The sequence below is a fragment of the Agelaius tricolor genome, unplaced genomic scaffold, assembly GCF_023055355.1.
Source record: "Agelaius tricolor isolate 1412-34295 unplaced genomic scaffold, bAgeTri1.0.p SCAF_2, whole genome shotgun sequence".
NCBI lineage: Eukaryota > Metazoa > Chordata > Aves > Passeriformes > Icteridae > Agelaius > Agelaius tricolor.
In genome coordinates this window covers 29,801,038-30,089,395 of record NW_027269262.1, presented here as the reverse complement: position 1 = coordinate 30,089,395, position 288,358 = coordinate 29,801,038, and the positions used below count along the sequence as shown (strand labels likewise).

The following is a 288,358-nucleotide window of genomic DNA, read 5'->3' as shown; positions in this document are numbered from 1 at the left end:
CCACACTGGAATGCCAGGCACCACTTTCAGAGCTGATGAGGAATCTGGCTGATTCCCACAGCTTCTCACAATACAGGGAGGCTGAGACTTAAAATATTCATCCAGATGGCACCTATGTGTGAGCTGAGCCATTTTGCCCAGCTGGACGTGCCTCCCAGCCCTGGAACAAACAGATGCAAAACTTATTAATTCAGTAGAGTTTAACTGTGAACCTGAGCCCTGTGTCTCTTCTCAAAGTAGCCCATGTTGTTTAGGACTTTCTCACAATTTCACTTTCTCTACCGGTAAATAAAGAAAAACACAGAAGCCTAAAAGTTGCCCAACCTTCCACATATCTTTGTCACCTTCTAATAATCTGGAAAACCTTAAAATCATAAGAAGCTTGCTGTAATGACCATTTTAAATAAACAGCCATCATTGTTACTCACTCAAAGTAATTTACGTCTCAAGAAATAAAAAGTAAACTTTCACTTTATGGAACAGTTTTTTAAACTAAGCACTTCACATCATTCCAGGAATCCAAGATCCATTTTCTTTTCTTCATTCAAGGTCTAATCAACACTTGTAGAGACAGCATTAAATTATTTGTGTTTGTATAGATGTGAGGGCATCTTCCTTGACTAATGGGCTGGAAGGTTTTATATTGTATTTAAATTTGCTATTAGTGCCTATAATGAAGTTAGCAAGGCAAAGAACTTTGGACTTTCCTAAAGTATAAGGAGAAGGCTTGATTGCCTTTGAAGAATGAGGCCTGTGTTGCAACTTGTGGGAACACCAGGATTCAGGATAAAAGTGCAGCACAGAAGGGTTTATTTGTAACATTTGTCTTACTCAAACTGGAAGATACCTCTAATTTCATTTCAAACTTCCTGAAATGAGTGTCTAGTCTAACCAAATTCTCTCTCCTACAGTTGGTGGTAGTTTCAGTTATCAATTCTTCCTTCTGGCCTCAAGCATCTGACAGTGCCTGTCTTTGTGAAGCCAAGATAGGATACATGGACTATCGGGGTCAGGGTAAGTAACTAGGGTTAGCTGCTGATATTTCAAACATCTGTAAGTCCAAGTGGGAAGCCCAAAATGACAGACAGGCTTCTGGAGCAAAATTACTGGAAACAAACATACTTTGGGTAACACAGAAAGCCTACTTCTTATGTTGGAAGTAAGTTCTCAAAAGAAAGAAACAAAGAGCTGAGTATAGTGCAGACTGCAAGGCTTGGCCCCATTCTCCACACAGGTCCTGCATCATTTCAGGTATTACAAACCACCTGGTCCTCAGCTGTTTCCCCAGATTTGTGGGGTTTCCTGTGAGGTTTGAGTCACGTCCTGCTAGTACTGACAGATGGATAGTCCCATCTCTATCCAAGATGCTCTGTACCATCTAAAAAGGCAATAGGACCCCACGTTTAAGCAATTGAAATGCCTCTGCTGTTTATTCTGTCAGCAAACTACTCCTTTTCCTATAGCTGCAGTTCTGGGATTCTGCAGTGTAGAATAGGAGATACACAAACTGCGTCTGAAACACAGACCCAGATGAAGCTTACAAATGACAGGCCATGGAGTATTTTGAAAGCTTCTATTATTCCAGCTCTTCAGGGAAGATGCAAACCTTTTCTTTTTTTTTTAAACACAGGGAGCTTCTCTTTAGTTTTTGTGTCAACAGGAGATTTCTCCACAATAGTAATTGAAATCCCAGATATAGCTGCACTTTGTATTCACGTTTAGTAAGGAATTTAGGCTGTGAAGTGGAACTCTACTTAACAGTGTCTGTGCATCAGCCAGAAAAAGCCATATTGCAGCAGGATGCTAAAAATGTGATACAGTGAACAAAAAAATATGGGTAACCACACACCTCTACCACCCTTTGGAACACCCTGTCCTTCTTGCTCAGTGATAGTCAAGCCCCAGATATTCTGAAGCCTACAAAAGCATAAAAGAAGCAACAAGTGGTATAATCCTTTGAAGAAATTGAAAATAGGCTCTGTTTTCCTCTCTCAAATGCAAGAAAAAGAAGTGGTGGTTTCCTTTTCCAGGTTACACCTTTTATAGCTTGTCTTTTCTGAGACCAAACTTGTTTAGATTATTTTACAGGCAAGCTCTGCCTGAATGGCAGACCTCAGGGGGTCATGATCAGCACAGTAGAATCCAGCTGGAGGTGTACAGTCAGTGGTGTTTTCCAGGGATCAATACTGGCTCCAGTCTTATCCAAGTGGTTTATCAATGACCTGGACAAGGGGCAGGAATGTACCCTGAGCACGTTTGCTGATGGTACAAAACTGGAGGGAATGGCAGATAAACATGAAGCCATTCAGGACCTTGAGAGGCTGGGGAATTAGATGAAGAGAAACCCAATGAGGTTCAGCAAGGGCCAGTGCAAGGTCCTGCACCTGGGGAGGAAAAACCCCAAGTCCCAGCACAGGCTGGGCTGTGACCCACTGGAGAGCAGCTCTGCAGAGAAGGACCTGGGGCTCTTGCTGGATGACAAGCTGGTCATGAGCCAGCAGAGCCCTTGTGGCCAGGGGGGCCAGTGGGATCCTGGGGTGCTTTGGGAATAGTGTGGCCAGCAGGCCAAGGGAAGTGATCCTGTCCCTCTGCTTGGCTCTAGTGAGGCACATCTGGAGTGCTGTGTCCAGTTCTGGGCTCCTCAGCACAAGACAAGGAGGTAATGGAGAGGGTCCAGCAGAGGCCACAAAGATGATTTGGGGTCTGGAGCATCTCTATTACAAGGAGAAATTGAGGGAGCTGGGGATGTTTAGTTTGGACAAGAGAAGAGTGAGAGGGGATCTCATTAATACATATAAATATCTCAAAGGTGGGTGTCAAGAGGATGGTACCAGACATTTTTGGCGATGTCCAGTGACAGTATGAGGAGCGATGGCCATAAACTAAAACACAACCTCAACATGAGGAAAAACTGCTTTTTGTTGAGGGTGGCAGAGCACTGAAACAGGCTGCCCAGGGAGGTCATATAGTCTCCTTCTATGAAGACATTCAAAAGTGACTGGGACACATTCCTGTGTAACCTGCTCCAGGTAACCCTGCCTTAGCAGGGGGGGTTGGACTGGATGGTCTCCAGAGGTCACTTCAAACCCTACCAATTCTGTGATACTGTGATTTCAAAAAAGAAGAGAAGCTCACACTAAGTGACATGGGGAATTGAGAGAAGGCTAAAAATAAAAGAATTATGAGACACCTAAAATTGGAGAAAGAAGCGGCTCTGGAAGTTAATACCTGAAGCTTATATATACTTTGGTTATACCAGTACACAGACACACAGGTTCTGTCATGATGAGATGAGATGTCAGCATCAGAAGCAAACAGGAAACTTCAGAGGCTTGCTAGCAAAACCACAGGCATTATTAAAAAAAGAAAACAAAACCAGATCTGCTATTTATAACCTTTATCAAAAAGTGCAAGGCCACACAGGCTTGTCTTATAAAGATTGCTCTAAAATTAAAAAAGTTTCTGAAATAGGAAAGGCATACTAGGTGTCATCTACTGGTCCATTGTCTGTGCCAGTAAGAACCACATGACTTTTCCTTATCCAATGGCTTTGCAAAGGCTGCTTCTCCAGGGTCTCCATCTGCCTTCTTCCTTTGTGTCATTCACAACCAACAGCAATGGAATCATGGGGATGACACTGCAGAGGTATCTGTGGCCTCCTGGTCGTTCACAGTAACTCACAATGCCAATGGATGTCACGGCTGCCTGTGAGGAGCAGACTGCAGTTCTCCTGCCCTGCAGATGAGGTGTCCTGCAGGGCTAAGCAGCAAGTTGCTGCAGTTACTCATACCAGTCACTTGGGAGCATAAGCACACATAAACACAAAGATGCTAAATCTGTTGGGTTGCAGCTGATTCCAGTGTGTATTAGCTGGATGCCTTCAGCACAGGAAGGAAGACAAATTTTGGGTTTCTGAAAGGAGTGAACCAAACCACAGATCCACTCGGCCCACAGGTATGAAGGATTTGGGGTCTAGACACAGATTAGTGCTTAACAACTTGCCAATTTCTAACCACTCTCCAATATCTTCTCACTGTTTTTTTTCCTTTTGTTTTCATTCACCATGTGTCAAAGCACTGAAGCAGCTTGTTGCTCTGCTATGATTGCCAGCTGCTCAAGAATATATGGCACAAAAGCAGTTTTGGTGCTTGGATAGGAAAATATTGTTGGCTGTATTGGATACCAGCAGATGGCAATTTCCCTCTTTCTGTCATCACATAACACATTTTCAGTGAGTTGTTTCAGCCAAAAAATGAAAACCAGTCATGTGCTTTAAGTAACCTGAGTTTGTTTTGAGTAAACTTGACTTTCTTTTCCTGCTCTCCTTAGCCATCCTTACATCATTTCAGTTCCCAAGGAACTGGACATGGCTTCAGCCCCCACTAAGCACAGGTTATCTGGGGACAAAAATGACAGCCACCTGGCAAGACCATGGTCACGTGTAGGTTCCCTGTGAATTTGCACTGAGCTTTTCTCTGTGCTTGTTTCCATTTCTCTTTCAGTTTGGTGAAAAAAACCTCCTTACATTATTTATTCCTTCAATGAGGCACATTGTCTGCATGTCCTGTGCTGAGTCAGAAAATAGCACTATATAAGGTGACTGTACACGGCAGGCAGTGCTGAAGGGCTGTAGTGCTTGCCAAGTAGAGAGCTAAAATGGTAGAAAGAGAGGGGCTCTCATCCCCCCCGTGCACGTAACAGAACCTTTTGTTGCATGGCCAGTTTTATTCCCAGGAAACTGTGTGTCTGGCACACAAAACAGATAGTACCTAGTTTATGGGCAAACATAAATTTTTGTTGTTCTTTTATTGTTTAATGGGTGGTTTACCAAGTGCTGTACATGAAACGAGTTATTCTTTGCTCTGTGGGCCTTTATGTGTTACTTTGCAAACACTTTTATTTGCCGTGCTCCTTCGGTCAGAGAGGGACCATCCCGATGGATGCACTTTGTCAGCAGTGACTCCACAGTCTGTGGCCATCAACAAAGAGCTTGGCTTGTCTTCTTCAGCAGAGGTAGGGAGAGAAGCCAGCCCTAGAAGACTTCATTCAGGCCTTGAGATAGACTGGGACAGAGGGGACCATTCTCCCTGCTGCATGGCTCGCTTTGCAGGTTTCCCACAAACTGGTTTTTATCACAGATTAAAAGTTGTATTTTAAAAGCAGAACAAGTCCACAGACTGGTCCATCCTGGAGCAGAGTTCTTTGAAAAACACACGAGATGTGATAGAGACAAATCAGCAATCATAGAACATAGAAGTGAGGTAGGGAAGTGGAATACTTTTAAATTTCTTTGGTGATGTCAATGTTAGCCCAGATAAGCTTTGGCATTTCACTTTGAAAGCTTTTTTTTCTTTTTCATTTAATATGCAGATTAGTTCTATCCTTTTATTTATTACCTAATTCTAGGAGGTCTGTTATATCATGTCTTAGGTTTTCAAAATATGAATGGGAAAATGTGAGGCTGTTCCTCTTCCCCCTCACCACTGCTGAGGGATAAAACAAGGTCCTACTCACATACATGACTCATTCAAATCCATGTGCCACAGCACTGGGCCTTAAACACAATTCCTTTGGTCTAAGCTACTGGAGACAAGGAAATGCCTCTCTGGGAAGGTATAGGGCCATTACAGCTTTTCAAGTGGGTCATCTTGCACTAGGTCAGCAAGGGTGGGACACCCAGCAGTGAGGCAGCAGCACAGCAGCACCTGATTCCCAGCTGGATACTTGTGAAACTTGCTGCACAGGGCCTGCCCATGCTGGTCACTCAAGTGAGTGAAATCCTACAGACAAGGAGCTATGAGATCTGAGGAGTGGCCCAACTGATAAGTCACTCAAAAATGTCATTACATGTTATTTTCCCTCATTTCCTTCATTTAAGTAATTTTCTTTTCTCTATCATTTAATGTTAACTGGAATAAAGAAAATCATTCTGTAAACATTTTGTCATGTCAGACTTCAGCTTTTTCCCTAAATTTTAGTTCTAGTAATTTTTTGCATGATTGGTATGATTTGAAACCAGTATTTTCTTTCTGTATAACTGATTTTTTTTTCCTTCAAAAAAAGTTTTATCATTTTTCTTCTCTTTTATCCCTCTCTATGCACAGCTCTTTTCCAGTCACCCTGACAACGGCAAGGCTAAATACTGAGTATCAAAAGGCAGCCTTTTTCATATTGCACTGTGAAAAGTCCTCTCATGTAGCCAGAATGATTACTGTCAGGCTGATTATTGCCTGATGACCATATTGTTCTGTGTCAAAAAAAAAAAAAAATACAAGTGTTCTTCTATGGGCTTTCCCCTTTATGACTCCACTCAGGACACAGCTGTCATTGATGATGTTGTGTTAGCATTGAAGGCATCTGACTTGTCAAGATTTATACTTTGAAATGATTTTTCTGAGGTTGTAGCTAGATTAATATTTCTTCAATTTCTGGCATGTGGTCCTTAATCATCCTTTTATTTCCCTTTTTCCATATGCTATGGACACATGTGGTAACTTAAGGCAAGAAAACTTTTGTTGACAATCTGTGCTGTATTTCCCATAAGTAATAAATGTCAGTCCAGATCTAGAAGAACTGAACCTATCTGTTTGATGTTTGAGCAGGTCATTTTTTTAAATCTATGACAGAACATCCACCCAAACATGATTAAAATAGAAATTAGGCAGTTGGATTTCTACAAATAAAACCATCTACAGTAATGGTAAATATTCAATATCACTATATTGCTATTTTATGTCTGTATATGCTTAAAATAACAAGGCTCTCAAAACTCTAAACATTATACAACAGCAGCAACATACACAGGATTTTGGGAAGTTTCCTTGCTATATGTGACAAGTAACATGAGAAAAAGAAAGAAAAAATTCCTATTTAATTTTATTTATTTCTTTAACCCAGTCATTTATGTGACAAAAAATAGATGCTATCAATGTATAGGAATGCAGCCAAACATGCATTTAATTGCCAAAGAAGACAAGGTTGCCTGTTTCTAGGGGAACATTATAAATGTTTGCATGAGATAAAATAATGGGTTTGAACATCTGTTTTACATTATAAGTATATGTGTGCAAACACACACCCTCCTCTATTGCTTTTCACAGCCTTTCTAAAGGGTGTCTGAGTATTCACCAGTATAATAAGGGAGTTTATAGAGATAGGCCTCTTTAGAAAACTAGGCCACTTCTTAAGAAAACTTGGTCCCACTGGATTTCCAGAGATTTGGGTGCGCATCCCCCTGGTCTCTGAAGCATCATCCTGAATCTCCTGGGTAGCAGATGTGCCAGCCCGTGAGTCATTTAAGGTGGGCACAATGTGGGTGGAGGTGCTCCCTGTCATGCCAGACAGCACAGCACAAAGGTTTCACAAAAGGATCCCAGACCCTGGGCCAGTTCCTAGATAAAGAATGACCCCTTCTTTGCCCCCAATGGCACACCCAAATCTAAGACCCTGTCCTGCCACCAGGACACCCTATGACACAGGCAGGCGACAGGACGGTGGCAATTAAGAGCAAGCAGGCCCTGTGAAGCTGTGGACCATCATCTCCTGGAGCCTCCTGAGGGCCTGGTCACCTCTCCACTGCAGCAGCACTCTGTATTCAGGGCCACAGCCTTGGTAATGATGGCTGTGTGGGGAGAGACAGACGTCTCCCTGGTCCCTCTGTGACTAACCCCAGGTGGCTGACGTAGGTTTGGCAATCGAGGAGCGGCAGCTGACTCACCATGATGCCGACAGCACCGGGGAAACATGCCAGGGACAACTCAGGGTGATGGATTTCGGCCCCAGCAGCTTCTCCCTGTACCTCTGACACTAAACCTCAGCAGCACGTCCCAGCCTGCCAGAGCGGTTTTATTACTGGTACTTATATTTTTAGAGTTTGTTCCATGACAAAGCACCAAGGTCTAACCCCCACAAACAATGCATGATTAATATCCCAGGCAGGGCAGACTGCTGTAAAATTACTACATTTTCAGTTTGAAGTTCCCAATTTAGTGAGTGAAGTACCTGCCACTGAGATCCCTGGTACTCCCATCTGGCCTGAGGCAGGATAACAGAATCACAGAGTATTTATTCTGAGTTGGAAGAGAGCCACAAGGATCATCAAATCCAGTTCTGGAGTGAACGGCCCATATGGGGATCAAACCCACAACACCAGGATTAGTAGCACCATACTCTAATCAACTGAGCTAAGCAATAAACTCCTGAGAGAGAAAATAAAAGTTGAGGAACTTTGATAAGAATTAATCAACTAAACAGAAAAACAACTGGAAAAGAGGTTTTTACGATGTCACACACTTGCATATCAACTTTTTCCACTATTCTCTCAGGGTCCTGATGGAACTGCTGATATGGCTGCACACAAAATTAAGCAAGACCAGAGTTTTGTCCATATCCTAGAACAGAGATCTGATCAAGAATTGAGTTTCTTTTTTTATTTAGAACACAACCCATTTCTTTAGCCCTCCCCTCGATATTTCAGTGTCTTCAACAAAACAGATAGCTCTTGTTTTATTTGTAAAGCCCAGGCAGTTTCCTCTGTGTTTCTTGCTAAATTTGGCAGGAGTGTACGTGGTACAGCACGACCTTAGTACAGGCCTTTCCTGCTGTGTTAGGGCAGGGGGTTATGTGGGCTTCCCTGGGGCTATGCAACACAAATGTCTTATATGGGACCAATACAGACTTTTCTATATCATTATAATATAAACATATTATGATGATTTTTGCAGCTGAGCAAAAGAACAAGAAGTGTGGTTTCTCAAGGACCTAGATCTCCTCATGTTCCCTCAAAAAACTTAAGCTGAAACTTCACCTGAGAAAATGAGATTGAAGGTGATCTGAGTAAGATGACTTTCAGATTCCACAAAGAAAATCTTACATGTATTATGCATTCCCCAAGCAGCAAATGTGAAGCTTTGACAGTTTTCTGTTATAATTTTAGTTCAGTTCTTCTGCTTTATCTTATAATGGTGAGGCTATCTTCATTTGTTTATTCAAATAATCACTGAAACATGTGCCGAGCAAAAAAATAAATGTCTGTATTCACATTCTGTTGTAGCAATTCTCTTTTTTGTCTGTGAAAACTGTGTAAACAAAAGCTGACACAGCATTAATAAGCTACTGTCAGTGTAATTAATATGAAGAAGATACACGTTTCCCAAAGGAATGCCTAATCCTTTTCATTTCTATTTATCACAGCAGCTTACTAGTAAACAAATCTCTGCTTATTTTCCTTCATGTAACCTATTCACTCTTATTTCCAAAACAGGGCTCACTCCAGCAAACTCTTGCTACCATAGCTACCAGGCTACCTATACTTATAGCAAGAGCTGTGTCCTCTTCCTGTTTGCTTCTGCAGGGGGGAGTTAATCTGGGTGAGCACAAAGGAGCAAAGCCTCTGTCTCTTACATGAATGAAAGAATAAACATTTGTTTAATGCGGTGGATTGCTTAAAGGAATGAGAGTAATATGAAGATGCTTTATGATACCATTAGTAATGGCTTGTAAGTTTGAAACACAGGACTGTCTAACCACAGCATTCAGTGTGGTTATAGCTGGATGTCGATGTCCTGGTGTAGGCTATAGATTTTTGTGCAGTTAAATAACAACTGTGCTGTTGGGAAAGGGTTTTTCTACAACCTGAGGAGTTTCATGCTGTTGCAAGAATTCTGGAGTCAGTAACAGATGTCAGTCAAACCCAGCTTTTGCCCCAGTAGAGATAAGGAAGCTTAAGCAGCAAGGCTGGGAGGAGCCCTTCAGGCACCCGTGGGTGCAAGGGTGGGTAATCAGTGTTCATGTGATTTGATACTCAGCTGCAGCCTCTGCTAGCAACCTCTGAATCAGATGTGCCTGCCATTTCCCTCAATTCAAGGGGCTAAGAATGAGAAAATTTAATGGAAAATGAAGGGTGCTTATCTGGTCATGGAATAATGGTGTTACTTATAAACACCACAGCAGACACAGAAAGTTTAACAGCAATATGTTATAGAAAAATTTAAATGCAGACTGCTTAGACAGATTTTTTTTTTAATATAGAAAAGTCACTTTTATCAAAAAAATTGATCTGTCTGCCAGTTATTCTAGATATATTCAAAATGCAATTGTAAATATATTAGATTGAGATAGTGTCTGGTATTTCCAAAAAGCAATACAGGGCATGGAGCCAGTGAATTGCAGGGTTTTTATGAGGATGCAGTGCCTGTAACTAATGGATGGTCAAAGCTTTTTGAAGTGCTGTTCCACCCAGAGGAGAATCACTCTCAGCCTGACTGGGGAGGCAACAGTTTCATCTCAAGTAATTTCATACCACAATCATCCTGGTTATCTGCTTAAGCAGGTGATGGTCTTCATTCAGGCCTTTCATTTTGATTCTGCAATGTTGACATTATTGATGTTAAAATTATACACATTAATTAGTAGTGCTCCATTATGTCCCTTTCCAAAAGCCTGAAAGTAACAGTGATGTAATGGTTACTCACAGACTTGATTCTGCATCTGCTAAAACCCTCAGGAATCACTAAGTGCCCTGGCAGTACTGGTAGTAGACAGAGGAAACCAGTGCCTGTGGCATCATGAGCAAGCACTGTGTATCTTCACGTGGCTGCCCACTGCAACCCAACTCACCCCATGGCCATCAATCTACCAGCAAAACAGTCAGAAGCTGGAATGCTACAGAAAAGCTTGTATTAGGTGACTAATTTTTTATCTTACCAACCTGACTCACACTGTCCATGTTTATTTCTAATACTTACTCTATTCACTGCCCCAAACATGATTCATTAAGGTTAAGGATTCTTCTGTCTTCATGCATCAGTCATTCTAAGCTTTATTAATTCAACTCCAGTGTATTTAAGGACTTATCAATAATTTAATACAACTTGTACTGAGATTTGTAAATGTAAAGTACTATCTAAAGACTAACCATTAATAATTGTCAGATCCTTCTTAAAATTATTCAAGTACATCGATATTTTGCCCCATCTGCCATCCTTGCTGGGAATACAATTTCTCCATCGGATTTTATCTGTAGAGAGATGGATGTGGGTCCTCCAGAACAATTTGTTTCAGACACCTGTATTCAGTTCAAGCTCTGTGTTGCACCATGTAGTTCCCTTCTCTGCCTGATGCCCTCTTTCTGTGTGTATGCTCAGCAATGGTGTGCATCATCTCAGGAGTTAAGGTTTTGTCCTCAGCTTCCTGGAAACACAAAGTACCCATTATCAGGGATTCAGTGTTCTCTGCGCTGTAACTGTGGCTTCAGATGTGATTTTGCCACATCTTGCAGGGCAAAATCACATCTGAAGGGACAGTGTGGGGCAATTCTTCTGCTCTTTCTGCAGTCCACTTGCAAATATTCAATCCAAGTATCACATCTTGCTTGGACTGGATTTTGTACACACTTGCCTGCTAGTGAAAAAGAGCAAAGATAGAGCAACAGAGAACTCCCTCAGGGAAGAAGTAGTGGTGGAGAGGAGCCCAAACCAAAAGCTTATTTTCTACATAATTTCCATACTTCAGCCACAAGGTCTGGTCTTGAGGATTTACTGAGATGAGGCACACACACCTTTGGCTTTAATGATATTTGTGGAGGAGCAATGCACTGTATTCCAAAGCTTTTAAGAGTTCTGTGGAGCTCTTTTTTCAGGCAATATTACTGCAAGGTTGAAGAAGCCAGTGTTAGGTGAGTCAGAGCTGGAGAATTTCACATGTGACTTTGACACAAAGTAAGATTTAATATTTTCTTATCAAAAAATGCAACACGTAGAAAAATTTCAGGTCTTCAAGAAGAATGCTTTATCCAGGGAACACTTAATCTTGCTGTGGGCTGGCAGGGCAAGCCCCATTTCCATTCCTTTTCCTGCTCAGATTGTCCACTGGAGTAGGTAACACTTCCAGCAGACTTACTCCAAAGACACTTCCACATGCAAGGCCTTAATGGGAGATAAGTTTGCAAAGGACTAACCAGCACTAAAAAAAAAGATATTTTCATGTTTGTTTTTTCTGTTCCAAATCTTATTCCATCACATTGTCATGGTTTGACGCTGACGCAATGCCAGTGCCCCCATGAAAATACACTCTCCCTGGTGTCTGCTGTGAGATGTGACCAGGAATAAGCAAAGCAGGCTCCAGCTTAGGAATAAAGAAGAGAAAATTTTATTAACCTACAACTATATGTAAAAAGAAACATACAGAAAGAATGAAAACCTTCCAAAAACATTCCTCCTCCCCCCACCAAATTTCCAATACATGCATCCCTCAGATCACCAACTCTCAGTCCATCACCACCCTTCAGATAATCAATTCTCAGTTCATCAAGAAGAGAGGAGTCACTCTTGTGCCATAGGCTTCCCCTGGAAGCAGAGTTGAGACCTCGTGCGTTTCCATGTCACTGCCCAGAGAACATCTGCCATCATGACGTCTTCCTTCCATGTCCAGTGCTCTCACCACTGCACACGGACCAGAGCTGCTTCTAGGGTTCCCCTTTTAAGGATGCTTTGTCCCGTTCCAAAAAAGAGCACAGTCTCTCACTTTTGGGACACCTGTCCCCCCCAAATTCACCCCCTGGGGTCAAGGGCTCTCAAGAACAGAAATCTTCTTCCCTGAAGACAGAGGGCACCAACCACCCTCCTCACCCAATGTCTCTGTTCACACACTCCTTCACATAACAGCACTGAACTCTCTTGGCTCCAAGCCATTGCCTCCCCCCAAATGCAGTCTCTGTGTCACAGGAAAAATGGTTCTGTCCATGGCTATACAAGAAAAGTCCAACCAAAAGCCACTCCATGACCTCCGCCCACCCAAGATTATTCTCAACTTCTCTCATGGCCCATTTCCTCTTATCTTGTTTCTATCTCTCTTCTCATTCAACTCCAGGAGGATCAGCATTTGTAAGGTTTCCATCATCCAAGAAAAGGGTTAAAAATCTCAGGCTCTGCCTGTCCAGAACTCCTGGCTGCCCTGCTGGGCACCTTCTAGCCGGCACCCCCTTCTCCTTCTCAGCCGGCTGCTATGGAATTTCAAGGTGGCACATGCACAGGCTCTCTCTCCTGGGTTGGGGGGGTGGGGGGGTGGCTGCCTGATGCCTCTCCAATGTTCCTCCACCCTTCCATCCTGCAGAGGCCCTTCACCTCCCCTCTCTGTCCAAGGCCTACCTCACCCGGCCGCATGGCTTCCCATCCCCTGCTCAGCCGCAGCAGCCGGGCAGGGGAGCTCTGAACCTCTCACTGACCGGAACCAAGAGAAAGTTTTCCAGGGAGTTCTCTGCTTTTAACCCCCCGTGTTCTCAGAGGCGTATCCATGTCCTCAGTGGCTACACCAGGTGCAATATTCAAATCTGAGCACCTATTGGTTTGACCACAGCATCCCAAAAAACCTCACTTCCTCTCAAACCACGACCTGGTTGATGATTTGTTCTGAGAGTTGATGACCAGGTAAGAGTAGTAAAGTTTCCTTCTCACTTGAGGAGAGTTTGATGGAACTTTACTCGTTCAGTATCAAAATCTCTCAAGTATCAGGCTGCTGATCTCTGTCAGCCAGTAAAGGCTGACCCAAATTATGCCTACCAATCTGCAATAGATTGGTATCCCCAGCGCTGGACATCAGATAAAAACGTAATGAGTGATAAATTGATTCCATTTACAGGATAAAACCAGTTTGATCATAGGATTATTAAATATTAAACTGTGGTATTTACCACTCTTGCACATTTTAGTTATATGTACCTGCTTCAATCAGGAATAGGCAGATTCACTTCTTAAGTAGGAAAAAATCTTCTTCTGCTATATATGGCATAAAGCATAAAATAAATTTGCTTCTATTTCCTGCACTGCAAGAAGCTGAACAAGAACTTTTGATTTGTTGTTCAACTCAAGAATAAGTATCTTTTCTGTTTATAGACATCGTACTCTTTACTTAATTCAATAAAAGCCATAGATTTTAAAATTTAAGCACTCTCCAACTGTTAAAAAGAAGGTAAATCAGTCATTTTGAGTAGCTCATTTCAAATCCAATCTTAATGAGCCAAATACTGTTAGCAGACCTTGTACTGATTTTTGGTTATTTGAATTTTATTCTCACACTGCTGAAATGATTCTCACACTGCTGAAATAGTACATATATTCAATAGAACAAATAAACTTTTAATGAAATCTAAAGCCTCCATAGATTATATGAAACAATATTCAAGCACATTTAACTTTATATTGCCACAGCTAAAACTTATACCTGAATGGGAACAGGTGATGAGACAACAGATAAATACAATTGCTGCCACTGAGAAAGTGTTTAAGCGACAAATACTGTAAGTGAAATAGTTTTGACAGATAGGAAAAATGAAATGTGGATCTACCATCAGGAAAGATAAAATATACAGTAAACAATATTTTGAGAATACTGAAATGTAATAAGCAAGTTTTAATGTGGTCTATTTGCACATTTTTCATCTTTTTTTTTTTTTTAATTTTATTACAGACTTGGTTATGACTTAGCTTCCAGGCTATTCTTCTAAATCCAGACAAACCGCTTCACAGTATTTTATAATAAATATGTCTGGGAAAAGTCTTCTGTGAACAAGTCAGTTTAAAATATTCTTCAGTGTGTATATTTGTTTTGGTGGTTGTTACTCATCACTTCTCAAAGCCCTGAGGAATTCATTAACACTTTTTTAGCTAGTACTTTTTATCTTTTAGCAGTTCATTTCTTTGTGACATAGGTACATGTGTTTGTGGGAGTGTGCAGAGGATAAATACTATGCAGCAAAATACTTTAAAAAGAGAAAAAGAAAAGTTAATCAATCCAAATGTTCAATAGAAATTAAAAATTAATCCCACTCTTCCCGAAAATGTGCAAGGGAAACTAAATAAATTTGCATGTAGAGATATGTTTTCTCTCTTTTTTACATTACCACCACCACTTTATAACACATCTTCTTCCTTCAGACCTATCTACAGAAATCTTTTTCAAGTCTCATTATTTGCTTTTTATCCACAGATTTGCTTGGTGAATCCCATTTAATCTTCATCTGATCTCCATGCTCTACCCCACTCTTGTCTTGGTTCAGGGCCATCAGTCCTCATCTCCTGTCTACCTCCTATTGCTCCTGTTCAACAGTAAATATGTCTTACATCTGTCATTGTTCCTGCCCTAAGATTTTATCCCTCCAGATTATTTCTCATTATATCCTTCCTGCTTGTCTAAACATTACCCAGCAGCTCCTGACGCTCCTGCCCCATCCGTTTCAGCTTCTCCTTCCACCTCTGTGACCAGGCAGCCCCGCAGCTGCTGTGCCTTGACTTCTTCTGCAAGTCTGTCACTTGTCCTATCTTCACCTAAATCACCATTTTTTCTGCTAGGATTGTACAGGATGCATGGAGAACTTGGAATTTGCCTGGAGCAGACATGTGGGACATAATGGAAACGAAGATTTTACAATTGGTCATGTGGAACAACCTTTGTAACAGGAAATGGGGCAGAATTTGTATATTTATAAATTTATTTTTATAAATATCTTACCATAAAGTTTTGATTACCAGCATTTTCTTGCTGCTTGGAGTAACACCACACAACTGTCCACACAACTGTATGTGTGTTCACTGGTTAAAATAGTGGATGTTTTTGAAGGGATTTGAAATGCAGGTTGAGCACATAGGTATGTAGACACAAATACGGTAATGTGCTTAGGTTAATCCCGATTTATTACCTTAAAAAAGAATTCACTGGTTTAGATGTAAGTTTTTATTATTCATTCACTGGCCCTTTTATTTATTCATGTAGTTTTACTCTAAGCCCTTAAGCTATCATAGATATTTTATATGACAGTACTTAATTGTGTTCATCCACCAGAAATGCTGATTGAAAATTAAAATGTTCCTGCTCATTTCTTTCTGGGGATATGCACATTGAAGATTAATAGATTCATTTTTATTACATACATGAAAGAAATAGGACTTGTTAAAATGGTGAAATCCTTAAATTGATAGTTTCATAACTAGAAAGTCTACCTGAAGCAGTTAGTTTGGGCTTTAATGGGTGTTCCACTTTAGCCATGATCAGCTCACTAGCAGTCCTAGTACTTGAGCTGTATCTTCATTATTGGTTTAATGAACTGAAAAAAGAGAGGACCAAGCTGAGAGCATGAACCTTCCATGAAAGTATGTTGAAACTCATTATAAGTAAGGTAAATTCATTAAGCAGGGGGTAAACTGCCTTTCACGGCACATGAGGTCCATTCCTGCATTTTCCTGGGAAAGGAAGAATGGAGGAGAAATGAGCGATCCCACAACATAGCTCATTGGAAGAGTAGATTTCAGCGCATCCCACTGCCACATGTGGGTGCCTATGGAGTGAACTGAACAGATGGCCCAGCTGTCCTTGGTCCTCTTTCTCCTGTCCTCAGGGCTGGCCTCAAGGAGTGCTGGGAGCAATCTCTTTCTTATTGCCTGTCCCCTGCCCCTGCTCTCTGGAGAGGTGATGTTTACACTCCCTTTCCTTGCAAGTGGGCCAAGGGGTTTGAGGGGCAGAGCCAGTGCTGAAGCCCCTTGAGAAGAAAAGCCCTTTCAGGGTGTGAGTGCCCTACTCTTGCCCTGAGCCACCTGACAGCAAGCACTTCCCCACTGCTGTCATTCTCCCTGAGGTAAAGAAGGGAAGAGAAAAAAATAGACTGGGCCTGAGGTGCATAGACCTCCCTGTTTTTTCTGAGGGAATTCACATCCCATTTTCAGTCTCAAAGAGAAAGAGATTCATCCACTTTTCTTTCTCTGTCAAAGCTCAAGAGGACGAGCTATGACTGGGAGGGAAAACTAGAGAGTTGCTGCCTATAAGACCAGTATATCAGAGAAATATGATCTAAATTCACAACTTATGGAATATCTGGGGTCCTCCTGAGCACCTGGACGTGGCATGTCTACTTTGGGCTTTAATCCACCCTGTTCCTCATAGTCTTACAAGGTTGTGTTGAGGGAAAGAAGAGAAATATTTGCTATAGTTACACATTTAACCCCATGGACAGCATGCCTTTGACCTTGAAAGACAACAGCAGATTTTTGCTTTTGAGCTAGGCCTCTCCTAGTTGGAAAATGAATGTTGTGTATCTTCATCTCCTAACGAATTCATTTCTGCCTGAAATAAAAATGAAAAGGAGTAATGGTCAGTTTTTCTGGGCAGATGCCAGTCTAAAGGCAGGGTTCAGTATGATGGGTATGGAATAAAGGCCTGTGAAGCACTTATCCTGGAGATAAATTTGCTCCCAGATATCCAAGTATTTTAGTTTTTGAATACCTCACATCCTGTGACACAGTCATGTACGGTCTTCTTGTGCCAAATCAGAAATATCGGCAGAGAAATAGAAAGAATCATGGGGTTTTTTGGATTTCTTTACCCCAGTTGCAAAATATTGTTATTGTCTTATTTAAGAGATTTTTCAGAAAAAATACACTCCTTGTGCTTGAGATTATGTTATTATGTATGAAATGTCTATTTTTGCTGCAATATGTTCTCCTGCTGGCCACAAGCAAAGAAAATTGGGAAGAGGAAATCCCCTTCTGACTTATAGGAGCAAAACAGAGAACCATGTGGAAAATTGAATACATTTCCAGATGTTATGGTTTGCCATCAGCTCCATCACTGGGACTAGCAGACCTGCACCACATAGAAGCGAAGGCAGGTGAAATATCCCAAGTACAAGATGGAAGTGGGTTTGGTGGCTTTGTTTGGAATTGCACTCAACTATACAGAGTGAGCATCACACCTATTTGCAAATGTTAAATGGTTTAGAATTCAATGCATCACTCTTCTCTCTAAACACATGCATCACAGCTGTGAAAATGTGATGTTAGTTATAAGTTCAAGCCTCGTGCCCAACATTCCCCAACTGGCAAGTCTTTAATTACATTAACATTCACATTTGCTTGCTCCCATGTTCCTAAAATGAAGATTAATTTTCATCATGTCAAAGTTCTGAATGTCACAGGATTTCTGTAGTCATCATTCACAAGATGTGCCAGGAAGTAGTAGTGAAAGCAATTCCAGCTGTTGGTATGGAAGTCTGGAGGTTGATGAGAACTAATTACACAATCATTTGGGAAGAAATATGTAGTGTTAACCCACTTCTTGATATGTATAACTTTGTTAATGCTTTGCTTAAATTTTGAAGTAACAATGTGATTTCTACAAGCTTTAATGCATGTTTTGTTCCTACTTAGTGTCTGCAGGCAGTAGAATTGTTGGGGACATTGTAGTAGGTAGAGAAGGTAAGTTGCTATAAATTGAAAAAATAATTGAAAGCTCTGAGTTATGAGTAAGAATTGTGCTCTGTGCTATAATTTGGGTGGAGGGGCATTCATGATTTATGTTAGCAATAAAGAAAAGAACTTATAATAATGCAGCTTTATTAATGTAGTTATTAATTTATTCTTTGTTATGCATGTGAAGAGAGACGAATTATCTCATAAACATCCTTTCCTAAAGACTGTGCACTAAATGAATGGTAAACAAGGCTGTGGTTGCAACAGCAGGTAGGAATAGGAAAAATGTTGTTGTGCAGAGCAAGATAATGAATGCCTTGGATTGAGAACCAGCATCAGAAATTCTGCATTGCTGTTATGGCTTTCGACCTTTTTATTCAACTGCAGCTGCTTTCCTGTTTCTCCTTGTTTCTGGTAGAAGATGTATTACAGCAAAGCTTAGCAAGCTCCTGAAGCTGAAGTGACAGCAGAAGAGCAGGACGGGTAACAGAAAGCTTAACAACTTCTACAACAGCTCCACAGTTGATGCGCAAAGAGCATCTGAGACTCTGATTTCAGACTTCTCCCCTGGTGAAATCCTTCTGGAATATGGGTAAATGCTTTTTTTTTTTTTTTCCTTTTAATTGTTGTGGTTGTTGTTTTTGTTGTTGAGGAAGTGTCTAAATGCTGTTGTGATGTCTTAAACATCCAATTTCTCCATGAGGAGAGGGCTAAAGAGGCCATGTTCTGCTAAGGCTTGGATGTGCTTTCAGTTGTTCCAAAGCAAGTCTTAGGCAGATAGGGACTGTTTCTGCTGTTGTATGAAAGCTCAGGTAGCCCAGGTAGCCTTCACCCCACTGAACTACTCCATCCCATGAAACTCCTCTGCACTGGCATTTGTCCTGAGCTGATAGAAATGCAGTTCAGCTACTAAATTACCTTGCCCAGGTGTGCTCCAGATGAAGAGAAAGGTGCTGCAGGCTGTTCTTACATGGCTGCTCGCACACATTAACTGGGTCCCTTGTGAGGGGTAGGTCATGGTCCCTGTGCTTGTTCTGAGTGAGCTTTTGCAGGACAAAACTCTCTCCCACAAGTCCTTCACCCTGGGGCGTGAATTCTGGGCAGAGATGAAACAAAAGAAAGTCAGAAAGCAGCACACTGAGGAACTGGAAAGACATGGCTCTGGTCTGAGGTTGTGCAGTAAAAGGGCAGAAATTGAATGTGCTTGTAGATCAGCACTTGGGAAGGAGATGGTTTAATTTCCTTCCAACACAATAATTTAACATCACATTTCCCAAGTGGGAAATGGAAAAATAAAAAACTGAATTCCATGTACTTAGGATGTGACCTCCCCTAGAAAAAAGGCCAGACTTTACCTATTGTTCTTTCCCACACTGAAAATTTCAAGGCAAAACCACAACAAGATAGCTGATTTTGGGACATCAGTCTTAACCAACTCCCATTTATGGAAAGCGAATTCAGTGCTAACATGCTGCTGTTGCATTTTTGTTGCTCTGCCATAACAACTTCTGCTTTTGCAGCAGAATCCCTCTAGACAATGCGGGAGTGCTCACTGCAGAAAGGAGATTTCTGCTATTCCTGCAGTGCATCACCTACTTTGTGCTATTAGCAGTTTGAAAGTTTCCAATATGAATCTTCTCTGTGTATTTGACCAGACAGCAGGGGCTGTCCTTTCAGCTGGCAGCCTGGCTATTGCTCTGCACCAAGCAAGCCCCAGTCAGGAGTCCCTCCCCCTCCTCATGTTTTCCTTCCCTTTTACTTGCATTACTACAAGTCAGGCTGAGGGACTTGAAACCACAAGTCAGAAGAGGGAATAGCACATAAATTTCAGCAGCAATGCAGTCCTAGATCAGATTGAACTGACAGAGAAATAGCACTTTCCAGAGCTATGCAAGGTTATTCCCCGATACTTAGCAGAAGTGGTCCATTGAAGTCTGGCCTTTTTTCTAGGGGAGGTCACATCCTAAGTACATGGAATTCAGTTTTTTATTTTTCCATTAGTGGTAACAAGCTGGTTTATGACTGATTCACCAACTATCTCTCATCAAGTATGTTCTGCTCATGCCTAACAAAGTATCCAGTTTTTGACTCCCCCCACAGCACTGCAGTCCCTGTTACTGGCAGGTGCTGCTGAGCAGGTTGGTATGAATAAATCTCATCCCAGCCCCATCTGCAATTCAACAATTCCCATACTCAGAGGGACTGTTAGGCCTGCCCTGACCAGAGCTGGCTATCAAAGGCCACTGCTGGACTAGATTGTGCTGGAAGCAATCTCAGCTGCTGGCTCAGGACCACTTTGTGCTGCTGGCAAGAAGGAGGGGTTTTCATAGGGCAGGTATTTATTCTGAGCACATGGACAAAACAGAGAGGAAGACAATACAAGAGACATCATAAAATCATATATTTCTTAATCAATTAGGGAGTAATTGATTACTTACAAGAAGAGCAATCAAGCCATTTTAGGAGCATTTTGTTTTCAAATTGCTTGTATTTGGCAATCAAAGGGAATAATAGATCTGTGTGGGGGCAAGACTGACAGACTGACTTGCATTACAACTTGCTGGAATAACATAAATGTTCAATCTAGGCTTCACCTATGTGAAAACTGTAAAATAGGTGTTGACTTTGTGGAATCAGTAGCAAGGACTTCATACTGGTTGGACACAACCTCCCTGTACCTCAGGAGATGCACTGAGCCTGAAACTGAAATGGGTACCATTTTCCCTCATGAAAAGGCAACAGCATACTTGAGATAGATCTGTCCAGGTTCTCTTACAGTTTCTCAGAAATGCACTTATCTCATCCCTGGAGAGTGTTTTACGGAAATATATTTACTTAAAATGTATGCAAAGGATTTCCAAAAAGCAGATAAATTATGAAATGCTCAGTAACACAAACTGGGAGAGGTGGTTGCAGTATCTTTCTGTATATTTTCTAAGACATTTGGGATTCAAATACATAACTGGTGAGGTCTGCAGAGGTATCACAGTAAGCTGAAACCTGCAAAAAAAAAAAATACAAGCCATTTAGATATTTCAGAAAACCCTCCTAAATGCATAATCATTTTCTTGAGGAACCCAGTGCTTCCAGAAATCGTGCCCACTTCTCATATCTGCAAATGCCTATACAATGCAGGACACAGCTCCAAGGGAAAGGAATTTACTGTAAACCAAGTCCTTCTCATAAGTGATTTGGATGAGCAGAGTGAGATTTAGAATTTGAACCACTGCTGGTAAATAATTGAGCTCCAGGCTTCAGGATAATGAAATGTTTTTGAAATCATCCAGTCCATCCCTGTTTACAAGAACACTTTTTACAATTATTCTTATATTCAAAAAAAATTATCACTACATTTTTTCCTTTGCAAAAGGATCAATATTATAATAATTGCATTAATGAGACCTTGATAGTGAATGCAAATACAAAGCCACTTAAAGTGATTTTTGCTCCATTAATTGGGTTGATTTGTTAAATTCTTTACTGGTTTGCAATATTTTGCAAACCAGTAAAATTTTTCATTTCTCTCTCTTCAGTTACTATGGCATCAAAAGGTTCCCCTCGCCTACCATTACATCATTAGCATTCTCCTAAAAACTCCAATGTACAATCTCTACCCCAAAATTAATGTCTAGTGACAGATAATAGCAAAGAGTAGTTAGTTAGCAATCCTTTTAAATGTGGCTTGGAACACTGACTGCTGAGCTAAGCCATGTGGCCTGAAGCTATAGAGATACAGATCTCTTTGCCTCTAACAGCTGGTGAGCACTGAGCAAGACAACTACTGAAAGGATGTTCTTCTGAAAGATTTCTTGCTTGTTATGCTGTGAAGCTGTCAGAAAGGTCTGCAGGATCATAGATTGGTTGGGTTGGAAGGACCTCAAAGATGTTCTAGTTCCAACCCACGAGCAGGGATGGCACCCACTGGAGCAGGGCTCAAAGCCCCTTCCCACCTGGCCTTGAACACTGCCAGGAATGGGACATGCACAACTTCTCTGGGCAACCTGTTCCAGTGTCACCAGTGTCAAAGGCTTTGCACAACTCCAAGTACATGTCATCTGGTTTAGTTGCTTAACTAATTGTAACAGGGAATAAAATCCTGGATTTCTCCTGATTTTGGTCTCTGGTGACGATCCAGGATGGCTCTGAAGTTGAAGGTGGCACTGGGCTGGCTCTCTGAGTGAGTGTCAGATCCAGCAGGATCCTGCCTGGTGCTGCAGAGAGTATCAGAAGTGAGGCCCTTTCTGCCCAGCCACCAGCCAAAGCCAAAAATCTTTAAGGGAGACGAACAGTAGAGGCAGATGGTATTGCCTGAGTTATAGGGACAGCTTTAGCCAGTGTGCCTCTGACACTGGGACTACACTGCTGCCAACCTAAACTACAAATTGGCCTAAGCACAGCAGAAACTGAGAAAAAACAGGGTACAAGACACTTCTACATTGCATGATCACCCTAATTGCAGGGAAGACAAATCTAAAATAATTCTACAAAGAATTATTTTAGTCTTGTCTGACAGTAAGTATAAGGATGAGATGTTTTTGATGCTGCAGGGATGCCTCAGACTAACTGGTTTGTATTTACTTGTTTGAAGAAAGGAGGGACCCAATCTTAGCTGACACAAGTTGGCCGTTTCCAAAGGCCAGACAGAAATTTTGGAAACTTTCTCTAAAAATCTCCATCATGTTACTACTTGTAGACTAGCTTAGTCCTGTTCACAGTGTGTGAGGGGTATTTTAATGCCTAACCTGCACAGAACTAGAGAAAACCCACATTTGATAGGATGCTGACGTGGTAAACCACACCACCTGGATGGGACATAGCAGCAATGGTGTCACATAAGGCTTTTCTCTAGAAGGTGACTTTGTGCTGTTCAGCATGACTTCACTTCTTGGCCAAATCTCCAGTTTTGCTTTGCTCTTTGATTAATGCTAAGCCATAATGACTGGTGTCTGGCTTTTTCCTCTTACAGTCTTGCCTTTGCTGACTAAATGTCCAGAAAAAAAGTTTTCTTCTTACTTCACCTTACTGCATTATACTTAGCCAGGTGTCCTGGTTTCAGCTGGAGTTAATTTTCTTCCTAGCAGCTGGTACAAAGCTGTGTTTTGGGTTTAGCATGAGAATAATGTTGGTGGCACACTGATGATTTGGTTGTTGCTTGGTGGTGTTTACCCAGACTCAAGGACTTTCAGCATTCCGTGGTCTGCCAGTGAGGAGCTGCACAAGAAACTGGGAGGCAGCACAGCTGGGACAGCTGACCCAAATTTCCAAAGGGATATTCTATAGCACAGAATCTCATGCCCAGTATATAAATTGGGGGGTGGGAGGTTACTGAGAGGGGCTGATCACTGTTCAGGAACAGGTCTGGCATCAGTCAGCATGTGGTGAGCAACTGTATCATGCATCAGTTGTGTTTCTTGGGTTTTATTCCTCTCTCTTTTTGTTACGGCCATTTTCATTACATGATGATGATGAGGATGAATTTTTTTTCATTTATTAAACTGGGTTCTTATCTCAACTCACAGGTTTTATCCTTTTTCTTTCAAATTCTTTTCCCCATCCTATGTGTGGAAGGGCGGGGGTGAGGAGTGAGATAGCAGCTCCCTGGTTCTTAGTTTTCAGCTGGGGCTGAACTATTTAAAGTCTGACATTGGCTCAATACCTTTCCTAGAAGCCACAGGAGTGCCACTCAAGAGGGAACTGGTGGGTAAATGTCTACTTATACCCCATTCAAAAGTGCTGTAGACAGAGCATCTCACAATGAGATGCCTTTGTATAGCCTTTGTGCAATATGGGTAAGTTACTCCTCTGCCTGCCTAGGTAATGGCAGCTTTTAAGTAGCACAGACCTCTCGAGGGAGACAGAAGTTTGTTTCTCTGATTTTAGTACAAATTTCCAATGTAAGTGTGTTTTGTTCAGCATAAAGTTTAACTTTCTTTTAAGAAAAGAGTTTGACACATCTTCACACCATCAAGACTCTATCTGAATTTCTTGGTGCTGAGGCTTCATGGCACTGAAGTGTATTATCTGATTGCTGAAGATAAAAACCTGATCAAAAAGGCAGGCTGTACTGTAGAAAGGACAAGGAAATGGAGAGTAAGATTTGGAAAGTTACAGTGAAGGACTTTAATTCCAAATCTCGGCTGACTTCATAGACTGATACCATACCACATTGCTTAAAAATAGTCTGCACAAAACAGATGAGAAAATTTAATGCAAAATCCATTGTCAGTAAAGGGTTACCCTTAAAACTGCATTTTAAACTTGATTTCTGAGATAATTGCAAAACTAAAAGTGTCTATTTTTAATATAATTCCTCCTACCAAAGAAATCCCTAAAGAATGGGAAGTAGTACCTGTTTATAGGCAAAATTGGTGCTTATTGCAGTTATGCTACATGCGAAAACTGCTACATAAAGCTTGCTCAAGTCTCACAAATTGATAGCTATTTGCAAGGCAGTGGCCTCTGAAGGTCTCCAAAGTGACACACAGCATTATAGCAGAATTACCAAAGTGTCCTCAAATTTCTTGGTATAAGAGAGAGGAAAATATCAAATTATTCTCCACTATGTCTGACTTATATCAGACAATAGTACGTGATTTTTATTATGAAGTGTTGATTGTGAGCCAATCAAGTTGTATTATGCTGTACTGGGCACCGGCATGCATAAGAAAGGGCAGAAAAGATTCAGGATAAAGGAATGCAAACAGACATGCAAAAGCAAAAGGGAAAGAGCAGTGGGGCACAGAGAAACAAAACATGTACAGCAGCAATTTCTAGGAATCTGCTGGTCTTACAGAGTTTGTAAGAGAGCATCTTGCCACCTGTGTGGCCTGAGCCAGTGCGTGTCTCTGGGTCACACTGAAAGCTGTGGGGTTAAAAATCAGGCATTAGATGCTTCTGTTCTTTCCATTAAAATGTAACTTTGTCAATTAAAAAAACAAGCTAACCAGATTTTCCTCAGCACCTGCTGTTTTCATGGCCAGTGGCATCCTGGCCTTTATCAGAAGTAGTGTGGCCAGCAGGACCAGGGAAGTGATTCTTCCCCTGTACTCAGCACTCAAATCCTGTGTTCAGTTTTGGGCCCTTCCCTGCAAGAAAGACACTGTGGTGCTGGGGCATGTCCAGGGAAAGGCAACAAAGGTGCTGAAGGGTCTGGAGAGCAAGTCTGATGCGGGGTGGCTGAGGGAGCTGGGGTTGTTCAGCCTGGAGAAGAGGAAGCTTAAGGGGGAAGCTTATTGCTCTACAATTATCTGAAAAAAGGTTGTGGCCAGGTGGGAGGGTAAGTCTCTTCTCCCATATCTCAAGTGACAGTATGAGAGGAATTGGCCTCAAGTTGTGGCAGAGGAGGTTTAGATTAAATATTAGGGGAAAATTCTTCACAGAAAGGTTTGTCATGTACTGGCATGGGATGCCCAAGGAAGAGGTTGAGTCACCATCCCTGGAGGTGTTTAAAAGGCATGTAGATGTGGCACCAAGGAACATGGAATAGTGACATGGACTTGGCAGAACTGGGTTAAGGGTTGGACTTGATGACCTTAGAGATCTCGTCCAAACTCAACAATTCTATTATTCCACCCCACCAGGATTCATGTTGGAGAGGAATTTAAGGTGGAATGATGCCCAGACACCTCCCAGGAGCTACTGCATGCCAGCTAAGACAGCAGAACAGTGAGCACCTCTGCTCCTCGTCTACAGCAATTGGTTGCTAAAAATACGTGAACAAGCTGAAATCAGCAGTGGTTTGGGGTGTTGAGCCGCTGGAGCTCTGTAGAGGTGACACTGCCTCTGTCATTGGGACAGTAATGTCTGGTGGAGGTACCAGCACAAATACCAATACAGCATTAAATCACAATGACCAGAAGGCAGAACTTTAATTCTCATGTGTTATACAACACAGGCACTGGCCTGAGACCCACAGAGATCATTAGGAATGACCAAGTTGGGGGCCAGAGTATGAGAAAAACATCCCAAGGCAATGTAATTAGGTGGGAAACCAAACTGCCCAGGGCAGGAACACAGGGACACCCACATACACTCTCCTTGCATGCTATGAGGATGTGCTGGCCTTGCCAATGAACTCTGCACAGCAAGCCCATGCCTAGGGACAGCAAGCAGACATGGCACAGGTAATCTGGCAGAGTGGCAAGTGCTATGCTGCTCCTGAAAGTGCCCTGCAATCCTCCAGCAACTTATGTTCATTTTATTCATTTATTCTGTACTATGCTATTAAAGCAGCACTGCTGCCTGTAAGCAGCTGTGCATTACCACAAAGATAACCTCTGACTGAAGCTGGCATAGCAACAGAGCAGTTGGCAGAATACTGCTACAGCTGCACCAGACTGGGGAGGCAGAAGAGAGGGAACTGTGCTGAAGTCTTGGTTTCTTCCCTGTTAGGTGCTCTAGGCAGTCACAGCAAATCTGGCTGTGCTACTTGCCCTATATTTCTCCAAAACCACAAGCTGATTTTAAAGCCAGCATTTGGGAAATAACTTGTGGTCATGTGACATTAAAAGAAGCAGTAGTTTGTGCATTCATGAATACCAGCAGCAGAAGAAATGGTGTGTGCATGCTCTGAACTGTTTCTTTTTCTTACAGTAACACGTATTAATAATTCCCTAGTTGGGAAAACAAAGGAGCAAACTCTCCCAAAAGGCAGAGCATGGCAGTTCTATAAGAATAGTGTCTTCATAGATGACCCTTGAACAGCCCCTGGAGATATGCCTGAGAGAAGGAGTTCTTGCAGTACCGGAGGATTAGGATGGAAAACCTCACAAAACATGCACTGTGCCCCCTTGATCCTGATGGGCAAAGTCTCCTGAGGCTTCAGACCCTTATACCAGTGGGGTGGTCAAAAATATTGTCAGTGTGAGGCTGTTTATACATGGAACTGCTCTCTCTCAGTCAGAAGCACTGAAATGCTGCTTCTGCATTCAGCTTCAAAGGGAGATTAGCAATGTGATATGTATTGTAGCAAGGTGCTTTAGCACAAACTCCTCTTTTCTGTCTTCTGAAGAGAAGAGCTGAGTGGAGTTAGTTCATGGCACATTTTTCTGAGGGTTACCTTCAGCTTTGTAACTTTGACATTGAGTCCTTCTCTTGTGTGACATGTTTTCCAGCAACAAACAGCCAAGTGCTCTCTATGCATGAAGAAGGCAGGACCATGTTCCTTCCAGCTACAAGCCCAAATGATTTTCTTTTAATGATTCTAGGTAGACCTTAAACAAGGACAATTTTCGAGGTAAAAATCAGCATACAATTGCTATTATGAAGACAGGCAAATCTCTAGCTGAATTATTTTCACTTCCACATAACATATAAATTTCTTGCAGCATGATACCTCCATTAGGGAAGAGGATGGAGGGAAGCTCAGCTTAACTAGGCTGTCTTTGCCCTGGAAGCAACAGAATGGTGGTAGTTCATCTCCAGCTGTTGTGGTGGAAACAAAGAATCCTCTCATGAACTGCAGAGCTTTGCACATATATCTTCTACATATGCCTGACTCTCCTTTAGAGTCAGGTTTCTTTATATTGCTGCAAATTGCTTGCAGAGAACTTAAATTTCACTTTTAAGGTAGTACTGAGCTGCCAGAGAGGCCCCAGAGATTGTTAGCAACAGGACCAAAAGCTAAACGTGACCTTTGTAGCACCTAATTTATGAGAGCCTCTCTGCCTCTGAGGAGACACTTGCATGCCTATTTTCCTATCCTGTTGAGTTACCAGCACTAGTTACTAGCCTGACTGGGGAGCTGCAAGTCACCTGCAATCAGCCAAATTTGCATCCTGCTGCAGCAGTCGAGTCGGGCAATGCCTTAGGCGCTTATCAAGGGCTACAGGGCAGAAGCTCCATCTGCCATCTAGAACATTATCATAGGGGAGGATGGCACCTTGTATCCATGGCTTGTTAAAAATCCCAGAGCAGAGTAGGAGTTTCTCACTGGTAGGGTTTTGTTTGGTTTGGTACATTTGTTTATTTTTGTGGCTTCTGCATAAAATCCAGTGGCAGAGCTGAGAGTTCTCATGAATCAAAGGCTCAAATCTCAGCTGAATGCCCCTTTGACACTACAGGCATTTGCATCCTCTCTGTTCTGATGAAACTCTTTTTCAGCAAGGTGGCACAGTTTCCACAGGGACATGCAGCCTGCTGATTTCTTGTTGGAAACTGAATCCCTGAGAGCAGTTGTCCCACTGCTAAGAAAACATTGCACCTTGGAAGGGTCTAGGGACATGGAAACTGAGAGTGCAACAGCTGCCATCACTATTCCAAATGTCAACAGCTGGATTTTGTTCTGTGCCCTGTCTCATGAGTCCAGCAGGCTCAGACAACGATTACTGGAGGAGCTCACCCCTTTCCATGGACAGAAGCATCCTCCTCTCCTGAATTGTACTAAGTTTTAGCAGAAACACAGTTCATGATCACTTAGCCCAGCTGGGAGAGGAGCACCTTATTCCATGGGGTGATGCCCAATGCATGTGCAGGTTTTCAGTCAGACACAGTGGACCTAGGAACCTTCAAGGCAGTGACAGTCAAACTGTGAGAGTCATTCTTTTGGCTGTTGCTGGAATTTTGCAGAATGCTAAGTCCATTTTCATTTGTTGGATAAACTGCAAACCCAGTTCCATTGAAAGAACTGCAAACTCAGTCCCTGTTCCATTTTGGATAAGCAGGTATCAAAGCACTGTCTTGCAAGTAGTCAGAATTTTATGTGAAATGTCTTCACAAAATATGAGTGAGTGGCAAACTGCACGCCTATGTACCAAAGCAGTGGAAGTGCCCTGTAGGCATAGCTTGAAAAGAGCTGCACCACCCCCTCTTCCTCAGTAATTGCTGAATGCACATAATCAGGTATTCTTCATTTTCTGTTACAAGATTTCCCTGGTTTAATTTTCTCTTTGCTGTTGAAACCTATTAAAAGAAAATGATGGAGCAAGCAACTAGAACTTATAGGTGTAATGTTCAATTGTTTCCATAATCACAAGAAAATAAAGTCCAATGGATCATGTAGTAGAAAAATGAAGGAAATCTGAGCACCATCTCAAGTAGTGTTTACTTAATGAATATAAGACAGTGTTGATAACAATATTTCTTGTTGGTGGTACTTTATCATGTGATGAGGACTGCATTATGCAGCTCTAATTCTGGTTTGTGTTTTTTAATATACTTTTAATGAAGAAAAGTAGATCTCGCAGCTCTTAATGAGTATGTTTTTCACTCATAGGTAGAAGGAAGGGGAAGGAAATAGCTTTGGGAAAAAGAAAAAAAGAAACCTCTCCTATCAGAATAGGAAGACAATAGGGGAGTCTTTCATGGAATGGTACATTTGGACCTTCCATGTCCTTTTCCACCAGCCACAGGGATCTCTGTGTAACCCAGAGATCCAGTTTCACAAGAAAACTGCTTCCCAGTTTTGAAATCTAATTTCAAATACTTATTAGTGAGAACACTTTCAGGGACTGTTGCTTTTCAAAAGGCACTCTTACAGATATTTTCACAACTGTATCATCTTTTGGTAATATTCCTGCAGACCTAGGGCTCTCATGTGAATGCAGATGCCCAAGGACATTTACATGCATAAGGTACGCATGTAAGGATAGGCTTCTAATTTATGCCTTTGGGCTGATGTAAGTGAGGAACTGAAGCAAAAATCTTTGCTTGAATTTCTTAATAAGGTTCAGAGGGATTTCAGTTATAAATGGTATTGTGAATGCAAAACAAAAAACCCAAAAGTTGTTCTTCTTGAGTAGCTTCTTTGTCATTGGTATGAACTTTACCACAGGGGGTAGATATGCACAAGTGGAAAATTCGTAGTCCATTGCCCTCCCTGCTGGAACTATTGTTTTTCATTAAAACAATACATTTTATAAAAAACTGAAATGAACTGTTGAAAGATTGGGTGAGTAGAGAAGGATATCTTTTTCTTTTAATGTAATCCTTTTTCCTTTAGTTCCTGTTACATGTCAGAACTATGTAGGTTAAAATCCTTTCTGAATCTCTTCCCAGAAACATCAATGAGAATTTGATTTTAAGTGCCTTGGCCACCCCAGCTGTGGAATAAAACAGAAGTTTGCTGCGATTCATATGCTCTAACATCTTATGCTAATTAATCCCAACCCCAAACAAAGCTAAGGGTAAAGAGAGGGGGAGAAGCAATGAGATAATAAAACTAATGCTTATGCAATTAGGAAAGAAAATTCCTCAGTGGTTAGGAGGGTGAACATACGGCGCATTTTTATCTCCTCTGCATGTCCTTTTTTTGCTTCTCTATTTTATCTATCTTCTCATTTCTTCCAGTGATCCTGGATGGAGGAACAAAGCACAAGGCAAACCCTATGCTCCTATAGGAATACTTCATTATGCTGTGGTATGGGATGACAAATGCCTATCTCTGTCAGGAGACTCCTAGCCAGAAAGTTGTTTTAATACAAACAAATGTATGAATGATCAAACCCAACCATATCTGTGAGTCTTCCTTGGAAAGGAATAATGAAATGCCTGTATTTACTGTGTTTTCACTTTTACAGACCCAAGTGACTCTGAAGGTGAAATCACAAAAGCTCATACTGGAGTAGACAGCACAAGCCTAGGAGATCAAATTAATGTTCCCATACCTCAGGGAGACTCCTGAACACCCTGTCTTCATGGTAATCCCATCCTGATCTCCTTCCTTCCTCCACCCTTTATGTAGGGATTTAGGGGTGTTTAGGTAGATTATGAACACTCAGGCAATAAAATATAACTGTAAAAGCTTTCTACACTGAGATTGTTACAGTTCTTTCTTAATGCAAACCTATCCAGGACACCATATCTGCAGCCTTGTGTAATGTATCTCACCTGGTTAAAAAACATGGTGGCACCCTGTGTGAATAAAGGGCCACTTGTCTTAAGGAGAGAGGAAACCTGGATACCAGAATTTTAAATAAATCGTAGTAGAAGTGTGCAACATTTTGAATTCTAAGTACTTCCTTTTGAACCAGACAATGCAAGAGAGAAATGCAGTCAGGCTTTCTTGACACTGTGTAGCCAGGATTCACTCTGACTGCAAAGCCCCTGCCCCAAAAACCCTGACGCAGACCCAGTGTCCTCGGCCTGTGAGAGTGGGGCATGGAGCAGGGGGTCCCCACCGCAGCGCTGGCACTGCAGCACAGCACTGAAAAACCACTTGGAGCAGGTCTCTTCTGCATAGCTCTGCTCAGTCCTGATGTGCCACCCCCACCACATGGATGGAAACAAGAACTAATGCTGAATTGAGTGGAAGCAAGTGGACAGAAGAGATTTTGTTGTGGGATTTTTGGGAACGCAGCCCCCCCTTGTTTCTCTTATCTTGCAAGCAACAGACAAGACATTTTCAAATATAATGGACTTCAAATGTCAGGTGTCATCAAGGGTGAGACTGTGAATGCAAATGAACTGTTTTGCTAAGTGCAATGTAAATACCAAAACCAAATTACAGCTTCCATGTCATGGCAGTTCTGCTGTGTGAGGTGAAAGCAGCACAAAGTCCTGGGATGTGAGCAGACGATGTGCATTTTCTCACTGCACTTGGGGCACAGGCACCCCTTGAAACCTGAGGGGGCAAAAGGGTGCCATTAGGTGTGGTTAACCAAGAAATAAGGGAAAGCTGTGATAAAAGTGCAGGGCAATTGAACTGGAAACAAACAAAAAACTAAGCAACTTCCTGAGGTTTTCTTTAATTACTGCTTCTGTCTTCCATTGGAAGGACAGACAGGTGGTCCAAAATCCTACAAGAGGACATCTGCTACAGAAGCAAGCTATTTGGTCCTTCACATCCCATTTATTCCCTGGTACCTGCCTGTTTCTCTTGGGCATCACTGAATTACTCAAGTCGTGATCTGGAGACATGCCTTCTAGCAATTTGAAATTACTCGGAGTTTATTTTACTTTAGAAAGACAATCTTTCATGAGAGCTGAGATGAAGATTTTTAAATTACTCAACCACTCTATGCAAATAATAACTAATTTTTGCAATGCCCTGGTAGGTAATTATATGTTACCCCTTCTGACAGGCAGAGACACTAAGTCTGAATTGGCCCTAGACCAGAGGAGATTTTTGAACTCAGTTTTCCTAGGCTGAGGTGAAATTTCAAAAAAAGCTTTAGTTTGATCTGATGCAGGTTTTCATTTTTCCATTTTCGTCTCATCAAGAAACCAGGCTTGGAGGAATATCCCTTGGCTGAGTTGCCAGAATATGTTCATAAATGATTCACTTGAACCTTTTGCAGTCAAAAATGACACTGAGAGTACCATGGAAATAAATTTTTGAGGGTAGATGAGTCACCTGGGTTTCATTGCAAGTAATGACAAAAGATGATTCTGTTACTCACATGAGTTTTATCTTCATTGCCTAAAATGCTTTTGCTGTATGGTGATCTGGCTGGATTGCTCCACCTACCTTTCCAGTTTAGAGTCTTGTCATAGATGAAGGAGTGTGGTTTGGTTGTGCTAAAACTGTGTAAACCTGAAGTGAGCAGCATCCATGTTAGGTGTAGGCCCTCAGTAGTCCAAAATTGGCTTGTGGTCTCTGAAACAGGTTTTGTATCTCTTCCAGAATCTGCCACCTACAACAGCTCAATTATCTTAGGAATGACTCACTGAGTTCTTGTGGCAGTGAGCTCCTGTCCTAATTAAGGGAACAACCACCTGAGCTCCTGCCTTGCACAGCTTTCCTGTTCCCCTTTTATCTTATCTCTGCCATTCCATAACTCATTTCTCTGTGACCCGTCCCCTGCTGTTTGTGCCCATGCTTGCCTTCCCCAGTCATCACATTTACATGCTCAACATCACTCTGAAACACTTCTGCATGATTTTAGGTGATCAGAAGGGTTCACAGAGCCCCAGGGGCAGCAACAGGGGGGTTACAGGGCAGCAGCAGCACTATGAAAAAAGCACAGTTTCTTCTCCATAATGACAACTCGCTCAGCTGCTGATCTTTAGGTCACAAGTGGGTTCTCACAGGAGATGTCAGACTGGTGAAGGCCATCAGCCATGCTATTTGATCTCTGAGTACCCTGGGATAGCCAAAGTCTTCATCCCTGAGCACATCCTACTCTGACATTCAATTACCACTGCCACTATCCTCTTTAGGTTCAAAACAAAGCCATGAGGAAATATCGAAATTTCTGCAACTTGTGCAGCACAGCACAATATCTGGGTTCTGTAAAGTACCCCTAAGCCCTCTCCTCACAACAACTCCAGCCTTGTAGGAGTCTCAAATATTTCTGAAAAAACTATTTACGTTTCTTGATGGAAATTGCAGTTTTTACATGTTCTGAATGCACATTCTTTAAAAAAACGTCGTTTTCTAATGAAATGATGCACAGACTGACAGCAAATCTTCGCCTCACTCTGAAAGAGATCTATCTATCCTGATTTTTTTGAGAAGAATATGAGGCACAGCAGGATGAAGTTATTTGATGAAAATCACTCAAGTCTGCTATGATAAATGAGAACTTTAACAAGAACTGTGATATCTTGTTTTCTGATATGCTGTTCATTAAGTCACTCAGTAGTCATGCTATAGTTCTGTTTACTTAGTTTAAATACAGTGTTTAGAAATCAGAAACTAACTTCTCTATTTATGCATGTACAAGTAGGCATGACATGTATCTCCTTAGACTTTAGTTCCATGTTAATACATGCAGAAAATTTCCACCACCTGCTATCTGGGCAGGCATGAACTGTGATTTTTGCTACAATACAGGGTAGGATTTATGTTCACAGACAGTGAACAGTTAGACATGCTTTAGCATCTTTCATCCTAGATCTCTAAAATGGAGGATAGAGACTTCCATTCCAGTATAGCAAGGTTTTTTCCCCTATTGTAAAAATGCAAACACAAACACAGATTCAGATGACAGTCTTATAAAGCAGATATAAGCTGTTCTTTTTTTGTTGTTGTTTTCATTTCCCGTTGTCAAAATGGGATCCAGGATCTGTCTGTGATGCAACTACCAACTAGTCAATGCAGTTAAATATTAATTTTCAAATTCAACAGATCACGTGTGTCATTATAATTCAGGGCTCTAGAATCATGTTGAAGAAAGGATCTTGAGAGAGGCACCACCCAGGACAACAGAACTAATTTATCTGGTTTTGCTGCAACCACCTCAACACAAATGCTGATTTAATAAACACTCATTGCTCCTGCTAGCTGGATTCAGTGTTCACCACAGGCGCTATTTACCTCTGAAATGCGTGGTGACTACCAATCAGGCTCAGGGAGAGGCACATTTTTCAGTAATAGATCACTGTCTAAACATGTCAGTAACTCGTGCCATGCCTAAGTCTGGTAATGCTAACACTGAAAACAAAGGTCCAGTTCATAAGTTCAGAGGGCTTAGCTAAGACAAGCAGGAGCACATCAACCTTAACTCCTGGAAGGTGTTTTTTCCCAGTGCTGCAGGTTCTTTCCATTAATGTGTTTACTCATTTTGTTTTCAAATGCATTCCCACACATGTCCTGCCAACACCTGGGTATCCCTGTGACTGTGCACTTTCTACAAGAGCTCTCTCTGGACATATATCCCAGGGCCACATGTGATACTGGGAGCATCAGACATGGGAAAGGATTACAGAGCCCTGATTCTCATTGTCAGCAGCTTTCATCCTAGCCAGATGATAAATGGAAAGTAGTACACACAAATTGCTGTGAGTAATGAGGAGCAACAAAAGTGAGATAACTGAAGTGCTATGGAAGAGACAGAAATCCCATTTCAAGCACATGTATAAAAGATAGTTACACTATTTAGGTTTGATAGCTTGTACAGGGGTACATCAGCAGAATGTGGTATTCTTGTGGCTTTAGCCATTTACACAGATCTAACTTGGCTCGGGGCAGAAAACTGAGGAGGTTTGCTTTTTGTTTAAAAAATTGGGAGTCTGAAATTTCCATTCTGAACAGAGTGTGAAGAAAATCACCTTGCTTAGAAAAGAGAACATAGACAAGAGAGCCCAAACAATAACCTGGAAATTACTCCGTGGACAGAAATTGGCTGAATGTGGTGGTCACAGGAGTAAGTCTGCCTGCGTTGACCATGATTCAAGCAGCTTTTTGGACAAACAGATTTATGAAGAAATAGCTTTACCTCTCAAATCAAACTACCATATTTTATATATTTAGCCAAATAATTAGCAGCCTAAAAGGAGAAGTAAGAATTTCAGTTTGGGCCTCATGCATCTCAGGAGAATGCTTTAATCATTAAGTACTGGTTGGTTTGAATCTTAGTGACTTTCACTTCCTAGAATCAATCCTGGGCTTAGTAAGCTTTCTGGATCAATATACCAAGTTAATTGAACCTTTTCATGGAAAAGTTCTGTTTCACTTTACCAAAATTTTCTCTTAGGAAAGACAAAATAGCTCCATATCAGTATCACTTCATATATTGTGCATGAAAATGCCATCTATTTTACCAGCCTATTTTAGTAGAGATATTTGGGTAAACCACAGTATTTTTTTTTTCCAATTGCTTTTTCTGATTTTGCATAGATGCTATACACAAGGGGTGGCTGAGGAATTTTTTTGCTATATTTCTCCTCTAGAGAGATTTGTTTTTTCTAACTCTGAGCTGTTGCTGAATTTAGATGAGCATCAAAGCCTAGAAAACACTGAAATTTTGTCCCAACAAGAGAAAGATCATCTACTAAAAAAACTCAGCCTGAAATATCAGAAAATCTCTCAAAATAACTGTAGAGTGTCCTGATGAGCACACCTGACTTAGCATGGAATTTGAAAATGACAAGCAGGAACAGACAGTGTCATCACTCTGTCATCAGTGACCCTATTGTATTATGAGCTCTGTTTTAGAGTGGTTTTGCCACATCAACCAAACACCACACTGGATGCTTTCTAACACACAAACCAAAGTGAGACCCAACATAAATGCAATGGTGGTCTTGAGGTTGCATTCATCAATAATATGTAGGATGCCCAAAAAGATGACTTCCACATACCACCACAAATACAAAGTTTTCCCTTCTATTTATGTTTTTAATTGTGGTGCCCAGAAGGCAGCTCCATGATCTAAAAGAAGAGACTTGGGTATAATGAGGATAATAGCTGGTAGGTGCAGGTTATAAGAAACATGAGAAAGAGAGGAAAATAACTGTGGAAAATACTAGAACTTTTTGAGCAGTCGAAGCGCAAGTAGCCCTGGAAGAATAGCAAAAGTAATAAAGAACTTCAGAAATACAGAGATGTAGGCTTTGGAGTAAGCTCTAAAAACCTCTTTGTCTAAAGCAGATAAAGTGCTTGAAGACAGTATTTCACAATATCATTGCAGCTCTTGGTCTCAGATCTCAGGACAGAAGGAAGGCATTTATTCTCATATAAAATGGATGCAGCTGAAGGGAATGTAGTAAATAAGGAACAGCCACTCAGCCATGTGGAGGGACTGCTGGTCAGGCACCAAAATAAATTAAAATAGACTGTTCACCACCAATGCAAGAATAGAAGTTAGGATTACTTCTTACATAGAAGTCAAGATTCAGATTTCAACTCTCCAGCGGTGGCAAATGATGAAGAATTAGAATGTGCTTGTAGAAAAACTATTAACAATTACCAACTGTGTCAAAGCTTTCTCTCTTCCCTTCTCTTTCATGAATTGTTCTTAATTAGACTACATTTCAAATGTGGTTACTATTTAATAAGAATCTTCAAAAGAAAACAGAGCTAAATTGACAAAGATTGTTAAAAACCACCTAATTTCTTTGGGTTTAATCCTTTGTGCCAAATAAACTGATGTTTTCCAAATTCCATAACTTATTTTAGAAAATTTATTTGTCTGAGAATGAGTAGCTGCAGACAAACAAGAAGACAAAGTTTGGTATAAATGCACCCACGCCCAGTCAAGCTTTCATTCTCAGCCCCTCAGAGAGGGTACATTAATGCAGGAAAATAAGCAAATCCTACGGTAGCCAGAGTCCATTACAGAGCTGTATTTATCACATGTCCCTTTATGCACACTTTTCCAATAATGCAAGTGCAGAGCTGCCTTCTAACCTTGTATTTGCTGGTTTACATTTCTATGGAAATGATGATATTTACAGTACTCTTGCTGCCCATATAAGAATTACTTAAATTTCTTCAAGCATGTGAGGATTGCATCTTTACTGATTAAAGTTCACAGAACAGTGAAGAGAAGCCATTTCCCCTGGAGACACTTTGATCAAAGGAGGCCTATGAGATTTAATGCTGAGGGTCACAGAAGAGGGACAGCTCCTGTCACAGGAATACACCTTAAGGCAAGTGGATTTACAAAAATCAGAAGGAGACAAGAAGGAAAAAAAGGCAAGGTACATGACAGAAGTTCATTTCAACTGCCAGTGTAAGAAGGGAATGTGGCAGGGAAGAGCAGGACATCCATGAGAAGTCAGGAAAGCCCAGACAAACATGGTGAACTGGCAAGGCAAAGAAGAAGACAAGCACAGAAAGTTAATTGGATCCTCTGAAGCTATATTGAATGTTAGACAGAGAAAGGGAAACTAGTTTGTTGGCCTAAAATTACCTACAAAGTGAAATGGAAAAATCCGTGATAAGAAAGGAAAAAAATCCTTGATGCAGCTCAAATATCTGAGGGATAAAGAAGGGAAGCCAGTAGAAAAGGCTGCAGGTTCCAAAAATGCATGTTCACTCATGTTTCTTTGGGTATATGTTTGTTTGGGTTTTTTTTCTTCTTTCTAAAAAATCTAAATGGGGAGGGCTGTTGCTACTTCACAGTTCAATGTTTCTAGACTCCACCTGTCTTGACCATAGGTGCCAGGATCCTCCTGATTCCTAACACTGCTGAGAGCCCCATTGGTGGCATCACATGGGAAGTTGATGTTTGCACCCTTGCTATCAAAACCTTGTCACATAAACCCATCAGTGACTTGCATGGTTACTGTGCACCAGTGCAGCTGATGCAGCACTTCCAGAAAACCAGAACTGGAGCCCAGCAAGCAGCAGCTCCACAGTACATGTGCTGTATTAGGTCCTAAGAGTAGTCAAAGTGGGAAATGGGATTGCTTTGATCACAAGTAAAGCAGAAGAAAAGGAAGAAGCAGGTATTGCCTCATCTGTATTCGTAGCACTGTGTTTCTCTTTCTGCCCCAAGTGGTGGGGCACAGTAATTAGGATTCTTTGAGGAACTCAAGATTTTGAATTGTTAACCTGGCTTGCAGGGGCAGGCAGTTGAGTGTAAGAGAAGCTATGATGGTGTAATACAGGAAGGGAAAAATACACCTTAGTCATAAGGTAAGACAAATCATGTCTGTCAACTTGATGCTTTTCTTTGCTTTCTTACATATATATATATATGTATACACAGATACATAAGCAACCTCTGAAATGCTTAGTTATAATTCAACAATTTATAAGAAAGTTTCTTCTGTGCTACTTTGCATGTTTTATTCCCAAGACAAGAGAAAAGAGGCGGAAACAAAACTGTTCTCAATACAAATCTGATCAGCCCCTTCAGTTTCTTTGTTATGATAATTGGTAATTACAGGGGAAAAAAAAAAATCTTCATTTAACATGAAGATTGCTTCAAATGCCTTCCCTACTCATGATCTATCACAGCCCACCTATGGATGACATCTGTACTGAAGGTTAGACCAGGTCACATGAACTCTCTGAGCAGCTGCCAGCCCCTGCTCTCTGCTCCCCCATTCCCCAGCACCTAGGGAAGCAACTAGGGGAGCACCAAGATCTGGATATTTGAAATGGGCTCCAACATGAGGCAGCTGTTTGAGATACTACTCCCTGTTTAGCCTGGTGGATGGAAATTTACATGGTGCCAGTGAAGCCATCAGGAATGCTTTGGGCCAAAATCAGAAGCTTAAAGAGGATTAACCCCATTCTGAGAAGAGTCACTGCCTAGTCATCCTCTGATTGGGCCAGACAGATCCTTGCTCCCTGAGGATGACTGTAACTACAGGCATCTGCTGCTGGGTCACTGCTCTCCTACCCTCATGAACTGAACCTTTCCAGCAAAAGCCTACTCAGCTTCGTGCCCATCTGCTGCACTACACCGGGATGCATCCTGAGTGATGACAGCTGAGTCTATCCTTCCAAGTCAGCTCCTGTGCTTGTCACAGAATCACAGAATAGTCTGAGCTGGAAGGGACCCAGAAGGATCACCGATTCCAACACTTAAGTGAATGGCCAGTAGTGGGATCAAACCCACAATCCTGGTGTTATTAGCACCCCTAAAAGACACTCAGTTTCCAAGGACCAGTTTTTGACCAGGGTTAGGTTATGGCACTCACACTAACCACCAAATTCAGACTTGGATTTCATAACCAGTTTCTGTTTACATCCTGGCTTGAACCTTTGGTCTGGGTTATGAGGTTCACTCTGGTCTTCCTCCCACAGGTCCTGACACTTCCCCAGCCTGGAGGTGAGTTTTCCTGGCAGTCTGTGGCAGATAAGCTTTGCCCCAGCAATGTGGGGGAACTGCTCTGACAAGTCCCCAGAGGCTCTGGTGGCAGTGGGGAGGGTGATGGGAAATGGCAAAGCTCTGACTAAGGACAGTTAGACCTATTTCCCCAGTCTGATTATCCAGCTGCCTTCCTGGCCATGTCCCCCTGCCCACACACAGCACATGTGTGTGCACACATACACATACAAGAGCAGCCTTTCAGAGTTCAGAGTTCTGTTATGCACAGCTTGCATTTATTTCTTTTTTTTTTTTTTTTTTTCCTGGAGCCAACACGTGACATCTGTGATGGGAAGATTGGATTTGGATAAATTAGATGCAGTATCAGGCAATTTTCAGGGCGGAACTAAACATTTTTAACTGGTCCTGGAAAAGGGGAAAATATTCATATTGCAGAAAAGTATTTGCTAACACTGCTGAAAGGGGTTGCAATTTGATTCAAGGGTAGCCTTGTCTCTTTGTTTGCTTCTGAATGCTTTTGGAAGCTTGCTTTCTAATCTTGAATAGATACATGTGCCTATGTATGCCCATTTTATACTGCTGTGCTCTTGTGGATTTTTCTGAAGTATTATTAAAAAAGGGAAACAGAAAAACCCATTGATGTGAAAGAAATTTCCAGTTGAATCTAGGTGCTTGACAGTGTGTACAGGTGTGCTAAAATAAATACACAGCCTCTCAGAAAATGTAAAACAGGCATTCATGCACAGTCTATGGTACACTGCAAACAAATCTGCCAACAGGTAATGAGTAAAAAATGTTGGTGACTACTGAACCTCAAACAAATATATTCCACTATTATCTAGGGAATGTGTGAACTCAAATGTAGTCACAGATTGTACAATACAATTTTATGGGACATTGTCTTTACGCATAACACCTTTAAATGTAAAGGCAGAAGGAATTGACTTTGTGAATTCAGGGAAAAAATACCTAGCAATCATGCCACACCAACGGGAGACACCATTGTTTGGAACAAAGCAAAATCAGCTTCAAACCTTGTTTCCATTAAGAAGCTAAGCAGTATTGTATATAGATAATGTGAGAAAAGCTGGCAAAATCTGTTGTTGTCTGGGCTTTCTGGCTTGCAGCAAGCACTTCTTTGTCATTTACTGGTAATTTCTCAGTGTAATGGAGTTAAACTGGAATTACATTGGTATTATCACTAACGATTTTCAATCTGGTTTGCTTTATGAGACTTTTAGAGAGTTGTTTCGGTGTTCCTATTACTTCTTTCCTTTATTGTGAAGCCAGTGACAGGATTGCCCTGTCTCACTATAGATTTTGTATATGCCATGTTTGTGTAATATATTTCAGCAGAACAAAGTAATGACTTGTCATAAAGGAAGTCATATAGGAACTTCTTCAAATGTGCACTGCCCATGAAAATATACCTTCTACATTAACAGCAATATTTGTCCCACAGAACCACAGCAGTTTTAAACTCTGAGTCACTTTTTTTTCCCTTTTTTTTTTTTTCCATTTTTTTCCATTTTTTCTGGGGCCATTTGAGCCCCAGATCAGGGAAACCACCCCCTGTAAACCCAAGAGTTGACTCCCTCGGTACCAAAGTAACAAAATTTTTGCTGGAGCCAAGGCATCCACTGCGGATGGGGAGCTCCCATCAGTATTTTCCACAGAAATAAACTTTAGATCTTTCAGTTGCAGTTAGGAAACCAGGAGGGGTGTGCAAGTAATCTCCAACCAGGAGCTTTCCTTGGGAACCTGATTTCCATGTCTGTGCCTCCTTCCTCTGTCCAGAGTTGTACCTGATACCCTGCCATTCCTGTATTTTTTAGAAATACCAAGAGCTCAGCCCACTCTGAAGGGGCAGCAGCTGCTGTGCCCTGCCTGCAGAGGTGCAGAGATCCTGGGCAGGCACCCTCTGCCTGTGCCAATCAGCTCACAGGAATGCTGCCAGCAGCTCTGGGGTGTGTGGAAGGCAATGTGTGCCCTTGTGCTTCTCTGCAAGAATTCCCTGCTGGCCTTACAGCAGCCCCATTTCTGTGCCTTTGCTCCCTAGATTTACCTGATCCCTGTGGGCCTTGGCCATGTTATCTGTGCAAAGGGTTGTGATGTTTTTAAGGTATAAACAAATGCCATACATTAAATCATTACTTTTATAGACTCATTTAGTGTGAAATCACATTCACACTTCATTTACCAGATCCCAAAGCTCCAGAGAAATCAGGATCGTTTGTTCCTAACCAGGCGGATATAGCTGAGATCGGCAGCGGAGGAACAGCTGTGAGGGGTTATCCAGGTGTATCTTAAAGCCAGTTTACAGGTCAATAAATACAGGTATATTCATTATAGCTGTATCCAGAGGCTGCACAGAGATGAGCTCATGATTGCAGACCATAAAGCTTTCTAATGTTATTCAAGAAGGATAATGCTGAAGTCGATGCTTCAGTGTGCCGTGAAAATGTGGTGTAATGAACGACAGAAGAAAGCCACAGCCTTTGCCCAGAGACAACTCACACTTTCTAAGTGGCCTCTGAACAAGTGAAGTAAACCAGCTCATGCCAATGAGAGCAGAGTTAATACACACAGAGTTAATAATATTCATTTAGATCAGGAGACCAGAACTGGAGGTGAACAAAGCAACAGCAGAGTTTGCTGGGAACTTGAATGTCTTTTACAAGGACAATCCTGCCATTTTATACAAGGGGGAAAATCCTTCTTAACTGGAACCAGGATATAAGAAAAATGAAATTCTGCATTACCCAGAATGTCTGGGAAATGCTGACTTGATACTTAATAATTTTCTCACAAGTCATATGTGAGCAATTTATTTCAACATGATAAAGACCTTTCTCTTTCTTTACATTTGTGGTTAGTTTCACTTACAGCTATGCCATATGAAATGTAATTTAAATTCCCATAAATCATTCAGTGAGAATCTCTTCTGCCTCGACACTGTGACTTGTTGCAAACAGTGTCTACTTGAGAAATCATCACATTCCCAAAGGCTGTATAGAAAGAGTTACATTTGGGGCTTTCTGTGTAGTTTATAGTCAGGAAGGAATCCTGCACTTTTTAGATTTCAGTTTGGAGGGTCAGATTATTTCTCTGTTGGAGCACACCTTGGGAGAGATAGGAAAGAATTATTGGAATACTTGCTCTCCTCTTCATTCTCATCAGCATTAATTTGCAGCTTCCTTGGTCCCTCTTGCTTCCAAATTTCCTCTTTAATGAGCATGGGGAGAGCTGGTCTATTATGAAATACCAGTAAGCTACTGGTAAGTACATAAATATGGATAGGTTTAAACAAGACAGCAAGAAAAGCTCAAGTTCTACTCCCCCTCTTCCCATACCTTAAAATCATAAGAAATTTGAGGGCACTGTCACTGGAACTAAAAAGTAACTTTGTTTCTGTGAGATGAAGGAGGCCAGACTGTACATAGGGCAGGCATACCCCAGTACATAAAAAATGGCCAAAAAGACCAAGAAAATAATTCCTGACGCAGAGCTTACAAAATTTGGGTCTCTGCTGGAAGAGCAGCACTAGTGAGGTGCATCAGAAAACATCTCAGCAAATGTGTTTTCTATGCAGAATTCACTATTTCCCATTAAATTGATTTAAAGTGTCTCACAATGGATAATATTGCATTTAAAAAATACATTTTATTTTTATTTCTTTATACAAATATATACAGTTATATTTTTATGTCTGTGTTTATGGAAACTAAATTTAGAGTTTTGACAATAATTCATTGCATTTTTGCCTTTCATCCCTTTAATTTTACATCCCTTTAATCTGTAGGGATTTCTCTGAGTTTACCTTGAATTTAGTTGCCTAACATGGGGCTGGGATGCTGTTTGAGATGTTCTGTGCTCTCCCACCTGGCCTCCAGTGGCTGGCCCAGGGACCTGCCAGTGCTGTGCAAACCTCTCTGAAACCCGAGAGTGCCCAAAATGGCACTGCACACCTAAAAAGCTGAATCCCAGTTTGCAACCCTTTCACTGAGGGAAATAATGGAGGGAGAGAAGCCTGAGAGGCTGACATGGAAATTCATGTTCCTAACTGCTGCTGCCTACATTGCTGCTCTTGCAGCCTGGCAGCTTCTTTTTAAGAGCTGCTGCAGGATGGATTTGCTCTTTCCCTCTGATTACACTGCTGTTAGAGCTGCCTGGCAGGAGCTGCAGCCCTTCTGTTTCCTGACTGAGCGTGTTTGTGTGGGGTTGGATTAAGTGAAGCTCCCTGTGGGAATGGCTTCTATGTGTTCTTGGTTCCTTTCCCAGCCTGGTTTCTCTCCATGCTGCAGACACTGAGATCCAGGTGCTGAGGGGTGGGATTACATGCAGGGCATCCCTGCAATCTATGCAGAGCAGGATTTAGGATGTTTAATGGGGGCAAAGAGCCTCATCTCTCCAGCTCACCAGCTGCAGTGTTGCCTGGGCAGGAAATGTTGTTCTGGTGGCCCAGAGCCCATCACTCAGGATGACTCCCCAGTCCTAACCCATCTCTAACATCTTGCTTTTTTCACTTGTCACCCTTCCCATTTGCTGCTCAGGATGAAGCTGCATTTTGTTCACTTAATTTGAGAAAGCCTAATGCTTTGGAAACATTTGTGTACCAGAACAACGTGGCCCTTTCTGTTTACTTACATGAGGCAATCAGCACTGGCTCAGGCAGAAAGGACCTCCCAAACATTTTGGGGACAGAAGTGGAGGTGTATGAACCACAGGACTTGTCAAGCTGGTTATAACCTCTCCTCCCACTTGAGCCATTTCCTGCATTCAGTGATGTGGCATCCCAGTGATGCTGGTGCTCCTTTCCAAACAGGAAAATGCATCTTAGCCTCCTCAGAAGGGGATTATTTTGTGCCCTGAAACATGAAACCTTAATTCCTCCTACAACCACATTTCATTTCTGTGAACAGTTGAGCCTTCTTCGATATTTTTTGAACCTGGAAAAAAAGAAGAATTATTAGAAGTAAAATATGTTATTAAAGAGAGCTGACATGTGTCAGGCTTATTGATGGGAACTTGCATAAAATGTGATATTACTTCATTCCTACCTTAATTGAAGATATTTTCAGCCTAAGTGATGTGTAACTGCTCGGTGATTTAGCTCTCTTTATGAATAATTATATTACATGTATTCTCTCTGGGTATTTCCATTGATACATAGGAAAAGTGTCTCTCAGAATAGCCTGTAAAGGGGTCAGGCAGATCTCACTTCATTGAATCCCTTTGAAAATAGCATATTTTGCCTTCTTAACAGTTAAATTAATAAACACAATGAGAAACCTTTCAAATGAGAGGAATATTCCCTCTGCTTATGATCTAATTCCCTGGACACCCACTTACTAAAGATTTGACAGGAGTAACATGAAGCTACAGTATTCACTATGTGGTTCGTTTTTTATCAAACAAGACAGAAAGAATGAAGCCTTGTCTGTGTTTGAAAGCTGTATCATGTTTCTGCCATTTCTTTAGGCATTCTTACAGAAACCTTTCAGTTCTCCCTTTCTCATCTTCTGCAGGCTATTGTATTAGCAACATCTTTTCAGTGATTAACAAAATAATGGTGATTTTTGCATGAAGCATAGGAAGTGTCTCATTCTTACCTGTGTACTCATGAAATAACCAATTTCAAACTGTGATGAAAACAGAAATAATTATAAACACTTCAGAAAATAAAGAAATCTTCAAGAGTAATATTTAATATTAAATACCACACAGAAAGTTTCCCAGGCAACAGGCCAAGCTGAGATTAACTGGATCTTTTTTAAGAATTGTTTGTAATGTAAATTTAAAACGAAATAATAAAAAAAACTTTGACGAACCTTTACATCGTCACCATAATCTGCACCTAGACCCAATGAAATAATGATAGGAAAGCTCTCAGCATCCAAGCCAGGAGTATGCAAATGCCATATTCTGCAGCTCACTGATAGCAGCTGGAGAGCTGAATCTAACTGCACCACTTGAAAGCTTTCCTAGGAAATAATTGAACACTTAATGATTTTAAAGTTCCAAGATAGGTCTAATGCAATTTGTTGTTTAAATTAATTTACCTAGCAAATTATCAATGCATATGTCTGGAGCAGGCTTACCTCTGTGTGTGTGTTTGCAGCTCTGCTACTGTGATGAGCAGAAAAAGAAATGCAGTGGGGCATGGATCTTGTCCCAGGACACTGGAGAAAGCTGGGTAGGTAGTTGGTTTTGGGTGAGGTGAAAAACCCACCTTTCAGACCAAGCATTCCTTTGATATCATTTATTTGCTGCCAACTGGGTCTTCTTCCAGGGCAGACTTTGGAGGGCATCTTGCTTCAAAATGCCACAGAAGACTCAGACTTGCCTGTGGCCAAGAAGCAATGGCTTTTGTTTGAGGCATTTCTGTGTGATGTTGCTGTTTCAGTACCAGCTAAGTTGGCTTCTGTCAGCTTGAAGTTGAGAAGAGAGGGAGGTCAACCAGCAAAGCCACAACAGGACAAGTACGGGAACTTCCCTCTCTGTCCCATTTCTCAGAGTGCTCAGGGGCACCCCTTGAAATGACGAGGCAGCCCACATTTAACCCAAAAAGCAATGCTGTTCCACACCACTTCTAATTGAAATGTGGCCTTCATCACCATGGTATGTGCACCTGCATTGCCTCAGGCCAAGGCTGTCGTGTGCTCCCTTTGTTTCTACTCCCTTGCCATGTCCCAGACAAACTTCATTTGCACCACCTCTAGGTATCTGCTCTACCTTTGGCATGATTCTCCACCTTCGCTCATCATCTCTTTTGGTCCCAAGACTTGCTGTAACCTTGTCTGCCCTCCTACAGGTCAAGCTTGAAGTATGTTGAGGGGTTAATGCAAAGCTGTTCATAGGGCCAAGGGCAAAATAGAACTTGCCTTGTGGATAAATAGGAATTTTCAGCCCTCAGGTTTCTGAGTTAAAATATGTGGCCTCAAAAGGCTGTAAGATAAGTTAGTGAAAAGCGCTGTGTGGAAAAATGTTTAAGAGCCTTACAGCATGAAAAGGGGAAAGAGAAACTCCAACCAGCCTGGTCTTGCAAAGGGTTTAATCCTTCTTTATAAATTAGCCTCTTTGTACCGATGAAACATGTTTGATCAGATTCCAAATCATGGTAGTGACTTGTGCCAGCTGGGAAGCTGAAGAGTAGAGGAATGTTGGATATTTAAATATTTTAACAGCCCGTCATCTGGGTTAATATTTTATTAGCAGCAAATATGCCTTTCTGCTAAGGAGTCTACAACTACTGCTCACCATGCTGAGGTATGGGTACCTTTGCCTTGCACAAAGGCAGTATGAAAGACCAGAGCTGAGGGAACAATTAGTGCCACTCATTTCTCTTTCCTAAGGGTGCACCAAATGCATCCATTTGGTGATGAGCATTCTCATTCTCTGTGCCTTGATTTGCAAGCCTGAGTCTCAGAGCTCAGCTTTTCCCCACTCACATTGCTTTCTGCAGTACATACCAGCCACTGTGCAGCTGCATCATCCAAGCCATGCCAGATCCCTGGGTCTGGGTCTGATCAGGACGGCAGCTAGCAGGTCAGTAGGACACAGAGGATTGCAACACTATCTATAAAATCTGCTCAAACCTAGTTCTGACAAAGTGGTTGCTAGTGGGACAGGCCTGCTTGTGACCTGTCTTCCTGTGCTCACCAACAAATGTTTCAAAGTGGGGGTTATTGGCCTCTCCTTCTGCAGTCAGCTGTGGCAAGGACACCACCAGGTCTCTGACAAGAGTCGGCATGGATATTGTCATGGAACCAGATCTAGGATCTTGGAAGATGGTCAGTGCTTGGAGCTAGAGCAGGAAGCAGGAGTAGAATCTGTTCTGGCCATGAGCAGCCATGTTCAGTATAGAAATGTCTGTGTAGATAATTACTAAAAAAACCCAAGGCAGTTTTCCTGAGCAGCTGCCTCTGGAAAGGGTATCAGTGAAGTGGCAGTATAGAGGTGAGCTGGTAGGCTAGGAGCATGGGGAATCTGCAATGATAACAAAAACCTCCACATGAAAAATGGATATTTTAAAGTACTGATATTTTAGAGTAAACTTTGTAGGGATTTTGCAGGGAATTTACCTGATTTCATAATGCTACAAAGTCCTGAAACTTTATGCATATCTAGCTAAAAAATTAAACCCAATCTTGCTGATTGGTCAACTCATAGTGAACTAGGTATTCTACCCAAAACACTAAAAATTTTCTCCCTGTATTTTGGTTGAGTTATTGTGCCAAGGAATACCTGGAATTCACATTAAATTTAGTATTTGTGGAGATGATTGTAGTGACTAGGACCACCCTGCTTTGTATTCCTCCATTCTTTCTTACTATATGTCCTACTAAATTAATTAAAAAATTGGGGAGCCCTCCAGTGGTTAAAATTATAGAGCCTAAATTACCAGTGTATTAAAGAGATATTCAAACATTTGATGGTGTCATCCAACTTCACAAAAGTCCATACAATTTTAGTATAGAACTTTACAAAGTATTATCTTTCTACTGAAGACACAATTTTTGAAAGTTCAATCCAGTTAATTACCTGTGGAGATACTTGAGGAAAAATTTCTCTATATATTTTTTTAGAAAATACCCACAAATGCAACATATAAAATATCAATTTCAAGCTCTTAGACTTTTCCTTTCAAAGGTAAAAACCAGGAATTTAAGAATGTTCTGCATTTGGTAATACAATTTTTCTCCTACTCCTCAGACTCTTACTTGGTATTCTGCTTTTCATTTAAAAAAAAACCCCAAAACAAGCCAACCATCCTCTGTGTGTGTGGGAAATCATGACTCTTTACTCTTTGACAATCTCTACATTGATCCCTTAACAGTCTGTATATTGCAGGTTTATCCAGAAAATGTGCCAACACCGTGTTCTGTTAAAAGAAGAGAGAAAAGGTTTGCAGCCCAGCTGAGGTAAACAAAAAGTGTTGAGGGACTCTGCTCTGGATCCTCCTTGATCTTACTTCTAAAATGCTCATTGATTTCCATGAGAAGAGATTTGGACTAAAAATCCATGGGGAGATGTTGCAAAGAAAAATAGAATTTTTTGTCCTTGAGGCAGTAACTATCTCCTACTACATGCTGGGATTTCTGTTGGTTCATGGAACTAAGCACAGAGGGAACATAAGTAAGACTCTTATAAATGAGGAAATTTGGGACAATTTCATATGCCTCTCATTGCAACAAATTGGAAACCCAATGCAAAACCCATTTAAGTCAATAGCTTTTGGCTTGGGCACTTGGAGAAGGATAAATGGATCAAACCAAGAAAAATGCTAAATCTCCCTTTGAGCCAGGAGACAATCTTTTCCCGGGAGGTGACTGCTGAACTGCTGGCTGGCTCTGCCATTGAGTGGGGTGGTGACACCCAGCCCAAAGCCTGAGCTCACGGTCATCCATGGCTCGTTGTCAGCTGCACAGCAGCCATGAAGCAGAGCCAGTCTGGTCACCAGCCCACAAAGAGACTCCTGCCCTCTAATTAGCTGTGAACTGACTGAACTGACATCATGCTGACTTGAAAGACCTCATGGTTTGTTTTTTTTTTCCCTTCCTCTCAAATATTGCAACAGGTCTCCATCACCTTGCACACTGCTCCACAGCTGACGGGCAATAGGCACTCTGAGACAATATCCCAGAGCCTGCACAATGGGATGGGTGTCACAGGAGGGCAGTTCCATCACACAGGCTTATCTCAGGCTACAATCACTGACCTTGGCAGTGCTGGGCTGCAGGGAATGACAGCCACTGTGAGAAAGTCGGAGCATCAGCTTCAGCCTGATGGAAACAGCCTGCTTCCCAAGGATGAGGATGGCCAAATTCTGCACTGCACTGTGACCACTGTCCTGGAAGCCTTGGCTGCTGCTGTTGGTGAAGAGCAATACCAAAGCCCCCTCCTGACTGCCACAGCACAAGTCCAAGAGAAGAAGGTGCAGAGTGCATCCATCATCTGCAGAAGCATAAAAATAGCATGGGGTGCCTACAAAATTGAAAACGGTCTGTGTCAAGAGCTGTCAAAAGCTGTGGTTGCCACAGGGATAATTGGTTTGTGCCAGCTGTAGTTGATGGGTACCAGGCTGATGAAAGGAGACAGGATAATATGCCTTCTGTTGTTTAATTAAGGATTTTCTAAATCTGTATAAATTGAAAGCTCTGGATGTTGCAAAACACCCAAATGCGCCCCAATATTTGTAGCAATGACAGAATGCTGGGGAAACAGGATTCCTCCTCAAAAGTGCATGCCCTCAAAAAATGCAATCCCTGTGCTCTCACCCTGCATTTCCCACTGAACTGCTCCCTTCAGATTAATGCTTCTCAGAATCTTCCTTTATCACAGGGGCTGCAGTCTTTACTTAATACCCTGAGGGAGGGACATCTTGGGTTATTTTGCACAGTGCAAGTGATTGAAATACAACAGCAAACCGTTAACATGATCCCAAAACTGCTGGCTCCTGGCCCAATATCTTTTCTACAGTCATTTCAAAGAAGGTGATTAATAGCATGTCAGAGAGCTGCTCTGTATACCAAACACTACTTGAAGGACTGTAAATGGATAAAACTGAACAATCAACAACTGTATACTGAAATAAGGCCAGGAACCTGAAGGGTTCTGGGAATCTTAGTTGTGATTTCTACTTTTATTGTAGTTAATGGTAGGTATCAAGAGGAGATGAACAGCTCTCAAATTAAATTTGCAGCTAATCTCATAGTAGGTGGCAAAAACTCTATCATAGAGGCAGCAGCCTTATCTGGAGGATATAGTAATAAAATCCAACCTGAACAACACCAGCTAATACACCCAGAAGAAATGAAGAAACACATGTAGCTGTTTGATGGGGCTGGAGGTGCTTATAAAGTAGCAATGCTGGAAAAGTGCTGGGTGAGATGATGTGCAGCAAAGCCATGAAACTGGCTGCAAGCTCCCAGTGTGGCACAGCAATTAGGCTGGGCAGCCTGTAAAAACAAAGCTCATTGTTGTGAGTCCAGGCAACATAAAAAGGATGACATTCATTTCACAGGACTAGCATGCTGGGGGAAAAAGATTACTGTTATGCCATCAAGTATTAAACTTGTGAGGAAAAGGCTGGTGGTCTCAGAAGTGTTGATCCCTCAAGCACCTCCTTCTCTGAATTTTCTCCCTGTTCCCTGCTTGGCCAGTTTTGCAGGGATCTGCTCCTGCAATCAGCTCCAAACCAGGAACAGCAGGGGTGGCACAACAGTTTCCCCTTACCAAAATCACTGCTGGGGGCTTGTGAGTGCCCTGTAGCCCAGCTGTGCTCTGGTTCTCAGCTGCAGAGGTGGTGGCCATCTTCAGAAGAGCGACTAGTATTGGATAAAAGACTGGTGTCAGCAACAGAGGTAGGGCTGGCACCTCATAAATGTAGTATTGTTCCACAAAGGGCACATCTGCCCTCATCCCAAAAATAAGAGGATGGGAAAAGATTCAGAGATGGGTTTACCAGGATATTCAGAAGTGTGGAATGACTTTTACACCAGGAGCAGCCACAGACACCAGGACTCTCCAACCCAGGAAAGGGACTGATGCTCTCTAGATCCAACAAGTATCATGGAAGGATGGGTAGGGAGTGACTGTTGGCTGTCCCACATGAGTTTGATGTCCCACCAGGATGCAGTGACACCAGAGAGTGGCTAGGGCAGAACTGGCAAAAGGAAAAAGTTTTTCACAGAGACAGGATAAAATATCCACATTGCACCAAAACCAACTGGGTTAATTCATAAACATCCACTGCAGCTTCTAAATACCAGAATAACTCTTCTGGATCAGGAGCTGCAAATTTTCAAAGGCTGGGAGATTATTCTGGGAAAACAGACCTAACCTGTTCTTGCACTCTTGCTTGCATGTCCACTATTACTGTGGTCAGAGACTCAATACTGGGTCAAATTGGCAAATAGTCTGACTCAGTCTGGCCACTCTGATGTCTCTGATGATTTGTAATGCCACAGGTTTCCTTGTGTATTTTGTCTTGCCACAGCACAAGAGCTGCACCAGGCCAACCCTGATGTTTCACTTCTCTCTGCATTTATTGTGGCAGGGGATATATGATCTAGCTACACATTTCTGTGCCTTCAATAAGCATCTCTTTCAGTGGTCACTATCTTTTCCAGGGCAGGACAGGCAATAACAGAGAGGAGTACCTAAATTGGGGAAGAAGGGTTTTCAAAATCTTCCTGAAAAGTGATTTTTAGGTCTCTACACTGAAGTCGCTTTTACCACTTTCCGGTCTGGTTGCTGGTACACTTGGCTGTAGTTCCCACAGTCCCAGACTTTGCCAGGGCAAAGGAAGCTACAGCTGGATCAGTCTTCAGGGATCTCTCTACAACTTCCAGGTGATGAGTTGCTTCAGGTCCTAGACACTCATCCTAGTCTTAAAGAAATGTCTCTTGCACTAGCTCATCTTGTAGCAACCCCCAAAACCACCATCCCCAAAACAAACAAACACTGTTTGACTGCATGCTGCTACCCTGATCAGGTAATGACCACTTGCCTCTCCCAGGTCCACTGGGCTTGGATCAACCCCCTGTTACCTTACAGGTGGAACTGGCAGCTCTCCAGAGTATGCACTGCACGTTCAGCTTCTCCATTTCTCCCCTGAAATACAATCTGGCTGCTTCAGAAGATTGTAAAAGTAATCAATAATAGGTTAAACGGCACATTTTCTCCAGGCACTGGGTCTGCTTACATGTAATAAGTGTTTATGAACTGAGAAGAGCATCCCAAATTTACAGAAATGCTCTGGTAATCTTGAAGCTAGACTTTTTTGGTGCCTGTATGCTCTGTGATACCTTTTATTGTGCTTAGGGAATAAATTTTTACTCACTAACACAGATTTGGATGGGTTTGCTTTTATCACGTTTAAAAACAGGAGGCTAGTCTGTCCCCCCCCCACTTCTTACACTACTATTTCTTAATGATGCACTTTTGTCAGTGAAGATGAGTTGGTAAAGACATGAGGATTACATTCAAATTCAGCTGTATTTGTAGTTTAAACATGCAGGAAATGAGATGAGGGGAGGAAGAGCTTATGCTAATCCAGACAAATGGAAGAGCTTGTTTTCACATGGTTTATTTGAAGTCACATTAAATTCTGTTTGTAACCAGATGCATCTGCAAAACTGGGGCTGTCAAAATTTATGTGCTTACCTGTTGTTATACCACTGCTCTAGGGCTTTTAATGAACTGCCATGGGGATGCTTTAATCATGTGCTGCATATGCAAAGTGCAATGTAATTTATTAGACAGCTAATCAACAAAGCCCATCTTCTAATTCATTCAGGGGGGCAAATGAAGGTAGAAAGACAGAAGTGACCAGTTTATGGCCCCACAGAAAACCTGCCCAGAGCTGGGATAACAGTGTGGAAATCTGGCATTACCCTCCCAAGGCCTAACTCCTCCCAGGGCTGTGGTGAGCCTGTGACACCTTGGTGTCCCAAATGAGTGATTATGCAGCATTAGCAGTGTGTCTCCCAGCTCCAAAGGAGAGACTGCTTTACAAAGGAAAACAATGTTTCCTGGGCAGCTAATTAATAACCTCTCTCATCTTTGAAAGGCAGTGTTGGCCCTTCAGAAAATCCACTGAAACACCACTGAAAATCTGCCCATGTCTCCCTGGCTTGGCTATTTCTGGGAGGTGGTGCTGGCTCCCTATGCCAACTGCTCCATCAACCTTAGTCATAGCTCATCCCAGGTGGATGGGATGGGATGGGATAGGATAGCTGGTCTTGGAGCCATCAGGGAGATGAAAGACACAGAGCCCCTCCACCCTGAGCCAAAGATTTGACTTTTCTAGGGTGAGGCTGGCCAGAGCAGTGGTTCTGCAAGTGGAATCGACTGGTTTAAGCTAATTTCAACCTTCATGCACAAAGTAGAAGAAAACAGATAGAACAGAGGTACTAGAAGGTGTCGCAGACATCTTTTTATGAAAAATCCTTTCTTAGGATTTTTCCTTCCGAGAAGCTGAGAGGCCTCAGAAACAAAATGTAAACAATGGTTATCTGCTGCTGTGGAATGCAACAGGTGCATCTGTGATTGGTCTCGTGTGGATATTTGGAATTAGTGACCAGTCACAGCAGAGCTGGCTCTCTCTCTCTCTCTGTACAAGCCAGCTGCTTTTGTTATCATTCCTTTTCTATTCTTAGCTTAGCTAGCCTTCTGAGATGAAGCTTTTCCTTCTATTCTTTTTACTATAGTTATAATGTAATATATATATCATAAAATAATAAATCAAGCCTTCTGAAATATGGAGTCAAATCCTTGTCTCTTCCCTCATCCAAAGACCCCTGTGACCACTGTCACAGGAAGGAACTACCCTGCCAGGGTTTGGTGGGGTGTCACTCTTTAAAGGGTGAGCTGCTTTCAGTAAGACTCCACAGATGCTGCCCAGATCTACAGAAAGAGGGCACACCCTGCCTGTCTCATCCTTTCCAGTTGGTCTAACAAGCATTTCTGTGAAGAATCAGAGGGCAGCTCACCAGTTTGCTCATGGGTGGTTTCCACTGCTCCTTGGAAAGTCCCCCTAGCACAAGACACCAAAATGACACTAGGCATGTGTCCCTCGTGCAGCCATTCAAACTGTGCCTGCCAAGTCCTTTTGGTGAACAGAAAGTGTACCACCACACATCAACATGTGTGCTAAACTGATTGCTTCCCTAAGAAATAGAGACACATTTGGATTTTTGGGGACTTTTTATCCACTTTTGTTTCCATTCCTCCCCCTTACTCCTTTAAAGCAGGCCTGCTGGCCTACATTTGCGATGCTGAAGAAGGTGTTCCAACATTTCCAATGTTCAATATTTTTGTTGAAACCATCTTGAGAAAATAATTTTTAATTAAACACATTTACTATTTCTCATCTCTATGTGATCTGTCTGATTTCCTAACTCCTCAAAATGACAAAAAGCATTTGTCTGTTCATAGATGCTGGCCCAAAGCCCATCACACCCACAGGCTGTAGTTTTATGATATGAAATGTTTGCCTAATTCTATGTACCATGGAATTATAACCTTAGTTTAAGGAAAAAAAAAAAACAACCAACTATTACATAAGCAATCCCACCAGAACATGGAATTAAAGGACAAATTCCAATCTAGGCAACTCAGAGGAGTGGACATGTATTTACTCTCTGAGATTACCTTTTAGCAAGTGCTAAGATACCACAGTGAGAGGTGCTGTTATAAAAAGAAAACACAGATTGCTGGAGCTAAAGCTCAACCTCTCCAGAGAATACCAGAAAATACCTCTGCCTCTGCTTTCTAGCACTTGCTCTTAGCAGGAATCCTGCACAGCAAGGGGGCAAAAAAAAAAAACAAACCCCAAAGCCTCACAGTACCTCATTTTGCAGGATGCAAAATGTTTCAGGTAGATGTTAAATGACCCCAGCTATTGATTTCAGTGAAAGCTAAACGTGCTTTGCTATGCCACCAGGCAAGGCAGAAGAAGGAGGAGGATGTGCTCAGTACTTTCATCAAGAAGCTCTACACATGCCAGCTTTCTTCTCCTACGGATGGGATGAGACACAGGCAGTATTTCTTGGTGAGTTGTGCATATTTCTGCAAATCACTTTCATCACGTTGCAGCAATTCCAACAGATAACATGACATTTTTCTCCCCTTTTGCATGACACCTTTCTCCCCTTTCTTTTATAAAGCACTCATTTGTGTCTTGTAGGTTTAGAAATATAATCATCACCCAGTCACATGGCTCAGTACAACATTATGTTTCTTACATCTAATCTTATAATGCTCAAGCACTTCTTGGTATATCACTGTATCTACTTTGTATTTGCTGATACCGCAGACTGCTCACAAGCAATAGATGAACTGTTTCTGCAGCTTTCCTTTCCCCCAAAATTGACACAGCAACTTCATTTTGAATGCATCAGTATTTCCCAAACTTGGATTTTTCGGGGTTGTCACATTCTGCTTCTCAGCATGCCCAGGCATGCTCCTACCTTGATGATGCTGAGCAGCACAAGGGCCAGTCCCTTATCACACAGGGCAGGTGCTTCTCTGCCTGTGCAACCAGCAGAGCCTGATCCAAGGGCACTGTCAAACTCTGGCCCAGGAATGTGCCACGAGAGCTGGATGTGTGCAACTGCCGCTCTCCAGGAAGGCACAGGGCCCTATTGATGTGTTCCCCTTTGCATGGGATAAATAAATGTTCACTGAAGGTGAGAAAGAGCACAAGATGGAATTTGCCTCTGTACAGCCAAGGTCACGGGTGGTGAGCTTGCACATGGGGAGGTGGGATCTGAGATGTGCTCAGGAGGAAGGGCATGGAGCACAGACCATCCCCTCTCCCCAGGAAAATGCTGAGACCAAAGTGGCCTTGGGCTACCTGATCTCTTCCATCTTCCAGCTGGTGCCTAGCAATGCCATGAAAAGATGGACAGCTCCTCCAGGAGAAGCATGAGTGCCCCAAGTTCTGTCTCTATGTTACAGCCAGCAGAGATGAGACATTGGCCTAGGTTGTCTTGAGCAGGGAGCAGCCTTTTGTCACCTGCATGGTGAGCTGGCTACTCACATATAACACCAAAATACTTCAAAAATACCAAAGGGAGGAAAACACAAGAATTTTTTAAGCATCAGTCTCCATGTGACAGTAAAGACTTGCACAGTTTTTAGAGAGAAGTGGCTCCTGGTACTCTGCCCTGAGATGGACATGCTGAAGGGACAGCCTACCCTCAATGTTTTCTTTGAGCTGTCTGCAAGCTCCCCTGTTGGCTTGCTGACTCCTCTGACACCCTGCAGCTCCAGCACAGGTCACCAAGCCAACCTGGGCACTACCCTGCCTGGAGCTTGGACCTTTTTTAAATGTGCATGACCACAGCTGCCACTCAGAGAGGATCCTACAGTACAGAGGAGCAGCTGACCACATAGTGACGAGCACTGGTCATGGATCCTGAGTCCATGGGGGTGGCAGCCAACACAGACAGGATGCTGCCTGGCTTTGGCCCACTTGTGCTGCCTGTTTTCCAGCCTGTGGTGAGCACAGCTGTGAGTGGGTGGCCCTGCCAGCAGCACCAGCAAGGCATTACACAGAAAGAACCCCTGAGCCATGCAATACTGCTGAGGGAGGAGACATCACTGTCTCAGGACTTTTCACCTCAGCCAGTCAGCCAGTGGTGGCTCCTTGGCCAGCAAGGAGCCAGGAGGGTGCTGCTTTCTGGAGAAAGGGAAGCCCAAGCATGCAGCCAGCCTGGGGTGAAGACCTGCCCTTGGCAAAGGTGTGCAGGCTGATGAGAAGCAGACCCAATTTAGCAGGTCTGGTGTCTGCCACCACTGCAAGATCAGGCACCTGTGCTCTGCCTTATGCAGCAGGTGGCCCGAGGGCTCCTCTCTCTGCTGAGCTGCTGCTGGGGCTCCTCTTTGCTCGTGCATGGCTTCCTTCACAAACCCTACCAACAACTTACACAGCCTATGCAGCAGGTATTAAAAACTAATTCCTGAGGACATGTGAATCAGCTTTTAGAAATGGCAGCAACATCTTTCACTTGTTTCTTTTATCTGCTTGAGTAGCCGAAACAAATTAGCTATGCTGCTGCCTTAAGTCACTGATTAACTTCAAGAGAGTCCATATTTTTGTCATCTGAGGTTTGCAGGCAAAAGTGGTACTGCTAGTTAGATCAACCAGTGCAATTTGAAAAGTAGCCAAAGTTTGGGACATATGGTTTCTTTTTTAGGTCTGGAGTGGAAGGAGCAGAACTAATACATTTATTTGCAATACAAGTGAATCAAAGCAGTTTCTTCTCTTGTTTTGACAAAACTTCATAGTTTTCTGCACCTGATTTTCACACCAAATAAATATCAGAAAAAAACCAACCCACAATGCTTTCAGTTTTCATTAGGAATTGAATAAACAGTCAAAAGAAACATACACAACTGCAAGTCATTTTGCAATGATGATTATGTACTTGTGACAAAAAAAGTTAATGTTCTAGACTGGAATCTGTTAATGAAAAAAATCATTTTTCACTCCTTGTTCAAAGAACATGCACTCATACACTTGTAACCATATTAAGGCCTTTAGAACTATTAAAATCTATTGGATTATTGAAATCAGAAGTTATATGGCAATAAGATCCAAATGACCTTTGAATGGCTCCCTTTTAAAAACAAGAGAAAAGCTGGGGCTGTCATAGTGAATTTTCCCCTTTACTAGCTTGATTAACAATAAAAATTGCAAACTCAACTCCTTTGCTCCTTTGCATACTCTTCTTCATTGGCTTTTGCAAGGAGCAAAGCAAAAGTAACCAAGAATACTAACCCTGCATCTTAAAAGTTCAGATGTGTTACCAGGTACTCCAGGTTGAACTGTAAGGGCTCCAAGCAGCTCTGGAAGAGGGATCAGAAATGCAATTGATTCTCACCCACTGCTGTAAATTCATTGTTTCTCTCCTGTCAGTCACTGTCAGAGGTAGTGTAGGAGAATGACTGAGAAGCAGATGGCTCCATCTAATAAATTTTGCAGGCTCATTTTTAAACAAGTGAGGCAGTCAGCACTGACAGTGCTTCACAGAAACCCTTCTGCCTGTCCCAGTGTCAGCAGCAGCACTGAAAATGGGCTGCATGTCCCTGCTGGTTAGTAGGCTGGTCCTGCCAGGCCTGGCAGTAGCCTGTTTCTCAGTTCTCTCAGTGGTGGCACCAGTCTCTCTCTCACTAGCAGACGTCTCCTGGGGGTGGGGAGCTGAGTAGAAACCTGGTGGATGGAAAGAAGCAAGAATATATTCTTATATAAGGAGGATGTTTTTTTACAATGATGGTGGTGAAACACTGGAACAGGTTGCCCAGAGAGGTGGTGGACAGCCCATCCCTGGAAACATTTAAGGCCAGGTTGTACCAGGCTCTGAGCAACCTGATTTGAAAGTGTCCTTGCTCGTTGAAGGGGAGTTAGACTAGGGGACTTTTAAAAGTCTCTTCCAACCCAAACTATTCTATAATTCTATGATGCTATGATTCTCTGACTCTTTAAGGCATAAGTTTGCACTTTGGGGCTCACTGATACAATGGTGTGTAGGATTGTCTTCAGTATGCATAAGCAAGGGGCACCAATTGGTAGATGGTGCTGGTGGTGGTTGTGCTGTTCTCAGTGGGACTCTTTTTCCCTTCCTCACATGTCCAGCAGCTATTCTCAGCACTAGGTCAGCTTGGTCCAAGCTAAATGCTGAATAGGCCTCAAGCAGCTTTTCCAAGCCACGGTGCTTTAGCATGTGTGTACACTCACATATGCATTATCTGTGTAGGCAAGAATATTAGGCAGACCCTTTTGCAGCTTCTGGCAGCTTTGCAGCCAAGCACCTTTTCTCTGAGGAGAGTGCAGCAAATCAATTCCTGTTGTCAGTGGAATCCAGGGGGGAAAAAAACCGGTCTTCATGGATTCCTGTAAGTGAAATATTTAACATATTCTGAAGCCATAAGTTAGTTTTCTCACATTGCTCCCATTTTGCGAAGAAAGTAGTAGTGCATGCATATTCATGAGTATATGAAATTGATGGGGAATAATTATGCTATTCTGGGTAGTAGTAAAAATGGTTACATTTTAGTCACTTTTAGCCAGAGAACCTCTGTGGAAATAGTTGCTCAAATAAAATCTATTTAGAAAATAGATTCCTAAAGCATAGAGGATTCCTGAAGTTTCTGTGTATCACAACAATCTCCCATTTAAGAAGGTCAACAGGTAGTGGATTCAATTGTCTATTTAAGTTTTATTTTATATAGAATCTAGCATTTACTCTCAATATTATACACAGTATGTTTAATTATATAAAGCATCTTACATACATATATTAGTTTGTATTTTTCTGACAAAACTTGCAGTGTAGCAGGTAAATGATTATTACATTTGTTTTGTCTCAGGTCAGAGAGTCCCAAGCAGTTCTGTGTTTTGGGCTACTGCAGATGTGTTGCAGTACACTTGCCAGAATAACAAGGCAGCTGCCTTGCAGGACTTCACAGTTATTCATGAGGAAGAGGAAACATTTCAAAGAACTGCTAACCAAGAAAACGGCTGCAGAGAAAAATCACTTCAAGATTTCTTCTTCAGTTCACATTGCAATTATATGAAAATTTTGATTGATATTTAGGCAATAGCTTCCTGACTAAATCTAAAATTTTCTTGGTTTGGTCTCAGTGTATATTCTTGTATAAAGGCAAACCATTTGGCTGAACATTCTTAAAAAGCTATTTTTGGTATGTATAGCTAACCACAACTTGCAAATCTTACATACAAAAATGCACCTCAGCATTTCAAACATCATTTGAATACCATCAAACAAATTATTGCTTCCAGGTTGCAGAATGCTCTCATGAAATGTTAAAGGCTTTAAACAGAGAAACTCTGCTGTGAAAAACATGGCTATTGGACACCTGATCAAAAAGCTCTCTGCTCAAAGACAGAAAGTCCAACTCACTGGCCGACAAAGCAATACTCTTAATGCAAATTTGGCATCTCTCATTTGCTTAGAGAAGCCTAGGCTGGAGTCAGATGTAATGGCTATAGACATGATTAATGCAAATTATGCACTGCTGTCAGAAGACAGAGTTTCTAGCCCATGTGTTCATTTTTGACCTCTGTTTCTTCATGAAGCACCTATTTGGGGTAATATTGAATATCTATTAAAAATGTCCTTTATACCATGTCATCTGTTGCTTAGTTTTCCTGTTAAAGATCAAAGGCAGATGATACCCTCACCCTCAAATAGAGATGAAATAGGTGGCAATTTTGGGAAAAGGAAGAGACAGAAATCACCTTTCTCAGACTTCATTTTTTGGTACCTATTATAGTGGACCAGGCACTGCTATAGTGTCACAGAGGTTGCTTTGTGATAGATACCTCTATTGATAACTGACTCCCCATTCACTTTTTCCACAGTGAGGAAGAGAATCTATAACTTCAATGACCAAAAGTGCCTAATACGTCCTACATGCCCCAGAACCCTGGAGTTACAGGTATAAGCCTTTTTTTACATAAGTCTTCGTTCCGCACTAAAAATATTTCACCACAGATAGGAAAATAATGTATAATCAAAATAACAATTTTAATAAAATACCAGTGGAATACAAATCATTCTGTGTTCTCCTATAACGTGCTGAAAAATGCCTCAGTTTTTGTGCAGAGACAATTAAGATATGTCACAGTATAATCTGCTTTCTTTCAATATACATCTTATGGACTAAGAGTTCACTTCATTACTGGCTATAGAACAAATCTCTGGGAACTAAAACATTTCTAGCCTTACCCCAAGCAGAAGGTACAGGGGTTTTCCTGTTTCTTTTGCATATTTTTCCTACAACAGTATTTGGTCTGTGAAAATAGGACAGGGCAGGGCATGGAAGTAGGTATGTGGGCCTTCTTCCAGATTCAAGAAATTGTGTCTATTCTTGTGATTTCAGCATATGCAGAATATTCAGTTATGCTCACAAAAATGCAGGTATTCAGTCCTGGCTCCAGTAGAAATATGCTTCAAGGTCCTGATCCAATTTATGCATGTGGGCAATTTTATCCTTGCAGGTGATTCTATTAAAATAAGTGACAGTTCTCTGCTGATGCAGTTTCTAGAAGCTAGAGATGTGCTTTTGGGATTAGGGCCCTTGAATATTATTTGAAACATGTTGTGATGCACTGCCTTGTGGTGGGTTACACATTACTCTGCATGGACTCCCACTGACTTCAGGGAGTCCGCTCACAGTGCCAGGACCCATTCAGAAGTCAAAACCTGGCCTTAGGCACAACATTTATTAACTCATCAAAAATTCATTTTGAGCTCTGTTTGGGTGCACCTCAGTGAGTGACAGCCATCAGTGTGTTTGGTGTTGCTTTCTAGCTATCCTTGATGCAGGAGAGAGAAAATTCATCTACTCTTCCTCTGAGGCTACATGATTCACCAAGAGCTCTGGCACAGCATTTCTCACAAGTCACTCTGTTTACTGCTCCCACCTCTCAGGGCTGCAGACTCTGGGGTTCCTATCAGCATGTCACCCTGCCCTTTTAGGAGCTTTAGTGAAGTAATTTCTGTGCTTTCAGTTCAGTTTGGGCTCTGGAATGAGATGCCAGAGACAACAGGATCAACCCTCTAGCACAAATAAGATCCTCACAGCTAAACTTAGGGGAAACTCCACAATACTCTATTGATTTTTTTTCTTCTCAGTACTTGAAAAAATTTCACTTCAGTCTAGAAGTGGAAAAAATGATAGGATTGCATGTCCCATTTACCAGGATGTCATTCCTAAACATCAAAGGTCTGCTTTTAAAGGACACAGGTTTCCCTTGACCATTCTGTACAAAAAGGGTATGTGTACAAAACCAGGTAAGAATTTCTGTATTGAATTTCAGAGATATACTAGTGGTTATCTGGCCGGTTCACTGCAGAACTTTGAACACTAAGCAATGATGTTGTGTTTACAAATGCAGGAACTTCACCCTACTGAGTTATTTGTCAACTTCTGTCAAAGTATAGACAGGTATTTTTTTACATTAGACACTTTAATGATGAAATCACATGAGTGCTCAAAACAAGGAGAGCAGAAACCAATCAAAATCTTTCTTGTCAGTGAGGGAGGAGAGAAAAAAGAGCATGAGAATAAGACCCTCTTATTGCCTCTTACTCATCTTGGTGAGAAATAAAAGAGTTCAGTCCCATGCCTAAGACTGAGTTATAAATAATTGTCGCTTTTGGCCTCGAGTAAAACAGACCATATGTCTACACAGGTCACATGAGTACACCTGAGTTGGGCTTGAGCTCTGGCCCAGGCCTGCCTTGGCAGCAGGGACATGAGTGCAAATTCACCTCTCCAGTCAGCCAACTCCTTTGGCAGCATCACTGTGGCACCTGTGGTCCAAGCAGTGCCCAAGCCAGCTCACGGCTTTGTCTCTGTGACCCCCAGCTAGGTGTAGAAACAGTGAAAACAGGGGAAAAAAAAAGAGGGGGATAGGGGAAAGGAACAGTGAAAGTTCCAAAAGTCAGTATTCTCCAGAACAATTCAAGACAGCTGCTCTGCATTAACCATTGAGACACAGTTCAGGAATATGAGTCCCTTTGCTTCTCAGGGATCTCAGTCCATCGGTAGGATCAGCCTTCCCCACTTCATTTCTCCCTTTAGGCATGGCAGAGCTGTGTGCTGCCCTCCCGCTCATGCAGTGCAGATCAGCTGAAACCTGAGAGGGAGAGGAAAGACAGTGACAGCATCAAGGAACTCACCAGGGAGGGAGGGGTAAGCAGAGCAAGGTCCTGGATGACTCACAGTGGGGTTTCAGCGCTCTCCAGGAAATGTGGCCATTTGCAGTGATTACTACACTTCCATTTGCAGTCTAAAGTGTAGGAGGCATGGCCCTCAATATGCATGAGCAAACGGCACTGTCTGAAGGCTGAACCACTACAGCCTTAGCATAGTATCCCTCTGTATTTCATTCCATGGGAAGGATCCTTTCATCTCCTTCCTGCCAGGAGATACCAGTGGCAGAATAGCCAGGCACCACTTTTGGCACACCCCCTTATCAGTCACATCCAACTCCTTACTCTCTTATCACTGATCTCTGGGAGACTCCACACTACATTTCTCTTGATTGCCAGACCAAGGAGTACTCCATATCCATGGAGTAAGTAAGTCTGGGAGGTGGGTGCAGTAACTCCTGCCTACTGAGCAAAGTAAACACGGCAGAATATTTCCCAGCAATGCCATACACAGTTACAAGCACGACCAGATAAATGTTAGGCTTACTCCAACACAGGATTATGGTGTGGTTTGTCACAACAAAGCCAAATGAGATCCATGTTACCTCCCTCATTTGCATGGCACACACAGTTCCTGGCTTTGGTGCATGTATAATTACTGAGAAGTGATTCAGGGAGCACTAGATCCCTCACTACGCATTTGGCTCCCCCCTTCCCCCAAGTCAGGGAAGTAAATATAGAAATAACTTCACAGGAAAATTTGAGTATTATGTTTCTAAAAAGAATTTCAAGAAAGTAACAGGTGACTAACATTACTGATGTAACAAGAATATATTAGGTGAATTTCAGCAGTAAACCTCAATCATGTTACCTATGCCTTAGGGTATTAAGACGTGATGCAGACTTGAGAGTTTTAGAGACCTCTGATCCGTGTTCCATTACAGGAACATGAAAGCACTGCCTTACAAAAACAAGGGGGGAAAATCAAATAACACTGGAGTTTTAAAAAAGTTGGTGCATTAAGTCACATTAAAAAAAAAGATATATTCTTATTATATTTCTGATGTAATCATGAGCCTTCAGCTTGAGATCTTGACAGAGTGCTACTGTACTAAAATCCATACTGAAAAGTTTCCATGGTCTCTTTTTCTTAAATTTATTTTTTTTTTATTTTTAGCAGAGCTTTAAACAAAGAAAAAAATTCTGGAAGTAGCCACAGGTGAAACAACACACTACTTTCTAGGACACCAATCCAACTGGTTCCAACAGGATATAAGGAAAAACAAATCATCAGGAGGAAAATTAGGCATTAGAGCAGGTTGCTCAGGGTCATTGTGCAATCTCCATCCTTGGAGATTTTTCAAGACACAATTGGATAAAACACTGAGTACCCTGGTCTGATTTCAGAGCTGACCCTGCTTTGAGCAGGAAGTGGGACTAGAGACATCCTGAGGTGCCTTTGACCCAAATGTTTCATGCTCAGCTGAGTAGTAGGTAATGATTTTGCTCTGTAGTGAAGCATTTTTTTTAACATGTAGAATGGGGGCTTTCCTTTCTTATAAGGAAAAATAAACCCTTCTGGATATTTACATGAAAATGGAAGGTGTAGGAATGTCAGCTGCAAACATCTGAGCCTTCTGGCTAGGGTGGTGGCTCAAAAGGTGTGAGACCCAGCTCCACATCTCTGCTGCATGACTCAGAGTAGAAATTTGCCCCCTTTGCCACTCCAGATGGGTTGCCAATGTCACACCATTTGGATCCATGTTTGCCTCAGCTTGCTCCTAGATATCTTGGATATGTTTGTGGTCACCATGAGGTTTTGGCTCAGCAAGGCAGCATGGTTTGGGGATTAAGTCCTGAGCCCTCTGGAATCCAGCAGCGGTCAAAGGTGGTACAGTGCCTGCTGTGGCTTGGCCCAGCCTCAGACTGCTCTAAGTTGTTTGTGGCCCCTCTTTGTTCACTGAGCAGCACTCTGAGACTCCACAATAGCCCAAGAAAGGTCATGTTGCTGATTTTCTCCTTCTCCTTAGCACATGCCTGTCACGGCCTAGCTCTGCAACCTAAGTATGGGATAACAAATGCCAACACCCAGATCCCAGACCAGTGTCCTTTGTCACCTTATGGACAGTACATAGAGATTGCAAAGGAGCCCTGGGGGAGGACAGTGTTTTCAGCATCTCTGAGAGCCTATCCAGTGCCCTCGAAGGCTGGCTGTGCTGCACAGAGCCAAAAGTTCCCAATGGCTAATCCTGCCCCTAAAACTCTCCTTCTGTGCCCTCAAGCACAGCATTTCCCCTCTCTGTTGCAATTTCTTCATCTGTAAAATTGGGATAATGACATTTTGCTAACTCACAGGACTGCTGTGAACTTTAATTAAGGTAGGTTTTGTAAAATGCTGTAATGAGGGAAAGCACTAAGAACAAGTAGATTATTTAGTTAAGCTGGCTGGTATGGTGCTGCCAGCCTTGCCTGAATAACTCAGGATCTGTATGCACACACCAGAGATTGCTATTGTGTACACCTTCAAAGAGAAGCATTGCAGGCCTTGAGTCCTGGGCAGGCAGGATTCATTTTGGGAGTGCCCCTTCCTAAGAAGAGTGGTGTGCAGCACTTGTCAAGAGTGACAGAATGGGTCAGGCTGAAGGGACCACAGTGGGTCATCTGGTCCAACCTCCCTGCTCCTGCAGGGTTATCCTAGAGCACATGGCACAGGACTGTTCAGATGTTTTTCCATATCTTCAGTGAGAGAGACTTCACAGTCTCTCTGGAGAATCTGTTCCAGTGCTTGGTCACCCATACACAAAGAGGTTCCTCAAGTTCAGGTGGAACTTCCTCTGTTCCAGCTTCTGCCTGTTACATCTTTTGCTATTGCTCAGCACCACTGAGAAGAGCCTGGATCCATCCCCATTACACCCCTCCTTCAGATAATCAGAGACATTGATGAAATCCCCTCTTACATTCACTTCCCACCTTTTTTTTCTTTATTTTGTAGACAGCGAACAATTTTGATTTACCAAGATCCACCTTAAAATGGAATACAAATCCAGGATAGTTGTGATACCAAGGACTGAATGCACAAAATCCTCTTTCTGTGTATAGGAAAGCCACAGGTTTATACAGATTAAAGGTAGGAAACCAAAGAACTTCTGTACTGCAGGGGGAGCTATTATAAGGTGACAGCATTGCATCCAAATGCCTTTTCCTTAGTGTGTGAACAGGAGTTTTGTCATGGAGGTGCTCTGTTTTGCTGCCACCACACAGGCACAGACCCTCCTCTGCCATACTCTATAACTTGCATAATGTGGCTGAGGCAGAGTTTCTTGCAGGGAAGCAAGTGGTGTGTTCACAGTGTGCTGCAGGAGCATAGAAGGGATCACCCTGCCTGATGTATCCAACTCTTCAAATGCCCTCAGCCTTCATGTCACTATTTTCTCTACACTGGACAGCTGGACAGCAAGGCTTTGGCCATCTGGCAGCACTCAGCAGAGGGATGACAATCACATAAGTCCATTCAAACACTGTGTCTCACAGGTATGTGTCCACCTGGATGCTGTCTTTCATTTTGCACCTTACAGCAGCAGCAGGTGATGAAAGTCATCCTCACACCTTCCTTCCAGTTCCTTTGCCACTTCTGGGCCAGGAGAGAATCAGCTGCTGTGAGCTACACTGAGCAATTGAGCAAGTGAATGGAGAAAGGCAGCAGCCAGACAGGGAGGACTGGGACCCAAGCTGTGCCTCAGAGAGCAGGAGTCAGGCAGTCAAAGGGACAATGCGGGGACATGGTGGGGATCCTCTCTGTGGGCATCTTTCACTGTCCTTCTTCTACACCTTCTTCCAGGTGTAGAAGAAGGACAGTGAAAGATCCCCAGGCTGTCACCACAGCCTTGCCCAAGGAACATGGCCCTGCTCTGCTCCCTCCCTGCTCACACGCTGCCTGGTTGCATCCCTTACTTGAGAAAAGACCAGTCCCTCCAGCCAATTCATCTGGAGCAGTGAGGTCTGGGACTCCATATTCTCTGAGGAAGATTTAATCTGTCTGGCTCTTAATACCACCCTGTTGCTCCTTGATCAAAGATTATTTAAGCTATTATTGAAATATTGTGCTCAGACTTCTATTATGGCTGGTATTCACAGAAACAATGCTCCTCACTAGCTGAGCAAATAATGTCGAGCTGTTTGTTTTAGACAGAATTCCACATATTCACTTTATGTTACTTTCACACTGCTGGTCACGAACAATGACACTTGTCTAGGGCTACAAATAATTACTGGGAATCATATTTCAGTGACATTTCCAGCAAGCTTCTACAGTGAAAATTCATTTGCAGCATGTCCAGTTCCTAGACATTTCTTTAAGTATCAGACACCTGATTGGCTTTGGGAGTTTTGTATTCTGAGTGCTAGACTTCCTCACTGTGTTTCCATTCTTTACATTTTAACCATGTTTGCAAAATGTCAAACATCTAAATCAGTTTGTTTTCTGTCAGGTATGGAACATTATTGTCTGTAGTGATCAGCTGCCACTAACCTGGCTGAATCCAGGCTGTTTGTTTGCTAGTTCTGCTATGGACACCTTGGCTCCCAGGTATTCTCAAGCTTGAGCATTAGCACAGTATCTTTTTTACTGCAAGATTGTTTAGAGTGGCAAATACAGAGTCAGAGCAATGACCACAGGCCAAGACTAAATGTTTGATCTTGCTGCTCAGTTTAGATATCTGACATGGCATATATGGACATGTATTTTCAAAGCTGAGTTATTTAGTCCAACCTGAAAAATCAAGCTGCTGATGGGAGCTATAGATCAGGCTTATGAAATTAGTAGATGCTAATTGACAATTCTGGAACTTTGCCAAAAAAGTTTCTGTCAGCATTTTTTTGTTGTTATTTCAATTTGGTTTGCTTGTTTTTGGTTGGTTTTTTTTTTTTTCAAGTGCTCCTGGGAAACAGAATCATCATAGAATCATAGATGGTTTGGGTTGGAAGGGACCTTAAAAATCATCTAGATCAATCCCCCTGCCATAGCAGGGACACCTTCCACTACAGCAGGTGGTGGCTCAAACCTTCATCCAATCTGGCCTTGAACACTTGGGATGGGACACTCTGCTCCCCTTTTTCATTTGTTTGTTTTTAATAAAAATTTCATAAAGTTTTTTCCAAGCTATATTTTGGAACAATTAGTGCACTTCAACTGCTGCCCCACTTAAGAGAGAGAATTTGCATTGTTGAGATTCATCATGAATTTGAAAACTGTTGTATGGCAAGTCTAATAATCCAAATTATTGTTTGCTAATCCAATTAGGCATTTTAATTAAACTGTGCAAAGTTCAGTGCTGCTGTGAGGTTTTATATCTCCCTCTTGGTTCATTTTATTTTATAATTTTTAGGTGTTATCAGATGACAGAGCTCCAACTCAGAAAAACAAAGGTGAGGTGTCTGAATATTGGCATACTGAGTGGGTAGCTCTCAAACACTCCCGTCACTCTTTCCTGAACAGTCAAGTCAGATAGAATTGCAGATCCTATCATTAGCAAAGGCATCCAGTCCATTCCTCTGCCACTGGCTCACTCCTGGTTGTGTATTTACTTCTGTTTCCTTGTGACCATCACCCAGACTTCAAATCTGCTCAGAATACTCTTATGGGATCTGGGCCCAAACTGATGTAAAAGATTTGTTACATAAAATAGCAAAGCCCAGAAATAGACTGAGGGAGTGCACATGAACTCCGTTAACTCCACCTAAAAAAGGCAAACTGAAGTACACCTAAGCTGGAGCTGCTTTTTACTTGACAAAAGAGCCCTACTGTTTAAGTACACCCTTTACTCCACAACATGTCTTGTTACATCTATTCTCATTCTTCTGGAACAGTAGGAAGAGGAGAATGATAACTCCTCTATGGCCAGATGTGGGAACCCTTTCCCCTCATATGAGAAAGAGTGACCCACACAATACTCTCTTCTTCCTAAGCAAAGCTGGAGGGAGGCAGAAAACCAACCTTCCCAAGGGGAGAGGTCTGATGAGCTGTTACATACCACTGTGCTGCTCTCAGGGCCAGCACGAGCTTTGAGCTAGCAACCAACTCTGCTCCGAGACTGCCATCTTTCCTTTCCCCTGTGCACAAATAGTGCTGATTCTGAACCAACAAAAAGGGACTGACCATCCTCTTAGGCAAGCAATACGACCATGACTGCTCCTCCTCTGCTTGTAGATGGGATATCAGACCTTGTCTCCACTGGGTGGACGGAAACAAAAGCATTACAATTCATTGCAGGCACAGGAGTAGGACAGGCACTCATCTTTCCTGACACTTCTCAGGAGAAAGACTAGCAGAGCTTTAACTCTGCTCCATGCTTCTACAACAACACCAGTTGGACAAAAAAAAGAATAGAAAAGCAGCCCTATATTTTTAAAATTTTATTATACGGAGCTTTACTCTTTTCTTTGCCAAGTTCATATTGTCAGAATAGTTTCTTTTATTTTTAATAATTTTAAACATTAATTCTTTTATTTTGAGGTTTTTCACTTTGAATGATCCTATACCTACAAAAGTCTCCTCTGAATCTGTTTCAGGAAGACTAGAAAGGGCTATTTTCCTGCTGTGATGTGGGATGTTAGACAACCCTGCTGCTTGATGGGGGAAGAGCCAGGTTCCATGCTGGCAATGGGCTTCTCATCAGTTGCTGATTGAGATTTATAAAATTATACACTAGCTGATAGCCAAGATCTGTAATTGTGCTATGACTGCCAAAGGAGGCAGCAGGAAGATTCCAGCCATCAGGCCATCACTCTTGTTAGCATGATCATTAGCTCTGTCCTGCATCAGCATTTAGGATGTGCTTTATCTGGGACTGGACTTCAATGCCACCCACTGCCACCAGCATAGCCATCTGTCATGATGTATTCCTGCTGTGGAAAGCTTGGTGCTGGTGTAGCGCAGGTTGCAGTGTCTGCTCAGTCAGTGGCTTCACCCAATATTAAAGGCAAATTAAGATCTGGAGTTGACTATCTCCCTGCTGATCCTTTTTCCTCACCTCCAGCAGCAGCAGCCAGGGAGCTCTTCTCACCCTTCCTGAGGCATCCTCTGTACCTCAGAACTGGAGGCACTGCCCCTGCACAGCTCCCAGCTCTCCCAGTTGGCTGGGCAGAACTCCAGTTTGGGATTCAGTTTGGGATTGCAACCAGGCTTATCTTATCTGCAGAGGTTTTTGCCTGAAACCAGGCCTGAAGGGTTTTCAGTCCTCACAAGTGAGAGAGATTTTTTTGTCTGACTTCTACCAGAGGAGGCTATACCCTTCTGGGTTTCATTCTTTTTATGTAAACAACTCTCTAGTCTATGTAGATGTGCCTCCAGGCAGGTATAGATACATTTTAGGAACTGAATAAATACCTCAGCTACACATTTGATCTTGGCAAGCAGGGAGTTATTTCACCATGCAGGATGAAGACGGCCCTTGTAACACAGGTAGATAAGAGGTAACTTCCCAAAGATACACCTCTGTTCTAACTTACACATGGCAGTGTTCTTTTCTGGGCTATCTGAAGTCTCGAAAATAATTTCTTTCTATCCAATGCACTTTAAAGATTCATAGTCTTCACTCTTACAAAAGACCAAAATTTTCATTATTGAGTCAGAGAAAGAATAAAATGCATGCTTAGTTTCTGAGTTTGGAGGAAGGGTGATAAGCATGAGAGTCCGAGAGAGCACATGGTGACACCAGGCACTAGGCTTGGCTGGGTACAGTTCCATTTCTTCTGCTGCTCTTGGAAAATGAAACGGGATTACCTTTCTCCCCATGCCTAAGTGGGTGTTTCACAGAAACTGTCTGACTGACTGAGGGGGCCAGCCACATTCATGCAAAACACAATTTTCTGAGAAGCTGGTCTTTGAAAGAACATGTGCATCAACAAGTAAACACTTTCTCCATCCTATTTTTTTTTTTTTAACCTGAGAGGTGAGTCCTTCCCCCACAGTGAAAGAACCCTTGGTAAACTCCAGCTTGGGAGCCCAGCCGCTCCTAATATTAGCTTGCGCCACTATGCAAATGCAGCCCTGGTGTTCCCACAGTCTGGGGAGGGACCCAATCCCAGCTTCCCACAGCATCCAACAGCTGCCTACAGCCTGGGCTCTGCCACCACTGAAGACTGCAGCATTTGTCTGCGCTTCAGTTCTGACTTGGCTTTTCCCTGCTTCTGTCACTGGGTGTACTTGTTGCAGCTCTGTGCTGGGGAGTCTCCCTCTGCTCTAGTTTTCAAGTGCAATAAAACATTAATTGCTGAGAATACACAACTTCAGCTGCTAACATTTAAGAAAGACAGTGAAAGCAAGATTTCAATCATAATGCTTTATCTCAATGCCTACATGTAAACCTAATCCAGGAACTTTCTGTTTACATTTTCTGGATAACTGTATAAACCTGCTCAGCAATTTCAAAAGACATTGAAAAACCACAAAACCCTTGGGTTTTTTTCATTTTTAAATTTAATCTTGCAGCAAAGCATGTGAAAACATTAAACCTCCCGACAAAAAGTAAGCAGTCCATTTCTCCACACTCAAGAGCTATTCCAGTAGTGCACTGAAACTCCTTTTCACTCAGGTCAAGCTATATTGACTCCATTTCTCCACTAAATAGGATCCTAGCCTGGAGACAATGGAACTCTAATGTTACAGGGTTTCAAGCTGATAGCTGCAAGTGTTTGGCTCAGTGGTTCTGGGATAAGTTTTGGGCCCTGTTTGAGATGGTAACATGTTGGTATGCCCCTGTGGAGAACCAGATCCAGAAGAGTTGAAATCTCTCTTCTTCCCACCCCTCTTCAAAAGGCCCCCTCACCTCCCTGGAGCACAGGATGGGAGCAGTCAGTACCCCTCACCCTACCACTGATTCTCTTGCATCATGCAAGGCAACCTCAATGAACAAATGTTTACAGCCCAGTCTATTCTCCCATTTAATTTTGCTCATCTATGATGGTGAGAATACTTAAATATCCAAACAGAGAATACTTATGGTTGCCTGCCTGTTAGCACAATTTTTTTACGCCCGCCTCTAAAACTGTAAACATGGGAATGAAACATCTGTTGTGCTTTCAGCAGGAAAAGAGATTACAGTGAGGTACAACTACTAACATTCTTTATTTCTGGCTCAGATTTTTTTTTAATTGCTAAGAGTTTTGACACAATGATCTTATACACAATAAAGAACTTACATTAAAATAGGCTTGCAATTATTTTCACTACATCTTAATAATTTGAATGACACATGCCTTACTCTTTCATGAGCTGCCAGGGTAAAAAAATCCCGTCCAGCCCAGCAAAATTCTCTCTGCATGGCTTCACACGAGTGAACAGTAAAGGAACACTCCATGAATCTCCAGTCTTCACCTAAAGCTGCCCAGTGACTTTCAGGTCTGCAAATGGTCCTATTGTAAGGGTGTAAGACAGATATTTTCTCTGCTGCAAATTTAGAAGAGTTCATAAATTCAAATTTGTAAAGGAGTCAGGATTGTGCCATTGCTTTTGAAAGCAATACATCCAGTCAACTGAGTTCATGTGTGGCTGAAGGCACACCAAGTATTTGGGAGAAAATAACTGTGGATATTGTTGTTCACATAAAAATGATGCTGTATAAATTTATTTGTTCATTTCAGTTCATTACAGAACTGTCTGTATGAGGCTTTTTTTTTTTTTAGAATGACTTGATTTTTAGACAGATTTCTTCTGCACTGTAACTGGGACTACACTTAAGGGAAATAGAGCTAAACAAAGAAATAATTGTTTCCATCTCTTCAGCAATGTGTTGTAATATTGCTAAAGTTATCAAACTTTCTTATGAAAAAATAAAAACATTTCTTTATAGTTAAGTCATAGGATGAATAAAACGAAACTTATTATATTAATAATTTATATATTTTTAAACTTCTCTGGCTCAAGATGTAGTAGCCAGCACTTTTCTGTGTGTTATTATGCAGCACTGTCTTCTGAGCAGAAGCAGCCCTTAATAAAAGAAACATATCTTTCTGTATCACTGACTTTAGAAAGGTGAGAAAAATAAATTTATTTCTCTGCATGCTTGGGATTCACTGCGTTTGCTCCTGATAAATTCGAAGGATACAAATTTCATCCCAGTGATATAAGGAGGATCTTTCTGATCTTTCCACATACTCCAGCCAGTCTACAGGACTTTACTTTTGGTTTTGGGAAAGGGCTTCTGAAAACCTGCCAGAAGTTTTTCCCGGTGATTCCAACTGGTAAATGCCATAGGCATGGGAATATCTCAAGACAAAGCTGATATGAACCCCCTTTTCTACCCTTTGGCAGCATCACAACCCTTTCTATGGTCTAAGTGTCTCTCCAACTTACACTGCCATCCTCTGACAGACGATCCAGAGAGAATAAAAATACTGTTAAATAAAAACTCATTTATGTGACCAGAGAAGGAAAACAGACTCAGAAGAACATTAGAGTGTTCTGATGCCATCACTGCGAGATGGCAAAGGACAGTGTGTGCACAGCACAGTGTCTGGCAATAAAAAGAGGAAAATGCTGGGCAAGAAGGAGCCTCTGTTGACAGTACATGTACATTATTATTTGATGGAGGCAGGGGAGGAGAAGGATTTGGAATAGATTTCCTTCAGTTGGTGCCGCACTTCTTATGAAACGAAAACCCCACAAAGTCAGTATGCAAGTAGTATATCAGGAAACTTTAATGATCAAGTAGATGCTAAGTCACAAAATCTCTCAAAGATTTTCCCCTCCAGGTCACATATTGTGAAGAGATATTGCTTTCCAATCCTATGATAGATTTTGCTTTTTTTACTGGGATAAATTTGCATTTGTGTCTGACAATCTATCTAGGAAGCTGAAGTCCATATACACACAAGAGAGTTCATTAGGAAGTAGATGGTGCTGTTTCCTTCTATACTCAGATTATCAGTCAGATATAAATAACATTTTAATGAACATTTATTTTACATCCTAAAATGAGCTGTTTACTGTTTAGGAAAATGCAGTTTCTAAAAAACAAGAGTTACAGAACATTTCTACTTTATGAAACCACTTCATAGTATGTCAACAACATAGTATGTCCTGCTGCCTGGGGAGGTGGTGGAGTCACCATCCCTGGATGTATTTAAAAAAAGACTGGATGTGGCACTCAGTGCCATGGTTTAGTTGAGGTGTTGGGGCATGGGTTGGACTCGATGGTCTTGAAGGTCTCTTCCAACCTTGTGATTCTGTGATTCTGTAACAAATGGGGTCCACATCCCTCAGGTTTCAGCAAAACCTGTGATGGATAATGTAAGATTAGAAATACAAATTGATTAAAAAAAAAAAAAATCAACTGATGGTTTTTTGGATATTAATTTTCTGGGGCTGTTTCTCTAAACACATAAATCAAATTAAATTTTTTAATTTGGTATTGGCACTGATGGTTCAGTCTTTCAGTTTGGATTTTTCTTTCCTGTTTTCTTGTTACTGGTAGGCACAGGACAAATAAACTGACTCAGCAGCCTCAGTTTTTTTTTTTTCGTTTTGTTGCTTTTCCACTTCTGCTCTCTTAGAAATACTTACTTTCACTGATTCATCTCTTCATTTGTTGACTAGTTTGCCTCCAACAAGTTCCTCCTCTTAAAGCAAAGTGCCCTGGCTGCCTCCTGTCCCTTGTACTCTCAAACAGTTCAACAGGTGAAGAGCTGAAGTCTCCAAATGAGGAGGGGATCTCCTTTCTGCCACCAGCGTAACATCCAGGCAGTGGAGTACCCAGAGTATCTGACTTATGCATCTTTTAATTAACCAAATCTAATGTGATGCTTGTTCATTATAACCTTCACCTTTGCTTTATTGCTCAGTCGGTTTTTCATACACCTTGAAAGTTTCCAGCAGTTCTCATAAGTGGTTTGTTGCCCATCAGACCTCTACAAGGTATCATTCAGCATTGCAGTGTCAGTTAAAGGTATTTTTGTTGCAAATTTTAGACCTTATTAATTCATGCACAGCACAAGAAGCCATGGATATCTATTTTCAGTGGAGATAGCATTAAAAGATGCATAATTATGGTTAGAAAATGTTCCTAGAAAACTTTACTCTTTCAGCATGTCATGATTGCTTATAGGTAACATTCTGAGCAGTCTTCTAGGCTCACCAAAGATTAACATCAAAACAGTTCACCAGTGGAAAGATGCCTCAATTTTTCAGCTGAGCACCTGTTATCTTTGCAATTTAACAAAGCATTGAAAACATTTTTCATTAATGCCTTAAACCTAATAATAAGTTTGAATAAGGATAATATTCATTATTATTTCTATGCATTGAAGTCACTACAAAACTGATAAAATTCTTACTAAAGGAAAGAACATATGATTAAGTCATATTGAACCTGCTTGTTAGATGGATGGGAGGCATTGTAAAGTGTTCACTCCTCAAGAAATATTTTCTTTCTGTAGATTTTCTAATGGAAAGTTTTTTGTTCTTACATGTTTATGAGCAAACCTCTCTGGATATACAAAAGCAGCTCTTTGAGTGGACACATTTATTCTTCAGTGAGCTACTATTTTATTTATTCTGTCAAAAAAAAAAAGGATTTTTTTTCTGTATATATGGATTAACATGAACAGCAATGGCTGCGACAACTCATACCTACTGAAACACTGATATTCTAAATGGAGAAGTATTAATTTTTTTTTCTTAATGGAGGACTTTTGAAACACTTGGAGTAGAACATGATAATGGAAAGTCCTGACTACCTATGATCATGCGGTACCTTTTGCAGGAATTCATCCACCAGCTCCAGCACCATGGCCCTGTGACTGGGGTAACTTTCTGCCTATTCAAAAGCATATTTCCATTACAATTGTAGGAGAGAGATTCTTAGTATTTTTCTAGGCTGTTAAACAGCTGCTGCATTTCAGTGCTGGTAAAACAGTTCTACATATAATTTTCCTTTTTTGAAATGAAAGTGTTTTGGGATCTCTCTAGATGAAAGATGGACTAGAAATGCAAATTATGCTTAGCCACATAATTCAGAATTACCTTTGTATTTTATTCTAAATCTGTGTCTGGAAATATAAAAATCCTGAAAACCAGTGACATTAGACCTGCTCATATAACTGACATGCTTTTGGGGAAAATAAACAGATAGAACTGCCAGCTGCTGCATGAATGTTGTAATGGAATGAGTGCTAATGCTGAAAAGAATCTCCTTTAATGAAATTTTTAATAAAAAATTTAATTTGATTTATGTGTTTAGAGAAACAGCCCCAGAAAATTAATATCCAAAAGCTTGAGTGAATTTATGTCATAACTTCTCAAGTTTCTTTTTCCTCCCAGTTTTATTAACATAGACATTTGGGTTTGCACCAATACTTGCTCTTTGAATCTGTATATGTAAGTTTGCTCTAAGTAATGACTGTAACAAAACATACCCTGGCAGAACCTTGCAAAATATAAGCCTGTTTAAGTTACTCAGTAAAGATAACATTTCTCCAAAAATGCAGAAAAAGAAACTCTAGCTGCATGTAAATTAATTTTAGAACACTCCTTTGCATAGAGTGAAAGTCTGGCAGGCCAGGAAAAATCCATAAATGTGATTGCAGTGACAGAAAGTAAAACAAGACAGAGATCTCTGATGTCCAGGCAGCACATGCATGCCCCGTCAGGAAAAGTCTCTTCACAGAACTGTCGATGGCTTTGCTTCCTCATCCCCATGACATGGTTGCCTCCATTTCCAAGCTTTCCAAAAGCTTCCAGACAAGATTTGAACAAAACCAAAACGCTGAATGAAAGAGCAAGAATAAAGTCAAACTTCATTGTAGTCATTATTGTATCTATCAAACTTTTATGTAGTTATTTAGGTACCAGCAGCAACAGGGGCTCCAATGGTTAGAGATTTCCCATCTTGCTGCTGCCAGTGTCAGGAAGGATGTTGGTAAATGCTCTCCCATTTACACACTGCTCAGCACCATGGCAAAGCTGTGGGTAAGACTGGTCACTCGCAGGGCTTGGTACCAGAACTTCAATACGGGTTAGGAAAAATGGTTTACCAAGGTCATGACTTTTCCTGTGGCAGTAATCAAATCATGGCTTCCAGTGGAGACTGGAGTACTCTGTGGGAAATTGATGTTGCAGTGGAAGGCTATTTTGATAAAGATTTAAGGGAAATGCCCTTAACTACAGTACAGATGAGGACCATGGCAGTTTCAGCTTGTGTCTCTCACTGGAAAGCAAGCAAGTTGAAGGCACTCTGAGGAGGGACTGCAGGACAGGTGCCAGCAAACCAGGTCCCTTCAGGACCTGTCCATCCAAAAATGGAGAGAGGACATAGATGGGTGAAACATGCAAGGTAGAAATCTGAATATAAATGCTAGTTTAAATACTTCTCAAGGCAGCCTCAGTACCACTGTTGCTCAAGGTTTTTGTTTCACAGCTAAAGATAGCTCTGCTGGTAACATGAGACAAAATAACGGTGGAATTGTTTTACTCCAAGAGAGGCTGGGTACTAAGAAACCAGCTTTATTTCCTCCCACCACCAGCTCCTTCTAAAAGATGCTTTACTGTGAGCAATACCTTGTATTTCTTAACATGACCCTTAATGGGACCTCAGCATCCCTATGGCAGTTCTGTAAATGCAGGACTGCCTCTGGGGTATGGCCATTGGCCCGTATCAGGTGTGCTGCTAATGTAAGTCAAGCAAGCCTACGTTTCTGCATTTTAAAATACCAGACTCCTGTTTCCATGACAGAACTTGAAAGAGACAAAGGGCTGAAGTCTCACAGCTCCAGAGTAAAAAAGATTTTTAGCACGGCAAAAGATTTGCTCGGTTTTCTGCCAGTCCAGTCCCAAGTGATGCAAGACCTCTCTTCCACCCCACTCTCCTTTGCACCAGAATTGCTGTAGCTCCCTCAAGAGACAAGAGTATTTCTGCTGAATTTCCAACTCTTAAGATAATTTGTGCTGCTTGTGGTATGCAAATGAGCTTTCTGGGACTGGGATATCTTCACAGTGTTCAAAGCAGTGAAAGAACCCCAAGGTATGCTACACCATTCAGTATCTGAAAGAAAATTGAAATTCTGCTCCTAATTCAAGGAAAAAAATGGAGAAAAAAAGCCATAATCTGTATTAAGCGTCTACTTTTGATTGTGAGCAGTAGCAGGCAGAGATTAGCACCTTTCCACTCTGTTTCTATAAAAGCTCTTTTATGCAGCCATAAAGTGCAGAAGGGCTGCAATTAGATCTCTGCCAAAGATCATGCAGTTTGGTGATGGTCTTGGCTGATGAGACACTTCAAGACCTGATCCAGGGCATTGAAGGAACATGGAAAAGGATGCAGAAGCAGCAGGCAGTTACCTAATACTATCAAGTCTCAATAAAAAAATGACAAGCTGAGACATTTTGGCAGGCTTTCTGAATACCTAATAGGACAATGCTTGTGTAAACGGGCCTGGAAGTGAGGTGCAGAGAAATAAATTCACAGCAGAAAAAAATCCCTAAACCCACACTTTAGAAGCAGCAAATTATTTCAGTTCAAAGCTCTTCACATCACATCTGACCATAGGGTAACAGAATTAGCCTCACTGATTGTTTCTGCAAGACATGATTCACGTCCAGTACTTTATACGTAGCAATTCAGCAAAAACGCTCCCACCCGAGCCAGTCTACATAAATACTTAACTTTTTGGCAGAGCGACCGTGAGAGTATTTGTACCTATGGATTTGCTGTGACAGATAAACAAACCCGTACTCCTTACGGAAGCGAAAGGGAGTAAAACCCCGGGACGGTCGGGAGGGTCTGGTTTTTCCACGGGGCCAAGTTCTCACAGCGGTTTCCTTAAACCACCAGACCGCGCTGATGGCAAAGGCAAACGCGGGGGCATTCCCACGCACCGGGCAGACGTGTCTGTGCACGGGGGATGTAGGCGGCGGCGGGAGAGGCGGTGCGATGCCCTCCTCCTCCTCCTGCAGGTGGGATCCGCCGCTTCGGCCACCTCCAACACAGGCGAGATCCGTCCTTCTGCCTGCGCCCAGTACTCCATCCCCCCCTCCTTGCCTTTTTTTATTTCCAAATAACTTCCCCCCCTCCCCTCTCCCGCCCGTCCGAAGGGGCGGAAGCGGCAGACGGGCGCGGGAGGGACGCGGGGCGGGGGCAGCGCGCAGAGCCCGGCGCGCAGCAGGGGCCGCCCGGCGAGCCCGGCCGGCGAAGGAGGCTCCGCGCCCCCGCCGCTCCTCTCCCCTCCCCGGCCCGGGGGCGGTGGCGAGGGGCTGCCGTCGCGCAGACACCGCCCCAGCGCCCGCGGAGCCGGGGCTGCTTCTGGAGGGGAGGAGAGGAGAGGAGAGGAGCAGCGCGGCTCGGCTCGGCTCGGCTCTTGCCCAGCCGAGCTGCGGGGCGCTCGCCCCGGCCTCCCCCGCAGGTGGCCGCCTCAGCAGCTCCCCCTGCCCGCCGCACGCCCCGGTGCGCGGCGGCGGGAGGGGCCGCGTCCCGCCCCGCCCCGCCGCTGCCGGGCGGCGCTGCAGAGGGCGGAGCGGGCGGCGCGGCCGGCGCCCGGCGCGGGCTGGCTCCCGGCGGGCGGCGCTGCTGCGTTGCTCTGGGAGGCGCCGCGGGGCCGGGCGCGGAGCTGCGGGCTCGGGGGTGTGAGCGGCCGGGCAGGGCGCCCCCAGGATGCTGCGGTTCCTGCGCAGGACCTTTGGCCGGCGGTCGATGCAGCGCTACGGGCGAGGAGCCGGGCGCGTAGCCGGGCGAGGTGGGCTCGGCGGCGAGGGGGACGAGCGGGACGGGGGGCTGCGAGGAGCGGCCGCCGCCGCCGTCGGCTCGGGAGCCTTCCCGTCCTCGCCGCTCCCCGGAGGGGTCGTGCACAGCTCCGGAGCGCCCGTCCACATCCCGGCGGCCGGCAGCAGCAAGCCGGTGCTGCAGTGCCGCGTCCTTCTCCTGGACGGGACCGAAGTCAACGTGGAGCTGCCGGTGAGTAGTGCGCGCTTACCTCCGGCGCCTGCAAAACGGCGCCTGCAGCTACCCTTTCCCCTCCTCCGCATCGTCCCCCCCTCCCCGGCGACGGGCACCTGCGAGTGCCCCCCCCCGGCCGCACAACAGGCGCCGTTCTCCGGGAAAGCCTCGCTAGTTTCGTCCTTCCCTCCGCGGGCGCCCTCGCCGCCGTCTCCGCCTGCATGCACCTGCTGCCAGGTGCGCGGCGCGCCTCCCCGCCATGACCGCCGCCCGCCCCCGTCCTGCCGGCTGGAGCCGTCTGCGCCCTTCTTCCCTCTCCCCGGAGCCGGCGGGGAGGTGGGCAGCCGCTCTCCTCCTCCCCTGCGCAGCCGAAAGCAGCCCCTTGCAGCGCTGCCTGCCTCCCTCCCGCGGTGCGGGCGCTACCTGTGCCTTTCCCCTGCTGCTGCGGGGGGCTGCCCGCTGAGCCCGCCCGACGGCACCGCCGGCTAGAGGGGCATCCCGGTGTGCCGGCCGGGGGAGAACGGAGCCTATGCGGGGCAGCGGTGCCTTTGGCTGGGGCTCGCAGCCTCCAGCCCCCAGCACCTGTGGCGCCGCGGGGACAGCGAGGCGCGGCCGCGGTGGGGTCTCCGGGGGGTCGCCGCCTCCTTCTTCTCCTTAGTTCTTGTTTGCCACCGTCCCCGCTGCCGGGGCCGGCTGAAGGGCCCTCCGGGATGCCCGAGGCGCTCTCCCCGTCCCGTGGCGCCCGGGTGCGGGGCCGGGGTCAGGGCGAGCCCGGGCGGCTCCGGGGGTGCAGCCCCAGCCGGCCCACGGGTGCGGGGCCGGGGCCGGCGCTGAACTTTCTCCCCTCTCGCCGCTGTGCCTGAGGAATGAGGAAGGGACGGTGCTGGCCTGCGGGGCTGTGCGTGTGTTGTTTGTGCCTGCTCGCTGAGGTTGGGCCGTGTTTGTCGGTGTTTCGGCATCCCCAAAGCCCGTTGTGTGTCCTTTTATCACTCTTAAACGCAGCTGCACGGTGTGTATCGGTAATTTGCAGTTTTGGTTTTTCCATTCCTCGCAGCTGCTAAGTACTCACCACCCATCCTTTTTTTTTTTTTTGCTCACTTTTTCCCTCCCTCTTGAAACCCAAGTTTCCCATGAAATAATGTGGAAGTTTACTATGTTTGAAAAGCATTTAGTCTTCTTTCCATTTCAACCTAAATAGTCACCAGCCATTAAGCTTGGTCTCCAAAAACAGGTGGGAGAACTTAGTAATAGTGAGTGTAACAGCTTGAGAAATTGTGCACTGCTTTAATCTCCAGCAATATAAAAGAGAGGGTTTTTTTCAGAGTACCTTTAGACTCTTGTTAGGTGCCTTTCATATTAGCTGTCATCTGTATATATTGGCATCATTTCACTAAAACATGGAATTTGGCAACCCCATTGTTTCTGCTTGAAAGAAACAGAAGAGATTGAGTAAGACTCTTACAAGTGAAGTATGTGAACGGAGCCACCTAGAGATACTCGCTGCAGCATTATCAGGCCTCCCTTGCCTACAGACTACATTGCACATTTCTAGATATTTGAAATGCTAATATATTTCCTTTCCTCACATCTCCTTCTCAACTTGCTGCACTCCTAGCATCTCAGCACAAGTCTTTTATAATGTAGAGTTGATGATTGCGATCAGTGTGCTAAGCATTTACTTATAGAGGTCTATGTCAATAAGCTTGGTCAATATTTTGTTTAAGGTTATACTCTGATTTGTCAAAGGTCAGATTTTGCTGTAGAGCCCGTTTAAGACGGTCTGAGGATTTGTAGGATCAGAAAGTGAGGTAATGACACTCATAGTCCTTGAGTGCTGAAAACATATGGACATACCTGCTTGGCCCAGTAAAGAAGCTATGGAGCATTCTTGCTTGAACTGACCTCCAAATGAAGTTTAGACTTGCCAGTGTTCTCAGAATGTGAGCTGCACATGTGGTGGTTGTAGCTCAGCTGTCCAAAGAGAGTAAGAAGTTGGCATTTTTTTTCACCCAAATCACTAGAGTGATGGAGGACTTTGGAGCATGTAAAAGCTGTCAGTGTTTTGAGGATTAAAAACTGTTCTGTTGAATTACATATCTTTTCCTCATGTTTTTTTCCTTTCTTTAACAGAAAGTGACACCCACCTGGAGAGTTAGAAAAACTGAAAGAGGCATTGCACCGTTTATAGAAGTTGATCAGTAAACTTTCTCTGGGCTTTGCAGGTTTATATTTCATGGGAATAGGGCGTGAAACATAGCGTGCTTTAATACTCACAAGCCAGAGGTATGGGATGGTTGAGCTGAATGAATTGAGTAGCATCTCTTAAAAAAAGTGTATGGTGCTTTCTTTCATTTTAGCTCAAATTTTATCAAAAGGAGGGAGTGTAGGCTTCATCACCAATGAGCAGCTTACTCATGAAGTCAAGTACAGAGATGATTGCAGAGGATTTCACTGTGCTGCTGATTGTGTTTGCCAGCACTTATTTCAGGAGATACTGGCGTCTATAAAATATGCTCTTCATGCTGACACTGCTCCCCTCTTGCCTTTCTAGTTGAAAAAGGAACTTGTTGATATTAGAACATGGTACTCTTGCAACTTTTTAGGCTATCTCGAAGACTTTGTTTAGAAGTAATTGAAAGGTTTATTGGATTTCAAAGACTATGGGGTTTATTTGCTTGTATGGAGGAATGACAGAAAAGACATGACTGGAGGAAAATTAGCTATATACACAGAAAAAAGGTTCAGAGTTCTTTTCCTTTTAGTTATTGTTTTGGTTTTTTTTTTTAATATTCCAATAAATCTGAAACCCTGAAACTTTTGTCCAAGTTAAATGTAACATGTTCTGCCACAGTGTTTTCTTATAGGTGGGGCCGTTGGAAAAATAAATCCTGCATCAGTAAATCCATAACTGTCTTTGTAGTTAATGTTATAATTTGTGTGATAGTGTCTGTATCAGAAAGTACATGTCTTGCAAGCTCTTGTTAGTTTATGGTGGTAACAGAAGCAGAGATCTATCCTGATCTCCAAGTTCTTCCTTAGCTCGATCTTCTCTAGGCTGTATAGCAGTAGTGAACTAGAGTCACCTTCCTTCTTCATTGGTGCTTCCACACCCTCTTTCTACTGGAGCATTTGCACTTTATTCTTTTTATTGCATGTGCTCTGCCCTTGGACTACCCCATCTGCTAGCCTGCCCTTCTCTGTGCTGTGTACTCTTTCATTTGTAGGTGTTCTCTGGCTTTCACAAACTTGTTTCGTACCCAGCTGCCCCCACACAAATGTCAACATAAGATTATTCTGAGCACTGCAGATACCCCTGGATAATGGTTTCTATACTCAGCTTCTTGCATGAAATTTCTAGGATTGCTTAATGATGCTGGCTTTTCACTCTTAAGGCAAGAATCATGTGCTTTAAAAGTATTCTTTCTGAACAGAATAATGCACTGGATGGCTTTTTAAACCCACGAGCTCCTCAGGGCCCTGTATTGAATGTGAGATGCTATTAAGGTTGGTCCTATTATACAGGAGTGAGTGGCAGTTGACCAGTTCTGTTGCTGTGGGGTGATTTCCCATGGGAAGGGGAACATAAATGGTGTCATTACTTCTTCTTGACCTGACACCATGTGTCTGCACATCTGAAATCCAGCAATGAGAACTGATGCAAGGAGAAAAAACGCTTCCATTAGAAACCATCCTTCCTCCCTCACACATAGCTGTCTGTGTATTTCTTTTTACCATTGGGAACCTGTTGTCTGTGTATTTCTTTTTACCATTGGGAACCTGTTGTCTGTGTATTTCTTTTTACCATTGGGAACCTGTTCACTATCTTTTGTGTTCCACTCTCACTTACACTGGAGGTTGTTAGCTGCTCAGAGTTTGCAGCTTGGTTGTAGGTAGATGGAAGGCCACTTGCTCGCTGTTGCCAAAACAATCCTGCCTCTGTTTTTCTGGAGGACTCGTGACTTCAATGAAAGAAGAACTGGTTGTAGGTGATGCTGTGTTCTTACAGAAAGAATGCAAGGGGAGAGCATTGACATTTAGGCAGCAGTGATGGTGCCTGCTAGTTAATACATAGATTCAGACAAAGCCAAAAAGCCAAATTTTCCTTAACTCTAAGGCATGATGGCTGACATTTCTAAAAACTGAGCCTTTGATTTTTAATTAGGTGCATCTTTTGAAAGCTTAAAGGGCAGATATGAAAGATGGCTATTCAGTGTGACTGTCAAGAGTAGCAGGAATTAATGTTGCTTAATGCTGTTGAAAATGGTATTTTCTGATAAATTGTGGGAGGGCGGGAGGAGAATGTGTAGAGTGTTCTTGGCTTTCTGTAGTCTTAAGTGGGATAAAAGAAGAAGCAAATGGTAAGCTTTCTCCACTATGAAAATCCTTATCCTGCAAAGCAGATCTGAGATACCTTACAATTTCTGTGATGTGAATCCACAGCAGTCAACATGTTGTCTGTTATAAATACTTCTTTCTAAAAATCTTCTTGCTCTGATAAATTCCTCTGCTGCTGTGAAGACTGTTACAAAGACTTGTGTGATGTATTAGAAAGTATGTAATGTTTAAGGATTAAATTAATCTCAAATATAACTCTTCAGATCTGTGAATTATTTTCAGATGAATGGCTTTTCTATTATTTCTTTGCCATCCTTTTGGTGTATCTGTTTTAATAATTGTTTTGGCTGCTATGGAAACACTTCAGGATAGGAATAGTAAATGTTCTTCAGTACTGTTTTCTAATCTCTGATCTGCTGTGTGTTGTATTCTTTTCTTATTGGGGTAACATGAACATAGCAAAAATTGCTGTCTGGCCTCTATGCTTACATCAAATATAAATGTTAAATTAACTCTAGAGCAGTCCATCTCAGTTTTATTGATTAGTGTATTTGACTTGATAAAGTTATAAATATCAGGAGAGAAGTGCAACTCATTTTTTCTTTCTTTCATATCTTATGTGACTTCCAAGCAATGTTTTGTGAATATTATCTCTAGAGACATGCTCTAATATGCATGTAGATACTTGGATTCAGGTTGTGCTCTGGAGTTCCCTAACTAAGCAGTTACACACACATACACCCCCCTCTGACAGATATATTACATCACATGAGTAATGGGATTTTTTAATAAATTCTTTAAAGCTTTTATCACTTATAAAATTGGTAATATGCCTTCTTTATGCAGAAGTTACCTTTCAACAACATAGAATTAGAGTACCTGCTGGAAAATGTTAAAAGCATATTTGCAACACTGGAAAGGGAAAGGCCTCTCATATTCATGAGCTCCTGTGAGCACCAGCACCAGTAATTTCCTTCTACCAACAGAGCCTGATCGGTTTATGAAGAGGTTGGATGTCTTTGCTTCTTCAGTTCGTGTTGAAATGCCTTTTGAGTACCTTACAGCTCTGATTAAGCAGCTGTATCTGGAACTCAATGTGTTGTCTGCTGGTAATAACCTTTAATTATGTTATCCCTATTCCATATGCCTTGATGCGTTGCTGCAGTGTGTGCTGGAGGTGTGTGAAAGGCATTCACAGTACAGTCACATACAGAATCAGGAACATGCACAGCCCCAGAGAGAGAAAAATGAGATGGGGTGTGCAAACATGACTGCAGCCATGCTTCAGAAATGCATGAGATTAGGCTCTTGAGAGAGAAGAGGGAATTTTTGGCTCTTGATGTGCTTGCCAAACATCCCCAATAAATCTACAGCAGATAAAAGAAAGATAGTAGGAAAGGGAGTACATTGTAGAATAAGGAGACAAAAAGCAGCGTTTTGTTTTGGCATATGTAAGAGAGATTCTGCTTGTGAGTTCCATTAGTTATTAATGAAAACCAATACAGTTTTTCAGTGTAATACAGATAGACAGGATGACAGGAGTGCTGCTGCAAAGAGTTGACAACCAGGCAGGGGGAGAAAGCCAGTGATGAGAGCAGTGTAATGCAAAAGCAAGAGCACCTGGTACTAATTCTCTGATGGAGAGCTTATGGGTTTGGAAAGGTGGGTGGAGAATAAAGTTGTTGTATGCATTTGTTCAGAAGCCTTTTAGCAGTGGACTAGAAGACAGCTATGCTTAGGAGAAAAACCATGTGAAAAGTCGGTGTGGCTCTCATTTATTAGTCCAAAAGTGCATTTCATAGCAGATGTTTGCCCTGGGCTTACCTGTCTGATAGCAAACCTTGGAGAAACTTGGAAAACCACCATGGATTTGAAGGGAGAGGGTCTATAAGAAGGAAACTTACAGAACACTTTGACAATACAGAAACTTTTTTGTCAAGTGTATATCTAATATGTTCTGGGGCTTTGTTCCAATGGTTCTCTTCTAGCCTGTAGTGCTGGGTGGCAGGTCTGTAGCTTTGGGCTGGTAGTAGGAGTCCTGAAGAGGAAAAAGAGCATCTGGGCAAGTAAAAAGTTCCTATGAGGTAAAAAATAGGAGCAGAGAGACTTTGGAAGTGCAGTACATGTGTAAGAGCAAGCAGAGGACTAGTTTTGTTTGGATTGCAGAAGATGGTACAGGAAGAAAAAAGGTGAAGAGACTGTATGAGCAACAGTATAACTATATATAAAGTATGGGATTTATTGTTCATCTGTTTCTTTTCTGAAACCGAAAGGGGACAGCTCTCTCTGCTCCTGCTTCTCTGCATATGCTTTGTCTTCATGTACTTCCTTGTGCTCCTGTTTGAAATGCCTCTGTAAATACCTTTTTTATGTAACTTCCTCTGAGAGACCTTGTTTAGTGTCTCTCCTTCTTCAAGCCTAGGCCCATTTTGCAATTCATTTTGTTAAATTCCCAACCATTTCAGCCCTCCCTTTTCATTTGCAATCTTCTCCTTGAGCAATTATCTATACTTTTTCTGTGTGGATATCATCTGTATTACTAGCATGATACCTAATGAATTTTCTTCTTAGAAGAGCAGGTTTATTTTAGTTACATGGGTCTTCCTTTATTTGACTCTGTTTTCCCAGTCTGTAAAAGTAGTTTTATTTTCCTCCCAGGAGCAGCTAGCTACACAAGCTGTGAGGGATCTCTTCTGGAAGGTGCTCTTTAAAGAGCATTAGAGGTCTGCTTCCTTCTGGTTTGGGGCTTGAGCATAGTTCTCTGTCCTATTCCCTCTTTTACTAGTTTAGAAAATTTCTGTGTTTTCCTGCAGTTGTCAGGAGTTTGAAAGGCTCCTCAGTCCTGTCGCTTCCCCGGGAAAGTTCAATTTCCCTGCTGTGGCCCTGAGTCTGTGGCTGGCTCTGCAGCTCATTCAGCCAGCTTGACTCACCCTCTGTGCCCCCTCTGTCAGGGCACAAATGCAGGTGCAGGTTGAGGGCAGCTTGTTGTGAACATCTGTACAGCTGACATTAGGGAAACACGGGTAGCTACTGCTGAAGTTATTAATTCAAAGGTTAAACATCCATACTTTAAAAATGTATGGTTTCACATAGGACAGCAAAAATGGACCTGAAGAGTCAAATGATGTGGACAGGAGGTGGAGAGAAGGAGGGAGAACATACACATCATTGAGTTTTTAGGCTCTTTGCAAAGTAAATAGAAGTTAAGGATAAGTACAAATAGTTTCCTTTTTTGCTAGAAGGATGAACTCAACAGCTGCTAGCAGTATGTACAGTGTTTCTGGGTTAGTATTTTAAATACTTGAAAAACAGGGGGCTTTTAGTACTTGTTTTCCAATGTAGACTATGGTAAATGTTCTTTTATTCTTTTATTTTTTCTGCATTAGAAATAAAAGGGTTGAAGGGTAATGAAGTGTTTAGAGTGACCATCTGCTCTTCATTTGACTTACTATTTCCATTTATTACTATGCATCAATTTAAATGTGTCCTGGACCATTAGCTATATTGTGATGAGATTATTTTGAAATATTTGTTGAAGTTACAGACTCAGACTCCTGCTATGAAGCATGAAAAATATTAAGAGTTAATTTATGTTGGCTGTTTGGTTTTGATCTGTACAGATTCAAATTGTTTCCCTTCCTTGTTGTTATGGAACCACAGATAGTTTATCCAAACAAATACCAAATGTTGTCTTTTTGTTTTCCCTTCCCTTTTTTTTCTTTAAACACATTGAATTTATTCTGTATTTCATTATCTTAATATGTGTGGTACAGTTTGTATAAGAGACTGGAAATCCTAATAGAAGAGCCAGTTTAATGTTTGTGAGATATTACAAATATCTCTACACAAATACATAGAGAATGTTGGTACTTTCTTTAGAAGAACTTCACTTCATATGAACATAGCAGTATCAAATATACAGCTAGAAAAGCAGTGTTACCATTTATGGATTGTGACCTGTAATTTAATTATTCTAGACTGTAACATTATTTTGAAGGATAACTTATTTGAGGATTAATTCTTCTGTGACTGTTTGAAAATAATGCTTTCCTCAGTAGTTTTTTGTAGCACTAGTAATTGATTGTATGTATTATTTTCATTTGTATATGTATATTTCTAAAATAAATGTAGAGGATTGAGAGGATTTTTGTAATTTAGCAGTCTTGACTGGGAAAACACCTGTTTATTTTTTGTTCTTGACTGACATTAAACAAGGATACTGCTTCCCATTTTTAAGTTTAAAGTTTCGTATTGTGTGCATTTCACTGTGAGGTCTTGTAGGTTATATATTGGATGAAGAATAATTTCAGTTGCCTTTGGTAAGCTTTGAGATTATCCCAGGTTCTGAACAAATTCTCACTTTGATTTTGATAAATAATATTAGCAGACTGACTGCATCACATCTCTTTTGATGATATGAGGTCCAAACATTGCCTGCTTTACCTGTGCAAGTGAGTATTTCCCAAGTTTTCTGAGAAAATAAGCAGTCCTATGAAATGTTTTCCTCCTTCCCCCTTGTTTCCATCCAGAATTGGTCAAGGCTGCTTTCTGTCATTTAAACAAATCTCTTTCATACTTTGTTAGTGGTTCCTGGATCTATGAAAATGGTATGGTTTTAAATTAAGTGCTTACATTTATGTAAAAAGACCAAACTCAAGAACTTCCATTCTCGTAAGCAGGTCTGAACACACCAGTGTTCAGTGCAATCATTGTGTTGCAATAAAGATCACTATTCAGTAGAGATGCTGATCCTCAGTGTGGAGGTTTTATATTCAAGCTACTTACTGAGTAGAAATTCTTCCCGAATAATGAACCTTCCATGAGTGCTGTGCTTTGAGAGATGATGAATGATGAGTCTGTTATCTCTTTGAATTAAGCAAATAAGTGAAGAGTGGTGGTATTCTTCAAAGTAGGTCGTATTGCTAGGAAGGGCAGCACCCTGCAAATGTAAAGTCCAGCGAGCAGTATCCACTTTTCTCTCATTTTTTGGTCTTTGGATGTCTATGGAAATTGCTGTGAATTCAGACATCCTGCTGTAGCTCTGGGGAGGGACGAGCTGGTTTGATAGTGTAACAACATAACTTTGTTGTGCAAAAGACTTAATTTCTTTTCCTCCCTCTTCCTGCTGTTTCATGTTACTGGGTTTGATTTAGTTTCTTTCCCTGCTGTTCAGCAATGAACAGAGGGTGGCAGGAAATGTTCTTCTGTGTGGCTGGCATCCCCTTTCCCCGAGGAGGAGCATTTCCAGCCCTGCTCTCACTGTCTGGAGTCAGCCCAGGGGTCTCATGTGCCCAGGGCACGCTGTGAGTGGGGCTGGGAGTGCCCAGCTGCAGGGTGGCTCCGTGTGCCCAGCATCTCTCTGGCGCTACTAATTCTGCCTGCAGCTCTCAGCAGCACATTGGAGTTTTGTTCTTCCAGTTAATTAGATGTTCATTTTGATGGGTTTTCTTTTTAATGGGGGAACTTGCTTACTAAGACAGTAGAGACCCCTGGTTCCTTTTACAGAGGCCAGTGACGCCATTAAATGTTGACTGTAGCACTTTTCCCTTTCTCCCCTAAGCTGATTGCTTAAGCTGTTATCAGCCTGTGTGTGTGCTCTGTTGCCTTCATTCCCTTCTTCTCATACAAGGATATTTCACATTTGGCTTTTCTCTGTTCAATGAGCTGTTTCAAAACTTATAAAATCAACCCCCTGTTTTTAGGTGTGAAAATCGGTGAGCCTTTGGGACACCAAAACTCAAACTGTTGCAAACAACAGGCACTTGGAGAGGAATTTTTCTTCTCATTAGAGGGGTTTAGTTCATGAAGGGCGTATAATATATTTTGAGAGGTCAATCTATGAAGAAATAATCTTAACAACAAATATTTTATACAGTATCCTTAAAGTTAAAATGGTAAACAAGATGAGATTATTTGTCAGTTTTTGCCCTCAGTGCAATACAACAGTTATTTACCCACTGCCTTCATGTTTTCCCTTGAATTCCCTGAGCCATCCCCTCTTTTGTTGGTATTACTTATAATTGTGGGTTTTTTTCCCTGTGTAACATGTTGATGCATTATATGCATTAAAATTTATCCTACAGTAAAACTTTTCTGATGTGTCATTTCTGGCTTTAGAAAATAAAGATGTTTACTTTAAAGATGGAAAAAATGAGGAAGGAGTTGGCGCATTTGTCTGTATATTAGCAAAAAAATAGGCCTAAGTTGATGACTGCATTTCTCAGAAGGGAGTGGGAATAGAAAAATTCAGTGCTGTGAAACAAAAACAAGTGGGTTTTGTTTGCTGCTATTGAAATTTGCCAGCAGATATTCTCATTTTACAGTTCATGTGCTTGGATTTTGATATATTTTCACATTAAACACCCAGCGTATTTTGGTCTGTGATTTGATCATAAAACATGTTTTGTAAAAAGAAAAAGTTCATCTGTTTCAGCAAACGTTTTGCTTTAACAACATTGTTATGGTCAGAAAAGTGGACCATATTTAATACATGTTATTGTATTAGCTACTGATAGAATGGTTTCTTCTTGAAGAATTTCATCTCACTTTGACAGAGCAAAACAGATCATCTGACAGCATTTCCAGTATGATCAGGATCTTGAAAAAATGTCAAACAAATCACAAAGATATGTTCTTTCGTAAACAGAAAATACTGTTCATCCAAATTCTGTTTCAGAAAGCGGATTTTTCCCTGTAAAAGCTGCCAGTTTCTCAGCATTTGTGTAGTGCCAGGAGGGGAGAACTTTCCCAGCTGTTTCAGTAAGCTGCATGCTGGAAGCTTTCTAGGAAGAGAAAATAGTGAGAAGAACCTCTGTGTGACACCTCTGTGTGAGCTTGCTGTGACTTTTGGGAGCTGCTGAGAGTGGGAAACCTGCAGTGCAAGTGCTGGCTTGAAGGATAGCCCTCAAAATGAACCTTGTTTCTTTTGCACTCTGTAAGGCACCTTACTGCTTACTGAAATCAAAAGTTACTTCTTAATTTAAGGCAGATAGAGTTTTTACATGATACCAAAATCTTCAGTAAGGTGTTTGGAAAAGTTGCTTCTTGCAAGCTACAGGGCAAACAACTGGTTAGCTAGTGAGAGAGATAGGGAAACGTCTAAAGAATATGAATTTCTCTTAAATGCATATGCACTAACCTCATTACCAAGATAAGGCTGTCAAGACTGGGGCAGCATTCAATGACTTGTGGGAGCCAGCAAATACAGATCCCATGAAAAGCCTCAGGCTCAGGAGGAGCTCTCCCTACAGACAGCAGCTCTCTGAGCAGCACTGCCTGCATTCCTTGCACAAGTTTTGGATTAGACTCCAAAATCCCGTATATGGGAAGGAAGATTTTCTCCCAGTTTTCCTTTTGAGTCTTAGAGAACTACATATATATTTTTTGTACTGATTTCTTAAATGGTGCAGTGGTCTGTCTGCATTGCAGAGCTGATCCAGGTGAGGTGGAGGATGAAGTTCTTTTCTTTCTGTTGTCTTGTGCATGATGTGAAAGTGCTCACTGGAAACAGCAGATATTTGACTGACCCTGTGCGATCCAGCTCCAGTTTGTGGTGCTGAAAAAGTGTCTCTGAAAGCAAAACATGAATTCAATGCAGTTCTGGAGGGACAAAAATGTGACCAATTCCTCTGCTTCCGAGACTGTTGTCTGCTTTGCTTGGAAAATATCTTCTGTGAAATGCCAAACTTGGGTAATCTCTGCCTCTGCACAGATGGTAGTGGAAGCTCCCTGAGAGGCAGATCAGGGCGTGGGAGGCTGGGTGTAAGGCTGATGTTCTAGGAGATTCAGGGGTGACCTTACTGCTCCATAGCTGCCTGAAAGGAGGGTGTGGACTGCTGGGGGTCAGTCTCTTTTTCCAGGTAACAAGACACAGGACAAGAGGATATGGCCTCAAGTTGTGCCAGGAGATGTTTAGGTTTGATGTTGGGAAAATTCCTTCGCTGAAGGGGTTGTCAAACATTGTAATGGGCTGCATGGGGAAGTGGCGGAATCACCATCCCAGGAAGTGTTCAAAAATATGTAGATGTGATGCTTAGATATGTGTTTTAGTGGTGGACCTGGCAGTGTTAGGTTAGTGTTTGGACTTGATCTCAGAGGTCTTTTCCAACCTGAATGACTCTGTGGTTCTACAATGAAAATATATGCTTTGTAGTATACTTCTCTTTCTGTCTTGTACCCACAGTACTAATAAACTTGGGGTGGCTTTACTGCTAAAGGATTGGTTATAAATGCAGAAATGGCACCGTAGACAAGCCTGCAGCTTTGGTTTCAGATCTAAATGAATTTATGATGTTCCTTAAAGTGCCTTTGGTATCTCTTAAAGCCTTTGTGAGGCTGCTGGTTCCTCGTGGCAGTAAGAAATGGGATTTATATTTGAGGTAGCTAGGATTTATGATGCACATTTTCCTTTTGAGCTGGAATAGGGAGGGAGACAGTGTTCTTAAGGGTTGACTAAATGCATACAAACTTAGACATACTAACGGAACTACTTTTTTTTACAAATAATTATTTTTCACAGAGAGTTATCAGAATGAAATATATGCAGAAAGTCTCTGATTATTGTTACCTGCTTTTATTTCCACCTTGCTCACCCCAAAAAAACCCTGTCTACTTCACCACCACTTCTGACCAAGCTACTGCATTTGCTAAGAAAATTTACTTCACATTAGTGGTTAGCAGGTGTTTCACCAATTGAGGTGTTCTCAATTCCCATTTTTTCCTCCTTTTAACATCTTTTGTTGAGGCTGTTAGGATGATGTTGAATGGAAGTCAACTGACTATTCTCCTAGACTACATAATTTCTTCTATCACTCCTTGTATTGGAGAGAGTCATATGGATGGCTTGTAAACAAATAGGATCTGAACTGCAGGTTTGTTTCAGGTCAGAAAAGGTCATTGTGAACCCTTAATCTGTTCCCCTTCCCTAATCAGTCTCTAGAGCATCTTCCAAGAAGATGTTTTAAGGCTGTCAGTTTTTTACTATTGGTGCTCTCCTTGGATCTCATTATTTTATCTGTCTTCAAGAATCTTTAATGAGAAGCAGTTACTTATTCATGTTGCATTTGGACTTATCAGTATAATAATTGATCTTTTATGGTATCTAATATTTTTATGGTCCCTGCTATTCCCTGTCTTGGTACTTGAGCAGGCAGGGAACAAAAAGTCATAGAACTATGGGAAAAAAATATTCCACATACAGGTATGTGAAATTCATACACATGCCACCTCTTAGTCTTGTCTATGTCTAAATAGATAAAAACAAAATTTATTTACAGATGCTTTTCAGGCTTTTCAGAAATATTGTTTATAGCTTTTTTCTGACTTTGTGACTATTGTGCAGACATTTGAGCTGAGCACAGTAATGTTGTGTTATTATAATGTTGTTAGTGTGGTTTGCTGAATGTTATATGAAATGGCATTGCTTCTTACCTAATGTTCCCTTGTTTGTTTTCTTGGCTGTAACGTTGCACTGAGAGGTCACAGTCCATTGTTTTTCTGTAGTTATACCAGGGTTCTTGCAGTGCTGCTGAAAGTCAGGGCACTTTCTTTGACCTAGTGAGTGAAACTCACGTTCCTCTCTGTGTGACTTGTGCTTTCACTGAATTCAGCTGCAGTGTGTTGATGCAGTTCTGCAACCCCAGGATTTGCAAATCAGTATGTACAACCAAAAAGACCCATCATCTCCTGCTACTGTGCCAGCTTTGTTCAGCAGGAGTAATTTTATTAGTTCCCTCCCAGGGAAAACTGGTGAGTGACTGTGAACAGAACACTTCAGGGTTGCACTGACAGTGCTTCTTGCTGGCTGGCTGCTTTCCTCCTTTCCCTTCGTGATTAATTTTTTTAAAAATCTGCCTCTTGTGAACTACACACATCTATTTTAGGAATGCTTCTGCTTGCTTCTGTCAGACTCATCAGCTGTGTTTTGAGAGTATGGGTGTTTTGTGGTCAGTTTAATTTGAAACAGTTCTTGGCTTCTCATCCCATCATGGTGCTCTAGACAGACACAGCACCTGCCCTGTCAGCTGTTTGTGGGGTGTGCTGAAAGCCAGGTCAGGGATCAGACCCAGGGATGTTTCATTGTGTGTGGGGGGGGGGGAAATGCACATTTGCAGCATTGAATGTCAGAAATTTGTTGAAAGTATGGCATAAGCGAAGGTCCAAGCAGTAGCCAGAGGGCACAGAAGCTCTTTAAAGTGAAAGTTCAGCAACAGCTTGTGTGGTTGAGTTGGGCTGTGAGGCTCTAAGTAATCACTTTAGGAGTGGATTGGTTCATGTGCTCTTATAGCTTGGTCATGGGAGTGCTTCTGGTCTGTCCCACCAAAGTAAGACAGGTTAGTGTGAAGTGGAGAAGAAATAAGTGCTTGGTTGCTGCAGTCATGTTGTTCAGTGACAGAAATTGTGGCAAATAGCTCAAGCTAGATCTGCAAGAGCTCATCTGCTCCAAAGTCAGAGATCTTGCAGAAATTCATCTAAGGTTTCTTACTGCTGTAGTCAAATAACAGCGTAGTTTTACGGGAGAAGAAGTTAGACTTGTTTTATGAGACAATTTTCTTGAGATCATTATATATGATATAATTTATGCTGCTGTTATCTAATCTATTGCAGATAGATAGACCCTGCTGTCTCTAGTTTTTATTTTCAGAATCTAGAATTAACTCTCAGCTAGAGTTGATAAGAATAATAAAGCTGATACTGAATTTAGAAAGACACTAGAAATTTTAGAAGAAGTCACATTTTGTCTATGCTTTACCAGTGGAGTTTCAAATGGAAGCAGGACTGAAAAGGTGGTCTTAGGGTTGTTCCTTGATCTGGATATCCTGTGATGGAGTGCATTCCTTATCCCTTTAAGACTGGCTGCAGGTGAGCTGGAAGGAAACTATGTTCAGGAAAAATGACTGCTGCATTAAGCAGGGCCTGGATTCCTAATCTATTAAGGATCCATAAAATTCAAGTGGTCTGAGTTTAATTGTAGATCTCTATTTGTAGATATTCCAGAAATGGGTCTTGCTTCTACAAATTCAGTAATTCTTGATTGTGAATAAATGTCAATTAAATTTTATCTTTCCATTTCTAATACTTCAATTATTTTTAATTTAGTCTCCATGAAAGTAGAAAGTAGACTGTGGATGAATTTGACTTCATGTTACATTTTCCAAATTAACCTTTTAAGGTTTACTATTAAATTACTGCATTTATGGAAGGAAGTGTTGTTTAAGAGAATGATCTAAATCAGTGCTTTTTAAGAAGCAGGTGGAAGATTATTTGTCTTGAAAGAACAAATGGATAGCTCTGAATCATGCTGAAAGTGTTCCAGTGGAAAATATGCTTCTACTTCCAAGTACACAAGTTACAATAGAACGACAGGTTTCTACTAAAATGACAACTATTTTAAACATTTGAATAAACATGCTTTTTTTTTTGAGGGGGAAAACCACAAAAAAAAAAGTTTTGCTTCAGGATTTTCTTTCTTATGACTAAGTAGTTGTGTTCTTTTGATGGCTTGTGGCATAAATCCTGTTTTCAAAATTCTAAAGAAAACAGAGTTCCCAGGCCATCTGGTGCTTCTTTGTATACATGCATGCCTGCATCCATTTACAGTCAGGGCTGTTGTGCTGCAGCTTCAGGGTGAGGGAGATCAACTTAGATCTGGGAAACTTAAAGGATGATGCCAACCAGAGCTGGAAATTGTTGGTTTTAGTGTTCATGGGTGAAGTTTTCCAATTAATTATCTGATTTTTTTAAATTATTAGGCATTTGCTGCTCCTCTTGCGATACTCCCAAAGCATCTTTGGAGGTGTTATACTGTCTGGGTAGTGAGGTGACAATGTCTGTTATCCCCATCTGGACAGGAGACTTGAGGCTCTGATGAAGTGAGCAGAACAGATTACTGGAGGCTGCCTAAGACGCTGCTGCCTTCAGCTGTCTCACTCTGTGCCTGAGCTGGCAGAAGGGTCTGCTGCATAACCAGCTGTGTGAGTTTAAACCATGAGAGACACTGAGCTGCAATGGCTGAGATAAAGGGGTGTGTGTGTGTGTGTGTGGTGTTGTGCAGGGAATGGTGATCTCTAGCAGTCATGGGTGCATGTGGGTTTGGTAGAGTACCAGTGAATTCAACAGCTTCAGTGAGGTTGCCCTGTCAGGCTTCTTGGTATGGCTCTGGATTGCTCTTTCTGCACCCACTGTATTCCTCTGTACAGGTTTTTGTCTGGAAAGCCCCTGCAAACTATTGCCGTTGTATTTTGGGAGTAAATGCTTGAGTTCTGTGCTGGCCAAAAGAGGATCTGAAAGACTGCTGGAGGGAAAAATTAGATTATAAAAGTGTGGATACTTAAGACACATTCTGTAGATGCAAAGCCCCTTGACTATGTGAGACCGAGGAAACAAGTTTAGCTGTAGTGCCCCTTTATCTGGACTTTGTTCTAGAAGCAGAATTTCACCTTACACAAATACTGGGAGCTGACTAAAGGTATTGCAGTGTTACAGTACAAAGTTCTTTTTGCTCTGACATTTTTTATTGAATTGAGGTGACTGTCTTGTGATAACCTTGTAGGGTAGAAGATATGAGCTTTACTTGTGGAACACCCAATAAGCCTAAATTAAAAGCACCTCTTTTCGCATGAAACTGGCAGTGTAGAATTGGGTTAAGAACTGTGATGAAGCATAGACAAAGCTGATAATTTGCTGAAATACAAATCTATCTGTGCTGCAGCTAATATGGACAGATTGCAGATATTATAATTATTTGTGACTTGTTACACACTTGAAATCATAGAAAAACAGATATTTGTCATTAACTTTTCAAATTGTTGGATAAAATTTGTTTTGAAGTTCCCCCACCCCAAGTGCTTTAGATTAACAGGGTGGAAGAGGGAGGCTGGGGAGGCAGTTTCAAATTTATTAAGTTAAGACTTCTGATTTCTTTGAGACTTTTGTTAAACGTATCTGCTGATTCTGAGAGGGAGAGAAAACCAATTTGCCTGTTAAAAATGTATCAGAATAGAACTTGAGGCTTTGAACACATTGCCTGTTAGATTTCTTTTCTTTTCTGATACGAGTTTATGACTTGTCTAAACACACAAATTACTAGTTCACTGTCAGTGTAAAACAAATCAAAACCAGCTAAGTTTAAATACGGTACTCCTATGTTGTGCATCATCTAAAATGTTGTAATACACTTTCTTTACAATTTTGCCAGTCACAATGAAACGTGAGAGCTTGTAAATTGGCAGACTTATGTTAAATTGTTTTCACTCTTAAGTGCTAGATTCATGGTTTTCTTAGTGTTGTCTCTAGTTTGTTTTTTTTTTCCCCACATGTTCTTGAACAGTACTTAAAAGATGTTGATGTTCTACTCTTTTGATATGTAAATAACTAATAATCTGCCTGATGATGATTGCAGCTTTCTCCAAACTTCATGCTGCTGATACCAAGGTCATCTATTTTACCACGATAATCCTTTCCTGTCTGATTCAACTGCCTTGGCCAATGTATCAAAAATTATACATGAGTGTGGCTGGTGCTGCAGCTGAACTTTTGTGTTACTATGCTTTGAATGGGAACAACCTGTCTGTCCCAATGATTGTGCTTTTCAGGCTGTTTCCGTGCACTTGGTTTCATTCTCTGAATCTGAAATACTCTGTTCTGGTGTGCCAGGCTCACAGCATATTGTTCTCCAGCCTGGTGGACAGCATGTGTACTTGCATGAGTGCTGTGGGTCATGAGTTAGTCAAAGGATAATTATCTTCTCACATCTGCAGGAGCCTACTCTTTTCTCTTGATGTTTTGTCTTGAACTTCATCTTCTGTTAGAAATGTTTTGAGGCTAGAACTTGCTTATTATGACATGAAGTGTGGTTTTGGTACTTGATGAGAATGTGTTGAGGTCTTCACTGGGTGTGTCTTAACTTTATCTAGATTTTGAGGAATCTGTTGCCTTCAAAAAGTAAACCAGTGGTAGAAATCTTATTTCTTAGGATGACCTGGTGGCTATCATCTGGAAAACATCTTATAAGAATAAGGCAGGAGAGTGATGCTCCCAACCTCAGACTGCTAATGTCATTTGGGACAATAAGCAAAGTAGGACTACTGTATTTGTTTTGATTAGGTGAGGAGTAATGTTGTAAACTGGCTTTTATGGAGACTTTGCAAAGGAAGGTTTCCTCAGACAGTCAAGTAGTAGAGACCTTTATGGTGCTCTGGAGTTTGCTCCTTCAGTGGACAGAATTTCTGTGGGAAAAGATTTGATGAGTTGTTCTGCTTAGGCCTTGTAGTGAATAAGACCATGTTTTGCAGCTCAGTAAAAAATAACAGTCAAAAAATGGGTTAAACTGGTTTTTATAAACTTAGTGATATTTGGGTTTACTTAAATGGAATGTTAAGCATTAACACATGAAAAGATTATTGGCAAAATACTGAAGTTAGAAACTCAAGAGCTTATAGCAATCCATTCAAAGTGCATTTTTCCAAACAATGATGAACTCTTATATTTTTGTGTTAAAGGAGAAATTGCATTAACTATTGCAAGCCTGTGTAATTTATCATAATTTGTTCATGACAGGAAAAAAGAATGTAACAAACCATGCAACTCAACATAATCATTCTTCTTTTTGACATGCTGAATTTGCATGCTAACATAACAGTTTTGACAAAAATAACGTGTCTTCAGTTTGCTGCATATTTTTAAGGAAAAAAAAATCAACCTGATATTGTCAAGTATGGGGTTTCCCTCACATTTAATAAATTGAATATGTTTGCTAACTTGCATAGAAATAGGTGCAAATAGGAGATGAGTTGAGAAAGGGCTGGGTTTTTTAAATACATGAACACTTGGTATATTTGAATAAAATCTGCTGCATTCCTCAGTGATCTTATGCTCATACAATGCAGTAACTTTGTGGTTTTGCTGTAATGATGCTAAAGTGCACCTGGTTGTTGAAGAAAACTTCATTATGTATGCTTTATGACTCTAATGATCTTTGTTTTGAGTAACTGTGAATCATCTGGGGATGGGCTGTGGTGACAAACCGAACTCATGACACTCAACAATTTTTGGGTTTTGCTTCCTGAATCTGTTGTGCTCTTCACATTAATTTTTGATGATTGTTGCCTGACTTCCCATCTTAATTGTATGTTGGTTCACTGTGCACTTGCTTTGGGCAAAGGAAACTCAAAGTGCAGCTCTGGGACCTGAAGATCTAGCAAGTGATAAAACCTTATAAATCAGTAGATAAATTTAACTGGCAACAGTACTTGGCACAGTGTAAAAGCAAATCTGAAACTGGGAAGGTAAATAATAAATTTATCAAGAAAATAAAAAAAATACCTGTTGCCTTTGTTCTTCCAGCATTGAGGATGTATTGTTTAGTTTGAGGAGAGAAGTGGAGGAATAGAGAAAAGGTTTGTGGATAAAATCAGACTTGCATTCCTGAAGAAAATGATTCTTTGATAGAATAGGGGAAAACTTGTCTGTTGTCATTAGGATAATCATCTTCTATGTTTTAGTAGTAGTCAAATGATTTCTGGTTATTACAGAGTTTCTGTTGTGGAGAGCCAAAGCACCTTTTCTTTGTATAAATTAGGTTGAACTAGGTCAGGCCTGCATTTTCCAGTGTTGCATTTTTTTTCCTCAAAATTTTTATGCTGACATAGTTTTTCAAATCAGGGTTAACGTAAGGTTTCTGGAAATTAATGAGACTAAAGCCTCTGCTGTGGAAGGTGTGGTGTGAAGGGTGAGAATCTTGTGTTAATGTAAAAGATCGCGTGAATAAAAGAGCAGCAGAACTGAGAGGAAGGGCAAAGGCAGTAAGAGAATGTGACTGTTGCTGGCTGCATCATGTGCACACCTTGAGCTGTTGCAGATCACAAGCTCTCTTTGTTGATAGTCATCACCTCCACATGTCTGCCAGTGTCACAGAATGGAGAAGGACTCTTGCTTCCTGATTAAACACACCATGTGCATGCACTTTGCTAATAACAAATGTAGGCACATCTGTAACATACTCCAAATCTAATTTTTCTTGCGTCCTCCCTCCTGCACTAAGTGTTACTTATAGTAATAAATGTTTTACAAGCCCTTCGTGCAATTTTAAGGTCTAGCAAAGATAAAATACAGATTATGATGTTATTTTGTTGAGAAACTGAGATGACTGTGCCATCTTTCTTCTGAAATTAAGAAATCTGGCAGCCCAAAATGAGCAAGAAGTATTCAGTAGGGTGCAATATCTGAAAAAGATCATTACTTTAAAAATACAGTTCTCCTAGAGTAATATGGAAAAGTAGAGGAGCTTATCCAGCAAACACCAATCACTAAATGCTGTTATTTATGTTGTCCATTTAGCATGAGTGCCAATTTTCAGATAAAGGAAGTTAAGGAAACAGATTCAGGTCAACAGAGTTGCTATTATTCCTGATGTTTAAGGGATTATGTTCTTTAGTTCATGTTATTAGAAGCTTTTTGCCAGAAAAATGCATGAAAGATGAAATGAATCAACAGTATGAACTCTATTCAGTAGCTAAAACATCCTTGGCTACAATATTTATGTATTAAAGTTGAATGCTTGTCTACTTTGCACAGGTCTTCCAAAATAATTAACATGTATATATTGCTACACAGTAATTTAAACAACAGTCATTTAAAAGGCTTCATTAAACCTAAAAAATGCCAGGCTTGTGGAAGCCATGTGTTTGTGTGGTTGCTGGAGCGATTTGTCATTTGAATTGAGAATGAAGCCCCTATTGAAAGCAAATGAACTAGGAAAGAACTGATCCAGCTGTATTGTAAATGAGCCTTAGAAATGAGTATAAGGCCAGTGTTCATTCATACTGAAAAATGTAAGGCTGAGACACTGGAAGGCTGCTTAACTGTTGCAGGATGATTTTATTTTCCCTTTGGGTGTGATGGAAGGAGATGGGAGGCAGGGGCGGGGGGAGAAAAACACTGAAGGAAAAGTTGTAGTGTGTTCCCTTAATTAAGGGCTCTAAGCAAGCTGATATGGTGACATACTATCAGTCTTGGTACTAAATGCCAACTTAGTACTTATTTAAATAGGGGCTTGTGCTGAAAGTATGCCACTGCTCATGTGAGTGAATTGTAGTAATTTGCTGCTGGGTGTTTTTACCTGCATGGATCCATTTTTTTTGTGATGTGGACGTCAGGCATACTGTGATTGTATTCATTTTGTCAGTAGCATCACATATATAGCCCGTATATCCTTGCATTTCCCTCCTTGAAGCCGTGTTTCAGGTCCTGTTTCATTCTAGATCTTTGTCCCAAAGAGCCATTGGATGCCACAACACTGTACTCGAAACTCACGAAGGCACAGCTGCAGGTTTTTTGGAAAGAACCAGAATAAGATGAGCATTTCTCAGTTTATTGTAGTTCCAACAAGCTGGGACCTGCTTATTCCAGTGCTCCACCCTTGTCAGGGGACAAGTAGGCAGTGCAAACAGTGATATCTCAATAGGCCTTTCCCCTGCCCAGAACAAACACTGATCTGGTAGACACTCTTGGCAGATGACATGTAGCCAGCTATGATGAATTCATCTTTCACAGTTCAGATTTGGTTTAGATCTGTTTTACTATATGGAAAATACCATGCTTTGAAACAGGTGTCAAGCTTCAGACTGCCTTTTTTTCTTCTGTATTCTCTATGTCTGCTTCTTTCTAAATATGGTTTGCAGGGTGGGGATTTGAGAAAGGAGAGGGTCAGTGCAAATCTAGCAAGTCAACATCATTTAGATACTCCTCAGATTTGCTGTCTTCCATTTAAGAAACTGGTTTTTTTAAGAAAATTGGGCTGGTCCATCGTCAACCAGAAACCTTTTGCAAGACTGCATTATTGATAAAAATAGATGGTTTTCACCTGAGCTCATCTCTTACACTTCATTATTTAAAAAATTCTAGTGGTGTGTTTTATGTTAGCCCTAGTTCCTGTGTCTTCAGCACTTTTGCCTTTCAGTGGCTGTAGCCTGTATCATAAGCCATTTTTGAGCTCTGCTAATGTACTCTCCTCAGATGCTGATTCTTGAAGCTTACCCCTGGGAACAATTCAGGCTTAATACCTAGGTCAGCCCAGCTCTGTCTGCTTTAGTTAACTTGAGCTAAGGTGCTGCTGTGGTCCTCCTACCTCCTTTTCCTACTCCATTTGTTTAGCATGTTGGGTTTTTTCAGTTAAACCAGAATATTAGTTCTACTCACTTTTCCCAAAGTCACTTTTACACCTGGAAGATCTTTAGGTCCATTAGTTTTGCTGGTGGGGAAAAAATGAAGACTTTGTTTGCACAAGGAGACTTCTAGCTAACAGAGGTGCTCTTTTCCACTTCAAAAAGAAGTCCTGGCAGCCTCTGTCTGTTTGAGAAAGTGTATGTGTATTGGATGTCTGTAGGGCTGCTGCTTCATCCTGGGTGTTCCTTTCCCTGAAATAGTTCAGCAGGAGCCCAGTTCTTTTGTTCTTATTTAGGTGGCTAAAGGTAGCTAAGACTCAGATTCTTATCTTGCAGACTTTGAGGGATGTAGGATTTTGTTGCCACAAGTGGGATGAGAGCCAGCAGAATGTGAGGGAATGAAGGAGCAGATCTTACACGACCTGTGGTTGTTTGGACTCCCTGTGTGTCTTACTTGACTTGCATTCCTCCTCAGCCCCCATCTTTGATGATGAGATGAGACTTTAGCCAGGAAAGTGGGACAGCAGAGCCTAAGCTGGCTTTCTATAGAAACTGCTCACATCTGGGGTTATTGGGAAGTTCTAGGCTCTGTGCTCTCCACAGGTGAGCAGTCTCCCTGCACTGTGCCAGTTGGATACACTCTGAAAAATCTGAGTTGCTTGCCTGGGAGATCTGGAATCCACAGGGATATGTTTTCTTTATAGAGACCCAGTTACTGAATCACAGAACATTTAGGTTTGAAAAGAGCTTTAAAGAGAAGTAATGCTGGAGAGCTTTTACCTTTGTGCAAACTGGGACCCTATTCTGGCCCTCCCAAGAGCGAGAGAGGGCAGAGCAGGAGCTCAGAACAGAGGAATATTTCTGGGCAGTAAAATGAAAATGAGGGTTTCATTCCCTTGTCTCCTGCCTGCCTTCTGATAAACATAGAAATTGCAGCTAAATTTCACAATTCTAACCTCTGGTATATGCCTTTTCTTGTTGTATTGTAATCTACTATTGTATAATAATTAGCCATCCAAAGGTAACAGAAGCACATAATGATTTTTATGCTAATTCTCCTGTAGACCTAATTTTATTTTCTGGTTAAATTTATAGTTGCAGTACCTGTATAACATGCCATGAATAATATCCCCTAGGAAGAGGAAGGGAAGAAAATCAGCAGCACTGTCCACACAAATTGATATGTGGATTGCAGATGTCTTTACAACCCTGCCTGGTCATCACAAAAGACCTTTGGCAAGAACTTCTATAATTTGCCCAGTTACCATGCTTGCCTGTGATAGTGAGATAGGGTTTCAGAGCCTGCATGTGTACTTCAGGGAAGATTTTGCTGTTTTTCAAGCTAAGGCACAGATTTCTAGTGGTGTTCTACTTCTGTTGTACTCTGACAAAGCTCCTGTATGTTTGCTGCACACTTGTAGTGTGATCTTCTTAAAGGAGCTGAGAGTACAGACACTTCTGTGCCTTTTTAATCTCTTGCCATATAAAGAAAATTTTGCTGAAAGCATCCAAAAATGTTTTTTGTTTCCTTTTGTGAGTGCATGCCTCAATCTTGTTGTGTATTACAGATATGTATGTCTTGTTGTTCAATTGCTGAATGAAAAGGTAGAAGAATTAACATTCTCTTGGAGAGATAATCAGTTTTCTTGGAATAGCTGCTTAAATAAATGAGAGATTGTGCCTTACTCCTTCTTCCCCTCAAAAAAAAAGGCTGAATTAACAGATGTTTTGGAAGCAGCCTTTAGGTATTCTGAATCTTAATTTAAACATGAATGAGGCTGGAATTTTGTTTGTTCTTGTGTATGCGTGTGCAATTTGAAAAAGATATTTATGCTACAGCTTTTACTAGTGACATCTATTTTGATTGTTCTCTTTTTCTAGTATTAAATGACATACATGCCAAGAGAGATTGCTTATTGTTTTTACATAACTTGTTTTTACATAACATTGAGAAAACTCAAATTTTATTAATTTATTCTTGTACTTCTCCTCCAAGATGTTAAGGAGTTACACCCTTAGAATAAAGGACCCTTAATCCTATTCCACAGAAACTTTACATGTCAGTTGATTTTCTGAATATAGTAAATATTTTCCTGAAAGCTGATAACATTTAAAAAAATAAAACAAAACCCAGGTTCTTTTGGTCGGGTTTTTTGTTTTCTTTTTTTTTAGTTTGTTTTTTTGCTTTCATATTTGACAAAGGATTAATGAGACAATTAGAGCTGTAGGAACAATGATATGTAGCCTGTAGGAACAATGACATTTAAAACAATTGAATATGTTTTTCCCAAAAACAAACTGTGAAGGCATGGAACACTCTTCTGCCAGTAAAGATGTGAAAGTCTCAGATAGCAGAGAACTTTGTAGTTTCAGTAGAAGCATTTTGAGTATGTAGAAACCAGCCTAATTGCTTGCAATAAAGCAGCAGTGCTTCAGGTGAAATCTGAACCTGCGTTCCTGGATTATCTGATGTGTATTATCAACGAGTGTTCCTCATATGTTGGAGGAAATATGAACTCAGTGCTATTAAATAGCCTGGAATAAAGCAAGCTTCTACCAGTCATAGCTTGCTTGTTGCAAAGTGGAATACAGAGGAGAAACTTACGCAGAAAGAATCATTACAAACCATCTCTCCATCTGAGTTTTGGGTGTTGAAACAGCTGACTGGTAGCAGAGTTTGCTTCTGTACTTGGAGGCAGACAGAAATGCACAATGACTCCAGGTAAAGAACACTCTTATTAACAATATTATTTGGAACAAATTCAGTTTTTTATAAACTATGTTTCCAATGAAATTACTTGGACTTTGTGCAGGCTTAATTTAAAGCAATATCATCCTCTCTGCATTGTTTACATGTTAAACTTCACAGACAGCTGTTTAATAAATTGCAAAAACAAGGGACTGAAGCAATAACAAAATCTAGGGAAGTCTGCCTCCCAGCGCTGAGTTATTTCTGTTGGTTACTGCCTTGATTGTTGTTGTCTTATTTTTTAATTTATTTGTTCTTTATTTGAACCTGAAGTATAGCTGAGGGTTATGTGCCTTGGAGGGTGGTGCTGTGTGCCTGAACTTCATTTTAGTTGCGTGCATGCTCCTTTGGGCTGCTTTGTAAATACAAACCTCTGTGTATGTGTGTTTCTTCTTAATCTTGATGGCATTTGTTTTGTTCCGTTTGATCCTGGCATGCATATATATTAGCCCCTGGTAGAGATGAGTCACATCTGAGACATGGTACATGTGCAGTGCTGTTTATCAAGCAGTAATTTCAGACTTGATTTAAATATATTTCGTTTAGCTTGAAGGTGTGTGCGCCTTGAAGAACAGGCTTGACAAGATCTTGAAGTGTAAGTAGTAGCAAGGCAAATGTGATCTGTAAGGAGTTTATAGCTCTGAATAGTTGTTGAAATGTTGCAGGGAACAGAGGAAAGATTTGGTAGAAGATGGAAAAATATGGAAGAATATAGGGAAGAGAGAGAGTATAAAATAAGACAGTTGGGAAACAGGTTGCTTGAACCAGTCTTGAAAGGAAGGATATAAAGTCTTACTTTTCCATTCCTGTCCCTTAGCTAAGGCAAGTGCCAAGTGCTGCACCAATGGAGGAGCAAACCCAGGCATCAGCAGATGCTGGATTGGAGGAAAGCTGCTGGAAAGCAGCTGTGCACAAAAAGGCCCTGGGGGTCCTGGTGGAGCAAGTGGAGCCTGAGCCAGCAGCGTGCCCTTGGCACAAAGGAGGCAAGTGGCACTAGATGGAGTGTCACCAACAGGCCAAGGGTGCTGATCCTCCCCTGCTGCTCTGCCCTGGGGATGCCACACCTGAGTGCTGGGCCTGGTTCGGAGCTCCCTGGTACGAGAGAGACACGGGGATAGCAGAGGGAGCTGAATGAGGGGCTGCTGAAGTGATCAAGTGACTGGAGCATTTTGTAGGAGGAAAGGCTGAGAGAGCTGGGACTGTTTAGGCTGTACAAGAGAAGTCTCGTGGGCTGGGCAGGGACACATGGATGGCACACACAGCTTGTGTTTAAATACCTGAATGTGGGTGCAGAGATGGAGACAGGCTCTCTTCAGTGGCACCCAGTGGCAGGACCAGATGTAATGGATGCAAACTGCAACACAGGAGGCTCCATCTAAACATCAGAAAAAGTTTTTTTACATGTTTTACATTCTTTATGTAAGAATGACCCAGCCTTGGAATAGGTTGTTCAGAAAGGTCATGGAGTCTCCATCCATGGACAGAGAAGCAGTTTGGACACAGTCCAGGACAGTGTTCTATAGTTGGCCCTGTTTGAGCAGGGTAGCTGGACTAGACATTCAGAGGTGAATTCCAACCTCAACCATTCTGATTCCCATTTCTAACATGGGCAGTTGTTAAAGAACAGATTTACTCTGAAGATACCATGGACCTAGTACTAGTACTGCAAAGTCACTTTGTAGCACAGAAATGCAAGTGATATTGTTCATTTGCCCAGGATACTGGGGCGGCATCAAGTCTCTTCGGAGTATTTGTCAGTCTAGTTCTTGCAAATCGCCAAAGGCAAGAGATCCCACACCATCCTTGGGCATCTTGCTCCTTTGTTTTACTGTTCTAACTATTAAAACTTTTCCTAGTCTAAATAAGCTCAGCTGCAAGTTCAAACTTTCCTGTTTCATATAGAACATCACTAATTGCTGTCCTCTTCATAAAGCACTTGGGTGTATTGTAGGAGTGAACATGGAGACTCTTGGGACTGGGCTGTGTTCCTAGATGGTAGCATTTTTGAGACAAGCATCCAAGCAGCCTTGTTTTGTTTTCTTATCTATGAGCCACGTTTGCTAAAACTATTTTCCTTGCAGTTCTCTCTTTGGTTCTTTCTCTTTTCCTGTCAGCAGTTGTAAACACAGTGCTCCAACCTGAGTATGGGATTCCAGTTGAGATTTGTTATTAGCACTGAGGAACTGTAATTGCTTTCCAGAGACTTCACTGATAACCCTCCTAGGAGGATAACACTCCTGTTGGAAATCGAACCTGCTCCTTTGGGCAACAGTCTGGTATTGACTACATGGAATTTTTAATCCATTGTGAGCACCCCATTCTCTCTGCTCTACTGCTTTCTTGATTTTATCTTCTTTGTATGGTATCTTATGTCTAATGGATTTTTTTTTCAATGTTGAAACCTCTTTTGATTGATGCTTTCTTTATTAGTGCTGCTTTGCTTTTCTGGGTTTAATCTTTAAAAAAGAAATCTTGGTACAGAATTGTTTGTTTTGGAGACTTTCACCTAAGTTATTTGACCTATGTCTTGATAACATCTATAAATTTTAAAAGCCAATGTTTGTCATTCAAGACAACAGTTAAAACTGCTGGAAAGAATAACATCCAGGAAATAACTTAAAATGTCCATCTCCTGGTTATTTAGCTGCTGTCTTGTTAGTACAATTGATCAAGGATATGAGTCCCCAACTAATTGTACTTTAGATTACATTTCTCTAACTTGTTTAGTAGTGTATTTAGAAAAATTTATGTTTTGAGAACACATTAAAATAGGCTGACAGTTCATCAGTAGTTTTCCTTTCACTCTTTGGGTTAATTGCCCTGCTGGAATAGAATGGGGAAGGTTTGCCATTACATAACATATGTCTTAGTCCTCTTCTCAGATACATCTTCTGTACTTTGACCCTTCAGTGGGAGACTTGCATCCCTGTGGAAACCTTGAAAGTAATATGTCCTGTGAAAATACTTGAAATGCCCTTGTCCAAGGGAAGGGGAAAAACCAACATCTCATATGAACTTCTCCTGTGAAGAGAAGCCAAGTATTTTACATTGAAACTTGAAATACTGAGAATTTTCAAAACCAGTTTGTTTTAACTGTAGAAAAAGAGCAGTCCTCTCTTATTCTGATAGAGGCCACAAGCTGGAGAAAGTAGCACAAGAGTATTTGGCTTTTTATTTAAGTACTAGGATTGAAGAAATAGTATATAAATAGGGTTCTAGGTTGTAAAAGCATTTGACTTCATACTATTAGCTATGCCATTTTCTACAGAAATCAACCACTCTCTAAGGTATACTGAGGAAAAATACATGAATATTAAAAATATTTCTCCAGGACCTTTGTTCTAAATGAATGTGGTACCTGAATTGTGTATCAGAAGGATTTTTTTCTTTGTTGTTTTTTTTTTAATTTGTTTTTTTTAATGTGAATTTGCTTGTTAGTAATTAGTAGAGATAGAATTCAATACTGTGGAAGAGCTTACTTAAACTGCTTTCTTGGAGTGGACTGCTTTGTATTTTGGGAGTTTTTCCCTTTGTACTTATCTCACTGAGGCACCACTGTGTTGTTATGAGGATTTATTTTGGATATTGCTCTTTTCCACTTCAGTGGTAACTCTTCTCATATAATGATTGGTTATGAAAGCAGCTTTGCTTTTATGGTATTATATGTTGACAAAAGAAAATAAATAGATGACTTTTCCATTTTAAAAGTAGAAGTTTTGGGGGGAAAAAAAGGCACATGGAAAATTGGTTGGCATCAGCAGTGCAAAGCTTCTTTCTGACTGCAGCCTGCTTGACAGTGGGGCTGTGCAGGTTCAGGGTCCCAGACCAATCTGCACCTCTGTGAGGAGAAAGCCAGCTGGCAATTTGAGGCTTGTGTTGCTGAGGTGTAGTTATACTTGTATATAGCACGTAGATCCCTCAGTTTGTAAGAGAGCAGAAAGATTCCTGCCTTGGCCCCTTCAGGACAGAAGACTAGGCACAGTAAAAGAGATGCTTCATGGTGTGTCTGCAAATTGAGGTACCTTGTGAGTTGTTCATTGTTACTTTGAAATCAGTTATTCCAGCCTTCTGCAGAAAAGGCAGTTTCTTCTTTCCACCAGAAAATGCCATCTACCACAGCGATCTCTGAGCATTGTTCTCTTGACTGCTGGTCAGTGCAGTATTTTTATCAGCCTTTCTACTCTTGTCAGAAAGGATCAGGAACTGAAAGAGTGCTCCCCCCTCTCCTAAGGGTGGAGAGATACTGTGGTCTGTGTTCTCCTGTGTATTTTGTTGCAACAGAGTAACTGTTGCTTCTGTACTTTTCAATACAGAAGTACTTTTAAAATGTTGGAACTACCTTCAGATGCCTTCTTCTGTCTGTGACTATAGGTATTAATTCTGATTTTTTTCACAGAAAAATCTTGAAATATCTTAATGTTGAGAGGTGTTTTCCTTCCCTCTTTGAATTCAGTTTTTTTTCTTTGGTGTCATGTTACATTTAGAGGCCATAATGAATTTTCATAAGGTGATACTTTGTAAGTGACTGAACTGTAAAAGCCTAAAGTTATAAAACCATTTGGAATTCCCCAGTGGAAGAAAAAATGATGTGGTATATAAAGACAGAAAGTTACTGTCCAAAGCTTGTGTCTTCATAGAAACTTAAACAGAAAAATGCTTAGGACTAGAGGATATTCTTGTTATTAGAGACCTTTCTAGATGCTTTTAGTTGGCAATCATATGGGTTCTTCCAAGCTCTTACTCAAAGCAGAGTCAAAACTGAATTTAGACTTTTTATTTGAATTCAGACTGAGGATATCATCTCATCTTGAAAACAGTGATGAATGTGCTACAACTTCTCTGGGCAACCCGAAGGTAAAAGGTTTTTAGGACATCTAATTGGAACCTTTTCTGTGTCGATTTGTGTTGCGTTATCTTACCATGCATCTCAGTGGAGACCCTGGCTCTGTCTTTGCAGCTACTTCTGCATAGCTCTCAGATTGCTCTTCTGTTCTCCAAACCTTCTTTCCTCTGGCCCAAACAATCCCAGCTCCTTCAGCCACTCTTCATGGGGAAGGTGCTGCCCTTTGCAGAACCTCTTCCAGTTATCAGTGGCTTTCTTGTAACTTCTGCTGCCTTCTCCCAGATGCAATCTAAGAAGCATTGAGTGAAGAGGAAGAGTGAGTTCACTCAGTCTGCTTGTAATGCTCCTGTGGCTACAGTCCAGTGTGTTTGTTGCATTCCTTGTGGCCAGGGCATGCTCCTGGTTTGCCTGAGTGTCAGGTCCTTTCCAGATGAGCTGCTCCCAGCTAGTCAGACCCCAGCCTGTACCACTGCAGGGGGTTAGTCTGTCCCAGGTGCAGAACTTTGCATTTGCCCATGTTTGAATTTCATGGGAAATGTTCCTGTTGGACCATTCTGCCACCCTGTCTGGGTTACTTTGAGGGGCTGTGTCACGGACATATTTGATGAAAAATCCTTTTGCCAGGATTTTTTTTCCTGAGAAGCTGAGAAGCCTCAGAGAAAAAGAAAAACAATAATTATCTGCTGCTGTGGAATGCAACAGATGGATCTTTGATTGGTCTCATGTGGTTGTTTTTAATTAATGGCCAATCACAATCCAGCTGTCTCGGACTCTCTGGTCAGTCACAAGATTTTATTATTGTTCTATTCCCTTTCTATTCCTTGCTAGCCTTCTGATGAAATCCTTTCTTCTATTCTTTTAGAATAATTTCAATATATAATTTTCTTTTAATCTAATATGTATCATAAAATAATAAATCAGCCTTCTGAAACATGGAGTCAAGATTCTCATCTCTTCCCTCATCCTGGGGCCCCTGTGAGCACCACCACAGGGCTGCCCTGCACTTCAGTGTGACTAGACCCCTCAGCTCACTGTGTGCCAACATCTCAGTGAGGATGCATTCTGGTTGAGGAACTCTACTTGTAACTGCCCTTTAGGTATAATATGGACTGATAACTACTGCCTTTTGAGCCAAATCATCCAGCCAGTGTTTCATCCACCTAGAGTCTAGATGTGTTAACTATCAATACACCAACCTGGATTCAAGGATGCTGTCGGTTATAATGCTGAAAGTTCTTTAGTCAAAGTGAGCAACAAGCAGATTTATCCTTGGTAAATACATGCTACTGTTTTTCTTCATCATCTGCTTTGTGTGCCCTATAATATTATGGTTAATGCTTTCTGAAAACATCTAAAGGTCTCCTGCCCTTTGTCATCACAGAGGCTTTCAGCCATCCAGACATCTGCTAAGAAGGCCTCCAAACTTTTGGCAGATGATGTTGGAGGTTCCTAGAGGTTATAGCTGATGAATTCCTAAAAGATGGGACTAGTGCTATGTTTGCCCTATTATACAACAAAGATGAAAGAGTCTGGTGGATCTTGAGTGATCATGAGATGACTGAGTTCAGGATTTGGAGAAAGTTGGAAAGCTGGGCAGTAAAATTAGGCCTGTGGACTGGACTCAGACTTGCTTATCTGAGAATTAATTGGAATTTGTGGGGAAGGTGTTTGATAAAGGACTTAGAAAAGGAAATTTGAAAATCTGAGCTGTTGGACAGCTCAAGAAAACACTTTCCAGGTATGCCAGGACTTTGAACTGAAAAGCCCACTTGACTGAACAAGAGACTTCTTTATGAACAAAACCAAAATCTTTATGAAAAAGAACATATAAGAAGTGGAAAAATGGACCAGCAATAAGAGTATGAAAGCATTACTCAGGTATTTAAGGATGAAAAATGAAAGGCCAAAGCCCAGCAGAAGGCTAATGAAGATTAACTGGAAGGTTTTCTACATAATTACTAGTAGATAAGGGAAAAATTGTAGGAAAAGGCTAATCATATGTTCATCTGCAAAAAAAACTGCAGCAAAATTCTGAAAGTAATAGGCTAGTCAGCCTTATTTCCATCCCTGGAAGGATCATGGCTGGTTTCCATATCAGTTAAGTTTGTAAATGCATGGTCAAGAATTTATTACTTAATAGTGTGCATTTAACAAGAGTGTGCTTACTGAATCTTGTTGCCTTCTGTGGCAAAATGGCTCTCTGTATGAATGACAAAAGTGTCACCTTCTGAGGTTACTAAGGGTTTGAATAATGCCACCAACTGCATTCATATTTAGAGGTCTAAGGAAGTACGGGCTGGATGAACAAGCTGCTTAATGGGTTGAAAATCAGCTGGACTATTATCAATAGCTCAGCATCCAGCTGGCAGCTGACTGAGTGCAGTATGCCAATGGTTGCTCCTGGGGTCCATATTTTTCAATATGTAGTGATTTGGATGATAACATATATTTGCAAATTACACTAAATTAGTGGGAGTGGCTGACATGACATATGGCCAAACATAAATCCAGAGGGATCCTGAGAGACTTAAGGCTTGGGCCATCAAAAGCTTCATGAAGTAGAACATGAAGTGCAAAGTGGTGCACCTGATGCTTAACAATACCAGAATCAGTGCAGCTGGAAACTGATGGGCTAAGTGGCTGCTCTGCTCAAAAGAACCTGGGATTATGGTTGAAAGCAAGTTAAATATTAACCAGTAGTGTGCCATCATTGTCAATAAATCTGGTGCTGTGCTACATTAGGAGTATAGCCAGCAGACTATGGGAAATTATTGTTGCTTGGTCCTTGGCACTGAGGATCCTCTGCTAAGAACGTTCCTTTTGGGCTGACTAGAAAAGTAAATGTCAGGAAACTGCAGATGTTTCAGTGGATGGTTCCCAGGGTGGTCTGCATGACCTGCAAGGGGAGGCTGAGGGGAGTGAGCCTTGTCTGGTGTGTAGAGTGAGCTAATAACACTCTGCAACTATTTGAAGGGCAGTTACAAAGATGATGGAGCCAAGCTTGTGTCAGTAGTGATGGATGATGTAACAAGACCAAAGACCTGTTTTCAGCTTGAGAGGTTTACAGTGAACATTGTGAAAATTTACTTCACTGGGAAGGTAGTGTAGCACTAGAGCAGGATATCCAGAGAAGCCATGAGATCTCCCCCCATAAAAGTTTTCAGGAGCTGGGTGGATGGATATCCATCCATCTATCCTTATTGAGTTTAAATATGTAAGGCAAAGGGTATGTTGAAGCCTCCTGCCCTTTGATAGTTTTACTTTATCTCATTTTGTTTTTCTTCTATTTTTCTTGGGGGTGTGTACAAATAGATGTGAAGTCTCTCCGAATTCAGTGGAGATGCTTTAACATGCCCAAGCAGCAAGTTTTGCAGTTAATGAACGTACCTCCAGTGTATAGGGAAAGAGATGGGAAAAGAACCACAGTTGTGTCCCTTTAAACAAGAATGCTTTGTTCAGCACTGGCAGCAGTAGTCTCTTGGGCTTTGTCCTAGGAAAATGTGGTAATATTTCAGATGTCAAGATCATAGTCTGGCTTTTCTTCCTATTCAGGGAGTGGAAGTCTAGGCAGAGTTCTACTAAGCAAGTTTTGGTGGTTTTTGTTTTTATCTTTGCCATAATGATGAGACATTCTCTCCTAGTAATGAAATTCTAATAGAGCTTTTGGGGAACCCTTAGTATCCTTGTAGAATTTGTTGCTTCCAATCAGCTTCTTGCCTGAAATGGGGCTGAGAAAGTGGGATCTGAAGTGTTCCTGGGTATCTTCACATGTGCACCCATGCAGACGTTTGACTGCTTTGGGGAGCTGGGATTTTCTTGGAAGCAGTTTGCTCTTGAGTTCCTTGTACTTCACTAAATCAACATCTCTTCCACAAGGGCTCTCTCTCTGTCACTGATGGATGGCAATTCAAGTTCAGCATAGCGGGAAGCAAGAGACTAGAAAGCACTAGAGAGCTTGAGAATTCTTAGATATGTTTAGCAATTCCTGTCTGTGGCTTCAAGAGTTAGTAAAGATTAGGTGTATTCACACCAAAAGGCTGAGTTTACTCTCTGAGGCTAAAACCATTGACTTGCTGCAGCAACATAGTCTAAGGCTGTGCTTAATATGTTTAATGTGAAATAATCCTCCATTCTCACTGGAACAACACTGATTATCCACATATCTTCATCATAGTTTCTGCTTAATTGTTACCTTTCGGAAGTAGGATGCCATACCTCTACACTTGATCCTTGATACTGCTGTCTGGAACTGACAGTAATTTGATAATAATATTTAAGTCTAGCTCTTCTGTAGTGGGCAGATGTGGTGAACTAGAAGCATAATATCTGAGTGAGTTGCTCATGAGTTTGTGCTTGAAAGCTGTAGCATGGAAGTGGGTTGTGTGAGAGCTGTGCTTCTTTTCTCCTGATTTGAGGCAGTGGCACTTCGGAGTTTGTTGCACAATTTCTGGAGCTGTTTGTCTGGACTGTGTGTTGCTTGGGCAATCCTAGGCTGTTGATGCAGGGCCTTCTGCCAACTAATTGCCCAACTCTTTTCCCTCCTGTACCTTGATTCTTGCATTGCAGTCAGTTCTCCAGTACAATTATTTACACATGCAATAATTTTGTTGGTTTTGGATAAATTGTTTGTAAATATCTTTTGTGCTTAAGTTTTCCAATGCCATCCACTTCCCCCTCTGGGCCCTCCAGCTTCAATATTTACATTTGTTTCTGTGATTGAAGAAGTTCTTAAGTAGCTTGAAATTAAAATAGCTGTGTTGGGTAAAAAGTAAACAGAATGTCTCCTTACAAGTCTTGTAGCTGTGCAAGTCCTAAAGATGAGCATCTAGATCTTGTTAATGGTGCCCAGCCAGGCATAATTAAGGCAGGGTTGTGCTGGGCATTGCAGGATCATGCAGCAAGATAAATTTATGACCTTAAACTGGTCTCAGTATGTATACGATCTAGAAGAGAAAGGTGTTTGTTGTTGTATTAATGCTGGTAATCTCTATGGGTTCTGGGCTAGTAGTAGTAGATGACCACCAGATGATCTCCTGTCTTTTCCCACATTGTCTCTTCTTGAGGTTGAATTTTTCAATTGTACCTCGTACATTTCAAAATTTACATCTGCTTCTGTGGTTCTCGTTACTTTCTTTTTCATTTTATTGCTGTCTTCTCTTGACTCTTCCTTGCCACACATAGTTCACTTTTTTCATTCCAAGTCTTTCTCCTCTGCTCCACTCAATGGCTTTCATCCTTTGGTTTCTGGATCAGTAGCGTACAAGATGGTAGATGTGTACTCCTGGTATTGCTTGCTTTCTCTGTCAGCTAACTGATCTGCCTACCATGTTCAATACAGAAAAAACCACTGCTTTTGTATTAATATTGTGATATTATATGAAGAAAATATTACTTGACTCCACTAACCCCTACCCTGTCTGAAAACATCAAAATAATATTTCATCTGTTCATAGAGATGCTGCAAAAAGAATACAGGATCAATAGCTGGGCTGCTATGAAGTACAGAAATACAGATGCCATCTAAAGCTGAGAAAAATTAAGATGTGATTTTAGTGCATGATAAAAGTATGGTATGTGATGTCTGTTGCATTATGTAGTGTTACATGTGCACCAGCTTGTTCTGACATGTAAATAAGGCAGTTCTGGTTTCCTTGCGAAGCTTTGTAAATAGTGCAGCATACCTGCTGGTATCTCTCAAAGGGAGGAAGATGTTTGCAATTTTTTTAAATCCTCATGTCTAAGGATGATGCAAATATTATGAGTGAAAAGTCCTGCTAAGTACATATTACACTTAGTTCTTATTCATCATGATAGGATATGTTCAGAACTACTTGTAGTTGTTTGGTGTTTTTTTTTTATTTTGAGCAATGTCTTTGGTTTGCCTTTTAAGCCCTTTTTAGTCTTTGCTGAGTCAGTCTCACTCTGCAGTTGAAAATATGTATTTAACCTAGTTTTTAGTATTAAGATGTAACTCCATAAGAAACTTAGCCATAGTAGTTCTAGCAGAGTTGTTCTGCTCTGATTACCTTGTAGACTTCCTATTCTGAAATGGGTGCTGAGCTTCCTGAAGTGCAGAAGTTCCTCCAGAACAAATTGCTTGTGGCACAACCTCTTCATGAGGGAAGTGGAGTTTCAAGTTACCTAACTGACCAGGAAAGCATCTGCCCATATCCAGATGGTAAACCAGCTGTAACATATTCCTTCAAGACCCTGGGGTCTTGAAGACAACTGGTGACTCTCTGGAAGATGGTTTTTAAGCATTTTTTGTGTTGGTTTAAAGCAAATTGGTTAGACCTTTATATTTCTGAAAATTGTTGTTTGATCTTGTGTCCTGGGAACCAGATGTATCATGCCAATGGACTTTTTTTAAATGCTTGTTTTGAGTGGTTAGGCTTCCATTTTTCATGCAGTTATACTTAACTAAGTGGGTGCTTCAGAGGAAAATCACAAAGACAATTGTTTGAGTTTGATGTCTGCCCTTACCCTTGTGCTTCAAACAAATCTTAAAATTTAATACTTACCCTAATCATGGTTTATCCTGAAAATTCAAAACAACCAGCAGATTTAACAGTGATGAAAACTAAAGACAACTGGAACATAACTTGAGAAAATGCTTTGCTTCTAAATGCTGCAAGTAAACAAAACGGCATTAATTCAGTACGAGTTACACACAAAGTCAGAAAAGGCTTGTTACCGACAAACTGTCAATCTTATGTCTCTTCATTTACAGGAAGCTTAAACTGGGGAGGGGGGAAGTGGGAACATTTATGATTCACATGGATTGGGAAATAATAAATCTAAACCTATGTTTACATTTAAAATAACATAAGGCTTTAAAAATGTTTCAAACTGTTAAATATTTGTCATATTGTAGTTTGTAAATTTTGTGTCTTCATGATTCACTGGGGAAAATGAATTCACTGGGAGTGAGAGAGTAGCTCAGGCGAAAGAAGGATGGTTTCCAACACATGAGATTTCACAGCCCCTGGATGTTGTGAAAATGAAGCTGGAAAGCATTTGGTGTTGCTTGCAGGCAGGTGTGCACTCCCTGCTGACTCCCTGTGGCCCATGGAGTCTTGGCACTTCCCTTTGTGTGGAATGTCTGAGCAGAAAGGAGAGAGTGCTCTCACATCGAAATAAGCTGTATTTTGTTGGTCGACTGTGTCTGTATCAGTAAATATATTACATGTGTTATAAGGTTGGCTTTAATTCAACGCCCAGAGTTATTGAATAACAAGTGTGGAATCATTTCCTCCTCTGAAAGTTGGGAGTGGGGAGGGAAGATGAGAGAGACAAACAAAGGAGACAGCCTAGTTCTCAGAGACTGAAAGAGTTTTCATGCCTTGTTGAGGACGTGAGTTCAGTGATATTGTCAGTAGAGAGAGTATTGCCTTTCAGTAACGATGAGTATGGCAGATCTAAGATAACCTTGCCTTGAGCTAGTACAGCAAAACTCTCTACCCTCACCCTGGAGCCCTGGCTATTTTGAATTTCCTACTGATGGCCCAGTAATCTGTATGTGATGTATGAGAAGCGTGCATACCAAGGTAAAGACAGTAGAGTCTGCAAAAGGGCATAAACATATGTATGTTTACATACATCTGTGGATTTGTGTGGCAGGGTTTGGTAGCAGGGAGGCTGCAGGGATGGTTTCTGTGAGAAGATTCAGAAGCTGGGCTCATGTCAGATGGAGCCAGTTCCAGCAAGTTTCAAGATGGAGTTGCCACTGGCTAAATCTGCATCCATCAGCAGTGTTGGAGCACCTCTGTGATAACATATTTAAGAAGGGGGAAAAAAGCCCTGCACGACAGCTGTGAGAGGAGCGAGAAAACTGTGAAAGAAACAGCCTTGCAGACACCAAGGTCACTGGAGGGGGAGGGACAGGAGGTGCTTCAGGCACCAGAGCACAAATTCCCTGCAGCCTGTGGTGAAGAGCAGGTTGAGGCAGCTCCATGGCCCTCTTGCAGCCCATGGAGGTCCATGGGGGAGCAGAGATCCACCTTTAGCCCATGGAGGATCTAAAGCAGGAGCAGATGGATGTCCAAAGGAGACTTATGCCCCTATGGAGAGAGGAGCCCAGGCTGGAGCAGGCTGGGGCACAGCTGGAGCAGTCTGTTCCTGAAAGACTCTGCTCTGTGGAATGATCCCCTGCTGGAGCCAGTCCTGAAGAACTGTAGACTGTGAGAAGATTGCACTCTGGAGAAGTCAGTGAAGGAGTCTATCCCATGGGGTTGGATCCTCTCCTGAAGGACTGTATCCCATGGGGTTGGATCCTATCCTGAAACAGGGGAAGGAAGGAGCAATGGAGGAGGAGGAAGCAGCAGTGAAGAGACATTACCCATTTTCCCCATATCCACTCAGTGAGGGAGGAGGTAGAAGAGTCTGGGGTTAAGTTGAGCCTGGGAAGAAAGGGGGGTGGGGGAAGGTTTGTTTAGTTCTGGTTTTATGTCTCACTATCCTGATGTTATTAACTAGCAATAAGATAAGTTAATCTTCTTGAAGTTGAATTTGTTTTGCCCATCACAGTAGTGATCTTTTTGTACTTCTGTCAACCTGATAGGATATAAGACCCAGCCTTGTAACACTGTTGTAGCTCTTCCCTGATCTCTGGCTTTGCAGTGTCCCTGGCTACTGCCTTTACACGGGTCACCTGCACACCCCAGCTTGGTGTCTTCTGAAAAGTGATGTGTTCCATCTCTTCCTCCATATGGTAGATGCAGGTGTTGAAGAGGATAGGTTCCAGGATGGATGCCTAAGGGAATTCCCATTACAGCACGTCTCTAGGTAGTGTTCAAACCACTACCCACTTCCCTTTGAGGCCAGTGATGTAGACATCAATAATCAACCTATCTAGACTGTAGTGCCCCAGTGTGGATGTGGGGATGTTGTGGGCGACCATGCTGAAAACCAAGAGCAATCGAAATAAACAACTTTTGTTGGTCTCTCATCCAAGATGATGAAAAAGCATAATTTAAGATCTTCAGTGTGTGTGATGGGTGAGTGAGCATTCAGCTTATCACTCTCTTCATCTAAATTGTTTGTTTTCCCCCAACATATGGTATTTTCAATACAGGGAGATGAAAGACTAGTCTCTCTTAGTCTACAGACTCTCTGGCTGTATCAACAGTCATATGTGCTTTGTTGCTCAGCCTGAATAAACTTCACGACATCCTGTCTCTTTCACAATCAGCACAGCTGAACAAGTGAGTTGACACTTGTTCTTCCTGCATTAGCAGTGTGGTGTTGTATTTGGTTGCAATTATAGGCTCTGCTGGTTACATATATATGACTTTGAAGTCATCTGAGTTGCTGGTGTCATCTAAAAGCTGTCAGGGAGTGAAGTTGTCCCTACAGCCAGAGTTTGGCATGCAGAACTTTGCTCCAACAGAAGAACCTGAGTTTGCTCTTGACTCTGTCCAAGTCTGTGAGTCTGGTAATGAGAAACATTGTTCATATTAATAATGTCTCCAGGATGGTGATGGATTCCACAGCACTGGACACTTAAGATTGACCCGAACAGGGTACTGGGCCATCTTGGCTAGAATGTGCTTTTGCTAAGGAAGGTTGGATCAGATGACCCTTGAGGTCCCTTCCAACTTGGTATGCTATGATTCTGTGATTAGTGGTAGAAAACAGAATTAGGGCAGCAAAATATGATCCTCCAGTGACTTAGTGACTTTTCAGACTGTCAGAGTGTTTAGTATTAATGCTGATAGTTTAAGTTCTGTTGGATATTTAATTGAAGTATAGCAAGTTTGTGGGAGTTCTCTGCTCTTGCGTTCACTTTCATTGTGAAATAAGATTCTTCTGAGACAAAGGGACTGCTACCAATTTTGTTGGCTTTGTAAACAAAGGTTCTTGTTACTGTCTGCAAAGAACTGGTGGTACAGTCTTTGCTGGAGCCATCAAAGAGTGGCTTCATTTTTAAGTAGTTCATTATCCCTCCAACTAAAACCTATTCTGTGAAGTGGCTTTGTGTTGCAGTGACTTTTGGATATGGACTTTGATGTATTTGAACTATAAGGCCTTAGTGACTTTTTTTTTCCCTGAAGTAAAAAAAAAAATAAAGAAGCTTCACTTAAAAATTAAGTTGCTATTTTAAAGAACTGAGGTGGTAGTAGTTCAGCCATTTGTGACTGGCCAATTTGGAGTGTCAGGTCTGATCTATCTTGAGAGTCAGACTCTAAGAGAAAAAAATTTGCAAAAGTTGTCAAGCAGAGCAAAACTTGTGTTGAGGTAAAATGCCCAGGTGAAAAGAAACAGCCACAAGGAATGCCCCATTAGCCTGTCACAGTGCACTGGGAGTGTCACCAGTTTAATGAGTTCTGCTGAATCTCTGGCAGACACTACAGCAATAGCAAAGTTTCCCTACGTTTGTGTGGTGGTCTGAATTAAAAATGCAAGCTCCTATTGAGATGTTATTAATACACATGTATAATAAGCCAGATGAAAAGCCGATACTATATTTTTTTACTCCTTTATGCTGCTTGGATTTAATTTCCATGAAAGTTTTTTTGCTCCTGTTTTATTTCCCCTTGCCGTGCAAATGTCCAGAATTCATTTCATGGCATGAGGCAGGCAGGGTAGCCAACCTGAAAGCAAAGGACAAAATTCAAACCTTCCTGCAAACCACTAAAAGCTGCAGCTTTTCCAAATGGATTTTCAAATCAAACTATATGTGGGGCAGCATTCTGGCTATTGCAAGTCTGTCTATACTCTCTGGAATGTATGTACATGGACCTTTGATCATGTGTTTCCATCTGTATTTTTGCCTTAAAATTTCTGAAGGCTGTCGTTTAAACTACATCCAGAGGAAATGCTGGCACACAACACTCCCTCCAAGTAGGCAGCAAAAACTGCAGCATGCAGGGAACCTGACAGGAAGGAAGCCTGACACTTGTGCAGATTAGTGTCTTTTCTCACTTCTTCAAAAACATCACTTTTCCAGATTCTGATGAATACTGTTCTTTTCTGCATACTGACTCTGGGGTCAGAGGTTCTGTTTATAATGAGAGCTTTTATCTTCTTAGCTTCTTACCTAACTCGATTGGATGATCTGTTAGTTGGCATGAAATACCAAATCATTTTTGGCTAAAACCCAGTATTTCTGCTTCTCATATTAACACTCAGAACTTCTAAGTTTATTCAGTAAAAAACCCCAGACATGAGTCCTTGCTCATCTTTTAGAATGAGGATAAAGAGAACATTGTGCTGCCATGCCTATTTCAGGACAGTAAGGTGTTCACTTGTCCTTTAGATCTGAATATTTATAAGTCATGTAATTCCTTGGCAGCAGTGAGAAGATTAGAGTGCTAAAGTTTGTTATAATCAACCTAGCCCTCTGCCATTGGTTTTAACTGAGCAGCAGCATGGTCTGAGAGAGGTGTTTTCTATTAACTTGAACTGCTGTTTATTCTTTTTTATAGTGGTTCTAATGATGTTTTTTGAACAAGAACCACATGGCTTTTCATCTTGTATATTGTCTTTCTTGAAAGTAAATGTAATTTGTAGTGATTGTCTTTAATTGCATATACTTGTCTAATTATGCTTGTGTTTAAAAATAATTGTCTTCTTGGCTGTCCACTAAATGAAATACTTTTACTGGCAAACTTCCCCGGTCTTCCTCTGTTTTTAAATCTGCTGATTATAAGCCTGCAGTTTAGGAGAGTTTACTGATTTTTCTGAATCTCTGGATTTTTGGGTCTCTTCAGAGAGAAGCAAATAATTGGGGTTGATTCTTTGGAGAAGACTATGACTTAGTGTATGAAAGAGCAAAGAGTGAAGAGTACTGAAGTCAGTTGGCTGTCTGAATAAACAACTTCAAAAGGAGTTTCTCTGCCTTTTTAAATCCATAGAGCTTCTCAGGAAAAGCAGCCATATTAGAGCTTTGTGTTCAAGTTCCAGACTCCCTTTTTGGTCACTGCTTCTGTTTCACATCTTTTAACTTCTTTTACTGGCTGTAACTGTCAGGGTGATTAATAATAAATATTATTTATATGGAAGGTTTAGCACATTATGGGGTAATTAATATAGGTAATTAATTCTAATGCTAGCATACATGTGGAATTAATTCTATGCTATGAAAAGTGCCACAAATAGTAGATGTTATTTAAGTTTTAAAAAAGACATAGAAATAATTGACTGTGAATTATATGAGCATTAACAGTGTGCAAGTTTATGCTGGAGGAGAGGAGTGGTTTTAAGGAACTTTTTGTTTTATCCAGACATAAAAGTAAATTCATGCAGCATACGTGATGTGATGGTACTAAAGGAATCTGCTTTTTGCGTTTACGGGTCAGCACTTGGTGGTGAGGATTCTGTTCTATGCAGCCAGAAGTGACAATCTTGAAGGCATTATGTAAGATACCAGTTCCTAGAGCAGCTGTCCTAGGTTCTGCCTTCCAGCCTCAGCACAGCTTCATGGCCTCCTCCTTGCCTGGATACCAGTGTCAGGAAGGAGCTTTTGGCACACCAGGCCCACGCCAGGCTCTGCTGTGTGGTTGTTTGTGTGGGGAGGGGGTTTGAAAGCACTGCTAGCTTGAATTAGGAGTGATGTTTAACTGATGTAACTTCCCCCTGTAGCCAGTTCTTTACAAGGCATTCAGCTGCCCTGAAAAACCTCTTGGGTGGGAGTCAGGAACAGAACCTGTGACTTGTCTGCCTGGAAGAGTGGGAGCCCTGCAGCCTTAATTTATGTCAAGTACAACTACTTGTGTTGCTTGTGTGTCTGACTGGCCATTACTGCTGGTCTGAGCTACATCTATGCTGAAGCCAGGTTGCCAGTAGAGCCTTGTAGGTAAACTGCTTTATTGTAGACAGTCATAAATATGTCCTATTTAAAAACAAGTTAAAAAAATTGGAAATAGTTGAGTCAGGCACCCATACATGTGAATGAAGGATGTGTCTATATGGAAAATTCTGTTTGTACAATTGCATCTGTTTAAAACTATTTCTACTCCTGGATCATTCAAATGCAGGTGTATAAGAAAACAAAGATGTCATTTGAAACTTTGGTACTGCATTAGCATAAGAAAGTACAGAGTCCTTGCTAAACTCTCCTGGGAGCTCTTCTGATAGCACTTGCCTATTTCTCCTTGTTCTTTTTAATGTCATCTTATGCCAGTGTTCCATGTTATTTCTCAAGTACAGTTTAAATTTATGACCTAGAATTTTCTCTAGATCTCCAGAAAAATGGCACCTCTATCCCACTGTGATTTGTGCAGGAGGGCAATGGGCAAGGGCAGCCTAAAGCATAGTGTTGAGTTGTGTTTGGTGGTATCACCTCAAAGAGGTGGCTTCCACTTCAATGCCCATAGCTTAGCTTTATCAAATAATACCTCTTCCTCTGGGAATGCAGAACTGTAAATTTTATTTTCAGTGAAATCATGTACGTTAAGGAGTCTCAGCATAGGTTTTTGTTCTCCTTATCCTAGCTACTTCATGTTTCCACCACTTTGTGTTGGAGGGGCATGTAATATTTCAAGTGGGTCAGGAGGGGGAGCTGGCATTCTAGGGGTGAAAAAGAATCTTCTTTACATACAAGTAACCCTTTTTTAAATTGTGCCTCTGAATGTATAAATGTAATGGGGTAACCTGTCTCTTCCTGAAATAACAGGAGTCCAGACTGACTTCCAGAACATAAAGTTGCAAGTAAGGATTTTTTTTTTTTACTGCTTCGTTCTGTGGCTGATGGTTGCTTTTATCTGCTGCCTGAGGATCCCATTTAGAAGTGCTGACACTGCTTTTCTCTTGGGAAGAGGTCTGTGTTGCCAGTAGTACATGTAGGTGATAGGGACAATGAGCAGAACCTCACCCTCCTCTGAGTCTAATAAAATAAAAATGTCACTGCTGGTAATAATGTTGACAGTAGTAATTGCACGTATAGGGCACCCACCATGGCAGTACCTGCCTGCCCTTCATGTGACTTTTGGAGAGATTAAAGGCTTTTCAAAGGCAGCATGCCCTTTAGATGAGTGATGGAAATGTGAAATTGGCTTGCATAAGGGTTTGCCCACTGCAGTGGGTTAGCCTTAGCCATCAGCCAGGCTCCTCCCCAGCCCCTCATGCAGTCTGCAGGATGGGGGCACAAAATACAGAGGAACAATGGAAATTAAAAGGCTCGTGGGTCAAGATAAAGCTGACTCTTTTCCCTACCTCAAATCCAGTCCTTCACTCCTGACTTCTGTACCCTCCCCCTCCAGTGGTCGGTGGGTCTGCTGAGGAGATGACTGAAACCAGCTGTGTCCAGCCTGGGGCAGCCCCATTCATCTTCTCTGTAAAAAAACTAAGCAAGTGGTGAAATCATCCCTTCCATGTAATGTAGGTCTTGAGACATGGTAGTTTCTTGCTCCTTTTCTCAGCAGCAAAACAGGCTTCTGAGCCTCTGGATATGCTACTATAATCAGTTTTTGAAGGGCTGTACTGTAAAATTCAGCTAGTGAAAGTGCCTATTCCAAAAACAACTGTGCACAACCAGCTTTCAGAAAAAGTTAGCATTGTTCAGATCATTTTATAAGTTTGGTTCGCTTGTCCAGTTGAGGAAGAGACAGAATGTGATTGAGAGGTAGGGAAGGAAGTGACTGGAAGCAGGGATGTGTGAAGTGGCAAAGGAAACCCTATACTCTCCCTTCAAATCTCACCTGACTTTCCTGGATCTGCTTTATGTTTGTGTTACTGTATGTAGGAATCTCTCCAGTGAGTGATTCCTGGCATGGCTTTGGACTCCTTGGAGATTGTTTGCATCTGAAGTAATTCTCTCTCTGCTCTCCTGTCTGTATATTCTCTATAATGCTGTGCTGCCAATTCAATCTTTGATTCCTCCTAATGAGTTTGTACTTTATGAATAATGAAAAATCTTTTCTTTCCTCCTATTGCAAAGCTTGAAAATAGCATATTATCCTTCCCCACCCTTAGTTCTTAGTAGTTTGGGTTTCTTGGTTTCGTTTGCTTTATTTGTTTTTATTGTTACTTTTTTTTGTTGGGCCATTTTTAATTTTTTTTTTTTTAATTGACAAGTGACTGCTCTTACATAACAGGAAGAAAGCATAAGCCAGTGCAAGAGACTTTTCCAGTGTCACACTAGCATGGTAAATGTACTGTGATCTGACTAGAAGCCCAGTGCCATTTGGGTTTATGTAGAGACTTGGTACATATGAAATGTGGTGGTCTATTTATTTGTCCTTGTTCAGGCTTCTTCTCCAGTGAATGCTGATTCTTCTTGTCAGCAGCTGGTGGAGAGATGAAAGTGTGGCTGCTGTTAAGAAATGCTGCTGTGCAGCAATAGTGGGATTTACTATACCCACTGTTAGGGGATTTTTTTTTTCTTAATGACTGTCTGCAAATTCTCATTGGCATCTTGGTTGCAGGAACCCAGCTGGCTTGCACTGTTGGCCAATCTGCCCACAGAGAGAATATTCTGAAGTGGTTGTGTGCATATCTGAGGTTCCCTCCATCCCCTTGATGGGATGTGACTTGTGACAGTGATAGCTTTTGAGACTTTTATCATAGGCTTAGAGAGTAATTTGAAGGAAGCAGCTTGGTTTGTTGGTTTGGTTTATTATTTCTGGGAATTTGGGGTTCTTTTTGCTTTGGTGTTTTTGTCATTTTTCAAGGGGTTCTTTAACTTTGCTTCTAAGCTGCTTCTGCTCAGGAAATAGCAATTTTTTAGCTTGGGGCCCTGACAGAAATGACTGGGAGCAAAAATATTATAACTTTCAAGGTTATAATAAGTAAATACCATTAATGGGATGTTTTTGTCTGCTGATGAAGGGATGAGAGCTTGATGGTGTGTGTATGCATTTGGCATTTTTTGCTGGTTTTAGTTTTTTATGCAGGGGGAAGTTAAGGGGATTTTGACTCTTGTTTTCAGCTAATTTCTCAAAGGAACTAAAATGAATTTTGTTCTCCTTCAGATAAAAAGTTCACATGCGTCATCACTTGCATTTTCTTCTGGGCACGTTCTGCAAAGCTGCTTGTTTCTGTAGTCTGTACTACATTTAAACATCATTTGCATGCAGTAGCAGGCTCTGAAGCAGTACTGGTGTTATTGCCATGACAGGGTGAGAGGCTTAATGGTTATTTGAACAGTGTCACATTTTCAAGTGAGCTTGTAGCCAGAACTGAACATTTAAGTCAATGGTTGACTGGTAAGAAAATAACCTGACATCTTCATTGCGGCTTGAGCAAGTTAGCCAGCCTCATAGAAGTATGATGTGCTAGTAAATAACTTGCTTTTCTTCAGTTAGCACTGATTTTAGGAAAACGAAGTAGTATTTGCATGATTTCAAGCACAAAAAATGCAACTCTTTCCCCACTCTTCCAAATGTGAAAGGCCACCATTAGGCCACCAGAGGAGGGTAGGACAGGCACCCAGGTCATGGCTGGTTTGTAGTGTGTCCTCTCTGGATGGCAGCTTGCACAATGGAATTTGAGCACAAGTGGCTGACTCTGACAATACTGCCTGCAGCAGCACTACTGGGATGGATCACATGGTTTTCAGGGCAGCTTTTGCAAGCCCAGCCATGGCCTCCAACATGTACTTGGCTGAAGCTGTTGGATACCCTGGATTTATAAGAATGTAGAACAGTTGCATTTTTGTGTTTAAAATATGGAACTACTGCTGGCTTTCAGTACAGCTGAGTGTGTTTGAGCAACTGAGGGCTTGACTATCCAGAAGAAAGCAAGTTAAAGGACAGATGATAACTGAGCACCAGGAGTCAAGGCTAATTAGGAGCACAGATGGCTTTTATGCACATTTAGCCTGTCTGAGACACTTGGAGACAGCACTGCCAGTGACTGCTAAAAGGCAAAGCGAATTCTCACTGCTAAGCTAAAGCCTTGAGTTTGAAAATGAGCTTTAGGTTTGAAAATGGAGTTAGTAGCAGTTCAGGTTAACACTAACAGGTGTAAGAGGATGGAGCAGAACATATTGACCTACTGTTGTTTTCAGGAGGTGCCAAGGAGAGGAAATGCTGGTGCCATCAGAGCAGGGCAGTATCAGGCCTGTGGAGGTGAGACTTGCTAGCTACAAAGGTGCCTTTTAGAATTTACTAGAAACTCAGACCTGGAGTGACTGACCACCAGACCACAGCAGCCCACTCTGAAAAAGTATTTAACATATTGCAGAATCCATAATCTTGTGCTTTCTTTCAAAACAGAAACTAAGCCTGCCCTACCTACCCATTGCTGTTCCTACTCACTATTCAGTTTGAGATGCATTGGCTTTGGTTGGAAAGCTAATTGGCTTTGACTTTTCTCTTGGTGATAGCTTATTTTCCTTAATTTTGGTTGTCATTTTGTCAGCTGGCAGACTATTTCATGTACCTCTTGGCCTATTTGACAGGTTGTTTTCCCAAGCAGTGCTTCAACTGTTTCTGAAATCTATTAATTGTTTGTTTGTAGCCCTGTAGTCTGAGCTCTCTAATATGACTCAAGAATTTCAGCCTCTCCACTTGGGTCCAAGTAACTGCACTTGGGTTTGGGGAAAATGTGGCCAGAAGCTCTCCAGCTCTGCTTGTATGTGCTCTGAGAGTGATCAGTAGCATCCTTGCACTGTATCTGCTCTAAAATGGGACTTTTCTGGCATGTATGTCCACTTTTCATGCCCTTTGGCAAAAACCTTTCAAAGAGCTCTGGAATAGCTAAGATCAACAATAATCAGCTTGTTTAGACAGGGCCAGTTGGTGTAAAATGTCCCTGGCTGATCAGTGTTCTCTTTCCTTCATGTCTACCCAGAAGCACATTAAAATCTCTTGCCTATTTCCATGTCAAGTCTGGAAGAGTTTCTAATTAGAGAAGTTAATCTTTGTTTTGTCATGTTTTAGCTGACAGGAATTTCCATAGATTCCCTGAGACTGGGAACTCTCTGGCAGCAGAAAATGTAGCCTACTTGAAATGTGGGCCATGCAGCTGTCACTGTTGTTGTGCAAGGTGCTTTGTACCCATCCCAATTGGAGTCCTCGTAGGATTTGCAGCGAGTCCTGATTTAACATAAGAATTCTCTCTGAGTGTGATTGATGATCCCAAGGAAGATGATATGGGGGTTTATTTGAGAATGGCTTTAATGAAACAGTGGACAAAACTCTCATAACTGTTAGGTGGAACAGGGGCGACTGATGAGAGAAACTTTTTTTTCTCCTTTCTCTCAGTGATTGCTCATTACCAGGGAGGTTCCCAGTCTGCACGTGTAATTGAGTTTTTGTGTTTCATCAAGTGCCTGCCTCATGCTAATTCAGTTATGCCTCAGGTTGCAGCTGTAGTTTTGTTTGTAAGCTGAACATTTCATGCCCACCCTCCCAGTGCTTGCCTGAGAGGTTTCATGGTGCTCACACAAGTTCTCCTGAGTTCCAAGGAACACTCCACCGGAAACTGGCAGTGCTTTAATTGATGTTTCAAAACAAAACAAAAAAAAACCCAAACAAAAACTCCCAAACCAAAAAGAAAACCCTACCAAAACAGAAAGCAAAGACAAAAAAACCCAACAAAACAAAAAACCCAACAGAAACAAACAAAAACACCCAAGTCAACACAAGGTTCTGCAACTTTTCTTACATCACTGTTCCTAATTATAGTAACTTCCATACCAACAAAATAGCAACTCTGTTTACTAGTATATGCATACTGTTTGTTGCCATGTACTTAATTTTGTGAGATATAAGTTATGCAGGCCATTTACATCTGATACTTCTGAACCATCTGTCTAGCAAGGTATGACTGCAAAATATTTTTAGTTTATGGTTGGGGGTTTTTATCTGTATCTTCAGAAAATAAGCACAAGTCAAAGGTCCATAGAGAGAGTGTGATTTATTAAATTCCAGATTATTATATCTACTATGAACATTTTACTGTACACAATAATTTAATCATCTTTATGTAGTACCAGATTTTGAAAGGGGAAACATGTCTTTTAGCTACTGTTTTGTCTAGAAGAGGGGAGAAGAAAAGGATGATGAAAATCAAATTTTTTTGCTTTTGAGACTACTATCATGCATATGTAATGCCTAAAAAAAAAAAAAAGCTAAAAAAGTCTTCCATTTTGACTATTCCACCCATTTCCTTCAGTGCACATTAATTTATCAGTCCACAATCTGACCTGCTGGATTGTCAGTCAGTGATGAGGCAGAATAAAGAACAGGTAATCCTTTACTGTTAGTAGAGGAAAGGAGTCAGTCGCTTTTATCTCCCCCTGTAGTGCAACATCTCAAAGAGAGTTTTGGGTCAGCAATTTGCTAGCTGCAGCAGCTTTATCATTTAAGGGGTACAAGTTGCTGGGAAAGCTCATTTAGTGACAAGTTAAATGTTACAATCTCCTGTAAGCTGTGTATGTAGTACTGCATTTTATGGTCTAGCTGTGCAGTGCAGAGCTATTCTGCATGTAACGCATGTTAAACATTAACTACTGCTTGGGTACAGAAGGTGGAGTGTGCTCTCTCTGGTTTCTATTGGGTGTGTGGCAGTGGAAGATAAACATATACTGGTAGTTAATGCCATAAAGCAAGCAACCATGGGCAGAGTAGGGCATCAAGTGCATTTTTCCTACTTCTGAATTTTTCATGTTCTGCCGTTTCTCTTTATTGCTTTTGAGGGTTTTCTCCTCCCTCACTTAAGCAAGATGTGTTTTAATTTTGTTGAGATTTGGCTTGGCTTCCTTTACTCCATATGAGAAAATGTGTTCTAGATACTTTTTATTCAGTTTGTAACAATTACAGTACAAGTAAAGATGATCACTTCTTAGCAATGTACTGTTTTAAGAGGCCATTGTAGTCTCATCTGCCTTTAATGGAATGTTGAACTTTGGTTACTAATGTCTATTATCTGCCTCTTGCCCTCCTCAAAATAATGGAACAGTATCTTACAATGACAGTTTAATGTTGGTGTTAAACTTTTATGGAGCTTTAATTCTGCTCTTGAAATTTGATACAATTCAATTTCTGTTCTTCTGTTTTGTTAGTTAAAGAACCCTAAAAAATACAACTTAAATAAAATTTGCTTCCTATACTTGAGCTTGCTTGACTTTCTTGGAAAAACAGAGGTGTAACTCGTGATCTTGCTTGTTGCTGAAGAAAACTGATTTTATACAGCCTAGAACCCTGAACAGGACTTCTGCATGTTATAATTGATGGTGCCTTTGTGCAGAAGACCAAACTAAAGGAACTGAATGCTTAACTGTGAATTTTGCTACATTTTGGGGTAAATTGGAATTCCTAATATGTTAGTTTTAAAAAATGAAAAAAAAACTTCTTAAAGTTGTAAGAGGACAGCAGTTACAAAAGTGGATCCTGGTCAGTACTTCCCTGTATGAAGTACAGCTGTAGCTTCAGTCTCTTACTCAGATTTATGATTGTCTCATGTATTTATGGCCAAGGGATGATTTTGCTCAAGAACTTGAAAACTTTCTTCCCGAAGTAACTCAACAGGATTTGCATGAAAAATTGGTTTATTGTTGCCTTTTTCTTCAGCCCACCTGTCATGTGCAAACTTTGGTTTTCTAGTGCTGAAGACTTCTTGCCTTAACCTCAAAACAAGTACCCAGGCCAATGCAGCCTACCTTTAAGATCTGCCAAGTTTTCTACCCTTACCTTTAGGCCATAGTTGGGGTTTTAGTTGTTAACTTTTATTTCCATGCCTGCCAGTTTCAGATGGCATGCCAAGTAAGATTTACAGCTTTTTTGGCCCTTGTTTCTTCATTTAAAGGCTGTAAATATTATGGCAATTGGCAACATAGATGAAATATTATCAAATCCCATTAATTTTCTTCACAGTGCTCTTCAAGTGTTCAGGCTGTCCAGAATTTATTTTGCAGCTTCAGTGGTGGTGTGGCACTGCATGACTGTAGTTGCTGTTGGTAGCCAGCAGATTTCAGGCAGTGTATTTTAATCAAGCTTTTCCTGGAGAATCTGACTTCCTGGGGTACAAAATGATGGCTCTGTGACTTAGGACACTAAGTAGGGCATAACCCTTCCCTTTCTCTTGTATGTTTTTAATTATGATGAACTTTGAAAGCTTGCTTTGAGAGTGAAATCTGATGCTGTTGGAACAGTTGCAGACAAGAATGGCATCTCACTCTCTGCTTCCTGAGGAAAATAAAAGATATGTCAATGCAATTATTCAGAATAAATAGAATTGCTCTTTTGATATTATTTTCCTCTGTGTATCTCTTCTCACATGCTTGAACTTGAAAAGCAACACACCAAAACAAATCCACACTGGCTAGTTTTTTTAAAAAGTGTTTTCTTTTCTGTTACAGAAACATGCAAAGGGACAGGAGTTGTTTGACCAGATTGTGTATCATTTGGACCTTGTAGAAACGGATTACTTTGGCCTGCAATTCATGGATGCTTCCCAAATTACAGTGAGTATAACTTAAGTTGGTTTGTATGTTTTGTGGTAGTTTCTGTTGCCTGTTACTTTATTGCTGGTGCAGTTCCATGGAGAGATGTCAGCACTGGGGGCTGAAACAAGTGATGCCATGTTCGGTTCTTGCACATAAAGCTACATCCTCTGAATGAGTCCTGAGTCATCTTGTGTGACATGTGTGAATTGACTGCACACAAGTTAAAACAACAATGAATTTTGGTAAAGAAAAATGTGCTTGATGGTTAGTAGACTCATGGTATTCAAAATGTTTTGCAAGCAAGGATTTCTTGTAAATTTTCTCTCTCTGCTGTTCTGTGCACACATTGTATTACTTTGAGGGATTAGGTTCATTTGCTAGAGCAAAACCTTTTAGCTAAAAGTTCTCCTTCTCTTCCTTATATAAGGACCTCCAGTATCTACAGGTTAAAATTTATCTAAAAAAAGTATTTACAGATCTGAATAGATATATTAATAGGATAGGTGTAAAAGACTACAGCATTGTGATTACACTGTATTGACAGATACTTAATCTTTTCCTTTGTCTGCTTACTTCGTGTGAGCGGGAAGTTTGACAAAAGCCTGCGCTATGGATAGAAAATTTGCATATTTGGAAAATAAGTGTTTCTTTTAGTGCTCTCTGGTCAGTTCGTAAGTGGTTTTTTCCATGAAGCAGCAGAAGATGTCTTCTCTGGGATAACATAATAAAATAATGGGAAAATGTAGCTACAATATTGACATCCTGGGAAGGGTAGGTTCTAAGTTTATCGTCCCAGAATTCTCAGCTTTATTCTCTAACGAGCTTGGGTCAAAGGATGGATCAGGGTTTAAGCAGCTGCATTATCATCTGTGTTTCACCAGTCACTGTAAACAACAAACAGGAAACCTATCCAGGTACTGTAATGACTTGATACTGGAAGAAGAGAATCTGTGGGTTTGGGGAGAAGCAGTATTAATCTATTTAAACATTATCTTGATGTCTAAATTAATTTAGATTAATATCATTGAAAACTGGTGTTTTGAATGAAGTATGTCCATAATGGGTTTGGGATTTTTAGGTGGTTGTGTGTGTGTGTGTGTGTGCTCCTGATAAAATTTCTAAATACATAAATTGTGTCTACTTTTATGATGAATCTGATTATAAGGACACAGCTAATAGAGCAGAGCCTGCTTATAATGGGAAAAACACGTTATATTGTCACTGATTGTCAAATCATCCAACTGGGAATTTGATAGCTAGGAATAGTTACCTAGCAAGGAGCTCCATGTTTTGAAAGAAGTGAAGCAGAAAGGGAGAGTGAAACATCCTTTCTCAGCAAGAATGAGGGCAGATCAGCCAAAAGCTGGGCTGAGGAAACTGGGAAGACTCATTTTCTTGTATGTTTGCAAAACTGAAGGGCTCTTTTGGCTGGTAAGAAAGGTGCAGATGTGAGTAGCTATGTCTTCTGTATGTAGCTCTCTCACTGGTGTTGAGGGCAAAATGTGCCTGTACATGCAAGTGTTTCAGCTATTTGTTTGCTGTGTTAAGGAGGGAAGTACATGATGCATCTACAGCTGCAAGAGGGATGAGGGCTGTGAACGGCTGCTGGGGGGTCTGAAAAAAGCCAACTCTGGTTGCAGGGCTTTGGTGGTAGGGTTGTGGTTTCCTGAACTGGGAGGGGTGTTGAGGGCAAAGTTTTTTACCTTCCCTGAAGTGCAAGGCCAAAAGCTCTTACTTGGCTCTTGTGTTTTTTGGTCTGGCTCAAGCTGGGCAGAGAGTAGAGCTTAGAGAACTTCAAGCACAAGCTTTTATCTTGCCCAGCACCCTGTGCCAAAAGGTTCCATGCTTTAAGGACCTTCCTTCATCTGTTTTGAACCTGTGACCTGCTCTTTTTGTTTGCACAGCAATTAATGCCTAGCTTCCATGGGCTTCTGCTTAGTGCCAGCCCAGACACACAATGCCAAGTGGGGGACTGGGAGATTAAAATTGTGTAAACCCCTTTGAGGCTTAAGCCTTTGTCTTTAGTATGTATTGTTAAGGGCTAAACGTCTTTAAGCCACCATTACAAGTAAGAGAGCACAAAATAGTCTTTGAATAGTGGAGATTGCTTCTGTGTGCTCCAAGGCCAGCAGCTCTTGAGTTCACTGTTTCCTTCAGTCCTGTAACTTTGCCAAAGACTTGGGACAAGCAGTGTTGATAGCTGTGATTTAGAAAACAAAATGATGATTAGAATTTATCTGCTTTGAGAGAGAAAAAAACTTTAATTGTTTGAACAGCTTATTTTTAATACAAACCCCCCAGCATAAAGCTGTAAAAAGCAAGATGTCAGCAGTAATGCAGAAAATACTGTAATGCCTATTCAGTGAACTCTGCGTTAGTTTGTATCTTGTGCTCTTTGAAGATATCCATCAGAAGGATAGAAGTATGTAGATAATCATGTAATAGTTTATTCTAAAACAAATCTTAGTGTACTGTTGTATTTTGAGTTACTTGCTATGAACTCTTGAAGTAGAAATATTCTAAGAAAAGAAAACAGTTTCCTGTTCTAGCTGTTACAGAACTTCAACAGAGATGGAGTGCTTGGGGTGACTGAAGGGTATCACTCTGATGTTGGAGGTCTCTGCAGTGGTTTAGAGAAAATGCAAAGCTTATTGGGTTTTCAGTTGCTTTTACTACAGCCTGTGTTTTCTAGCAAAGCAGAAGGCCTTGAAAACTTCAGCTGAGGTTGGAAATAGCAATAGTAAAATCTTGGGAGACCATACTATGGAAGTTCGCTTGCCATGAGGAAGTATTTCACTGATCTTTGTAGGACCTGGTTGCATGCAAGGTTTTCAATGGTTGGTTTGGGTTTTTGACTATTGGTAGCTGATATTTATTCATTTGCAATCCAGGAGTGTCCTTTCTCTTCTTCTAAATCATCCTAATAAAAAAAAGGCTTTCTGTGGTTAACAGCTCCTTGTGAACTCTATAGGGTCTCTCAAGATTTAGATAACCCCATTTCTACAGTTGCATTCTTTGTTCCAATTTTCTGTCTTTTGATGGCAAAACATGGATACCCTCCCAGCCCCTCCTGTGTTTTACAAGAATATATAACTGAAGGATTGCCCATGTTTGTTAGCTTGGAATTTGCTTGCTTCCATCATAATTTTGTTTCTGTTCACAAGAACAATTGCAGAGTAATTGAAAGGGAAGGATTTTTAAGATAAGTCTTTGAAATCTCTATTTTTTTTAGTTTGTGCAAATGAGCTGCTGTCATCCCTGGGAATGGATGGAAGCAAAAGAATTAAATTGCCCTTTTTCGCACATGTGTCTCTTTCAGTGATCCTCTAAGTCATTTAAGTCCTTTATGTCTGATCTCTAATGTCACAAAGACCCCTTAGATTAAAGAAAGTCTGTATGGAACAGCCTTTCCCAGCTGTGCCCTGCAGCCAGTTGAACCCTTTGGAGGATGTGTGATTGCAGCAGTGTATCTGGCACGTTGGGAAGCACTGGATTTACTGTGTGTACAGCAAGAATGATGAGTGAGGACACCCTGTGCCTCCTGCAGGTGCTGCCCATGGCTATGGTAGGGACCAGTATTCCCTGGGAAAATGAGTACTTCCCTGGGAAAATGACAATTCAACCTGCAGTGAATTGTCCTGGTAAACCAGTTTGCAGCTGAACTTCTCAGTATTGACCAGTTTTCTAAATTGGGTTTTGATGCAAGAGGGGAAAGAAGACAATGGAAGGAGGACATGTAGAAGGTTGTGTAGAAGCGAAATAGGCTTGCATGAAAGCAATTGCTCCAAGTAAAAAAAAACAAGAAGGAAAAATTGCCCAAAACTGTGTTGCCCAGAGTGCTCCTGACCAGCAGCAGTGTGTAAGGATGCACTGATTCTGACACTGAGATTCTTAGCTCTATGAAAGGCTGCCTTCTGGCCAGGTTTTTCTGAGAGCCAGGACCATGTATGACTCGTGAAAAAGGATTTCAGTAATGCTGGGGGGCAGGAAGGAAGCAAGCTGGACAACAAATAATGTCAGTACCTTTGTTTCCTCTACACATCAAGATCAGTGAACTCTGCAGATGTTTAGATTCCTGGATGTTTCAGGTATTGGGTCAGGGACTTGTAGGGCCTTGGTTCATTATGACTGCCTCTGCTGTATCTATCTGAATTTTCTTTTAAGGGCACATTGATAGAGTTTTTCAGCTGCTGCTTTTGATATTACTGTTATGACTTCTTAAGATGTGAGGGATGGGGAAAAATGAGCAGTTCAAACCAGTCAATTAGCCTCATAGTGTGATATCTGGGAGTCTTTTTCCTTTTGTACTTCTTAATACTTAAACAAGTGCTCATGAAGCAGAAGAAAATAGGGACAAGCCTTTTTTTCAATATACTGGATGTGGGAAAGAAGGGAGACTGGTAAAAATTTTGATAATGCTAAGTGTTTCCTTTTCTGCTACTGTTAGAAATGTGCTATTTTCCCCATGAATAAGCTGTGACATTCCTCTGTGACTCAGTTTCCCCTACTCCGAATCTCTCTTGTTCCTCTAGATGATGAGCACGTTGAGACTGTGGTGGTTGCAGGACGTGTGTCTGTGGATTGTAACCAAGAGCAAAAAATACCAGTCGCAGATGGAGGATCCCAAAAGCTGTAGAATATCCTGAAGCACTTGATGCTTCAGTTCTAATCGTGGCAATGATAGGAATGCCAGTTCAGTCACTGGACACAGGCAGTGTGGCTGACTCCACAGCGATGCAGAACACCTGATGAATGTGGAACACTTCCCATCTGTTGCTGTCCAAGTCTGTATAGTGGTTTGTGAACACTTGGTGAAAGACTGCAAAACACTAACACATTCCAGTCTTTAGTCTTCCAGTAGCACCTGCTGTTTTGGGAGGACATTTTTCTAACACAGACTTGAGAAGCAGGCGTACAGGGCAGGTGGTTGTTGTGCTGTCTGTCAGTGATGCTTCTGCACCTCTCTCCTGAGTGTAAAGAATTCTCTCTGGGACAGCAAACAGTCTGTGCTGGTTTCTTTTGTCTTTGTGTTAGTTGGAGCATAAGCTGAAGTGATTTCTCAGTTGTCTTCCACTGATATAGTCAGGTTTGTTGCCTACTTGTTCAAATCCCTTCAGTTTATTTTTGAGTGTTGGGACATAGGCATCAAAATTAAAAGTAAATTGCTAGAATTGATCTGGAGTGGTATCGGCTTTCATTGTCTGTAAAGTAAATCTAATGAGAAATATACTAGACCAGGAAAGTTTTTTATATTTTTTTTTATATAATTCTGTCTTTTACTTCTGTCAAGTCTGTAAAGCAAAATATTATTTGGTTATCACATGGATATGAATTAGGATAGGCTAATGGTCTTGAAGGATGTCCTTACATCTCTCTATTATTCTTGGTTAGTTTGTCTGATCTGCAGTTAAACCACATCACTTATCAGGATGCTCCTGAGATGGCTCTGTGCTGACTGAGACTGGGACAGGCCAGACTTCCATGAATGTCACACAGTATGTGGGGGTCTCAGGGCTGGTAAAGGTCCATTAAAGCCTACCAGTACCCTTATGGCTCTGAAATTAGCATCTGTGGCCTTGTATTTCCCAAGATCACAATCTGGAGCTTTATCACAGCTCCATCTGCCCTCCTGCTGCTGGACAGCTCTGCTTGCACACTTTATTGCCGGCTCTGTCCCACTGTGTGTGACTTGTGGAAGGTGGCAGCCCTTCTTCCCAGGGCAAGAGAGAGCTTGGCATGGGAGCTGCACAATGGTGTCAGCTGAAGGGGGCTGCTGGAGTGCAACTGGTCTGCCTTGTTCAGGCCAGGGACAACTTAGAAAACTGATAAAACTTTGCACCTGGAGCACCTCCAGCGGTGTTGATGTGGTTCTGTTCCACTGTGCCAGGGCCCTGTTCAACAAGATGCTGACAGCAGTGTTCAAAGGGGGTCTAAATCAAAACTGGCCAGCTGGGACTAAAACCCCTCTAAGATCCTGCCACTATTTTGTGAAAAGTTGGTGTCATCTGAGCCCAAATGCAAATTTTTCACCTCTTTAATCCCAGCTTGGCTTTTTAATGTGAATGGTATTTGAGTAGAAGTGCATTCCCTTTTTTCTTTTTTTCTTTCAAGTTGAGTAGGTGAGATTGTAGAGCAGCATCCTGAAAAATGCCCGCAGGTCTTTCTGTTGAAAGGGTTGTCTCTGTCCGAGCTCCTCATAGCAGCTTCAGTTGTGTCTGGTTTCTTGGGGCTTTGTTCAGTCAGGTTGGATACCCTCAAGGACAGTGGCTCCACAGTCCCTCTGTGCACCTGGGCTTTGTCTGAACAGCCTCATGGTGACAGTCTTCCGGTCCAGCTGGGATTTCTCCTGAGTCTGGTGCTACTCATCCTTCTGCCATGGAATACCTCTGAGAGGTGTCAATCATCTTCTCTACAGCCTTTCAGTGAGCAGCTGAAGTCAGCAGTCAGGCGAGCCTTCCTTTTCAAGAGGAGCATAACTTTGTAGGAGGATTAGAGAAACACGGGAACAATAGCTCATTGTTTTACATTGTGAACTCTTGGGAGATTATCCTGTTTCTAAGTGTATGTTTGTGTACTCCCTGAGTTTCTACATAACCCCAGTTCTCATTTGGTATTCTGTTACTATCACAATAATGTTGAAAGGTGACCTGCAAAAGAAAAGAGGACTTTTGCTCCTTTGCTCCCTTTTCAATCTGTAAATGTAGAGAAATCCCCAAACTGTGGTTTGGTGGGAAGAATTTTTATTGGCTTGATTTTTTGGTGTTTCCTTCCTCCATGTGATACATACATTTTTAACTTCTCTGCTTTAGAAGGTTGTGTGAGTAATGTCAGGCAACTTGGTGGGATTCAGGTGCCTAGGAAACCAGAAAGCAAGAAGACAGCTGAAGAGATAATTGACTTTTGATTTTAAAGGTGCCAGCTTTTGTTTAGCACACCTTCTTTTCTGAACTTGATCACTGAGCATGATTCTCCCTCTTGTACCTCCAGGCATGACTTGAGAAAGCTTTCAACCAATATTTTTCAGAGGACAAATAAAACTATCAGTAAAAATGGGCTTCCTCTTACTGATAGTTAAATATATAAATAAACATAAGGGAGAACAGTCTATTCAAGATATTCTTCATGCATTTTAAACTAGCAAAGAAAGCCAGTCAAAAAGGGTCAAATGCAATTTTTTTTCCTTTTCAGGTCACCTTTGAGGGCTGTATAAATCAAGACAAGGAATTTTCATTCTTTTAGGAAGCAAGTAGAGAGGTGGTGGAATTCACAAGCTCAGGTGTGTGATTGTGGGATTGTGTCAGGCTATGGAAATCCTCCTTTCGGTCTTCATTTGCCACTCATATGATCCTTATAAGCTGACTGCTTCAGCAGCTGTAGTTTATCTGCTGTATCTTGACACAAATATATCCTTCCCATGCTGTATATCTATTTTGAGAAAATACTGGCTACTACCATTAGGAAATGCTGAGCTACTTATTTTTTTCCACTTCACTTGGATGAAGTGAGTGATCAGCAGGAGACCATGATGAGATACATACATGCTTCCAGTATTTTGAGAAATTATATTTTTTAAATGGTGCTTCTTTCATGTGGAATTCATTGCTGTTTGTTTTCAAGACATGAATCCCAGTCAATGGCTACTGTGTTATGTCAGTCAATACCATAGAAAGCATTTTTCATTTCATAGAGCAATGAAATTTTGCTGAGATTAAAGAGGAATAAATGGGAGTTAGTCTAGCATTTGACCTTCCAGTTTACCTGACAAAATTAAAGGAGGGACTACAGTGGTCTCTGGAACTGATGATGGGAAGTGGAGAGGGGGGTGATGAGCTCTCCTCCCTGGTATCCCTAGAAAGGATGCATGGGAATGGTTCAAAGCTGGATCATAGGAGGTTCAGACTGGACATTGGGAAGCATTTCTTTACCAAGAGGGTTGTCAAACACTGGAACAGACTTCCTAGAGAGGTAATTGATGTCCCAAGCCTGTCAGTCTTAAGAGATGTTGGGACAATGCACTTAACCTGAAGTGGTCAGGCAGTGGGACTAGGTGGTCATTGTAGGTCCCTTCCAGATGAACTACTTGTTCTGTTCTAGCATAGTCATAGAATTCTGATTACCTGCAGTTTGATCAGGTTTGGATTTTTCTTCCCTTACTATGGGTAAAATAGCTTAGACACTATCTTCCTATCATAACACAGTCCTAAAGCAATTAATCCCTTTCCTCCTCCATGTTCTGCACTGATACTTCCAAGTCTGAACAGGATACGGGGATTATGGTGGGGTATGGTTGAAATGAGTCTGGTCAGTCCTGGTCCTACACTGTGAGATCCATAGTTAAGTTTCTTTGGGGAGTCCAGATCCTGAAATTATGGTATGGTCATTTAGCCAGAGCACAAGATAGGCAGAGATACAGTCTTAGATGCTGAGGGAAGAGCAAGGCTCCTCTGGTTTTATTCAGCTTCCTAGTGAGACTTCAGAATTCATTGCTTTCACTTCCCTGTAATTGAGTCAGCAAGCAGTATGTAGCCAAGCCCAAACCTATTTTAGGCTTTAGCTAGAATGCTTTGATTTTTTTTTTTTCAGCTCAGAGGGACATTTGGAAGGCTGGTGTGGTACACAGTGTGAAGAAGCCCTCTGACATTATCTGAGGCAAAGAAGTGTTAAAATTCAGCCTGATTTTCACAGAAATTGCACAAAATATCTGACTCTGAAATTGGAGTTGGTTCATAAATCTGCATGAAAGCTTCCAGGCCTTGGAGCTCTGCGCCAATAATGCTGTCAGTCCATGCCCTGCATCTGTCTTTGTGTTTATGGTCCATGTGGAGGCACATCACACACTTGATGTGCAGTGCAGGATGGGGGTGAAACAGCAGCTCACTGTTGCTTCTGAAGAGAGGTGACTTTAATGCTTGCTGTGCTTTATCTCCTGGAGCCGCCTGCCTCTTGCTGCTTAGGTACAGAGAGTGATGATAGCTCCTGCCTAAGCTGTGGTCTCACTTAATGGTCTGCACAAGCAGTTCCTGGAGTCTTGTTAGGTATTTTTGTAAGCCATTACTTGAAGTATTTGCACTTGCAAATAATCAGTTTGAAAGTTACTCTTATTTGAGCTTTAATGTACCTTAAAGACCACATGCCAAGAAAAGGGACTATCAGCTGTTTTTTAACTGGGAATTATTATAGTTCAGGTTGTGCAGTGCTTGTTCCAGAACATGGTACTAACAGAAGTTTTCAGCATGTATTATAGATGTTTTTCTACATGAAAAACTTTTCTTTTAATGCATTAATTATATTTGTCTTTGAGGGACTTTTCTTTAGCCAAAATAAATATTAAATAGAAAGACATTTTCACAGCTAGGTGTTTGAAGAATGAAAAATTTATCTGCCCTGGAGCTGTGAAAGTAACTATCTTATATAATTTCAGTTTAAAAAAAAGCAAAGTTTCAATGTTGATATTTCTTTCCTTATCAAAAATTGGAGATTTCACAAGGCTGTAATTTTTCACAAGAGAGCAAAATAGAGACAAAGTAAATTACTTGTAACTCTAAGGATTGTATTTATATGAGCTGCTGTAATGTTTTATTTCCATTCTGGTAGAGATTTCTACCAGATTAGGATTATAAGAATTGATTTCTTGGCAGCCTCATGTAAGGGAGTCTTGCAAGTCTCCTGCAAATAAAATCACCTTCAGAATCATTGTTCCATTTTTCTTTCTCCCTCTTGGGAGATTTATTTACCTTAAGGGTCATAAGCTGTCAGACTTTTGATCTGTACACATCTATACCTGTGATAGATTTTTACATTGGTTTAGAACATAGTAATACTGGTATTTATTTACTGACTTGACAACAAATAATTCTGGACATCTATTCAGCCACAGAGCATGGTGGTGGTGTAACAATAAGTAGTCATTGAGAGATTATCCTTTTTCTGAAAACATTAATGCTTTAATAAGAAAGAAGGAAGAGGGTTTTCTCCTAAGATTTTGTTTCATAGTACCTAGTTCATAATTTTAAAATATATTTAAAGATAGAAAACCACTTATTTCAAAGAAATCCAAAACTCTCTTACCACTTTGTGTGACAGAAGCATTTACATGGAGTTGCTTCAAACAAGATTGCAGCCTTCTGTAGGACATTGAGCAGAGACTGTCAAAGATTTAAGCTAAATTTACACCAGATTGTGTTTCTTGCTGCCTTTCTGTAGATGCAACTTGTACTGACAAGAGAGTGCGTACATTTGGCTGGGAATCAGATGTTTTTGTCATCATTGTTGAACTATTCCAGATCTTCTGCCTTAGCTTAAAAAGGAAGGGGTGGGATATACATCAGTGTTTCCCAAATGCTTTTAATGGGGTTAAGTCTCCATCCTTACCATGAAAAAACTTGGCTATGGGGCAGTGGAAGGCAGGATAGTACAGGCTCTGGAGGGTCTCCATCAAACAGAGGTTTAAAGGAGGCTGAAACTCAGGGGTTTGGGGCAAAAGGGTGCTTTCCTTACACACCACTGCTTTGTGGCCTTGCATTTTGAAGTTTCTTCTCTGGAAGAGTGGCTTCCCTGGCAGTACTAATGAATTTAAAAATCAAGCTTTCCCATGTGGAAGAAGGGAAGTTATTAAACATGCCAATAAATACTTTCACCAATATGAGAAGTTTAAAAAATAAATATGGCACTATTTCCTTATAAGAGATTTTTATCTGTTAAATTTTATTGTAATTAGTTTATGGAGTCAACAAAATCTTGAAATGGAACTGCTTCTAAGTGTGGATTTTCTTTTTTTAGCACTGGTTGGACCATTCAAAATTCATTAAGAAGCAAATAAAAAGTAAGTACTGTGTCTCTGCCTGTTTATTTTGTTACTTCCTAAAGAATTTGAATTTAGTGTATTAGAACATGATAGAGAATGTTTAAATATGGCCTTTAATGGAATAAATATTCCTTAGAAAATAGTTTTAATTTAATGGGTAATTGGCTGACTGTATTGTGTCTAAAGGCAAGAGAACTTACTAAGCAGTAGCCAGGCCTTCAGAAGCCCTTGTTAAACCTGTGCTGTTTGTCTAAGGCAGAGTAGGTTGCCAGGTAATTTCAGTCTGATCTGTGAAATTGGGTTGCCCGGACACAGATCGCCGTTCCTGTTACTGCTTCTGATCCAGAACAGATATCTTGCAATTTCTTTCAGAGAGTGAATGGAAAATAATTCATTGTGTAATGATTAATTTTTAAATTTTTTTCCAGATTATTATTTTAGGAGTTTAACTAGCAGAAATACCTGCTGTTTTGTCAAATGTAGTTTTGAAATAGCTGCTGTTTCATCAAAGGTAGTTTTGGATGGAGGGGTTGGTGGACTGTATTTTCTGTGAAAATTGTCTAAGGAGGGGAAGTAGCTCCTGGATTTTTGATAATCTGGTTGCAGGCTTGGGTACAGTACAGCATTGGCATTAACATGTTTTGTTACAATACTGCAGTTGGCAACAGTCATGGGCCATGCTTCTCTGAGATTAAAATGTGTTTTTCAAGAAAATTGTTGACCCACCTTGGAGGACCTCACACAGACAGGTGTTGATTGCTTGAGTGGTGCTTTGCCTTTTGTTGGTTTTTTTTGATGAGTACCCAAGTATCTAGATGATTTTTGTAGACAGTGGAGTTCTTCAGAGGCCTTTAGGGTAGTTTGCTGTCACTCCATGGTATGTGGGTGTCAGCCTGCTAGAATCCATGGTGAAGATAGCTGCTATGGGTAAGGTTTTTGCTGTTTAGTTTTCTCTCCCCTTTTCATCACATAACAGACTGCTTTACCTTAGGTGACTAGCTGATTTGCAGCTGCACTTTCTCTAATAGCCTTGTCCTGGAAAATCAGTGAATTCTGTAAGACCTTCAGCCAATTTAGTTGCATTTTTTTTTGTCTGTTTTTAATGTGTGAAGAGCCTGTTTTCAAAAGAATTCAGCAAATCGTGGCTCTGAGGAATGCTGAAGAGGGAAGCAATTTGTTGGGTGTTGTAGAGGTCTGTCTCACAACAGGTTACTTTCCATTACCTTGAGTTTAGCAGATGCTTTGTGAAGAGTTTCTCCTTCATGATGGATGTTGCTCACCGCTGTCTTTTCCAAGTCATTATCTCACCTTTGCAGACCTCAGCAGTGGTGCCGAGCTGTGAGCTCAGGGTGCTATAACCTGACTTACAGGAGCTGTAAGGGAGACAGAATCAAAGCTCTAATTAGCTGCATATAACTTACTGGAAGGATCATTAATAGGCACATGTTTGCTTGTTGATGTGGTGTTACAGAAGACCTTAGAAAAGCGAGGAAAAGTAATTTTTCCATCAGTTAATACATCAGCAGGCAGCTGCCCGGAAGATGAGGGTTAGGCAGATAAGGATGCATTGGTCAGGGTTCCATGGTAGCTGGGTAACTTCCTGTTGTCTGTGTTACATGGGAAGTCCAATGTAGCATTCACCTTCTGATTTCAGGAAACACAGTTCTTGCAACCCCATGGAATTTTTTTAGCTTCCTGTATTCATGGGTGCCTTCTAGAGTCTTCTCCAGAACTTTTCAGTCTATTTATCTTACCTTTTCAAATTAATGTGTTTCAGTTGAAAGCTGATCTATTGGGTAGGGGTTTTTTTTGGAGTAGTGTTTGTGCCTGGTAAGAAGGAGCATCACCCCCTCCTTGCCTCTTCCTTCCATTTCCCCCTGGGCCCAGCAACAGGGAGTGTACCTGGAAATTGCTGTCATTCACAAATGCTGTGAGGCACCCCTCTTTGGACAAAAAATGTGTTTGACAAATGGACTATTGCCTTGACAAAATTGAATTAATGAGTATCAAAAATTATGGTAATTATCTCTATTTTTTGTTTACTGCATGCATTTTTAAATTAAAAAAACCCATGAAATATTTTCTTTGACGAATCTGAAAAATGTAATTAATTTTGGGTCTCTTGGGTTGTGGGGTGGTGTGGCGACTGTTCTGCCTCAGCAGGACTACAATGAGTATAAACCTTTTTTCCCCCAAAAATCTCTGCATGTGCAGTTGGACCTCCGTACACGCTGCATTTTCGCATTAAGTACTACTCGTCAGAGCCCAACAACCTTCACGAAGAGTTCACAAGGTAGGAACTGCGCGTGGCCGATGGGGGATTTGAGACACCTCAGGCACGTAGGGGTACTGCAAGCAGGTGATTTGAGCTTTCTTATTAAGGGTGCTCATTTTGTCTGCCTCCTTAGGTGTTTTCCTACAGTCAGAGAAACATCTTGTTTTTTATTTGCTGCCAGAAAGCATCCATGGGCCTCTCCAAGCATGTTTGTGTGTTGGAGATGCTGCGTTCTGGTGCTTTGAAGTTGGCAAAGAAGGGCAGAATTGGGTGGGGAAAGCTGCAGCTGGGAGACACCTGCTCTTGATAGCTGCCGTCCTCTGAGAGGGGTTTCCATCATGTCCTGCTAAAATGCCAGTGCCCTGCTTTGTTCCTCCTGCCCTGAGACTTGGGCGTGATTTAATAGTGCTACCAAGGGTAGAGAATTGTGGGAATAGCCAGCTTGAGCTCTGGGGTGAGAGTTGGTTGAATCACTTCTGCTTCCCTGTGGTACTCTGAAGAAAAAGCCTGCCTTGTATAAAGTCACTCTACAAATATCTGGAAGTCTTTATTTTCAATCTGCTGGGCTCTTTCTGTGGACCTGTACATTGCTGGATCCATAGCACCTTGGTTTAGAGGATATTCTGAAAGCTGGGAAAGGACCAGCTGGGGTTTACTTATCTTTTGTATCTGCTTACTTTGTGTCTTCCCTGTATAGTATTCATCTGTCTTAATGTTACTTTATCTTTTCTTTTGTTCTGCCTCTCACCGTAGGGCACTTTCTGTGTCTTCTAATTTGCTTGGCAATAATCAGTGTACTCCTAATCAGCCTAAGGTGTTTAAAGATGGTTGATTGTTGTAGTTCGTGTGCATGTGATGTTTACACTAAACTTATGCCTGCAGGCAGATGATTACTGTCTCCCTGCTGTCTGCTGTGCCCACCATGGGTTTTTTCACTGCCTGAGACAAGATTAAAGGGCTAATTGTCACCACCTCATGATAGAGACATACGGTCTTCAATATCGGTTATCAATTTAGTCCAGCAGTGATAATTCAATAAAAGGGCATATTCCTATAGAATGTATGATTAACTTATAGAAATCCCTGCCACTTATGTAGCTAAGTATAAAATATTAAGACAAGCCAAAAATCGGGATGATTTATGGACATCTCTAATGAGAAAATGGAGTTAAATTAGTAGGAATAATATATGTTTTCTGGAAATTGATGTAAGTCTTCATACATCAGGGTGCATGTCTGACAAGTATTACATTTCCCCTGTGGTCAAATTATGGCATTACTGTCTACCACAAGATTTCTCTCTTATGTGCTCTGAAGCATATGATCCTAGTCACTGTGAGATTGGGTTTCTGAGCTATGTGATCATTGCTGTGATCAAGTAAGACATTTTGTCTGAAAGTATTAACCTCTGATGCCTTGTGATCTAATTATTGCTGAAAGGTGACATTTCAGAAGACTATTTTAATTAGAAAAACACTTTAGTCAGCTAAATATTCAGTGTTGTGAACAATTTCTTTTAATTAAGCCTGACAGAAGACCACTGTGAAACTGTGTAAGAAAAATTGGGGCGCCTTTTTTTTTTTGCCCTTTTTTTTTTTTTTTTTTTGGTTGGGGAAAGTAATTTTGAATTTAAGAATTTTATAGTTCTTCAATTTTTAATGCTTTCAATTAATGGAGGTTTTTCTTAAGAGTCTTTATGCTAGTTGGATCATATTTTTCATGTAGCTTGTTGAGTGAAAAGTGAAGATGTATACTCAAAATAATTCCAAGTAGAAGAAAATCATCCTTAACAGTAACTATGAACTTTTCAGGTAGGGGGTGTTTAAAATTCCTTCTGGAGATCTGCTTTCTAGTAGACTTCAATTTCTAGTGAAGCTAAAAACATCATATTCTCATAATTAACACAATATTGGTAAGCATTAAAACTGCTCTGTCTTTTTTTTTGTTTAAAAACACAGTTGAAATACAGTGCATTTTGGAAGACATCTTCTGTCACTTCTGTGAGACTTGATTAGTTAGTTTAGTTAGAAGAACAACAGAGGAACACGTCTGTACATTGTGTTGTGGAGAATTTTCTAAGTTATCTTGCTGATTTGGAGTAGCAACAATTGAGATGCCAGTGTTTGCCAGCCTGTGCACAGAAAAAGAAGAAGGATAAGCCATACCCATCAGAATGGGGCTGCAGCACTGCACAAGCCCCCTGAAACTGATAGCTGCACTGCCCCGAGTCTTCTTGCAAGTTTAGAAGAGTTCATGGGATTGTGCATGATCCAGACTATCAATAAGAACTGGATGTATACTTGTCTACCCTTAATCTACACATGCAAATACCCAGATTTGATTGGCAGTCAGGTATTAGCCAAGTATGTGAATCCGAGATGTATCAAAGAGCTAACGTGGATAAATCTGATTCTGCTCTAGTGTTATCATGAGAAATTTCAATCTTCCTTTTCATTTCTGTTTTCCCTTTCTGGTTTCAACTGTTTGTCCTTCACCACATTCACTCCCCATTCTCTGTGATGAAAAAACCCCACTTTGTCTTTCTAGCATTCTTTGTAAAGACAAGAGAGGTCTGTGTTTGCGTTTACTGGGATCTCAGGAGTGCTTCATGCTTTCTTCTCTTGAGTCACTCATCTTTGCAAGCCTCACCCCACAGTGTCCAGAGCAGTGCAGAGCCTGCCTCTGCCTTCCTGTCCTCTACACACCCCTTGCATGACCCAGGGCACTTGTGCATGCCTCAGAGCCCAGCTCTGAGTGGTGTCAGTGAAGCATGCCTACAACTGAAGATTAGCAAAGCAACAGCTTAAAATACTACAACAGTGTGAAGGCTGTAAATTCCTACTTGGCATATTAAATAAATGTGTGAGGTCTACAGAATTCTTTTATTCAGAACTCTGCTATTTTAAAGTGACATTTTGGTATGAAACTTTCCTTTTGCCCAATTTGGACTTTTTCCATGTTCTGTATTTGTGTTTGAGAAGGCAGCCCTGAAGCCCACATGCCTTTATCTGTGGTTTGTTTCTAGATACTGTAGTTCGATTCCTGCCTGAATTAGGTGAGACCCAAGTTTAGGAGAACACTGCAGTGTTAGTAACATTTAGGTTGCTGTGGTGTATGCTCAGATAGAGCAGATCCTAAACATTAGCAAGACTTTGGGCAATGTCTTGAACACAACCAGTGGACAAAAAAATCTTCTCTTTGATTTTAGTGGAAGCCGTGGGAACTTTGAAGCTTGCAGGGTGTGTCTGTGTGATCCCAAAGGCCCTTTTTTTGTAAAGAGCAAGTTACTCAAATTGCTGTTACTACTCAATGAATTGGAATATTCTTCCAGCCAATGGAACTAGAAGGATGCCACTGTAATTACTTTTGACTTTCTGAATTTTTTATTTGTCAGGTACCTGTTTGTATTACAGCTCCGGCAAGACATTCTTTCAGGGAAGTAAGTACCTTTTTACACTTGCAGCTGTAATTTAAAGAATGTATAATAGTTAATCTCCTAGTGCATTTTTTTTTTTCTTTAGAATACAGACATATAGGACTTTGTGTGTATCATGACTATATTACTGACAAACAGAATGGGTAAAGATTTTGATCGATTGATGAGGTGATGGAAGTGTTTAAAGAGAGTGAAGACTGTCCTGGGTGTTATGACTTGAAAATGTAACATGGGCTTGCCACATAATTTCAGTATGGTGGGTGAAATAGAGGATGAGAAAGTTGAAGTGCAACACTTTTTGTTCAGGTCAACTCTGAAAAAATACTTTGTGTTTTTATACTCCTACTGTGACCAATATTCATTCACACTTGCACTATTTTTTTTTTAATTACAGAAATAAAAAACCTCAAAGTCGTATAGTCTAAAATACAGTGTTAAAGCAAAAATGGTTCCTTAGTTGATTTAGTGTTTTCTCTGTTAGTTCAATCTTGATTTATAGTGAAGTGTATCATATTTAATGCTAATCAGAATGTACCAACTTAGGAAATAATGATATACAAGAAACAATTAATTGTAGATGTTTCATAGCATGAGTAGTTTGTGGAAGTTAATGTTTCCAGTTTTTGTATCAGGCTTCTTTTCAGTTTAATTGCAAGAGGAATTCACTGCCAAGAGATGGGATTTTTTATAGTTCTGGTTTTTGTTTTGTTTTTAGACTGAAATGCCCATATGAAACTGCTGTTGAACTAGCAGCTCTGTGTCTTCAAGGTATGCAATCTTTTGAAAGTGGTTTGTCCTAATTTATTGAAAAACTCATTTACTGGTTTCTTTTCTTTTGTTACTAATGCATTCTTACTGATCATATAGAAATGCCATTCTTTTACCCAAGGAGGAGAATTTTAGGGAGATGACTTTCTTGACTTGCCTCCATTCATACCTTCTGATCTACATTAGCCAATATCAGCACACCTGGTATGGGGAGGGAGACTTTAAAGCATGGCTGGACAAAAGTTTCATGGAAACCCAGGGCTGATCAGGGAAGAAGAACCCAAAATAGCTCCCTGCTGAGGGAGAAGCTGTGGTGCATGCTCAAGTGTTACCACTTGAGGCTGAAGAGCCAGCTGGCCCTTCACACTGTTTGTGGGAGGTGGGTGCCTGTGAATTTGGGCTTCCTGCTGCCTGAACTGTGCCTGGGAGAAGAAGCCTCCACAGTGGGTGACTCAGGAGATGGTTACAGGGCAGGAGGGAGGAAGTGGCAGGTACAGGAGAGGAGAGAATTACATGGGAGGGTAAGAACTAAGATCACTTCTTAGTGGCAGGAGCAAGGATTTCACTATGTAAAAGCAATTCCAGTATACTGGGTTTCATTATGTCATTGTAGGACAGTGTGGTTTTTTGTTGCTGCAAGCATGTTAATACAAATATTTGTTCCATTTCAAGCAATTTGTTTTGCAGATGGGGAGGAAATTTTTGTAATGAAGCTTAAATCAAGTTCATTTTTTTCTAAAAGAAAGTGCAGTGAGCTGGACCATTCTAAGCAAATCAGCAGCAACATTAATTGAAATGAAAAATTCTCTTCCTGTTTCACTGGTGGTTGGGCCATGGCACACAGAGAGCTTGGGCAGAGTTGCTTAGTTGAATACAGCAATGGAAGTAACTCAGTGGTTCTGGATGAACTTGACAGGCAAAACTGGGAATTCAGTTCCAAGCAGCAACAGGTGTAAATCTTAAGGCAGTGGATTGTTTTACTGCAGCAGTTGGCACAACTGTGATTGGCAGATGTGCAGAGAGCTGCTGCAGGCAGACTCCTTTTGTCTTTTTGAGGTGAAGGAAATGTGGAGCCCAAATTTGATTTGTTGCTTATGTTTCCACAGATAAAAACTCCAGTAGCCTCACATCTGGTCCAAGCAAACAATAATAGGTTAATGCCTCAAAATTTTGGGTAGCAGCTGACACCTGTGATTACTGTGTAAATGCAATACATCATGTTTATGTCCATCATGTTTATGATTTGTCCAGCTATCTACCAAAACTAATACCCTTGCTGTCTGTGGGAACATTGTTTTATACTTTTTTGCTTTTTTTTTTTTCAGTTTCAGTTTTCCACTATTTTGATATGATTGCAATAAGCTTGTCCAAAATTATTTCATTATTGCAACTCATTCATTCTCTGTGCTGGCATACATAATAATAAGTATTTTTGATGTCAAGTTTGCTACATTTTATTGACATTGGAAACATAATTAAGCAGAAAAGTATAAAGAAATTTTGATTATTCCCTCCTCAGTGGGCTACATTTTCTTTGTAAAATGCAGTCTTGCTCCTTAGTGTGCTTTTCCTAAGAGTGGGGGAAAAGCTATGAATTGCTATTTAGGCATTGGTAGTCTGAGCCCTCTGAAAGAAAAGTCTTTTCACAGATAAGCTTTAAATTTCATACATGTCTCTTTTTTATCAAGGGAGTTTTCTGTTCAAGTAATTCTTGGTTTCCAATAGCAATTTCCAAGGGTTTGTTTTTTTGGGGTTTTTTTTGTGAATCATCTTTCAAGCATAAATTGTTGATTTGTTGCCAGTCCCTTGAAGGAAATTCTGTAGCAAGTAACATTGGTTTGTAGTATGGGGTAACATACCAAGCAGATAGGTAATATTATTCTTCACTTAGGGTTTATCTGTGGAAATACTGTCATCAAACTTGAGTTCTCACTGTTACACTTAGTTTTTAACTGCATCATTAGTGTTGTATTCTCTTAGTATTTTACCAGATACACTTTTGAAGCTGCTAATTAAATTAAAAAGGAAAACATTTTCTCACTTGACAGATTTTCAGTTCTAATCATAAGACATCCTCATGGAATACTGCAAACTTTTTTCTCTCTGTATAGAAGAATCAGCTATATATTTAAAAATAAATATATTTTTGGAGTTTTCAAAAACTTTCTAGGAAATATCCTTTTGAAAATATCCCACAGGTTATTTTTTGAAGAACACAGATAATGTATATGCTTGTGTTATACACCTGCCCCACCTTTCACACCCCCCCTCAAAAAAGAACCAAAAAGAGTCATGCCAAAGCATGTAATGAAGACAAAAATTAAGAGATGGGTCTTCTGCTGTGTCCTTGCATTTCAAAATATGAGTGCTGCTGAGCCTCTCTGTGTGTCTTCTGTCCTACAAGCTCATGATTCTTCTCATCCCTACACATCCTCCTTACAGCACAGTCAGCCTTTGCTCCCCACCTCCTCTCTCAGTTAAATAGTAGAGAAATCTCCCATGTTTTTCCTAGATGGTTGGCAACACATCAAACTTCAGATCCTTACCTTTTTCTCTCCCCTTGAAGTCCTCCTTGCTAATGTGTTTTCTGTGGCTCCCTCTTCTATACTGGAGACTGGACAGTTTAATTACTGCCAGTATAACATCTGTGTTAAATAGGCTTCCAGCTTTCATGAAACAGCCAGGGAGCTGAGATATCTGTACATCCTTTTCTTTAACAGAGATAAGAATACTGTAACTCACTATGGAAGATAACTGTTGAGAGAAAAAAATGTGTGTGAGACAGTAATTAAAGATGAAGACCAATGAACTCATCTCTTTAATATCCTCAGGACTGCTAAATGTCTCAGCAAAGCTCAAGTTCTCAAAACCACCTAGTAGGTGTTATCAGCCAACAGATTGGATTTTGAATGTAACTTCCTATCTACTAATGGATCCTGTTAAGTATTTTTGAAGTCTGGCTGTGACTGAAATTTTTGCAGCTGTTAAGTGTAAAAGCACCCTGAAGGAATAAAACTGTTTTCTTCAAGGGATTTAGTTTCCCTCTATGCTTTTCCATTTTTATTTTTATTTTGGTAGTAGTAGTAGTAGGAGTAGTAAACAGTTAAGAAGTGCTGACTGACAGAGGCCTGGTTGGGAATCACATCATGTGTCAGGTGACACATGGTATTGCTGAAGAGTGTATTTTCCACTGGTGCTTGCCACACAGTCCTGAGGAAGCCACGCTGCAGCCTCTGAGTACAGCTGAGAGGCTCCAGGAGCAAAGCCGTCACAGACACAAGGCAGTTAAGAGTGCCAGTCACTGAAATGCTCAGCACTTGCATCTCCTGCTGAGCTCAGTGGAGTGGGAAAGTATTCTGCTCCTAGAAAAGAAAACACCAGAGCCTAAGCATATAAGTAGAAAGTGACACCTTAATTATGTCAATGTTTCAGCATTTGTTTCCTTAAAATTATTAATCTGAATATCACACCACCACTGTGATTTAAAAAACCACACAGCTTTATCACTGGTTTAATGAGACTAGGTATTACCTTCATGTTTTGACATGAATAGAAACATAACTCCTGAACTTGTCCTGAAGTGGTACAAATAACAAAGCATGCAATAGAATGGGAAGTGTTAGGGAGTGAAAAGTAGGCAATGAGAGGAAGTTTCAAAGTCACCTCTTCTAAAACAGAAGATGCATTGATGATTGTTTTTAATAGAAATTTTATTTCCTATAAGTGCTTTAAAATCCAGAGAAGCAGCTTTAGTTGAGCTGGTTCAGTCATAACATTCTTGAATGTCAGAATTCTGTACCACAACCTTACTCTGCTCCTGCAAATGCATTTATCTGACTTCTGCTGTGAAATCTGGCTTGAATTTACTGGGGCCAGGAGTGGGGGGATGGGATGGATCTTAATTTAAAGCATTCTGCAACGTGCTTAGGAACATGCAAACTATCCTTGTCTTTGTAGGGATAATGGAATTGAGTATTTCTGGTCATCCCAAGATCTTTATATTTTTAATTTCTCAATTGATTGATTTCAGCTGAGTTGGGAGAGTGTGAGCACCCTGAGCACACACCAGAGCTCGTGTCTGAATTCAGGTTTGCACCAAACCAGACTGAAGCAATGGAATTTGACATTTTTCAGAAATGGAAAGAGTGCAGGTAGAGTACCTGTGTGGGAGTGGGGTCTCTAGCAACAGGTTTTCTTCTCTTCCAAAGTCAAATCCTTTCAACAGGCTTTCAACAGAAGTGGGGGTTATGTTTGTCAGTGGAGAAGTATTGTAAAAAGGCTTTGAGCCCTCTCATTCCCTAGAAATGGCAGGCAGTAATTTAGGTTTAATGGTTTTTCTTTAGATCATTTTGTAATAATTTAAGGAGATGGGTCTTTTTCCTGTTTATGTTAGAAATAAATCTTTTTCGCTCTCTTTCTCTCCTTTTTCATTCAAACAAATTTTGTGTTCAGAGTGGTAGCAGACTCATTTTCCTGTCTTTTATTAATAAATATGGTACATTTCAGTGATGCTTTGTTACCTGAACTTTCATCCTTATTGGCAATTTTAGACCTTTTTGCATTTTCAGTCCTCTGTTCTATTTTCATTTGGAGGGAAGATGGTAAAAACATAAGCTAAAATTTAGTGTCATTAAGATTGAGGACACAAAGAAAAGGGTTAGGAGAATGAATCTGAAAGCATTTAAAGTGGATACAAATTTTTTACTATGAAGCATGAATTTTATGTTCATAGGGGAAAGAGCCCGGCGCAGGCTGAGTTGTGCTACTTGAACAAAGCTAAATGGCTAGAAATGTATGGTGTAGATATGCATGTAGTTAAGGTAAGATCCATGTGATGTTTTATTTTATCAGTGTGAGGTCCCTGCCCTGGTGTGGGTCAGTCCCTGAGGAGTGTCCTTGTTATGGTCTGGGTTGTCCCATGGGCCGTGGTCCCTCCCAAGTCATTCCCACCTGCAGCACTCCTCCCAAGGGTGCTTCTCTGTGCTCCCACTGCATCCCTTTCCTATGCCTTTTCCTGTGTCCCTCAGTTCCTTCCTGTTGTGTCTCCTTCCCCTGTCAGGAACTTGAACAGGTGAGGTGAGGTGTGGGCTGCCGTGGATGCATTGTTGGTGTGGGTCCATCGCCATGGATCTCAGAGCCTCTTTGAGCAGCACATGGCCTCCTCCCACATAGGATACCCTGCAGCCTCCCGTTGCCAAAATATACCACTCTGCACCCAGTACAGCTGCACATTCTTCTGCTCTGCAATGTTAAAAAATGTGGCAACTTTATTGTTTAGTTTAAGACCTATGGATTTTGCAATACTACTGTATTAAAATGTACACAGCTCATGGCAGCTTGATTATTTATTCTGTACTTGCTTGCAGGGAAGAGATGGTTGTGAATATGCTCTTGGACTGACACCAACAGGCATATTGATCTTTGAAGGAGCCAACAAAATAGGCTTATTCTTTTGGTAATCTGCTTTTGTGTTATATTCCTTTTTGTTAAAATGCTGAAATCTTTCTCCTTTGCATAATGGGATCTTGACTGTATTTTGTAATTAATAATTGAATCTACAAAGTTTAAAATCTGAAGGTTAAATCTCAAGGTGGATTGGCCTGGTTAGAAGTACCACTCTCAAATGTGAAATAGTTGTAGAAATAAAATTATTTTAATATTATTTTAATTCTGTTCTTTTTTATTTTTGTGTTTAGGCCTAAAATCACAAAAATGGACTTTAAAAAGAGCAAACTAACGCTCGTGGTTGTAGAAGATGATGAACAGGTAACTTCTTTCCCTTACTTGAGCCTGATCCAACAAAGTGTGGTGTGTGCTCAGGCTGGTAAGAACACAAGGGAGGCTCAGCACACTGTTGGCCCAGGCTGTGTTTCTCCTACCAAGGACAATAACTAATATCATGCATGCCAACTTCCAAAGCTTTTGTTTCTGCATTTAGGGCAGAGAGCAAGAGCACACATTTGTTTTCCGGTTAGACAGTGCCAAAACGTGCAAACATTTGTGGAAATGTGCGGTGGAGCACCACGCTTTCTTCAGATTGCGAGCCCCAGCAAATAGTAAATCTAGTAGATCCGACTTCATAAGGCTGGGATCACGCTTCAGATTCAGGTATCTAGTGAAGTAACAGCAATATATTTATCTTTGTACAAAGGAGCAGGTATAGCTTCCAGCAGAAGGCAGCAGTTTACTTTGTCTGTTTCTGTGTTTTAAGTGGGAGGACAGAATATCAAGCGACACACGGGACGAGGTTACGCAGAACTAGCACGTTTGAAAGAAGGCCCAGCAAGAGATACCCCTCTAGGAGGCATTCCACTTACAAGGGTAAGTGTTTCTAGACATCTGTGCACTGAGCTGGTCATGCAGGTGTCCCATTAAATCCTATAAATGACACATTACAATCATGACATCTGTACCACATTATAAAAAGAAGAGTACGTCAGATCACCTGGAAACTCAGAACATGCATGGAGGATTTTTTGCCAGAGTTCGTTGTTTCCCTTTTCTGTTTTTAATCTCTATCTACAATTAATTCTTCCACCCCCATCTGTGGAGGAGGTCCCTATGGTTTCTTTTGTTGCTCTATTGAGGAGGAAAGAAAAGTTGCAGAAAACCCACTAAGGCAAAGCGTGTAATGTTTTTTTGAAGAATTGCTTGTGTCATGTGAGGTGGAGCAGTGTCCAAAAGCCTCACTGACTTGCTTATCTAGCCAGACAATTTTAGGGTTATTGGGCAGTCTCATTATGCAGTTGTTGTGGCTTTTCTGACTGTAATGACATGTTATTCACCTGTCCAGACTTTGACCTTAACTAGCATGCCCGGGGAATTGAGATGTGCTGAATTTAAATGGAATGACAAGGAATTAATTCCCCTTGTGGTTTTGTAATTTGTCTTTAAAAACTTGAGCTTTTTGTTCCATGTAGAAAAAGCTTGAGGTTTTTGTTTCTCCTAGGAAGGAGCACTGCAGGATAACTCTCTCCAAATTCTGTATTACTTGAGCCTGCAGGTATAGTTGCTGTATGGAGCAAGGCTGCTGTACACAGTAGGGTGAGATGGCATTCCCTTAGAATGTCTTTGCACTCGTTTGCATTTCCAGAATATAAACTACAGTTCCATGAGCAGCCCTTGTGGTATTATGGGGACATTTTTGTCTCATTTACAGTGGGGGGAGAAAGGATGAGAAGCATGCATGCTTTCTAGAGGCTGTAACTCTTTCCCCTGCTTCCTTCCTTAGTACATGGAAGGAGTTAAACTGAAATGCAAATTTAATACATCTGTGAGATGCTGTTATGTGAGACATGAGAGTCAACTATATAGTGTGAGCTATTTTCTAAGTGGAAGAATGAATTCTTTAAATTTAATTCTTGCCGTAACAGGATCTGACAGACCTGCAGGTTTTGCCTTGAGTCTCAGTGCTTCTGTACTTATGTCTCTGAGAGAGAGGCAGAAGAGAGAAAGTGTGGCTTATGCTTAATTATGTTCTCTGTCCATTGCAGCCAATCAGAACTTCTTTCACACCCAAGTGATTGTCTTCTAGAGAGCTCAACAGCATGTTTATTAAGTTAATGCAAAAACTCTCTGTAGGTTGTCTTTTCATGCATCTTTTGGCCATTAAGCCCTGTGTCTAAATGCAACCCACAAGGGTTGGATTCTCCCCTAGCTCTGTCACTTCTGAGACTTCTGCAGTGTGTCATTGACTTCCTGCATTCAGCAGTCAGTTGGATCTTCACTTTCTCTCTGAGAAGTTTTTTTAGTTCTCTTGAAACACACACAGTCATGGAAAAGAGATGATACCCCCCAGTTACTCAGCTGCCACCTTCACCATTCTTTCCAGCCTGTCCAAGACAGAGGCCAAGACCTTATTCCTCAAGATTACTCTGTGCCTCCCAGGATTCCCAGCTGATGGGCTATTTTGGCTACCATTATTCCCTGCAGTAAGACACAGGCCATTGCCAGCTTTGTGAATACTCTGGTTTCTGTAAAATAGTGAAAATTTCTGCAAGGGGTAGTTTATGATTTCCAGTGGACTTGATGGTATTGCCATGGTACTCCAGTAAGATGAGGAAAAATTGTTCTGGTTGTGCAGAACATACTCTGCCAAAAGTCCTGTTGTGGCATTTGGGAAGAATATGCTTGTCTGCTGTCATCTCTAAAGGGCTTTCACTCTGGCAGGACCAGAGGGAGATTTGTGTCTGCCTCATACTTCATGATGTTGCACAGGATTACTAGAAAGCACTGGGTTGCACTTGAAATTCAGACACTTGTGTGCAAATATGTCTGTATAAGGATTCACTTTAGCCAACAAGAACTGCAAAATAGCTGATATTTCACTTGTCTTAAGATTTTGTGTTTATTTCTTTTTAAGCAAACAATCCTGTGAAAGCAGCACAACTGTGGTAAGTGACTGCCCAACTTTTTTTACCTCTCAGTTGCTGTTTTCAGGCTAAAAGGATTCTGAAGACAATGTCTGCTTTAGGATTTCTGCTGTAGAAACAGATTCTCTGGTGTGGGATGAATTGCTTTGGCATGTCTCATTATGCATCACCAGATTCTTCTTAGGGTCTGTCTGCTTCCATTGTTTAATCTATTTCTTTTATTATTTTTATATATGAAATCAGACCAAAGTAAAACATACTTCCTTTTTGCTAACTACTCTTATGCTACGTTATCAAGCATAATTTGTTCTTGTTTTTTAAATCTAAGGCACAGAAACAAGTTTTACACCACTCTTTCCCATGTTAACTGCTATGATGTATATCTTGAATAAAATAATGATGTCCTTAAGAATATGAATTTTACTTCTCTGTAGTACTTCCCTGAACTAAAAAACATTGTGATGTAGATGTATTGATTACATAAAAGCAAATTTTTTTCTCTCTTAGTGCTAAAAATACTCCGGAACTCCATAACTACCAGGTAAGAGCATACCAGTTACAGAGGAAAATGTGGTCATTTCCATATTTTATGGAAAATAAATATTTTTGCTCTTTATAGTTTGTACAGCTGTTTTGCTCCCCTTTCCTTACTCTGGAGTGAGATTTTATGATGGGTCAGAAATAAACAGCACCATATTGGGGTTAAGGAGTTTTCTCTTTTTTCCCCTGTGTTCTTGGATGCTCTGCAAGCTGAGTACACTCCATTTGCCATCCTCTTTCCCTTCCTTTTCTTTCTGTGCAAGTTAAAGCCTTTGGGACTGTGAATGTGATGGGCCCCAGGAGACTGCTCTGCGAGCAAGCTTTTGTCTAAACAGCCTCTCACAGCAGGTGATCGTGACAATTTCCAAGTTGCAATTACCTCCCTCATCACAACACTTACAGAGTTCCCTGCTGGTCAAATGCTTGTTGGGGTTTTTTTTATACACTCCAGGGAAAACATTACCTGGTTTTCATCTGTGCTGCTGACAGTCAGTAGGTACTGAGAAAAAGCAAGCTTCCAAACTCTGTATATGCATGAGAACTTAGTCTTAACACTTTTTATTAAAACTCTCACCAGTGATTTTGTTTTACTGTTTCTCTTCAAGATCTTGTGGATATAAGAAGGAAGTCCTGTCAGCAAAGACAGGAGACCTCCTGAAGCCTGCTCTTATAACCTTTCTTACTCTCCACCTTTGATCAAAGTTGACATTTTTTGATGGGCTTTCTATGAGAAGCACTGGATGTGCCAGGTTGCCTGTCAAACAGGAGAGCAATTTTCTTTGCATTGTCCCATGAGAGTGTCCTAATGAGCAGGCTCGGCACCAAGAGGCTTCACTATGTGCTCAATGACATGGGAGAAGGTCAGAAGCACTAGAGATTATAGGGTTCACCACGAAAATAAAAGTTAAAAGTTAATTGGGAGCTTTAATATGATTTCATTAACCAGGTTCAATGTTTCCATTTGCAGCCCCCGTATCATCCTAATATACATCCTGCTCAGCCACACTGGCATCCACACACACCTGTGAATGTAAGGTAAGCAATCTTCCCTTTGTGAAGAAAAGATGATTACTTCTTTCTTTATGGTACTTGATATGAAGCTTTGGTGGCCCTGTTGGGCAGTCCTCTGCACATGAAAAGCAAAAGTTAGAAGTGTGGGATATACAGACAGTATTAAATAACTTCAAAGCTTTGCTTTGGAATATGAATTTCTTTTTCTAGTTTATTTCTAATTCAAAATTCAAAAGAGAATGTTAGTGATCTCCTGTAGGGAATATGTTGGATAGGGAGCTTCTCTGTAGCTTAATTGCAAATCAATCGGTATTTGTTTGTATTTAATTTCCTAAGACAGAGGAGAAACTCATTTTAGTCTAAAGTTAATAATAATTATATTCTTGCAGTGGAGCACTGTTTTCATCTTTTGCAAAAATGTATATGAAAAAATGGCAAGTACATGGAGCAATTTATCAAGAACATTAGAGATAATGAGTAAAATTATAGCACTGAGTTTTTGAGAACCATTTCACAAAAGCATTCCTGCATGTGCTGTTGTCCTATCTTCTCGCATACTTTTTTCTCTGTAGCTAGTGATGAGAAACTTTGAGTGAAAAGAAATTTTGGAAGAAATTCAGTCCAATTAAAACCCACTTGGTGGAATGCACGGTGAAGGCATGCTCCTGCTGGTGGATATGTATCTATACGGGTACACATGATAAAAACCAGCCACTTCTTTATCCTAATGAAAAGTAACCTTTTTAGATGACTCAGGTTTTTAGACAAATAATTACTGTCTTCAGTGAAAAATACCAATACCCTAATTTTTGTTTCTCCTTATCTAACATTTATATTCTTACATCACAATAGGTAGACTTTGGTTTTAGTGTGGGCAGGCTCTGGGGATGAGGCCAAGTTTAAAATGGATGAAAAGACAATTTGGTGTGAGTTTGAGTCTGAGAATCCAGGAAAAGGGCAAGTACATGATTAGAAATAATAGGCAGAGAAGCAGACAGGCATTGTCATCTCAAAATTCCTAGTGCACAGCAGTAAAACAGATATTAAATTTGTGTTAGAAACAGGAGACTTGAAGTTGTGTAATGAACTTTGCCTGTATTTTAAGCTCAGGAGTCTTCCTGGTTTTAGGGTTTCTTTATCCAGTTTATTATGAGCTCTTTAAAATGTGCAATTTCACATTATGAAAGAGTGGCTGCCAAGAGAGCCTAATGATTTTATAAATCATTTGAGGTTTTGCTGAAATTTTTCTAAAGATTTTATCGCTTACGATACCAGTCCGTGACATTTTAAAGCCAAATAGTTCACCCTGGAGCAGAGTGATATTGAAATAAGCACAATAATGTATTGTAGAGTGTGTAGACAACCTCCCCCGTCAGCCCCTCCACTGCCTGGGCAAAGACTAAGGTCAGTGAAATCTGAACAATGGCTTTTTTATAGCAAGGCTTGTAAGCCTGGAAAAAAAACAACCCATACTTAAAAGCTCAGTCATAGAAGCTTGGTAGGAAAGGTGCTCAGAATTTTGGTCCCATTCAGGTAGAAGCATTTAAATGTGTGGTTAAAGTGGAAGTTTCAAGTTATTCTAACTTTGAGTCGAAGTGAAATAATTGGATAATTTAAAATCTTGACCAGCTTGATTTGAAAAAGCTTATTCCATTTGAATGCAGTCTTGAGATCACAACTACAGATGCATAAATTCTTTCTGCTGTGCATGAGAGTCTGGAATAGGCATGGGCTGAAATGAATTTAACTGTGTAATACATGTTATATATGGAGCTTTTGTTGAATGATTTTTGAAATAGTATGTGGAATTGTGTCTCAGTTTTCTTAGTAAAATTCTTTCACTGAAATTGTTTGCAGATTCTTTCAGTGAAATTGTTTGCAGCTAGCTTAATATTTAACCTTCTGAAAAAAAAAATCCAATTAACAGCTGTCATTATATAACTTTAGAAGATACCTAAAAAAAAAAAAAAAAAAAAGGTAAAATCTAAACCTTGCCTGTGTTTCTGCTACTATAAAAAAATCTTACCAGAATCATAGAATGTCTTGGGTTGGAAGAGACCTTAAAGATCATCTGGTTCCAACCCCCTGCCATGGCCAGGGACACCTTCCACTAGACCAGGTGGCCCAAAGCCCCATCCAACCTGGCTTTGAACACTTCCAGGAATGGAGCATCCACAGCTTCTCTGTGCAACCTGTTTCAGTGCCTCACCACCCTCACAGAAAAGAATTTCTTCCGTATATATAATAATTGCAGCTTCAATTTGGTAATAAGGTAATGTTAAATGTTGTGGTTTCCTACATAGTGTTCAAAATTGTTGTTTTATTTATTCCCCACTCCGCTGCAATGATTCAGGGGACACTATAGGAATGGTTGAAGTTAGTATCTCTAAGCAGCAATAAGTAATGAATAAATAAGGAAAAAGATATTTTCCTTGTAGTACTTTTGCAAGTCTCAGAGAATTACCTGTACTAACTGTAGACTGGGGGTGTTCTTAAGAAAATGCAACTCTATAAATTACAGGCTGCTTTAGTGTTAATTAACTGCACCAGTGCCAAAGGAATGGCAACAACTACAGAGCTATTTTCATTCATAATAGGATTGCCTTTCTTAACCCTTTGCACTTTAAGGATGTACTGTCATGAGCTCAGCGTTTTGCATGATATGTTTTATTTTACTTGTTCGTTGTACAAATTTAGTTTTCCTGTAGCCTCCTCTCCTTCCCCACCCCCCCTTTGGAATTCCAGAGCATTGATGCACTATGCTTGTCTGTAACATTGCAAACAGAGAGGGTTTTTAATGATTGAGCTCTGGTTGAAAGCCTTTTGAAATCAGCTAGAAGATTCCCAGTTGCTTCAGCAGCTTCAGCATCAGACCTATAGGTCTGTCCCCATTTCCTTGCCATGCTGTAGCTCCGTGTGCATGCCTAGCACTTGCAGGATGAGCTCATGTTTCTGTGTAGCACTCCTAAGTTGACTTCCATTCCTCACTAACCAATAACTGTGCAAATGGTACAGGCCACCCTATCATGATGACAGGCCCTATTGGAAACCCCCCACAAGTGGAGAGGACAGCAATTTACGGTATATCCAGGAACAGAACCAGAAGAATTTAGGAGGAGTCCAAAGCATGGTGTACCAAGATAAACTCATGACGACTCTCTGAAAAAGAGCCATCTTCATTTCACCTGCCACCTTAGACATCATTGCATTCCATGGTCCTTGTCTGTCTGCAGTATGTTCAAAGTGTATTGTGCATAAAGTGTGTGTCTTTGTATGTACATCCATCCTTGTTAAGTGTTTGTGGACATTCTTGGGAAAAGTGTTTTCCATATCTTTGTTAAAAAAAAAAAAAATCTTGAAAAACTTCTTTTGAATTCTGGTAAGAATTTTCAGTGCCCTAAGACCAGAAATATTTCTGGGGGTTTTCATTCTACCCTAGTTTCAAATCTGTGACCCTCTGCCTGGTGTTGAAGATCAGACATTTGTGCCTTAGTTACTTTTATTACCTTGTGTCTTTTGAGTCAAATTAATAGACTGAGATTTTTTTAGTGGCATGCAAATAGGAGATTGGAGGAAGGAAATAATTCATTCTGGCAATCAAATTGGCTTGTGGGCCACCAACAAAGGGAGCCTACTGAGGCAGTCATAGGTTTGGATGTTACTTGTTTCTAGTTTTTGTGTTCTGCAGAAGAAAATAGAGGTGCTTACCTAACTTTGAAAACAAGTATAGGGAAAGAACACTGTAATAAATTTCACAGACTATGTTGGTTTTTTGGGTTTTTTTTACTTCTTATATTGATAGCATTCCCCAAAACCATACCTGCTGCTATAAAGGCAAGAATGTTAAAAATGAGTCCTTGCTAAAAGGGTGCTGCTGTCATCTTATTTTTAATGTGATTATGGAAGTGAACTTTTAATTACATGAAACTACCTGCTGATAACTTTTCTCTGAGTGGGCTCAAAAACAGAACATATAATCAGTACATTAAAAAATGAGGACATTCCAGTGGAATAGATCTATTTTTCTAAAGTTAGACATTTGTGAAGTTGAATGTATATTTTGCAGACCTAGGACTTTGAATTGAACTGGCTGGTATTTTGATCACTTGCAGACTTTTTTGTTATCTTTAAACCAAAAATCACAGTGCCATCTTCACTCATGCATTTGTTTTAGCTAGGCCTTACATCTGTGGTCTCTCTGAAGTTGTTGGAATGAATGAATCTTCATTTGGGATGTTTTCAAAATGAAGTAGTTTTTAACTTGATTTTGATAAATACACATTTATAAATGGCTATAACAAATTTTTTCAGAGGAAATTTGGTAGTTTATAACTTTTTGTGAAATACATTTGTTTACAAATGCTATCTTTTATTATTTGTTTTGATCTTTCCTGTATGTGCTAAGTACAAATAAAAACATGTCAATCTTGTTGATCTGGTTATGATGCATTATTTATTTTTGAAAGATTTTGGGGGAGGGTGGGTAGATATGCTTGTACCTGGTTTCCCCTGTAGTTACTAATGCTGTGGTGGATCAATGTTTCCAGTACAATCTGTAGAGAGAGCAAGACAATACAGCAATTGTGCACTGAGATGTGAAAATGCCAGAGTAAGCCCAAGGTGTGTAATCACAGAGGCTGACTTTGGTTTCCCCAGACTAGTCTTCCTCTAGTTCAGCAGCATTTTATTTAAGAAAGGAAGAAAGAGAAACTTTGTTGGGGCCACTGGAACAAAAGTCTAGTTTAGCTGCTGCTCTGAAAGCATTCTGGAGGAGGATTTTTTGAATACTCACATTAAAGCGTGAGGCAATGGTGCTTTATTCTTTACACACCTACATTCATAATCCAGTGTCATTCTTGTCATATAACCTTGTCAGCTTCCATGTGCTTTGTTGCCAGTGTTCCACCTCATCCTGTGTTGCTGTGTGTGTGGTTTGGTTCGTTGCTGAAGGTGCACTGAGCAAGGGATCCGTTCCCTGACAGACTGCAAGGAAAGAGCTCAAGGCCCAGCTGGTCCTGTAAGTGTTAAAAAGCCTCAGGCACATTGGGGAAGAACAACCTGAGGGCCTTGTGTGCTCTGCAGTTTGTGTGTGTCGCCTCGAGGGAAGCACTTGTCATTCTGCTCCTCTGGAGAAGGAGCCCACACATTCTGCACTCCCTTTTCACTTGTTCATCCCTCACCCTCCCTGCTGCCTGCAGAAACCTGAGCCAGCCAAGTGCCGGAGCCATCAGCTAGGTAAGAAGAGATCAGTGTGTCTGTCCTTCCTTCCTCTAGCCATAGCTGGCTTCCTGTAGCAAATGGGCCAGGATGCAGTTGGGAAGAGGGAGCATATCTGCCCGATTCCTCTCTGAGCCCAGTACTGCTCTCACCTGTGCAGCTTCTACCACCCAAACAAAGGTAGATATGGGTGGTATCTGTCTGAACAGGGTAGTAGAAAAGAGTTGCTTTAAATATTAAAAAGCACATTGGTGGTTTTTTCCTAAAATTAGCACAGTTGTAACTCACAGCAGTTTGTTTTTAACAAGTCATAGAGGTCTTGTGATACTAAGATTACAATTTTTTGTTTGAAGCAGCACAAAATACTGCAGCTGAAACCAGATTTCATGTAGAGAGGGGAGACAGAAGAAAAGTTTGGAAAATGTTTGGTTAAGTCTGTTGTTAAACACAGCAGCAATTTTTATTTAAAATATTGGGAAAGTTCTGTCCAAAAAAATCAATACTACATCTTAATTTTGTGCTGCTTCAGGAATCCTCTGGTAGTTTATAGGCACAAACTCAATATAGGACCTTGATGGCCTGGTATGTGAGTGTTTATACACTGAATGACTGAATTACTTTACCTAGGAGTTCCTCATGAGGAAATGCTGCACAGTTTTTACCGAAAAGCATGTTACACAGTCATTCTAAGTCAACGCATTTTAAATGTGTTCTAAATATACAGAGGGAAGGTTGTTTGTTCTTTTTTTTAAAAAAGCCTTGAAGATTGCTAAAAGGAGGTAACACCTTAATCCAAATGAAACGTGTTCTCAGGGGTACCCATTGAATTGCATGTGCAAACTTTCTCCACCCTGTTCTGAAGTGTGTTTGTTGTCTGAAATATTTTTATGAATCCAGCATGCACTTAGAAGCTTCTCTAATTTGATTACAGGTCATAAACACTATCCTTGGATCAACTTGGGCGGGGATGGAGGGGAAGTCTGAGTATAGCAATAGGTCTTGCAGAAATTGCACTGATCTGAAGTCCAACATGGAATTGCTTCTTCCGTGTGCTGGAGAATTAATTGATACAACCTGGCTGAGGGTATCTTTTGATCATCTCTCTGCACGCCTTTCTCCTGTGCTTAATAAAGCTGGAAACCAGATCTTCCCTAGCAGGGCTCAGGCCTGGCTCTACACTCAGTGTATTTGGATTTGCAGAGGGATTGGCCTTGTAATAACCATAATCCCATGTCCTCTCCCGCAGGAACTACTGGGGGAATTGAAAAGCTGGTGACTCTGTGACACCACATCTGTAACACAAGCTGAAATATATCGCTTTTCAGCCCCAGCCAGGCCCTGGCATGCAAACTAATGACTAATATTGAATACTGAAATATGATACCTGAAATACAATACTGAAACTGTTGTCACTTTGAATATATTGTTTTAGTGTGGGCTTTTTCATCAAACTTTCATTTTCAGCTATTTTTCTCTAGTTGATGTGAGTCACAGGCAAAGTGAACAAAGGGATCGGGTTTTATAATGCATTTCTAAAGCTGGCAGTCAGGGGTTTGCATACTTAAAGGAAAGAATTAAGTCCTTCTGGACCCTGTTATCATTGAACCCATGGGCAAACTGACCAAGAGGAGGATTGTTTTCTCACGTTGTGGATGGCAACAAGGCATATATTATGGCCTGGTGCTGTAAAATGTCATTTTCTCTTCCTCTGAATGAGCGCTGCAGAAGATGTCTTTTCAGCTTGCAAGAGAAAGAGTGGCAGAGCTTGCAAGTAATTTTGAAAATGGAACTTTAGGTGCAGGCAAGGAATGATCTGGGGAACATCAAAGGCAGCAGGGGAAAAATGAAACCGAGTATATCACCTATTTCTCAGGCATCAGAGTTGGTGAGATGGGGCTCTCTCAGAGAGAGGAGACAGTTCAGCACTGCAATCATCTCTTCTGAGAGGAGAAATATTTTCAGTTTGTGTATCAAGCAGGCAGGCTTCTACCTGTTTCAAAGGAGAGAAGTTTTGATGGACATCCATCTAACCTGACACTCCAGTTCTCTGGAAAGAGTGTTGGCAATTAGAGGTTTTCCTATTACTCTGCAACAGAGAACCAAGGAGAACAGACTTGTAGGGCAAATGCTGTCATTGCAGCATTGCTAATGGTAGCTAAAGAGACTGCTGGTGCCAGAGCTGCTACAGACCAGTATTAATGGACATAAATTAGGAAATGTAATTTTTTAAATTGACCTCAGACTGTGTGTGTTGTGCTTTGAAAGGGCACTGATCCACCAGGACCCTGGCTTCTTTTGTTAAGACAGAAATTTCATGTGAACCTTGAGAGCCAGCTTGAACTAACAATATGCACCTTAACCAAACTTTTGCTGAATTGTGAGGATGGAGATTTTGAACTGGTTCAGAATAAATACTTTTTTTCCTATGTTACAGCCAAACTGCATATGCTTAGAAAATCACAATGATCTTATGCTGCTCCCAAATTTTAGTATCAAAGAGCCTGCAGGAAAATCAGTTCTCCTTCCCAGCAGGCACATAGAAGGATGCAGCTTTTGGAAAAAAAACAGTCCTAGTCAAATCAGATCAGAAAAAAACATGTAGAGAGGTGGGGCACACTTTTCTGTCTATCTCCTGCAGTACATGGCAAAGTAGTGTGTGGTGATCATGAAGGTGGTGTTTGGCTTTCCTTGCTTTCTACCTACTCTTGTACCTTGAAGTGACTGGCCAAAGAGTTTCCCTTTCTCAGTGTATGTGCTGTTGCTCTTGTTGCCACTGCATCACCAAAAGAAACCACAACAAACAAAAAACCTCAAAAAAACCCCAACAGATAATTCAGTTGGAGTTCTTCCATTGGTATGAATCATTTCCAGTAATAAAGCTACAGAGTAAATGCTGTTCTCAAGCACTTACTAATGACTGCTTCATGACTGTGCTTTAAAGCAAAACAACTTACTTTCACAGAGCTGATTTCACAAGTGTTAATCTGAATTTAATTGTGAAGTTCACGAGTCAGGCCTCCCTCTGCAGATATGAGTATCTTGCTATGGAAGGTACAACTTGCATATTGCTTTTAATTTATGCATGTAATATACTTTCAGTTTTTAACAGGAAGAAGAGATTTTTAAAAAACCAAAAACCTTTCTTTTCCATCCAGCTTTTCTAAAGATGATTTTTTTTCCCCTTCAGTTAGAATCTTGGCAGATTTGGCACATAGATTAGTGGAGATAGTAGTTCCACAGCCTGACCCAATGTTACTTCTTTGTTTTGTGTTATTTTGCATAGCAGCTTTCTATTGGCTGTGGGATATTCCTTTGGGTTTGGTGGCACCTTATCTTCTATGATCTGTTGCCTGTATCTGTTCAGAAGCAATCTAGTTTGTCACTAGCAGAAGAAGCATTTATGATGACTGCCTTAATCATCACGCCCTCTCAGAACTGAGGAATCTGCCAATTTAAAATTAAGATAAATGTTGAGCTGTGGCTATGGGAACCAGTGGAAGTGCCCCTAGGGTTCCGTTTTCAAACTGCCACCACAATTATATTTCCACCATGAACATGCTATCTTTGTAGTGTGCTTGATTTTTTTTTCCATTTTCATCTTTCTCTTTCTTTTCCTCTTCCCTTTCCTCTTCATTTTCCTTTCATAGCAGTAGTAGTATGACCTTTATCTTTAAAACTATCAAACAGCAAAATCTGCATCACACAAATGATGTTTTGGATTACACAAGAACAGATGTTTCATACAAGAACAGTTTGGAAAACCTCTAGTTGCTGGCTTACCAATGTCTTATGCTGATGGATTATAAAAAACACTATTTCTTTTTTTTAACTGAGGCAATGAGAAACATCATCTACTTTCTGAGTCACAACAAAAATGAAAGAATTAGCCACACCTAATTAGAAGTAGGAAGTACTGATCTAATGCAATTAAACTCCGGATAAGCAGCTAATTATTTATAAGTTACTTTTTCCTCCCTAAACCCATAACTCTCTGTGCTGGAGTTCTAATGACAGTAGCTTACCTGCCATTACCAATTTCTGCAATTTTGTCTTCCTTAGAGAAGTAGAAATACAAATCATTAGTGAATCTCCAGTGCTCTGTAAATTGTGTAATTGCACAGTAATGGACTCAGTACCTAAACAGATGTCAGAGTGGCTGTTTCCTTTCATCTCTAGGGGCCAAGGCCCTGAATATTAAGGCCTTGCTGGCAAGCAGCAGAGCCAGCATCACGGTGCCTTCCAGCTGAGTCTTTCTCATCAATAGGAATATAGGAGTCAAACAGGAAGGAAGAGCTCAGGAAAAAAATGGGTCAGGCAAACAAAAAGCTCAAGTAGAGGGTTTAGGAGAAGCAGAGTTTTACAGTGTTATGTGCAAAAGAAAGGAACTAGAAAATGAAAAGCAATGGATTCTGCTAGAAACTGAGAATGGTGAAGAGGAATGAAAGCAGCAAGGGAGCTTTGTGATTTCAGCACCTGTGTCTTCAGTACCTGGGGCTTTCTGAATCAGTAGTAAGGCTGATTTGAAGCAAACTTCAAGGAACTTGAATGTAAAATTGGATGCTGCTTCTGTATCAAAATTTCAAGCCCAGGAGGCCTTTGTTTGTTATTACTCATTTTCAGTTTCAATGGTTACATATAATGTTTGTGTCTCATTCTCTATTTCTGATTTAAAAGAAAAAAACAACTGTGAAAATGGCTTTAAAGGTAAAACGACCAGTTTCCTGCTGTAAGTTGGATGAGTTGCCCAAGTATTGAAGTGAGAACCTGCCCAGAGATAGTGCAGAGGTTGCAAGTATGTAATTAAGAGAGGTCTTGCTGTGCTGAGTGATTGATTTTGTACTACTTTTACCTGTTAATACTGTGTTTGTGTTTTAAAAAGGGCAAAAATCTATAACCTAAAAAGAAGTCATTTGTGTAGCAATGGAGTCGGTTGTGTTCATGCTGGACTTTAAAGTTATGGCAAATTACTGAAAATTCACAAGACAGTATATTTTTTGTAAAGCATTAGCACACTTCAGAATCGGAATAGTTTAGAAGCATGAAAATTAAACAGTTTGGTTAATTTCTTTTAAAACAAGTTTTTTTCCCAAGGAATTTCAGCTTAGTAAGGATGGAGACAGAAAGGAGATTTTGTAAGATGGGAGCATATTGTTAAGGAAAGATAAATCCAGTGGATTGGCTTCAAGGCTAAAGGGATTACACCTTTCTAATCTGCCAGATGCAAGGCTGCTGTAGTTCCTGGCTTCACTGCCCAGGATGAGATGCTGAGCATTCCTTCCAGAGATGTAAATGCTCACTGAGCACCCACTCAGCCAGGCTTGCTGAGGAGCAGAGGAGGAGAAGGGCAGTACCTTGAGCAGCACCTGCATACACAAACAGCAGCTCCCAAATGTGGGGCAGCACAGAGCGCTCCATCCTCAATGCAAACAGAAAATAGGACTACAGTTGAGAAGATGCCCTGGACTGTGATGATCAGAGCTTGACCAACCAAGCTGACTGACCAGCAGCTTGCTTGCATCGGGCTGGTCACTTTTCTCCCGTGCATCCTGAATTAAATTCATCCTGCACATGAATTCACCTCTTTCCTTTCTCTTGTCTCCTTGCAGGCACCCCTGCTTTTTCCTTGCATTGCTTCCTGGTTTTGCTAAGTCCATACTCAAATGTCCCAAGGCTTCCAAGGTAGTTTGGACCTTACACAGAGTTACTGATAGAGTTTCTTAGCCAGTGCTGGCCTTGCATGGTTTTTCTCACCCAAGAGACCCTGATACTCCTCCTTCAGAGCTCTGTGATGTTTGGCCATTGCTCATGCATCCCTGCCATAAGTACCTGTGAATTCCAGCAATCCTTCTGGGCATGCTCTATAGCATTTTTTGGCTGCTTCTGCCTTAACCTTAATGTCCAGCAACTTCTGTCGCATCCTGTGATTTCTTGTGTTCTCCTCTCCTAGCTAAGCCTCAGGCCTGTGCCTGCTCTCTGCACCCTTTGGCAGCAGTGTGATACTGAGCACAGTGGAGATGAGACAGGGATGTGCTTAGCTCACAGGACCTGAGTTATTTCATGAGATAAGTGGTGGGAAAAGTTGCACCATGGCTAGCAATCTGAGATCAGCTGCAGGCTACCTCAGAGGCCACAGCTTCTTGCTTGGCTTTACTCCTGTTTTAACCTGAGCTAGTTTGCTTGGATTAGCCACCCCAACTTGTTTTATTTCTTAAGGACAAGGAAATTTGCCTTTGCCTCTGTCTAAAAGGGGAAGGCAGCAGACTTGAGGGAGGATCTGTTGGTCTTAGAAAATTTCATGTCTGCTTTTCAGAGTTTTCTCATCTACAAGGACATCTGGGACAATGAATTTTTTTTTGACAGGTGATTAAATATCATTAGCTATTGTTAGTGTTAATTAAAAGCCTTTGTAAATGAAGAAAAGCACGCTTAGTTCCCCAGTGGGCATATTTTGCATGACAGTTTTGCAAGACTGTATTTTTTTAATGATCTTTATGCAGATAAAGTGAAATCTATGAGGACAATGTCTTTATCGAGTCAAGATTTGTTCCTTGGTATTTTATTAGAACATGCTTTGCTGCGGGCTTTATTTTGGTGAAGAATTCCAGATTAGTCTTGCTTCAAAACTTAGTTCAGCATCTTGTGTCCTACAGCAGGCTTCTGTCACCATTTATTAATATATTTTTTCCCTATTATAATTTTCTCTTTAATTTCAAAGTTGTCTGGGAGCAGGCTGCTGGCTGCCTGCTCTGCTTTCTGAGGTGTCCCTAGGATTGGATGAGGACTGTGGAACATCCCTGGCATCAGGGAAAGAAATCTGCAACACAATTTTCCATGCCTTCCCTGAAGGAAGCAAATGGGCCAGCTGTGATGTTCTGGTGTCAGAGCAGAGCAAGGCAGTGTAACCACAACGTTAACTTTAGTTACACTTCACACAGCTCAGGAAGCCAATTCTGGCCAGCAAAGAGATCTTGGTTACATAGTGCAGGAAGAAAAAACAACATAGGTTTGGTTTTAGTGATCCCAGTTTTCCTTTACTTAGGAATAGTCATTGCTTTTATATGTCCCAGTCCTTGGCTGCAAAATGAAAGTTCACCCTCTCTCCTGTTATTGCAGTCATCCTGCTGTGGTCTATGTTCCCTTCTCATGTAATGCTGGGTCAAGTCTTTTGCTTCAGTCCAATAGCCCTGGCTATTAAGTGATATCCACACGCCTTCTTCCTATCCCCTCATTTCCTCTTCTTTCCTCTCCACAGGGGCATTTTCAGAGAATGCAAAATTCCTTCTCTCTCTGTGCCACTTGCCATGCTTTAGCAAAACAAGTGGTATGTGAGACTCTAAGCATGATTAAAGGAAGTTTAGCTAACAGTTCATTGTAGTTTATTTGGTTGGGATTTTTTAACTGCTTTTGAAGCATGGGCAATTAACCCAGAGTCTACCCTCCATCTTCCCAGTACAGGGAGATACTAAACCCAAAAATGAATGTTTGGCTTTGCATAGCTGTTAAGTTTCCTCCCCCTGGCTGCCACACTGAAATTTCACACACAGTGGCTGCTTCCATTACATACACATTAATACACATATACGTTAACAGGCACTGCAACACTTCCCCTGGCTGCCATTTGGGAGCACATCTAAAGCCCATTTTGATGTTGGAGAAGGCATTGTAATGCTACGGCGATGGGTGATACATCTCCCAGCACATTCAGTACAACGCCGGCAGTGGGAATTTTTGCTGCCAAAACCTGTGCAAATCACCACCAGGCTTGCTCCGAGCTACAGATGGGGGAGGACTGAGAGCAGTTCTGAAGATGTTTGTGGAAAGTTTGAGGATTTTTAAATACTGGAAAATTGCAGTGGTTTGGTGCAGGAGGAATGTTCAAAGCAAATAGAGGTGGGTGTGGAAATTGTTGAAGGTTATTTATCACAACCAGACCTAGAAGCCTGGGATTTTCTTAAACCACTGTTCAGCTGTGGTAGGGAAGGTCTGAACTCTTAGAGTCATCCACAAGGCATGATAGTTTGAGCCTGCTTTCTGCTATTTCCCCTCCAACCTCCCCATGGAGAGGAGAGAAGAAAACCCCACCATTTGCTCTCCAAGTGTAACTTCAGACAGGTGGAAGATGGCTAGAGGAAGAGTGGGGAAAGAGGGTGCAGGAGTAAGCCTGCTCTGGGACACAGGTGCAAGGTGTTTCTGCAGGGCTACACAATTACGTTCTAGAGGAGACTGAGGCTGGTAGCTGGGAGGATGGCATGGAAAGGCAATTATGTTTTTTAAAAAACCCCTTGTCACTCATGGGTTACCCCAAAATGGGAGTCCTTGCATACCGGGCCTGTCATGGATGAGAGAAAAGTCCTGATCAGGTATTGATCTTAGCACATCAGAAGGATTAGGGCACAGCTCAGGAAGAATGTTTGCGTGGTTTGGTAGGAGTAATGTGTCACAGCTGAGGCTGTGGGGCTGGAAACCTGGTCAGTTTAGGAAAGGACCTGATATTCTTGAACATCACATGTTGAACATGAGTCAACAATCCCAGACTATATTAAAAAATGTCATGTTCCAGTGTATAAATGGGAGTAGATCCTGTAGGACATGGGAAGCAACCCTTCCTCTTTGAAACATGTTTGCAAGGCCTCAGCTGGAATGGGGTGTCCAGTTCTTAGCACCACATGTTGGAAGCAGAGCAGGGGGCAGCTGGGTGGACAAGGATGGAGCTGTATATAATGTGCAGCCTGTGAGGGGCAACTGAGGAATTCAGAGCTCTACAGATCCTGAGGGGATGAGGGGAGGTGTAAAGGGCCATTTTCAAAAACACAGGCTTCTGTGGTAAGAAATAAACCTCTTACTGTGTCTGTGATGGATGGGAGATAAAATAGTGGCTTAAATTGCAGTAAAGGAGACAGAATAAACAAAGAAATAAGTGTAGACATGCTGAGACACTGAAATTGATTGCACAGGAGGGTCATGGAGTCTCTGCTAGTGAAGGTGTTGGAGGTTCAGTTCAGTTAACATAGGCCCACATACTTTGGTTTTGAAGGCCTTCAAAAACTTTTCTGTTCCTTATTTTCCTATGTCCTCTTAACACTATTGTTGTGTGTGTGGATTCTATACTAGAGATATAGTTTGGTAAAGAGTAGGTAACTGCAGCACATGAAATCTAAGAATGTCAACTGAAAACAGCTTTTTGGGTAAAGTGTCAGGAGAGTAAAACTGAGACAGAGGACTAGTAATGTAAATGAAAACTGTGAAATAGAAAAGGAAGTTAGTAGATATGTTATTTGCCTTGTTCCTCAATGTGCTGCCTTTTTGGCCAGAAGGAAGTAATTAATGTGAATTTGAGGCTAAAGGCAGCACTAACCTTCTTGTGAACACTGAGTGGCCTTTTTGAAGGTTCAGCCTGCAGAAACGGAATCCTCAGGAGTGCTTTTTCCTGACTGAGGGACAAAGAAGAAAGGTTTGCTTCCTTTGCACACTTGCCTGTAGGGCCCTGCCTCATTTTCCTTGAAGGACAGGAGCTGTCTGTATAGCAAACAGCTGAAGCTTGTTGAGAAAGCCACACAAGTAAATAACAGCAGAGAAAGAGGAAATCTGCAGGACAGACAATTGATGTCTAAAAAGTAAACCAAAGGTATGACATTGGCATACTAGGATAGCCAGAAGGCAGGTGCAAGAGAAAGGATGAAAACTACTACCTGTCCACATAATGCCCATAGTCTGAAAGCATTAGTTAATGTCTGGGGAGCAAGTATCAATTCCTGGAGGTCAGGACTATGAACACTTTAGCATATGGTTAAAAAGTTGGTTCACTGAAAGTAGTGATTTATTTACATCCATAGACTGGGAAAGACACATGAGCATGTTTTCTATTCAGGTAAGCCAGATAGAAGCAACGCATAGAAAGTAAAGTTAGCAACAAAAGGATGCATTGAGTGGAAAAGTGTTAAGTCTCTATATTTAAGACAGTGGAAGAAAAGTGAAAAATGTGATATGAGATAATAATAATGATGTCATCTTGTAGAAAATACAGTAAGATACCTAATATCCCCCTAAAATATAAATGAGTATATAGAAAAGGGATTTAGACTACTTATGATATTTTTGTTTGGGTACTGTCAGCTTTTTTAGTTGGTAGGCTCTGGGGCTGCTGCAAGGCCTGTTGTTTCTGATTGTCCAGTAACTCCTTGGTCGTGAGGGTGTCTGTACCACTCCCCAGCCTCATATGCATCGGACGTGCAAGAGTTGGCTGACCCTGAGATAAGCTTGCCTTGCCATCTTCAGTTGCTGTCAGCCCTGGAAGAGTGCAGATGACCACGCTTTTACATGGCCGGCAGTTTGAACGTGGGATTTCACGTCGGAGAGCGCTGCCTGGGTAGTGACACCCTGTCTGCAGCTTTGTGACCTGCTGTGCTCAAGGATTTCAGTGCATAGCTGAACATCAGCTTTGCTGGGCTAGCTCTTTACTTCTTTGATGTAATGCTCTCCCTGCACTTTACATTTTACACGTTACTCTCCTCTCTGGACAGTCAAGTAATACATCTAGAGGATTTGGTGCACATTTGCCCTTGTGCCAGAGGTCAATTCAGTTGGCTTGTTTAGTGTTTAGCTCCTTCTCATTTCAGAATGGAAGATACCTTGGGACCATAGCAGTATGACGAGTCAGTGTAAGGAATTGGTGTGATTAATTTTGAAAAGACCAATTGAAAATCTGCTAAACCAACCTGCCAGTGGGTGAAATGAAACTCCCTACATGTAGGACTTTGTGTCCTGAAAAAAAATGAATCAGATGGAAAAAAAAAGATGTGCTGAGGCTCCATCCCTAAACTCATTTCCCAACAGGGTTTTAACCATGTGAACAAAACCACCTATCCTCTCAGTCAAAAAATGACACGCCAATCCAAGGCCCTTGAAGGGAAAGTGCAGGAGAGCTGCTACAATTAGTGTGCAATCTCATTAGCCTGTACCATTTTCCCCCTTTAGGCACTTGCTTGATTTGATTATAGCGGTAAAGATATAGTGCAGTTTGAAAAGACAGACCAGTCCTGCATTATTTGAGCTCACAAAAGCTGTTCCCTGTGTATCAGACACCTATTTCTATTGTTTCCTTAAGGCAAAAAAGCCATCAGAAGTGCCTTTATTGGCAGTGGTTGCTTCATGCTGGGAACCTGCCAAGATTAATATACACAACATTCCCCTCCCTGCCTCCTGCTTTCAAAAAGTAACCAGCATAAAAGTATTATTCAATTAGTACCCAGTCAGAAACCTCATGTTGTCTGAAGTTGTTACTAAGAAGACAGTGGTTATTAATGATGTACCAAGCTGCGTGTTTCAGTAGAACTTTGGAAATTATACAGATGTGTTTATTTACCAGATGACTGGTTAATTTTGCTCTGAATCACTAAGTAATCTGCAGAAAACATATGTAGCAAGTATCTTAGGTATAATTTATTCATTGTTCCTATAATTATTCGGTTTGCCTTAATTCAAGTTGTCAGGTTTTTTGGCTGCTGTTATTAATAAAAGCAAACTGAAAACCCATGCAGCTGAAGATATAATTTCTTTAGCATATTTCAAATAGGCAGGGATTCATCTTTTGTTGAAATGGATTGATTTACTGCAACTACTGTCTAATTCACTACTATAGAATAAGTTAAAACCTTATAAAAATTTTAAGCACTCCTCTAGGAAAGCACATTCAAATCGTTTGCAATATCTATGTAGAATTATCTCAATCTTTTTTGGTTGCTGGAATGGAGAGAAAATATCACTTCTAGAAATACATCGTAATTTCAAACAATAAACTGAAACAGTATCAGTTAAGGCTAATGAAGAAAAGCAGCACTGTAATTTGTCATCTTTCAGTTAGAGATGATGACTTAAAATGTCAATGTGTCCCTGTTTGCCAGCTATTGCAGATTGATGATAGTTAATCTCCTAACTAAACACATGCAAAACCCCCCGCCAAGACCCAAACTAGTTATATCAGCACTGGTCCAATTCCTTTTTGACCAAGTGCTATTTTGTGTGTTGTTATCTGTAAATTGTTTTATTTCTCAATTTTTTCCCTAAGTCAGAATTTTTTTTATATAGCTATTTTGCATCATAAATTTAGAGACCTGAACATTCTCATGAATGTAGTTTTACTCTGAGACTGTTCCTTGGTCTGGTCTTCGGACAATTTCACTTTAAAAGAGTTACTGTTTTCTGCTTGATGACTTTCCTTTCCCAGGAAAGATTCTAGCAGAGATTATGTACTGTGTAAAATCAAAAATAGTTCTGATCTTAAAGTCATACAAACAAGCAGAGGCATCCTTTTTTCTCATCACGAAAATCTTGTGGAGATAGAAAACCGTAAAGATTTGTGATGAAAAAATACTTTATTTACAAAAATGCTGTGCAATTTTTCCCAAGAAAGTTTTCACTCTGTCTCTCCAAAAGTACAATTGGTGCTACTGTTTACTGCTCTAATTTGAACTGGATTTATTTTGTAGCTATCCGTTGAACAACAGCGATCTGCATCCGTTCAACATTGAGGAGAATGGTGGAACTCCATACACCACAAAAATGGCTGCAAGGCACCACCACCACCATCGGCATCACCACCACCACGCCAATTACGGTGCCCTTGCTCCCGAAACCAAGGACATTGTTTCTGCAGTTCCAAATCCAACCAGTAAGTCCACTGCAGTAATTGTTATTTCAGTGATGTGCTGCTTTCAGATTTGTCTCGGGCAAGGAGGCAAAGGAAAGGAAAACAGTGTGCATTTCACTTTTCCTCCTTGAAGAATGTGCTTCCTGTTATTATTTGCTAGCTTTGTAGCATGTGCAAATGAGACAAGATTTGCAATTTCCTTGGTTTGCTGCAGGGTTGTGGGATTTGGTGTTAGTTGGGTGTTCCATAGCTGAACAAATACCCCATTAGTCACAGATACTGACTCTCTAACCACTTTTTGGCACAGGCTCCTTTTTCATTGTTACTATTTGTTTGTATAGTTTCACAAACCTACCCTCATCTGCTATTGTCTTTTGCTGATCGGTCCAGCTGGCCCTCAGCCCTCATTGTTTGGATCTTGTTTTCATGTCTGGGCACAGGCAGCAGAAATTTTGGAGCCCTGGACATACCGCATCTTGCTCTTAGTTTCGGTAATCGGAATAATTGCAAGCTTTAGCAACCAAGACTGGAATATTTTTGCTTCCTTAGTGGAGAAATTCTTGGCCTGTAGAAAGCAACGAGTAGAGAAGTCTATCCATTCCTGATGCAGTCTGGGGGAGTTTGGGTGGAAGACTCTGCTACTGAACGTGTACAGGCATTTTTAAGGGTATGGAGCTTGGCCAAATATTTTACACAGGAACTGGAAGAGAAACATTCCTGTCATTGAGCATTGCTCTCCAGATTTACAATCTCTGCACTCTGTAGTGTGTCAGATGCTGAAGCTGTGTAAGAATGGCAGATGATGGGCAAAACAAAATATGATCTATTATATTCCTTGTCTCTAGGAAATGATGAGTTCTTCCCTTGCCCAGTTTTTGCCTTCATAACTGTAAATAACCCTGAGATATCTATCCATTATGGAATCGTTCACCCTGGTCAGTTAATCTGATAACTTTCAAATTCCTGAAACCAGGGTCTTGGACTGTACTGGGTGACCCTGACTGTAAACTGTCCCACCTTAGCAGTATCGCATAGGCACCTATCTGGACAGGCACTTTAACCAGACTCTGTTTCAGAAGATCAGAAACATTTTCTTTCATTTTCTTTCCCCAAGAGAGTGCGATAGTTTTGAGGTATTTGCATCTCGGCCCTGCTGTGCAGCCACCGGCACCCCTCAGGAGGGGAGTGCGGGCTGTGCCGGTGTGGGGCTGTCCCGGCTGGCCCTGTGCGGGCTGTGCCGGTGTGGGGCTGTCCCGGCTGGCCCTGTGCGGGCTGTGCCGGTGTGGGGCTGCCCCGGCCCTGGGTGGGCTGTGCCGGTGTGGGGCTGTCCCGGCCCTGGGTGGGCTGTGCCGGTGTGGGGCTGTCCCGGCCCTGGGTGGGCTGTGCCGGTGTGGGGCTGTCCCGGCCCTTTGCGGGCTGTGCCGGTGTGGGGCTGCCTCGGCCTTGTGCGGGCTGTGCCGGTGTGGGGCTGTCCCGGCCCTTTGCGGGCTGTGCCGGTGTGGGGCTGCCTCGGCCTTGTGCGGGCTGTGCCGGTGTGGGGCAGCCCCGCCCTTTGCGGGCTGTGCCGGTGTGGGGCTGCCCCGGCCGGCCCTGCCCGGGCTGGGCCTCGGCCCGGCACCCCCAGGGCCGCCCCGCACGCCGGGCTGAGCGCTGGGGGGATGCTGGCACGGCTGTGCTGGAAAACCTCTCCTGGCTGTCAGCCTGGCACCGTGGGAGGCGGTGACCTTTCTGGGGGGTGTGCCAGCCCATATTTTCCTTTCCCAAATTAGAGCTGAAGCATGCCAGGAAATTCATTCAGAGCCAGCTATGCTGCTGCCGATTGTCCCGACCCAGAAGGCACTGCCGGCCCTGCTTCCCGCGGCCCCCTCCTCGGGGCTCCCATCCAGGCCACAGCTCCGTGTCAGACTCCCCTCCCGGTGCCCCAGTTCAGTCCCCGCAGTGCTGCTGGTCTCCAGCCCCCCACCACCCTGCCGTGGGCCCATCTGCGGGACAGGGGGTAATGAAAGAAACAGCAAAAACCACATGGTACAGGGTGTTTATTCCAGCACTCTGTCTCCTCTCAGGTCACACAGCTCTCCTGCTTCTCCTTATTGCAGAAACAACCTTAGGAAGAACCTAGAAGAGCACAAGGGCAAACATCAGGAGCAGTTCTCTTTGTGCTCAGAGAGATGAAACTGGGGCCTGGGAGGCTCCATGTCCTGCCCCAGACATGAGAAGAGTGAGCCCTCTCCCCCAGACTGACCCTGGTGGTGGGGAACAGCATCCTTGGCCTGTCTGGCAGCTGCCATGCTCTGACAGGGACTTCAGAAGCCAAGGCGTGTATGACACTTGTTGGTGGAGACAGATCCACCTTTCTCTTCACTTGGTCCGCTGAACAATGCTCCACACTATTTGGTGCAGAAGAAGAGAATCAGTGCTGGTTCTTGCCTAATGCCAGTTGCACCAAATGCCAATTCCCAATTTCTCTAAGGGAGTGGAAAGGGATGGGACACCTCCAGGGGGAGGCTGTGGTGCAGCTGTGCTGACTGCTCCCAGCTGAGCTGTTTAGGCAGCTGTGCATGCAGTGTGCTGAGTGTCTTTGTGCTGCTGTGCTGCCCCACTGCAACCCATTGCTGATCCTCTGTGGCACCTGTGCATTCGGCTGGAGGTGCAAAGCTGATTTCCCTTGAGAAGCCAGTTCATGGTTATATCTGGCATGTTCATGCTGTGAGAGCAGTGGCAGTTTGGGTAGAAGCACTTCACTTAAAACAGAATCTGACTTAATAATTTGCAGCTTGGGGTGATGGGTTTAAGTGCCTTTTCAAGGTTGGTGCTCAGGGGACTAGGGTTGGTTTGTTTTTAATGGTTTCATTAAAATGCTGCTCAGGCTATTTCAGCTGAGAAAACTCTTGTAGAGAGCCTGTGGTAAAGGTTCACAGTGCATGTACTGAAATGGTTAGGAGCATGCTGGCCATTGGCCGTTTATGGAGGACATGGCACAGTGTGTGGGCCAAGAAAAAATCAGGCAGAGAGGAAACACTATCAGCAGTCTGCCTCAGGAACGTGAGGACATGGGGGACTGATGTCTGGCTCCAGGCTGTGTGGAAAGGCCAGTGCTGGGAAAGTGTTTCTAGGAAGTAAGTGGTCACTAAAATGGGGATGCTCTCAGGAAAGAGGGTGCTTGTGACCAAAATATCTTAAGTGGAAATGCCTGAAGAGCAAAAAGATCTCATGGGGCAAATAGGCTGTCCTAGGAGAAACTTCCCCATAAGGCTGACAGAGGTGACACCAGTACTTAACCTACCTTGTGCTTTTCCATGGGACCACAGGTGTTTTGTGACTTGTTCCAGTTGCTATGGACTGCACTCATCACTGAGCTCTGAGATGGTTTTGAATTCATCTGAAGTGGAACATGGAGTGACCCACTGATATGTACCCACCATCAGGCTGAGAGGGAGAAAGCATATGCCTTTCTTCCACTTATATCTATTTTGAGAATTCCAAAATTCCAGGGTAGTTACTGGGACATAGGCAGGAGAGAGGGCAACAACAATGTGCCCAGCCAGGGTTCCTTTAAATACTAGTGCATGTTTCCCAGCAAACATACAGCACAGGACTTTGTTACAGAAACAAACAGAAAACAAACCCGGGCCAGATCTGCCTGATTTTTCACATTCCAAGTAATTTGTCTGCTTCAATTACTGGAGGAAGTGAAATCCAGTGAAACAAATCTGACGTGCGTGTTTATGAAGGCAGCTCAGCAGAAGATGTTGTTTTCCTGCATTCAGCCTGATCCTTGTACTCACAATGCTACACCTCACCTCAAAGCTAACATCACATCTTGTGGTGCAGCACATCTTCCCCCAGTGTATCCCAGAGCCCCAGTCGCACTCTATGCAACAGCAGTCAGCCTCACAGGGAAGAGAGGGTGAACTGCTTGCTGAGCCTAATTGGCATGGCAAGGTCGTGCATGGATTTCCAGGTGCACATGAGCAGACTCACCGGCAGCAGCTGGGACTATCACTGGGAGCAGATGCCAACACGTATGCAGTGCAGCTCACAGAATTTTTATGACAGAAAATGAGGAATGAGAAGAGGGGACCCAGGTTGCCTCTTGAACTCTGGGCTGAGCTTGCAGGTTATCACTTCAAAAACAGGCATCCTTCACTCCTGAGCAGCTCGCTACAAAAGACCTTGCATAACCCTGAGCAGAGAATAGTCTAATACAGACTGAGTTTCAAGCTGAAAACAGAACTTTGAAAAACCACAGTGCTGCCAGATCCTTTCTTGGAATGAAAGCCTGGGTTTGCCAAGACTTAATGCTGACTCAGGAAATTTATGCCTTTTGTAGGAATTCATTTTTGCCTTTTCTTTTGTTTGTTTTTGAGGTTGGGTTAAAGGCTAAACTGGCTTGTCTTCCAGAGCTCTCCTTTTAAACAACCAAAAAAAAAAACCAGCTTAAAAATCAGTTTAAAATAATAGCAAACTTGAAAAATTTAAATAAGGCACTTTCCCCCCCTTTATTTTCTTTCTTAGGAGGAAATTAGAATGATTTTGTTTCTTAAAAAAAACTGCCCATCATCATGACTGATTTTATGGCTGTGTTAATTTATTCCCAGGGTATCAGGCAGTTTCACTGTCTCGTATGCACAGAAGCAGCTGTGATGTGAGAAATGCTGAACTCTGGCATCACTAACTTGTGATGAAAGACCACCAAGAGGAGGTCAATGATGATATTGTAACCCTTTCTAGGACATTATTACCTCAGGGTCTGATAATGTTTCACTGACACCAAAAAAACAGCTTTTCGCTTATATCCCTCTAAGCTGGTTTTAGCAATTTGTCTCTAGTCAGCAAAGCCCTTAATGTATATTTAAACAGCTGTAGAATTAGATCTTGAGTGAGTAATATTTAATATTCTTAGGACAGCTTAAGAACCTGATCCAAACCAAACTGCAGTCAGTGCAAGGTTTTTATTGATTTCAGTAGGCTTTGAATCAGACTCCACAGAACTGGATTGTTCCCAACTGTTATTAACTAGAATCCATGGCAAGAAGAAATATGGGAGGACACAGAGATTCATTTTTCTCAGAGTACTTGCATATATATATATATATATATATATATATATATATGCAGCATCCCCAAGATGATGACAGAGACCTTTTAGGGTTGTCTGAAAAAGTATTTTTTCCTTGTCTTTCTGTGTCAGTGGCTTGCTTAAAATCTCTGTTGACAAAGCACAGCAAATTCCTGACAACAGTCTTAAAGAGGCTGGCATATAAATAAAGATATCTGAGAGAAGCCAAAAGCTATACTCTGATCTCTTTACACATCACATGCTTTGAGAGTGGCACCTTGGCTGCATAAATAATCCCTCTGGTGTCAACTAAGTTTTAGAATATAGAGGGGGTAGAGGCGGTGGGGAGGTAAGGAGAGAAATATCTAGCCCAAAGCTGGCAAAAGCTCTGCTGAAATGAAAGGATGGGTGAGAAGGAGGAGGGGGAGGAATTGTTTGCTAAATAGAAGAAGGCAAAATGACCCAACAGGCATAATTATGAAACATTTTAGAGGGTCTTACAGAGAAGATGCTTTGCCAACCGCCGTCTCTTCAAATGCAGTTGAGTGTCTTGCTCTGAAGTTCTTCTGTAGCCTCCCTTCAGACTGTCTCTTTTTCTTTCTTTCTTTTGGGCATCCTTTTAGAACTGAGCTCAGGACTTCCCCTTCTTTATGATGAAACTTCTCATCTGAAGAAAATAGAAACGGAGAGTGTGAAGGTAGTTGGACCATGGCCAGCCCTGCACGTCAGCATGAACAAGGTATAGCATATACATATATACTTTTACATATACATGCCAGAGCACCTTTGTCACTTCATATTCAAAAGCTGCTGCTTTTTCACCTCCAATTCAAATCAACATTCATCTTCAACTGGCTTGCTTTTTAATCACCTCTCACCATCTTCTTATGGGACTGGGATTTGGTTTTTAGATTTAGCATTTCAATCAGCTTTGCCTTTTAAAATTTCAGAAGCTGCTGCAACAATGTTATGCTATAGTTTTAGTTTAGTTGTGAAGAGTTAGTCATCTAGGCAGCCCAGAGCTGTAAAAAAATAACAACACTTTAAGTGATAAAAAAAATCTTGTTTTTCTACATGAGGAGTCCGTGTTATGCCATAAACTCCCCCTGGCATCTGATGTTAGTGGGTGTTTTATGAGACAGTCTTTGCAGGGGTGGCCAAACAGCCATGTCCTGCTGTTTCTGCCAGAGATCAGCAAGTCAGTGGCTCCTCATATCCATGTGAGGATAAATCCACTGTGCCTGAACTGGGATCCCTTGATCTGAATCTGGACCAGGATCTCTGGTTTGCAACCACACAGGTCCTGAGCTGGACCCTGTGAAGTCAATCAGAGAATTGCCACTGTTCAAAAGAGGTGGGTCCCAGCCCCCAGTGACTCTGTACAGACCTTTTTAAAAGAAAAGTGGTGTTTTGAGAGTTTTTTTGTCAGCTTGAGGAAGAACTCAACTAAATTATTTTAACTTGGTTTTGCAAACAGCTTTTTGTTATTGATATTGCTTCCAAAAGTGTTAGGGAAATTAAAATCCAAGGGAACATGACCAAGTGTACCAAAAATACAAACACAAAGGGACTGTACATATATATATATATATATATATATATATATATATATATGTGTGTGTATATATATATAGCAGAATCTTTCTCTTCTGTGGATGAGAGATTCCAGGAGATGGAAGCCAAGGCTAAAAATCAGTGAATCAGTGAGCCAGGTGTTTCTAATGAGACAATTAAATACTGGAATTTTTTTTCAACATTACAGTTAATTGAATTTATTCTATAATGGAAGGGATTTGCTATCATTAAGACTTCCTTGAACCATGTTCAGTGTTTGTCATAGGATTGTGGTGTAGTTCAGCTATGGACTGAGGTCCTTATGCCTTATTAATGTAGTCATGAGGTAATGACCTGTGTCATGATTTTTGGAGATCTCTCAATGAACAGAGGAAGGTGGAATATTATAGACTTTCTCCCAAATCTATTTGGTTTTCACCTGTGAGGAGTTCTAATTTTGTCTGGCTCAAGTGGGAATTAAAAAGATAAATCATAAAGTCAACAAACTGGGGTGAAATGGGAAAGTAGTCACCTTTCATTCTTATGTGCATTTCTCAAGTTCATCTTCTAGAAATATTCTCAACTGGTAATAAGTGCAGCTTTTTATAGGCAAAGCTTGTTAGGCACTGACATAGTTTGCAAAAGGAAAATTCTCCATCACAGACTCATCCAATGAATACCCAGGTCCTGTGATTACTGATGTTCTATCTGAACCCCAGCAGAGAACATTCACTCAGATGTAATGTCCAAAACATGCTTTAAAGGACTGTCCTACACTATTGAACTCACTAAGAGCTGAGTTTGTAATATTTAAAGGGCCAAAGTGAAGATGTGAGAGGACTCCCTCCACACTGACCACAGCGCACAACTGGGTAAACCAATCTGACCTGTGCTGCACAAAAGGTTCAAAGATGTGATCTTAATGGTATCCCTGTGATGCTGTGATTTCTAAATGAGTAGATTTATGTTCTGTTTTCTTAAACTGAAAGCTTAAAACACTTTGGTCCTGTATCCCACCATACTGGGAAAGTAATCCAAATATTGTACCTGCAACTTCTGCCTGATCTCTGATCCTCTTGCTCCTTCATATTCACTGCAAGTCTTGGAGGGAGGACTCAGCTCTTTTATAATTAAAGGTTTTCTTTGGCTTGTCCTGACAGCTCTAGAATCTTGTCCATAGTCAGATGGATTATTTATTTAAGGACTAATTAGCAGAACCCAGTATCATAACAAGTCAGAGCTTCACAATAAATGCAGCTGCACAGTAAATGCAGCCTGTGTCTGCTGTGATGAGTCTGCCATCAGTCAAAGTTTAGCTGATGAAAAAGTCTTGTAATGAGCACCAAGAGCTGCTAAATGCTTCTGTTTCTGGCAGAAGCTCAGCAAAAGGCAAGACTAGAGACATGGGCTGTCTAATGAAAACCCTCCCCTGGCAGTCATAGAGGGTTTGGGTTTAAGAACTGGGCAGCATTCCCATGAACAGCAGCTACCATGTGAATGCAAAAGAGGCCAGCCCTTCAAAATTTATTAAAATTACTGGTTTTAACAATCTGAAAATTGTACATACTCTTGAAACTGGCCCAGAGTCACCACTGGAAAGCATTTCAGTGATCCAGCCCTACATTACAGGCTATGGGTTGTGACCAACAAATCATTCTGAAGTTCTTTTGGCCTTTCGTTTGTGGTTTCTTCAAGCACCATTGTCTGACCTAGATTCTGGTGAAATGTGTATACAGAGCTCACAAAGCTAAAACAAACAAACCACAGGTCTCTGAGCTCTGAGCAGAGCCTGGAATTGCCTCATCAGATGACTTCTCCAATGAAAGAGAGAGACATGCTGCAAATATTGGGCTGAAATGCCATAGAGCACTGCCCAGCAGAAAGGTAACAGGGCAGGTTAGACCAGATTGAACAACTCTGAAATGTGACAAGAATTCTCAACTGAGAGTGAGGTCTTCAAAGTTCCTTTGGTTATGGTAGTTAGCTAGCTACTCAGTCCAGCAGCAAACAGGTTTCAATGAGTGTTCAGTGTGTCTAGTTTCTGGCAAAAAACTGAAGCTTTAACTCCTCTCCTGCACCACTCCATTGATTTCTGGTCTACTAAGTGCTTTTATGGCCTACTCTTGCATCCTCCAAAATATTATGCTTAAATAAAACCACTGAAGCTGTTACAAAGCTGTTTCATTTACTCTATTTCTGATTAAAAAAAAAAAAAAAAGGAATGATTTCCACATCTGTTGTGGAGTCACAGTTTTCACTCCCTCCCTTCTTGTTGCTAATTGTTATTTTTTTCAAGCAAAGTGCTTTCAGGCTGGAATTTGTCAGGCTTAATAATCAACCCATAGGAGAATTAGCAAGAAATTGGGTAAATTAGATTCTGCAGTTAATTAATTTGTCTGCTACAGCAAACTTTGTCTCATGGGAATGATGAATGGATGTGTCCAACCTCTTTTCCAGAGCTGTTTGGTATGGTGTACATGTCTGTCCACCTTCTGAATGATGAAAGTCCGTTTCAACTTGTGTTCCAATGCCCTTTGGTGCTAGCAGACTCCTTTATCTCCAAGACTGACAATCTTAAGTGTTGTAGCTGTGAATATATTTCTGATTTTTTTCTTGGAAGCCTTTCATTAGAAAAATATATTCTCCCATCTCCTGTTGCTTTGTGTGTGTGTGTGTTTATGATGTGAAGCCAAGAATGTATTGTTAGCATTTCTGAAATCTCGGGAGTCTAGTAATTATTAGCTCAGCTGTAATTATGGCATAAAAATTAGGAATAATAATACATTTCAAATTGTTTCTACCTCTTTTTCTGGTGTCATGCTCACCCTTTCCCTTCACCTATGGGTCCTAAGGTTGGTAATTTCATTTTGATGGGGTCAGAAGGGGGAATTATGATGGTCATAGAATCATGGAACCATTTAGGTTGGAAAAGACCTTTCAGACCATTGTGTCCATCTGTTGATCCAGCAATGCCAAGTCCAACACTAAACCATGTCCCTCAGTGCCACATCTACATGTCTTTTAAATACCTCCAGGGATGGTGACTCAAGCACTTCCCTGGGCATCCTGTTCCAATGATCTATCCAGGCATATTCATGTTTTCTTATTTCTCCTCAGTCTACAATATACTTTGGGTCCTTTTGTATGTTTTCAAATAAGCTTTTGCATCTTGCTCTTTCTTCACTGGTCTACATCTTTGCATTACACCTGAATTTACTGTACATGGTGGCTTTTACATATATATGCTATATATTATGTCTTCACTCTCTTTATTGCCCCTAAACTCAATTTTGTCCAGGTTCAGGTCTGCACTTTAACTCGCCATTGGTGAGTTCTTTACAGCCTTGAGTCCCCAGTGCCAGACTGTGCCCTTTGCCCTACCACTCCATATCAGCATTCTTCTAGACCATGTCCTGTGTCTTCCCTTCTCAAAGCCCCTGTTTTCATATCAGCCCTACATTGTTTTAAACTACATGTTTGTGTTAGAGTCCTAAATACCTTATTCTACAAAGAACACTGGTATTTTTTATATAAAATTATTGCTGCTACAGCTAAACTTAGTAGAACAAAGCTGCAGGCAGATTGAGAAAGGTTCAGAGAGAGCTAGCCAGATGAGCCTTAACATCTTTGCAAACTCTGCTCAGAATTTATGGCCTTTTGCTAGCAGGGCAAAAGTATTATAGTCCTATAAATATTATAGGACTGCCCTGTTACACAGATTGCCTGCTTCCAAATGACACCACCTGCAAAAATCTGTGGAACTACCTGCTCCCTGCTTAACAGCAATGTCCAAAGCCACTGGGGTTTCAAAAATCATTTGTAGTTTAAGAAAACTGACAAAATGAAACCCACCTTTTTGATGTACCTGAGACTCTTCTGTGTGGTGCACACATCAGAGGGTATATCCAGGAAAAAAGGCTGCCATGGTCCTCTAAGACTGTCATGCAGCTAGCAGTGACAGAAGTAGAATTTATTAACATTGAGCATTTTATAAAATAAATTTTATACCAAGAATTAAAGAGATTTACTCCAAGGATATAAGCATAACAAGACTTATTGGGAGTTATATTTTTTGTTAGACCAAGTAATAGCTAACCTGAGGAAAATATTCTGTGTCTGACAGCTTAATGAGGGGTTTGTTTATTTGTTTTTCAATTGTACTTTTTTTCTAATAAAGAAGATGCAGTTTCTGCTTGTAAACTTTAACTCAAATAAGAGTAACACATAATTGTACAGGTCTTATAATTGTGGTATCTGTTCATAATTGGTGTTAGCTGTCACATGGTTAAAAGCAATACATTTTCTGGTGAAAAAGGGGCAAAAGAGTCTGTAGATTTCCATGCACATTTGCAGATGTAGTTGAGTCCCAGGAAATCTCAGTTAGCTAATGTGTTTTCAGAACCTATATATTTGTGTTTGTTAAAATTTTACCTCCCACTAGTAGTGATGACTAGTGACAAAAATAGACCTGCATTCTGAAAGAAAATATTCATTCTATTCTTCAGTTATCTCCAGTCAAATACATGTTTTAAACATGTTGTTTGTCTAAGAAGAGGCTATCAATAAATTCACAGAGGCACAAGATCATGAATCTTGCCTTTGGTACAAAGTTTGATGCAGAACAAAGCATGAACCTTTTAAAGCAGAGCTTGGAAATGTTATCTACAGGAGTGGTATCACCATGTTTCTTGTAAATATTTTTATATTCTGTATGTGTACTTAATATTCACTTAGCTTTGCAAACCAAAGTCAGTGTCATCATTATCTGACACTCTATAAATCTGCCTTCAGTTCTAGTATCAGCAAATGTAATTGAATTCAAAGTAAATGTTTGGGAGGAGAAAAAGCAAATGTAAGACTTCAGTTGAAAAAGAAAAAAATGCCTCTAATTTTATATGTGTATATATCTGAGCTTGTTTGACTTTTTCCATTTAAATGCAATTTTCCAGTGTTCTATTTCCATGGAAAAATAAAATTCTGCATTGATGGTAAAAAAATGTAAACACATTGCTGTTATTGAGATCAGCAGAATTGAATATGGAAAACTGGAGATTTATCAGGAATCCTAATGGGTTTTTTCTTAATTTCTAAACCTTTTAGGATGAGTTTAAATTGCAATTCTAAGCAAGAATATTATCTCTTTCAAATGCAAGTTTGACTCTAGGACTTTCACTTGAAAGGGGCATCTAAGATTCTTTTGAATTGTGTAATAAAAAATTATAAAATAGGAAGGTTCATTAACATCCTGCCATGCTTAGCATTGTAATAATTTCCAAATACAATACTCTGAGTGTATAAATTAAAACAAAATGTTAATAACTGCCAGCCTGGCTCAATAGATGAATAGCCACTCTCTTTATGCTGCGAGCAGTGAGGATTCTGGAAATATAAAATTTATTTATTATACAGCAAAATAAAGTAGAATACAGCTTTCATTCTTGTAGCAATACTCTGTGGAGATTCCTAATGCAGACAGGTTTTAGATCTTTGATTTTCTTACAAACTAGTGAAATGAACCACAGAAGATTCTGCATGCACTTTTGTAGCCGTGAAATATTTTCTTTTGCATTCTTGATGACAGTTATACTTTAGGAGTTAAACTGGGAGATGAACGAGCTTGTATGTAAAGATTAGTGGCATTAGGGAAAAATAGGAGCTTATATAGATGCTTAGAAGAGCTAATAGTCTGCAATAAGGAGATGCTACTTTATTCTGTGATTAAAGTTTACTTTTCATCTGGATACTCAGTGCTACTGACTCTGTGTGTAATAGTCTCAGCTAATCAGCTGTGGGAGAGCAGAATTCAGCAATGATTCAGGATGTGCTTTTCTGTGGCAGAAAAGACTGCCACTTGCCCAGGCAGGCAGGCAAAGAAACCTTTGACATGTGTTCAGAAGTTGAAGAAGGCCTGGGTCAGGCCAAGTATTCCCGTGCCCCGTGTGTGGTTTGTATGCAGTTGACATTTCCACTGGGGCAGGGGAATATGTTGGCCTTTGGTTGCTGGCTCAGCAGCTGCTGAGCAGGACGAGGCTGAGCAGCAATTGCAGCAGTGTCTGCTCTTCATGTCTGACCAGTCACTGCTGCTGCTCCTGATGCAGTGCAAGCAAAGCAAGTTTTGCTTGCCTGAAGGTGAAGCCGTAAAGTGTGACCCAAACGAGGACTAAAGCAGAACTGAATACCCAGCACTGGCTTCTGAGAAGTGTGCACCTTCTAGCAGCAGCTTTCTCTTTCAGCCAGGTCAGCCACCATCAGTGTTTGGACCTCTCAAGAATCTCAATGTGGGACTTGCACATCAGATCTCACACTGGGGATCTCTGTTAAATGGAGTCATCTGCACAATACTGAATACAGCAGGAGATTTAGATCTTTCGAGTATTCCCAGCTATAGGGCAGCCCTGGGAGTTTTTATCTTCCTCTTGGTCAATGTGGGAAAATTGGGCAGTGGAAGAAGAACAGTGGAACTGAAAAACATTTATATCCATCTGAAGAACAGAGGGATGGGACTTGGGAACATTTCTTGTTATGAAACAAGCTTGTCTCCTAAACAAGCCTCAATTGTCTTGCTATAGCAAGTAAAATACCATTGTCTATTATTGCTTGACTGAAATGTTATTTAATTAGTATACAGTGTTAAAACAAAGGTGAGATTTTGCATGGCCTTTAGAAATGCCACTGTTTAATGTATTGTTTTTTCAGCTGTTAGAAATCAATACACATGAGCGTTGGCAGTAATAACAGCCTTTTTGAAATGGGTTCACTTTGTCTACCAAGAATATCAGTAAAGTAAAAGCTGTGCTTTCTTTACAAATAATTTTGTCCTTTTGATTATCTCCCCTTCTCATCTTCACAAGTAGCCTAGAAAAGACACCTATGGCAATCAAATATTTCATGTTTGGGTTTGGAGCATTGGTTTTATTCCATATACTTGCTGAACTACTGTTTTAATCAAGACTGAATAGATGACTACAGTTCCATAAGTTGCTCCAGCTAGACACTGTCACTTTTCATTTTATGTATTCTCTTTTTCCCTTAGGAGGAGACTGGGGAGAATGAGAAGTCCAAATATATCTTCCCTTAAAAAAAGTAAATGTAGCTTGACAAATAAACATGTAAGAATTATTAGAAATTTGGCAGAGAAAAAAAAATCTCATGACGAGCAGTCCTTTAACAGACAGTTCAAAATCATACCTGGCAGCTATGGAATTTTGGATGCAGAAGGCTGCTAGACCAACTTTGCTTACACATAAATATCTTGCAGTCTCAACAGAGTTCTGCTTAGGTCTGGCTCTTTCCCTCCCCAGTGTTTGCTGAACAGTTTCCTCAGGCAACACAATTGCTTTTGTGACTTGCTCCACTTGCAGAAAGTGTTCGCCAAATCTTTATATTCCCATTTGTCTGTGCTTGCTCGAGGAAAGAGTCTGTAAGATTGTAGTTACCATCAGCCAGTGGCATGCCATGGGGGAGGGCAGAAGGAAGGATAAAGGAGACAGATTTTGAAGCTAAAGGGCTAATCACATGGTAATTTCAGTAGCAAAAAAAATGATTGGTTCTGTCTTGAAATACTTGGCAGATGTGAACCTTGAGGATCACTAGACCTGGTGTACTGATGCATTATACCTGTTGTGGCTGAAATCTGAATGACAGCATTTTATATCTGCTCTGTCTGGATGTATACAACCACTCACCCTTCTCAGCCAGGAGAGCAGAAAATGAATGCACAATCTGGGCTGTTACTCATCTCTAATTCAGATGTCACTTCCAGGAAGAATAGGAAAGTTTGCAATGGCTGTAATAGCATTGCCCAATTATTCTCTAAAAATATGTGCCATATTGCAGTTGCGTTGTTTGAGTTCATGCTTACAATCCAGGTCTCACCATACTCTCTTTGTTGATACATTATTCTTACATTGTCTTTGTTTTCCTTTTCTGCATGAGAAGTTTATTAATGTGCCATTTCTGCTGGATATAGTTTGTTCAAGGCACAGAACCTTTAGGTCATGTTTGACCAGGGCACTACACTAGCTATCCTGAGGCCAAAATTTCTGATTCAGATCACTGCGTAGGTAAAGGATTGATATCAGGTGGAAACAGCATGAGCAATGTTTAAAGTTCCTTGATTTTCCTTTTCCTTCTGATGAAGGAGATTTTGTTTGGCTTGCAATTAAGTGGAGATTCCTTCACATTTCTCTGGTTAACCTGGCAAAGCTTTGCATTTTAAGGGTGGTGTAAAAAGCCACTATAATTGTGCTGTTTGCTCTTCTGCCTTCTGTGGGATATTTTGAGACAATGTTTTGTTTCCTCGGTGTGATCACAGGTTTGCTCAACCACTCCAGGGCCTGGCTGGGCTTTTTTAATGTATCTTCATTCCACATCATTTTCTTGCTTCTATTACTTAGGCTTCCCTGGGGTTATTCTTGTCTTGAACATAGTATCAAGTCATTAAATATTTCAAAATCTTCTAAGATGTATCTTTCAGAGTATGAATATGGAAGTTTTAGCCAGTGTTGCTGAATCAAGTTATTACAAGTAATTATTAAGTTATTATTAAGTTAAATTATTAAGTCATAAATTATTAAATTATTATTAAGTAAAAATTTAACCTTTGATAATTTTATGAACTTATCTTTCTAATGTATGTCATTTTTTTTTAATAAATGCAGGCTGAAGACAAGAAGGTATCAGAAAAGACTCTTCATGCCCCTGTGTCACCTTCATCTGTACCTGACCATTTGAAGTGCAACATCCTCAAAGCTCAAGTGGAAGCTGCTTTTAGAGTAGGTGCCCAGGTAATCTGAGTTTAATACTCTGCTTTTTTAGTTGTTGCATAGCTTTCACCAGTCTTCCAAAATCCCATCATTCCTCCTGAGGAAGTGTGTAATTTTTAGTCAAGTATGCACATTGACAGAGTGTTCTCCAGCTGTTCTGCAGTTTCTCCAGGTTACTCAAAATGATTGATATGGTGGAAGTAGGAAATTTATCTTTACTGGCATGATTAATACAGCCAGGAGAGGCTGAGAAAATAGGAAAGATGGCCTCAGGAAAACTCTGTTTTTGTCACTCTAGCTTTTAGTTACTTTATAGCTTAGAAAGAGTAACCTCTGGAGTTTTCTCAGGCTACCCACTACTCATGGAAACTGGGTTTAAGATTTTTCTAATGATAATATCTATATATCCAAATTCAACCTTTATTTCAGGGGATGATCTTTAGATACCTGAGTGTGAAATATTAGCTAGTCTCTTGCTTTCCTACTTGTTCATGTGCTTTTAACTAAATTTTAAGCTTCTATTTTCACTGCTTGGTTAATGTTTACATTAGATACATCCTGTTTCAAAAATACTCTTTTAATAATGCCATACAACTGAAAACTGATGCTAAATAGCATGACTGTAAAAAGTTATTTTCCCGGTCAGAGTTGAAACCTAAAATATGTGATTCTTCTTAAGTGAAATTTGTGGACAAAAGATAATGCCATCAGTGCCAAAAAATAAAGCCAAATACAAAGTTTTAGGAAGAAAAATAGAGGTAAAAAGATTTTTATAATGTTATCCCATGTTCCTGTGGTATCATGGAGCACACTATTCTCTTTGAATACAAATTATGTTGGTATTTCCATTGCTTTGTTTCTTTTCACAATAAAGTACCAGGTCAGCTTGCCCTGCAAAGGACTTGGTTAACAATCAGCTTTGTGTATTTGTTGTTCCCTGGCAGATCTTTCATTTGAGAGCTACATTACATCTGGTCTAGCTAGATCTAAGTAAGCATCAAAATCTGGTTATTCTCACTGCCTTAGATTTCAATAGCAGAAACCATAAATCTGGCAGCATAAGGAGGAAGGAGTTGTTTGGGTGATTTTTTTGTCTTTTTGTTTTTGCTTAAAGCAGTTCTCTCACCTCTCTGAACTCTGTGTTGTATCAACTGTTTTTTATGTAGCATATTTCTGCCCTTGGGTTTACCTTCTGTTTTTCCTGTATGTTTTTTTCTACAGGATGTCATGGTATACTTCTCATATTTGTATTTCCTTCTGAATATGCTTAATGGTCATGTTTGACTGGCTAGTTAAAGGCTGAAAGCAGTGTGTGCTGCTGCATTCAGAATACATTATTAGGGCAAGATAGGAAATGTGCTTAACGTATGCATCTCTCAGTTGACCTGCTCTGCCTTAATTTTTCAGTCTGAGGCTTTCCAAGAGAAAGCATCCTGGGTTGCTTTTTCTGCCATAACCATATTCTTTAGCTGTTGTTGTGTTGTAAATAATTTTCACAGCAAATTGAGCATTCCTCTTTTCCTTCTTGCCTGTGTTGTTTTTCACAAGGCTTTAAAAATCAAATTGGATTAAGTAGATATCTGTGGACTTGGCCTCAATGAGAAAAATCTTATTTCAGGGGAAGGAGGGTAAAGAAGACTGTTGCACCATAGCATATATTGTGGGAAAATAATGGCATAGGGTTCAGTTTGAAATCCCTGAAAATTTCATTGCTAACAAAGTGTGGCTTAAGATTTATAGCCAGTAAAATAGGAAGTCACCTTAATCTTAGAAATCCTCATTCAACTACCTGCTTAGCCACAAAATTACCTGTGTGACTAGAGATGAGTTCTTTTGCACTTGAGCTCCCCTCCTGTCAATTACAAAATATCAGATACATTGCAAAAAAAGCAGGCAGAGCCCAGGCAGTGATCAGCTGTTACAGTAAGAAGCTGTGGCTACACAAGCACTGAAAAAGGTAGGAAAAATGGTCATGGTGAAGGAGCCAGTGGAAACACAACGTTTATCCTCTAGAAGGTGGGAGAAGGGAAAGCTGCTAGAGGAGGACCTGACAAACCCCTTTATGGTATTAGATACCATAAATCCACCCAGTTATCTTCTCTACCTGCCCCCAGCCCCAGACAACTAGCTGAATACCAATAGCTAAGCCATTTCCCAGTGGCAGTTCAGTCATCTTCTGGGAAAAGTGACCTGGGATGGAATTGCAGTGCTGAGACACAGCATCCTTTCAAGGGAGCAGATAAGGAATAATTTTCTTCATGGAAGACAACTACTTTACTCCATATATTCCCCCAGGGCTGTGATCCTGCCCCTCTTTGACCCCATATATTGCTCCCCAGTATATCTGGAGGACTAATGATGTTGTCCTCTGCCCAATTCTATCTTTTGATGCCAGTTCCATATTATATCTCCTAGAAGTCTTGCCTTCTGCCCTTATTCTTAACACTCCAATTTCTCATCTCTTCTTTTTTGTACTGTCATATTTCAATTTACTAGGCAGCCAGAGCAAGAGGTATATCTAGGGTCTCTAAGGCACAGCCTATATTCCTCAAGTTGTAAAGCAAGGCAGTCTAGCTTTTCCTCATGTAGAGCACAGTTATTTCCATATTTAATGATAGCACAAAAAATAAAAAAATAAAAGAAGGGGGAAAAAACGAGAACTTGCTTCTCTAGTTTGTAAAAAGAAGAAGAAAGAAACACTCTGTCTTATGCACATTGGTGTTTGAAAGGAAATGTTCTAAGGGCCCCAAAAAATCTATGGTCTAACTCATTCTTTTTGAAACTTCATGGGGCATTTTCATTATATGGTTAGGTTTAAAAGCATGAGAAAAATATTGGTGCACTGTAGGATCACATCCAAAATTAACAAACTGTTGCTTGAAGTATTTGTAACAGCTCTCCCTTCAAGCAGTAGGAATATTTTCAATACCATATGCTACTAACATCAGGATGTGACAAGTTTATGAAAGCACCTCCTGCATGTAGTAGAAGAAGAAGCTGTTCCTTGTTAATTCAGAGAACTGAGTAAATGTTTTCAAATGGATAATATAAGTTGGGACAGAAATTTTTTGTAGTTTGCTTTTTTTTTTATGGCAGCTAGGCACCAACACAAGAGAGAGCCTTAGAAATGAATGATTCCAGTGCTTATGATTTAAAAAATGAAACCAGGGAAAATGTGGCTAGACATTTGAAAATATATCCTGAAATATGATCTCTGTGCTTTTTCATTTCAGAATTGTGCCAAAGAGCTTATCACATTCCTAGGGGACAATACATCTCCCATAGTTATAGCCCTGAGTTACAGACAGAAAATTTGTAAGGTTATGGTGCTGATCACTTAGCTCTGCTTTTGGTTTAGAGTTATAGAGCAGCAGAAACATGAGTGAGGGTTGTTGTTTTTCTTTATTTGGTGAAGATGGGAATGTTTATGTGCTACTCATCTAAATGTAGAATCAAACTGCAGCATGCACAGGGATGCTGGAAGCTGGATCTAGGAGCTCACTGCCATGGGCACCACAGATGAGAAACGTGAGGAGCCCACATGCAGCTGTGGGAACCTGTGGCTTGCACAGAGCATGCCATACTTACCTGTAGCATGAGAGCAAATGAGTAATGTTTCACAACACACCTCTCAAACTGTGCCACAGGGATCTGCCACCTTTTAGCTGACAGACTACATGTCACAGTTCCCACATAATTAAGCTCCAGGGGAGCCCTAAATACTGTGAAGCAACTGACATGTCTTTTATTTTTTTTTTTTGCATATATTCCAGGCTCTTCATTTGAGAGGTACTCCTATAAAGCTGCAGTAAGGAGCTGTCAGAATACAAAAGACCAGCTCTCCCTAGCATTTAAAACCCCTTTGCAGCTTGCATGAGTCAGTGCTGAAATGCTGTGATTGAGCAGAGATAACTTGTTGGTATCAAAAAAAGAGTCCCTTTTGCCAAAAAGTTCATGGCCCAAGTGATGAAGGAAAGATACTTGAAGGTTTCAGTTGTTATTTTTATCCATTTTGGCTTTGGACAAATCCTAATTATCCTTAAAATTAAGCACAGGATCCTGAGCAAATGTACAGCTATCTCAGCAGGGCTTTTTATTTTGGCAGGCAGTGTTCTAGCAGTTTGTCATCCACAAGTGGTGTCTGTATTCTGTACCTGTTACCCAGGCTTTCCTAAATCCTTGGGTTGATGTGTGTCCAGCAGGTTAGCACAGGGAAGGATCCCTTTTCTCAGAGATTTCTTCTGCAGCTGATTTTTGCATCACTCACATCTTCCTCTTGTCTGCAGACACGGGAAGGCCAAGCTCATTTTGCAGGTACATTTTTGCAGTGCAGTTTATAGAAGACAAATAAACGTGACATTACTATGAGCTACATTATGGGTTGTTCGCTGAGAAAAAAAAAAAAAAAAAGTGGTGAGAAAAGGTGGTTTGGAGCTGCAGGGTCCTTACAAAAGAGCATACAAAATCTCATTTATTTCTCCCTTTTCAACCCCGATGGAAACTCTTGGCCAGGGAGAGGTATCTTCAATCAGCCGGGTTTGGGTTCTCAAGCCATTGATTCCCCTGCCTTGGTTCTCAGTAAACAAAGGGACATTTAGGCTGAACAAAGGGACGTTCAGTCCTCTAACTCCTTTCACACTCTAACTTTCTTGACAAGCCTATACACATGCAAATTTTTATGCCAGGTCGATAGCCATCTCTCTCTTTTTTCTCCCTTTCCTAGAAACAAGTACAGGCCAAATATCATGTAGTTTTGCCTTAAGTTCTGCAAATATGTGAGTAAGTGCAGGTTGTCTGTGCTGTTTAGAGTTGTCTTGAGGAAAGGACAGGTCCATGGTACAGAAAATACCTCAGGTCATGCAGGATACCGGTGTCATCCTGTGCTCTCTACATAGATACAAGCCATGGCTGCGATGTAAATGAGACTGGCATCTATGCATTATTTATGGTAGAAAAGGTGCAGAAGTGAGTTGATCCACAGTGCCAGTCTGTCATTAATACATTTTTGACAATTCTTTGTCTCTTTTAGTGTTCTGCCTCCTTTAAGGAATAAGCCAAGTGTAAGGACTTGTCATCTTCAAAGTCCAGATGATTTTGCCGTATATTTCTAGAAAAAATTCCCCGTCTTTATGTAAGCTGGGTCTTTGGAACTTTATTCACTTAAGGAGATCTGGATTCAAGCCCTAATCAGGTCATGAATGAAAATAGAGTAGGTGAGGGGAAGACACTTGAGGATTTATAATCATATGTGATCTTTCTTATTATAGGACTTAAACAAATCCTTCTGGATACCCAGAGGAATTCTCAGCTTTCACTAGATGTTGACTTAAGTACCCTGAAAGGATCAGCTTTTCCAACATTTCAGGCTCCTTCCATCATGAAGTAGTTGCTGTTTGCTTCCCTTTCCTCCTTTCCTCCTTTCCTCCCTCTCTCCATCCGTCTTTATTCACAGCACTGAGCTACTGCACAATTTGACAGTCTTTGCACAGAGATCAGAACTGAAATTATGTGAGCATAGCAGGTCACAGCTGAGGTGTTCAGGCTGTGGGGGAAGCTTCCACAGCTCCTTATGTACACTGTGCCTTTCTTGCTAAAGCTGTTGCTGTTAGTCACCCACTTGGATGAGCAATAACCTCACTGTCAAGTTTCAGGCTAGGTAAAAAGAAGCAACTGCTCTGGGACTCTCAGCTGGAACAGCAGCAAGTGCAACATCGAATCAGTTATAATTGTTCATAACAATGGAATTTAAAAATGGCTCAGCTTCAAATTCTCTGTGTTCAGTTGCTACGTCGAAACAGGTTTGCTCAACTTAAAAAGTGAGGCTACAGGAATTTCATGGTTCCACAGGTACAAAAATACAAGATTTTGATTGTGTGTGATGAATATATGATACATGGCAGCTCATTAGAAGAGCGTCAGCAATGATACCTCAAAATCAGGGAAGGAATTGTGGCAGCCTTGCTGGAGGTACAGAAGGGGAGTGAAGATGTATATAAACAGATTATGGGAACTTATGAGATCTTGAGTTTATTCCCTGGAATAGTGGAGGCAAATGTGGCAGTGGTGTCACAAGACTCCCAGAGCTGTGGGTATGTCAGCTCTGTCTCCTCTCTGAGAGTTGGCCAGGACATGATGAGACAAGTACTGTTAATTGCCTTGATGTGTAAGAGCCTCGCCATAGCTCATGGCGCTATACCTCGTTCAGAGGGGAAAAAAAACAGAGTAGTCTGCTCCCAAGAGACATAAACATCATGCTTTTCTGCCTGAGAAGTTACATTTGACATATTAAATCACCAAGGTAGGTTTACCTTGGCAGAACATTCTTCCTGATGACATGTTCCTTAGCCTGTATTATCTAATGAGATCAGCCAACATTTGGCATGGCTGACAAAAGATTAAATTGTTGATAAAGAGCTGAAAAATCAAATATGATTCAGGCCTCCTTACCATCATTACAGATTCAGAAAGAGCCAAGACAGAGAAGTATTTCCAGGCCACTGTGGTGAGAGTCATTCCTTCCTTACCTTTGAAGATCTCCAAACATGTGAAAGCTGTGTTGCTCTCCCTTCCTTTCTGCAACTGAGAACTTTGTGAAATTGCTAAATAAGGGCCATCATATGTTTCCTATGAGCCTTCTAGACCCTTGTCATTCTCAGATGAGAACCTGGCACTCCCCCTGGGCTGCAGTGATCTGATTCTTCATGCAGTTTTTTTGCTTATCCAAGGTGCTCCTATTTTGGATCAGTAGAGGTGAGAGCCGCAGCAATTCTCCTTGTGAAGAAGGAGAGACACAGTGACACTAGCTCCCCATGGTGCTTGCTTGAGACATGAAGAGCACAGACTGCCTTGCACAGTGCCCCATTGCCAAAAATCACAGAAGTCTGCACCCAAAGTTCTGTCTTTACTGTATTTTCCCTCTTGGTATATGCTTGGTGCAACAAATTCCCATTTTAAGGTTCTGTCCTCCATTACCCTGGGGCTAACTCTTTCTTCAGAAGAAAATTGAAGGAGCTGCTGTTCACTAGGCAAATCCAGCCACCAGGGCTTATGAATTTATGCATGGGATTACTCTCAGGGGCCAGAAAGTGTTCCCACCTCCTCTGGAAAGCTCAGCAGAGTCTGGTGTAGCATCCCTAGAGCATCCACCCCCTCTCTATGTCTCCAAAGGGCCTGGCTGCCAAGACAGCAGCAGGGATTAGCACTGCTCAGGAGTTGACTGAAAAGCAGTCTGAGAACTCCCAGCTGCCCATAGGTAGATGGTTCAGGGAGCTGTGGACAAAATTTATATACTTTTCTCCTCTTTTCATCCTTTGGTGAAACTATTTCTTAGCAATCATCTGTGAAGAGAGCCTGTACAATGGCATTGCTGCCCAGTCATGTTTCTTGTCCTGTCATAGTATAAAGCAATGCTTAAAATGATAAAGTAGTTCTTGGTTTCTAATATCATCCAGAAAGTTAATGGCATATGAAAACAGAAAATTAATGATTTTTCTTTTCCTCTGGGCCTGATGCAGATAAAAAAACCCCAGAATGGCATTGTGTGGATGGATTATATGGATAAACTTTTAATTTTATTTGCAGTCTGGTAGCCAGAAAAGTAGCTTGTTTCTCTTTGGGTAATTATTAAATTAATCTGCTTCTGTATAAATTGGGCTTCCAGGTCTGTTATGCGCTGAAATCTCTCCCTCAGAGTAGCAGCCTCTGTGGGAGAGGAGAATCTGCCTTAGTTAAGACCTAAGCAGCTTCATGCTTTGCTTCTGCCTCTGTCTTTCTTACACAGCTCAGTGCTGGGCTTTCAGTGGGTGAGAGCCTCTGCCCAGCTCTGTGTGTACATTCCCTACCAGGCACCTCCTGCCACCCTTGGCTAAACCCCCTTTTTCCATTGCTGGAAGGCATCCTGCAATGGAAACCCAAATCCTGGCCCCAGCAGGTACACTTGTTTTCAAATGACAGCAAACCATCTGGGAATTACATTGCAAGGGCTGTCTACAAGCATAACCCTTCTTCTACAGTCATGTCTTTTCAGTAAGGCTGAGAGAGTCCTTCTGTGATCAGTGAATGTGACTTGCAGTGTTAAGAAGCAAAATAAAAGCAACAGGCTGCCAGGTGATGACTTACTGACCTCATTTTGTACAAACACCCCAAAAGCCAATAAGCCCTCAAGTGATGCAGGGGTGGTACACTTTCTCTCAGCTGCAGCCCTTTGCAGAAGAGGTTGCAATTATAACATTTTCCTGTGTCTGTTCATCCACAGCTAGGGAGGAAAGGCATAAAGTGAGAAGAATGAGCCCATCCTTGTTAATCTGTACCTGCTAATGCACACCGATGGCACCCTGAGGACAGGCTTTATCACCTGGGGCTGTTCAAGCCCCCCCATTTCTTTGCATGCTCCCTCTCTCCTTACAATTTAGAGTGGGATTACTTGCTCACTGGTCTGCAGTGCTTAGTTGTGGGTTCAGGAGTATTTTCTGATCTCTAAAACCTGAGTAATAACGGAGAAAAATTAACACCAAGAGAAGTTCCTCATTGATAGAGGATACTGGTCATGCTGCTTAGGAATATATGACTTCTTGAAATGCAGGCTTAGCCTTCCAATGGAGAGAAGACAAAAGAGAGAAATAATGTAGCCAGAGAGCTGAGAAGCCATGAAGGCTCTAACATAGTGAAGCCCTCTCAGCTGGCTAATGAGATCCATGGCTTATTGCATTTAAGGAGGTGGAATTTTAATAATTTCATTGCTAGTCACAACCCCTGCATTGCGTTCTTGATCTCTGTAATCTCTTTTCCATTGTTGTGTTCAAGTGCATCTTAAAATGCAGATCAATTACTTTCGTGAAAATTGGAATGAACTAAAATTTGTAGTTTTAAAAAGTAACCAATTTGACACATAATAAGCAGCTAGCTTGACAGGCTTAACAATAAAATGTTGCTAAGACATCAGTGTGGAAGAAGAGACCTTGTATTAGGTTTCTGACAGCTGGATTCACATTTACAGATTTCAGAAACCAAACAGCTTTATAAAAAGCATTATAATTTCTGTAGAACAAAGAAATATTGCTTCCACTGCTCATCTATGCCAACAAAGAATGATTTTCAATGCTTTCTCTCAAGTCCTTAAAAACTTTTTTTCTTTCCTTTCAAGAAATCAATAGAGTTTGAATAAACATTATGCAAGACAGAGCTACTAGAAAACTAGTAAAAATGTTTTCTAAAGCTGAGCTGAATTGCCTAAAGCTACAAATTATTTATTAAAATTTTAAAATTGAACTCCTGATCCCCAAAAGGTTTATGATGTGACATTAATTCACTGAAAACCTTAGCAGCAAAACATTTGGTGGCTGAGTTACAATGATGGTGGTGTAGGGATAATGTCTCACATTTATCTGATTCCTTAATTTCTGGAGTGTTTGTGCAGGACTGAGAAAACCTCTGCCTGAGGGAAATTAAACCCAAATATGTAAGGGTACTACATGCAGTGGAGCTTCTCCAGTAGCTGCTGCTGATCCTGTTCTCCTCCAAGTAACCTAGCTGAAAACCAGCTTCCTCTGTGAACTAGCCCCCTAGGAGAGGGATAAAGCTGCTGATGAGGGTCAGAGGGTCCCCTCTCTGCACATGGGGGCTTTGGTATCAATATACAAGGTTCAACAATTCTAATAGGAAGGGATGAACTTCCTACTAAAGGACTTGTCTCAAAATGCCCTCTAACCCATCACTTCAGCTAGTGCCTGGGCCGGAGGAGAAGAACCCAGAACAGAGTTCACTTTCTGTCAGGTTCCCAGTGGTTCCAGTTTAATTGCCCATACAGTTAATTGTGTGTACACAATTAAGCTGGAGCAGTCCCTTCCCACCATGGCTGATGATCTGGTAAATAATGATCTGGGAAGTGGCAGTGAGGGTTCTGTTCCCTCTAGCATAAGGGGAAAACAAACCAACACTTGGGTGATTTCCCCAAGCACTGAGTATCCCTACTGATATTTTTATTTTAGTTCATCGCTAAGGTATAGAAGAAACTAAGATTTGATTTTGTTTCCTTTTCTTATGAGAACCCACAAACAAAATATTTCAATTTTTATTGAATGGAAGGTCTTATGTAACATTACAATATTTTTATGTGTCTGTAAAATCCTTTGATTTGGATTTGATGGATTTGAAGAAATCTGTTTCATCCTATTTTAAGAGGATTAGACTGACACATTTAATTTAATTTGATCTGGACCTACGGCCTCAAATTACTGTGGTTCAGATACTGAACACTGAAAAACCACTCTGTTGTGGGACTATTTCAGTCCCCCTCTGTTCACATAGCAGGGTGAAAATGTCACAGTCTGAGAAGTCCCTGACTGATGGGGAGGAGTATTTGGAAATACTCTTGTCTCTGTAGTCAGTATTTTCTGTAGTGGGGGGCAGTGTTGTCCTCACCCTGGCATTTACACATGGATTGGGAATACTGCATCTCATATGAAGAGTATATCAACACCTGCCCAGATTGGGCATTTCCTAGGTAATAAAGGAATTTCCATGGGGGATATTTTGCAATACTAGTATTTTCAAATCGAGAGAAAACTGTCATATGAGAGACAGGACTCTGTAATTTAGCAGAGAGCAGTAGTGAGTGAGATTTTCTGTGAATTGTGCATACAGTGTGAATATATGTAGGGAATCACATTTTTCAGTTAGATTTTCAAAAACTGAATGAAAAGTTGGCATCATTATTTCAGAATAAATATTTATTCTACTCCAATTGAAAGGACAGCTCAATTACAGTATGTTTGTCTGTGTAGACTTTGTATGATTTCTGCTCAAGTGCTTTCTGGTGGAGCCATAAATGTCAGTGTTCCTTTCTTTCTCCTCCAGTACCAATCTCTCTCTCCCTTATACTATTGCCCATTGTACATTGTTGCTCATCACAGTGAATCTCAGCTGTAGGTGATGAAAACATCATGTGTTTCTCATCTGGACAGAGTAGGCATTTTGGGTGCTGCAGTTTTCTGAGCTGCTTACAGGAATATTTTTTTAATAAACAGTTGTATTATCCTAAGTGCATGGATGTTGTACTAAACTTTGGCTCCTTCTTTTAACAGGCTGTGAAAGAAGAGACCTCTTTTGTAAATCCCAGTAAGACCTCCAGTCTGCAGGATCCTAATGTAAGGTCTGTTGCTTCTTGTCTGTAGGGGAAGCAAAAAATTAATATATGATGTAATGAGGCATTTTACAAACATTATTTCAACTTGTTGTTACAGTTCAATTTGCTCATCTCCAGGTTGCTGTGTAAAGTTCACCATGCAATGACCTGAGGAGAAGGTGGCTGTCAGAACAGTGCTTATTTTATACATATATATCAGAGATAGTTTAAGAATTGATAAAATCTCAGCTTTAAAGATCAGGCTAAGTGTATCTATTTCAATAAATGACAAAACAGTTTTCATAACTTTTCTATCAGAAAAATGCTAGGTGTCCAAACTGGAATATCCCTGTGTCTGCATTTTCCTGATTTGTGCAAGGTCTTTTCTTCACAGAAGAAGAGGCATTTGGTATACAGTCTTCAGAAAAATGGCTCATTTGCAGACAGTAGTAACTACTTTTGATTGTACTTCTGTTGATAGAGGATAATAGTCTTTCTTCATTGGAGTGGCCATTTGAAGAGGCATGTTAATTGTAAAGATGATTTGAGTGGCACAGTATGCTGTCTTCCAGCAGGTGATTAGAGAGGAGGTTACAGCAGGAGAATTTGGAAATCACCTGCCTCTATGTGTCTGGTAGTTCCATCACTTTGAACATCTGCAGTGTTGAAATCTGGGGGGAGAGTTTGAGGGAAAAATGTTGTGGATTTACAGCATGGCTGTTAATCAGCTAATTACACCAGTGTATCTGGTTTTTATATGTTCATGTATATGTAATACACATATGTACTGGAGCACTAGTCATCTCATGATTTTATTTTATAAATTTTAGGTGGTGATTCTTGCAACAGAAAACAGACAATCATCTTATAGAAAAATCTAGTTGAGGGGCGTAATGAATTTTATTTGAAAAATTAAGTCATTCTGAACTCAAAAATTAACACTTATAGTTGGGAAAATTTTGTCAATGTTTATTTCAAATTGTATTTTCCCTACAGTGTGATAAATCTTCACTAGCCTTCAAAAACCACCTCGTTCAGAAATTCCTTTCTGACCAGAATGGGCTAGCAGAGTTCCTGTGTTTGCTTAATGAAAGCAGCTACCTAGAGAAGAATGGTGGGCATGGTTGATGGTACTGAGGCAGGAGGAGACACAAGAGGCGATGCTGTTGCCTCCCATGGCAGCACCTGGATTGCTTGTAGTGCAGCTGTGATTACCAGTTTCCCAGTCTCTTATCTTGGGATACCCTGCAGAGCTGAAATGTCTCACCTGAGAGGCCATGATTTTCTCATTTGTTTGTCCAAGAGGCTGTAAAGTCTGTTTGATATTTAGATTCACCCATTTTTCTTCTGTGCTGTTGCTCTTCTTAGACCTGCACTAAACTTTCTTGAGAAATTATTTTCTTTCTTAAGAAAACTCATCACATACATTGCACAGTGACCTATTTCTTTGTTTAATTGAAATGGGTTTCCCATGCTGTCTCTGGCACAGCACTTTCTTTGTTTGCTGTCACTTCCAGAAGCAGTTCCAGAGGACCTAATTTGAATATCCCTGTGTGACTGGGATTGTGGCTACAGACTTGTTTTCCTTAATCACTTCTGCTCAACTTCTGCATAACATCTGTAGAAAAGCCTTTTTACTCCACATTTTGGAATAGGTTCTCTCCTGCTGCATCATGTTGAACTGTAAATGTGTGGTGTGCTTTGTAAAGTGCTTTTTAGTAAAGTGCTATTCAGCATGAGGTAAGGTTGGTAACCTGGCTGCAAAGCAAATTTCACTGTTTTCTTTCACACACATCCAAGCTTATAAAATTGTAAAAGTCTCATTGGAGTTCTTGGTATGCAGCATTCTGGTGTATATTTTTCTAATATTTATTTTTATCTGTGATATGTCAAGCATCATTTCCTCTACAGTGAGTTGTACCAAATGAAATGGTATTCTTTTATTGCTGTGTCCTGAAGGTGCACATATCCAAGTAATCAATGCTCAGGGATAGACCAGTTTTAAGGGATAGACCAATTTTAACAGCCTGCATTCAAAACTCAGAGAAAAATGCAAAATAAATCCAGTGTCTAACCATTTTCTTTCTCCTTCAAGCAGCTACCCTTTCTGCAGGGCTATATGCACCTCTGCAGCCAGCCAGCATGTGATCTATTTGCCAATAACATTCTCTATAACCTCTGTCTTGTGGAATTTGATGGACGTAAATGAGCCTTTGCTCTGCTAGGAATTGCCTCTGAGTAGAGCCAAGGGTTAGTTCATACTGGGAGACAAATTGTCTGGGAGCTTTTCTCTTCTCTTTAGCAGAGACAAGCAAAACAACCCTTGGTAAAAAATACCTTCCACATGGAATATATGTTTTTTCCCTGCAAGTGCTCATGCAGACATTTCTGTAAACAACGCCTCTGTGAATCTTTGAGGACTCTGTTTGCTGAAATATCTTGCTGGTTGAAACCAGTAGCTGTCACAGCTTTTTAACAATATTCCACTCTTTTCATGTGAGGGATTTATAGCAGGGACAATGACTTTGTCTATTTTTCACACTGATAACTGTACAAAACACTACAAAATTCTTTGTTTTTTCCAGACCCAAGACACGGGGAAATTCATTCAGGCTTTCTAGTAAGCATACATATGCAGTTTTGAGCAGTAACTGAAGCATGAATTGTTTGTATTAATAGGGAACTAGAGGGTGACAGAGGACAGCAGTAGTGCTTGTTTGATTAAAAAATTGTGCTCTCTTTGCTACCATTTTGTCTGCTCCTCCATTGCCATTCTGAATATTATACTTTTAATGAATTAACTGCTTGGATATGGCCTGTAATCTCCCATAGCAATTATTTTAGCATCTGCCATGACAGACTCAATTTGGCTAACAATTGCTATAGCTCTTTGTAGAATTAGTTCTGGTTCAACTAGTAATTACTCATATGTCTGTGTGGTATAGCCACTTTTCCTGCAAGTCAGTCTCCAGTAATTTTCTTGGGCACGGCCTCAGGATAATGTTGTACTATGCAAAGTTGTCATGTATCAGGCAGTTTATCCACCTGTTTTCTGTGTCTTCTGGCAAACTCTGAACACTTCTTTATGTAAGTAATTTTAAGTATGAGGAAGGGGCAATCAGAGCTGAAGCTGAAATAGCACTAACTTTGCAGCTTTCAGGAGGGGAAGCCTTGTTAAATTTTCTCTGTCATTTGGTGCAGAGGCTGGAATTGCAAGGTTGTCTCCTGATCTTGCAGTTAATAGGTAACCTGTACACACCAGATTAGGATGCAGGAGGATATGGGATCACAGCAGACTGCAGTCCTCTCTCACTCCCTGCTTCTGGAGAGCAGTCCTACATTTTTCTGTAGGTTTTCCTCCTCTGGATAGAATTTTTTTTTTCCTCCCAGACTGTTTCAAGTGCTGGTTCCAACATTAAATGATGAAAGAGCGGGTGACTCAGTAACTGAATACATGCTGCAGCATTCTAGTTTACATCCTCTTTAATCCTCAATTACACTCTGGATTGGGACATAGTTGTACATTCCCCTTGGTTACCCTACTGCTTTGCAGATAACCTGTAACAGAGCTGCAGATCTGGACACTGGCTACAGGGAAGTTGGATGGTTGCCTCAGCTGGATCCATCTGGGCTGCATGTGACAGAGTTCTCACCTGAACAAAGTCAAATGAGAGCAGCTAACAGGAGGGGAATTTCTCTAGCAGGAATAAATTAAATAGGAGAGCCATGAGTTACCTTGGTAAGATACAGGAGTCCTCTGAAGAAGAGTCAAACCTTTCTTTATTACAACTCTGTTGTAACAGATCTGAAAGCACACACATTTTCTTCAACACCAAAGTAATATGTACTCTATAACTATATACTGGTCACTATACAGCTGGGCTGTATGCATTTTGGACAAGGCAGAAGAGAACACTGGTTTTTGGAAGAAATACCTGGGAAAAAAAAAAAGTGTTATTTATGTATTTGCTTACTTTTTTTTACTCTTTTGTTTTTCTTTTTTTTTTCTTTTTATACTGCCTGTGTTGAATCAAGAAGAGCTACAGTTAGTTTGCAGTCACCACTTCACATGGTGAGGCATGCTTTGTTAAGGCATGTAGTAAAAATGTGTTTGTGTCAACACTGGGTTAGTTTGGAATTTGTTAGGGCGGTCATTTTGCTAGGATTTTTAATAGTGCTTCTTTTGGGATCTAGACCCCAAGTGTACAAGGGAAGAAGTGATCACATCCATCCTTTTCAAGGCCAACAAGAGGAATTCATCTTACAATAGAGCTAGAAAAGCCTTTCTAACAGATTACTTTCTTCTTTAGTATTATAAAAGGACCTGTCATGGTAGCAAATGCTCCAGAAGGGATTATGAGGAAGCAGCAGAGGAATTTTCCCATCTGTTAGAGAATTCCTGACACTCAGGTATCTGTCTCTGTGTCCAGATGGAACTGTTGAGGGAGAAGTGTTTTGGGAGAATTTTCTGATTAGATATCTAATTTAATTCATGTTTGAGATTACTGAATGTTCTTATGGTTTTCTTAAGGCTCTCATCCCCTACCTCTACCAACTATTTTTTCTGTATTTGATTCTTTTAGCCTTGAGAGATCAGGGTTCCAGCTGTCTGCCAAAAACAATGAAGGAAGTATAGTGAAGGAAGTAAAGTGTTGTGCAAAAAAGGAAAATAAAAAATGTAGTCAGCAGCTTTCCTATCACCTCTGGTCACACTTTCCTCTTGATCAGAGGTATGTCCCACCTTCTGATTTGGGATGTGGAGGTTTCTGTCCTGCAGTGTATCAAGGGAATGGGAATTGCAAAGTCACCTTTTCACTTTTTTATAAACCTCACCCATTTCTCAGTAAGGGGATGGATGCTAGAAAGATAAACTCGTGAACTTTCTTTGCAGAAATGTATTACCTAATTTCCAGCCTGCTTAATTTATTAAATATAATAAGGAATATATGGCTAAGCACAGATCCCCATGAAAAGAATTTGTTTTCTTAGTCAAATCTTTGCCAGACAGAAGCACCAGCTGTACAATTTCCCCAGTGCCTATATATTAATTTCTCCTGAAAACTCTTTGAAGCATGTTTTCTTTCTGGCTAGGACCACCTGGATAATCATATAGCATGGATACCTGAGTACATGTGCATGTAGGTTCCCACATACACATTTGGACTGTATTTAAGATAAAGATCTGCACTTTTTCTTATTTTATTTTCTTCTTCCAACATGTCTGAATGCAAGTCCAGGTATAATTCTGCTGTACTGGCTTAAGGAATTCCAGAGTTAAGAATTACACCAAAATAGTTCAGATGCTAAGAATTGCTACGACTTAGGACAAAGCAAAATACCCTCTGTCTTTGGGCAAAGCCTGTTTGCCAAAGTAAATTTTCATCTTGGGATAAATCCAGCAGTAAAAATGTTGGTAAAAATGCCTGAAGTTAAACAAGTTGGGTAAGCAACTGAAGTAAAATTTGTAAGACAGGAATTACCTAGCAACAGGATTTGCTGATAATATACACTTTTCTTCATGTTCACGTGCTGCTCAGGAAAGCTTAGATATGATACGTTTGGTACATGTAAGCACTAATACCTTCTTCATCTCCTGCATGTTAGTCTTCATTTTACGAGGGCTCAAGGCAGGACTGTCACCAACTCTAGATCAAGTCAGCTATGGATTTGTCTATCTGAATTTTGAAAACCTCCAAACACAGGATGGAGATTAGACAGCCTCTTACTCAAAATAGTGATCAAAAGTGTAAATATAAGTTCAGTTGTCAGTCAGGAGCCCTCTTCAGCTGAAGCCCTCGAGTTGGTTGGTCAGTTATTACTGTTCTTGTTGCTGTTGCCATTTGCTGTCATGGACCATGTGGTACATTTATGCACTGCAATATTTATTTCCCTTAAAATATGCTTTTGGGTTACTGCCAGATTTGGCAGGCTTTATATCCCACATGGTTCAGGATTTGTCTGTGGATTTCTTTCTGTTTAGACCAACTGCTGCATCACCCTTTGTTGATCCTTGTTATCCAAATTATCTCATCTTTCATAGGATTGCAAATAGCAATATTCTTCTTATGTGGGAGTAGGTATAAGCACCAGCTGGTGCTTTGTGCATTCATTTATTCTAATTTTCTTTGTAAATCTTCCCATCCAAAACCAAATTACGCCATTACATTCAGACTAATTACATTAGGAGCTGCTCAACACGTAACGTAAAATTAAATGTTATCTCGTAGAGCTTGATGATGCTGCACAACAGAAAAGAGGGGTGGAAAACATTAAATTATATCAAGTTTACGGGGTGCAGATGAATCAGGAGAAGTAATCTCAGGCACTCTTCTGAATGCCTACTGCAGAGTAAGCTTGGCTCATACAGATTGTCAGAATGTGATCAACCTGCTGTGCCTTGTGCCTCTGGGGTGCACTGGGCTTTGAGTCTGGCTGCCTTTCAATTGATGGGAAAATGTCCAACACCTTTTGTGCCCAAAGTGATACTTCTAAAATATAACTTCCATGTATCATCAAGGAAGGAGTGTCTCTCAAAGTAATGTCTGCACTCTTGTGCTTTTGCCTCTCCATTCTCACCTGTACAAACTATATTAACATTTAAATTGTCATCTTTTGCTCTCTGAGCTAACGTCCTGCTGACATACCTCAGTCTGAACCTGAACCATGTTTTACAGAGAACTCTGGCTCAAAATATGACTGTATAAGCAAGGTGCAAAGCGTATTGATGTTTGCCTAATGTGTACACAATTTAATGTGAAACTAGCATCCCAGTATCTGTTTTTATAAATATACTTCCAGTGAAGTTCAGGGTAGCTTTTATGTGACCTGATACCTCACCTGCATGATTATGGGCAGCTTGTTTCCCCAAGTTGAAGACTTCAGTTCCCTGGAAAAGTAGTTATATCCAAAAGAACTTTCAGGAAGCTGATCAAGAATTATGTGCTTAGTCTCACCTGGCATGAACTTCAGTGAATTCAAGCAGGCTGCTTTTTCTTAAACTCAGAATGGAGTTACCTCTGTGAGGCAGAGTCTGAAATATTGCATTTAAATATCTCCTTTTAAATATATTGTGAATTATTCTAGGTAAACTAAAATAATTATCTCTGTTGGCTTCTTCCTAAAAAATTTGAATTGCTTTTAAAAAACTTCTTTCTCATTCAGTCTTTACTTTAAAAAACTGATTGTAAAGAATCAGTCTCCAACTGAAAAATTTCAACCAACATTTCCAAAAATAAGCAAATATCTAAATACACATCATCCTGGCCTCAGTCCAGGGACAGATTAATGGATCTACTGCTCTAGCTTTTTGTAAGAACCTCACACAGTAATTTCTGCATCAAAGTCATAACTTCAAGCTGAACTCTTGAATAGCCTTTGCATGCCAGTCTGCATTAAAGATTGCAGATAGCACATCTGTGTATGTTCTTTGACTTCATTCTGAGTCTTAAAGACCTCTTTGACCTGCTGCCTGAAGCCAAATGCTGATGAATTGTTTGTAATTGTATTCTTAACCTCCATACTACAGAGAAAGGAGCAGTACTCAGACCTTTCAGATGAGAATAAGCTAATGAAATACCCCACTTGAGGTGCATTTCTTTGGCTTAGTCCTCTGCCCCCTAAACTGTGCCTAGTCTCCTTGGAAAGCACAGAATTCATTATGGCTGTCCTGGTTGCTGTGAGTAGGGGTAGGATTTGTAGCTCAGTTTGACCTTAGATACCAGATGTTGACCTCCTACATTACCCTGAGCTGTGAGAGAAGAGCAGCTCCTGTATGATCATTATCTATCTGTTGGACCACAGGGGCACTGTACTTTTGTCTAGACTGCACATAATTTTCATTGCAAGGGCAGTGGAGGGCACAGAAAATTTTTCCTTTACAAGAAGCAGAACTCAATTTGTGTGTAAGAAAAGCACATAATCTGTAGCAAGGATCTTTTTTGTACATCTGCAATCTATAGGGAGGGGGGTATGGGAGATAAAAAGAAGAAAAAAATTTATTCAGAAAATTTGATACGGGCAGTCGCTTTAAAATGTCCAAGCAATGTTTTGAAGAGCTAACCTGTCTTCTGAGAAAAGGTACCTTATCAAAGGGAAAAAGAACATATTGTTTCTTAACTTCAGATGACCTTTGGAAGAGAAATGTGTGAAATACTAAGAGTACAGGCTTAGGAAAGATTTGAGTGTTTGTCTGTGTTTGCTTAGCTTGTTAGGCTATGTCTTTGATATACAAGAGAATGCATCTATCAAGTATTTTTCCTTTTCCTTCCTTTCTTTCTTGCTTATCCTTCCCAAGTTTTCACTATCATGTTCCCACTCAAAAGGAATTCTGCAGCCAAAATCAGCCTCTGAGGTTTTTTTTTTTCCTTTTCCATGAGTCAGCATCTGAAAGCAGGTTAACTTTCATGCAGCTGGCTGTATCCTTGTAATCATGGGGCTTTTATCCTCTATCTCTTGGCATCAGTTTGGGAAGACACAGGGAGAGGTATTGTTCCAGATGACAAATTAGACACAAAGAGAGAGAGAAGTAAAGAGGATAAAGCCTGTTAAAGAGAAGTGCAGGAAGTGTGTTCCCCTAGCAGACTTTGGTAATTTTAAAATCCTGAACTGCATCCTCCAAGGCAAGAGAAGTTAATTAATGCCATTCAGTTTATGACATGGACAATCATTTTATCCCACATAGCCCAATTGCCACGTTTCAAACAAGCATGGAGGTCTGTCCAGAGCCTCCCAAGCAGGGGACAAGGAAGCCATGGCACACAAATGGGTGGTGCAGGAGCAGTGCAGCCTCAGCCTTGCAATCAGAGCCAAGGTGAGGTGGGACACCCTGAGTCCCTCAGCATGAGCACATGCATTCCACCCCCAAGGAAGGTTAAGGTAAACCAGCATACATCTGTGGTCACTCGAAATGTTCCACAGGGTAATTTTTTTTTGTGAGTAGTTTTGGTTTCAGTCGCCTCCTTGGCTGCTAGTCTGAGAATAAAACAGGTTCCTTGGGTTTGGGGGATCTCTCTCTGGGTCATGTTTGTTTTGCTGTGCAGGCTGGTGGAACAGGCTGAAGCTAGTTCAGAAGAGTGTGCTGGCTGTGGCTCAGGAGGGTGCTGGAGCTCTCAGTGCACAGGCAGTTTCTGATGACCTGCCACTGCATGCTGACATTCGTGGTTGTTATTGTCATTCTCACCAGGAAGCGACAGATTTTTATGTAAGGTGCCAGGTCATTAAGTAACTCTCTCTTGGTTCAGTACCTTCATTTGTATGCAGTAGTGGTTGGATACTGTTACAGGAAAAAGGTTTATGAATTAATGACATTGAAAAAGACCCTTCTAAAGGAACTGTAATACACTGTACATTTTATTTTTCATTTTAATTCTGAGTCCCACTGATCCTTTAACACTTTCCTCCTATACTTTTCCTCAAGCTGTATACTTTGTACAGGACTACTGTGATTTATATAGCTGTGTAATTTTTATAGGACTACAAACTTTAAATGGTGTTATCTGCACCTAATCACTCTATTTAAATAATTGAAATAATTACAAGGCTTCTCTTCAAAAATCATATCTTTCCATATAAGAATTCTGGCTGTAGAAATCAAAGGATAGTAACAGAAGTTATTCTGCTACTTTTTCTGGAATATCAGTAAGATTTTTTTTATGAGTTTCTATGATATTAAAAACCTACCATTTTTAAAAGACAGATTGGGCACTGGGTTGATCAAGCTGAGCACTTCTTGCATCTAGTTGCTGTTGAGAGAGTAGCAACAGTTTTGAGCAGGTTCAGACTGAGGAAGAGTGTTTGAAGATGGAACAGGAGCTGTCATGGAATTTTTAGCCTGGTGTGGAAAGAGGTAACCTAGCAAGGTTTTAATGAGGGCAAAATTCCAGCTCTGCCGTTTGTAGGACTAGTCTAACATTTCATCTTGTGCTAAGGGCCTCTTTGGGTAGAAGCATTGCCACAGCTCCTTTTCATTTGGGGGTAATTTCAGTTTATATCCTAGCTAACCTGCAGTTTCTCAAAATGTGCAATAAATGGTGCTTGTCTCTTCCCCAGAGGCCTGAGAAATATTAGGGGAAAGGTACTTACTGCCACCAGCCTCTAACAAAACTTATGGCAAAATTTTATCATAATGGGAAAGAAGATTTTCTTTTAAAATGGTATTGATTTTGCAGGATAAATGAGTGGAATACTTTACTGGTGTAGTACAAAACATAAGTTTATCTGAGCAATTACAATGGCTGAAAAAGGAGTAGGTGTGTCTAATATTTACTTGAACTTTTTTTTTCTACTTGAAAATCTGCAGCATTCAAAGGAAAATAATAAGTTTTTCATCTTTCTATTGGATTAGAGAGTAGGCGCTGTTTGTATCTCAAACATTTTATTTACAGTTGAGTGAAATTTTTCATGTTAAACATTTTTTTCAGCATTAATTCAGACTTAGAATTTAAAAATTTTTCATACATATAAGTGAGTTTTATAACTTGCTTTGAAATCATTGCAAACTGCTTTAGTTACAAAATTGCACTACATCTTTTCAAACAAAAATTTGATTGTGACAATTGAGATAACTGCTTCAAAAGCCCCACCTCTTCTTTTATTTTTTTTTTAAATTACAAACCACAGTATTCCAAAGGAGATACACAGGCTTTGTAAAATGAAACATAATAAAAGAGCTGAAATTATCACTTCAAATCTTCCTTTGTGTGAAAGTATCTGACTGACTTACATCACAGGTTATAATGTTGTCCTGAGAAATTTGAAGCACCCATGAACTGGAAATAGATTTGTAACCAGCTTTCCTATTCTACACTTTGCTGTTTCTTGAACCCCTTCATAGTATTAGTTCATCACTTGATATCATTTTGAGGAAATGTTATTCAACTCATGTAGTTTATACCACTCTGTTTCCACTCTCTTTGAGTTGGTGAAAAGCTTTAAAAATTGTAAGGTATCCTCTTACAAAATTATTGGAAAGTTGTGAGGACCATTCATACAGAGCAAGAATGTCAGCCAATATATTTGAGCTGAAAATAATTACAGTCATTTACACACCTTCAGAATGTGATTTTCTGTTGTTTAATTGTCATAACATATTTATCCTGCTTATGTCAGACTTCAATTGGAAATCACTTTGGGTAAATAGAACAAGTAATTTTTTTCAGTAGCCAAAAGATAATTTTGTTTCAGGAAAAGAAGAGCTAGTGTTTTCTTCCAATCTGAAGTCTGACTTGATCGAAACGAACTTGGGAGCTTCCATAATGAGGTTGATTCACATATTTTCACATCAGATATATTGAATTCAAGACTAAAACAGATGATTTGGGCTTTTTTCCCCCCCTTTGCTTATCTTTCCCTTATTTGCCAGCCTAATAGCCTAACAAACTCAGCAAAAGGCCTTCAGATCTGGCTGGCTTGTTCTGCATTAATATCATTGAGAAATCTGTGATAAAAATGACTGACACTGAAATTTGAACAGGGGAAATGAAATATGTCTGATATTGATATCTTACTGCTATCTATACCAACTTCTTGAAATTAATGGGAAAAAATAGCAGGTAAATAATTGACAAAAGTTGTTTTATGAGAAGTGGAACTAGTAATCAGGTTTATTATGTATTTATTCCCTTTGTACTTTACTATTTTCCACTGGTCCATCTTATGCTCTGTGACCTCTCCAAAGACTAAGAAATATTTAGGAAAACTGAATATATAACCTGAAGGCTGTGCCATCTCAGTAGGTTCTGTTATAGCTCAATATCAGATTCAGAAGTTATCAAAGAGAGTTAGCAAAGCTTAAAACACACAGGGGCATCAGAGGGATCTGCAATAGTGAAAATTAAACATGCGTGTCTTATTAAGGCTTTAGAAGGCTAATACAATGTAAGTAGACTAGAAAAACGTTTGCCATTTGTGAAATGTACCTCAGTGCATGTGCAGTCCCAATAGCAATCAGTAGGGCTGCTCAAGTTAATAATTTAGAATCTGACTTCAGATTAGATGGCAGAATACCATTTCACAAATTTTTAATCCAGACTTTCAAATGATTTTTTTTTTAATGTTTGGCATATTTATTATGTTTATAGTACATATATAGTGTATTTAATCATAACCTGTTGCTTCAAGTAAAAGCAGTATTTAAGATGTTTCATGTGTCTTCATGCCCCTCAAGCTCATGGTTGAAGTGGTTTCCTCCCAAGGTCATGAGGATCTTTTATTTAGTATTTATGATTTTTTTATTGAAGCCTGAGTTAATTCTACTGATATATGGTTAAGGAGAAGCTTCTTTCATGTGGACCTCCTCATTGCCATAGCTTTCCTTTGCTGGAGCTCTGCAGATGTGTTTCACACTAATGAGCATCTGAAACACGTCTGAGTTTTGCTTTTTTCTAGCAAGCTGGAAAAAATTTGATCATTTTTCTTGGATCATATCCATTAGTTCATTTCCCTTGAGCTGCTCTTTCAACTGTGGAAGGATAATGTTTAATTTCAAATAAAAATATTTTAAGCAGAACAGGTTTCACAATTCATAAAATAGTTTTTGTTAAACATATGTTTTGTAAAAATATTTCTGACGTGACTGAACTGCTGGTCTGTTATTAAAATGTGATATTTTGGAAACAGTGACATTTCCACATGGTCTTTCACATAGGCTCTGTGTTTGTAACCAGTGGCTGCTTCTATAAATGGTATACCCAGCACAGGGGGGTGACTTCACACATCCTTTTCTGTACACACACACACACACACTGGCCAGTGAACTATAAATGGAACAAAAGGATGAACTCCAACGGGCACTAGCCACTTTGCAAGATAAGTAAGTGTTGATGAGCTAGAACTTTGGTGATATGCCTGAAGTAGTTTAAATAGAGCCTGTATGACATATGTTTTTCTTGCTATTTTTAGAAGTCCAGCTCCAGTGAGACCTGAAACTACACCAACAACTGTCCCTACAGAAAAGCAGGAGGTTAAAGCTCCCCGTGTGAGGAAGTTAACGAGGCAGTACAGTTTGTGAGTAACATACAGCATTATCTTTGTGGCTTTGCCTACTACAGCTGAAAATGAAAGGGGATGCTAATTATTGCTCTAGCTGTGCCTTCTGAAAGGCATGAGTGCAATTACATGATAATGATCTTATACCGATACCATTCCTTTCATCACTGAGAATCTTCATGCTTTTAATACAAAATGAATTTGCCTTTCCTATGCAGTGGCTAACCCTTTGAATTGCAGGCCATCCACCTTTTCCCAAGCTTATGGGTTAGGAATTAAAACCTCTTTACCATATGAAATGTCAAAGACCTGGTGTGAGCTGGAACAAGCTGCTCTGTTGGCTTCATTACAACCCCATTTTCAAAATGAGGAAAACATTCTTTAGTTGTTGGGGCATCAAGCTGTGCTGTGAGCCATTGCCTCTCAGAGAGTGCACCATCCCTCTCTGTGATTTGTCACATGAAGAAATTGCTGAGCCTGCTACAGCTACAGCCAGCAAAATCAAATTCTCTTAGTCCTGGAAAGAGGGATCTGTGCCTAGAGGGCTTTGGCATTCCATTTACACATAATTCATTCCACTTGAAAGTCTCTAGAGATATGAGGTACTGAGCAGAAGTGAAAGTCAATGTTGATTTGTCCTCCCATGAAAAGACAGACAAGGCCACCAGAAATTAAAGGTAAAAAGGAATAATGTCAGCATAAACTTATAAGTACAAGAATACCAATGCCATTATAAAGGAAAAAAATATGTATGCTTTCTGTGTGGAATGGCAACTGTTAGTCCATCCAGGATTTCAATATTCTAATGAGAGTAAATATATTTTTTGTCTCTTCAAAAGAATTCTAATAAATATCAATATGTTGGGGCTTTTTGTTTCACTGTTAAAAACGTTGTCTTTGTAATGATCTGCATTACCAAAACTGAAAAATTATTTAGGACAAGAAACAGAGGAACTAGTCAAATTGAAGTTAGGAGGAAAATGAGCTATTAGCCGAATTGGTATTTGTCCAAGAGGCCAAGACTGGCATGTGGAAACACGCAATCACTTTTTGATTGATGATGTTTTGATGAACAGTTTTGAACATGTCTTGCTCCCATGTGGATTTTTAGTTGTCCAGGATAAGGTGTGAGGAACAGCAGATGTACACATCTAACCACAGGTGCCACCTATACTGTGGCCATGTGTAGGGCAAAGGACTCTCTAGTGCAAAATATGGGCCCTTATTTTTTTTTTTCCTTTTGTAAACTCAAATTCTGTTCAATTTAAATTATCTTGTATCTGGAATGCAGATGTGGGAAATGTGAAGAAACAGCAAAGGATTATTGTGAAAGTAATACAGTGAAGGCCATTTCTCAGTCTTGCAGCTAGTGTGCTGATAGCTAGATGGCTGATAAATCAACCCTAACTCTTATTTTTCCACTTCCTTGTATACACCAGAGGAACTTGACTCAGAAAAAATGGGGAGGGTGCCAGTGAATTCCTGCTGAGAGTGGAGAGCAAGGACTGGGAAAATGTCATCTACATGTTTCTGAAAGAGAGATTAACTAGGTCAGCAGCTCAGCTCTGGGCTTGTTATATTAATAAAATGTCTATTCAACAGGTCCAAAAGATTTCACAATTTCTTTCCAGCACAAAACCTGTGTACTGTGCATTCAGTGTACTGAATTCTATCCTTAACCAGAAGGAATAAAAAATGAAGTTTGAAAAAGATAATATTAATTACCAAAATTTTACATCTTAATTAAAAAGCAATGCTAGGTAACCCAGCATAAAGTTGCATAACCTGTATGTCATGTAGTTTTGAAGGTTTTTGTGTTGTCCAGGCATGCTGCCTTCAAGTGGCATTAAATCAAGTGTAGTTCTGTTCTGGAAGTATCTGGCAAGGCAGATACATGCAGTCAAGCTGGCATGGCAGCCTTCTGTGCACTGAGTACCTAATTGGTAGTTAAAATTAGTGTGTTTTATGAGCAGAAGTAATTTTTCTCATTATTTTTCACTGTGCATTAAGCTGTCAATCTGTAGTCTTTTCACACATCATTCCCAGTAATAAGGCTTCCATAGGCCAAATTATGACTCTATTTACCTCCATCCAAGTGCAATTAACAACTGGAAGCATCCTAACTCAGGGCTGACTGATCCCAGTGATCTGTAGTCAATAGTTCTGCAAAAGTTCTGTAAAAGTAAATGAAGGTATGACATTCTTTATTGGCTTTCATTTAGTAGTGACAGTAGGTGAGATGGAAAGAGTTCAGCTTGATGGCCCAAAGCCCAGGGGAAGCATGCAGCCTCATCTTAAATAAAATGTTTTCTCTGTAAATGGAATAAATGGGACAGGAAAAGACACCCTCACAAGAATGTTTTTAAAGAGACCCTTTTTTGGAGTCAATCAAATTCCTTTAAATACAGTTTGAAAATAGAAGCATAGACTAGCTCCATAATGGATGTCAAACCTAGCATTGTCTGAAGCCAATGAAACAGTCAGATCCATGGATGGATGTCTCCATATCTGTTCTTATCAAGGCTGCCAGCCTCCACAGAAAAGAATAAACATTAAAGTGGAGTAATATCTAGTCACTCACGCATATATACATAATCCATAGAAACACTACTTGCACCTAATAACCATAAGACTTCCTTTTGCAGATGAGAAGTACCCAGCCAATCCATTTTTAAGGAATCTTTAAAGCTTAAAAAAAATCTAGTTTACTTGAAAAGGTAGCTGCTTTTTAGAGGGAAGGGTAAATGGAGCTTCACTTCAAAGCACTGCAGCAGACATACAGGTTACCAGTGCCTCCTCTGACACAAGTGCAGTTAAAAGTCCGGTGGCATTTTCTAATGAGAAAATCTGTCTGTTTTTATCAATGGCAGTGATGAAGATGACCTTCCTCCAGCACTGGCAGCAGCAGCAGCAGCATCAACACCTGTGTCTTCAGCATCTCCCGGGTCGCAGAAAACGTGCACGCCACAAACATCGGAAGGACAAGCACAGGTTTCACCTGGTGGCAAGGTAACACACAAAGGGATGAGCTCATGTCACTTGGGAGAGGGTTCAGGAAGGATAGGAGGGAGTTGGGAGTAAAAGGTTTTCCCTAGATGGAATAATTCTACATTTAAAAGCAGGTTTTTTTAATGCAGAGTTGTAGTGATTTGTTTAACTTGTTGTGTAAGGAAGTATTGAGAGCCTGCTCCAAGACCCAGATAAAATCCATAACAGTTTTTCCTCAGCATTAGTGGGCAGTGGATCAAGATTACTCACGTGGATTTTAAAGGTGTGTAATTATGTTTTTTACCTTTCCTGAGAAGCCACACCTGAAAAACATGGTGTGAAATTTAAAATCCATTTGGCAATCTGTGCTTTAAGGAATTAAAAACCCAACAAAAATAACAAACAAAATTACAGAAATGAAATGGTTCTTTATTCCAATGCTGGGTTTCTTTTTTGCCTTTAGAGTTCCACAGATGCTGGGAGTACATTTGCTTTGGAGCCAGGTGACCTCCTGATGGATTTCACAGAGGCCACACCAATGGTAAATAGTTTTAGTTTGTAACCAGGAAAATGTAGAAGTTTTCAATCATTTGTCTGCAGCTAAAACGTATGGGATACTATGCAGTGTGTTACAGAGTGCACAGGAATAAAGTAAATTTTCTTGATATTCAGTGATCCTGAGCCTCTGTCAAACTCAGCTCAGAATTTCTGAAAGTCAGTCCACACCAACAAGTGTTATGGCTGATCTTCTGAATGCATTTATTGTTGGATAACTACTTATTTCTCTCTCCTATCTTTACATATTGCTCCACTGGTTTCACAAGCTTCTTTTTCCCTTTATCACAAATTCCTAATGTAATCATAATTTTGCTTTTGGGAGTTGTCTGAAAAGTTACTTCTTTTTGCCACAATTTTGTTCAGAGCTTACCTAATAGCCAATCCCAAGACATGTACCTGCACTTTCATGTTTCATTGGCAGAGTTCTCTTCCTCACTTTAGACAAAATTGCCTAAAATGTGTTGATTATTAACTTCTTTTTTTGGAGCTATGTGATTTTTATTTTTGCTTAAAAGCCAGGGAGAGATGCTGGTCTGAAATCTAAATACCTCTTGATTTCAGTGATCTCAACTCTTTCATCGCAGATTCTCAGCAGATTTCTTGCATAATCATAATACAATCCTTAACTTCCTCCAAGTCATCCTGCATTGCAAAAAATTCTAATGCCAGATAGCTCCTCTGCTGTCCAAAGGCATTTTTTCTGTCTTCTAGAAACCAGGGTTAAAGTGTTTAAAAAGCATGACAAGGACAACATTACATTTTGGGCATAAATGTTTTTGTATTAAGGTAATTCTGTCCTGGGCATTGCTTTCACTTCATGGTTAGGTCCTAGTTTACAGTATTGGAAATGTGCTGTGGGGTTGTGCCTTTTGCTTCTGAGACAGTATTGTAGTTATCTGCAAATAACTGCTCATGTCTTGTTACCACTGGATGAGAGCTGTGGGGATCCACAAGACACAGGCAGACTGAAACCGAAACTACCAGGAGGGAGGTTATAGCAAGATAGGTATCGGTCTCTTCCCAAGCCAGAAGTGAGAGGAAAAGAAGAAACGGCCTTAAATTGCATAATAGTAACAGTTTGTTCACTGAAAGGTTTATAAAGCATTGACACAGGTTGCCCAGGGAGGTGGTTGAGTTGACGGCCCTGGAGGTATTTAAAAGACTTGTAGACGCTGCCCTGAGGGACATGCTTTAAGGGGGGGACTTGGCAGTGCTGGGTTGTGGTTGGACTTGATGATCTGGAGGGCCTTTTCCAACATAAGTGATTCCATGATTCTGTCTAGGTTAGATTGTCCTTTTCTATATTAGTAGCACATTTGTGGCTAAATTGTAATTCTCTGTTGGAATTTACAAATAGATTTCTTATTCTAAAAACCTACGATGTCTTACTGTGTTAATCAGAATTTAAGAAATGAGTCATGAAGACTTCAGCAACTGACCTGCTCTAGATAATGTTTGGTTGTTTGTTTTTTTTTTTTTTTTTTCCATTTTACAGAAGTCAGCAATACACAGTTTTTCCTTTTCCAGATTAACATACAGGCTTTTTGCCCTAAATATTTTACCAAATCATGCTTTCCCCTTCCCTACCCCACCACCCCACTGATATAATTTATCACACTGTATGTTCATGAACTAACCTTCCATTGACTTTCTTGGTTTTAATATTTTGGAGAACAGGTACTGCCCAGCATCAATCAACCCTTTTTGTTTTGTTTAACATCTATAAAGGTCAGCTTGTTCTCTACAGAGCAGGTATTGTTTACAGACCTTTCTCTGCAGTTTCACTGACTACAGGCTGCTCTCAGCTGAGGTTTGAATGAAAAGTTTACTCTTCAAGGAGAGAGGCTCCAAGCAAAGACAAGCTAAGGGCAAATGTGTAGCTTTGAGACAGTCTGATTATTTAATAGTTCTGTTGTGATAGAATGTGCTGTCTGTTATTTGAGGGTCAAGGTAATGTGCAGCTTAGCATCATGTTACTGTCAAGTCTGTGGTCATATGCTGGTTTTGGATGCTGTGACCTGGCCCTTGGGAATTTGGTTGTTAATTGCACCCATTTTTTTCACATTCAGTAACAGGTACAGTATCTGAAGGGGTCATTCATGTTGTCTTATTTAGGGTATTTGCCTGAGGGGATAGAGACAGAAGTTCAGATTCTTGTGTAGTCAAGGTTTTTCTGCAGAGGGTTATTCCAACAGCTCTCTTGTCTTTGTTGTCTGGGCTAGAAAGACAAAGACACCTAAATTGGTCATCCAAAATTAGGTTTTGTAATTTGTTTTGGTCATGATGTATGCTGCCAAACTTCCCCAGTTCACTGGAGAGCTGTTCATTTGAAGCAACTTTAGATATCCTCCCTTCTTTTCTGTGACATTACTGGTAGAGAGTGATTAATAGTCACTGAGTGAGGTGCATGATCTTCGTTGTTCAATGTCTAACCATTGATGTTTCCTGATGGCCTTGGGTTTTATCCATGTTTTGCTGCTGTTGCCAGCAAAACAGTGGAAGATACCAAATACAATGGAATATATGCTGCGAATTACACTTAGAAGTGGAGCTCGGGAAAATAAATTAACTTGTAAAAATGTAAGGATTACTGAATGGGGTGAGTTAATAGAAATCACCAAAGCTGCAATGCAGGGATGAGAGCAATCAAATTTGTCTACTCAGTCAGCCTGGAGGAGGTATTGTGATATATACAAGAACCAGCTGAGCTCTAATGGTCACTTAGTCATCAATACTTAGACTGCCAGTAACAGCAGGGCAATTATGAGGCAGACTGATTTCAGGAAATCATTTTGCAGGAAAAATAATGTACATTTACTAATGCAGATTGCCTAGAGGGAAAGGTATCCTTTTGTGCTCTGCAGTCCTAAACCCCTGTGGTTTATGCACACTTCTATTCATTTTTCAATTAGATCCTACAATTAATTGACTACAACATATTACTTGTTGTCCTTAAAACAATTATAGCATGAGTCTTCATCTTTTTTTATCTCTCTATTGTGACTTTTAGCACCATGTCCTTTTAGCTTGTATGTGAACAAGATTCAATCCCTCCTGCTTTTGTGTTTTGGAAAAAGCAAATGGATTTTAAAAAATGCAGCATCATATATAAAGAATTATTTTAACACATTAGGAGCATCCTTAATGAGGTGCATGAATAAGCTTTGTCATTGTAGTGGGCTCTTTGTCCTCCTGCACTCCCTCCTTGTGTTTCTAGCTTTTCTGGAACTGGAAATCACAGAGCTTTAAGCTATTCTGTTGTGGCTTATAACTGGTGCGATTTCTGACATGTGTATGAATGCAGAGCTTTTCTTGTTTAGTTACACAAAGCTCAGTCTTAAGGCACTGAATGAATGTAACAGCTGCTGCACCACACTGACAGTACCTTCTCAACCAAGAGAGAAATCAGTGTGCACAAACTTCAGTTTGACCTAATGGAGCGGGACAAAAGAAATAAGAGTTCTACATACAACATGGAGGTATTCCTAAACTTAGGCTAAGGTTTGTAATGCAAGGTGGATGGGCTAGGACTAAGTCATGATCACATCTAAAGAGGTATCAGAGAGCAGTAATTTACAGCTGGCTATGTACTTTCAAATTATAGGTTATCTCATGCTGTATCAAGTGAATAATTTTCTAGAGCTTCACCTGCCATCTATTGGTGGAAAATGGAAAGTAGAAAATTATTTGCCTATTTAAAGCTTGAGATATAACGTTTAAAAGGTATAAATTACCAGTATGATAGTTTATGCTTTCAGTGTAATACAAGATATTTTTTATTTAGGATGAGTTGGAAACAAGTATGTCTATTTTAGTGATGGCATTGCTAGGGTATGCAGTCCTGCTCATTCAAAGGGATCTCACTTAGCCTGAAAGTGTTCAGAATTTAATGCATTATAATCGACTATTCTGGAAATAGAGTGAAGGTAACCAGGTCAAAAGTGAGTCAGCTCATGGGGAAAATGAGAGAAGTTTTTGTATCTTGATGGAGGTGATAAAACATCCCTGCAAACTCTCAGTAGATAGTGAGCAAGAGGTAGTGAATAGAGCAAAATAAGTGATTTATCTTTCCATTCTACTTCCCTTTAATGTTTGTTTTATTAATAAAAAGAGTTAATTTAATTTTTACTTGCTAAATTTTCATGAAAATTTTGCAAGGTTGCAATAAGCCAAATAACAGAGTGGGAAGTGAGTTCAGTAATTCCTGCCTTCATTTTGAAGAACTTTTCACTTTCTGTGCAGACCAGTTTTTCAGTGGAAGACAGGAAACTGTATCAAACTCTAATACTTCCATAACCAGTCCTTTTGGCATTGAATTCTAAACGAGAGTGAGTATAGTGTAATTCAAGACTGATATTTGATAAGAACATTAGCATGTATCTACTATCTAACTGACTGAAAGTATAGATCAAGTATCTCTGCATGCCCCCAAGACCTTTGAAACAGCTCAGTCAGAGACAAATTTATAAATGCTTTACTGACAGTGAACCACATACTGAAGAAAAAATAGGACTCTTGAAGACTGGGTGATATATTTCAGAATTAGAACCTTTCTACTTTTACATCTTCATCACAAAAACAACAACAAAAAGTTTCTTAGTATAAGATTAATTGGATGCAATAAGTATGCAATGGATTGAAAGGGGAATATTAAAAATGCTATTTCCCAAGCCAGCTTCTCAATTAACAGCATTTGCACACTCAAATTTACATGCAATGGTCAATTATGAGCAAAAGGATTTGCAAAAAAACCCAGTTTATCTGTTAAACATAGACATAAAAAGTAAAAGCAGCAAGCAGGATGTCAAATGCACATCTATTCCCAGTTTCAAGTTCGTGCCCTTTAACTCCATATTAAACTAAGATAAAGCAAAGAACAGCAATTGCTAAAGCAAACAACATCAATACAAAAAACTTACAGCAACAGACAATAAATCTAGTTCCATGTGAACTCAAGGAATACTCTAAATTTACTCATATTGCAAAGGACCATTCTTTTCTGCTTCAAGAAAAGGGCACCAGCTAGATGAGCACACATTGCAAAGAGGTGCACTGTAAGGCTCACTCAAACTGAGCACCACACATTTGACTGGGGATTTGCAGGAAGTGCTCAGGACCCATCCAGCATAAGGCTCCTGGGAGCACACAGCTTGAAACAAGCAGATGCAGGTTACCTGAGCATCATTTAGGTTATATAAGGCATGTCAGTAACTAGGGATGGGACTTAGAACATTTTAGAACAATCATAGTCTTTGGACAACCAGATAAATGGGTGAATACATAAAGAATTATAAATAGGACTTGTGACTAATATGTAGCTCTGCAAAGTACAGGGCTTTATTGGTGGATGCCAGTTTCATAAGCAGTCTGTTGAATTACTAACATGCAAGATAATGGAGTGTCAGGCTCAGAGACAGCCCCTTGAATCTTAGTTTAAAATTCACTAAATTACCTAAAACTCTTTGACTGCTATTTAGAGATTTGCTATTTACAGATTTTCTCCCATTCATCCATTATAGAAATAGTCAGTGAAGAAAGAAGAGAGAATTCTAAAAGATGAACTCTAAGCTTCTACATTTACTTTTTATTTTTCCTCTCTTTTAAGTGATTTAAATTCATTGGCCCAATATATTTTTCCCCATTATCTGTACACTGAGAAGGACAACTTGGTGCACTCTCTAGATATATGACAGATGATTCAACACTTTTCTATTTCTTCAACTAATTGAAAGTGAATTCTAAAAAAAAAAAAAAAACAAAACCCACAAAGTGAAATCCATTGCTGACTTTGTACCTGTGGACCCCATGATAAATAGGGAATGATGTGTATATGAGCAAGAAAAGGTTCCAAAAATAGGGAACGGTGTTAAACAGAAAAAAAGTTGAGGCAGGTATCAGAGAATTCAGTTCTTTTAAATAATCAATGGTCCACTGGCTAACATTTTATAAAACTTGAGGTGAAGGTAAAGTGCAATGTCAGAAGATAGTTTGGATCAAGAGGTGAGAATCTTTTCCCTGGAGAGGTGATAAATTCTGCCACATACAATTATTTTTTTTGCCCTATATGATTTTTTATATGCTGTCCTAACTATTCTCTGGCATTCCTTGCACCTGCTTTGTGGTCATAGAAGTTATAAAATGTGCAAATGCCTATCAGTAAGTCTGGTTTCTGCCAGATTGTGCAAGCAGAGCTGGTCCTGGAACTTAAGGCTTTGGCTGGACTCCATAGCAGGCCTGAGCAGATGGGATCTCATTTGAGAAGATATTTACACCAGAAGACTGGAGGATCCTGTAGAACCTGTGTGCCTGCAGAGATAGAAAATGCTCTGTAGCTAATGACTGTGAGATTGTTGCACAGTGGTGGGATGTTTGCTGTGCCTGTACGTGGTGGTTCCGTGGCCATTTCTAGATTTGCCTGTGAAGCTGGAGGACTGAGGTTGTGGTGCCACAGCTGCACATGTAGGTGGGTGCTGGATGTTTTAATCTGCTCCAGCTTCCTTAGTGGGGCTGAACACTAACTCTACAAACAAAATTACTTAGCTTTAGGTCAAATAATCTATGAAACCCTGGGGTTTCACAGGTGGCTCTCCTGAGGACTATAGGACTGATAAAGTACATTTGCAGCAGTGTAGTTTCTGGAGTAGTACTCCAAAAGGAAGTACTACTGAAATAATTTTAAAGTTTGACCAATTTACAGGAGGGGTTATAGGATGTGCTTGACTGCAGTAATGGTGACCTGAGGCCAACTGACAGGCAAGGTCCCAGGGAGTCTGCTCCCTGATGATGGAGAGCATCTGCCAAACACCACAGACAGGGCAGTCCAAGACGGTCTGTGTGCTTCACTTTTTGTGCAATTAGTGCACTAATCATTTTTAGTCCAGAGCTTTTCTCAGTACCTCTGAAGTGATATAGATTGCCACCACTTCAGCAGTGTTTAGGAAGGTCAGAAAACTTGAGGGTCATGAACATTATTGAAGCTTAAAAAAAGAAAAAAAAAAGAAAAAAAAAAGAAAAGAAAGAAGAAAACTACCTGAAATCCCTTTCTCCTGCCTCCTCAGGAAAAAATAAAGGATCATTCCATGCCAGTAGCAGCTTTCTCTTTTGCTTGAAATCAACATCAGAGTAAATGAAAGGAATCAAGTAAATGCAAGCAAACAGATTTTAAACCAGCTGGCATCTACCTCCTACAGCAAGCAGAGAAGGCAAATCTTTAGCAAAGCTTTTATAACCCGTGAATTGTTGTAAATCAGGTCTGATGTGTTCAATCATACATCTTTTTTATTTAAGATTATTGCTTTACTTTTCAAGCAAATATGTTCCATGTTCTGAGCATCAGTAAGCAAGTGTAACATCTGCCAAAGAAGAATAAAAGTGAACAATAGGCCATGCTTTCCAGACACAGAGTATAAAGCACCATCTTTTTGTACTGGCTGAGCCTCCTCTTCCACTCAACAATAATCAATGTGATACAGGAATGCTCAGCTTCTGTGCAAAGACTGAAACCAGGTATATCTTTTTACATTTGCTCTTGATGAGACAAGTACAGTGATGAAGCTATTATGTCACAAAGACTTTTGATAAAGGCATATTGATCACCTTTTTTTGACCTGAGAAGTACATTATTCCTTTTGTCTCAGCAGCTGCGAAGTTCCTAATTTCTCTTCCTCACTGTGATTAGTGAAAATTGCATTTAAACTTCAGTGAGTAACTATTGTGTGTTTGTTTTCTTTCCAACCATCTAATGAATTGATATATGTGTAATTCTAATTCACATTTTTCCAGTGTGATAACAAGTGTGATACTAACAGCTTGGCTGTTCTGTGAAATTTCAGTTGAATGTCTCCAGGCTTCAGCAGAAAATAGGAACATCTGCTTTCAGAAGCTTTTTGACTGGCTGAGTGACTCAACTTGTAAAACCAGCAAAAAGATCAAGTAAACTTTCTTTTTATTTGCTACACAATTGAATAATCAGAACTGATAGGAATTTTTTTCTTCTTTGAAAAGTAAAATCTGATTGTCTACATTTTCCTTTCAAAAGCCTGTATTGGAAAATATCCTTAACTGAATGTCAGAGAGTAGTAAGAAGGGTAGATAAAAAGATCAGACCAATTTGAAATTAAATAGTGGTTCATTTTCAAGTGATGTTGGATTATTAATTTCAATGAACTCACATTTCCAACCAAAATGTCATTTCTGAATTAGGCACTAAAAACTGCACTGAGAAAGTGCTGATTGAAGCCTTTAAAATATATATTTTTTAAATGTAGAGAAAATTTAATCAGCACCATTTCTTTTGTAACACATTCAGGGCAATACACATTCAATAAATAGGCATTTTCTGATGAGAATTTCTAAGCAGTAGCAGTCCTTTTTGATGAACCACAATTGGTACCTAAGCGACCAGAGATTTTCTCTTCTGGCCTATTCTGCTTTTTGCTCTTATTCAGTGGGTAAATTCTCTACTGATGCATAATATATATTTAATTTTCTGTAGTCTGTCTACTAGCAAGCAAAACCAAAACAGAAATACAATCACTGACTTATGAGATTTACATCCAGAGAGATTTTTTGCTATGACTTTATACAAAGTTTTTAAGCTGAGTTATAAATCTTATAACTCAGAGACATAGCAATAGAAGAATAACCAGTAAGTCAAACTGATAAAATTGACGTTTTCATAAACCTCAGCACATCTATGGTAATTCCACAGTTCTGTGCCTTGTCCCAGACATTGTATGTCATGGAAGAAAATTGTGATTTAATTGTGGGAGAAAGAAAACTGGAGTTCCCTAATTCTAACTTATTAGCTATCATGGTAACTGGATTGCAAACCAATGACCTTAGTAGGAAGGGTTCCCTTCTGTTCATATCCCTTTTATGACTCTGAAAAAAAAAAGCTAAACTGATTTGAGCTGAGGAAGAAAAATTCTACAGAGTTAGATATTCTGTACAACCATTTTAAGCCTGATTAATAGAAAGCAGTTCTTGCATGCTTCTCAGAATTATTCATTGGAACTTGTCCACAAAACAATCACTATGGAAGAACTATGGATATATGGTTTGCTTTATGGTATGACATTCCTCTCATTTTCAGGAAACCAAGACCAAATGCTCATACTTTCTAGGAGATGCAGCTGGTGAGGTCAGGAAAGTAAACCTCTGTAGAACTAATTTAGCAAGTTAATGTCATTTATTGGTCCTTTGTCAAAAGGTTGACTAGAATCTTTCAAGTGTTCCAGTGCTGCGGAATGTTATTTGCCCTCTTCTGGCAAAGTACCAGATATTGCCAGGATGGATTGTGATGAAGGAGCTGGCCCTGCCATCTGGCATACACACCCAGCCATGTGCACATGCTCTGCTGAGAGCCCTGTTGGCAGTGCTGGAGATGGGAAGTCATGTGCCAAGCACAGTGGACTTCCAACCACCTGAATTTGTGCACAATTTGGCACTCATTTCATGCTGCAGCCAAGTTGAGCAAACTGTCAAAATTTATAACCATGAAGCTCAAGTGCTCACATACAGATAGAATCCATGTGTTTGCATCAGTGTCTGAGCTGCCCAGACTTCAGACAAAGCTTGTTCTCTTCAAAATATCTGTGGTCAGGAGAGCCCATGTTTGTGTGTGCCTCTAAAGCAATTTTGGCCTTCTCCTGTCTTGCTGCTACTGGTTTGGAGAAAGGGTTGAAGAAACTGTGCTTTCTCTTTTCTTCCTCACCATGAGTAGGGTGGTGAGGCAGTATGGTTAAAGGCTTTTCTGTACATCTGTAGTGTGGCTCAAGTTGGGCACCAGGAACAGTTAGTTCCCAAGCTCATAGAAAGCACAGTCAAAAAGCTCCAGGCATAGGATTGCAAAAGAAACCCCAAAACCAAACCAAAAAACAAAACCCAACAACAAATCAGAATGATGCCTTGCTTTTATCCCCCTGCCAAGAAAAGAGAGTATCCTGGGCCTTAGCCTGCAGCTATCCCAGGGCTCTTTGGAAGAAATTTAAAAGTAAACACTGTAAGCCCCCTCATAATTTCCAAGTTATGAAGTTGACTGGACCAGTTTTTGCTCCTCTTACATTTTAGAAGACTTCAGGGTTTTTCTGAACTGAAAGAGTAAACTGTAATCTTCCCAGGGACCACAACATCAGCAGAGATTGCCAGACAACAGTGTTTTCACCTCCTCCATCTCCACATGGTGCTGGGAAGAGGTCTTTGAGGCAGTGGTGTTGGAAACATGCCTCACAGGAAATCTTCAGCCCCAGTTTGGGGGCTGTGAGCTCCTGTTGGGATGGACGGGAAGTTGGTAACTGGGGACCAGGATCTGCCTGTGACATTTTATTCATCGTGTATTTCTTCCCTTGAAGAGGTGCCACAAGCAGATCTCTGGGGAGAGGACTGTCATTTTTTGGCCTCTCTCTCATTTCTATTTTACTTTTCCTGCTCCCTGCAACATTATAATGCTCTTCAGTTGCCTTCACAAAGATGTCTTTAATAATGGATCCTCTCAAGCCTTAGCTCAATAAAGAAAATATGGGGAAGCAGAGCTCTGCTCAAATGAGAACGGCCTTCTGGCACTGAAACTGCTGTCATTCCTGGGCCAAGCAGAAGAGTTCTATACTTGTGCTCTTGGTCCAAAGCAGATATTTCTTTCGTAATTTAGGATGGGCAAGAGCGAGTTATGTGCTAATAGTCCTAATTGATTTGGATTATCCCTTGGCTGGGACTAATCTCTTTAGCCTGGGACATATCTGAGTGCAGTGTCTCAGACTGGGAGACTGGCTTTTAGGGTAATATCCCTCAGACACAGAGGCATCTGATGTGTTTCACAGCACTGAATTGGCATAGTGTTACAATGCAGGTGTTTGAATCTGTATATGCCTAATGAGCTCTTGTGTTTGAACACAACTAGATTTTACTTGCAGTCAAGACAGAATCTTTGTGTTTATTTAATGCTTGATGGCTGGCAATATGAATGATTCATAGTCAAGGGAATGAGGTTATGAATAAATAGGTTTTTATTTATAACATTTATCACAAAACATTTACTAGATATGGGATTGACTTTGTTCATGCATGAATCTTAAACTAAGCAACACATTGCTTCTTACAGAATTTTAGCTTCTACTCCAGCTGGAGTTGATAGGATCAAATAGTTTTGTATTCACTACATTTAAAGAAGCAGTGCTCTGCTTCCTTGATGCATGTTGGAAAAGGTGACATATTATGATGGGAAATTATTATTGTCTTATAGAAGCTTAATTCAGAGTAGATGTTCAGAGTAGTGAGGCAGTTGCAGCATAGCACAGCAGTCAGCACTCTTGTGTGTACTTGAGATCATAACTTGTGAGAGTTCACCAAAATTTGTAAGCACGTGCACAGATTAAGGCTGTGGTTGTCCCTGGGACTGGTCACATGCTGAAGTTGAAAATACACTCAAGTGTTCTTCTTTATAGATTTATAAATAGTGCACCAGTTTGTAATTTTAACACTTTTTCTGCAGCTCCACTGACTTTTATCTACCTGTGCTATTCTTTTCCTTTATAATAATGAACTTTATAAACTCCTGGGGATTTTATCAGAGCTCAATAGCCCAGAAAAATAGGACAGAAAATTGGTGCAAAGTATTTCTTACTATCCTGACATTCAAGGAGACTGTGATGAGTTGAGTTTCTAGATGCTTAAGGACTTTCAGCCAGCTTTTTCTCTTACACAAGTAGAGATTGATTACACTAGAGAGACAAACTATTTGTTTCTGTTGGACTAAGGTCAAGCAGTACACTGTTTGTGCCAATGTGTCATAACTTTTCAAGATAGGAATGTGACCCTGAGGGTTCTAAAAAAGGGCAGGTGTGTTACATGGTTATTAATCAGCCTTTGTGGGAATGTTCCTGGGTTCGAAGTCTCCGTGTTAATAAGTCTTGGTGAACTAACAGTTATTGGGTGATGAGCAATCAGTATCTATACTTAGAAATAATCAGGTGAGGTAAGGGGTGAGTTTTTCCATCTGGTACAAAATACAGTCTGCTTGCTGGCAGTGAAATTGGGAAGTATATGTCTTACCTGGGGCATTCTCAATTGGCAGGAATCACAAAACTCATTTCCTCCTCTTAATGTTATCCATCTTTAGTGACTTTCTTCTGTGAAAACAGCCTCCATCTGCCAAGATTCCACTTGATTTTGTTAGCTGTGCACGTGATGTAGGCACCAACCACTGGATCACCGTTGATTTCATTGGTAAAAGCCAAGGGACAAGAAAGGTAACTTTGCATTAGCTGTCCCAGAAATGCAGCTAATGCAGCAACTGTTGGAGAGCAACCATATATAGTGGGTATCTACTGCTTTCTGTTTGTTTCATTTCTGTGTTTTAAACAAAGACCAAGCAAATCTTTAGTCTGCATTTTAGCCAACACACCAAGACTGTGACATCATTTTGCCTTGCCACATTTTCCTCAGGGGATGGTGACTGGGCTGACAGCCCATTCTGTGGTTATGTTCTGCTTAAGCTTGCTCGCCTTCACAGCACCAGTGAAAGAGTACTGAAAATCCCGAAGACTGTGAGAGCATGGACACCGTCTTGTTTTGTCACATCTGAATTGCTCTTATTCTGTATTCTTTTGAAAAATGTCTTCTCAAAAATATTCACAAGGCAAAGTTATGTCTTAAAAATTATCCAGGATATGCATTTTCTTCCAATGTGCTGTAAAGATGCTGGACTGATTTAATAACACTATTACCGTCATCCCTCATGCTCTCCCAATACCTCTGAAGTCCCTTTACTAGCAACCCATAATTACAGTCCTTAGAGTGAAAATCTAGGGTACTTGATCCCTAAAGGTAGCATAAAAAAGATACTAGCACCAACAAAATTTGTAGGGCTGTCTTTGTAAATTGTTACAGAAGCTGACGTGAAGATTCAGGCTCATATCCAGGGCATCTTAACTGCTGTGATTTAGGTAGACCTGCTTGCAAATAGTGTATAGTTTATACTGCAGCCACAAACTATTATGCAAGAAGTATCTGTGAAAAGCTAGAACTGCAGCAAATCCAAGCTTTAGCAGAAACAGAACCTTCTACATCTTCTACTGTCATGAACTCCCTTGACATCCGTTTGGGAGGCTGAAGTCACTGGAGCACAATCAAGGAGCTACATAGCCACCTCCTGACAATGCCTCTGTGTTAGGAAGGATTGCAGTGTCCCTCTAAGAGGGAGGAAAATACCTGATGGAGAGGAAAGTACAAGCAGCTGGTGAGACATCAAGAAGGTGGTGTATGCTGCCAGGTCATGTTCCAGGGCAGGTGGACTCAGCCTGCAGCAAGGGCCAAAGAAGGGCTGGTGTACATCAGTGAGCAGAGGAATGGCAAGCTCACCATTTGAGGGGCCCCAAGAGAACTTGTCTCATCATAGATACTGTGGGATGAACATGGACCTTTCAAAGTGGAGCTTTTTCAGTTCACCATAAGGAATTGAGCGGTACCTGTGGGAATTGGGACTCTGTACTGCAGTACAGTGGTCCTGTGGAAACTCACACCAAATCAGATGATTCAAAGATTTGGATGCACTTATGTGGTTCTTGGGAACCAAAGAATATTCTTGGAAGCATTTCCTTGATCTCCAGACTCCCCTAGTTTTTTGCAAGATGAGTAAGGGAGACCCAAATACCAGATAGAGCTATGAGGGACATTTTCCAGTGTTGTCTCCTCAGAGAGACTGACAGGGCGGGGAGGTTCTGAACATGTAGCTTCTTCCTCCCTGGATTAGTGGCTTGAACAGAAACCCATCCTCTTAAGAAACTTCTAATTTCGTTCCTCAGGGTGTTTTCCATAGTACATTTCTGCAGAAGTGCCCTCTTTAATGAGTGTGAACAAAATCTGTCTGCTGACACCAACACCTGGATATCAATTCAAAAACTAGAAAGAATCCTGCATCCCATGAAAAGAAGGTGGACTGTGATGCAACACATGTGGGATTTGCACCAAATGTGGTTCATCAGGGCATCAAGTTCACACAGCTTTTTCCAAGACTAATTAGTCAATAGTATTTCTGATTTATGTTTCTGTCCTCTTGCAAGTTTGCTGCACTGTTTTGGTCTGATTTTCACCCTGTGCATCCTGGCAGTGATTATGCCTACCTGTCATGCTGGCTATTTGCCACATGAGAAGGACATGAACTGGGGTTGACGTAATCCAAGTGTTGGATCATTTGAGCCTGAAACTGCTCCCACTCAAAAGAATTTGTTTGTCCCTGTAGATATTGCATGGTAAAAAATACCAGAAACTCTTTGGTTTTTTACATTTTCTGCCTCAGTATTCATTTCAGCCACTGAAATGGTATTACAGCAGACAAGGAGCTTTACTGAAAAATTGTGGAGCCTGGAATCTTTACACTGGTTTTGGAAACCAGGCCTAATGTTTTAAGTCATGTCACATGTCAGGACAGGGAAATGCCATTGCAATGTCCTCCAGACATCTCAGCTGATGTCCCTTTCTAATTTGATGAGTAGAAACAGGTCTCTGTGCTGTATAGATATGATGGTATTCAACTTACATTGTGTATAAAGCAATGAAATAAAGCAAAACAGAATATTCCTCTGGCTCTATGTGTATCCTGAGAGCCTTATTTATGACACTGCTTCAGGTGTTAGCAGCTCTGCCTCTTCTTGCTGTACTGCATGGGAATCCAGTGAAGTGTTTGGCCTGAAGTGTGTCTTCCATCTGGTCAGTGTATAAAGTGACAGTGCAAACCCACTGAGATCACACGTCTTCACCATAATGTTACAAATGCCTCCTGTCAAGGGGCAGGGGATGGCAGTGAAGCAAAGTGTCAACAGCAGAAAATTTTACTGGACCTTTGTGGAAGGATAATTGTGCCAGGCCAGGGATATTCCAAAGGCAAGGGAACACATCCAAATTAAGCCCACTTCTCCCAAAAGTAGTAATTTTTTGCCAAAGCAAGGACATTTGTAATATTCCCTTCTGATAGAAATACCAAAATAGCTAATTTTATATCAATAAACTCAACAAAAGTACTCTTTCTTTATCTCCTTCCACTTCCATTTGTTTATATGAGAAAGTTGCTTTTTTTTTCCTCCTAACTCATCTAAAAAGTGTTTCAGGAACGTGCAATTGTTTTTACTGAGATTTGAAATTCCATCCAGAAGAACTCTCTGCACAAATGCAAAGAAAAGGGGAAGATTCTTCCTTTAGGCTTCTTAATTCTCCCTTGCTATATAAATGTCAAGGAAAATCAGTGTGTTAATTCTTTCTGGCTGTGGCAAAGATTCCTCCAAAGATTCCTCTTTATTTTCTGCTAGTACTCAAAGATTCCTCTTATTCCATTATTGCTGTCCACTCCAATGGACAGCAATAATGCAATAAGAATCTTTGAGTACTAGCAGAAAATAAAGAGAAATAAATTTTTGCTTTTTTTTTCCCATGAAAATTGATGTGACTGTTATATCTGACTGGTTTTCAGATTTATCACCTTAAAGATTACTCAACCATTGGACATCTCTTGAGACTATGCCAATCCTTTGTTTTTTGGGGTTTTTTTTTGAGAGTCAACTGTTCTTTTAAGCTTAGTAAATTCTCAACTTGCCAAGCTAAATATTCCAGACAAGGAGCTACTTGTCCAAAGTAGTTCTGCTATGGTACTTCTCCCTGACCTTTCAAGCAAGGGGCATTTCAGGTTATGAAACAAGCTCTCAGCATGTGAGATGCTGCTGGAATCTCAGCCTTCTTCCCTCCCCTTTCAAGCCATGCCTCTGCCACCTGACAGTTACTCATAGGGCTTGCCTTAAAGGTCGTTTTATGGCTGTGACTTTGGCTGCAAGACTCTTGGCACTCCTGCAGAGAGAGCAAGTGTGCTTGAAATCAAGTTTCTTACTTAAAAGCCTGTCTGTGCTGTTAAGGAGAGCACAGCTCTAACCTCTTGTTGCTCATGCTATTTCTGTAGCCCCTGTGACACCAGTTAGTCCCTGTTGCTCTTGTGGAAGAGCCTGACTGTACCAGAAAATGCCTATCTGAGTAATGTGGGAGAGATTGCTGCTCCATCTGCCAGGACAGGAATTGTGCCCAGCTGTAGACTTTAAAGAGGTTACTTGTTTTGTTTCATACCAAAGCAGACAGCAAACCTCACTCTGGTCTATAGGCAGTCCGTGCACTGACAGCTACTGTGTTTCACTTCTCTGAGCAGCTAGAGTTCAGCTTCATGAGATCAACCTGTCCATGGAACTGCCCACTTCCTCTTCCCTCTCCTTTTCCCCTGGTGTATGCCTTCCCAGGTAAAGCCTGGAAGCTGCTGAGGGTCTTCAGATGCTGGAGGAACTGCAGCTTTGAAGTAGGTGGTAGAGTTGGCTCTGCCCTTCTTCTATTCTCAGTTCCCAGGTGGCATCTTTCAACTGATCCTGCCATGACAGGGAGAAGAAAGCAGCCTGGAAAAGTTAAGAGTCTGCTTCTTCCATGTGAGTTAGGAGATATTTAAAGGTATGGTATGTCTTCCTCCTAGGACAGGGAGAGAGGCTGTGTGGGGAAGGGGTAACATTTAGGTTCTGCTCAGGGAGTTGTTTTGATTTCTGAGCTATTCTGAGATTTTTGAATTCACGCAATAAACTCAACTCCAATGCAAGGGTAAGGAAGAGACTCACCCATGATGCTGCTTTCCTTGTGTGGTGGAGTGGGAATCACAGGCTTTTCTTCCTCCTTCCAGGTCCTGGCAACTGCTACTGCTGGCCATGGCGAACATGCAGGACAGTTAGGTTAAAGTAGGCAAAGAGACCTTTCAAATTTCCAAATCAGGTTTCACATAAACCAGTTTTTAAAGTGATGTTTTCCACACTGTTGTCTCCCCATCCTGCATATCCTCTGTCTAAACAATAATCTTGAATGTATTTTTTTCTGCTATTGTATGGATTAGGATATTGTACCAACTTCCTACTCAGAAGAGCCAAGCCATTAATAGATAAGAACTTCTTGCCAGTATTGAAGAGGCAACAACAGTGTTGTCTCTCTGCCTTGCCTAAGGAAGCTGGCAGCAATAATTTAATCAAGGCCTGAGCCAAAACAATAAACTCTGTTGTGCCTTTTGAGTAACAGTGGCCTGTTCTCAGAGGCAAAAAATATGGGGGAAGAGTAAATACTAGAGGCTAAGTGGGATGATTTGTTTGTCACTCATATTGAAGACAGGTATGGATTTTTTTCCCCTCTGTTCCATAATTTCTCCTTCCACTTTGTTTAAAAGGCCAGAAATTGAGGGGTTTATAATTCAGTGAGCCTTTCATTTGTCAACATTGTCCTATTCTCAAGATTAAAATAGCACAGCTCCCTGAGAGAGGGACTCACACTGATAACGAAACCAGACTGACCATTTCTTACCCTGTTTTGATGCTTAGGCTGGCCTCACACACACCCACAGATTGCTGGTTTTGCAAGAGGGCATTCTGTATGGCTATGGGTCACAGCATGTGATCAGACAGATTCCTGTTATGTGCCTCTGCTCCCAAATCTCAGTGGCATCTCCAGTATTCTGCATAATTCTTCTTTCCTGTGTTCAGTAACTGCGCTTCATTTCTGTAATGAGACTAACTGGCAAAATTGGAGAGATTTAACTGTGGGATATCAAACTCCTATGACACACAAGCAACCAGATTCCCATCCCTGTTTGTCTTTGGCTCAAAGATTTTATTTGTAACTGAGTACACTTGTACTTTGTACTGTAACATCATATTGTAAACTCTTCATAACCTGAGAATGTCAGCCTGGGCTCATGGGTATTTGCTGTCTCTCAAAAGAGTGAGATATGCTACAGCTGTCCAGATTTGGCTCTGGACATATAATGTATAATATGGGTATAATGTAAAATAACAAATTTGTGAGAAGCTATTGTGTCAGTCTAATGAGTTAGGTTCAATCAGCAATACAGCAGACCTACATACACTTTGCTAACAGACATGAATATAGGACTGTGAAAGAACTGTGAAACTTCCTTTAATAAGTTTGCCTAGAAAATTGTGATTTGAAATAATTTCTCCTTCGCAGAATTGTTAGCTCATTTTTGCCTGTGTAATTGATTTACAAACGCCTTTACTCTGTTAAAAAGTCATTTACATGCTTGACGGTATCATTGTTATCCATACTCCTCGTGTGTAAGAAGCCTGACAATTAATGCTAAGCTTAATTCCACATGTTTGCAGAAGGAAGCCCGCAGATAGCTGTTAATTTCCCTTGGTACCCTTAGAAGCCAATATGTTTCTGCTATTTTATTTGCAAAATAAACACTGTACATTTACTTAATTATATTTGATGTCATAATTCCAGGGGTTTTTTTGGCCTACAGGGGCTTGGGGCCCTTGAGGTAGCTTTCCTCATTATTAGACAACAGTTGTATAGCTGTAGTTAGTAAATGATGATTGAATACATGCATAACAAAGCAATGCACAGCAGTTTCTGTAATAAAGTGAAAAACACACCTCTACAGTGAAAAATGCAATTTTCCAAAGGGAAAGCATGAAGTGCAACTCAAATTCAAATGTTTATTTGCTATTTTGTCCTCTCTGAATGAATGAATAATAATGTCTGCATTCTAAAAAGGAAAATAATGAGAAACAGCGTTCACAATGAAGTGAGACAGAGATTGTTGCTGCTTTTAATATATTTTTAATTTCAGCTAATGTTTAAAACTACGTTAAGGGCAGAAGTGACTTCCAGCAGGGTCTGGTCACACCAGTGACTATATCCTCATGGACCAAACCCTCTTGGCAGATGGATATGTTGGTCTCTCTCCTCTTTGTTTCCATGCACCTTTCAAAAAACCTCCAAAGGTTATCCTTTATCTGCAGCCCTCTACTCAACACAGGGCATCCTAGCTGCCTGAAACAAACAGTTGTCCCCATGGTTTTTTAATTTATTATTTTCTTTTGATCCCACCTTGGGTGATTGTTTGTCTTTGGTAGCAACAGTGTAAGTGAAAATTTGGAAGTCTAAAATATTTAAAGCACAGGTTCTTTACCCAAAGTCCCTGTACAGCAAAATTTGCTCCTGCACTTCATATTGCATATCTTAAAATGTAGTGTTGGCTAAAGAATCACATAATAATTCTGGTGACAGAATTGGAAGATATATTGTATGCAACCAGCTCTGTATTTGCTCAGCATATTTAATTACATGGTAAAATTAATTTATCAAGTTTTCATATTTATGCTTTGACTATTCATCATCAGGTTTCTGTATGCATTTTTGGAAGGGTCTTTTTTGGGTCTGGTCCAAGCACTGCTGAACTGCTCTGATTTGTTGGATATGTCACTGTAGTTGCAATGCTTTGCTGCTTTTTTTTTCTTTTGCATTTTTATGCTCTGAAAGTAACATCTTTTTCTTTATCTTTTTTAAAGATAAAGACATTCCCTGCTGATACATCTAATCCTTTTTTCGATCCCTTTACAACAGTACCACAGTTTTCTGTAAGTAGAATGTGCAAATAAAAAACTGTGTTTTAACACAATTCCAACTGATTTTTAAAGTGTCAGAAATCTATGCACTAAGCAGTCCTCAAAAAAATTTTAAAAAAGATAAATTCCAAGTAGAAATTAAGAGTACGAAGCAGTTAAATATTCCCATTATACAAAATGTTGCCTGCATTCAGACATTGCTGCTTAATAGACAGAGGACTAAAAGTTAAAGGTCAAGGTTCACCATCAATGAAGTCAGTCCCAAAGTGTTCATTTCAGGACTGTAGAGGACACTGGTGAAGCTCCATAACACCTTTACAGGGAGCAGTAAGGGAATGGAAGGATTTAGTCCTCTGTCCAGCAATTGCATGCCCTCCTGCCTGAAACCACCTGCTGTGCCATCACAAAGAGAGCCCTGATTTTCATTGAATGTACAACTGAACTTTAGAGAATTATAGTTGGTGTGTGAATGACTACAGTGGTATCCTTGTACAAACTCTCATGTTTACCCAAGGACTTGAATCCAATATTGAACTTCATTCTTGTTAAATATTCACAGAAGAAATGACTTAGGGATTTTGGTGAGGTAAACTGCGTACAAACAGAAAACAATTATCAGACAATTTAAAAAGTAAGTATGTTCGAAATCTTGCTTTGGTGGCAGAGGCATTATCTAATAACTATGACCAAAAAAAAGTATGACAAAATTAACTACTCTTTAAGAAACACTCTGCTTATAAACGCCATGTAAAATGATTTATAATTTTAAAGTTTCATTTGCAAAATGAAGCATTTCAGACTTTGACCTTAAATTTTACTGGTTGCAGCAATCTATATCTGGCATATAATCCAAGATAAATTTCTTCATGTTAAGGTTCTGTCTGTATTTAACGATTTAAGGAAAGAGGCTTTTCTTTCACAATAAACCTGATCATGGGCTTTTATGTAAATGTGTTTTTTCTCCAAATAGGTGCTTTAAAGCCAGAGTTAGTTAGCCTTCCCAAGCTGTGTAAGTGCCACAGTTGAGCTCTAATTAAATGCATTTGAATGTACACAGGAACGTCACATCAATGTTTCCTTATGTCAGCCAAGTCCAGATCATAAAATTGTGATAAAAGCTAACCCAAAGTTACAATGCTTGTGTCTTTCACAGTACTCCTTTATCTAAGCAAAATTATGTGCCTCCCAAAATAGCTTTCTCACTAATTAGTATTGATTGTCAGATATTATTTTTTTGTCTCTGACAGTTAGGATGAAAGCAAAATTTAGGAGGGCTATATAACATACATTTTCATAATTGGGGGTTCAGAACTCTAAAACACAAACAGAAGACATACTGATATACTTGCCCACAGAAATTTCCATATTGCAGAGAATGGCTATTTCATGGCAAATTCAAATGTTGAATTTTTGTTATGTTCTGTCAGGAGAAAAGAGGCAAAGCAAAATTCAAACTAATCTTTCTGAAATCCCATCTTGTCCCCATAGATTTCCATTTCCCTGGGCAGGGTGGAGAGAAAAACTGAGACCACCAATATTTAAAATACCATTGCAATAAAAACTGGATGATGTATGATCCATCATGTGACCCTGTACATTTCTTTTAGTGAGTTATGTACAAATATCTGTGGTGAACAAGCAGCTACCCATGGGACTGCACAGAGATGGGAAAACAATTAGAAGAGTTAGGTGGCTTTGGTCTGGTGTTTCATAGCCCTCTCTCCCAGCCCAAAGGGAGGTGTCTCTCCACTGCAGTATTTTAGATCATCCTGATGCACTGCTGAGAGCTCCTCCTGCCTGAAGAGAGCTACATCACTGGCAGGAGCTCTAAGGGAAGGGTAGCTAGGACTTGCAGGAAGATCTAACTCTGATTGGTATCCACTCACATGCAGACCCAGATGGTAATGTTTGGTAATTGTTGGTGTTTTGTTTTTTTTTTTGTTTTTTTTTTCTGTTCTTGTTTCCCCTTACCCTCCACTTTTTTTTTTTCTTTTTTTTTTCCCCACTTGGAAGAAAACATCAGAATGTTATTGAGCAGGAAAAGGATTATGTATAGTGATGTTTAGAAGGCTTTACCTTTTGTATATAGCTCCAAATTTGGTGGTGTATATGCAGGTGTGTTGATTTGATCAGATGAAAAATTAGATTACTTGGTTACCTGTAATGTTTAAATATAATCTTCAGCCCAGGAACCCTCTGAATTTCAGAGATTTCCATAGAAAAATGGCAGGCATGATGGCCATAATCTCAGGCATGTGTAAGCCACATAGACTTAAATTAATGAAATTATATCTGTTTAGACCAGTTAAATATTTGGCTTAAGTGTGCAATCAGACATATGTATAAAAAGATGCTTTGGATATCTACTGTAAAATCATCATCCAGAGCAGACACACTATGGGACTCAAGGCAGTTCTTCAGCAAGTGTAGCTTGTCATCACTCTGCTGATTTCAGTGAGGCTGGCAGAGTTTACATCAGCTTCAGAGTGATGTCTTCTTCTCATGCCATAGGGTAAGATCTGGCAGTCCTTGGAGCACAGGGATACCAAATTTCATACCCCTGCAGTTTGTAAGGTTGAGTTTTAGAAGTTGAATTACAGAGAATTTTGAACAGGTCCTATTAGCCATTATTTACACACATGAGAGTTTCTTTAGTTGATTTTACATTTTTCCATTTTACTAGTTTTGTGGAATTAATGGAATTCCTTTTGCTTCAGAGATTATTTTGGATCATTAGAGATGTGTCACTTTAAACATGTTAAAAAGTGACAATAAGCAAGCAAACCTAACACAGCCAGTCTTTCCTGGGCTCAAATAGTTTTCCCACTGTTTGAACTAAGTTTGTGAATCACTTGCAGAGGGTTGCAGAATTTGAGAAATAAATAGACCAAAAAAAAAAAGGTTGCTCTTGAAATAGCTGCTTTCTTATGATGGTGACTTTTCCTCCTCCCTGCCTTAGACTCTGAACCAGGTTCAAAAGAAATAGTCACCAAGGAAGAAAGGTAGGATTTAGATACCAGTAGGAGCATGTTTTAATGATCTTGACACACTGACAATTGCAGTTGCTCTGTATTCTTCCCACGTTAGGGTCAGACATGCACCACAGGCACTAGCTGCTGTGGTTTGGCATAAGAAATAACCCACACCAAAAAGCAAGACAGGACTGTTTGATTTTTAGGGATCTTCCCGTTCTGGTTGTAAAAATAGCCCTGTCTTTGCTATAATATTGTTGTGCTGAAATACCTCACCTAAAAGACAGGAGATGGTTGCTTGCTGCTTGTCTTAAATCTGGACTTCCAATATTGCTTTAACATTACCTTTCACTAGATACTGAAAGAATATTTCTCTTGAGGCATGTTTCAGTTAGCAAAAGTGGGAAAGAGATGGAGATTTTGAAACCTGGACTCCTAAAAGCCCAGACTCCCAGCTGTTAACAGAACACAGAGTAGTTAGAGGACCCACCAGGAAATTGAATAGGATTCCTGAAGGATATTCCAGAAATCTCATGTTGTCAACATTCTGCATAATTTTTAGGGAAAATACAATAATGATAAGTGTCATTCTCCAAATTGATCATGTTTTTTACCTGAATGCTGCCAGTCCCATAGGTGTCACCTCACTCAGCTCATGTTGCAATCTGGCTGGTCCCTCAGGTATCAAAAGAGGTGGCTGTGGAGCCTCTGCAGAGGCTGTGCTGAGAGGTTATAGACACAGCCTCCCATTTGTTCTCATTCTTAGTTGCTGTTACTGTGTGCTTGGCAATGAATTGGAGAGTGAAGGATGACCAGTAGAAGCTAATCTACAATTTTTTCTTTCTGTGTGTGCGTATACATATTTTTTTTGTAGGCAGAATTTGCAGACAGCAAATTACAATGCTGTGGGGTGCAGTCATCTCCTAAGATTACGCTGGTGTCTCCATCACCCGTCCTGAGGTCTCTGGCAGAGACTATCCCGACTCCAACAGTGCAGACAGTATATACGTCGCATAAGCCCATTTCGCTGGCAGACAGGTACTGTGCAGTTCTTTCACAGAAATACTATGATGTTTTCTGCATTGAAGGAATCAGCTTGATTTCCCTTTTTCTGTCATAATTACCGTAAAGTGTCATTTTCTCTTATACTGAAAGATTTTTGCTTGACTACTTCAGAATAGGTGGGTTATGTAAAGAAGTATCTGTAACTGATACTCATGCTCTGAGATAAAGAAAAGCCTACCTTAATTAGCTGCTGCAGCCAGCAGTGTACCATTTCTGTCACCAACGGCCTGGGGACAAAGGGTTGTGCAGATTTTTCCTCAGGCAAGTCATTTTGTCTGAGCCACAAAACTTTTGTTTTCATAACTGCTGTTACAATTTGTTTTTTGAAATTAGATGTCCATGAGGGAAACCTGAGTTTGAGAAATGTCTGTTCTTCTAAATGAAAAACAGGCATTGGTTTTCTTTCTTGTTCCTCTTTCTCTTTTTTTTTTTTCTATTTTAGTAATGTCAAGCTACAGTGGTCTTGTAATTTCTCAGAGAATCAACAAGCTATACCACCTTTTTACAGAAAGATTCTTCAGTTTTCTATTCTTTCATCCTACTGGTTTTGCATGCTGGCTTCTTATTCTATAATTTAAGCAAAACTGAACTCAAGCTGATAATTTACTGAATATAAATGTAGCAGTGGATATAGTCAGTACTTCTGGAGCACAAATAATTCAAGGCTTATGAAGAAAAAAGTACTTCTTTGACATCATAATGAATGAATCTTTTATGCTTTTGGATTCACAGTCATTTCCTATTTTTGGTTGTTAATTATTTTTTGCAGCTGGTTAATTGCACCTGCACATTAATTCAACATTGCTTACTCATCTAAAAAATTATCATTCCAGTGAAAAAGTAATTCTGAAGCTGTAGTGCTGAACTCAGCTTCTGTAAGATGTCTCATGCACAAGTAGGTGATTCTACCCCTGCTTGTCCACAAATGGGCTGCAAGGTTTCTGCAATGCCATTTAAATCTCCAAACTGTGTTACAAGTGTGAGATACATAACTTTCAGAACAGCATGGTAAACAGTATCAGAAATTGAGTCACTAAACCAGGACATTCCCAGGGTTACAAATCCTCGGGGCTCTGGAGTGAATTGGTAGAGCAAGGAACTCAGGCTCTGATAATGGCATCCTGATATGTGCAGGACTGTGGTAAATTCAGCATAGCTATATATGTATGTATATAGATATCCCCCAATATCAGATTGCACCAAGGAGCAGAAGGCTGTAACAGTAGTCTATCATAATGGCATTTGCTGCAGCTGCTCCATTTTTAGAGTCCTTGTCCAGCTTCCTTTGAAATCAGTAGCCTTTAATGGGGGTTAGATAAAATTATAAACTGTTTTGCCATGTGGATCTTTTTATATCCTTCTTCTTGCCTCTGTTTGCTCCTCAGAAATATCAAGCGATACTTGTTTTTGAATCAGCCATCAGTTATCAGCTTTTTCACTGAATTGTGTCTGACCTTTTTTTCCCCTTCTTTGGTATTTTGAAAATGTTAATTATTTTAAATTGAAATCTGAGACTTATTGTTGTTCCCATAATTGGCTGTTTGTGCATTAATTACACAGTGCTGAGACTCTGAGGCGTGAACTTGAGAGAGAGAAAATGATGAAAAGACTCTTGATGACAGAATTATGAAACTCGCACTTCCGTCAGATGGAGAATGGATTGGGGCCTTTCATGTGCCTTCTGTCTGTTTACATTCCTCTGCTTCTGTGTACTCAACATAATGCATCGGGAAAATGTGTGATATTCCTGGCTCGCCTGGATTCACCGCCGTTGGTTAAAATTACGTCTTGGCTAGACTTTGACTTGAAGGAGTTCCTTTATTCATTTGCTGCTGGGAAATAAACCTTCAATCCTTTCTCTCTCTTGAGATTTTATACTATTAACACAATTAATTTCTGGTTTGGTTTTGGTAAATCTAGGGCAAAGAGGATCAGCAAGGAGCATACTGATTTCTATTGGGAAACACTGTTCTGTACATATGTGAATAAGTGCACAGAAATTAATGTTATGCAGAATATTTTGATAGTAACATAGAAAATATGTCATTTTGTACAACTGAAAATTGCAATGAGCTACTGCTATTTGTTAAGAGAACCATTTTTAAAGCAGAAGAATGATTATTACATCCTAACCCCAGGACTGTTAGTCTCCACAGAATAAACGGCTGTCTTATTAAATTCCTAACCTTAACCTTCCCTCAGAGATATAAATAGCTGCAACTGGGAGAGACACTCCACCATACAGATACACACACCCAATACTTCCTATAGCTTATCACCTTGACCTAAACCTTCAACAAAATCTTACTGTATTTCCATTAATGGATGAAAAAATCTGTTGTTTAAAGTAATTTGCTACTGACTTTCTAGCTTGATACTGACTTTTTTAGAGCAAGTGAGGAGCTTTACCTTCTCCAGTTTGCCTAGGCTTTAAGGCTAGCCCACGTTCAGCATCTTCTGCCCCAGCACTGAAGGTTGCAGAGCCTCAGCGGTGTGTAGCTCACACAAGAATTTTTTCCTTCCTGGGTTAAAAAACACCTTCCTGGCTGACATGAATTGATTGGTCCCCTTCAAGAACAAGAACGATGATCTCTTTTAGGCATAGCTGTGCCTATACCCATATTTTTAATTCTACTAATCAGAGTGTATGGCCCAGCAATCCTGTGCTATACATCCCATTCACCTCCAACACCCAAGCAGCCTCTACATCCAGTGGAGCTATCTCAGGCATGAAGTGGGGTGGGTAGTCCAACACTAGCAGAGCCACAGCCACAGGGAGGGAATTGATGGGATACAGGTAACGCTACCAACTATCTCCTAGGGAAAAAAAAAAAAGGTCTCAGCTTCCCCTTGTTCAGTAGCGCAGGGTCATCTAGAAAACTAACAATATCTGACTGTCAGCTACAAGGTACTCTTTCAACAGGAAAGGTTTTGTGCATTTTGTATGGCTGAAGATGTATATTGTTCTGTTACTCTGTACACTATGTTCTCTTATTTGTATTAAGATAAAATATTGCCCTTCATTTGGCACCGATTACAATGGCTTTATCTCAGCTTAAGCAGTTTGTTTGTGTGGAGGCTGGGAAGTGATTGCTGTGAGATTGGATTTCCTTCAGAGTTAGCTTCTGCTGTTTTTCTAAAAGGAGAGTTTTGGAGACCTTCGTAAGACTGGATTGCAGTGTGAAGGTATAAAATGACTTGTCTATTTTATATTTGCTGGGACAAAAATTTGCTTTAGGCTTCCCATTTAAATCCACCAAGCACAAAACTTTCTGGTTGCCATAAATTAGGTCAAAATACACAGCACAACTGTTAGGTAGAAAATCACATTACAAAATTTAATCAAGTGGTTCAACATGAGCAGTGGGCACAAGGAGCCACAAAAACACACCTGGACTGTAGATTTAAGAGCATTCCAGTGACTTTTCTGGGTAATCAGATATGACTTGTATGCTGTCCACCTGCTAGTGGCAGTGCCAGGACACTTCTGTTCCTTTTGTTTTAATGCCCCAGTCCATCAATCCAGGGTTCTCAAAAATTGATTAGGAACATTAAATCCCTGTGAGAAAATTGGAAAGGAGGGGGAAATGCACAGACACAAAAGAATGCAATTTCTTGTTACTCTTTTCTCACCACTTCCCAGAAGGTATTGGTGAGGGAGAAGCAGCAGCACATTTTGAGTGTGTCCAAGTGAGAGTGAGCATTTTGAAGAACAAATAAAAGAAAATTGTAACTAGAAATGCTGGTTTGGGAAAGGAAATGAAGTAAGGTTGAGAATGGCACAGTGCTGACTGAGAATGGCCATTGTGCTGACTGCTCAATCTGGTTTTCTGTCTGTTAGGTAACCCTCAGTTGTGTTTGAACTGGCAACAGTTTCACAAAGTCATTGTCAAAGAAAACCCAGAAAAAAAGCCCCAACCAAACAAACAGAAAAAAATCTGAACACACCCTTCAGTCATACTGATTGATGCAGTGGACTTTAGGAACCCCACAATATGCCCTCAGGTTTGGGGGCAAAACAGATCCACGTTAGGACTTTCTGGTCACTTAAAGTAAAAGCCTTTAGCAAAACTGAATTCCTGAGTCAGACTAGCCTATAAGATATTCTGGCTCATAAACAGTCTAAAACAGTGTTGTTTTTAATGCATCATTTTTGCTCCCATTGTATAAAATTTCTTCAGCTGAAATAATCAGAACTGGAACAGAAGTAACGTGAACCAAGTTTACTTTATATGGCCAAATCTTTATGGCTGAGGCATGCTCTGGGATAGCTGAAGAAGGGCAGAGATTCCTCCTTCTGTGGTTCCCACCAGGAGAAGAGGGAAAGGCTCATGTGGCTGCTTAGTATTTGTGGGACATTTTCTACAGAACAAATCTAAGTATGTTGCCTTGTTGTGTTTTAGTGTCTTATCCACTGGCTGCCACTGTTTCCTATTCTGCAGTCTAATGGAGCTTTATTAAAACTGTTTTACTGAAATCAAACTAAACTTTTAACTGTGGAATGTCATCATCTTGTTCTTTCTTACTACATACCTTCTTCAGCCATGCTTGAGCGTCTCAGTTTTCACATCCTCTGAAGAAACACTTCTGCCTCACCTCTGGTTGGGATTACAGTGTTAGGACACCTGTTACCCAAAACTGCTGTGAACAAGACAATGTCAACATGAACATATTGCAGAGGGGCAGATATTGCAGATTTGCTCCTATAATTTAACTTTACAGGTGTTAAAGGATACTCTGCCTGAAGGTATGTCTATATAATAGTGCAGAAGTATCTGAGCTAGCTTTAAGCTTGCATTTGTAGTTGTGGCAGCATGAAGCCCAGCACAGGCTATCATTATCATGTACATTGACATGTGTAAAGATAACGCATTTGAACAGCAGCCTTCTGAAGCATGGGCTCCAGAACTGGTGACAGAAGAGGGTGGCTGAAAGGATTTTGTCTCTTCAGCTCTCCTGGGAAAGGGTTCATCTCATCTAACATTAAAATGCCCAGCTCTCACCTGGTGAGAGATCAAAGGACCTGTCTTACGGAGGTGCCTCTGACTTTAGTGTCTACCTTTATACTGACTAAAGTTAAGTGAGATGAATCCTGCTTTCCCTCCCTCTGGCTAGGTCTACATTGCAAACCCTTGCTGACTCAGCTGCATCATCCAGGGTTCAGCTTCAAGGTGTGATTTGGGATCGGCGTAGCTGTGCCAGCGAAAGCCCTGAGCGTTAGATGTAAATAAACTGCCAGAAATATCCTTTTGACAGAACAGAGAGCTGGGATAACAACTTACAGTGACATAAATGCAGAGGCTTTGCTGTAGTCATGCTCCATCTGGGAGTTGGTGAAACCTCCTGCTATAGCCACGCTGGCCAAGCTAACCAGGGGTGGCCCTGGCTTTTCACAGTGCCCCGAGTGATGCTCCGACCCCGTCAGCAGATCCCAGCTTTTCAGCGCCAAGTCTCTAAGCAGCGGAATGCAATGTTGTCATGTTCAGGTGATTCCAGCAAAATTTATTGGCCATTTAAATAGCTATGCAAGGAGTTAAATATTTTCTCATTTTGCAGTCTCTTATGGAAGCCAACCAATTGTGCTTTGTTTTTTTGTGTGGCTCAGCTGTTTCCACTATTTGTTTTAAAAGGAATAACTGAGTTTTCTTTAGAAGTGTTGGTTGAGATTCCACACCTCTCTCAGATCCCATCGTGTGTGCAGACTTTTCATGTTTCATAGACCCTGGAAGTGCAAAATTTGAAAATTAACTCCTCCAATATTTCAGTTCATGGCTTCACTCTCTTGCAACAGGATGCCTACATGCCCATTTGAAACAGAGCTAGCAATGCAGTGAAACATTTCATTGGAGGCAGCATCATGTTTTGTTTGAACTGTTTACAAATAGCCTTTGCTTTTATTTATTTTTTTTTTCCTGAATACACTTCTGGTTCATTTGCTACAAAAAAACCTACTTGTAATTATGCAATGCAATATTTTTTCTTTTTTTTCTTTTCTTTTTTTTCTTTAATGTCCTGATGTTCAAGGAGTTTGCAATAAATATACTGAGACTGATCTGTAATTGCATGTAAGATTAGCCTCACAACTGTGTTTTGTAAAGTTAAGTGCCGTAAAAGAAGCTGTAGATGATGTGGAGAAGGAGGGAAGATAGAGAGCAAGTGGAGGCTTCTTTGGCAGCTGCAGCATGGAGTGGTGGGTAGCAGCTTTAAAGCAAGACTGCTCACACCATTTTGTTTCACCTGAGTAGCAGCATGTATCATCAGACAGTGTATGATGGCATTTTGTTGAAAACATGCCTAAAGAGAAACTTTTACGGCTCCGCTGTTTACCTGTTCCTGTATTCATGCCTGCAATAAAAGAGATGAAAAATAAATCACAGAGTCTGAGCAATTTGTAGTCAAACCAGTCATTTAGGAGGCAAGGGGCAACATGCCAATTAAAGGAAACATCTGCTTGCTAGGAAAGTGGATCCACCATCATATAAAAAATTACAATGCAAATTAAAAATGGAGAGATAACTTCTTCATAAAGCCTAGAGGGTTTTCTTCAGTTAAAGTTATAGTCTAGTGTTGTGGGTGCCAATCATCTGTGGGGTCATTAGGTGGAGCACATTTTGCTGAATACCAGAGCCAGAAAATACTGGCAGGATTAAAGCAGACAAACACAAAACTTGGCAGGTTTTTGGGCTTTCATCTAGGGATCAAAAGGCAGCAAAAAGTATTACTAGAGTGGAAGGGGTGGGGAGGAATGCTCCACACAGAGCTGAGAGACACCAGGTTGTTAAGCTGCTCCATAGAGAAAAATTTGAAAACATACTCACCAAAAAAACCCCAAACAAACTAAGCCTGTTTACTGCATTTGTTTTTCAAACACAATTAAAACATTTCAGTCAGATTTTTGTCCTTGATTTTGCCTTTCTTTCAATGTCTAAATGGAAAGTTGCTTCAGAATGAAACATTTCCCTTTCCTTCAAAGATCTCTAAATCTTTGACATTTTGACATTAACTTTGCCAGTGCACTTAGGAAATTATATCCCAGAAATGTTGACCCCATTTTCTGAGGTTGCCAAAACTCTGTATTCAGAAGGAATCTGATCCCAACCCAATTTCTCCATCTGGATCTTCTACTATTTTTATTCTCTGTGCAGGGAAATCAGAGGAGCAACAGCTCCGCGTTCTTCCAACTCCACTCAATTTATACCAAGAAAATTGATTATCCAGACAGCAAACCTAGTTAATTAATTCTCCTTAATAAAGATCTTTGCTAAAGAACAGTGTTCTGAGGTGCAGTGTGATGAGAAGCTGTGCACTAAAAGGTCAGCAAATACTCTTGTGGAATTCAGCTGCAATGGAGAAGTGTGGGGACTTCAGAGGTAAATCTGAACAATCTTTTGGTTCATTATCAGATGACTGATCTATGAGACTGAGTTTGAAGTCACTGAGATTAATTCTATACCTCTGGGGACATGCTTTCTCGAGCAGAAAACAGACTTTGCATACAGGCACTGTTAAGTTGGGGCAGGGGGATTTTTGTACCACAGCCAGGTTTCAGCCTGGCTGTGGTGCAAAAGTCTTGTGGCAGCAAGGGGGTGGGAAGGCACCCATCAGGGTGCAGACACAGGCAAGGGGAGGGAACCCCAAGCCTCATGAAAGACAATGGCTGTGCCTTTGCCAAGCACAGTGAAGCCTTTGGGGCTGGTCAGCACTGGGATCCCCATGCCCAAATGCAACTTGGCCCGAAGGGCAGCCCTGCAGCAAACCCTGAGTCATGTTTGGTTGTGACCAGATGTGTGAGAGGATACACCAGGGTATGAGAGAAATAAAAAATCAACTATTGCCCTTTCCCAGCCATCCCAGGACAGGTTCATGAGAGCATCCCAGCTCCTGGTGTCAGATGAGGAGAGCAAGCCTGCCCTTTATGCGAGAAGCTGGAAATTGGAGCAGTTTAGCTGTGGCATCAGATGTGTTTGACAACCCTGACAATTACAACTCGATCTTATATGCTGCCAGTAGTGCATATGGCCTGTGAGATATCTCCTCACCAGTCTTTAGGGTCTATGATGGTCAGGAGAATAGGGGAAAACAACAAGAAACAACAGCAAGAACAGCAACAACCCACACTGTCACCTGCTGGGCAGCCTGATGGCAAAGTACTGCCTGAACCATTATCTGCCTTTTTACTTTGTTTTAAAATTACAAATACAAAATTGCCTCATTATATAAGCAATATGCAATTGATATTAATTGTGTTATTTTTTTAATGAGTATTTCTACTGTGTGTGTGTTTGCTATATCATGCCAGTGAGTGCTCAGCTGTGTCATCAGAGTGGCATAAAAGCCACATGGGTCTTAATTGTTTCATGCAGTGATTATTTCAGTTCTTCAAGCAGGGAGCAAGTTAACCCTCCTGCATTGTTCTTCCTCTGCCTTTTATTAGCAAACTCTTATGGAAATCCGAGAAAATCTCACCAAAAATTATTTTCTTAAAAGATATTTGGTCAGTCAGCTAGCATCCCAGGGACCCCATTATGCAAAGAACTCAAATATCTTATGTTTTTTAATTATTTACCTTGCTGCTCTCAAAAACAACAAAAAAACCCCATAATTTCTGTGCCAATTGTCTCATGCTCTGCTCTGGCTGCTGACCCCCTTCCAGCAATGCCAGGCTTGGCAAGGGCACAAGGTGGTTTGGCATGAGACAACAAAGATTGGGTGGGGTTTTTTTGGAGGGAGGAGTGCTAATAGCACCCAGCACTTCTGTCCTTCTTGGGGTGCATTTCTTGCTGTGGCTGACTCAACCTCTTCGCTCTCCAAGGTGGGATGTGCACTGCCTTGCTGGGAGCTGAGATATTTGCAGCTCCATGGCCAGCCAGTGAGGGTTTGGGGCAGCTGAGCTTGTGTATATAAGAGGCACCTGTAAGAGCTGAGGCTCTGAGGTTTTGGAGGCTGCCTTGTGCCTGTGTTGTGAGACCACGAGTAGATGCATGAGGCTCTGGGGAGAAAGGTGCCCTCAGAGTGTGCAAAATTAGGGATTTAGTGGTAGAAGCATCACTGTGAGACTGATTACTCCTCCCTCCTGCAAAGACATTTCAAACTTGTACCCTCCAAAGCTGACTAAATCCCACAGGACCAGTCTTGGCTCAAGGAACAGAGCAAGGTCTGCAGCAGAGCTGCAGTGGGTGCTGTGGCAGTGTGTGTGCTTGCTCCAGGTGAGAAAAACAGTGTCCTTGTCACAGTGGCTCACAGCTCCCCTGTGGCAAGGCCAGGATGACAGCCCCTGAGAAACTCCTCTGCCAAGGCTGCTGGTGTCTAAATGCAGGGATGAGAAGTGCTGGAGCTGACTTAGCTCTGCAGCCCAAGAGCATTCCCCTTTCTCCACTTGCAGCTCCACATGCCAAGGCTCAGTGTGAGTTCCTGACAACTTGCCCTGGCTATTGTGAGACACCAGGAATAGAAGGTACCTCCTGTAATGACCTGCCTTGCAACCCCTTAGTGCCTTTCTATGCCAGCCTAACCATCCTCCTCCCTCCTCTGCTTGGCATTCACTCACAGACTGCTTCGTGTGTGCCTGCCTCCTTTACCCTTGTGAGCACCCCTTCCACACAAGAACCTCTGGCTTTGTTGACTTTCCCAATGAAAATCTTCTGCCTTTTTGAAGGCCCTTGCCAGCTCTTGCTTTCCCTGACCCTCAGAAGGTGTTCCTCCATCTGTACTTGTCTACCTTTCCTCTGTGTCTCACTCATCTCTCACCTCCCCTCCTGCTGTCCTGGGTCAAGTGTCTAACAGGCATTACAGCACAATGGGTTTTCTTGCCAACCAGGAAACCTCTGTGAGATGATCTCTCATTAGAGACCAACTAGTGAGGGTCTACCATCAGCCAGGGCTGCAGGAACTCCCATCAAGTCCAGTAAATACCTGTGGGTACACTGCTCATCCTCAATGACTCTCCTGCCTACTCCATAGCACCAGAGAAGGACACACAGAAACATTAAAGAGAGAATATTATCATTTGCCTTACCCGTGAAGTGAGTGATTTTGCTCTTGTATTTTGGATGGTTAATCTCCATTTTATCAGTGAGGATGATAGTTAGTGAATGGAGGCACCCCAAAGAAGTGTGACAAAAGTCACCTTCCTTCCCTAGCTCCCTCCCTCTCTTTCTCCTTCCCTCTTTCTCTTTCCTTCCTTCTATTTCTCCTTCTCTTCCTCCCTTCTTCTCTCCTTTCTTTCTTCTTGCTTCAGACAGGGTATTTTTGCAGCCTCTCTGTCCTCACAATAATAGCAATGCCACATGATAGCAATGACCACCCTTTCATCCCTTCCTACCTCTCAGGTCTTTGGCTATGCAGCTCCATATTGCTGTGCTAAACTTTGAAGCACTGGAAAGAAATGGGGGATGTGGTAGAAGAGGGAGGGGGTCTCCTTTCTTCACCCTCATTCTGCCCTTGTGGAATTTCTATCTCCCATCCTTCCCCAGCAAGACAATTTAGGTTGCCTCTCTGGAAAAACTGGGTTAGTGCAGTGACTTGAATCCCTGCACTGCCGGTCCTGTGTCCCATCCCTGGTGCCTTGAAACATCCTCCCACACATGAGTGGTGCCCAGCACAGCTGTGCTGGGGCCTGCCCAGCCCACAGACACTGACCCTGCACTGCACCCAGCAGATCCCATCCCAGACTGTGGGCAGCTGAGCAATGAGTTTGGCAGAGAAGAATGTGCCGTGGTGGGTCTCAGCAGCCTGCTCCTCAGCAGTGACACATCTCCTAGCTCTGTGCATTGCCTACAAATTCAATGGGAAAAGGGCCAGGCTCCCCTTCCTAGGGACACCCTTCTCCTGAACAAAATCTTTGTGCAGCACTTGGTGTCTCAATTGGTGTCCAAGGGCCACCTCTGCCCAAACCTCTGCTCCCACTGTGGCCTCTGCTTGAGCAAAGCTCCTGCAGGAAAGCCTTGCTTGCTTGAAAACCCTTCCAAGAACATTGTATCCAGCCCCCAAGGAGGAGCTTTAGGACATGCAGGACTTGTTCCCTGCAGCTGTGGCTCAGCTCAGGGCAGCTTCTATCTCCCTCATGCTCCCTTGGGCATCTCTGTTCTGGCACTGCTCTCTCCAGTGGGGACAGCCTGGAACAGCTCCAGGTCTCCTTTGTCACATCTAGTCCTAAAGTCCACTTAATGTTGTTTATGCTCATATTGTAACTGAAAGGAAAAAAAAAAAAAGATGCTTCAGTAGGTCAAAAGGTGTGAAGAGATAAATGTAATTGCAATAAATGTAATTGCAGTAAATTCAATATATTGAAAGATGTTACCATTTAATTAAAAGTATATGAATTATGCATGTATCTCTTCCAGCCTTACTGTGTGGGCTTGAGCAGTAACTGAGTACATTCAGCTCTAGCTGCCACATGAAACCCACGGCTGCTTAATTTCTCCCTCACACACCTAACACTGCCAGCTGAACTCTTGCTTAGAGTAAACAATGATATACATGGGAGTTATTTGGAGTCACCTTTACCTTTCCTACCCTTGGGCACCTGAGAAGGGACATAAATCTTACCCCTCCTGTTTACCCCTGAGAGGATGGAGACTTCCTTTTGGGCAAATTTTACAATATCAGGTTTTAAAACCACATTATTTAGGGGTGCAGCAACGGATTGGACTACCCATGCCATGGCACTAGGTAGGGAGTAGCATCCTGCAGTCTTGGGGCATAAAATCTGTGTATGGCCCATGGGCTGGATGAGAACTCCAGCACCTGGCAAGAGTGGGACAGGACAACAGGACTTCTTGGTGGTGGTGGAAAAATCACAACACCTGCAGCTCCCCAGAGCATCCCATGGTTGGCATTGCCACCCCCACCCTCAGGTGCATAATGTCACCATCAGGTGCCTGGTGCTCAGCTTAGCTATGCACCCACCTAGTGCAAGCCATTTCATTAATATGGAAGAGTGACTTTTTATAAATGCTGTGCTGTCTTTCTGGGAACAGAAAATCTTCCCCATCAGGGCAGACTTGCCCTTTGCAGCACTGCCGAGTCCATCCTGGGAGACTGTGTCCAGGGATGTGCCAACACCCTCCTGCTAAAGGCTTTGATTATTATCAAAGGAGGAGGAGTGAACTCTCATGAGGGAAAACAGATCCCATTAGTGTTTGTGGAAATTTCAAACTGGCTATTATGAAATTAAAACAGGAAACAAAGTGATTGGAGGAGGAGGGAGACACCTCTCCCTAATCACTTAATAGAGGTCCATACATCTCCTTGGAGCTTGCAATAAATCACACATCATTTTAACCAGATGTGCAAGTTAATAAAATCTGAATCCAAATGTTCATCTCTAGCTAATTTACTGTAGATTTGTTCCTCATTTCGATGCCTTATGGAAATGAGAGTAAAGATTTTTTTGTTGTTGTTGATTTTCATGCTTATACAAGCTCTGCCTTTTTTCTTCTTGGGAAATTTTGGCCTTGGTTCAGCAAGACACTCACACATGACCAACTTCAGGGGGAGACTGGTCCCCATGGCCTCCCTCCAAAATAGCCAGGAAAATTCAAACAGTTGCAGCAGAAGCACTTGCCTGTGCTGTGTGCTGTGCCAAGGCTTTAAACCACAAGATATTCTTACCAGGCACATTTGATAAGCCAGGCTTGGCTGTTTTCCTGCATGCTTTTTGCCTGATGACAAGAGTAATACATAACGAAGGCACGAAGCTGCAGCCTGCTCCGAAAAAGATAGCAGAGTTATTTTCCTCTCTGTGCCTGCCATGTCAGGGTTTGACAAATCCTCAGGGCTGAGCTCTGCCCGTTTGGCTGGCAGTGACTCAGGAAGTGCACAGAGCTCATCCGCTGTGCCAGGGTGGAGATGGGATGTGGGGCAGAAATCCTGGGGAAGAGGTTTGTCAGGCACCATGGGAGAGGACAGCTCAGCTAGAAGACAAAAGGGATCCAGTGCTGTTGACAGACCTAGGGATGGAGGGGTGGCTGGGGGAGTTTGGCATCTTCAGGGACCAGGCTTCAGGAGAAGGAAGAGCCAAAAGCAGCTAAAGCCCAAAAGAGATTGTTTTCACTTTGATGTTTTGCTGGGATGTGCTATGGGGTGTGTGCCCTATTCCCTGCACTCTGAAGGCAGACAGAGCTGCAGAAAGGCAGAGAAGGTCTGGAAGCTGTGATGGAGCTGCTGTTTTCATTTGGTGGTGTCTCTCTCCTGGCTACATCTGTGTCTCATGTGCCAGTGCCAGCCGGGGTCCACTGTGACTTCTGGCTCTTCTAAGTTTGGGGCTTCCTGTAGGCTGCATCTGGATCTGGATCCATGTCAAGAGGCTTTTTAGGATAGTCTGGGATATCTTTTTTGAGCATTAAATAGATAATCAAGATCAAGGTTGGATCTTTCTCGGGTGAGGAAGAGGAGACATGGAGAGAAGTCTGAGTATGGGATGTATTTCCCAAACTGAATCTGTGGGTTCTTCCCATGCAGACGTGAGCCACATGAAAATGAATCTGTGGCTCTGGACCTGTGGCGACTGCGGTGATCCAGCTCTTTTCATTCCCTTTCCTCTTGGAGCAGCACAGACATAGCACAGCAGCTATGTCTGCTCTCCAGCAAGGGAACAGCGGGGAATGGTTGAGTGGGGAATGGTTGAGGGCTGTCTTGAAATGTCTCAAGGAGATTTGAGCCACTAAAATTGAACATTTCTGAGTGGCAATAAGAGGGAAAATGAAACCCTCGGCAGCAGCCAAGCAGAACCCCACAGCCAGGGCAGCCCCACTGAATGGGCTTTCCTTTCCTTTGGGCTCTTCAGAGGCAGGAAGAGGGCTCACCACTGAAAACACTCTAAAATAAACACGAACTGTTGGTAGCATGGGTAACTGCATGGGAATCTACTGTCTCTGGGGGTCTGAGCTATCTCACCTGAAAGGTTCCAGGGGCATGGAGACTGATGCAAATCCCTCTGCTGTGGGCACAAGATATATCGAGCTTGTTCAGGGTCTGAAAGCAATAAAGCATTGCCTCCACTCTGAAGAAACCCCACTACTCAAAACTGATAGAGTTCTCACTTCTCCTTAAAAAGAAGACCTGAGGGCTGGCAAATCTTAAATAATGAGGGACACTCCACAGCCTCTCTGGACAACCTCTTCCAGTGCATGGTCACCTGCACAGCAAATAATTTCTTCCTCATATTTAGAGGGAATTTCCTGTGCATCAGTTTCTGCTCATTGCCTCTTGTCCTATTGCTTTGCACCACCAGGAAGAGCCTGGATCCATCCTCTTGGCACCCTCCCTTTAGATACTCACAGGCATTAATGAGGTTCCTTGTCAGTTATCTTTTCTCCAGGCTAAACAAAATCCAGAACAGAATTAGTGAGAAGGCAGGAAGGCCTTGCTATAGCTTGAGTAGTAAGGATACTACTCAAGCTGTGAAGGCTGAAGTGATGGTAGTGATGGGATTTTTGATGTTAAAATCCATTTTAATTCCAAAGTGGCATTTGAGAAAATGTGTTTTTTAGTGACACCAAGGCCTCTCTGCTTTAGCACTGGTTTATGTACCAGCCAGGCCAGAGGTTAGTGGAGAAAGAATGTCAGCTCAATGATGCTCATTGCTGCAGTGCTGCAGCTCATTTCTTACCACCTTCTATTACAAAGAAATGCAAAAAAAAACCCTTAATCTGCTTTTTTCAAACCGTCAAAAAAGCTATTCCTCCTGTTTTGACTTTGTTTGTTTTGTGAAAGCCCAGAAGTATTTATTGCCTCTAAAACATATACTGAGAGAAAGGGAAGAAATGTGCTGGGGGAATGGCTGACCAGCTGTGATCTGTGACAGTTTCAGGCATCCTGCAGGAAGGGTGGAACAAGCTGAGGGCATCCTGCAGGCTGTCCTGGCCAGCAAAGAGAGAAACCCAGGCTGCTGATACATGCTGGATGACAACTGCCTGCCTCTGTATGGTTTAACTCAAGCAAGTTCAGAAATATGGGCCATGGTAAGCTCAAAGGCACCAGCACAAGGCTGAAGGACAGAGCTACAGCTGGACAGTAGACACAGTCCCCAGAAGATGAGCAAGAATTGGTATCTTGGACACCCAGACAGGACAGGTCTTTTCATCAGGCAAGGATTTTTTCATGTTGTCTTCTTAATGGACTTGAAAAGGACTGTAATAAAATAAAAATGGAACCATGAAAGATAGGTGGAAGAAAAGAGATTAATTTAGGATAAATAATCTTTTTTTAGGGCATTTAGACGATTCTGAGTACCAACTGGCTGAACTCAAATTATTTAATACTGTTTTTTCTCAGCATCATCTGATAAGGTCATGTGCAGCATTTCATTTGGCACTGGTAAAAAAGTATACAGATTCTAACAAGCTCATATTTTGTTTTGAAAATTAGCACCACAAACAGCTCTCAGTTTCTAGTTCTGTTCCTTTTGAGTCCATTATAACCATGATAAATGGTGCACAGCCATTTGTGTGAACCTTGACAGGGGAGGGGGTGACTCACAGCAATTTTATGCCACAATGCCATACATATCACAGCAACAGAATCAGATGAGTAATCTCAGATCTTGCCTTCAGGCAGCTTACTGGTTTATCTCACAGATCTCACTGCAACAAAATGTCAATGTTTTAATACCTTTGACATTTCTTTAGGTTCGAGAGACAATAATGAATCTTTCTTGGTTACTTACTAAGAGGAGATTATATCAGCAAAAGCAGCTAATTCTCCTTATCCTAAGAGACAATATTGGAAATAATCTCTCTTTTTTCACTAAATGTAAGAGTAACCAGCGTTAAATAAGAGCCTTTTAATTAAATAAAGTCATCAAACAGCCCTCAAATAGATTTAGTTTCAAGCAGTGACTAAATAGATTTAATGCCTAGGAACCATCCAAGCACCTCAGGTGGATCCTGCCTTTTCTGTTCCTCCAGACCTGTACACCCAAGGAAAGGCTGCCTGGAATGCACAAGGCAGAACATGGCAGTGCCCAAGGCTTGGTGAGCAAGTCTTACCACAGCTGATGCCTGCTGCCATAAGCTGGCACAGCTCTGTTCAGCTTGTGGCCTGCACAGACACCTTCTGAGGAACTGGAACAGATAGAGCCTGGTGGAAATTAGCATATTTCATCAAGATTCTGAAGGGTGAAGGTAGAGGATTAAGCTGCCAAGGAAAGCAAGATGATGCCTGTGATTTAGACCTGCTTGGAAAAGCTGATATGAAGTTTCTACTATAAATAGCTATGGTGATGCAGATGCTCCTTACTTGTAAAAAGGTAGATGCTGCTCTGAACCCATAGAGATCTATAGGACAAAATACACATATCTAATATTTTTAGTGAAGGGTGATCTTGATCTTTGAAGAGGCCTGTCATGCAGCAATCTCATATGGTATTTGCCATTCAGCATAGGTCCTCTGGCTCACACAGGGCACTTACACCAGGGCTGTACAGATGGGTGCTTGCATGGACGTGTCCCACTTTATCAAGCAGATGCTTGGTTATGCAGCTGCTTCAGCATTTTCAATTCAGGTAAGGAGATGCTTGATCACTTTCAACACAATGAGAGGGTAAGATGAAATTGCACTGCTCGAGACTTCAGGAAGAACACTGACATTTTCAAATTTATTCTCAGGTTTTGCAGTCCAACAAAAGGCTTTTTGCAGAAGCTGGCCAGCCAAGTTCCAGGGACAAAACAAGGGGTCTGTGTTAGCACACAGCTGTGCTATAAACCAGAGTTAGCACTGAGCTGATGTATATGATATATTGTGATGCATGCTCCTTCTGGATCTTCCAGTTCAGTCAGTATCAGCTTGAAATGAAGAAGGATGCACAGCAAAGGCATTTTCTGAAAATCTGAGGAGTGCAAAGCAATAGGAGCATGACAAGCAAAGGACTCTGCAATCTCTTTGGGTCTAGTAAGATCAACAGGAGACATCCTCAGAGTCCCCACAGCTGTACCACTGAACAGCTTCTCAGCTTGTGAGAAATGCTGCTTCACACTGGCAAATGTCTGTCAGACGGTGATATTTCCCCTGCCCAGGATTAGGTTCTTCGCTAGCTGCCGCAGCACTGCGTGGGAGGCTCAGTGAGGCTGCACGCACGTCCCATCTGCTGCTCTTCCTCTGTCACCACTCAGGTCTGAGAATCTGCCTGAAAACAAAGTGAACAGCAGCCCTTGTCCTGCTAAGGACTGCCTGTTTCCATTCAGATGCCATGTTTCTGCGTGAAGCATCCCTGCTGTGGCTGCTTTGAGAAAGTTTCTCTGGTCCTGTTAATTTTTTCTTCATCATTGTGAGCTAAATAGTCAACAGCTGTTTTAGAGGGAAGAGGGGATTCCCACAGCAGGCAGGACTTAGAGCTCCTAAATTAGGAAAGGAGAGAGGTGCATTGGTAGCACTCTGTATCTCCTGAATTGTCATCTTCCCTTTCTGGTACTTGCAAGCTTAGCTGAATACAAGTGCATGGCACTATTTTGTCTTCATTGCCTTCTGCAAGGTAGGTAGGCTTCTTTTAATGTGGTTTACTTCCAAATACACACCAAAAAAAAAAAAACCAAACCAGAAAAGGAAGTGTGAAAAAACAACAAAAAAAGAAGTGTGTTTTCTGCATGAGCTGACATTGTTTTCTACAGCATCTTCTGAGATATCAGGAAATACGTGAGAAGAAAAAATTTCCTTTTCAGTTATCTCACTATTGCTTATGGTCAGAAAATTAAACACTTGGGAAGTAAAAATGTAGGCTTTCTACCTTTTTTTGTTAAAATACAAGTGCAACAGTTCACTGCAAGCTGAAATATGAGCATGAATGAATCTTCTCTCAAAGATAATTTTAATTACATTCTGATTCCCTGCAAGGAAAAAATGTTTTTGCTGTTCTTTTATGAGGGATTCAAATAGAAAAATAAGTTACATTTTGTATCACTTTCCCTTTAAGGTGATTGAATAGGGGGATGTTTTTAATTATGACAAAAATCTCCATGTTAATAGTCTTGATTAAAGGGGCTTTTAAATAGCTTATCTGCCTGGCTACATTCCATCCTAAAGCTCTGCAGAGGAAGATGTCTTTCATGTTGAATTTAAATGCTTATTATCCCTTTGAACTCTGCCAGTCCACTCATTTGAAATATTATTCTTCCCTTCCAGCCTGTGGAGTCAGCTCACCAAGAGATCTTGGTAATGTCACTCTCTGGGGAGCTGGGCTAGTTAAATTGAACCTTGAGGTAGCAGCTGGGGCTGGTATTTCAAAGGTTGCTGTGACCTGCTGCTTCATTTCAGGGCCAGCCCTACAGCAGGGACCTGCAACACCTTTATAGATCCATCACCTGGAAAAGTGAAGCCTTGATCTCACCTGTGAGCCTCCTATGACAGTAACCACTGATAGCTAATGAACAGAGGTCTCAGTTAAAGACTGCTGTGGTACCCTGTGGTACCTACTGAGCAGAAATCCGTGGGAGGGGAAAGGGAGGCAAGATGGGCAGGTCCCTGGAAAACCATGCTTGGATGTGAACGTGAATAATATCTGGAGAAGAGATTTTCTATAAAGCCTCCCACTCTTTTTCCCACTGATAACTACTGTAAATGTTGTCTTCACTTCCTGCTTTCTTTTGCCACATGCTGAAAGCAGAGCAGTGTGCAGTGCAGCTGGAGCCACTGTACATGGTTGCATCCAGAAACTCTTTCCTCTTACTCACCTGCAGCACAGTTCAGGCATCTGACAAGGTCAGGCTAGGTGAGGAGCTCCCCTGAAGGATACACAGATGTACAAGTACGGACTGCAGGTGCTTGCATGTGTTAGGAGAAGCCAGGGAAAAGCAATGCCAGGGAAAGCCATGACTCTGGTCATGGATAAGGAATGACACAGTCCCCTGTTGGCAATCGCTCCGCTACTACCCAGTCATGGAAGTTGGAGGAACCAATCTGTAAAAAGAGACTGATGTAAGCAGATGGGAACCACAGTTCCAGGGCACACAAAGCCAAAGGTTTGGTCCCCTGCACAGCCCCTGAATGGCCATCCTATTTGCTCCTCCTGGTAGGTGGAGAAGAGAAGCCCTTCATGAATGAATCAAAATGCTCATGCTCTTGTTCGTGCAAGTATCAAAGGTTTCACTGCAGGTTTCTTATGCTGGCAGGGCATGCATTTTGCTACTTCTGCTGGCCAAGCACACCTGATGAGCTGGAGCTGGCAGATGTGTGCTGCTGCCTGTCGTGGCTGTGCACACACAGAGGAAGTTCTTCTGTCTGCAAATGTTCAGTGGAAGTGGGTGGGTTTCCAGGGGAAGAGAAGCCAGGACTGAAGAGGAAATTTTGGGGTAAGAGAAGGGGCTGAGGGTTTACATCTGTTCACTGTTCAGGCTCTCTGCCAGCCCCTTCTTGGGTCAGGTACCCGTCAAACCCTCCCAGTATGGGAACAGATAGAAGGAAAACAGCACAAGGAAATGAGACTCCTGATGATAGAGAACAACCAATGAAGAAAAAGGAAAGTGATGCCAGCATCAATCGTGTAAACAAGGATCAAGGAAGCACAAGAAATGTTTATTTTTGCAGTTGTGCCTACATGCTTGTTAAGCTAGTGTTTGTTGACACAGCTTGCATTGTCTGTGTGAACATCCCTCAGTCCCATGGCCAGCTGCCTCGTTAAATGTTTTACATGCAATACCTGTAATAGCATTCCTGTGTGGAATGGGGCAGAATGACTCTCTTAAAACTACAGCGCTGTGGAAGAGCTGGAAAAGCTCCATTTTCCCCCCAAAGATGAAATGTTCCCTTAAGAGAAACGCAAAATGCTGCTGGGTCTCTTCTTCAATCAGAAAAGTAAAGTAAAATAGTCTTCCACTCAGCAATTGTGACTTTACTTTGCTTTAGTTCTGAAGGTCAATTTTATAAGCACGGGGATGCAACTGGAAGGATGCGTGCAAGTCTTTGAAAGTGAGTGGTTAAGTATGCTTGTGACAGTTGTCCCCAAAGCAGAGCTCAAATAGAAAAGAGAAGATAAAAATAAACATTGCTCAACCCTTTCATTCATTGCAGGCTGTCAAACAGGACAGGTGCTGTGGAAAAACCCATGTGTGACTGTGTCATTAGAGGTTGAGTCATCATGCGAGGGCAGGCAGAGGGGTGGAGGGGCTGGGGTGACTGCAGCAACCTCAACTTAACATGGACTGATCTTCAGAGAGCAGCTGGTCAGAAGCAGGAGTTTCTTGTGTTTTGAGAAATTTCTTCAAACTGAGAACCAAAAGTAAAACTTTCCTATGGATAGATACTAAGCAAAGTATCCAAATTCCCTTTTCTGATGCTGTTAAACTCTTTTCGGCACACAAAATATGAATACAATAAGCAATGGTATGATGTCATGAGTTTGAACAAAATTGTAGAAACAAAGAACTCTGATTCCTAAAAAAGATTAAAAAACCAAAGCTATGTTCTTGACTTTTACTTTGGGTAAAAGTATATTGATACTTCACTACAAATGAGAGTTCTGATGAGTTTGAGGTTTTTTCTCTGTGTTGTTTCAGCAAATGTGAATGTTTCTAAATATACTTCAACTAAAAGCTGAGACATTTCATGAGAAGCAGCATGGTTTACCATGGATGGAAAAAGCTGTGCTGTTTTGCAGTCCCTAGTGCACACACCATTAACTCTATCCTTGAGGGATGCCCAGAGCTGGGACTAGAGCAGCATCCAGTCCTGCCTGACAGTATTTTGCCTGGAGCCCGCACAATGAAATCATCTCACCTCCTCAGCCTATTGCACTCTACCCACCTGCAATTTCTTCCTTCAGCATGTGGCTAGGGCACAAAAGGCCTAAGGGAGTGGAAAAACTAATTTCTCATGGTCCAAAAGGATGCTCAGAGGGCAGATTTAAACTGTCTATATCACACAGTAAATGATGTCTAACTGCTCTTTCTATGTCTGGGCTCAGGGTTTGTGCTCATCAACTCTTACGGAGAAAAATGTTGTTGCCCCAGTGTGGCCTGAGCTTGGTAAAACTGTTGGGTGTCAACTCAGCAACACTGTGGCTGCCTGTGAGGAGTGGCAAGAAAGCCTCTGTTTGGTGCTCTTTTGCTCTTCACTGCTACATTTTCGGGTGGTTGACATATGTGACTATTTCACAATGGCAGGGAGAGGGCTCTGTGTACATGTGGGAGAACCGGCTGCCAGAACAGGGGAGCTTGTGTTTCTCTTCAAGTACCAGATTGATGTCTGGATTTTTTCCCCGTTTTCTTTTTTCCCAATTGATGAGCAATGTTTTCAGTAAATGCTTGGAGACTGTTTTCCTGTCTCAAATTGGCATAGCAACAGCATCAGAACAAAACTCATAACCATCAGCTTAATGGCATACTGAAATGGCTTCAGAATTCATAACATGCTCTCATTTTTTGAAGTGTAAGGGAAGGGGCTACTGCACAGCATGGGCTGTTGGAAACCTTTCCTCTAGGCATGTTTTGAATGCCAAATGAAGATTAGCCAGTTAAATACTTATTTTTAATTAGTTTTATCCTTGTAAACAGCTGTATGTAAACCACTGAATTAACCCTAGGATATATTACATACCTGCACAGTAGAAACAAGAAAATTAGTTCAATATTCTTTATGGCTTGGGTCACATGAAGATCTTAACTAGAAAATCCCAACCATTTATCAATGCTCTAATTTTTTCAGTTAACAGAAAAAAAAGAGGTGTAAGAGTGGCTAGAGTCCCCAGCTTCACCTCAGTTACGATGTTTTTATTCCCACACTAAGTGGTATAAATGTTTCTTAATCTTGTCTTTTGCAAAATGTTTTGCTCTGCTCAATAACACGGTTTCATCAGCATTCCTGTATTCTAGAATTTCTGGATAAATAAGCCACACTGAACTCTCAGTTCATTGATTTTGTGGGGAGTAAACTTGACTTTGCTAATTTGAATATTAGTAGCAACTTACATAAATGATAATATTAAAAATGGTTCTCCTTTTACAAGCAATTCAAAACAATATATCCAGACTCTCCAAGGCTGTTTGTTGTTAAACCACTAGCAGATGTATGGGATCTTTTCTATATCAGAGAAACTTGTTTTTTGTTTAGTTGGTCCCTGCATCCATGGTTCAATGAGTCCTATGCACCTTGTGGATCTTACCAAAGCCTGCAGTAAGGTTTTTGAGGCGTATAACACTGCTCCAGTGTTGGTACCCAAAGCCTCCATTATAACTTCTTTGGTACCCAAAGCCTCCATTATAACTAATTTTCCCCAGTTTTTATGTGAACAAAAAAACCCAGATTTTTCTAAAAGCCAATGAAGCCACTTGTGCACCAGACTGGCTTCACCATCTACGGACATGCCCGATAGATAGTGATATGCAAGGAGGGAAGCTTGAGACAAAAGCTGTAATTTGCGCTGGAATTTCCCTTCCTCGCTGTGTAACTCACCCTACCGCTCCAGAAACCTTTCCTTGCTGTTGCTTAAGAACGGAGAAGTCTGACTTGCAGTCTCACTATTTTCCAGTCACTGGCATGTGCGCCTTGCTCACGATGATCATCAGGGATGATCCCGGCTGCCTCAGGCTCTCGGGGCTGGCTCCAAGGGGCTCCCCGTCAGCGTCCCCCCGTCCCCCTCCTGCTGGCAGAGAGGGAAAAGCCCAGTTTCCCGTCTCGCCGCCGTGATGGGCGCGTGTTTTTCGGGCACCTGGCGGTCCCTCGGTGCCCTGGTGCCGCTCGGCGGCGGGTGGGTGCCATTGCCAGCCCCGGGGCTCCGGGACCGGCGGCTCCGGGGGCGATGCTCCGGCACCGCGGGCAGGCGAGCCCCTGTCTGCCGCCCGCACCGTCCCCAGCCCAAACCGGCTGTATCCTGCGGGCACTCTCATCTGCCTCCTCGATTTCTTCTCTCTCGTCTTCCCCTCCTTCTCTCTTTCCTCAAAAACACCCCGAGGCTGCACTTTCGGCTGGAACGCAACGCGTTATTGCATTTGCGGGGGTAGAAAGAGAGAAGGCACCTGTCCTGCAGCACAAGCCCAAAAATCAGTGTAGAGAGCGCTGGGTGTGTTCGGGCAGGGGGCCAGCAGCACCAGGAACAGCAGCGGGTGACCGGGATGCTCCATCCCTAAGCCAGACTTGGAGCATGAAGAGAGCCTGAGGGCTGCTCTTCACCCACGCTCCAAGGACTCCAAGAGCCAGAGAAAACTGCCTTAATCCCGGAATTTATTCATGGGTTGTTTGAAACAAAGCATACCCTCCTGGAGCCTGTATCCAGGAGGGGCCAAGACCTATGTCCCTCAGATCCCCTGGCTGAAGATGCCGGGACATACAGAAAACACCTTCACTGCAGAGCAGTGAGCCAAAAGGAGCTCTTCTGCTGCTTTCTCTCACCCACTTATATTCACCTAGAAGATAAGGTATTATTATTATTATTATTATTATTATTATTATTATTATTATTATTTTGACTGAGAGATATCTGTATTTGGCTTGGGGAAAGGCTGTTTTAAATGATTATTTTCCAACAGGCAAACTTACAGGACTTTTACTTCAGATGAAGTCTCATCAGGGATCAGAGTTTCACTTTTTTTTTTCCCCACATTTCTGAACTCTTAAATAATTAGCATTAAATTACCTAGTCACATGTGGAATTAATTGAATTAATGCTGCTTAAACTCTTTAAAACTTTCCTACCAAAATGAACCTTTGCTAATACAAACTGAATTTTTCTGCTCTCCGGGCCAACTTTTGCATAGTAAGTAAGTGGTATTTATGCACAGGAAGGCCTCAGTGTAATGCCCTTTATTGCAAGTTCTAATAAAAGGCTGCTCTGTTTTGGCTCCTTATTAGAATAACACTATAAATAACCTCTTTGTAATGAGGGCTTGTTAAAAAAAAAAAAAGTGAAACATTTTGCTCTAGAGCCTCCTGGTGCAGGTTGTGCCACCATCTGGTAGATCTGGCTTTCAGGGTAGATACACCTCCCAGAACTGCATTCCAGCTGGGGTAGCAAAGAGTGCCAGAAGGTAAAAAAATGCAGCCTTGGGAGAAAAGTTATAAACTACCTGATGTAAACCAACGCACACACACACGCACACACACACACATAAACACCCAAACAAACTAACTAACAAAACTGCAGTTTTAATATACCTTGGGAAGGGTCCATAGTGCTTACTGAAACAAAACTCAAGCTGATTTAGTTCTGGACTTAGTCTTTAGAATGGTGTATGTTATGCTTGTGGAAAAGAGCTTGGAGACACTGTTTTTTCCTACATTAGATTAATTTTACAGAAAGAGTGCTGTTGTGGGCAGTAATGGCACAATCACTCTTGAAGCAAGACCAGATGCATAACTCAGTGACAGCAGAAAATGAAAAATTCACCTGTGCTGAGCAAAAGATGATCTAAGGATCTAATGCAGTTTTAATTTGGATGATAGCATATTTAGAGTTTATATTTTCTTGCCTTTTTCCAGAAGATCTGAAGCAATACCATGCCTCCAAAAAGCTCACTCATCGCTTTCGTGAGCTGCTTTCAGAAATAGCATGCATCTGTTTCCTTTGTAATGCTTTGGTTTTTCCAAGGCAGTAACTTAGTTTTCACTTTTCTCATAGGAAATGTGCTTCGTCTATTGGCATTTGACATATTTCCCATCATCTTTCTGTTTTGTATGCTGTGAAAAAGCTCTGCTTGCAAGAAATTCCTACCATTTTTTCTCCCATATCTTAGTTTGAGTACCTAATACCACAAACATGCTTCTGTAGAGTCCCAGGTGGTTAACTAGAGCACAGGATAAATGACTACTAATGAAAACTTATGATTCAACAATTTCTCAATTTATTGTTGTTTAATAAAGGAAAGCCCAAGATAAATTACTTGTAGAGTCGATACATTCCCCACATTGAACAAGAGTGTTGTAAGAGTTTGAGAAAACTGCATATGAATTACAAATTCTGGTTCAGGTTACTACAGATTTGCTGTAAGAAAACTGCAGTCTCATGAGTTGTTTTCTCAGTCAGCACTGATGGATACATACTGATTTCTCAGTACATGTTGATTGGAGGGAAATGACCAGGAGAACAAAGATTTTTTTTTTTCTGAATGTCTGTTATATAAACTATGACTTTTACCTGAAACTTTAATTTCTAGTCCAAATGGCCCAAAAAGCATGAGCCTCCAGGGGAAAGGTGTACTGTGAATGACAAAAACAGCCAAGAAAGAAGGCACAGTGGGCCTCAAGGATAAGCTGGGAATAAGTCTGGTCTCCAGTCCTGGGAAGACACCCACAGACTGAGTGCTAGCATCACAGAATTGCCCGAGCTAGAGCAATTAACCATCCAAAGAATTTGACTGCTGGATTCCCTTGAGGCAGGAGGCGATGGTGCAAGAAGTGGTGGAAATGCTCACATGTCTAATTCAGCAAAAGCAAGAGGACTGCTGCTGCCAGAGGACTTCCAGCCTGTGATTCTCACAGTGCTTGTTTGTGTCTCTTCTGAGAAAGGCATTACAAGCATGTGCAAGCTGAGAAATGTGGCATTCAGGGAGTTCAGGAATTTGAGGGTTAAGGCTGCTCATACAATTGCAGTTTGGGCTCTTTCTGCTAATGCTTTTTTTTTTTTTTTTTTATGACAACCTCAATTACTTAATCAGATAAGGATCTTTCCTGTAGCACTGCTGGCAGTGCTGTTAGTTGCAGTGTAGACCTTTCTGTCTGGTGAAAACTGAAGGTATTCATTAGAGCTCCACCTGTCTCAATGTGATGTAGCTTCCCTGAGCAACCCGTTTTTGAGATAGGGACGACCTTCAGACAACCACAAGAGGTTCTACTAAGCAACAAAAAATTCAGGAGCATTTTAGTTTTAATTTTTAAGGATTTACTAGGAGGAAGGTCAGTCTCTTACCCATATCTTCACTTCAGAATATCAGTGCAGCTCCACTTTAATCACAGAGAGATATCTCAGTTGCCAGATTTAAAATGATAGGTGTCATGTGGGCACAAACAATACATGACAAATATCCTAAGTGTTTACGATAACTGTGAAGCATTGCCCATATCACAGTGTGCTAAAGCCTGTTTCCAGGGAGGAGAAACCAGCATGCAGCTGACAGCTGCTCCCTTGCTGAGCAAATGCTTCTTCACAGGCACCACAACCCTCGGCTAGCTATTTCAAAAAGGGAGATGGGGGGCCTTCATCAGAGTTAATTATTGCCAGAAAGAATAAGCTGCGGCCTTACTTTCCTGTTAGCCTGATTTATAAGGGCTTTTCTGTTGCCATTTGTTTACTTGTTTTCCACTAGCCTGCTAAAGTTTGCCAAGCTCAGTGGGGCAGGGAGAAGGGACTCAATATTTTGCAGTTGAGCTTGTTGTTGCTTTCCTATAGCTTTTTCCATATGCTGCTGTGGAGCATGTTGAATTTGCATGCAACTGGTATTATTTTTGCAACTTATTTTTTTCCTCTGTGTGGCTATTCCTCTATTTGCAGCGAGAAATAGCATGCTACTCCACCAGACTAAACCATGGAGATGTGAATTAACATCCTCCACTTGATGCAGCGGAGCACACTCCAGTGTGACAAGCCACCGCTCAGCCCACAGGAATGAACTTATCCCTAATGCAGCCCAGGTCTTGGGCAGTCTCAGTGCCCCACCAAAAAGTAACTCAGTACAGTCATTGACACTACAAAAAGAAAATACTTAAATGGAGGGTTATTTTCATTTCCAGAATATTACTGACTGCTGTGTGTTCTTCTTTCTCTCTCCCTCCCTCCCCCATGATGTTTTCCCAAATTTTATTCCAGACTCTCAGAGGAGGAAGTGTGACCATGCATAATAACATAAAAATAAAATTATAGCTATAACCAAAAGACAGCAATCCAAACCCAAGTAAGGCAAGGGATGAAAGGACATGGTTCCTCCATCAACTCGTGGATACCGAGTTGCCAGTCCAGCTTCAGATACCAGAGCCCAAGACAATTTTGGGGGCAACCTGGGAATTCCTTCAGTCCTGCCAGGTTTGGAGTATGTTGGTATTTCTGCAGTTACATTGTAAAAAATACAAAGCAAGAACATGCAATCGGATAGCGAACGCTCGATGCCATGGGGTTTTACCTGAAAAGAATATTAAGTTGCGCTGTGCCTCCAGTCCCATCCCAGAAGTCATTAGAAATAATAACAATAATAATAAAATAAATAGATTTAAAAAAAAAAAAAAGTGAAAACAGCTAAGTTTGCCCGGCAATTACTGAGCAGGATTTATCACGTCCTCTTGAAGCACATGCCAAGAGGCTTTAGTGAATCGAGGCCACAGGGGCAGCCAGGGATGGCTGGGTACTGCCCCTCGACGGCTGTGCCCGGCCTGTGGGAGACGTGTCCGCGGCCGGCGGGGTTTCTGCTGGGTGGGGCGCGCTGTGGGATGCGGGAAATCAGTGATCCAGGGAAGGTCACCACGCAACCTGTCAGCGGCGGTCTCTGCGGGAGGGCTCCGTGCTGCCCGGGCTGTGCCAGTGACCGCCCGCGCATCCCTCTCCCGGCGCATCCCGCTCCCAGCGCATCCCGCTCTCCCGCGCACGCCGCTCCCTCGCGCATCCCCGCGCACACGCCGCCCCGACACCTTTTCCCCCCAGCGCCCTCCCGGGCCGTCTCTTCGCCCACCGCCGCGGTCCCTCCGGCACCGCCCGTGCCCGGGGCTGGATCCCCCCGGCCGCCGCCCCCGCTCCCCCGCGGAGCCGCGCTCGGGCGCCGCCGCCGCCTCCCCGCCCCGCCGCCGCCGCCATGGCGGAGCGGAGCCGCGGCGCTCGGCGGCGGCTGCTGCTGCTGCTGCTGCTGCTCCTGGCCGGCTCCGCCGCCAGCCCGGCGGAGGAGAGCGGCGGGCGGCGGGAGGCGGGCGGCGGGGAGCACGGCGAGGAGGCGGCGCGGCACCACGACTCCTCGTACGGCACCTTCGCCAGCGAGTTCTACGACCTGCGCTACCTCTCCGAGGAGGGTGCGGCGGCGGCCAGGCCGGGCGGCGGGGCCGGGCGGGGCGCGGCGGGCGAGGGGCCCGGGCCGGGAGGGAGCGCCGGGCCGGGGCGGGCGGGCGCGGGGGCGGCGGGCGGGAGGCGGTGGCAGCGCTGTTCAGCACGAAGGCCAGCGCCCGCCGCCATCTTCCGCCGGCCCGGCCGCCTCAGCCGGCGCTGCCGCTCGGGGCCGGGGCCGCAGGGTGCCCTGCCCCGCGCTCCGCAGAGCCGCCGCCTCGCTCCGCGGGCATCCCGGACATGGCATCCCCGGGCACGGGCATCCCGGTCACGGCATACCCGGTCACGCCATCCCCGGGCACGGGCATCCCCCCGGGCGGGAGCTCAGGCCGGGGGCCGTCGCCTCCCCTCAGAGCGGGGCCAGCCGGCGGCCCCTTCGCCTTCCCCTCTTGCAAAGCTTTCCGGGCTGGTAGCGTAAAAAGGAGTCCTGGGGTGTGAGGGCTTCGAAAGGACGTGTGATGCCCTAGAGTGTCAAGAAGCAGCGTGGTCGTGCGTTTTTGGTGTGGCGTTTTTTTTGAATTTACAAATGGTGGAATGTTAAATCACCACTTTTGCAGCTAGGCTGCATGGAAAACCATTTGTTCAATGGATTTGAAAATAAGTAAGGAGTGAGAAAATTGCATGTCCTGTGACCTGTGTTTCAGTAATGCACCGCTACACGCTGGTGTGAAATTCTGCAAACTTATTAATGCAGGGTAATTTACCTGCCCTTGATACAGTTAGTGTAACTGTGATTTGCAGCTTGCAGCATACTTTCTCCATTACCATTGTCAGAAATCTAGGGAAGTAAATCAGGGCTCCTGAATGCCCTAAGTTGTGTAGGTCAAAATTTGTGTGCTGGTGCTGTAACTAACTGCAATGCTCATTTCCCACTCAATGAAGCACTTTTCCTACTCAATGAAGCGTTTTCAGAGCACTTTCTAGTTCCACAGCTAGCAATGAAGCGTTTTCAGAGGACTTTCTAGTTCCACAGCTAGCACTTTGGTTTTTAAATGGATAAGAAAAAGAACATCCTATTAAAATATCTGTGCTTATGCAACAGACACCAGCTCCCACAAGCCAAGGCTGAATAGGTCTGTTAGTAAACTTTCTCACTTTTTCTTTGGTACTATAATCCAGAAGAAGGGATCACTTGGAATCATAACTCTCACTGTCTGGCTCTTCTGGCTCTGCCATCACAAGTGATTGAAGGCCATAACTTCAGGCAATTCCCTGCCCTGATACTCTCTTACCTTTTACTGCAATGTCTGTTTTATTTTACTTCATTAAGGAGGATGTATTACAAAGTCTTTTCAGTATCAATTTCTACAGCTCTGCATCTGGTGCCCTGCCTGCATTTATACCTAATGCTGTCATTTATGGCTAAGGACTCAGTTCCCTTACGGATTTCCTGAGGGGACTATGAGTGCACAAGGAGAGAGTGCACTGCAATAGTCCACGATCCTGTTGCCTTACATTTAACTTTTTCTCTCCAGCATTCTTCTCTCTTCTTGATGAATGTAGGAAACCTTAGAAAAGTTTTGTTTTCAGTTATTTATGTTACTTTGTTACTTGGATCCAGGACCGTCTGAGCAGTGGGTTTTGTACATGACAAAGTAGTCACTCATCTGAATACTTCAGTTATCAGCAAAGTAAATGCTACTGGAAGATCTTCTCTTTAGTATTATTGATTTTTAGTCCTTGTGTTTTATTTAGTAATGGTTTATTCTGATTATACAGGTTACCCTTTCCCTACTGCTCCTCCTGTGGACCCATTCGCAAAAATCAGAGTGGATGACTGTGGAAAAACCAAGGGATGCTTCAGGTCAGTCTGAGATAAGAGTCTAGATACCTTTATGTTTACAGATGCTGACTGATGATATTGGAGACTCTGATTGGTGTTTCATAGTAATTTTAATAAATTTTTGTTATTTAAGACCATAGTGCTATGGTATGGTCTTATGTGAGGACATATATTATTTGAGGACATTAGTTTATATAAGAATACATGTCATAGTTATGGACCTACAGGTCTTTCTTGTATTTTCATGAAGCACTAAAAAAAACAGAGCAAGGAAGGTCAACAGAGTAAAATTTTGTGTTATTGTTTGCTGTAGTGTTTGAATGCTATACACTAAAAGAGTAATACTGGCAAAAAATTAATGCTACTTTATGTCCAGCAGAATATATGCTTTACTGCCATTACACCAAAATACATTCTTTTAGTTTTTTCTTTCAAAACCTTAATTAAGTTCCATAGCAGGAAATTACAAGGAAAACGGTATGTATATTTCCAATTCCATTTAGGTATGGTAAGCCTGGATGCAATGCAGAGACTTGTGACTACTTTCTAAGTTACCGCAGAATTGGAGCTGATGTTGAATTTGAGTTGAGTGCTGACACAGATGGCTGGGTGGCAGTGGGATTTTCCTCAGACAAGAAAATGGTAAGATATGTACAGCTTTTCATGTTGGCAATATACATACACTTTCACATGCTGTGATATAAATGGTTTATGTACATTTATATATTTGATTGGTGAGAAACAGAGCACGTAAGGTAAAACCGACTTGCTGAAAACAAAGCACCATTCAGTAGCCCCCCTGGGAGCACTGCCTCACAGAAAACTGCTTCATCCTTCCTAACATCTCCTTTCCCTTTTTCTCTGAGAACTACAACAGTATTTCAGTTCAGCTCTGAATGTTTGAATGTCACTAGCTTTTTGCCTTTTCATTAGAAAAGCCCTCAGGGATTAGCCAATTCACATGGAAATATCCTGTTGCGCTTTATGTCAGTGTAATTTGGGCAAAAGACACATCATAAACTGAATAGCAAATAATTTTATTCTTGAGAAAATCAGCTGACTTTCAGCAGTATAAATTTTTATTTCACTTTTGTTTAACTTGGGAAATTTTTTGGTTTTTTTCATACCCATGTGTTGTTCCAGAGAAGCCACAAATGTGTGAGAAAATGACTCCTGCTCATTTAAACACTTATACTCAAGAAGGCAGTCTTGTTAAAATTTCTTCTCTCTCCTCTGGATTGTTATTGGGTTCTGTTTTATGCTGATTCCTGTACTTTTTAATTTAAAAGTTCCACGTTTCATTGAATTTCAATGAGCAAAACAGAAGCATGTAATGTGTGGACTTTAAAAATTTGCTAACACTTTATATGAAATGCAAAGTTATATACTGATGCAGTACAGAATCTGAAAAATATGAAAGCTATAACTTAAGGCATCATTTGACCGAAAATAGGAAATAGAAAGAAAATGTGAGGACAAGTGCTTCTCAGTCATTACTACATATGTTTTAATATGACACTGTAAATAAACACAAGACAATAGAAGGTTTTTGTGTCATAAAGGACGGTTCATGTCACAAGAAACAGTTTGTGGTTTTGATGCAAAGAACAGCTTTATAGCCAAATTTTGAGAAGAGTTTAGAAGCTTGCCAATGCAGGTACTCAACAGGGTTTTCAAAGCAGCTCAGCACCTCTAAGTATTTATCCCCAAACTATCAGATTGTGTTTCCAGTTTGTACCTCTGAGGTACCTGCAGTGGACCCCAGGGTCCCACTGCCCTCCTCTCATCAGCCACTTGGAAAGGAGGCACAGCAAGCAGCAGGTTAAGTCTGAGCTTCTGGTAAAAAGAATAAAAGAATTGTAAAGTAAAAGGTTTTGCTTCCAAATTTGCTCCACATATCATATAATGCCCATAAGTCAGCTGGGCTAAACCAGCTAGCCGCTCTCTTCCTGCTGACTTCATCTTTTTCATAACTTCCAGGATGTTTTGGTGTCCTGGGATGCACAGGCTTTGATGATAAAATGGCTCTGGGTCAAAACAGCTTAGCTCTGAGAAATGGGCTGTGCTTTGGAGGCCCTGATCAAAATGGTGTGGCCTGGATAGTTTCAGAAATTAAGAAAAAAAAAACTATTTCGTGTCCTCAATAGATTTTTTTAAAGTCTTATGACCTATTTCTTTGTCTCAAGTAACATTATGCTTTTCCACTTTCAGGCTTTTGTGCCTCAGCAAGATTTCGAAATGTCATTCTGTTAACTGAGATTCAAAATGCCTTTTTATTTCCTCTTTAGTTTTCTTCCTTCAGTGTAAAAAAACCTTTATTTTTGCCTCTTTGTACTTAAGGATGAGGGATTTGTGCTTAGATATATATAAAAGTTAAACTTGGGAAATAAGTTATGGAGAGCAGTGATAGTCTCAAGACAGAGGCTGGAAAGGTCTGCAGCAGCACCAAGGTGCAGAAACTGTTCAAGCATATGTTTTACCTAGTTGTCCCCTCTTTCCACCCACTTCTTGCACATCTTTTACAAATGCACATTGCAATATTCCCATAGTGCTGAAATGCACCCTTTCCCTCTCTTTTCCCTGTAACAAAGAATTAAGGGGTGATCACAGTAGCAAGCATCATGTCTTTCATCAGTATGACAGAAAGATATGGGAGGAGTAGGGCCTGTGTTTAATACAGCACTGATAGCTGTGGCACTCATCCAGCTTGGATAATGCTCTGATGGCTCTTGGTGCTAAGGCTTCTATGAGGTAGTACTCCTGAAGTTCCTGCTAACCCTGTGCTCTACCACTCTGTCAGTCACCTTGAGTAACTACTCCAGAAACTGCTTTAGTATTTCCATGAATCACCTCTACAAATAAGTGGCTCCTTCTCCCTTCTGTCTCTTGGTTCTTTGGTGGCTGCTTATGCTAAGTGAAGAAGCACATATTGATTACTTTTTTTCTTTGTATCTTGTGGTATACTGTATTCTGTTATTACAACATTTCTTATAAGAAAAAAGAGATATGAGAAATGATGTTCCCTAAGTGAACATGAGAAGAGATAAGAAAACACTTACTGTAATCAATGCTATTATTTTCTCATATGCAGTAGGTTTGTTTCCTCTATCTCACTAAAGTTTATTGGTTTTATGTCCATGATTTGATGCAGTGGATTTTGTACACATCAGGGATTCAAGACTGCAACACTTTATGAAGCAGTATGCCAGAACTTCACAAATAACAAAAGAAAGCAGCCTTCCATGGATCAATTAATTATGTGATGTCAGAGTGATATCATATTCTACAAATATATGTTAAGTAAAATAACTCCTAGAAAGATCCAAAAGAGAATTCACAGGTAGTAACAGTATGTAGTTATTGCTACCCACTTAACGTGCTTTTCAATCTTACTGAAGACACCTGATTAGGGATACAAATATTTGTGTATATATAACTTGGAAAGAAGAAAAGAGCATCCCAGGTCTTGATTAGCTTTGAATAATTAAAATTATATACATAAATGAGGAAGTTTTTAATGACCCTTTTGTTTTCAATCTTCGATTTTTTTTAACCTTGTAGGGAGGCGATGATGTCATGGCTTGTGTTCATGATGATAATGGAAGAGTCCGAATACAGCACTTCTATAATGTTGGTCAGTGGGCTAAAGAAATCCAGAGGAATCCTGCTAGAGATGAGGAGGGGGTTTTTGAAAACAACCGTGTAACGTGTCGATTCAAGCGTCCTGTCTACGTTCCCCGAGAAGAAACCATCGTGGATTTGCACTTGAGTTGGTATTACCTGTTTGCTTGGGGCCCAGCAATCCAGGGTAAGTTGATCTCACCAACTGAGTTGAAGTGCCAAAATTGATGAATGTCTTTCAATTACATGATTCTTACTAGACACACCCTCTCCCCACCTTTTTTTTTTTTTTTTTTAAGAACTAAAATTCTGGCTGCATGAGTCTTAAAAAAGAAAGACAGGACATGTCTTGTTTTCCTGGCTATATATCTACTATCCCCATTTCTTAAAGCTGAATTTAGAAGAATTTCATAACTAGAAGTTCTTAATTCATTTGAAGGATGTTTGTTGTTTACTTGAATTTCATTTGTACTCCCTGACAGGGTAATATTGCAGGCTTCCATAGGTTTGAAAATTACCTCCCTGCCTGTTTCCTCAGCAGAGTTATAGAAAAAATTGCATCTGATGTTATTTCTTTCTGCCCTTACCTGCTAAAGGTTCTATAACTCGTCATGATATCGACTCTCCACCCGTGTCAGAGCGTGTTGTCAGCATTTACAAGTACGAAGATATTTTCATGCCTTCGGCTGCCTATCAGACCTTCTCCTCTCCATTCTGCTTGCTCCTCATTGTTGCACTGACCTTCTATTTATTGATGGGAACCCCATGACCAACGGGAAATAGCAAGAATTTGGCAGTGGAAGTTTCTCAGGATGGACGGCTATATGGATGGACAATGCATTTTTCTTTTGGAATTTATATCACATCACCATCCTCATCTAGCTGCTTTTGAACATAGTTAGCTTCTCAGAAGAGTGAAATAACCATCTCCCTTGAGTGGCAGAGTGGTGACAAATCATTTAAGAAAATCAGTGAACACATTGGAGAGTATTTTCAGTGTTGTGATTACTTGCTTAAGGAAAATGAGACTTTTGTAAGATCAATGTGTGTATGTGTGTGTTTGGGAGGGGTGCCTGTATGTGTGTTCAGGTGAATTTAGTGATGGACATCTTATCAAATAACAAAATTGCCTTCCAAATTGCTACAAAAAAGCAAATTTGGGAAAACACTGCAATGCTGTTTGGTACTTCTAGAGCAGAGAGCACAACTCCAAGTGCAGTTCCTAATCTTAAGACCTGGAAACCAACACAGCAGTATAAAAACTGCCCTTCAGTAGTGCATAGTTCTCTCAATTTTTTTTTTTTTTTTTATATTTATCAAAGTGTACTTGCTGTAGTACTTTCCAAAACTAAACTTGCATATTCAAGCATTAGCATGATTTTTTTTTTCAACAGAAATAGCTGATGAATGTCTTTATTGTGTTTCAATAGCCTCTTTGAAAGAAATGCCTACTTCTTTTAAAAGTGAGATATAAAGTAATTTAAACAAGGGGAAGGGAGAATACAGCAATATAAATTCTCCATACATAGGAAAACCAGGTGTAAAACATGAAGAATATAAAAGTTCCCAACAAGCCATAGGATGTCCTCCTAACAGATTAAATCAATGTTTCTCTTTTTATTAAAAAAAAAGCAATTTTGCTGGCATGTAAATATATTTTTAAGTAATTGTGCAGTAGTATGAAGTAATCTCTTTTTCTGTGTTGTATGCCACTAAATCCTGTTCATGTTAAGGGTGACTGTAGGCAGCTGGTGTAATCTTACAAAGAAATATAAATGAGATTACTTGTAAGGAAAGACAGGGATTAATAAGAACAGCAGTATCTTTCGTTCATCAAACCACTGCTAAAATATAGGTATTGTGGAAAAAGATGAACTAAAAAGGAAATACATTAGCTGTTTTTATCACCAATAAATAGTACAAGAGGAATGCTAAAAATTACAGAAATGAAAAGTGTCAAAATGTGTTTATGAGCCACAGACTATAATAAAAACTTGAAGAATTTCTGTTCTTTACCTAAAAGGAACTGTAAGACACGTTTACATATAGCAGTCAAATGTGCTTGGTAAGGTTACTCATTCACTTTCCAACTTACACTAAAATTCTACTTAAGTAGAATTAAAGTCTAACTAGTGCCAAAGTTTTATCTAATGTGATACACTTGAGGACTCTGTAACATAGAATCCGGTAAAGTATATGTAATGCAACTCCTTTCTATTTTCATTGCTGCATGGAGTATAAAATGATTAATTAGCTTGGTTGGGTTTGCATCATTATTCACAGTTTGATGTCTGTAGACCTAAGTTTTCTTAGGCTCAGAATTCTTCAAACTTATATTTAAGGTATATGAATTAGATTGAAGATGAACTTACATTCATAACAAACACTTTCTCCCTATTTCAAAAGATTGACTAATATTTTATATTTTCATTGATGTCCTTAAGGATTTGTTCACTTAAAATTACTGGACTAGAGTTCAGGGAAGAGAAATTCAGAAGTGAACTTCTAAAGTGCATAGAGTAGCTTTATTTAGTATAAATTACTTCTCTCAGGTTGGTTAACTTACTCATCATCTGATCAAGTAGAGACCACCTAATAAGGTCTGCTTTGGCCCACAACAGCTGTGTAATTTAGCCTTAAGATTGGCTGGAGCAGATAAGCAAAAGCCTGGATAATGAGCTTTACATTCAGCAAACAGGTGAAGTGAAGAAATCATTAGGGTAAATTCTTTCTCTCAGGCAGCTGAGATATTGCAGTTCTTTCTCAGAGCCTGAGGGTTGCTTGGTTTTTACTGTTTCAGCTGTTTACTTGATTACCCACTAAAGGGCTAATTTATTAATTTAAAGGTACTGAAGTTGGATAGAAACCCAGTTTGGCTTCTCTCTTCTTCTTTAATAGAGCTCTGGATTTAGGATAGCCTGGTTGGACCTGAGCACACAGGTATGTTATAGATGACAATAATAATACTAAGGTAAAATTGTGTGACAGCTATCAATCTGCTTTGTACATATATGGAGTCAGATGTGTTTAAAGTTCAGGATTTGAAGCAAGAGCAAAGTATTTTACATTATTTTTTATTCCTTTTTCAAATTACTTGTCAGTATGCTGTGTTTTTGTCATCATATTTTTCTCTTGCTGAAGTACTAGCAGAAATCTGCACTTCTAAAAAATCTTTCATCTAGGCTTCACAGTACTTAATTAGCCTAATAAAGTGTTTCTAATCAAAAGGGAGGAAATAAAAGGCCACAGGAAGCAGCAAAACAATCTATTATCTGGCATTTAAATGGATGGTTGAGTTGAGCACTGAGTTTATCTAAGAGTTCCTCCTCACAGTGGGAAAATCAAGACTGTGGAATTCAAGTTGACAAACAATGGAGACGTGAGTATCTAGAAGTTTGTAGTCAGGATGAAATCTGAGGAGAGAAAGGTTATAAGGGAAATGTGGTATGTAAGCTTTTATGATCTTTGGTAAGTCTTAACATTTGAGTGGGCATAGTAACTTGTCATGGAGACTATTTTGGTTTTCACATGTTGTCTTCTTCTTTTTCTTTTTAATATTGAAAAGCAGGATTTATTCCTGTTATACAAAATTATGATAAAGTAACATACTTCAAAGTAATTTTTAATTGATTATGGTATTTCAAAAATGTTTTGTTTTATTATTTTTTCTAATTGACTGGTTCTAATTGACAAACACAAACTAGAAGAAAAGGTGTGCTTTGGAAAAGGAGGTAGATATTTCCCTCTCCAAATAATTTTTTTGTTTCTTTAGTGTGATTGCTACCAAACAACTATTAAAGAACACATTTCTAAAGTGCTTTAATTTAAAGCATTTCTTGCTGCAGAGTGACTTCATACAGAGGCATTGAGTTTAGAGAGGGCATATTTAGAGTATGGTATTGTTTGGAAATTTGACTGTGGCTACTAATTAGAAAGATTTTCTTTTTGCATATTTTTTTTTCATTGCTGGTATCAAATATAACTGGGTTTTTTTCAGGTATAGGTGAAATGCTAATTGATTTCCCCCTCAAAAAAAAAAAGCACCTAACTGATTTGGTAATGTAATTGGATAATGGGTGATTGTGTCTTCTGTTATTACAAGGGAAGTATTCTGTTTTTGAAAGAGAATGTATTGATGAGAAAAGTTTGAACTCCCTCTGTGGCCTTCTTTGTCTTGGTGGGTTTTGCACTACTTGGATAGTAAGAAAATAAACTCTTGCAGCCTCCCTAATCTGAAGAAACCCCTAGTCTGGTTTAAATGATGTTAAAGCTGTGTTTGGTACTGACTTTCCTAATCTTCAGCACAGGGATTAGAGAATGACTGGAGTGTGGTGTACAGCAGCATGGCACCACAAGTGATCTTGAAGCTCACTTGGGGCACCATATCCTGAAAAACGAGCCCTGCAGCTGCCTCTATGTCCAAAGTAGCTAAGAAGTTATTTCTTAGTTACTGCTATAACTAACATAACTGCTATAAGTTCAAGGGAAGACAGAGACCCTTTTTTTTTTTTTGTCTTCTCCTTACTTTCTCATCCCTCCAACACATGAGAGATTTACAAAAAAGAAAATTATTCCTGTTTTAGAGGGTAGACCCTCTGTCTGGCCTTTCACGTCTTTTCTTGGTCTGTTGGAAGTTTGCACCCTCCAGTACTCCAGAGGCAGAATTAAAGTTTATGTGCAAATTATGTAACTTTAATAGCATTTAAATGGCATTTTGTTACTCCATGGTTTCATTAGTTTGGCACAATAATTCCCCCTCTTCCCCCCACCCTCTTCTTGTTTTAACACCTCCAAATAATTTCCCCAAATTAAAGTATTTGGTAATAGACATAGCAAGAACAAAATATGTATTTCAGAGGATTACATAAGGTCTAATACCAGTTATTTTCAGAAGTAGCTATTATGTTAGTGTTTTATACAAAAGATGACTTTGCATAGAGCATTAGATTTATAATAGAATCAGAAATACTTTTAAATATTACAGTGTTTCAGTGTTCCATGGAGCTGTGGATGTGCATGGCTTACAAGAATTGATATGATCCTTTTCAACCCCACGTAATGAAACTGGTAAAGCATTTTGCTTGAATGCTGCACAGTGAGGCATTGGTGACTCCAGACAGTTTGGAACAGAAGAATGGAGAGACGGGTAGTAAGGACAAATAACAAGGAAGGGCTAACGGTTTTGGCATAATTTCTGTTTTTGTATAAAGTTACATGTGGCAGTGCCCGTCTGGCAGTCTTTATCCAAGTAGTATTTGATGTAAGGTTAGGAAGGAATAGAGTCTGACTTGAAAGAGATTTTGGCTGTCAGACAGGTCCCAGCTGTTTAAGGGCTGATGATCAGGTCAGACCATGCCACAAGATGTCCTCTGCTGTCAGGCTCCAAGTTTAGAGCTGGAGGCTTGATCTGGCCTTCAGAGGTACAAAAACCCAATGAGACCCCAGAGGCAACAGCAGCAGTCAGCTGCAGCAGGGAGTGAGTACCTGCTCAGTTTGTAGAATGGCCAGTGAGCAGGTACTCCCTGCTGGCTGCAGTCTGAGTATCAAAAGATGGGGGAACTCTAAATCTTAACAGCTTTGTACATTAGCGCCTCTAATTAAAATTTTATTATCAGTATTTCTGTAGCAGTCTCTTTGGGCAGCTCTCCCTCAACCTGCCCAGGATAGAAACGGATCTAAAAGGAAGATTTTAAAGAAAATGTCAAGTCCTTGTGTACAAAAATTAATAAAAAAGAAAATAATTTTTTAACCATATTCCAGCTTTTTACATTTTTTTTTCTTATCTAGTTATTTATATGCAGTTTGTATGTCAAGGTATCTGATTTTTGCAAATACATAGTAAGATCTAGGTAAGCCTTCCTTTTCTAAACATTTTTTATAAATATGAAGTAATTCCTTCAGTAACTTTTTTTTTCTACTTTCACAGTAGGCTTGATAGAATTATATATGCTTAAACATGGTTACTTAACTTACCTAATTTGGGCTCAGATAGTGAGGCAAAAGCAGTGCAATTTTGAAATGTCAGAGAGGATGTGTGCAGCTTATGGAGTTGATAGGTGTGAAAATGCAGACTTAAAAGATATTACTTGCTTTGAAAATCTGTGTTACAACTTGGCAATAGCAATGAATCTGATGTAAAGAAGGGGAGATATTTTTTTTCCCTTGGATTACTGAGTATTTTGATTAGAACTCATAGACTATCTCAGGTTGGAAGGGATCCATATGGATCTTAGAGCCCAACAAACACTCCTCACAGGACTGCCTAAAACTAACCCATATGACTCAGAGCATCATCCAGATGCTCCCTGAACTTCCCTGTAGAGCCTGTTCCAGTGACTGGGCACCCTCTTAGACAAGAATCTTTTCCTAAGCTCCCATCTGAACTTCCCCTGACATGGTTCCATAGCCATTCACAACTGTTGCTTTTGCCCTCTTTCTGTGTTTCTTAGCTAAGTAGGAATGTTCTTCCAAACTAGTGTAGGGTTGGAATCAGTGCAGGACTTCACATCCTGTATCTTAGAACAGCTGCTGCTCCACATAGGCTCGATCTGATCTGCAATTAAAGGCTAATTAGGAATGTCCTTACAAGATGAACTTTCATGTGGCATTCTTAAGACATTTTCTGTAAAGGTGTTTTACTCTTTATAGACTTTATAGAGCATTACAAAATTACCAGTACTTTTCTTAGCTGCTTCTAAATGATTCTTAAATTCATATTTGCATTTTTGAAGAAGTAATTGGATTTTTCAGAAGTGCTGAGCAGCTGCAAATCTGTTATGGCTCCAATGCTTACTCAGGGAAGCAAACATTTTATGGTAACTCGTGATTTAGCTTCATATCTCTCTCTTAGTTTTGACGTCATTCAGTTTAATTTCCTATGGTGGTATTGGTAGATGACTAAATAAATGAAAAAATCACTTAGATTTTGTGCCAAGGAATAAAAATATTCTTGCTGATTTTTCACAACAGTCATCTGTAAGATTTAGATAATGAAAAGTATTCTTAACAGAATTAATATTTAGGCAATGTGATTTAGCTGAAGGTATTTGTGTGTGCATGTAAAGTCTGAGAATTACACAAGATTATACAAGATAGTCTAAAAAAAAAAAGGCTAATTTCTCCTCTGGAGACAAGACAAAACACAGAACCTTACATGTTCCCTGACTCCTAGCTGATTTTGGGGAGACAGAATGATTGAGGAAGAAAATGTATAAACCTGAGATATTACGTGAGTGGTGGTTATGTTTGCAGTTCTTATACACACACCTTCTTTCTTCAATGCAAAAATTAGCCTCGGTCTTAGATGTATTACAGTGTTATTTTCACTTTTTTTTGCATACAACCTGAAACAAGAATAAGTAGAATAAGTTCAATAAGTCAAAAGAATGTTGTCATATAGAGTATTAGGGTAATAAGAAAGGAAGCACAGATGCCACAGTTAAACTTAGGAGGAAAAAAAATCTTGGTATTTAACTCCAGAATATGGTGTCTGCTTCTGAAATACTTGACTTCTCACCTAGAAAACAATGGGTTCTTTTTCAGTTTTTTACCTTTGGTGATATGAAACAAATGATAAATAATGAAATATAAAAAACTACCACAATAGAATTTTAAAGCTGGAATTATCATTCAAGTCTTGACAAAGAGATTCAAAGATTAAATTTCAGACCTATTAACTCATTAGATAAATGAAATAGCGGGACCCTGACATTTGTGTGTGATGTTCCCAGCCTTTATTTAGGCAGATATATTTTATTAGCATGTTGAGTTCTGTTTAGGTTATAACTGATGCCTGATATATCTTGGTATTTCTGACTTATATATCCTGAGGTCTGGTTTGCTTTAACCTCTTTGCAAATAAGCTGGCTGTCATAACTGTGTTAACTCTTGCCACTTGTTTCTTATTACATGAAGTGTAATGGTTGAACCTGAAATGCCATCTCTACCTTTTGAATTTATTAAGTTCTTTGTCAAGACTAATATACAGATAAAACATACAAATAAGAAAATTGTAACTATAGTGTTAAGTGGTGTTCTGCATTCTCCATGCCAGGCTTCATTCTGTATGCCAACACCCAGCAGCCATGTGAAGTCAATGAGCATTTGGTTGGATAGGAGTGCAGAATGGAGATTTTGTAGTCCAGAAGAATTTGCCAAACTTCTTTGTGCTCTAGTCTTTTCAGCAAAAATAACACTGAGTGAATAGATAATGAAATTACAGTGACCTATGGGACTACTTTACAATCCGTGCATGCCCTAAAGTATTGCTTTGTAACATCTGTTTTATACTAAATGTTGGTGTTCAAGTGAGCCTTGTTAGCTATTTGACAGTGACAGACAATGATATTTATAAAACTGTTGCAATAAATGCCTTTTTAGTCTAAGAAAATGTGTGTATGGCATTTATAAAGGGGGAAAAAAAGTCTCCATGAGGTTAAAGAACCCTCTGCGTTGCCTATGCTAATAATTCCTTCCCATGCCATGGTCTTGAATTTGTTAGCCTAATTCCATTTAAGTCAGTGAGGCTGGTCATTAGCAAATTAACAGATGTGAGAAGACTGCCTTTTTTTTTTCCCACTATGAGAATCACAATGAAGCTGTAAGTAAATGTGATCATTTCTATTTCAACAAAGTATTAATCACACTGTCAACTGCTATAAGTATGTAGAATTTAGAGGTTCCTGTGCTGACCTCTGTGCTGTGTTTTTGTTACTATTTGATACAAATATGATCAAGTTGCAATATTACAAATTGGATGTTCTTTATCTACTGTCATCACTGCCCTGTTCCTCCGCCAGAATAACTTCTGAAGCAGCCAGAACAGGCTTTTGCAAAAAGAAGAAAATGAAAGTATTATAGAAAATCATAACAAAGAGGAGGAAGTGCCATGATACTTAGCAAGCAAAACTAGCTATATTAGTCTCTCAAACAGGGATGCTTCAATTTCTGAGATGGTTAAGGTTTCAGCAGGTATTTCAGCTCCTTACTCCTCCTTACTGTTGGACTGGGAAGAAAAGTTGGCTCAGAGCAACAAGAAATGTATTGCTTTTACACTGTGTGGTCTGCTTGATGTGTTTGTAGTATTATTGCAAGCCTGTAGCTGCAGGCTGCAAGAAAGGATGGATCTTGTGTGTGTCAGCTACTTGTGCACTGTCCAAGGCATCATGATCAGTAGAGGCATTACATTTACCAAATCTATTTAAATTATATTCTGTTTGTCTTGCATTACGTGACAGCTGATGGACTGGTGAGGAATTTGTCACAAAACCTGATGGATCCCAAACATTCCTCTGTTACTCAGATCTCTGTATATCCAGCTCATGTTCTGTGCACACAGTTATCACGTGGGATAACCATGAAAGATAGTGCTCCGGATTTTGTCCATCCACAGGTCCTACTGCTGCTGTTTTGTATGCTTTTTCCAGTGATTGAACACTTTTGTGTCGGTGCTATTGACCACTCTGCCTTACAACCATGCATTTCATTCCCCTTGTTAACTGAACAAGATTCAGTCTTCTGTGTGAATCATTCAAGAGTCGCTCTGCTGATAATTTTGTACACTTTAACTGAGATGTTGAACAAAGTTGTTTCTGCAATAAAGTCAGGCTATAATCACTGAGTGCAATCAGACATGGTGTTCCCAAGGATTGGTTTTCATTTTCACCAATATTTTGTAAATGACATTTAATTTGGAGCCTTCTCATCTTAGCAGTTGAGCTGCATAAAATAATAATCTTTTCATTAGCCCAAAATGCAAAGGTATATGCAGATGATCTAAAGATGCAAATGTTGTATCTTAAATAATTGACTTTAACTTTTTTTTTCTTTGTTTCTGGTACTAGTGAAACTATAATAGTTTACATTAAGTATTTTTCATTGATCTGAAGATGCTATTACTTTATCATTAAATTGAGGAGAATTTATGAAGTGAGATTAGCCTCAACTGAATGTTTGCAAATGCTCAGTAACACAGGTTAAAACAAATAGTGTCTCATGCAAGGATAGTTATTTTCTAAATACACAGGCCAGTGCTGACACCTTGTGGCTTTGTTCCTGACTTATTTCATAGCTCCATGTGGTTATTTTGGTTGTAAATAATGATTAACTTGCAGTTGCTGGCATTGTCTATCTCCTCTGCTTTGTGGCTGCCTCAATGCACAGTATTTTGGTACCATGTGTAAAACAGCTTGGAACTTTGGTCTGTGTTGACTGCACATTGAGTGAATAAAGAGCTAGAGGTGTCTCTGACCTCTTGAACAGGACTCAAAAGGTGTCAGTTCAGAGCACAAAATCGTGGGTGCTAGCATGGAAGCAGACAGAAGTTACAAGTTTCTCTTTTACTAATTAATACCTGATTTTAGGTAGGAGGTATTAGGAGAGCACCAAAGACTATCAATACTTATCACATGTACTTTGAGGTACGTATGTATTTTTTCCACGGATGTGAAAGCATTCCTTTGCTGCCCTCTTTTCCCTTGAAGATTTCCCAATTGGAAAAATATAATCAAAGAGATTGTTGTAGAATTTCTGGCAGTATAGGAGCCTGAGGTGTGCTATTTATCTTTGACCATAAAAATGCCTAAATTGAATGTATCTGTGCAAGTTATGGACATCTATTCTAAAATCTCTTACCATTTCAAATCTTAGGCAAAACCAGCTGTGAAGTTGCTATTTGAAATCTGTTGTGGAGTTAAGCTTTAGATGCTGGGGTGTGTCTTGTGAAAATCACACATCCTCCCCTCAGCTGTCAAAGATTCAGAGATTGTTTTCTGACGCTTGTGGGTCATGTCCCTGTTCTTAAGTAATCCTGTTGTGGTGATACATTAATTAGAAATCTTTATTTTATTGCATTGTTGGGTTTTTTCCCTTCTAATATGTTTAGTTGTCTAAAATGGAGAGTGGAAAGCATAATTGGAAAGGTCTTAAACAGTAGGGACCAGATCCTTGGCTTATGTAAAACAATATTTATAGCTTCACTCAAGTCAAGGAGGTGGCATTAATTTCTGTTCATGCAGAACATGGCTGACTGAGTCTGTTAAGAAAAATCAAAGGAATAAAGATGTGCCTATGAAGATTTGATTTGCTGGCATCTCTGTTTGGCTAACAGAAGGATTAGAATTCTCCGCTCTCCCCCGTGTAAATCTTAATTGACACTTGCTAATTGAACTTTAATGCAATAAAGGTACTGTAATGAGCAATTAGAGTTTGGCTTCTGAACTAAAGAGAAAGTTCAGGTAATGATGCATTCTTGTTACCTACTTCAGCACCCTGCCAGGAAGCAGATTTATCTGATCAAAGAGCTGTGAGTGACAGTATCAGTTTAAGGTTCAATAGAAGCTTCTTGTATGGACAACTGCTTGTAATGCCTCATCAGGATCAAACAAAGTGCCTGTAGGTTTGTAAGTGCTTTCATGGCATAAAATTACTTTGTTGAACCTACACGTGATCTATTCAGCAAAGGGAAAACAAGGAGCTGCAGGAGCTTAGAGGAACCTTTGCAAGTGTAAACTTCTGCATAATTGGCAGGAAAGGCTTTGAGGGGACAAGTCAGGACTGCAGTGCTGAACGTCAAAAACTGGCTTGGGCCCAGCCTCACCTACAGCTTCAGGATGCAACATAGTCACAGGAAGGGTGTGGAAACACCTCTCCCTTTCACCCTTGGTATTATGATAGCGATAGATCACATCTAGCCATTGTCTTGGTACTGCTCTGCATTTAAAAGCTAGGTATGAATAGGTGTAGAATTCCCACTTTACAGGTTAAAGACAATTGTGCTCAGGATAATTTCAGCTTTTTAACATATCCGTCATGCAAGAAATGCTTCACTAAAGTTCTTGTGGACTCCAATCTAACATGAAGTTACATGAAGTTAAACTTGCATGCAAATTCTAAAAAATACAGAAATTTGATCAGTTTCCTCTTTTTTTTACATCTATGTACTTTTTATATGTTCAGTGGTATGTGATCTCTTTATTATGATTAAGACTATAAGCTCTACCTCCTTGAAAAGAAAGGGGAAGATCCCTCTGAGGGTTTATGGCAGCATTACCAATAGCCTTAGTACCTTCTGAAGGGTTTTCTTAAGCCATGGAAGGAAAACTGTTTGAGTAGCACAGTGCCAGCACTGAGCTAGTTCAAATGTTATGGATTTCAGCAAAACTTGCTCAGACCATGTGTATTTGTTACAGACGCATTTAGACCACCTGCAGAATGTTAGCAGTTGCCTTCATGGCTGCACTCAGGTGTTTGGTGTATGCCAGCTGCAGGAAGTTAGCGCCTCTCTAGATTATTTGCAA

At 41.0% G+C, this 288,358-nt stretch overlaps 2 protein-coding genes and 1 long non-coding RNA gene across 9 annotated transcripts; 2 read left to right on the top strand and 1 right to left on the bottom strand.

The window, feature by feature from the left end:
* The first annotated feature begins 54,824 nt into the window (after positions 1-54,824).
* Positions 54,825-249,089, top strand: EPB41L4B (erythrocyte membrane protein band 4.1 like 4B). Of its 7 annotated transcripts, none has more exons than XM_071455149.1 (27): positions 54,825-55,178; positions 131,069-131,173; positions 141,935-141,977; positions 144,174-144,252; positions 147,629-147,673; positions 148,386-148,438; positions 152,469-152,589; positions 153,171-153,258; positions 153,805-153,893; positions 154,135-154,204; positions 154,377-154,546; positions 154,650-154,759; positions 156,801-156,831; positions 157,318-157,351; positions 158,318-158,385; positions 160,523-160,633; positions 161,377-161,442; positions 176,064-176,245; positions 181,907-182,022; positions 191,498-191,623; positions 202,684-202,751; positions 215,622-215,726; positions 218,579-218,717; positions 219,160-219,237; positions 238,625-238,693; positions 242,528-242,691; positions 244,279-249,089. In XM_071455149.1, exons 1-27 carry the CDS (start codon positions 55,155-55,157, stop codon positions 244,346-244,348), a joined length of 2,424 nt encoding a protein of 807 aa, XP_071311250.1. In that variant the 5' UTR covers positions 54,825-55,154; the 3' UTR covers positions 244,349-249,089. The 7 variants fall into 7 exon arrangements, with proteins under 7 accessions (XP_071311250.1, XP_071311260.1, XP_071311227.1 ...); XM_071455107.1 differs by lacking the exon at positions 54,825-55,178 and adding an exon at positions 79,267-79,754; XM_071455126.1 differs by lacking the exons at positions 54,825-55,178; positions 238,625-238,693 and adding an exon at positions 79,265-79,754.
* LOC139604140 (uncharacterized) lies at positions 73,486-79,242 on the bottom strand. The gene is made up of 2 exons (XR_011683901.1): positions 78,683-79,242; positions 73,486-74,087 (listed from the first exon to the last, which is right to left on the bottom strand). It is a non-coding gene; the product is annotated as an uncharacterized lncRNA (long non-coding RNA).
* Positions 249,090-270,169: 21,080 nt separating the features above from the next.
* FRRS1L (ferric chelate reductase 1 like) lies at positions 270,170-284,451 on the top strand. Its single transcript, XM_071455097.1, has 5 exons — positions 270,170-270,627; positions 272,378-272,462; positions 272,945-273,083; positions 276,003-276,249; positions 276,659-284,451. Exons 1-5 carry the CDS (start codon positions 270,417-270,419, stop codon positions 276,829-276,831), a joined length of 855 nt encoding a protein of 284 aa, XP_071311198.1. The 5' UTR covers positions 270,170-270,416; the 3' UTR covers positions 276,832-284,451.
* The last annotated feature ends 3,907 nt before the right edge of the window (positions 284,452-288,358 follow it).

Bases quoted from the DNA above. Each gene is read 5' to 3' on its own strand.
- EPB41L4B (XM_071455107.1), top strand. From the start codon at position 79,455: ATGCTGCGGTTCCTGCGCAGGACCTTTGGCCGGCGGTCGATGCAGCGC. The intron at 182,023-191,497 runs GTATAGCATATA...TAATAAATGCAG, and splicing joins TGCACGTCAGCATGAACAAG to GCTGAAGACAAGAAGGTATC. The intron at 202,752-215,621 runs GTCTGTTGCTTC...TGCTATTTTTAG, and splicing joins CTGCAGGATCCTAATGTAAG to AAGTCCAGCTCCAGTGAGAC.
- FRRS1L (XM_071455097.1), top strand. From the start codon at position 270,417: ATGGCGGAGCGGAGCCGCGGCGCTCGGCGGCGGCTGCTGCTGCTGCTG. The intron at 270,628-272,377 runs GTGCGGCGGCGG...CTGATTATACAG, and splicing joins GCGCTACCTCTCCGAGGAGG to GTTACCCTTTCCCTACTGCT. The intron at 273,084-276,002 runs GTAAGATATGTA...TTAACCTTGTAG, and splicing joins TTTCCTCAGACAAGAAAATG to GGAGGCGATGATGTCATGGC.